The sequence below is a fragment of the Acinonyx jubatus genome, chromosome A2, assembly GCF_027475565.1.
Source record: "Acinonyx jubatus isolate Ajub_Pintada_27869175 chromosome A2, VMU_Ajub_asm_v1.0, whole genome shotgun sequence".
Lineage (NCBI taxonomy): Eukaryota > Metazoa > Chordata > Mammalia > Carnivora > Felidae > Acinonyx > Acinonyx jubatus.
The window spans coordinates 78,693,199-78,981,249 of record NC_069383.1 but is presented as its reverse complement, the minus strand read 5'-3'; the positions used below and the strand labels follow the sequence as shown (position 1 = coordinate 78,981,249).

The 288,051-nt window shown below is 36.7% G+C and overlaps 1 protein-coding gene and 1 non-coding gene across 7 annotated transcripts; one reads left to right on the top strand and one right to left on the bottom strand.

Moving 5' to 3' along the window:
• Positions 1 to 79,062: 79,062 nt before the first annotated feature.
• Positions 79,063 to 275,991, bottom strand: SEMA3D (semaphorin 3D). Of its 6 annotated transcripts, XM_053218530.1 has the most exons (19): positions 246,534 to 251,299; positions 244,378 to 244,473; positions 205,454 to 205,644; positions 185,261 to 185,421; positions 166,056 to 166,118; positions 156,568 to 156,687; positions 151,635 to 151,728; positions 148,738 to 148,866; positions 137,242 to 137,384; positions 124,291 to 124,405; positions 122,997 to 123,066; positions 119,995 to 120,139; positions 108,259 to 108,481; positions 105,621 to 105,709; positions 103,747 to 103,788; positions 100,399 to 100,556; positions 98,125 to 98,189; positions 91,142 to 91,281; positions 79,063 to 83,402 (listed from the first exon to the last, which is right to left on the bottom strand). In XM_053218530.1, the coding sequence occupies exons 3-19, from the start codon at positions 205,602 to 205,604 to the stop codon at positions 82,977 to 82,979; spliced, it is 2,334 nt and encodes a 777-aa protein (XP_053074505.1). In that variant the 5' UTR covers positions 205,605 to 205,644; positions 244,378 to 244,473; positions 246,534 to 251,299; the 3' UTR covers positions 79,063 to 82,976. The 6 variants fall into 6 exon arrangements, with proteins under 6 accessions (XP_053074505.1, XP_026927580.1, XP_026927581.1 ...); XM_027071779.2 differs by lacking the exons at positions 244,378 to 244,473; positions 246,534 to 251,299 and adding an exon at positions 275,036 to 275,991; XM_027071780.2 differs by lacking the exons at positions 244,378 to 244,473; positions 246,534 to 251,299 and adding an exon at positions 275,056 to 275,991.
• Positions 172,944 to 173,045, top strand: LOC113603103 (U6 spliceosomal RNA). The gene has a single exon (XR_003424657.1). It is a non-coding gene; the product is annotated as a U6 spliceosomal RNA (small nuclear RNA).
• Positions 275,992 to 288,051: the final 12,060 nt, after the last annotated feature.

Here is a 288,051-nt window from a genome sequence, read left to right as displayed (position 1 = left end):
GCTATCAGAGGTCTCCTTCCGTTCCCTTTTATGACACCAGGACTGTGGAAAGGTAAATTGAGGCATAGTAAAGGGTTTAACAGTTTATCTGTGCAAAAATCTATTTGACTTAGGAGGCAGCCAATCCAGCAGAAGAGAGTTCCAAGGAGCAGTACAAAATAAAAGATTTTAATGGACGGGATGGAGCGGGAACAAGAAAGTTAAGCAAGGCAAAAAAAAAAGCAGGTTGATTATTGCAAGGCTACTTTTGTTTAGAGGATGGCAGTCCTCAGGCAGATCACCTATTTAATGCTGATCAGTTTATGACTGGATTAAGATTCCATTCTGGGTATTAAACTTTGGTCTTCGGCTCAGGTCATGACCTCAGGGTTGGTGAGCCCCTCATAGGACTCTGCTGTCAGCATCGAACCTGCTTCAGATCCTCTGTCCTCTTCTCTTTCTGCCCCTCCCCCGCTTGCTCTCTGGCTCTTGCTAGCTCACTCTCGCTCTCAAAAAAAAAAAAAAAAAAAAGATTCCATTTCTGGGAGAGCTGAAACTGTAATTAAGTCTTCATTGGGTAATGTGGGACTTAACATGTGACTCCATTTAGGGCCTGTTGTCTTGTTTTTAAGAGGGGATATTAGTTGTATTCTGACTCATGCAAACTATAAAAAGTAATTAGAAATTCAGGAAAAGTTGGTGGATATTTAGTGATATTTATGGAATACTGATACTCTTATTTTGGGTATGATAACAGTATTATGATTTTATTTTGGAAAAATAAGAGTATCTTTTCAGATACTTCTTGAAATGAAGTAAAATGATATAATGTCTGGAATTTATCAAAATCAAGAACAAGGAGGAGTAGGGAAGGATATATTTGAAATGACATTGGTCATGAGCTGCTATTTGTGATAACATGTGAATGAGGTAATTAAGGGTTCGTTACACTGTATTTTTTATTTTAACCTGCTTTTGAAATTTTTCAAAATAAAAAGGTTAAATTTTTTAAATTAAGAACAACTTTTAAATTCTCAAATGCAATTTCAACTTTGAATGAACTTCAATTAAATGGAACTTATCCAAATTAGAATCAATTAATCTATGAGTAAACTCTATAGAAATATGTTGGAAGAAGCATTTAACTTTATTGACAGCATTTGAGAAAAAATACAAAGAAAATCTCGCTGTTTTATAAATAGCCTGAATTAATTTATCTCTCAATTTTACTTCTAAATAAATTTAAGTGATTTAATTCAAATAATGGGTTATTGATTGCATTTTTCTAAACTTGCATCAACTTAGCAGAAGCAATTCCTATTTAGGTATAATTTGAATGGTGAATCTTAATTAACAACAGGGTAGAATGTGTTTTATTCTTTTAATTAATAAAGAAGTAATATCCTTCTGACTAGTTTCAATTATTTTAAAATTGTTTTAAATAGATATTAAATAGAAAATTTTTACAAATTCAGAAAAACAGTACATCTTCTCTGTACCAAAACTTATGATGTGTTTTGTGTATATGCATGTGCGTTATTTTGAAGATTATAACTTAATTATAAATACATTTATATTATCTGGAGATTTTATATCTCAGTCTCCAAAAGGTAAAAACGTTAATCTTTGCCAAATACAATATATGTAATTAAAAACATATTTAGGCATTTTATCATATAAGTTTTCAAATAGTTACAGAAGATAGATGTTGCTTTAGGCTAACATGAAAGTATAATATTGTCATGATTACAAATAATGTGTTGTATATCTGTAGCTAAACATAGAATTTTTTGTTTTAATTATTATTTTAAAAGTTCTGGTTTTCTTTCCTTGATAAGAGGTGAACTAGTTCACTGCTTTTGATTAATAGGTAAAAAGCTGGTAAGAAAAAAAAAAATTACTGATATTTGCCTTTCTGCAAAATGACCTTATATTGCAGTTGAAGGGTTGAAAGTAAACTGATGCCCAAAGAAAATGCAAAGTTGTCCTGGGGGGGTGGGAATTGTTATGTTCCTTGGAAAGTGCATTACTCAAGATGTGATTTCCAAGTACGGGGTCCCAATAATTTCTCTTGAATTGAGACATAGAACCCCCAGTTTTTTAAAGATGTGGAAGGCATCTGAATAAATAAAGATAAAAAGTGGATACATTATTTAGTACTGCTTTGAAATAAATATGGTCCTGTAAAATATCAGTTTACTAATATGGCTCATTATAAACTTACCATCTACACATATTCTATATCTTTATACCTCTGTATGAAGATTTTCTAATCATTTCACATTAATTCACAGGTTTTTTTAAATAAACAAGCATTTCATATTAGGCACTAATTTTCTAAAGATTAATATCTTACTGGTTATTATGTAATTTAATGTTATCTATGATGTTAAAAAAATCATCTTGAGAAATTTGTTTGCCTATACCAGAAAAGTGAACTTTTACTGCCTTAATTACTGTATTTTAATTTAAATCACTGGTGTTTTTTATTTGCATTCTGAAGTCTACCAAATATTTCTCTAAATACAAACATCCATCACTTACTTGTATCCAACCTACTTTATATAAACTTATTAAAAACAGGAACTAAGAAATACAGTCCTCCCTCCTTGAGTTACCATTTCAAAAATAAAAGCTTAGGTCTCATACACAAGAAGTATTTATTGACTGTTCATTATGTGCCAGACATAGTTAAGGCCTTGTTATAAAAAAACAAATGAACCAGAATGTGTTCTCAAGAAGCATCCTCTCTGGTTAGCAAGTTAACAGACAAGGAACTACAACATTAAAATAGACTATAATCTGTGCTGAGAAAGCATGAATCAGAGAAAGTCATGGGAATGAAATTTAGGTGAGGTTTCCTGAAAGAAATAAATACCTTGCCTGAGACTTGGATTAGCAGGTAATGAATCCTTCAAAAGTGTTGTGCCGGGTGGAGGCCTAGGAAACTAGGCTTATTTGGAATATAGAAGTGGAGGTGAAGGGAAAGAAAAGGCCATGATAAGCGCATATGCAAGAGGGGTTCTGTTAAGGAAACACAAATTGTACGTGAGGGCTGAAAAATGAAGTTCAAGAGGGGAAGCATAGCATGTAAACTTGGAGGGGAAGAAAGCGTCTACACCAAACTCACGATTATACCAAGCTCACCAAGTTCTCTTAAAGACCATGAAGAATCACTGGGTTGTTTCAAGTAAGGGAATTATGTGTGAAGACTGCACTGTTTATTTGTTGAAACCACATCCAACTCAGTAAGGTTTTTTTAAAGAATGTATTTTGATCCATAGAGTGAAAACTTGGCCACAGTATAGAAGTTTAAGGATTTCAAGTCCTAGTGACCCACATTCAGTTGGTTTAAGAATCCTGCAACGTTTTTAGCACTTCAGCTCTGCACAAGACAGTGGGACGTGGGAAGCACAGGGCAAATCATCTATAGGCCAGGAAACTCGTGAACAGGATACCTGGGAAAAGAATTAGAAGAAAAATCGTTTAACTTACAATCAGTATAGGTTTCTGAAGGGATCCTTTCTCCTTTTCATTCCATGGCTCTGAACTAGAAGTTTTTAACCTTATTTCCCAGGATGAGCTTCCCACCCGTGGTCCCACAGTTGGTCTCATCTTCTTCTCTAATTTAACCTTTTTGCAGTGTAGCATTTTCATGCCCTCTTCTTCTTTAATTTTTTTTTAAATTTTTTAAGATTATTTTCAGAGCGAGAGAGAGTGAGCAAATGCAGGGGAGGGGCAGACAGAGAGAATCCCAAGCAGACTCTGTTCTATCAGCACGGAAACTGTGAAATCACAGCCTGAGCTGAAACCAAGAGTCAGACGCTTAATCAACTGAGCCACCCAGGCACCCCCATACCCTCTGATTCTTATACTATACCATTAACAAATAAACCCCTTATGTCATGAATAACAAAATGATTGTGTCTGCATGTGCACGTGCACACACATGTATGCAAATAAATAAAATCCAAAAATATTTCTTTCCACTTAGTGCCAAATTTCCCATAGTCATGCTTTACAGTTTTAATCTCTTACAATCTGACTTTTACCCCCATTATTCATTACAGAGGAAAGAGTGAAAACCTGTAGCTGAAAAAGGAGTAATCCTTCTTTACCTTTCTGTCATATATGATGCTCATATTTGCACATGTGAAATCACCTGTGACTTTTTCATTTGCCTTTCTTGCAATTGATTACATTAGGTAATATACCTTTCAGCTAGTCTCTTATGATAGACTCTGATTGCTGTTGTAAGGAATTTATCAAAGTCACCCCTATAATTACTCAGGGTGTCAGAGAGGGACCTTGGTGAGAATAGGATGTTCCAGAAGAAATGGGTTACCTAAGTGATTACCTAAGGAAAACTTGAGTGAGTACTCCGTCTCCTGTGCATTTTGGCTAAAGAAAAGGAATAGGAGCACAATTTTCAGAGATAAAATTACTTGCTAGATAGATGATCATTGAAATTGATTTGTTAGAAATAATTGAATGTGATCATATGCGTTTCTCTGGAATACAGAAGGGTGTGTGTGTGTGTGTGTGTGCGTGTATAGTCTCTATTCACATTAAACATCTTTTCTCCTTCTGCTCCCACTCATTCATGTATTATAGTTTCTGAATTTTCTGAAGGTCCTTTCTTTGTCCTTGAAGTCAATCAATTTCCTTAGTCCATTATGTTTTCTTATTGTTTCATTAAGATTTTCTTAGAGATTACAGGAAAGGTTTTGGAGCTATAATAATAAGATTTTATCCAGTTCCCCAAGCTTCCTAAATCTTGCCCTTCAAATCATCTAAACTTCCCAAGGGATTTAAGGAATACAAATACAGAGAAAACTGGGAATCAAGGTACTTCTTTATTAAAATGAAAGCCAGCGAGGTGTCTGGGTGGCTCATTCGGTTAAGCTGCAGACTCTTGATTTCAGCTTAGGTCATATCTCTGGGTTCGTGGGATCGAGCCCCATGTTGGGCTCTGCGCTGACAGTCCGGAGCCTGCTTGGGATTCTCTCTCCCGCTCTCTTTGCCCCTCCTTCATTCTGTCTCTCTTTCTTTCTCCCTCTCTCAAAATAAATAAACTTTAAAAATAAGAATCATGGGGCGCCTGGGTGGCGCAGTCGGTTAAGCGTCCGACTTCAGCCAGGTCACGATCTCGTGGTCCGTGAGTTCGAGCCCCGCGTCAGGCTCTGTGCTGATGGCTCAGAGCCTGGAGCCTGTTTCTGATTCTGTGTCTCCTTCTCTCTCTGCCCCTCCCCCGTTCATGCTCTGTCTCTCTCTGTCCCAAAAATAAATAAACGTTGAAAAAAAAAATTTTTTTAAATAAAAATAAAAAAAAATAAAAATCATAAAATAATAAAATGAAAGCTAGCATGTGATTATCTGCAACGCAATGTTCTTTGATAACACATGAATTGCTGGTTCATTTGTTTTGGCTTACAGCTTAAATAGAGTCCTAAACTGCCTCCCTTCCCTATCCAACCATCACAGTCCAAATTTCATATCAAAAGATTAAATTTGCCTTTGCTAATTTTTCCAAAAACTCAAGATGTTCTTAGCCCCATGCTACTGCTAATGTTAACCTGTCCTATGTTTCTTAGACATTCAATGAGACTACATGACCTCTGCCATATAAATTCCTTCCTAAATCTTGCTGGTTTTTGTTTTTAGTTTTTGTTTTTTAATTCACTAAACCTTGGTTAACCTCCAGTGTGGTTGTTTTATCAGGAATTAAATTCAAGTCTCTGGGTGAAAACCAGTAACAGACATGTGTGAAGAGAGATTTTATCCTAAATTATCCTTCCCAGTAGATGGTTTAAAGAAATAGGCTAATATGGGCAGAGGCCTGGTTACCAGGTCCAACTAGCAGTGCACATCCTCTTGTGCTTGCTTACTGCAAAGAGCCAGCAGCACACAGCTGTTATTTTTGAGCTATGGTGAGATTGCTGGTTACAGAAGAGTCTAACCACTCTATGGTTACCACTATAATCAATCAGTTCACCAAGTCCTATTTGACTGAAGAAGGGTAGGGACGAGTATAGATGCGTATAGATGCATGGGGAGATGAGGAATGAAGCCTGCTCCCTCTAGATGCTTCGCGTGCTGTGTGTTATATAAGAAGGTATATATATAATCAGGTTGATGAAATTGCCATTTTGGTAAATCAAGTAATATTGAATATTGGCATTTTCATGTGATGCAGTCTCAAGTGATCGCAAGTTGGCTCTGTTTGTAAGAATGATTAATGAAATGTAAAAACAGGAAGTGGGGAAACTCCCCAGAAAGACTCCATCTGGTTGAAAGATGTAACCTAGTGTGTTTAGAAGCTAGGGATTCGTCCTGTTTTCTTGATAGGGACTAGAGAGTGATCTACTGGCTATGTGTTTTATAACATTTAAAAACTGTTCTCATGGAAATACACAATGCAGTGACACTCAGATAGATGAAAGGCAGAAGTCTCTGTTACTTACAGCTCTGAAAGAAGGCTGCAGCATGGAGTCACGATGGGGGTTGCTCCTGGGGACTGGATAACAGCAAGCTGGAGCCACAGGGACCAGTATATGTATGGCAAGAACGGTGGGGTTAACTGTGTCTCCTGGGCTTTCTGTGGAGTGGCTAATTTGAATTATCTTCCATATTCAAGGGGGGGTGGGGGGAGAGACAGGGGATTGCCTCTAGTTTTCTGGTGCTAGCCCTGAATCAATGAGGGCCTGTGCATAGTGGCCTGAAGTGTGAAAGCCACATTAGAGAAGGGTTCATTGCTCATTTAGCTGCTCAAGAAGGCCCAAAACTGAATCAAAACAGCATTAAAACACACTATATGTTCCACATAATGGAAGTAGACAAACACTCCACTCTACCCTCCACACTTCACTCCATGAAGGCCTAACTGGTTAAATCTCTGTAACTTTAGAAGACAGGAAGTCTGAGAGGGCTTGCTTTGGCATTTTTTAGTAGGCTACAGGTACTTATTGAGTTCACGTAGGCTATAGCACAGGAGAAGATTCCATAAAGGTGGGAAATATCAGGACAATATCTTTCTTGACAGATTTTTAAGACCTACAAACCATGTTTGGTTAAGGATTAGCAGTTGGTCAACCATCATTTTTTCACCCTATTGATAGTTCTATTTTCTCATGCATCTCAATTGTTCAAGCAAAAATAACAGTCTCTTAATAATAAGTAAAAGAATTTACACCAAGCCCTAGGCTGGTTTATACTCCTTTTAATGTTTTATAATACTATATAAGGATACTCTTGTGTCCTTATATAGCATTACCACCTTCCCACATCCAGGTTGGCATTCTCTTCAAATATACCACTTAGAATTGGCATAACTAATACTAGATATGTTACATGCATGTTCCTTAAGTGATAGGACAATGAGACTGGATTCTACGTTCTCTTGCATTTTAGCACTAAAAGGTTTTTCCCCCCAAATTTTCTGAGTCATTTATTTTTCGACTGCATCGCAATCTGAGATCTTCAATATGTAGAATAATGTAGTCATGGCCAGACTTAAAGGTCTTTATATATAAAAGCTCAAGTGTAGGTGGTCTTAGAGTCTTACTCTTGTAATTACCTCTATCTGAGACACACTGCTGTCACTTTTTCAGGAGGACAGAGGATACCTCTCTTACTTCATTTATGTTCTGCCTCAATGCCAGGCTGCCCTCATAATTATATCTAAAATAGCATCTTATCTCTCTCATCAACCACCTTTTACTTTTTACTGTTTTACCTTGCTTGATTTGTATTCAGAAATGTGCTTCAAAATTATTAAACTGCTTATCAATTCATTCAAATACAAGGTAATCCAATACAATTTATTTTTTAATTCACATAAAATCTTCACTTTAAAATTTTCTTTAATCTTTCATTAAAGATTAAAAAGTTATTTTTAATCAACCCCATACTGCCACATACAGAATCAGCTTATAAATGTCACTGAGTACTTTTGTTACGTAGTCAGTAGCAGTTTGAATGTTATGCAACCCTCAGATAATATACAGATTTTCCACATCTCCATATAAATGTCGCTATTTAAAACAGATACTGGGGATATTTTTGAAATGCTATCTCATTAATCATCATTGTTCTATAAACGATGGTAGTAAAAATAGTTTACAATAGTGGGAATGTGCAAAATGACTTTAATGAGAAGAAAATATTATGTGTGTTTCTGTAAATCTAATTTTATGCTTTCAGTGGGTATTTTAGCCAGTGTGTGGAAGGGCAAAAAAAGGCCCACCAAGAAATAGGAAATAAGAAAACAAGATTTCAACTCTAAATTCGACACACTATAGTAAGGCCAGAGATATTATTATATGAACATAGAATCACTTGCAAGCAAGAAGAATCTGATGGCAAAGAGATTAAAAAATTAACATGGCTGAAGAAAAAATGTGCCCCATGAAATGGATTTTGTCAGAAATGTTAAAAAAAAAAAAAAAAAAAGATGAGTTTTGGCAGCAGCCATTCATCATTATACAAGGAAGAGATTGCCCTGAATCAAAAGTTTAGCCCCTCTTTGGAATGAGCACGTGAATCTATTGAGAAAATGGATACATCTGTCTATTTTAGCCTGTGGGCATAGAATATTCAAATCATATAACTACCCCTCTGTTCTATTCCCACCTCTCAGACACCAGTTCCGTTTCTATTGTCAACCAGCAATCTTCTGATAATGGTCTCCTCATGTAGTTTGCCTAAAGGAAATGTGCTATGACAGTTATATTTCTATCATAAGAAAATATATTGGCGTTGTAGCTTATATATGTCGCTTTTGATTTTAATCAACATGAAGTAGCCTTCTCAAGTTTGATCAACTTGGTATTATTGAACTGTGCCAAGAATTTGTCCTAATGATGCAGAAGACCAGGTCATCATATCCTACACCAGGACTGAATAAGCATTGTAAATTGTCCCTTTGCAAACAATGTCTGTCTTTGACAAATTAGGAACTTGTTTACAACATCTTCAAGATCACATCTATAAACTACATGGTACTATACTATAAATAATTGTAAACTTCCAAGAAAGTATGTTTTCTAATTTTGCAAAATCTTGATAAATTTCATAGGTCTCATTGCATTATAGACTGTTATAGACTCAAAATATTCTATAATATATCTTTTGCCTTTCTAGAGAGTCAACTTTTTATTTTATGACTAAAGGAGGATTTTTAAAGTACGTACAGATGTAAAGAAATTTACACATTTTCTAATTCCTTCTTAATAGAATTCTGTCTTTTATGATTCTGAGGTATCTTATGAGAATTGTATTTCTATTATTTCTTTCAAGATTTTGCTTCAAGCACCTGCATCCCAGGAGGACATACACATGAGAAATCTCCAGGTCTTACATAATTATCTCTGAATAACCCTTGAATTAGTTCTTAATCAAAAGCAGGAATTTTTCCATGTAAAGGGTCAACCCTATTAAATAAAGACTGAATTTTATAGTATCTTGACTCTAGTCCTAGTTCACATGGTAATGACTATTTCTGCTCTTCCCTGGTAATTTTAAATCCTTCAATCAAGAAATAGTAGGACAAATGTTTAAATAAGCCTTTAATGCATTTAGGCTTGTATCCCTGGATTCTTGTTTCCTACTCCACCTCCAGCTAATCTAATAATTAAACATGGAAAGAGAAAAAATAATTGAGTAATAAAATTAACACTTTATACAATGAAAGTGATGTGAGTCATTTGCTTTTATATTTATTCTATAGGGACTATGTCTAACTACTGGATACTGATAAATCAGATTACAAACTGGAAGAGGTAGAATATTTACATATCGAACAAGGCACATAGAAATAGGAGTTTGCCTTAAGAGAATCATTTGATTTAAATTCACTTGAAATGATATTTAATTGAATATTTCTTTCATGCTAAAACATGCTAGATTAAAAACCGTCTAGGGGCACCTGGGTGGCTCAGTCGCTTAAGCGTCCGACTTCAGCTGAGGTCACGATCTTGCGGTCCATGAGTTCGAGCCCCGCATAGGGATCTGTGCTGACAGCTCAAAGCTGGAAGCCTGTTTCAGATTCTGTGTCTCCCTCTCTCTCTCTCTCTCTCTCTGCCCCTCCCCCACTCACTCTCTGTCTCTCTGAGAAATGAATAAACCTTAACAACAACAACAAAAAAACTATGTAAAGTACTAGGATAAAAGATTGAAGATTACACACCTCAGTAGAGACCGATATATGCTATTATAAAAACATAAATGTGTCCTGATCACAATTCCAATGTTTTAGGGAACATTTTTCCCCCACACAACCAAGCAATGCTGTGACAGCAGTAGGGCATCTTAGTATTCAACTCAATTCTGAGACTATCTACCTGGCATCAGATTCCACAGGTTAAGGGTTCAGTCCTACAAGATGCCCCCCACCCTAACTTCAGGTGCCAGTCGTAGTCCAAGTTGTCACCTGTACTTCTAATCAGCTGCCTATAAATCATAGGCTTGCACAGTCTCCTCTTCAGGCTCCGTTAATTTGCTAAAGACGCTCACAGAACTCAGGGAAACACTTTACTTACTAGTAATTGCCTCACTGGTTTATTATGAAAGGATTTAACTCAAGAACAGCCAGATAGAGATGCTTAGGGCAAGATATGGGGAAAGGGCATGGAGCTTCCCTGCTCTCTCCAAGTACACCATCATCCCTGCATCTTCACCTGTTCACCAACCCAGAAGGTCTTTGAACCCTGGCATTTGGAGCTTTTATGGAGGCTTTATTAAATGAGCATAATTGATTAACTCATTGGTCATTGGTAATTGTTTCCAACCTGTAGCCTCTCTCCCCTCCCTGGAAATCAGGGGTGAGACAAAATTTCTAACCATCTATTCATGGTTGGTTTCCCTGGAAACCAGCCCCCACCTTCTGTGTTTTCAAAAAGTCACCTTATTAACATAAACCTAGTTGTGGTGGCTTGGGGCTTGTTAGGAATAACAGGACATCCATTTTACCTTAATGGCTCCAAAGCTGTTTTAGGAACTGAAGACAAGAGACCAAATATTGTAACAAAAGATGCTCCCATTGCTCTCATCACTCAGGAAATTCCAAAGGTTTGGCAACCCATGGATGCAGGCTAAATATATATGAGAGATATATTTTGGTATTTTGAATGGCCAAATATATATTTCTTATTTTTAAATCACAATATTGCAAAACATATCCCAACTTTAATGATGGAATGAATTGAAAAGAATCTTTTATTTCCCTAGCAAGGGGTGGTGGTGAAAGGAAATGGAGTTTTGGGGGGGACTCCCCAGAAATAATTTTGATTTTCTGAATCTGTTTAAATTTCTGGCATGGAAATGCAAGGTATCCATAGGTAACACCTTACATGCAAAGAAGACACAAAGTTGAAAAAAGTTGATTTTTTTAAAATTCTTTTTGCAGTTTATTCGTTTGTCAGAGAGAGACAGAGTGTGAGTGGGGGAGGGTCAGAGAGCAAGGAAGACACAGAATCTGAAGCAGGCTCCAGGCTCTGAGGTGTCAGCAAAGAGCTCGATGCAAGGCTCAAACCCACGAACTGAGAGATCATGACCTGAGCTGCAGTCGAACGCTTAACTGACTGAGCTGCCCAGCTGCCCCAAGAAAGGGCGGTTTTAAAAAGTGTTAGGATGAGTTAGAGCAAAAAAGGAGAGGCTGGAGTCCCATAAACCATGGAAGACCAGAGTTTCAAGAAGTTTGGCCACCCTTATCAAATACTCAAAAAGGTAGCAGAGTAAATGGACGTTAAAAGGTCAGCAAGGTTTTGGTTTTCAAAGATGAAAACTGTTTCTGAAGATAGGTTAGGGCTCTCTTTGTCTTATGGTCCCATCTTCTGTTAACTACATTATCAGGCAAGTAGAAAGGAAGCAAAGATAGTACTAGGAGTCCCAACGACATAACAACATCCAGAGAAAAGGCCATTTTCTCTTTTTGAACTAAATAACACTTTGCCCAGAAGTACTCTCCCCAGGAAATTATTCCTACCAACTCTGGCCTATGGATAAACAAATCACTTGCAAAGAGAATCAGGCCACCACTAGGTTAGATAAATATAGCTTCTCCCCTGATGCTGAAGCTGCTACTAGCTTTCTCTGAATCAAATGGCCACGAGGCAGAGAAGACTACCTGATTACAACTAGCGTTATTTTAGGAAGGAGGATGTAGAAAGAATGAACACTCAATAGACAAGTCTTCTGGATCACTGCATCTCACACTTTAGTGTGCACTTGCACCACAAAGAGATCTTGAGAAGTGTGGGTTTGGAATCAGTAGTCTGTAGGGGACCTCAAATCCTGCAGTTGTAACAAGTTCCCAGGTGATGCCAATAATGCTGGCCTTGACAACAATAGGAGTAAGAAGGTCTGAGAACAGTCATCGTGCACTCCCTCTGAACTTGGCCTTCATTGGTACTTGAAATACAAAATGATCATAGTCTCCTCAAGGGGATCTAGACTAATGAGGGATTTATAGTTGAATGATAGTCTAGATTTCTAGTATGAAAATAAAAACATGTCTTCACATTAAAACCCTGATTTAGAATTAGGAGTACATATAAAGCCTCATTAATAAAGTAAGCTAATATTTAACCCTTATGGATTACATGCAAATTCCAATCACTCTGCAAGAATATCTTTTAAAGCATTAATTCATTTATTGCTATTGTTAATTTATGTGATATGAAAGTAAGCCCTGTATTTTTTTTTTGCTATATCTTTAGATATGGAAGTGTAGAAAGCACTTCTTTTGGCTTATAATTTGTAGCTTGTCTACTCACCACATTATTTGAATTTGCTTGTGAAATTATTTCTGATTTCCTTGGATATTTTGTAGCAAGCTTGCACTCAATTATAATAGCAAATTAATAGATATACATGTTCATGGAGAGAATTCTTTGAGACTTCACAGTGTAAGATTGGTTTTCGTGTTGGCCCAGGTCCTCTGAAGAGCAGACACCAAATCAGGATGACATGAGAAAGAAATCTCCAACGGCAAAAGCCTGTGAGAGAAAATAGAGAAGGCAGTAGGGGAAACGTGCAGAGTCACTAGGCCATGATAAAAGTCTGGCTGCTGGAAAAAGAGTGTGGAAAATTTGGAAGGAAGGAAGGTTTGAGTAAGTGAGGGAGGGAGGGAGGGAGTTACTGTGGTGGCATCTCAGACTGCTGTGCAGTTCTTAGAAAAGTTAGGCAAGGCAGCCTGTGAATCCTTAAGCCAAAATTACTCATCAGAGGAGTCCTGCATCTCCCAGGAACATGCTCACTTCAGGACCCCTGCCTTGCTCAGTCATGGCCAGAGAGCAGAAGGGAAGCCCATTGACATAAGCAGCAATATGAATTTCAGAGTGCAACTTCCAGGCCCTTGGACACTTAAGCTCCCTTAAGTGTCTTAAGCAGCTGGAGATTGGAGAGGCACATTCTCATGGCCACCGTGGTTACATCAACCAGCCAGTGTCCTTTGCAAAGCTAGTAGAGTGAAGCCAAATTCCATACATTTAAATTTGTTCCATTCAACCATAAGCATGAAATGACAATTGATCTACAGATGCTGGTTGCATATGCTTCCTGACATCTTGAATACAGTCCCAATTCATCTTATTACAGGCATAAGCCAAAATATTAGAATTAAAATCCCAGTGTGCATGACCCTTCTGGAGGCTTTGCAGAATTCCCAGTGTTTTGAATTGTAACACTGGACATACTGAGGAACACATTTCAGTACATTCCAGGAAAGCCCTGCCATGCAAATTTATCACTACAGCTACCTACTACTGAACTTTGTTACTTACATAGCACATGAAGAACTAGAGAAAAGCCAACATGATGAACATCACATCTAGAAGACTCTCAAAGTGTTGCATGGCACACAGCCCAGATCAAGTACTGGGGACTATAAAAATTATAGATGAGCTCTTACAATTTAAACATAACTGAGACATATTGTATGGCTTCGATATCAGCTTCTTTACAACTTTCCTTTTGTAAGAATTTTTATATGAAAATGTGAATTCAGGATCACCAAAAGTTTTACAGCCTTTTGAACTTTCAGTCACTATCGCAATTTCACTGGTGTGCTCCTGCAAGAAAAGAGTGAGCTAGATGCTCAATTGTTTTAAAACAGCAGTGACTATACATGGGAGAAGGGGAAAACTAATTTAGCGAAGCATCAAGACTTGGCTTTAAACTACAGCAACTGTCAGGTTCTGAGAAAAAACAACAGCTGCCTGGTGCCCTACGTTCAGGAATGGGGTTGTTCTGCAATCAAGACTTCTGGCCAACCACAAGTCAGAAACAATTTCTCAAATAGTGACTAGTTTTGGAAATGCATTCTGCAGTAGCAAATCAAAGAATAAATTTTATTTGTGCATTAATGCGGAACAAACTTATGGTTTGTCATCATGCAAGTATTACAAAACTAATCAGTTCCACAAAAATGGGGTACACACTGGTATGGTCAATTTCTTTGCATGGTATTTCAGCTGCATAGTATTTCCAGAAATGTATGGTATGATGAATCTGAATAAGTAGACAAAATGTCATTATTCTTACTTGAAATAAAGACTTGTAATTCTATAAGAAAAGACCGTAAGATTATTTTTATCTGCTTGTAAAATGTCTACACAATGCTTTCTGATGATTAATAGACTTAATAAAGAACTTATTGTATCAAATCACAGTTGAGTAAAGTCAACTAAAAAAGTGAATGGAAATGATACCAAATCGTGGAGAGATTTAAAGAAAACCTAGTTTAAAAATTGAGTTTAATATGTTAAAATTTCACAAACAAGACATATAACCAAGCTTTGAGAAAAATAATATCTCAGGATTTAGTAGAATAAGTTTATGCTTCAGAAATTGCTAAATGCTATAGAAATATAAGCTAATAACTGGTGTATTTCCAAAATTATTAACACAAATATAATATACCAGAACATTGGGGTAAATTCAAATATTGCTCTTAGGAACTTGAAAATCTCTCACAATGAAAAGGAAAATTGATGTGCTATAGAATATAATATTTTAGAAAAATGCTTATAAATATTAAAGAAGCATGTGCAGTCGCTTTCTTTGTCATAAATTAAAAAAGGCAATCTCATGCTTTTCAGTTTACCTTATTGTTCCTACTTAAATTCAGAGCAATTTTTAGAAAAAAAATTTAAAAGGGATGCTTAGTGATTGATAACTCTCTATGACAAAAGCAATTGAATTTTAAAACTTCTTCAGATAAAAGTGACATAAGAGATTACTCTTTTTAAAAACCTTTTGTTGAAGGTCTCTAAGACAAGGACCAATTTGAACTTTTGTGTACAAATTCTTGAAAAAGACGCTGAGCAGAGGCAGTGCTCAGGCAGAAGCCTGACTGAGAGCTCATCCTTTCCCCCCTCACTTCTAAGGAAAATAAGAAACAGGTTTGCAGAAGAAAATAGCAGACAGCTCCCTTGAAGGCCAATTTTCATTCCAATTTTACTAGATCTTAGCTACAGTCTGCAAAATCTACTTCTGATATTTTATGCTAAGCACATCTGTTGTTAGTAGCTGGAAGACAAGCATGCTCATTTTTTAGAAATCTGTATAAATGGAGAAGAGTGACATTATGCAAGGGCTTTTATAAGTATCACTTAGAATCAAATCAGTGCTGTTAGTCCACGTAAGCATATTCAAGAGGAGTTTTTCTCTGATCCTCAAAACAGATTTCTACAAATTATTTCACTTTAAGAGATGTGAATCCCTCTTGTGGATTAAAAACAGAACACTCCACAGAAGGTCACTTTCCAATAATCAGGTACTTATACACTGCAGTAAATAGGTAAATAATTAGATCCACCAAAATAATTAAGGAACCTGGTTTCAATTCTTAGATTTCATTATTTGTGACTGTGTTTAACAGAGATACTGAAATATACCTCAAAAAAAGGGACATTACATGCTATACATATTATATAGAACCAGCTCAGAAACGTGCCAACTTTAATAGTAAATTCAAATAAAATTGTGTGTGTGTGTGTGTGTGTGTGTGTGTGTGTGTGTGTGTGTGTCAGAGGAGGAGGGAGAGACAGAGACAGAGACAGAGATGGGGGCAGAGAAAGGTGGAGAGGTGGGGTAGTGGAGAAAGAGACAGTTACCATTCATATTAGTCTGCCCCAGATCATTAGAGGAAGGCCAGGCAGGCTCTCCATATCCAACAGGTGCCACTGCTATAAGCCTCTTTATAAAGCACCACCTAGGTTTAGAACCAAAGAATGACAAGAAGCCAGATACATAAAAGGAATAAGGTATTGTGAAGATAATTATACTAGGCACAGGAAGTAGCACTTGCAAAGGCCATGAGGCAGGAAAGTGGTTGCACTTTCAGGTTTGAGGAAATGAATGAATGGCAATGTGGCTAGGAAGTGGCTTTCAAAATACTTGACTATGACCCATAGTGAAACTAATTTTATATGGCCATCTAGTACACAGCCAGACAGGGACAAAGATGCATACATATGTAACTTAAGAGTTTTGTGCAACATTTTCCCTTACTGATCTCTGTTTCAGTTACAGTAGTCTCCCCCCCACCCACACACACACACACGCACTTATCCTGGGGGGATATATTCCAAGGCCCGCAGTGGATGTCTGAAGAGCCAGACAGTGCCGAACCTTAACGTATACTATGTTTGTGTGTGTGTGTGTGTATATATATATGTGTATATACACATATGTATATACATATATAATTATATATATATACACATATAATTATGTGTGTATATATTAATCTTATTTATAAATTAGGCACAGTAGGAAACTAACAGTAACTAATAATAAAATAGGACAATTATAACAATATACTGAAACAAAACTTATGTGAAAGTGGTCTTTCTCAAAATATCTTTCTTTCTCAAAATATTTTACTGGACTGTACTCACCCTTCTTGGGATGACACCAGCTGATAAGACACCTATGCAATGAGATAACGTGAGGTAAATGACATAGTCATGGTGATGTAGACTTTGGCTATTGCTGACCTTCTGACCATATGACAGAGAGATTATCTGCTTCTGGATGGTGACTAACCGCTGGTAACCGAAACCTCAGGTAACTAAAACTGCAAAAATCAAAACTGCCAATAACGGGAAGACTACTGTACTTTCTTTTTTCTGTCTTTAATGCAAGTAGAGACCATAAGTTGGTATTTCACAATCTTCCAATGGGTCACCCTGCAGTTTGTGAAACAAGGGGTAGAGAAGAGTGTGGTAGTGACTGATATAGGATGATGATGGCAACCAAGGTAGGCAGGGCCCAGAGTGACCAAGGTTTGTAGTTCAGTCAAAAAGGATCTGCTTTATGAGTTAAACTAAGGTGACAGAGGTAGCAAATCTGTCAGATACAGATATATTACAAGTAAATATGCAGATTGGAATTTCAGGTCAGCAACAAATAACTTTTATTGTAAAATATCTCACCAAGTACAAGTACTACGATAATAAAATACTTCTACTTACCATGTAGCACTTATCCTATATTTTATCTGGCAACCCCAAATTGAGGATGATGGGAAACCATTAAAAGGTTTTAAACCAGAATGATAAATGGACAGATAAATGACCTGACTTCCTTTAAATGTTGAGTTGACATGGGAAGAATTTGTTAGAGGCTAAAAGAACAGCTCAGGTAGGAGGTTCCTGTGGGAGAGGCTATTGTGAGCTGTATAGAGGGGAAGCAGGGAGAGGATATTGGTTTCATGTCATTTAGGACAGTGAATATCAGCAATATGACAGGTCTTAGAGCAAAAGATGATTAATTGAACTAAGCCCATCTATCATATACTAATATATTTATTATACATACATTATGTTGCAATTTTATTTCTCAAAATAACATCAGTCAAAATGTTATCCAGATAATAAACACAAATTGTTGCAACTCTTCTATGTGAAGAACATCTTTTTTTTCTTTATTTTTGTACTATTTTTAATTTCTCCTGGCCCCACTGAGTGGGGAGCCTCAGTGTGCATCCAAGTCCCTGGGTCCAAGAGTTTGGAGGTTTGGATGTGGTTTCAATACCGGAGAGGAAAATGGATTCAGCTGCTCGTCACCACAGACCTTCATAGCATACACTGTGCTGTTGCTTCAGTGGATAACTCTCAAGGCTTAGGAGGAAATTTTAGAGTGGAATTCCTCATGTGGTTACGTGTTTTCACAGGGAAATCATGTAATGGTATCTTGATTTAACTGCCTTTGTTTAAATATTTTTTTTAAATATTCAAAAAAGCTTATTTGATGGCTTCTTAGAGGATAGTAAGTCTAATTATAGTTTTGTAATTACTCCAGTTAAGTCCAATTGCCATATAAAATTTTATTTTACCTTTGCATTTTTTAATAACCATATTTAAAACTTTTCTCAAAATCATGTTCCTAGAGCAGTGACAGCCTTATATCTTTAATGACTAACCATATTAGTTTAAAAATGTAATGTTGTTTCAATATCCCTTCAACTAAATTTTGGAAAACTAACTCATTCTAATTTAGTAAGACTTAGTCACACGGCATAATTGTCCATGAAATTACTAGGATTCTCGGTATCCCTTAAAAGGATGTAGGTAAATCACTTAAGCCCTGTGAGATAAATTAAAGAAAATCTATTGTTCTTTAAAAGTTGACTAACATCAGCTGAAATAGCATAAGATAATCCCTGTGGCCAACAAAAAGGTAGGTGGAGGATAGCTTATTTGGATATCAAAATTAATTCTAATATAAGCCACTCTGAATAAATTGTAATCCTAAATGATAATGCCTACATACATTGAGCATAACAAAAGAGTCCCCAAGTTATGTAGTAGATGACTGCTTTTGGTCTTGGCATTTTACAGGAACACCATAAATGTATTATATATAGAAGTTCAGTTGAATCACAAGCTATTTCCATATGTCTATTATGCATTAATAGACATAGTTATAATAGGATTTTTCCATATTAAATTGAAGCCACCTTTCATTTTACTAAGCATTTGGAAGAATTTAGATTTCTTTAGAATTAGAGCAATTACAATCTACGTACCTCCCAGCTCCTTGCAATTTTCTTTTTAAAGTGAATCCAATTATACCTTTTTCTTTCCCTAATGTTAACAAACCCTCATGTTAATCAATAACAAGAGCGTTCCTCATTATTCAAAGCTGTAGGAAGTTGTTGTAACTTGTGGTTAAGATTGTATTTCCAATTGTTTAAACCAATTCCTCATTATAAGTCAATTCAAAGAACTCCAAAATCATGTCAGATAAACTAATCTAAAAATGCAAATGTCTCATTCATCAAAGAACTGCCCACAGTGTGACAGAATTCAGTTTATTCCAGTATAAATGATCTTATTTTCATAATCTGAAGATACCAGAATTATTTTTTGTTCAATTATTGTTGTATTATAAATTTGTTTTTAGATCTGAATCTTTTAAACCAATTCACAATCAGCATATGATTTTAGTTTCTGATGTATAGCTGTAACAATAATGAGACTAATGAGAATGCTTTAGTACTTCACAAAAGTTAAAAAAATATACTAAAATATTAAATTTCAGAGGATCATAGATTAACACAACAACTGCTTACCCATTCATTCACTGTGTTTTAATTCCTACAGCACATTTGGGAAGGAGCTTTATTGTTAACCTACTACTTTAAAAACCCAGCAGCCTTGGTTAAGATTGTAGAAAACTGACCCGTTGCTTTGACTATTTCTTTTCCATTCACTTTTCTACAATATGAGAAAGAATATTTAAATATCAGTAAAAATTTTCCTTAATTTTTCTTCAGACATCTGCATGTGAAAAATATGGTAAGCCATCTTAGTTATTTGAGTAAAATGAACCTCATGTGTCACCTTCAGAATAGTTTTTTTGTGTGAAATAGTGTATATGATGCTTCCCTGACATATATGCCATTATGCCATATATGATATAATTCAATATATGATGCCTTTCATTAATATGTTATCCTTACTAAGTTAATATATTAATAAATTAATGGAGGAAAGCCTCCCAGTTAAGCATCCCAGGGATTCTCAAATACTGACACTTTAGACTCTAGCGTTTCACCTCTTGAAATCTACTAACAATAGCAATACTATAAAGCCTATAGAGATATATTAGCAACCTTGACAACTGTAACTATAGCACAGTTGATAAAGATTTAGCTACAGGGTGTTCTTGTCAATATTTATTTATTTGTTATACTTATTTATTTGGGGAAGAACACAAGTTAGGGAGGGGCAGAGAGAGGGGGACAGAGGATTGGAAGCTGGCTTTGCGCTGACAGGCTGACAGCAGTGAGCCCGACGTGGGGCTCGAACTCATGAACTGTGAGATCACAACCTGAGCTGAAGTCCAGTGCTCAACCAGCTGAGCCACTCAGGTGCCCCTGTTCATGTCAATATTTAGAATGTGAGACAATTGAAAGAATAATCTAAATGGTCTACAAATAGAAACTACAGCACAGATGAAATAATACATGAAAAGAAGTTTAAAACACAGCTACAAAGCAGTATTTATGAAATGAACCTATTTAGGGGACAAAAAAAATGTATGTCTTTGTCTAAAAAGATGAACACAATAATGTTAAAAACTGATGATCCCTGAGTAAATTATGAGCTTTTTTTAAATTTTATATTTCTTAGTTATATTCTATGATGGTTATATATTAGTAAAGTTTTTTTTTTAAGTCAATATAAGGGATTTTTACAAAAAGTGATTTTGTAGATATGAAATACTGCCTGGGCCAATAAAATATTGCCAAAGTATATTAAATACCATGCCTTCACAAACCTTGCACCTGAACATATATGCTCCTTTCTCTCCTCTAGGAAAATAGAAATTAATGTTTCTATACGTTAATCCCACTTTCTGCCTAGAATATCATATTCACTAATACAAGTTCTAAACATTCAGTGTTGTCATTTGCCTACCTTATTCACCACAATGTGATGAATGTATAATTGAGATTTCCTTAAATCTCAATTTTAATGAAAAAGTGAAAACAATACTATATTAATCATGTTTGGCTAAAATAAAGAAATTAAGCTGATTTTAGAAAGACTAAATATAAATTTTCCCATCAAAAAACTATTACATAATTTGTTATTTGTGCATAAGTTTTCTCATGACACTATTAACTATTAGCACTATTAATAGGCAGTATATTCAAATCAGAAAGTATGTTTTAGGAAAAAATATTTTAAACTAATATTGAGATTTGAGTTACAATCCTTACTTTGAAATAAGAAGATGGATTTTCTATATATACATACATATATATTATCAGTTGCTTTAGAATACCTTAGGTTCTCTAGGACTCAGAAATATTATATCATATACATTGTTACAGAGAACTAGGAAATGTAGATATTCATGAATTACTTTAACAATAAAGATTTAAGCACTGCCTCTGTCTACGATTTGCCTCCAGAACAATATTTATTTTCTCAGAACAACTAAAAGGAATCAATACTGAAAACATACAAGTTAATTTCACGATTTGTACTATTTGTTTTCAAAAAAAAATGTAATAGAATTTAATTTTACTTATATCCCATATTTTTACTTTATAATACATTTGCTAATTTTTAGTAATAGAACCAAATTCTCTAATAAAAACAGACAAAATAGGTGAGCATAATTTATTTTCCACTGCACATTTCCTAACTTTTAAAAGTATTATTTGTAGGCTGAAAAATATGTAGACATTTTTGTTTGAGGACAAAATCAATTTATATGTTTTTTAAGATACTAAATTTTCAAGTTAACCTGTTGAGTATGTATCTTAAGAACACCAAAATGGAGTTTATATGACTTAAAACATGGCTTAGCCTCATTTTAAAATAAAGCTGTCTTTAAAAAATTAATAAAAAAATAAAGATGTATTTCAAAAAAGAAGAAGAAACACAGAGGGGAGTTAACATAGGTAATAATGGAAGGTCTTGCTTCAAACATACAATAAATTAAAAGCAAATGGCAATGATATGTTAGGACAAAGCAAGCATGAAAAAGAAAGAAGACAGCAGGAAATGAAGAAATTAAGACATTTTATAAAGGTATGCTAGCCCATTGGAAAGAGGAGGAAGTATTAATGTCAGGTTATATATATGTACACGCTTTCCAAATTACAGGTTTGGGAGTAATAAAACATAAAAAAGACATTAGTCCTTTTGAAAGGAATGATTCTTACATGAAGAAAGCTCTAACACACTCTTGAAGGGCACAAAAGTAGACTTGGATATAAAGATTTGTCATACTGTTTGATAGAAGAAACAAAATCTTATCGATTATCTTTAATAACATGAATTCAAAATGAATTACAAAATACAAACAGGTATTTTATGGAAGTAGACAAATAGATTCTGATGTTCATATAGAAAAAACACACACAAATAAGAGTAGCAGAAAGTCTGAAAAATAAGAGTTAGGACTAACCTTACCAGATAACATACTATTATCATAAAGTCTCAAAAATTAATAGTATTGACATATGAAAGGACAGGAAATGAAACAAAAAAGCCAGAAATATAACCACGCACATTTGAAACTTTAATATACATTAAAGGCAGCCTTTCAAATCACTAAGCTAAAAAGAGACTTTTTAGTAAATTGTTTTGGGCCAAATGGGTACAACTTAAAAAAAGATCAGGTTAGACTTCTGTCTGACCTGCATAAATACAAAAGAAACAAAGATCTAAATACGTTAAAAGTGTTTTAAACTATAAAGTTATTATTAATGTTGTAGTAGAGGTGGCCTCTGTAAATAATTGAAATCCAAAAACTGTAAGAAAGATGGGTAAGTTTGATTGTATCAAAACCAAAAAGATCTAGATTGGAAAATAGTTATCAGCGAGGTCAAAAGACCAAAGGCAATGCTAAAACCATTAGGTAGACAGTAGATGAGGAATTGAACATTTATGTAGTACCCAAGTATAATCGCATGTGTTACTTTCAAGTTATACAAGAAAGCACCAAACAGTGCTAGGGGGCATCAATCACCACTATAATTTAGTGGTCAGACTCAGCATCCATTATGGTGTTTCAGGTATATATTCTGAGCCTCCTGGTGATGAAATATGAAGTCCACAATATCATCTAGAATGGAGGAAAAAACCTTGAATCCATCTATCTAGCTTTTAGATTCACATTCGCATTTGCAGAATATATAGGGGATAGAGAAATAAGTCATAAGGAAACAAGGAAACAAACAAGGAAACAAACAGACAAATCATAAAGACAGATCATTCATCAGGGAAACCAGGCTTTGAACTGATAACCAACCCAAAACAACAACAACAATAAACTTCTAGGTAAGAGACATCACAAATAAATTCAACAAATGAGCCTGGATTTAATCCCTGCCTGGCCAAACCACTATTAAAGATAGTTCAGGTAATATTGGAGAAATCTAAATCTCCTCAGAAGGTGAATACCTATGAACATGCAAAAGTGGTGACTGTTAACAAAAAGTAACAGTTGCAAAATAACAGGCAGTCTGATCTCATTTTATGCATATACATATATGCATATACACATGTAAATTAAATATAGATAAAATTCATTGAGTATATACATAAGGTTTTGCAAGTGAAAATATCTGTGTGGTCATCATACAGAGTTTACTTTTCTACTTTTGCTTATTTTCTATCTTTCTGCAATAAATATGCACAAATGTTATAGTAATAAAAGGCTCTTTTTAATCTTTGAAAAACGATTGGTTCTGAAGCATGAAAAACACCTCTTTTAAACATACTGCTATCTCTCTTGGTCAGCTACCTCAAGACATAGATGAGCATCTTTCACATGTGATTGTCCAAATTCTGTTTCACATACTGTACTTGAATGTGTTATTATAAGCTTTCGAAATCTTAAGCAGCGATAAAAGTAGATTCAAGGGGCACCTGGGTGGCTCAGTCGGTTGGGAGTCTTACTTTGGCTCAGGTCATGATCTCACAGCCTGTGGGTTCGAGCCCTGCATTGGGCTCTGTGCTGACAGCTCAGAGCCTGGAGCCTGTTTTGGATTCTGTGTCTCCCTCTCTGTCTCTACCCCTCCCTGACTCATGCTCTGTCTCTCTCTCAAAAATAAATAAAAATTAAAAAAAAAAAAGTAGACTCAAAACATTATGCACATTTTATGGAATCTGCATAATGACATCAATTTCAACAGAACTGCTCAAGCTTTTTTTTTTTTATTCTATTCTTCAGATTGATTATTCTCCTAGGTTTTCTCTTAGACTTTAATATTTTGCAGTAAGGAAATAAATTGTAACACCTTTGAGGTACTTTTGTTCTGCCCAGGGCCTCCCGATTTTGTCAGCAATTTTATCTTCCTCCAGGACTTGGGGCATGTAGTTTGCTCTCATAAATATTTAAATAGGTATTATCAGTATTATTCACATATATTTAATAACAACCCTTCATAAAAGCGGAGCTGCTGCCACCTATAAAACCTAATTGACACCTTTTGATGGATATTGTTTTGAGAGGAGCTGTAAAGAACAAAGTAGCTGGCTGACAGCTGCAGTGGAGCGAACATAACTCCATCCCCGGGAAGGCCAGTGATTGCCACTGGAGCGACAGGCTCCAGGTGGTTTCATTTATCTCCCTGATACCTTTCAAATACCTTCCTAGCAAAAAGCCTTGAGCAAAACACGCAGATTTCCAGGTGTGGTCTTATGAGAAGAATACTGTAGAGGTGTGTAGAACTTTTGCAGGAAATAGTTCCAAAAATTCATATTTGTAGGAGCATAGTTTAATCATTTCCCTTCTAAAAGTTTACTTCCGACAACTCCAGCTAATCTTGTGTGGTCCTGACCAGTCACTATCTGTCAAACATCAAGGATCAAAAGGAAATTCTCTTTAATCATGCCTTCTCCTCTAAGAATAGAGAGATTACAGGATGTGATTTTAAGCTTCAATCCTAATGGAAATAAAATTTACAGAACAGAATTATTAGGATTATTTTCATTTGTTAAATGTAACCTCGGTCTGAATAGAAATTTCCCTGAGAAAACATTTATGGGTGATTTCCCATACCTCCCAGAAATGTGCCCCGTTGGTAACCAAGAATAAAAAATTAACTGACCAATAAAAAGATGGAAGGAAGGGAAGGAAGAAAGGAAGGAAAGAAGGAAGGGAGGAAGGAAGGAAGGAAGGAAGGAAGGAAGGAAGGAAGGCAGGCAGGCAGGCAGGCAGGCAGGCAGGAAGGGTTTTGCCCGTATTAAAATAAAAGGATTCACAGTCAAACACATGATAATTGTCCACTTCTCTCTCTTTCTCCCTATGGATATGCCCTATTCAGTGTGTTTTGCAGCTGTAGCTGCAACAATCTGGAGAAACCTGGAAGAAGATATTAAAGAACCCAAAGAAGAAAAGGAGAAGGTGGATGGAGAAGGATTGTTTCTGTTTTGAATTACAGAAACACTAGCTGAGGACCATTTCCCCCACCTGTATCTATATCAGTGCCATTTATTCCAATATGGAAATAATTTGAACTGATGTACACAGAGGGAAAAAAGGAAAGGAAAACAAACCATGACCAGGCTATTAAAATACTCTATCCTAGTTTACTCACTTAAAAATGTGAAAAACAAACCCATGTAACTGGAGCATCACTGCCACCCTCTTTCCCCTTATCTCATACTTCATTTGCCATCTGTGCTTTGTGTTTTGCCTCCTTTTTCCCCCTCTTAATTCATTATCTTATCTTCTTTTTTCCGGTTCCCTGACCCTATGAACGGGTGGTCTGTTTCATGTTCCTAGACACAATATTCGTGCTCAGATTTGATGGGTGACATAAGGTTTGTGTATTCAAATACCATTTTATGCACTGTTCCACACTTCTTATCCTAGGGATCATTAGTCACAGTATGTGTTCCATGCTGTGCCCAGAATGTCTCAGCTGATAATGACATACTCAAAGAGCATTTTGAGTCTCTATTTTACTAACAGAGTATCAGTATCCCACACAATTTGTCCCTTGTGATTCCACTCTTTCCAAAGCGTAAGTCTTAGCATACAGAAAACATTTATCTCTTTAGAATTCCCATTGGTCAATGACAGTTTTTCAGAGTCAACAAAGAGAAAAGTCATTTTTTTTTAAATCTTGAGGTTAACAATAAAAAAAAATTTAAATAGGCTAGAATATTCAAATACATTTCAAACCAATTCAGTTTTAATCATATATGTCATCCATGGAATAACATGGTATAAAAAATTGTGGGAAGGAAGAAGTTATCATAATTAAGTCTTGGGATTGGATGAAAATTCTTTTCATGTTACAAATCATTATTTTTTGGAACAACAATAAGAAAAAAAAATTGTAAGACAGCCTCAGTGGGAAAAAAATCTAACATTTCTTAACTTGGTATCTACAAAATATATATAAAATTGCCATACATCTTTATTAAACCTTCACAAAAATCCAAATAGAGTGAATATTGGTATGTTGTCATCTGGAGGAGAGAATATGAACGTTACACAATGGTGGAAATAAATTAAGATTTATAGATTCTACTCTAATTTGAAATTGCAACTTACAAGAAATGCTCTTATAATTTCTGTGGTCTGCTTGGCCTACGGCCACTTATTTTACTTGGGAAATAGGCATATGATAATTAAGTTTCTACATAGCCCCCTAATGAACCATGCCTCCTCATATTTGCATCCTTGTATCGTGTCCTCCAACAATGAATCTGCTCTGACCCTATGGAAACAAAAGATTATGGCAACAATGATGCATGAATTCTAGGCTAGCTTTTAAGCCCCAAAACTTTTATACTAGACTCTTGAAATGCTCACTTATCACAATAGCCATGTAAAAAATCTAACAAACTGAGACCACCATGCTATGAGAATACTTAGGCTGACCAGGTAAGGAGGCCATTTGGAAAATAGTCATCCCAGCCCAGCTGCCAGACATGTGAGTAGAGGAATCATCTTGGATAGTCCAACCCCAACAGATCTCAAAGCGGGGTGGGTGGGGGGAGCTGTAAACTTACCACCCTATTTATACTGTCCTAGCCATCTCCAGCCATTGACCTACTCTAGTTAAGGCCCCACACATGAGCCATCCCTGCTGTGGCCTGCCTGAACTCCTAACCCACAGAATTTTTATCAAAATTTAATGGTTGTCATTGTATGTTATTAAATGTTGGAGCAATTTATGATGCAGCAATAAATACTGGAACAGAATTTGGTTTCTAGATGTGGAGTAGTTGCATGAAAAAAATAAAATATGTGACATTAGCTTTCATACCAAGATATGGGCAAAATCTGGAAGGACATTGAAGGAATGGTTATTATAAACTGAAAGGGACTCAAGGAGATGGTTGATGAGGATTTGAGGGACCGTGAAGAAAAGACACCTATTATATCCTGACAGAAGTGTTGCAGAAACTTATCTGTGGGAATGTGAAAAACAGAAAGGGGTTTTAATGATCTTGTGGATAATTAAGGAGACTGCAGCACTTAATATTGAAAGTTCTACCTTGTTTCTTCTAGGCATTCATAATACGAAAGAGAAAGATGCATTCAAGAAAAGGTAGTCCCATTTTAAACATCAATTAGAGCATACATACACACACACACACACACACACACACCAAGGGTTGCTAGGTTCAGAAAAAATCTTTCTTATCCCCGGTAAAATATTCTCAAAGTAAGAGATCAGCAAAGATAAAAAATCCTAAATGAGGCACTTAAGTCCTTCGCTAAGATTAAAGGTGTGGGGGTTCCTCAGTGGCTCAGTTGGTTTAAGTGTCTGGCTCCAGCTCAGGTCATGACCTCACAGTCGTGAGTTTGTGCCCCACATTGGGCTCTCTGCTGTCAGCACAGAGCCTGCTTCGGATTATCTGTCCCCTTTTCTCTCTCTCCACCCTTTCCCCACTCATGTGCTCTTCCTCTCAAAAACAAGAATAATATTTTTTTTAGAAAAAGATCAAAGGTGTGGCCTCATAGAAATATTCTGCTGTTCATAAGACCCTGAAGGTCTTAAGGACATATCTTACTGAATTTTTTTGTTGTTGTTAAATAATAGGGGTTCTAATGATTTTAAGCGAAATATTCCACCAGAGCCTAACATAAGGCCCAAGATAGAGTAACCTTTCTGAAGACACTGTTTGGTTGTGACTTTTGTTTCATGTAGTAAACTCCAATACTATTTATAGGAAGCTCAAAGATTTAATGGAATGATATTGGAAAAGACATTGCCTGTTTGATTAAAAGTCACAGAGCCAGGGGCAGCTGGGTGGCTCTGTCAGTTAAGCAGCCAACTTCAGCTCAGGTCATGATTTCACAATCTGTGAGTTCGTGTCCTGCATCAGGCTCTGTGCTGACCCCTCAGAGCCTGGAGCCTGCTTCAGATTCTGTGTCCCCCTCTCTCTCTACGCGCCTGCCCCCTAACTCACACTTTGTGTCTCTCAAAAATAAACATTAAAAATTAAAAAAAAAAAAGTCACAGAGCCAGCACAAAATACATGTTACTTCCTCTAGAGAGAGACCCCAGGAATTGCAGCCATGCCAGCTCAGGTTCCACAGAGGTGAGATCACTAGCCTCAGTCTCCATCTAACTACTACTTAATGGTATGACAAATCCAAAGTGGGAATCACCCAGCTGAGCCTGTCATCCTCAGAAACCAAACTTCAATACATAGTGTCTGCCTGACTCCTATCTCTTGAAGGCATTAAATAGGCTTTTCCAGGTTGACTGATATGGTGCAGTAATGTTTAACTTGACTGTGTTTTCCCTGTTTTTGATTCTCTACAAAGTAACTTTTCATACCTTTAAGTAATTTACATAATTCCAAAAATCATAGCTACTCATATCAAATGAGCTAATCCAAAAGAGCATCAGCCATATGATCTCTAAAGTTGGAACGTCAAAAAAAATTTTTTTGAAATTTTTTGGAATTTATTTTTGAGAGAGAAAGGGCGATCGGGATTATGGGGTGGAAGAGAGAGAGAGGAGGGCAGAGGATACAAAGTGGGCTCTGTGCTGACAGTAGCCAGCCCTATGCAGGGCTCGAACTCATGAATAGTGAGATCATGACCTGAGCCGAAGTTGGACGCTTAATTGACTGAGTCACGCAGGTGCCCCAGAACCCCAAAATTTCTAATTTTGCCACATACATTTCAACTCCCTTTTCTCTATATACAATCTACTTTAATTTCATCTTAAGTTGAAAAGTCTTCGGAATTTGAGTTGAGAATTTTAGCCTGTTTATTTTCTTCATCTAGTTCTAAAATTCACCTTAAAACCCAGAGGAAAAAATAAAGGCAAAACTGCCAGTACATATATTAGAAAACTAAAAAAAGTCTGTATAGAACTTAAGTGTTAACAATAAAAGTCATGTTAGCTGGCTACATGTGAAATTTTAAGTGCAAAATATATAGAATGTTTTATAAATTTTTATACAGTAAATTTATTTCTCAAATGAAACCAATCTCAGAGCCCAATATATCCTAACACAGATTAAAAATTTCTCTGGAGTACATTATAAGATTTTATTTTCCTAGTCTTAAAGGTTCTTTCCAGACTCTTTCAAAGATACTTTCTTTTTTTTTTTTCAGTCATGCTTATTTTGCAGATACTCATAAACAATTTGATAGATTGTAAATACCTAAAATACATTTGATAGTTCAGTTTGGAAGCCAAACTGCTAGTTTTATAACCAGAAGAACTTTATTATTTAGCATTAGCTAGTTCTCTTTAAATATTTATTGAGCATTTGGGGTTATGAACTTCATGATGAAAACCTCTGAACTGTTTCTTGAAGTGGAAAAAGACAGTAAATTATATAAAATGCAAAACAAAAATTAAGTTTATCTTTAATAATTATCTAAATCAAACTTAGTAACTTCTGATATCCCTTTCCTCTGACCCGAGATTGAATTAGGAAGAGTAGCAACATCTTGAATATAGTTATATTTGTTATAAAATGCTGTATTCAGTGCATATTTATTTTGAATCCAAGTAAATGTTTTCTGTTTATTTTTATTTGTTTTCTGCCTATTCCAAACCAAATAGCTCATTTAGAAATTCCCAAATTGTCACAAAATCTTAAGAGTTGGAAGAGGCTTTGAGGCACTGTTAGGTAAACTTGTACTCAGTGATGTCTTACCAATTGCATTGTACCTGAATCCCATCATTTGGGAGGGCTCCTGCTAGGCTCTAGACCTTGTCCCCACCATACCTCCCCTGCTCTACTCAAAACAATTTGAGTTAAACAGCTTCATATATGAAAGTAATAACCTACTCTATATAAATTACCCTCACAAAGATCAGGGATCCCTGATTAAGAATGTTTACCCTTCCAGGGGCACCTGGGTGGCTTAGTCAGTTAAGCATCCAACTCAGGTCAACTCAGGTCATGATCTCATGGTTCATGAGTTCAAGCCCCGTGTCGGGCTCTGTGCTAACTGCTTAGAGCCTGGAGCCTGCTTCGGAGTCTGTGTGTGTCTCTCTGTCTCTGTGTCCCTCCCCTGCTCACACTCTGTCTCTCTTTCTCTCAAAAATGAATAAACATGAAAAAAAGTTAAAAAAAAACATTTACCCTTCCCATTTTAAAACCAGGAAGTTTGGGAGCTTTGATAAAATTCATATTGTATTTTTGTAGTGCCTAAACTTGAAAAGATGGATTAGAAGTTGCTTTAAAGGTATAAAAATGTTATAATGCTAAAATTATAGTCTAGAAGATCAAGCTACCTTATGAATAATATGGAGAGGGGCACCTGGGTTGCTCAGTTCATTAAGCATCCAACTTCAGCTCAGGTGATGAGTTCATGGTTTGTGAGTTTGAGCCCCACATGGGGCTGTCTACTGTCATTACAGAGACTGCTTTGTCAGATCCTTTGTCCCCTTCTCTCTCTGCCCCTCCCCTGCTCATGTGTACACATGTGCTCTCTCTCTCTCTCTCTAAAAAATAAATACACTTTAAAAAATGGATGGAGAAAAAAAATAGCTGCATTATACCTCTTCCCTTCACTTTTACTCACTCTGTTTTACCTGTACTCGTATCTTTATTCATTTCTCATTTTTTATGTTATCTCCTCCAACTACTACCTAAGTCAATCTATTCTCATTCCACATCTCCCATGCATATCAGACACATGACTTTATATCATTCACATGAGAAAACAACTCATCAAGTGCAAGTCAATAAACTGTCAGTAAAGTTCTTAATCACAAAAGTGTTGAAAAGTGTCTAGATTGTAATTGTATTTCCCACCCTCTCATTTACTTTGTGACAGAACTTAAAGAACAAAGGAAAGAAGAATGTTCAAATATCACTTTGTTTTCTTAAGTAACTCTTTTTAATGACTATAACATTGTAATGCCTTGAAGACAATTATTTTTTATTACTCTACAGTAATTATTTGTTATAAGATAGAGAAAAGCAAGGGTGTCCAAAATATAGATAGTTTCACAAAATCAGGTACCACAAAGTGACAATGATTGTGAATATTAAGTTTACACATTACCTTGCCCTTAAGAAAACTCCCAGTTGAAATAAACATTAATTATAGGAAATTAAATTGTATTAATCCAGATTAGTATTCTAATAAGGTTATGTCCACAAGAAAAGGTATTATATTAAGAACAACATTTACATATTTGAGAGAGTGAGTAAAATAACCCATGCACATGAACTAAATTTTAAACCAACCAAATTGCTTCTTTCTAATTGATTGTGGCTCAGTTTTGAAGCTCCAGAAACATTAAGTGTCCAGAAATATTAGTGTGATTCTCAAAATCTTCGACAAGGTACTAAGGGTTTAGCATGACCAAATATTTGTCATTTCCAACTCTATCACATGTCAGTAAGACATAGCAAATGTGTTAATTTCAGTTTAACACGTTATATAAAAAGTAAGACAAAAGTGCTTCATTAGATCATGTTTAGTTTACCATTTCTAAGAATTTACTCTTGAGCTGGCCAAATAATTTCATTTCTTTACCAGTACCGTGTTCTTAATATTCATATAGGCAATTAATGTTGTTTACTCAATCTCTCCATATTCTCTTGTGATATTGTCATGAATTGAATGGTCAGCCTCTCAGTCATTCCCATGGCTCTTGGACACATTCCTCACAATTTGTTGACACTAATAAGAATAGGCATCAGCATTTTACACATGGCCCTATCCAGCTTTCATCAGTAGATTTTCATCCACCTTCAATGATCTCATCAACCAAAGAGTAAACGTGACATCAAACAGGCCGAACTGCTTTTTCTCTTCATATATAAACTATTTGCTACCATTGTATTTTCAAAATCAGACTTTGATCATTACCACTCGTTTTAGCATACAGGAATCAAACTATGTGTATTTTAGAAGCTAATTATATTCTTTTTTCTGTTACTCCATATTAGCCAATTTGCTTCTCCTGATAATATAAAGAAAAACATCACAGAAAAGTAGAAATTTAATATTAAATAAAATTGTGAAAGACTTCTAATAAAGGTCAAATATACTAGGAAAAAAAGCTAATTTTGAGCATTCAAGCTTCTCCAATATCTTTTTATAAAACAAAGAATGACACCAGGCTGTTTAATAATAGATAATATGTGAAATTAATTTTAAACCAAAACTATCTTAATTATCATACTAGAGTATTACTTTATTAAGTAACAAACTATCAAATTTTAGTTTTTAATCCATAAAGATAAATTATGGTATATATCACTCAAAAAAATATAACAAAGTGTTGCCACAATTTCAAATTCATGCAGATAGCTGGCTCATTCTGCTGTATCTCATGGATTTTTCTTGTACTTTTTCTTCTTCTCAGAATGTTTTCCCCCATTTGCCACCCACCGCCATCTATCAAATTCTATTGATTCTCCAAGGTCAGCTCAAATGTCACCTTCTCTGTGAAGTTCTCTGCAATCCTAATTAAAATAAATTACTCCTGACTCTATGGTTTGATAGAACTTTGTTATATTTACTCAGAACACAACATTCTCCTCTATTAAAATGGAAATTCTGTCAATACCAAGATTCTATCCACTTGTTTTATAGTCCCGTAACAGCCAGTACAAATATTTAGTCACCCCATTCTCTGTATATTGCTAGCACAACAGATTCTGGCAGAACACTATGAATTTAAATATCCAGTTTAAGAATAAAGAAGTACAAGTCCATTCAGAGCACTAGTGGGTTTGTTGACCAAGCGCCCTCAAATTTCTCCTATAGCAATAGCTACTCTAGAATAAGAATTTGAGATACTAATATGCAGTAATTTCTGGGGTTTATGTTTGTCCCTAACAACCATAGCCCCTTAAAACATGAGTTTTAACCACATTTTCCCCTATAATAAGACTTATGGTTAAATAATTTGCTGATGCTGGGAAAATGCCATTTTGTGGCCAAAATGGAGGAAAGACACTATTGACTTCCTGCCTTGAGAGTATTGCCCACAGGTACAACTTGATCTTTCAAAGACTATGTGTAGTTGTTCTTTTAGGCAGAAATAATATTCTCATATAACAACACTGTATCTTTTAAATTTAACATACAGTGGGTTTTAAGCAAACTCTTTTTTTTTTTTTAATAAGAATCACTCGGGGTGCCTGGGTGGCTCTGTCAGTTAGGTGTCCAACTCCAGCTCAGGTCATGATCTCACTGTTTGTGGGCTGGAGCCCCACATTGGGCTCTGTACTGACATCTCAGAGCCTGGAGCCTGCTTCAGATTCTGTCTCCCTCTCTCTCTGCCCCTCCCCGGCTCACACTCTCTCTCTCTCTCTCTCTCTCTCTCTCTCTCTCTCTCTCTCTCTCTCTCTCTCTCCCTCAAAACTAAATAAACATTAAAAAAACATGTTTTAATAAAAAAATAAAAATAAGAATCACAGTGATAATTCGAGTGCTTCAGATAAATGAAAGCTTTATATTTCATCATTTAGTCTCACCATTCATTTGACAGAACGGCCACAAATGTCTTTTTGAGCTGTGATGTCTTTGACAAAGAGATTACTGAACTGAATATAGTTACAATAATGTCTAATAGTTATTTTTTATACTACCCCAAGAGTGAACAGATTATTACTAGAAGAAAAAATAGACTCACTTTAATTACAGGGCATTGACCCCACAATTAGAGATATTACCTCAAAGACTTGCCCTTAGCCCATTTTATCAAGTCACTACATAGTCATCCAGTGACAGTCATACAGTCATATTTAAAAGGATACTCCCGAGTCTACCTCAATGATCTCTTCTCTTTCCTAGAAACAGAGCACACATATCCTCTTTAGTTTCTATGGCAAATATGTTTAAACTATGTATAATGAGGGGCACCTGGGTGGCTCAGTTGGTTAAGCGGCCAACTTTGGCTCAGGTCATGATCTCGCGGTCCGTGAGTTCGAGCCCCGCGTCGGGCTCTGTGCTGACAGCTCAGAGCCTGGAGCCTGTTTCAGATTCTGTATCTCCCTCTCTCTGACCCTCTCCCGTTCATGCTCTGTCCCTCTCTGTCTCAAAAGTAAATAAACGTTAAAAATAAAATAAACTATCTATAATGAATTTTTTAGCCATTATGAACTCAAAATATCCAATAAGATGTATAAATATGTAAACCACACTTTGACTTACATTATCTTTCTAACGGATCATCACAAATGTGTGAGGAAAAGAGAATGTAACATAAGTAATTTTTTGGCTTGCTGAATTGTGGTCAAATAACATTAACCCCCAAATTATTTTATTCTAATTGTTTCATTTTAAAGTGGTTACCGGTACTAGTAAAAAAAAAAAAAAAAAGATACCAATAATGTATTTTCTTAACTGTGACCCCTACTGTTTTGGTAAAAAATGATTGATTAAAATGTTCACAATGTGCGTAGACATTATTTTTTCAGTAATAGTCCAATGTTATGTTTTAATAATAAAGTCAAGGGCTGTGCAGCAGACCTCATATCTAAATCTTGGAAGCCAATAATATATGTACTGCTTTGTATATAAAATGTGTTTATTCTATTTTAATAAGATGTTCAATCAAATTAAGATGAAGTTCTATATCCGAATTTCAAACCTACCCATAATACTGTACTTTAGCTCTTAAATGTGTGGTAACCTGAGCATGTGACTTTTTTCATACATGGGAAATTATCAGAATATCAAAGGATTTATTACACAGATATTTTTCTTCTTACTTTTCATCTTTTCCTCTAAATATCAACAATATGGACATATTGGGTCCAAGAAGAACCGACATTACATTTCTCAAAAGCATGCAAATGATAGCTAGGGAGCAATAAGTGTGTTTAGAAATGTTTGGAGAGGGCATTCAGGGATGGACTGGATGTGATTTAATGATTTATAAGATTAAAGTGATCTGAAGAGTTTAATAATATGAATTAAGGGTGGAATTCAATAATAATATGCCTGATCTTGCTCAGATGTTCTGTCTTGCAGTTCTTGACATTAAACAATCTGTAGCTTCTCCATTTAAAATCGTAAATGTTTGGTTACCAAAATGATTTTTCCAAATTCCCCAGGCTCTCCGCTCGCCAACTATATTATAACACAGGGTCTTGAATATCTTAATGGCATAACTGGCACAGAATCTTTTCTATATTAACACTGGATCTTCAAACACCTTCAACACTACGACAAGCCTAGTGAGACGTTTAAAGTAAATATTTTTTAAAGATGTTTGAAGTAAAATAACTTTGCGTTATTCTTTATATAAACTGATCTATTTATGGCTTCCTAATGAATAGTAGGAATGTGCACTGAATAGAGCAAAGCGAGCTACTGTCAGGAACAAAAATGTGCTTATACAAGTGTCCTATTTTTAGCAAACCTTCAGATAAAAATGATGTATTCCTCCTTATTGAAACACATGAGCATCTCTACCCCCTATGCACAAGTGTGCGTACACACACACACACACACACACACACACATCGCTAATAAAAAGCAAACATTATCTGTCACTGTAGAACACTCCAATGGTGACTGCTCATTTTGACTACCCAACCCTGGTGTGTTAGGTTGTCACTCACATGGACGTTGCTCTATTTTCTTGGCTAGAAACCATATTTTTGACTTCCACAAAAGTTCTGGTTATCTTCCTCTTGTCAACCAGTGTATACTGGGAAGAATGCTCAGCACCTGGACCTCTGATGAAGCTGGAGGCAGAGTCAGGCAAAGCTGTGATTCCTGTAACAGATTTCAGGTTCAAAACTGCTTTACTGTGGCAAATCATATTCAAGAACAGGCTTTCTATGTGTTCCACGAAAGTGAGTGACTAGACACCATACTCTCCTTATTCATAAAAACTTAGTCTTTTTACAATTGACAGTTAAAGATTAGTCTTATCCCTTTTTAAAATGCCTATGCTTAGAAACTGAGAAACATATTTCTGGCCTTAGGTTACTATAGAAGACTGATGCTTCTGGTATAAAAATAACGAATCATTTTACAAGTCCATGTTTCCTTGTCCTAGTTTTTTTTCTTCTTCACTTCTATGGGTCACAAATTCAAAAAGCTATGTTTGTTTCTGTTTTTGTTTGTTTTATGTGTCTTCTATGGCATAAATGGTCATCTTCCTTAGAGACTCATAAAATGATGTATCTAAGATCTTACATTAACTTTTTTAGATGTACCCTTTATTCAAATTTTCAAAAATATATCTCTCTTACAGCTAAAATAGAATCCATATTTGATAAATTATAATTGACAAATTCAATTAAATATAAATCAAATACTTGATAATTCAACTAACCATATGTAAGTCAAAAACATACCTAAGCAAATGCACATGATAAACTAAGGAAAAATTTACTTGCAACACATCATAAAGAGGCAATTTCTTCCCTATATAAAGAATCTAAATACATACATTCATACGTATATACCAAAAAAAAAGTGGAAAGTGGCTGTGAATTTCTATAGTTACTATCACATGGCTTAGCACAAAGTAAGATCTCAAACATTTTATGAAGAAATGGGTGAATAAACAACTATTTAGGCAAGTGTCCAAGGATTTCAATTAAAATCTTTGCTTTATCTGAAAGTGACCAGTAAATGATTGCATAAAGATTATGCATATATAATATATATTTTATTTACATACTAAAATATATATTATATATTATATAAATTTATTTTATTTCTATATTACATATTATATATGAAATATATGTATATGTTTATATAAAATATATGTATGTATATACATATTATCTTTTCCCTTTATATTGTCATGTAAATAGAAAGGTAGAGGTTACTTTCAGATATTACAAAAAAAATTTATTTATGTGGAACTCTATTTTTTTACTTATTTATTTACTTATTTATATATATATATATATTTTTTTTTTTTTGAGAGAGAGAGAGAGAGTGGGAGAAAGGGGCATAGGGAGAGGGAGAGAGGAAATCCCAAGCAGTCTCCATGCCCAGGGTGAGGCCCTCAGGTCCTGATCTTACTAGATCTGGCTAGCATAAGGTCATGACCTGAACTGAAATCAAGAGTCAGATGCTTAACCGACTGAGTCACTCAGGCAACCCTGGAACTCTCTATGTTTAACATCATCTCCCACATAACTATAACTTTCAGTCCAATCTAAGCATAAAAAGAAAAAAATGTTATTTACTAAGTGGATAAGTGGAAAGTCTAAGTAAACCTTTATTACTAAGGGAGATAAAAGAATTCAATATCTAATGATTTTCTGGTAACTAAAGATATTATATTGTAGAGAGATTCTGACACTGTCATAAATGCACAAGAATATTACATATACTACTTTAAGAATTAACTTGGGTTTGCTGGCAAGATGGACTGTCTCAAATATTTATATGTGACTTCAGAATAAAAAGTTAATAGATTTCATTTATAATTCTTTCTAAAAAGCTGTTGGTTAATTTATTAATTATTATAGAGACTTAAAATGTATTCAACAGAATGAATTGAACGTCCTTCTTTTGATGTTTTCTTACAAACTAATTTGTATCTCAATAGCTTTTTTCTTCTAGAATTTCTATAGTTGTTTTTGTTACACTAAATAGATTCAAATGATATTGTTTTTGCACCTACTTATCTCAAAAATAGTCTCACAACAGATATAAAAGTCAAAGAATTTTGCATAATAGACCATAAGAGAAAGGGTGTTTTTATTTTAGCCCGGAGAAAATTGGTTTGAATGAAGTCCAGTCTTTCTCAAACTGTGTTCAACTAAATTGATTCTCTATACCTTAAATTAAATCTTATCTCTCCTTTCTCAGTGACCAAGACATTTACATAGACTGTTTTATAATTTTGATTAAATTCAAAGCTTGCTCAATACTGTGGGAATTAAAGTCCATGAAGTTTTGTTTTAACTCTCATTTGTTTTTACCTTTTTGGGGGGGGGGTGGTATCTAAATGTCCTATTCTCAGCTTCTGGGGTGGGTAGCCTGGGTTGACTGAGGAGGCCCAATGCTTGGCACCTCCAGAAAAGAAAGGGAGGATGGAAATTTTTAAAAATATAAACAAACAAATATTCTATTCTGTGTCCTCCCCCTCCCCCCACGCCAGGCCAAGCACAACTCATATGAGTGGATGTTTGCTATTTTTTAAAAAAAAAGAAAGGAAAAGAAAAGAAAAGGCACTTATTTGGATAACTTAAAGATTCTTTCCTCGAATGCTTTCATCAGGCAAAGTGGATGTGAATTTCTACACTGGTAATAGAGTGCTAAGTACAAGGTACTTTTTGCTCCAAAGAAGGACACTACATTTGGGTCTGATTTCACTAAGTAGAGCACACATGTCAGTAATGGAAAAAAAAAAAGAAGGAGAGAGAGAGAGAGAATATTTTCTATTACTGAGAAGCCACTTATATATTATTTTCTTGTTCTCCCCTGGGATATATTGAAATCTCAGGTAAGTAAGCTATCATAAAGGTCACTGAGATTTTGTGCTAAAAACCCATGTTACGGTAAGAAGACTTGGAAATCTGTAACTAGAGAAGAAATATATCAACAAAAGACAAAATGTTTATAGTATTATAGTTTCTTATTATTTAATGTATTTTTTTATTTTCTGAAAAGTCATATGCTTTGAGATATTCTAAAATAGTTCACTGAAATATATTGAGAGATAAATCTGTTATCTGTAACATGTCATCAAATCCATATATTTTTTTTCTCATTGGAATATGTCTAGAGATGTATATCCCCTGTTAAACTGTTCTATTGGTCCTGGAATTTAAAACACACCATGTGCAAGATTTTCCTTAAAAATGATTGGAAGGATATTTTATTCTCAGTTTGCAAGTGTTCGTGCTTACCCAGCTATTGATGTCATTTTTATCCAGTGGTATTCAATACAGCCTTCACCAAATTGACACTGTGTACATGGCAATGAAACAACCAATGACAACTGTGATAACCCTTGAAACAAACTATCTTCTCTAGCTGTGTGGTCTCACATTTGTCAGTTGGATTTGCTAACAATGTTTATAGTCTATAATTAGGAATCTTCCACTGGTTGAGTTTTAAAATAGAAAATGGGTGGGAAAATACCCTCTCTCCTTTTAAGGAAGTTATTTTTATTTTCTTCCTGATTTGAATATAATTCCCATCCTCTCCCTGTATGTCTATGTAGAAAGAGAAATAATATATATTAAGAATTTAAAATATCACTTAAGCTTCTATACTGAATTTGTCTATAAATTTAGAATTAAGCACACTGAGTTATGAAATCTACTTTTCAAGTTGTTGAGGGTGTGAAAGCAGATTGAATGGCCCGAAATATTTTATTTCTGTATGGCAATAATACGTACTACTAATAGTTAATATGCTTACATTTAAAAATCTGTACTTAGGTAAAGTATTCTAATTTAGTTTATAGTTATTTCATTAGGCTATAAAATGGTGAAGGTACTGCTAAAAGGCAAAAATATAGCTGCCCTTCTATAACACTAGAGACAAGTGAGAATATTCCCTCAATGTTATATTTGGGATTGAGGAGGAATGCTAGCATTCAAGACAGGTACTGGAAAGGCATAAATCATCTTCCTATAGTATAAGGCTGACATATTTTGAAGATTAATAGTTAAATATTCCATTAGATATTTTTTATGCATGAAAATCTGCTCATAGAGGGAGGTTTGTGTTGGCTCAAGCTACCCTAACAAAGTAACATAGACTGGGTGGCTTAAACAACAGAAATTTATTTCTCACAATTTTGGAGGCTGGGAAGTCCAAGATCAAGGTGTTTGCCAATTCACATAGACTTATTCTCAATAGGCTCAAAATATGCTAGTTCTATTCCCGCTATTACAGGAACCAATCATGTTTTTTCAATGTTTATTTTTGAGAGAGAGAGAGAGAGAGAGAGAGAGCGAGAGCGCACATGCACCGGAGAGGGAGAGGGGCAGAGAGAGAGGGGAGAGAGGATCTGAAGCAGGCTTCATGCTGACAGCAGAGAGCCTCTGATGCGGGGCTAGAACTCACAACCATGAGATCATGACCTAAGCTGACGTCTGACACATAACCGACTGAGCCACCCAGGTGCCCCGGGAAACAATCTTATAAAACTTTGCCTTTGCATATGATGAATCTCCAGTTTTCCAATCTAGGACAGTTTTTAGTTTTGTGTGCCCTGTGTCACTGGACCACTAAGACTTTGCACCAGACATTAGATTTTTTATGGTTACACCTTCTTCAAGGTACCAATTTCCGTAACATTAGGGTAGGACTACATGCCTAAAAAGATTCCTGGAACTTGTTACAAATGAATTTTAACTTAAGAACCAGGAACTTTCATCTCGGTCCTCAGTTCAAAGGATAAATCTACTACTTTTTCTACATACCATACATTATTATGCACTAGCATAGAACTATTCTAAATTTAGATGTGATAACATGAGCTTAAAATATCAGAAAACTGAAAAGCATGTGAAAAAAATGCCTCACTAATCATTAGGAAAACACAAATCAAAACCACAATGGTATACCACTTCATACTATTAGTATAACTATAATTAAAAATCAGAAAGTATTGATGAGGATGTGGAGAAACTAGAAGCCTTGTCCATGGCTGGTAGGAAGGTAACATGGTACAACCACTCTAGAAAACACTATGCTATTTCCTCAAAGAGTTAAATATAACATTACAACCTGATCCAGCACCTTCACGTCTGGGTAGCTACCCAGAAGAATTGAAAGCAGGGACTTAAACAGATATTTGTATACCAGTGTTCAGAACAGCATTATTCACAAAGTAGCCAAGTGGTGGAAACAACCCAAATGTCCACTGACGGATGAATGGATCAACAAAATGTGGTTATACATACAAGGAAATATGATACAGCATTAAAAAGGGATGAAATTCTGATATATGTAACAAGATAGATGAACTTCGAAGACATTATGCTAAGTGAAATAGCCAGATCCAACAAGATAAACATAGCATGAATCTATTTATATGAGGTATCTAAAATAGTCCAATTCATAGAGACAGAAAGTAGAAGGGTGCTTTTCAGGGGTTGAGGGGCAGAAGGAACATGGAGTTATTGTTTAATGGGGACAGAGTATCAGCTTGGAATGTTGAAAAGTTTCAGAAATGGATGGTGGTAATGTTTGTGCAACACTATGAATGTATTTAATGTCACTGAACTGCACACCTAAACATGGTTGAAATGGTAGATTTTATGATATATTTAACACAATTAAAAATTTCAAAATAGGGCACCTGGGTGGCTGAGTCGGTTAAGCGTCTGACTTGGGCTCAGGTCATGATCTCACGGTTTGTGGGTGCGAGCCCCACATTGGGCTCTGTGCTGACAGCTCAGAGCCTGGAACCTGCTTCAGATTCTGTGTCTCCCTCTCTCTCTCTCTCTCTTTGCCCCTCCCCCACTTTCTCTCTTTCTCTCTCTCAAAAAAAATTTTTTTTAAATATTAAAAACAATTTTTTTCCCAATGTAGGAAACATGGGCTTGTATCTAGCTTCAGCAGGGGAGAAACACACTTAAAGTGCAACTATATCTCTTACGAAATCCCAAGGAGTTATTCTCAGGAGTATTCTGAAACCCCTTCCTAACAGGAAATGCTTCAAATAGCTGGGAGGGATCTGAAGGAACCTGTAATTCTCACAGTTCTACACTTGGAGTTGAACTTTTTTTTTTCATTATTATTGTGACACTATTGAATCCTCCGCTTAGTGTGGTCTGAGGAAATGCTAGTTACACAAGCTGTTCACATTCCAGCTTGTATAATAGTTGTCATCAGTAGCCCAGTAGCTTCAAATTTCAAATGTAGGGGTAAACAAGAATGGAAATGAACCTTCCTGAGAGTGCTGATAACTGCAAAATTACCTACTCCATTTGCTCCTGACACCAGTAATTTCAACCAGGAGCCCGTAAGTTGGTTCCTCTCTCCATCCATAAATTTGGCAGAAAGTTATAATTGTGATATTTTAACGACAGCAACATGAAATGTTCCTCTCTGAATTACAAGTGCTCTTAAACCAATTGCTGGAGGCAAACGCACTCCTTGCCTCAACAAGTCAGTGAAAGTTGTTTGAAAGAGGAGAAAAGCTAGAGATTCTCTCAGTGATTGATAACCACAAACACCTGTATTAAACGACTGGCCACCAAGAATTATGGAAGTAATGAAGCAGTAACAAATCTCATGTTCACTGCTGATTCCTTGACAACATAATTGTCTTCCTTGCTGATATTTTAATCATAGTGCTAGAGAACACCCAGGTAAGCTGAAAAGAATCATGAAGAAATCTGTGTCCATATGTGTCCATATGTCTTTTACCTATAATGGAATATAGGTTAAATATATATTTATATATATTTATATATAATTATATATTTATATATTATATTTATATATAATTATATATTTATATATTATATTTATATATTATATTATATATATTATATAATATATATTAAGGTATATATTATATATATCATGTTTTTTAGAGAAAGATGTAAGAGCCAAAAAGGATGTACAGCAGCTTATATATTTTTTGCTTCCATCTTATTTTAAAACCGTTTACTAAGTTACTGTTCTCTTTAGTATCATCTTAAAAATAATGAAATAAAATTTAATCTGCCAAAGACATATGACATTCAATGTAAGAAAATCGTATATTCTTTAGATACCTTTCGGCAATAAGTAGGTTATCTTTAGCTACAAATCTGATGTTAATTTTACTGTAAATATACACAATGTGATGAGTGTTAAATTGCTCATGGCCAGTTTTCATAAGCATCAAATAGGTCCTGTGAAACAAGTTCTTGATTTCTCTTGAATCATGGAAAAAATAGAACACAAAAAAGCCCTGTAAATTAAAAATATGAAAAATGGTTTGTAGTGTGCTCATTGAACAAATACTTTCCTGGTTACTGCAGCCATACTCAAAATCTACTCAGATTCTTCAGACACTTGAAAACTAAGCATATATCAAATATCATTGAAAACTAATAACAAGTCTACTTTAGTAGAATTTCCATTGGCATTCTTTCTCCAAGTGAAAAAAATTTTTAAAAAGGAAGAAATGGAAAGAGGTATTTCTCTATCAATCACAAAGTGCATTTTCAAATTAAATTTCTATCACTGATTATTAACATAGCATAAAACTAGAGGCAATGGCATGTCATGAAATTTGTATTTTTTTCTGATTGCTAAACTTCATAGGCTACAAAGAATACTGCCTGAAGAATGATCTATTAAGACCTGAATAAAAGAACATTTATAGTAACAATGGGCAGTGCCACTTCTATTTCTATTTCCCTTGCCCCTATTCAAAATGATTCCCTAATGTCTTTTTTTTTTTGTCCCCCTTATAAGGTTGCCAAAAGATTAACAGAGGCTATTCAGACTACATCTTTCCCAACTACAATACAATCCCAAGCTTACCTTCTAGCTCTCAGTTCATATTTTCTGTAAGTATAACTCAATTCAGTTTCCTGGTGTGATTTAAATACTGTTTGTCTGGGGCGCCTGGGTGGCGCAGTCGGTTAGGCGTCCGACTTCAGCCAGGTCACGATCTCGCGGTAGGTCACGATCTCGCGGTCCGTGAGTTCGAGCCCCGCGTCAGGCTCTGGGCTGATGGCTCGGAGCCTGGAGCCTGTTTCCTATTCTGTGTCTCCCTCTCTCTCTGCCCCTCCCCCGTTCATGCTCTGTCTCTCTCTGTCCCAAAAATAAATAAAAAACGTTGAAAAAAATTAAAAAATAAATAAAATAAATAAATACTGTTTGTCTCTATTTTATAATAATGTGACTCATCAATTATATGATGAGTTTATATTCTTGCTTATAACTGTTTCTAAATCTAGTAGCTTGCCTTAGTGAAAAAAAAATGACTCTAAGCTATAGCTTTATTTCTTATTTCGATGAACTATTTGATAGACATTCCGATTCTTTCTAGTTAAGGGTGAACTTCTGGTACCTCTGTTGTCTTCAATTCATCCCAGATTATTGAGTGAATTGCTTATTGCTAACATAACTTAAATCGTTGAGGTACAGTCTTTAAGAAAAAAATAGAAAATTTTAATGAAAAAATACTTAAATGATAACATGTCCAGCTTCTACTAATAAACTCCTTTTACACAAGACTTTGAAATAAATGGAACAAATTAAAGGTATTTTTAAATACTTTAAGTTGCTTTTAGGGACACCTTGGTGCCATACAACATCGACTCAGGTCACGATATCTAGGTTCATCAGTTCAAGCACCCTCTGACGGGCTCTGTGCTGACAGCTCAGAGCCTGGAGCCTACTTCAGATTCTGTGTCTTCTTCTCTCTCTGCCCCTGCCCTGCTCATACTCTGTCTCCCTCTGTCTCTCAAAAATTAATAAAAAGGTAAAAAATAATTAAAATAAATAAATTGCTTTTAACAATTAAAAAAATTTTTTTAATGGTTAGTTGTTTTTGAGACACAGAGTGTAAGTGAGGAGGGCCAGAGAGAGGGGGAGACACGGAATCCGAAGGAGGATCCAGGCTCTGAGCTGTCAACACGTAGCCGGACGTGGGGCTCGAACAGATGAACCATGAGATCATGCCCTGAGCCGAAGTCAGATGCCCAACCGACCGAGCCACGAAGGCACCCCTGCTTTTAACAATTTTGATATTCTTCTATTCTAATATCATCTTGATCCAGAAAAGTTAATCCAAATTAAATTTCCACGTGGGTGCAAGTGTATTTTTACATGTTTGGTTATATTCCCAAGGTTAATTTGCACCCTCCTCCTATTAAAGGATGCAACATACTTTGAGCTCGAGATGTTATGCTTCACCCAAATCTAGAACCAACTAGCCACAGGTGTCTACCGTGTGAGTTGCTGAAAACAGGGTCATGAGAATTGTGGTGCATAGAAAATATGTTCATCTCAACGTGAAGCCAGTCACTGTTTATACACTCCCGGTATTTTTATTGGTAGCCTTTGAAATAGTTAGACAGGTGGCTAGGTATGATTTTGGTCTGTTCAACAGATGTTTATCTATGCCTAACAGATCATAAAAACCTAAAGGTTAATAAAGGGATAGGAGGTGCAACCATGAGTAGAGCTTGGTTTGAGTCCACAGTATAATTTAACTATGAGGTTGACACAGTATATAGAGAAGTACATTAAAGATAGCATTTCTTTCCTGCCAAAGAGACACTTAAATGTTTCCATTGTAAGGTGTGACCTTGTGCTGGATTATTTTCAGGTGGTGGGGTTTTAGTGCATTGAGAAGCATCAGAGTGGAATTTGCAAGCTATTTGTTCTTTTGCTAGAAAAAATTAAAAACAAATCTAGTAAGAGAATTTGTTAATATGTTATATCATCATTCCACAAAATATAGTGTTTCAAATGAAGTTCAGTGCCAAAGGCATTTGATATTACTCCTGAAAATTATAGTTTCCTTTTAAAATAAAAAATATTTACAGGAAATTAAAACCCAGTATTAGAATGCTATAGTTGACATGTGAAACGCATAATCCTGAATTTGAATCGCTCTAGATTTATACTGATAAGTCACTAAAAACAATTTATGCAATTCAATTTATTGAGCTAAAAATGCAAAAGAAGGCACTTACAGCAGTACACAGCACTTATTTGGTGAGTCCTGGGTCTGAAATTCTTTTAAAGTAGGATAAACACTGTTATTGAAGCAAATGAATGATCTGAATATGCAAAAAGAGTCATGTCAAGAAGTCTCATATTTTTACTAAAATAATTAGTAATTAGCCTAGAGTAAGGAGATCTATTCTGAAATTATAGGTTGAGGATCAGGAAATTAAAATGATAAAAATAACACTTTTATATGTGGGAGCTTCTTTTCAGGGCTGTGTGGAATAATTGAGGAAAATGTACTAAATATGAAGCACTCAGAGTCATAAATCCACGACCTATGTGAAGATAGTATACATTTTGATATTTTAGAAGTTATTTACAACTTTTGAAGAGCAGTTATTTGTTGCTCTTCTTTCAAATACTCAACAAAATATAAAGCAGGATTCTAGAAATATAACAGTAGTTAGAGTCTAGTTTGATCTCACATAGTTTGTTGGTTTGCTTCTCTTACCAACATAAAATGTTAGAATTGTGTGTACAATTTATGGGCATCTCTGTGTGCAAAGTGTGATGGTGGACAATCTATTAATGATATAAAGATTTTTGAAAAGGTGAACTTAAGCTCACAATCTGATAGGCAGTGAGGAAAATGCTTTCCACATGGCATTCAACAAACCACAATCCAATCCTCTGCTTTCAAGATTATTTGCAGTGGCAGACAGAAAAAACACTGTGGGTGGAGTGATTCTAGGTTTACAGCTGTGGGTAGCTTTATTAGCCAAAATTGAAGGCTAACAAAAAAATAGATATTGAAAATTCTTCATTCTTACCCTATTCCTAACCAATTGGTTCCCTGCCAAGAGATTATTCATGATCAATTCCTGTGTAGCTTTCCAGAAATATTTTGCATGTATGCAAACAAATTATTAAATATTATTCACTTTTATACATGGTGCCACATAGTATGCTTAACACATTTCTATACTTGGTTACTATTAGACTGTTGTTACTGGTTAAGTTCTCTCTAAATTTGATGTCCTTGAAACTGACCACTGGTTTACATAATAGTCAGTGCTTACTTGCTGTCTCTGAGTCAAATGAAGCATCTCTCTTACCCTCCCTTTTGACATCCAACGATGGGAATTTTTTTGTAATTTAAATTTTAGTCAGCTAATATACAGCGCAATATTGGTTTCAGAAGTAGAATTCAGTGATTCATCACTTACGTCAACACCCAGTGATCATCACAAGTGCCCTTCTTACTACCCAGAACCCATCTAGCCCACATCCTACCTACCCCCTCCCTCCATCAAACCTAAGTTTTTCCCTACTGTTAAGAGTCTCTTGTGTTTTGTTTCCCTTTCTTCTCTTCCCTCCCCTTCTCATATGTTCATCTGTTTTGCTTCTCAAATTCCACATATGAGTGAAATCATATATTTGTCTTTCTCTGACTGACTTATTTCACTTAGCATAATACATACTAGTCCCATCCACAGCATTGCAAATGTCAAGATTTTATTCTTTTTGATGGCTGAGTAATATTCCATTATATTATCCACTTCTTTATCCATTCATCAGTCAATAGACATTTGGGCTTTCTCTACAGTTTGGCTGTTGTTGATAATGCTGCTGTAAACATTGGGGTGCATGTACCCCTTTGATTTTGTATTTTTGTATCCTTTGTATACATACCTAATAGTAACATTGCTAGATTATAGGGTAGTTCTATTTTTCAGTTTTTGAGGAAACTTCATATGGTTCTCCAGAGGGGCTGCACCAGTTTGCACTTCCACCGGGAGTGCAAGAGGGTTCCTTTTTCTCTGCATCCTTGCTAACACCTATTGTTTCTTGTGTTGCTAATTTTAGCCATTCTGACAGGTGTGAGGTGGTATCTCATTGTGGTTTTGACTAGTATTTCCCTGATGATGAGCGAGGTTGAGCATCTTTTCATGTGTCTGTTAGCCATCTGGATGTCTTCTTTGGAAAAATGTCTATTCATGTCTTCTGCCCACTTCTTAACTGGGTTGTTTGTTTTTTGGGTGTTGAGGTTGATAAGTACACTATAGATTCTGGATACTAACCCTTTATTGGATATGTCATTTGCAAATATCTTCTCCCATCCATAGGCTGTCTTTTAGTTTTGTTGATTTTTTCCTTCACCGTGCAGAAGCTTTTTATCTTGATGGGTCCCAAGAGATGATGCTTGCTTTCATTTCAACAATGGGAATTTTTATTCCTGTCTTAAAATTTCCCACACTCTTCTTTTCCCTTCTCTGGAATAAAAACCTAATCTAAAGACAAATTTAAGAATTAAACCATTCTATCAATTTTTATACTTAACAGTTAGTATCCATTCACAACAAAATGAGCCTGTTCTAGTTTATTTCTCTCTTCCCTGATACGTAATGATTTTGCAGGTTTTCAGAAAAAGAAAAGTAAATAAACATTTCAGTCTGAGAATTAGGACTTCATAAAATATTTGGGAAGCATGTTGATAGGGCCCTGGAACATAGTGACTGTGAATCTTGATTCTTCTAAATGTCTGCCACCTAAGCCAGTCATCTTCCTCCTCTATGTGTCCACAACATTATCTCTAAAGTAACGCAGATGAGTTAAATAGTTTCTATGTTCCTCAGCACTAATATGATGTACCTATTTTATGTCTACACCGGACTTTTCACTATCATTCCACAATGCAAATGTCAACAGAAACATGGAGAAATGATGAGAATTTGCATAAGTCTAGGGAACTTTAAAACCAACAGCTATCCGTTCCTCCCACATTTTCTAAAGAGTGAGGCTTCTGTTTGCAGTTGAAAGGTTGGCGTCCCCAATTTTTACTAAGGGAATTGTTAGAAAGATGCTCTTAAACCATTGCTGTGTTAACTTTTTAACAGTAAAATCAAAGGAGAATTTAGTTTCTTTTATTTGAATTGCTTAAAATTATTGTAAAATAACAAATCACATGGAAATGTAACTCAAACATGGAAAGGGACAATATGAAAATTTAAAGGGAATCAAATGACAATGAAATTTAAGTAAAAATTTAAAATGTCAAAGTCCATTCCCCTCCCCAGCCTCACAGTGATATCGGCAGGAGTGGATGCTCTTGATATCTCTCCCAGGTCCCAGTTACTGGCCAGTACACCCATCCCTCACCCGTTGTGTTTGTTGTTTGCTGAAATATCACAACATCCACCTATCCCATGGATCAAGGTACCCATGTGAGGATCCTGCCAGTTGCTATGCTAACTAAGAATTGCAGATCTGGATTTGGAAAAAATAGGGTGAGTTTATGGACCCACTTGACCCACTCTGACATGGACTGGAGCCAAACCTCCATTGATCACCTAACTTCCATAAGCCCATACTCAATATACAGGCCAGAGTAGTGTTTGGTGTGTTTAGGAATTAGAGCTAGTACCCAGTAATCCATGAAAAGTTTCTTTATTCCCCTTCCCAAATTCATAGTCACTCTGAAAAATGGCCACAAGTTCTTTGAGGAAGGAAGATTTATAGTGTGTTTTTGGCAGAGTAGCAGAGTCCTTCCTCAAAGAGCCCTGGCCTCCCATACACTCCAGGAGTTCTGAGTCTGTGAACTGAATCAAGTATGGGAATTGGTGAAGGGATTATAATTCTCTATTTTGGTAATTCAAGTCAGACTTCTATTAACATTAACCAGATTTAGAACTCTTTTAAATACATAAATCAAATAAGATTTTTGTATACTGCCATCAATTTTAGATCAAGGGGGATCCTGATCAATTAGCCAATGGCAAAAATCTCTGTGGGTCAAACAATTTTAATTACGGCATTGACTGTGATGCCCAGTGCAGTAACCACACTCACTTTTCTCTGGTGATTAAGTGCAATTAGTTGGTTCCTGCCATCTCAGGTGCACATCATCTTCAATGCATTCAGAGTCCAATTCAATGGCACTCTGATTGTATTTTTAGCCTGTGGAGTACAGCCTCCAGACATCTTCAAGGACTCCAGGACTCTCCTCAACAAGGCATTTCTGAAAGGCTTTGTAATGATAGTATCCTCTAGAATCTATCTCCCAGGGACAGGTTATGGGGATGGTTGAGTAGGTCTTAAATGAGAAATCTATTCTAGGATTCCAATCTTCATGAGCTTTTGCATACTTTCCTTTATAGTACACTAAGGAAGTTCTGCAATTTCAATTTAATCTGGTATAGACCAACCAAGCAAACTGTTAAAGCTATTCCCATGGTTTGAATTAACACACTGAATTCAGAATCTCTGCTTAATGCACTGAAATCAATACACTTAGGTTCCTCCAACAGTATATTCCTTCCACCCTAACCTATACATGTCCCTTTAGTTTCTGACCGTATATATTGACAAAAGGTTACAATGTTTTAAAACGTTTATAGCACCTCCTACTGAGTCATATTTTCACCTTACTTCTGTAACCTACTGGACCTGGGGCTCTTCATACCTCCTATGTAGTTAGTAACGTGACTCTCCAAATCTCTGTCTTGAAAAGCGGCATTCTGCCAAATGCCAAGCCTAAACCCTCAGCCTCCTCAGCCACTAGACATTGTCTGAATTCAGAAAGTATCTCAAGAAGAAAAGTGATTACAGACACACAATGTCAATACACCATTCCCTCGAAGGCTTTTCAGTTTTTACTTCTCTTATTTTGAGACCCTCTCCAGGAGGTTGCTTTCTGAATACAGTGAGACTAAAGGAGATTTCAGTCTGCCTATCACACCGTGCCTTTTGGTCTCTTTGGCCACATTAGACTTTTGCAAATTCTTCACAAACTCAGCCTTCTGTTGAGGCCCTTCAAATAGCCAGTTTTGTTACTTTCTCTCTGTGCAGCTGATCAAATCTTTGCTGGGTTTCTCTTTCCCCTTGTAGAGGCCCTATGCTTGGGTCAAACCTGGGTCTTAGGTCCATCCTCAGAATCACAAAACTCCCAAAGGAAGTGAGCTGCCTGTTGTTAGCTCATGTCTAAATGATGATGCTATTTGTGGAATTTTAGTCAGGTAGGACTTCTATCCCTCCATAGCTCTCTGATGCCATACAAATAAAAACTTTGTGATTTAACCACATTTTGCTATTTGTGGTAATGGAAACTCTGGTCTTACCTAAAACTATTACATCCTACTAAGAAGCAGAATTCCCCGTTTGGCTATAACAGTTAGAAACTGTGTTTAGATGGAGCTCCTTGACTGGTGACATTTTACAGTAAGAGGGCAGAGAGCTGGTTATGTGCTACTGAAAATCTGAAAACCCAAAATAAAGGCATCTCTAGGATCTCTATTTGGAGGGCATTAGATCCTATATTTCTTTTGGCAAAATTCATTTAATTTCTGAAGGGAAAAAAAAGTATCTGATTCTAAAACTCCTCACTAAACCTCTTTGTGATTCTTCAGAGGAAATAGGCTTCTTTTGTGCTATATACCAGGTGTGGCCTCTTCCACATTGAACATCAGGTGACTTGCCTGGCTTTTAGAAATATATTGAGATATCCTCTTCACTAATACTCAGTTGCCATTCTCTTCACTGATAGAGGTTTATTTGAATGAGTGTCATTGAAAATAGATAATGCATGCCATCAGTATACAACTACACTTAGATGTCTTTTCAAAGATCATGGAATATTTTACATATTTTAAAAATTAGAATGAACTGTTCTGCTATTAAGTTTTAAACTGAATACTTAATGTACCTTGATATAGAAAAATATGTTGTGGAATAAGTGAAGACCACCAAATAAGACCACCAAATGAGAACAAACAGAGGCTATTTATTCAGAGCTTGCTATAACAAGGGAGTTGGCCGCCACCTCTTGGGTTTGGCAGACTCAAAGGCAGTCGTAAGAGCAGGAAGCTTTACTGTGGGAAAAGAAAAAAAAGAGGGAAGGATGCATATAAACTTTAATTGAAGGTTGTTGGCATGGGGAAGCTAGAGGGAGGTTAACTAGAAGTGGAGCATCCTGTGTGATTGGTTTGAGGAGCACATTTGACATTCACTAGTTGGTGTCTGTTTAGTAACAATTTGGCCAAAATATTACTTTCCTCCATATCTTATAACAGGAGGCAAGTGAATTATACAATACAAGATTGCATGAATTCCCACTTTGCACCTTTCCCTAATGCAATCTTATTAGAAAGTTGCTTTCTAAACTAAAGTAAATGAAGCTAATAAAAATTCCAATATTGACAGTTAAGGCTAAGTTCCCAGTAAGTTACTTCATTAAATTAAAAATCTTTAGCATTTTGGATTGGTAATTGATAGACGGCTTTATTTTGGAAATGTTTGATTGACAGAAAATCTCCCCAATCCCTTAAGCAGATAAAGAAGGTTAAATCATTGACTTTCATATTTCACACACTTCTTTTCACTATTCCTTGTTAATCCACCTTGCCAAAACCTGCATGATGCCCCCTCATTTGCTATATATTACATCAATAATGTATTTATCATCCTGGCACAGACCCATTCAGGTTTGTTACATTGTCACTGAATATTTTTTAAAAATACTGATTTACTTAATAGAATAACTGTCAATTAACGTCAAATCTAGCAATATGCCAAAATATGTAAAAAATAAAAATAAAGTATTACCAATTTATGAGAATCATCTCCTAAGTATGCCAAATGTATTAAATATAAATTAGTTTAAAAGTTTGGCTTTGGGGCACCTGGGTGGCTCATTTAGTTAAGTGTTCAACTTCAGCTTCAGTGATGATCACGCGTTCATGAGTTCAAGCCCTGCCTCAGGCTCTGTGCTGACAGCTCAGAGCCTGAAGCCTGCCTCAGATTCTGTGTGTCTCTTTCTCTCTACCCTCCCCCACTCAAGTCTGTCTCCCTGTTTCTCAAAAACAAATAGACATTAAAAAAAAATTTAGCCTTAATCTAACTTGAAGAATCTTATATGTTCCTTCAATAATAAAATATACAGAAATAAATAAAAAATACTTTAAAAAGAATGGCTTTCTGATGGCTTATTGATTCTATTTTTGAAGTTGTTTTCTTTTGTGATTTGATATAAGCATTTAATGAAGGCTAATGACATTTTTCATTTATCTTTTATTAAGTGAACAACTGCCTTTAGTTGGAGGAGGAACTCTTAAATAAATCAAGTTAAAATACCAACAAAGAAGGTATATTAGAAGTAACAGTTGTCTTCTGATGACATATGATTTGGACATGCCATATCCTTGATCACTGGATCTTTAACCACAGTTTTACTCAATGGGCAATGATCTATCTACATGGACTTACTTAACCTGTCTCCTCCCGAGTTGTACTTAGCTGGACCCACATTCACACCTGACACTGGACCGATTGGATTATCCCCTATGAGAATTATGGGTCAGAAGCTAGAATTTATAGTCAGTATCTGATACAGAATAAAGAAAAATAATATGTTCATTCAATAGATGTAGGAAAAAAACTGGTCAAAGTCAATCTCTATTCCTGAAAAAAAGCTTTCAGTAAACCAGGGCTGGGAGTAAACGTTCCCATTCTGCTTAAAGACATAGAAAAGACAAAGAAAAAGACATAGAAAAGACAACAAAAAACTTAGAATAAACGTATTTAATGGTGAAATACTGAAAACAATAAGAAGAACAAGGCAGGGATAAATACTCTCTTATATTCTTCCTTGTTCTGGCGTCCTAGGAAGGAAATATGGGTGGAGTTTGGATGAAGGAGAAGAAGAAAATGCATTGAAAGGAAAGAGTAAAATTTATATCAAAGGTACAGAAGGGGCTTACATTATATCTGAGTGTTCTATTTCTTAAACTAGTTGGTGGGTACATGAGGTTGTTTTGATTATAGTTTAACATGTGAATGTAACATCACAAATGAAAGGGCGGGCCTACGCTAGCCGACTCCTTCTTGTTCTGTGTTCTCCACCTTGAGTGACTATGTCCCCGACATGACCCCTTTTCCGGGAAAATCGCAGAAACCTCAGATCGTGCCTCCTCCCCTTGAGTAACCTCCCGCTCACCCTTTCAAACTTCCTGATCAAAACACGCCCAGCGACCTGCGTAACAGGACTCTGACCCTTCCCCAGCCAATCAGCCGAGGCCACGACCCTTCCGCAGCCAATCGGCTGCCCCTAGACCCCTATAAAACCTTTGTGCTTTTGAAACTCGCTCTCTCTCTCTCCGGTATCTCACCGCTGCACGGTGCAGGTAGGGGACTGAGCTCGAGCTAGCTCGAATAAAGGCTCTTTTGCTTTTGCATCGGACTCGGCTCCCTGGTGGTCTTTGGGGATCACAAATTCTGGGCATAACAACAAACTCTTTCAAAGTAATGTGTATTTTTGAGATAATGTATAATCCCAAGGGGAATAACTTAACAGAGTACTTAATTTGGGAAAAGATAAGGGAATAACCTTAGGTCATTTAGGACAATGACTTTTTTAGTCAGGTGATAAGTGTGTCTCATTAAAATGACCACATGTGAAACGGTAGCTCCATACAGAAGGTGAGGGTCCCTTTCTCCTATATCATTCTTAGACTTCAAAATAGTTGGAAGAGCCCCCAGGCCTTTATGTTCAGTGAAATCCCATAAGATTTAATTTCAAATTTCTACATTTACATCTTTCTTCTACTCCATGATATCAGAAGAGGCAGTTGGGAGAAGGCTTGAAGAGTTGGAAATATCAAGAGAGTATTAGTTAATGGACTAGCACCCCCATCAGTGTGTCATTAAATAGTATACCAATGAGATAACAGTAATACCTCCAGGCCTCAGACCTCACAATTTCCATTCTCACGTCTGAAAATAGATCATAGCTGTGCTAACAGTTCATGCTATTTTTCCAATTAGGCCAGCAGAGCCTTTAATAGCCAGCATTTTGGAGAGCATTACCACCAATGCTATTCTCACAAGCACTCAGGTAAAAGTGGGTGTGATTTAAGGGGCACAGAGGAAATCCCCCAAAACACAATATTCACTTATAAATAAGCTTGGAGTGCCCCCTGGTCCTACGAAGGTGATTCAACACTTCATCATCCTATCAAATTGCAAGGAAGATAAATCTAGAGTAATGCAAGTTTAAAGAGAGACGGAGAGGAAGAAACAGAGACCGAGGGAAAACGAGAGAGAGAGAGAGAGATTGCTGAAGAATGAGTGAGTGTGAGGGATAACAAGCTTGAGAGACAGAAAAAGAGAAAGGCGGAGAGGATGAGAAACGGAGGGAGGGAGGGAGAGAACAAGAAAATACAGAAGAGCGCTGGGAAAAGAACTTGCTCTGTGGCAGGAAGAGAATGGAAACTTTGTGAGTATCTTGTAAAACCCACACACAAGATGAAAGTCAGGCCTCAGAAGAATAGAAAAGTAATTAAGAGCTCATTCTACTTCCTATATTCACAAAAGAAACTCATCTTTAACTTCTTCAACCAACTTGCTTTATTTTCTTTTGCTTTTTACAGACTGACTTCCCTTTATTCATTCACTCGCAAAAGGACATCAAGAAATGTTGCCTTTAATACATGATTCCACTTGGCTTTTTTTTGTTGTTTCTTCAGTGTTGCTCCACAAGCTAGTTAATTCCCTCTTTGATTCTCAAGTTTTAATTCCCTAAAGAGTTAATTTGATCTGCCACAGGTTAGGTGTCCATCAAGCAAAGCAAAGGAAGGGGCGGGGGAAGGAGCTTATCATATGCAAAGTCACAGATGAACCTGGTTTTCTTAGAGGTGGGGGTGAGGCAGACAGCCACCTCCTTACTCACCTACCACTACTTTTAGTGCAAATAATTAAAAGACAGTATTAAAATGTGAATGTTACCTAGAAAACCGCCCCCTCACACACAAAGATTCAAATGATTGTTAAACTTTTTAGTCAACTTCCAACTCATTCAAATAATCACTGACACATGAGTGATGAGGCAGAGCTGACTTTTGTGCTACGATCCATGGCTGCTTTGGGTGGTTGGACAGGAGGCAGGATCCACGTGGTGGGACTTTGAGGGTTTAGGTAGGAAGGAGAACTGGTTGATTGGAGAAGGCAGCAGGAATGGAGGCCGCCGAAATGTGAAATTTATGTTGGAGTGCATAGGCGGAGTTTTCCTAATTTTTCCAGGAGTGATTGTCAATTCAAACAAATGTTTATCGACTACAAGCCCCTTTGGTAGTACAGAGGGGCAAAAAAAGGCAAGAGAGTCTAAGCAGTCGGCTCACCGAATCTGTCTCTTAGCCTCCACCTTCTATAAAACTTCCTTTGAGCATCTGCTGACCCTTCCTGGACATCTCATTTACCACCACCTTCCTCCACGTTAAAATACATCCGGGACTCCAGCTCTGTTTATGATTCTGATATGAAATTGAGCCCCTGAATTAACATGATTAACATGCAGCACAGTAGAAATTACTGGAGCCACATTCTAAAGTCACGCCAAACACGCGCTCTGTAGACACGATAACCTTCAATAAAGATCCTAAATGAGTGTTTTCATTTTCAAGGGGGAACATTAACTCCAGGATTACCGCCCAGAGAGCTACATTCATGATGCCGGGGCATGATTAATTTTGAGTTATGAAAATGGAACTCCTTTCACTCGTGTCTGAAATTCCATTCAACCTGGTATGAAAGCAACTATAACACACAAAAATACTAAGAAGGGTGCAAATTAAACCCACACAAAGAGGGATGCAGGCCAGATCTCTGGAAGGATATTCGAGCTTAGCTCATGTCACTGTTGTGCAAACATAAATTAAAGGAGGGAGAGTGCCAGTATCCTGACCAAGTAACAGCATGAATCCAGCCTGAGGCCTAAAGTCTAAATTATCCATTAATAATATTTTCAGTCTTATTCAAACCGGGCATGATCCTTAGAGCAATTCAGAAGAGTTTGATGCGTGGTGAGCATTACTAGCCCACATATGTGAAGTAATATCAATCTCTTGTGGTAGGAAGGAACAGAGGTAATTTACCAAATGTTACCCTACTGACCTGAAAGAACTGATTTACCTCATATGGAGGTTTCATTTTAGAGGGGATTTTATTTACTAGGCCTTATTGTAAGACTGACATATTGTATGCTGAGTGCCTTGGCATATTTTTCTTCCCTATGGTCCTCTTCTGAAGTAAGAAGATTTGTGTATAGTTGCACATTACGAGGTACTGAGATAGTATTCCACAACTAGAAATCAAAATATGCTAAAGCTGACTCAGAATGAGATCTATTATGGAATTGTTAAAATGCAGACTGTTTGCAAACGCTGATTCACAAAGGAAATTCTTTTCTCCTTGAAGCAGTCAGCATATGTGATTATTTCTCATTCAGAATTTCTCCGTATTGTATATCCTATAGAAAAATTATATTTAAATGTGATATATTGAGGACTTCCCAGTCTGTAGTTTAGGATTGGATTACTAAAAATGAGACTGTTTCTGTCACTAAAGGAAGAACAAAACACTTTGATGAGATTCAAAGTTACAGTGAAGCATTCACATTCAGAATATGCAGGAAAAAAAAAAAGGTTATCACTTTGTAGTGCATTGTGTCACTGTAATTTCTGTTTCGAGAAATCACTTTGGGGATAATGTTGAGACCACTCAAAAATTCTACCACTATAAAAAACAAATTGCTTGTCAAGCCCACAAAGTGGAAAACCCAATTGACTTGGGGGAGCAAGAAGGAGAAATAATTATTGAAACACAATTCCAAATGCTTGAGAACTGCATATCATATTTTGTCCTGTGGGTCTCTGAAGGACTCAGCTGACAATAGCACTGTTGCTCACCCCTGTGATACTCCCACAGCGTCGCTTAGTGTTCTCTCATCATTAAATAACAGACATTTTGTGGAATTGATAAATATAGTCTTCAACATTAACTAAATAATCCTCCCAATAGCCTGGTAAAACAGATGGAGAAAATAAAACAGAGAAGTTGTTAAGGGGCTTAACTCAGTCCACAGAGACAACCCTGTGACTTAGTTAGTATTAGACCTCCCTCGTTTCAGTTTATGACACCTTCTCTTCCATTTTCTACTTATAAATAGCAACCAAGTCTCCAAACCACAAACCACCCCACCCCCCACTCCCTCATGCTTGTCTTTAATTCTTTTCATGTGATCAAGAGCAGGACCCAGTGCTGCTGCAAAGGGAACTGTAGCTTTGTCACGTGTATATTTTTTAAATGTACATATTCATGAACATTAAAATGGCCTTTCACAAGACATTTGTAATGGATAATGTCTTCATTTTTAACTTTTTTTTTAAAAGATCAAATTGGTTTGAAACACATTGTTTCCATCAGCCCTCTAAATTACTTCTACTTCTTGCTCCTTGATACAACCAACTTTTCCATAATTAAGTAGACTAAGCTCACATATTTAATGTTTTCTTGGTGCCAAACACTTTGCGAGCTACTAGAGGAACATGAATGGGTATGAGCTGCTGCCATATTGAAGGAAACCAGGATGGGGAAGGAACACAATGGCTAAGCAAATAATAATGGTCATAGGAATGGTAATAATTCCTGGGAGTTGATTATGTTCCAGACCCTGTGCTAAGCATGCCTTACTTCATTTGATCCTTTGATACAAGAGCTATTTCTAGTCTCATTTTTTATAGACCGTGGAACTGAAGCTTGCCAGGTTAATGCCTTTATATCTGAACCCATGTAAATAACGAATACTCTATCCTCCCATTCAAGGCTCATCAAGCAATCTTTTATCACTTAAATTTTTCATACAATTTTTTCCACATTCAACCTGTCTGATAGTTATAGCTCCCATAATAATTAATACTTTTCATCCTGGTTTATATTTTTATGATTTTTCTTGGCTTGAGTTCCATCCCCAAGTCTAATCAATTCTGGGTCAGTGACAAACAGCATGTCAGAACCTGCAAAGTTGAGAACTATTTTGACAATTATTTTTAGGTCATGCTACCATGTCAGGTTTTGTGGTTTAGTGGGTTTTCTCTCAAATACCAGCTGATCTTTGGAAACTTTCCTGAGTTTTAGATGGATGTCAATGCTATTGCCTTTTAAAAATATCCTACATTGCTGTGTTTATTTTTATACCTTATTCATATGATATCCTTCATTTTCAAATGATAAATATCTTAAGACAGAAATTCAATCTTGCTAAATTTCAATCTCGCTAAATTTGGATTCTTCAGGGTACAAGTTCAGTGTCTGGTATATAATAAGTCTCAATGTTTGTTGCATTGAATTGAATTGTCCTTTCTTGAAAGGGGCCTTTATCTATGAGGTCTTTAACTTTCCTTTGCATTACCTAGTCAATATTTCTATCTCCTTACCTCTCCTTTATTTATTTCTTCTTATTTCAGAAGAATAAAGGTCTCTCCTAATTTCTGAATGTGGCCTTACCAATTTTGCACTGTGGTTGCTATTGTTCTGTTTTTGTCCTTGACCAGTAGTCACCAGTATCTATGCTCCCTCTCAGGAGCTTTCATGGCTATTTCTTCCCTCCAATTGATTATAAGTTGTTGCCGTTTTTTTTTTTTTTATAAATGTTTTATCTATTTTTGAGAGAGAGAATGCTAATGGGGGAGGAGCAGAGAGCGAGGAGAACAGAGCATCCAAAGTAGGCTCTGCACTAACATCAGGGAGCCCGATGCAGGGCTCAAACTCACAAACCGTAAGATCATGACCTGAGCCGAAACAGGACTCTCAATTGACTGAGACACCCAGGCACCCCAGTTGATTATCAGTTTTAAACAGGCTTGTCAAAATTCCTCCCAAAGGTTACAATATGGAGAAGGAGGTTGGGGGGAAAGAGTATCTTCATAGAGGAGAAACATTTTCTGACCTAGAGGTTCAAGGTCAAAACCAATATGATATCAACAAATCATGTTGACAGCATGTACATTTGATGCAATATGAGAAAATGGCACTTCATCTCTGCAATCTTCCTTCCAAGAATGCTAACTATGAGAAAAACACCAGATGAATTTTATAAGGGGCATGGGAGAAAATACCTGACCATTACTATCACAACTGTCAAAGTCATTGTTTTCCAAATGTGTTGGGAGGGCTGTGCTCCCTTCAGAGGTTCTGGGAGAAATTCTGTCCCTTGACTCTTCCAGCTTCTGGTAGTTGTTGGCATTCCTGTGCTTGTGGATGCATCACTCCCACCTCTGTGATCACATTGCTTCTTCCTCTTCTGTCTGTTTATCTCTACTTTATTCGTCTCTTGTAAGAACACTCATCATTGGATTGAGAGTCCACCCCCATAACCCAGGACAATCTGATCTGAAGGATCCTCAACTTACTTATATATTAATTACATATAAAAACAAAAACAACCTATTTCCAAATAAAGTCATATTCTCAGGCATTAAGGATTGGGACATGGGAATATATCCCAAGGGCCATTAATCAATCCACCTGAGTCATCAAAAACAAAGAATGTTTGAGAAACCGTGACAGCCAAGAAGAGTCTAAGAAGACAAAATGACTAAATGTAATATCGTATCCTGGATAAGATCCTAGAATAGATGAAGGCCATTATATGACAACTAAGGAAATCTGAATAAAGAATGGAACTTAGTTAATGATAATATATCAGTATTAATCTATTCATTGTAATAAATGAGCCAGACTAATATAAAATGTTCATAGTAGAAACTGGGTGCAGGGTATATGGGATCTAAAACTCTTCTCAAAAGCAAAGTCTATTCTAAAACCAATTCTAGGTTTAACTCTTTATAACTATTCTGTCAAATAGAAATACAATGCCAAACACTTGTGTAATTTTAATTTTTCTAGAAGACAAATTTCACACAGTACAAAGAAATAGGTGAGATTAATATTAATAATACATTTTATTTCATGTAGCCCAATGTAAACAAAATATTATCATTTCAATAAGTAATTGATATACAATTGATAACATATATTATAATTTTTTTTGGTAGTATGCTACCACACTGAACAGAACACCCACCTTTTCCTTATTGCCTCTTTCTGCTATCTATATATAAGAAACTTTCTTCTCCCAAATCAGTGCCTCAACATAACAACAGTTTACTTTATCTCATAATTCTTTGAGTTGCCCTTGGAGTCATTTGCTGGTTTTTCTTTATGTCTCTCATGCTGACAGTGTTAGAGAACCACTGAGGCTGGAATGTAAAACATGGCCCCATCACAGGTCTGGCTCCCAGGCTGGGAGAGCTGAAAGGCAGGGCTGAGCTGGGATGGCCAGCCAGGCCTCTTTCTCCTTTTGTATGGCCTCAGGGCTCTCCCTCCACATTTCCTCTCTATGTGGTCTCTCCAGATGGTCTCTCCAGCACAGTGGTCACATTTAGTGCATGATAGTTCAGGGCTCCCAAAGACTCAAAGGTAGAAACTTCCAGGCCTTTGCAAGGCTTAGATCTGAGACTTGTACAGTGTTATGTCTCCTGCATGCTGTTGTTTAAAGTGAGTCTCAGAGCCAGCACAGATTCAATGTGCAAGGTAAATACACAAGGGCATAAATACCAGGAGGCATGGAGACCAGTGTGCTTGAGTGTCGGTTAAGTTTTCAGCAAGTATTTATTTTACAAAGATTGTCACTTGTCAATTCTCATAATTGTGTATTGTTATTTCAAAGTAACAGAGATACAGGGACGCCTAGGTGGCTCAGTCAGTTAAGCATCTGACTTAGGCTCAGTTCATGATCTCATGGTTCATGGGTTCAAGCCCTGCATCAGGCTCTGTGCTGACAGCTCAGAGCCTGGAGCTTGTTTCGGACTCTGTGTCTCCCTCTCTCTGCCCCTCCCCGGTTTACGCTCTGTCTCTGTCTCTCTCAAAACTAAATAAACATCAAAAAATTTTTTTTTCAAAGTAACAGAGATACAAAGAGGTTAAGAAACATGCTTAAAAAGATTGGCGCATTAAGTGGGTAACATGGGATTCACATGCAGACAGTTGTTCTGATTCCTGAGCTTCTGACCTTTCTAATTGTTTAAGTATTAAATTTGTTAACTTAAATGACTTCTAAGAACAAAAAGAGAAGGAGAGAGAAGGATAAGGAAATGGGCCTAGTAAGCAATGTTTTAAACTCCTGATATTAGGTTTGTTATGTTTAATGATGTCTTCACTAACTGAAACTTCTTAGAACAGTCAGCATTAATTGTGTTGTGAAAAGATCCTTTCTCTCTTTCTCTCTCTTTCTCTTTCTTGCTCTCAATCTCCTTCTTGCTCTCATTCTCTTTCTTTCTATGAATAAACTGTGTGAAAAATTCTGCCAGTTGTACACAACCTTTGCACTTACATGTCTCAGTAAAACACGTTTTTATCTAATCACCCAGTCATTCTGGGCTCTTTCTGCTGACCTTAAATTCTTTCTTCTTTATAATCACTGACGATACATCAGTGACATTAGTAGTTTCATGTAATATAATAGTTTTGCGTTCCATACTTTGAGGCAAAGAGATCAACTCTGACAAAGTAATGACCCTAGGTAACTGTCATTCACAGAAAGGTTACAGTGTTCTCACCAGAATAACAGAGCTGGAATCACTCTACATCATGCTTTGTTCTGCACTCTTTAAACATAACAAATAATCATGCTTTATTAAGCACCTGCTCAATGAAGTTGGGAAATCAGACTATGGTGACATCAAATCCTGACCTTTGACCTTCCTCTGTCAGATGCCGGAATGATTATTTCTACTGGATCCTGGTTTGACATTAGGGAGCAATTGGCTAATCCTCATTTTTCAAACTTGCTCACTGGTCTCTTGCTAATGCTCATCTTGTTCTGTGTCTTAGATTTATTATGATTTATTCACCACGTGGGGTAACAGTATCTCCTTTTATCTCAAAGGGAACAGCATCTACATAATTTTGAGCCTTAGTTCTCAAGGGCACGCAGGGGGAAGGCTTGAAAACTTGGAAAGAGGCCTTTACCTCTGCTCCCTGTCTCCCTTCCTAATATAGAATTTGGACAAGTGGTAAGTAAAGAGATGTGTGAGAGGAAAAGACCCAGGTCCAATTAATTGCGGCTTCTCACTTCAGCAGTAAATATTAGAACAGAACCACACTCAGAAAGAAGTATTATGGATTTGATAGTTTTTCCAAAAAAATTGGCCTAATATATTTGTTTTGAGTGACAGTCACTAGGCCTTAGTATATTGAAAGTACAATTGAAGTTGACATAGTCTTTAATTTGCAAATATGATGAAGCCTAGAATTGTGAAAAATGTCAGCTCAGTTTATATACAGAATGATGTGTGGAGAAAAAAATTTTTGGTAGACTATATAAGAGAGAGAAAACTTAAGAAAAGATGAACTCAGATAGAAACTGTAAGAAAAGTGAGAATTACATTAATTCAACATCCATGATGTGTCAAGCACTGTGCTGGGTATATTACGATAAACAGGAAAACTGAATAGCAGTCCACAAAAAGGAGCAGAACAAAGACAGCAGACTAGTAGGGAAAGAACAGTAATGAAATAATGAGTTTATATTCAGAATTTGCTAAAAACATCTGAACATAACTTCTATTTTAAAAAATCCCAAAATAGGGCTAAGTGGAGCTCTACATTCACCTATGAAAATTTAAGTGGGGGGCAGTGCTTGGGTGGTTCAGTCGGTTAAGCGGCCAACTTCAGCTCAGGTCATGATCTCGTGGTTCAAGAGTTCGAGCCCCACGCCGGGCTCTGTGCTGACAGCTCAGAGCCTGGAGCCTGCTTCGGCCTCTGTGTCCCCCTCTGTCTCTGCTCCTCCTCTACTGGTTTCTGTCTGGAAACTTTCCAGAGATACTCAACACTCAAATTGTACTGACCTGAGCTACACTTTTGAGATGCATTATTTTTTTTAGTATTAATCCTTATCTTACCCAACACACATATTCATAATGCATATTCACTCACACACATGCACTCACACTGCACAGTTAACGAATTAATTATCACTCCTCAGGTTAATGATGATGACATCTGGAACTTTGTGATCCTATGGATTAAGATGCTAGGGGTTATGAAGAAGAGCTACATGTTAGTAGGATGGAGAATAACATTAGGAACATGTTGCAAAAGATATTGTCATGTAGGGGAATAAAGAATGCATGGAGGGCTCTTAGCTCTTTTGTCCAGCTATTCTCCAGAACAAAGCACACCATGGGAAAATGATAATTAGAAGTTGATTGAATATGTAAATTGTTCATGGCCAGTGCTTTCGCACCTTTTTCTTGGCACAGCAGGCTTAGGAAATGTACGGCAAGCAGGGATAAACAGATATGGTTTCTTGAGCTGGAAAGGATTGACCCCTAGGGTTCCAGCCTACCCTAGGTCTTAAGGGATGCTGAAAGGATATGCAGTTGAGTTTTTGAGCATTTGCATGTTGCTGTGGCCCACTGCATGGGAAGCACCAATATTGTCTATGAAAACTTCACTTGAAATATGCTTTTCTTGAGGTCTGATATTAGCCTACCCTGACTTTTGTATCTTCTGGACAGATGGCAGTTTTGTGAGGTAAAAATGTTACCCTTCCTCTAGGTAGATGCAGCACCCACTTGGTAAGACCTACATCTTGGCACTAAGTATGTGGGCTGGATTCACCTCCTGCTCCCTCATCTACCAGGCACCCTTATAAAATATAGTTGACAAACAAAACAGGGGTTAGGGATACCAATCTCTTGTACAGTTGAAAATCCGTGTATAACTTCTGACTCCTCCCAAACTTAACAACTAATGGCCTACCACTGACTAGAAGCCTTACCAATAATAGTCAATTAATTATATATTTTGTATTATATAACATATTCTTACAATAAAGTAGACAAAAGAAAATGTTATTAAGAAAATCATAAGGAAGACAAAATATATTTACAGTACTCTACTGTAAAAAAAACACATATAAGGGGACCCACACAATTCAAATCCATGTTGTTCATGGGGCAATTGTATATCTACTCTGTGTTTTATTGCCCTTTTATTCAACTAATTTTATTTACCCTCCAATCTAATGGTTACTAACTACTGTATACACCGTGCAGATTTACTCCTATGAAGCTCTCCTGTAGCATAAATGCGTGTTGTAGGGATCTGCACTCTGCCTGGTTTGGCCACACAATTCACAGGATAGTCCCCAAGTATCTCCTTTTTGGACTGATGATCCCATGAACTTTAACTTCCTCTTCATGGTTTCCATTTTGTCTCAGTGATATTACTGCCCTTTTGTGCCATTTATCTCCAAATACAATAATATAAGGGATAATCCCAAGCGTTTTTTCCACGCTATCCTTTAAACTTATCCCACCCGTCTAGATATAACAAAGACTCGTTTTCTAGTGGTCTTCAGTGATAGATTTTATTAGTTTTCTGCACTGATGTAGCTTTTTCCTATTTGTATATCTTGTTCATAATTTCCATGGGAACAGCAGGGAGGGAAGGCCAGTTGGTTTAGAGAGTAGTCATTTCACTATCTTAGATGGAGAAACGTATGTGATTTCTAAAGACTCAAAGAGAAAAGGTACATTTTCCATAATGTGTATTTAATTTTTTTCCATATAAATGGCTATAATTTCTGCAAACTTTTATCAAGCCCAAACTCTCATTTTCTTTCCAAATGAGAGGGAAACAGACTGTGTAGTAAATAGACTTAAAGATATTGTCGCTACCCTTTGGTAAGGGAAAGCCTCATGTGTCCTCCTGAAACAGAGCCCAGCATTTCAAACAGGCATAGCTAAGATATGACCATTTAGCCAACTTACAAGCCTGCTGACCTGTTCCTAAGGAAAGATTTCAACAGTAGATATTAATCTAATGTTATACTTCAAATTGCCTTCCTCCTCTCACCCAGAAAATCCTTATCACTGACCCTTGATCTCAATGAATGTGGAGTAAAGGAATGAAGGCATTGTAATGCTGTGCTCAGAAAAATACATTTTACCAGTGAAATAGAGTCCATACTTTCTGTATCCATGAATGTCTGGTAAAGACAAAATGCATCAAAATCTTTATTTCTGCCATTGCTCACTAGCTTAGATGAGATTGATAAAGACTTATTTCTTTTTATCTGGCATGTTACTTCAGTGATTTCTGAGATATAATTATGGTTTTTAAAAAATGGAAAGACTTTAGAAGGTATCTAGCTTCTAAATGTGTATAAAGGTAACATAAAAATGTGATCCAAATTCAATTAACCTTGTTAAACAACTGTTCCCTCCAAAAAAGTAAATCACAGCCTTAATTTATTTAGAGTCTTTCATTTTCAAATATGCATTGTGAATTTTCAAGACAGGATATAAAAAACACTATTTCCCAAACATATGTGATCAATCAACCCCTTTTCAATGACCTATCTGTTAAAATTTCTAGAGGAATATTTCAAAAAGCACTATTTGGGCAATACATCTATACCAACATTAATCATGTTCATGAAAGAAATCTGGCAGAGATAATAGATGTGATGTGTCCATGATCTGTTAGTGTCAATTCCCAGAATAGTATCAAGACTCTGCTTTCCATGGGTCTCTTGGGTGGCTCAGTTGGTTGGGCGTCCGACTTCAGCTCAGGTCATGATCTCACAGTCTGTGAGTTTGAGGCCCACGTCGGGCTCTGTGCTGACAGCTCAGAGCCTGGAGCCTGTTTCGGATTCTGTGTCTCCCTCTCTCTCTGCCCCTCCCCTGCTCATGCTCTGTCTCTCTCTGTCTCAAAAATAAATACAAACATTAAAAAAAAAAAAAACACAAAAAACCTCCTTTATAAATTAAAAAAAAAAAAAAAGAAAGAAAAAAGACTCTGCTTTCCAGGGTCATTTTCCTGCTACATAACATACTTCAAATATGTGTACATATCACCACTATATGATCATCATTAAACATACTTCTCTATATTAAATTGTCTTATCTCCTTATTATTTTAGAATATATTAAAGAGCTATTTTGTCTAATGAATTTATAATCAAGTATATTATCCTAAACTATCGAAGCTGCTGTGTTTTATTCTTTGTTTATATTTATCTCGCCAAATACACATGTATAATTTCAGTATAAATCGAATGATACAAGACTGATAGGAATTGATATAAGTTGGATGATTTTGTTGATTTTGTTTAAATCTTTGATTATTGCCACCAAATATAATCAAGCAGCTCAAGTTGACCCATCATGTTTCCCTTCATTGCCATGACTGCAAATTCAATCTGAGTCTGGTGTTTTTGTATCTACTGCATACTCCAAACAAAGAATTGATAGAAGCCCCTTTTATAAATATGGAGTTTTGTTATTAATCAAGTTAAATATTTCAATAATTGACAAAATTATTGTTTTATTAGAGAAGGTATCAGTGATAAAGCCTATTATGGGAGCACTTAGCTCAGTAAATAAAACTAGAGTGGAATTGTAACTTTTATGGATTGAGAGGCAGATGATAATGTTCTTATGTAAAGGACTTTTGGAACTTTCCTCTGGACGTCTTATAAACTATGTGGTAAACTGAATAGTAAGAATACTTTTACCAATCTGAAGATAACTGAGAAAGCAAAATCTGATTATTGCCATTAGTGAGAACTGTTATTTTTAAACCAAGATAAAATTTGGACTAATTTACCAATCTTGTACAATAATTATGTTGTTATCATACTTTCACAGGGAATGAATTTATGACTGTTTATTATAAAAAAGAAGTTTTGATGATAGTATCACAGACACTTATTCTAGGAAAAAAATAGATCAAATTCCAGTGGAGGTTTAGCTGTACATGAAAGGAACCTATTTATTTTACTTTCTTGTGATTCAATAGTATGGGTTTCTGGGTCCTCAAAAAACCTAATAGTATGCAATATAAGGGAGCAGAAGCTTTTTTCTTCCATCTGTCTCCAGGGATGTTACTCCACAGTGTGTGCTTTCCTCTCTGCATTGTCAAGATCTGTCTTCAAATTCTTTTAACTGTCCCATATAAGTATAACTTAAAAATAGTGCTAGCCTTTACATATTCCCTTTCTCTGGGATCATACTTTGGTTTTTCAGCCCCATAAAGAATCCAACAGTAGGATACTACTACATACCTATTAGAATGGTCAAAATCTGGAACACAGACAACACCAAATACTGATGAAGAAATGGTACAGCCACACTGGAAAACAGTTTGATGGTTTCTTACAAAATTCAGCGTATTTTATCATATGATCCAGCAATTGCATCCCTTGGTACTTACCCAAAAGAGTTGAAAATTCACATCCACCCCAAAATCTGCACACTGATGTTTATAGGAGCTTTGTACATGATTGCCAAAATGTGGGAGCAAGCGAGATGTCCTTCAGTAGGTGAAGAGACAAATAAACCATGGTACATCCAGACAACAGAATATCATTCAGCTACTAAAAAGACAATAGCTATCAAGCCATGAAATACATGGAAAAAACTGAAGTGCATGTTATGAAGTGAAAAAAGTCAATCTGAGAAGATTATATACTGTATAATTGCAACTAGATGACATTCTGGAAAAGGCAAAATACGGAGATGGTAATAAAATCATTGGTTGTCAGGGGTAGGGGGTGATGGGGAGAGAAGAATATGTAGAACACAGAAGATTTTAAGGCAGTGAAAAAGCTCTGTATAATGTACTGATGTATATGTCATTATATATTTGTCCAAACCCATAGACTGCACATCACCATGAGTGAACCCTAAAGTAAACTATGAACTTTGGGTAATTATGATGGAGGTTCATCCTTGGTGAAAAGTGCACCATTCTGATCAGTGATGCTGATAATGGGGGAGGCTGTGCATACATATGGGAAGGGAGTACATGGGTGATCTTTATACCTTCCTCTCAATTTTATAATAAACCTATAGCTGCTCTAAAAAAATAAGGTCTTTAGTAAAAAAGAATCTACACCAGGAAGGTATATTGATGATAACAGTTGATACCAGATGTGGGATCAAAATGGGGAGAGGGAAAATTTTGGATGTTGCCATCCACCAAAATAAAAAATATGAGGTCATGTGTTTAGATTTACTTATGTTACTTTGAGATGAATGGTAAATCCAGAAAGTGGTAGCTAACAGAAATTTTAGCATAACATTCTGGAGCTGAGGAGAAGAATCCTCATACAAGATGCCTATTTGGGAATCTTTGGCATAGAAATGGCAGGCAGAGCCGAAGGCATAAAATAAATTGCCTGTGGGGAATAATAATCATAGCTAATACTTATATTGAACATATTATAACACTGGTGTTACCCTCAATACACAGGTGGACCACATAAAGGATAAATAACTTTCCTAAAGTCAAATAGCTCTCCTATAGTAGAGCGTGGATTTGAACCAAAGGGATATGGCTTCAGATAATTGAGTCTTCCCTGTGGTATGTCAGAATTTAAGAACTAGACAAGATAAGCAGAAGCTGAAAAAAAGACTAAAGACTTACAGAGAATGGCATGATAGTAGGAAGACCCAAAAGAGACTCATGTAATAGAATCAAAGATGAAAGTAATTTGATGTCAATATCACACTGTTCTTGTATATAAATGAGTATGATGCACAACTAAGCATGTACTTGATTACCCATTCTTCACTGTGTGTGTTCACATCTACCCAGGAAGGTATGTATTGAGTCAAATGAGTAGATGGTTGAACATTTGTGACTGTCTAAACTGTGGAGACATAGCCAGGAATCATATTGTACAAGTTTTCCTAGGCTGTAAGAAACTATGGAAATCATATGGGAGATGATTCCAGGAAGAGCAAGAGATAAATCTCTGGCAAATTCCTAGCATACTTAGATCCTTGTAAAAACAACAACAACAACAACAACAACAAAAACAACAACATACTTTTTCATGCACTTTTTGCTTCTTTTTCTCTAGCCAGGTTAATTTTTCATGTCACATATCTTCAAAGCAGAAAAAGAACAATGAGTAAATGTCTACACACACACGCGCGCGCGCACACACACACACACACACACACACACAGAATTTAGATCCTGCTTCTAAGGAGATTATTGTTCTAATGGAATATGTCTGATCCTATTGTGTTAGGGACCTCTGCACTTCAACAATGACATGGAAACTTCTACAAAGAGGTCTGAGGGGGAAGAAAAGATACAGTTTAATAAACCTATGTTGCTTCACTCTTTCTTATAGTATCGGATGGTTATATACTCTATATTCATCCACTATGTGTTCATATAATAAATATTACTTAAATCAAATAAAATGGAATAGGACACAATTTGAAATAAAGAATAGAATATTCACGGAAAATTGCCAGGCTTCTACTCACCAGAAACTTATAAATTAGACTATTACTGATCACTACTCCCTTTACTTCAAAAAATGTATATATATATTTTTTATTTTTGCCCCTAGTCAACGTCTTAGGACAAGCTGTTCTCTCTAGCTCATTATTTTTGTAAATGCACATGATAGCAACTGCCTACAACTTTCTTTTGGAATCCACTCTTCTGTGTGTAATCAGTCCTGCACCTTGGTCAGCGAAGAATATATCAATGCTGTTCTGGAGTGAAGCATAGCCTCCTCCACTTGATAGTGTTACCTGACTTATGTCCTCATTACAGACTTGGCTCCCTGGAGAGAAAGCAGTCTGCGCCAAAAGAAAAAATGGAATTGAGTCCTCTCAGCCTCCAGCAGAGGCTTCCTGTCTAATATACCTTCCAAAATGGAGCCATCATTCACCTAAACTCTACAGACACTATCGCTCTTACTTCTCAGCAGAAGAGCAGTAACTTCCAAACACCAGACACTCTCAGACTTAGCAAAGAGCCTTAATTTGATATTTATATGATGCTCACTCTGAAAACCACAACTGTTTTAGTTGAAAGGCTCATGCTAAAACACAAAAGCAACTAAATATCTATGGAAGGGATGGCTTCAATTTTACAAATGTGAATGAATGACTAGAATGTTATTAACTGAAAATATAAACACAAATATACATTTTTTATTATTTTATTTTATTTTTTTTAATATATGAAATTTATTGTCAAATTGGTTTCCATACAACACCCAGTGCTCATCCCCAAAGATGCCCTCTTCAGTACCCATCACCTCCCCTGCCCTTATATTTTTTAAATCTTAAGTTATTTTTGAGAGAGAGTGGGGGGGGGGAGCAAAGAGAGGGGGAGACAATCCGAAGCAGGCTCCAGGCTCTGAACTGTCAGCACAGAGCCCCATGGGGGCCCCGAACTCATGAACTGCGAGTTCATGACCTGAACTGAAGTCAGACATTTAACCAAATGAGCCACCCAGGCTCCCCTGAACGTAAATATTTTAACGTGGTGCCACAGCTACCACCCAGTCCCAGGCCATTCCACACCATCTCTGTGCTTGCATTTTCTAAATCCGTGGGACTATATTAATTCAGAAAATCTTAAGAATGAGACATCATCTTGAAAGAAAGAGAACAAATCAAGTTAAAAATGTAATAATTATTTTTTTAAGTTTATTTATTTTTAAGAGAAAGAGAGGGGAGGAGGGGCAGAAAGAAAGGAAGAGAGAGAGGATCCTAAGCAGGCTGTGAGCAGAGAGCCGGATGTGGGGCTCAATATCACGAATCATGAGATCACGACCTGAGCCAAAATCAAGAGTCAGACACATAACCAACTGAGCCATGCAGGCGCTCCAATCCAGTTAATAATTCTTATTCAGCAACATAGAAACTTATACCATGACTATTCTATTTTTGTCCTTTAATAGTCATCCTAAGTATAATTTCTTGACTGTAATAATGTTGTATAGCTGTTCCTATAGCAGAGTTTAAGGGTTGGCCTTGAAAGTCAATGCTTGCTTTCATCAGTTTGCAGCATGAGACAGCACAGACTGATTCAGAGCCAACCAACTTGGGTTCAAATACAGTCTCTGCCCCCATGTGGCCTGAAGCAAGTTATTTACTCTTATGGTGCCTCAGTTTCCTCATTTGTAAAATCTGGATGAAAACAGTACTGGTTTCGCAGGAGGCTGTGGAATTAAATGAGTTTATATTTCTAAAGCATTTAGAACTGGCACAAAGCATGTCTATGTTAGTATGGCTAAAATAAAATGCCATTGGTAAATTCATTTAATCTCTGGAATTCTGAGTTTTTTCATGGGGAAATGTAAATTAAAGTAGTATTTACTTTACTAGGCTTTTAAAGGATTTAATAAAGATTATATTCCATGAAGTTTAACTGCCATAATGATTGGTAATTAATAAATAAAAACAAACCTAAGTCTCAATACAGTAGTAATGAGAATACTTATTATAGACATGTCCAATTTGCAAATGGGCCAAGAGTCAGTATTGTTATTGTGCACAACTTGGAATTTTGAATCAAACAGCCAGGATGCGAACCTTGGTTCTGCCACTTACCAGCTCTACGGTATCTGTAATGACTTTAAGTCACACATTTATTCCCTGCCCAGTCTTAGCTTCTTCTGAAAAACACGGATAATAATTCCTATGTCTAAGTGTTGATGTGAGTGTAAACTGAGATCATGCCTGCAAAGCAGCTAACACATTGTATGCATGCAGTAATTGGTAGGTTTTAGTAACTTTCATGTTTATTTTGTTCCAGAGTTTGAAACTCCAATCACATTTTCCCCCAAGAAGCTCTATTTCAGATCGTGGCCAATATCTTGGGAAAGTCCACATAAGGATATTTCACTCAAAAATTAACTAAAATAAAAGCAGTATTACAGTGCAAATAAAGCAATCTAAAAGTACTCATTTAGGAAATCTGGGCTGTGGCTACCTTCCAAGAAGGGAGCCCTTTTCCTGCAGTAACATCCATGGTGAGATGTTTGTCCACGAAGGGGCAGATTTTCCCACGGACGAGCAGTTCAGTAGCTACTGTGTCCTATTGGTGTGCTCAAATGCAATACTCTTTCCCTTTCCTCCTAATCTCAGCTACGGAGGCTTGAGCTGATTATAGTTCACGGTTCGAAACACATTGTTTTCATTGGTTCATGCAAGTCCACTCTCTTTGTGTATCTTATCCCCAAATCTAGGGTAGTCCATTATATTTGCAGAGCTGGAACAAGAGTGTAAATGGATGCGTCAGGCATCAGGCCCATGAGTCACTCTATTTGCTTGCTGACCTTCAAGGGGCCCCTAGCATAAACATGTGAAAACCCGAGGCTGCACATCTGTATTCCATCCTCTACCACTACCCCCCTTCTTGGGCCTTGGGATGTCAAACTGACAAAGAGTCTCTCCTTCACCCAACTTTAGTTAGGCCCCTCTAAACCCTCTTCTCAACTAGACTTTGATCTTGGGCTTCAGAGTCCATCCTGTAGGACCTGCATCGCCCAGTTTTAAAAGAATCTTGTCAAGTCAGTTTATCCAGGATCCCCCAGCCTCAATGTCTGATTACCCTTGACATCCGATCATTTCCTCATCCTTCACCATCCGTAGATGTTATCTCATTACCCAGGGCTGACTTCCTCAAGAATCCTGTTAAGTTGGTTTAACCAGAATCCCCTCTTATCCATGATGTTTCCTCTTAGTAATTTTCTTTCGACTGGCCCTCACTCTATTTAACTATAATCCCCTCTTGCCCATGTTAAATTTGGAATTGAGCCTAGTTTTTTTGTTTTGTTTTGTTTTAATTTCTATAGAGGTTTTCTTTAACTTAAGACATATAATCCTGCCAATTCACTGTTACTGATTCCTTACGCTTATCTTTATCTCCCCACCAGAAAGAGACGAGTAGAGCACTCTCTTATTTCCCTTTGGTCCCCATCTCCCCTCACACCATTATATTGACATGAAGAAGGATAAACTGGAACCTTATCCAATTCACCATCTTGGCAAGAGGTACCACAAACCACTTACCCATGTTAGTAGCTCTCTCAGTAAGATACAGTGGAAAACAATGGACAGTTGTCTAAATGTGTGTGGTGTGGAGTTCGTGTTTAGATTCCTCAGATATACATCTATATCATATAAATCTCAGACAACAGAGTCTCTACATACTCAAAAATAATTACTTTTATATTTTTGTTACTTAGATCATTTGTATGCTTGATTTATAAAATAAATACATTTACAAATAGCTTTAATTTGTATTATGTCCAAAAGAGAGGGCTGTAGTTCGTTGTTTTTGTTTTTATATAATCACAGAGAAAGGAAATAGTTCTTGCTAAAGCTAGGAATCCTTTCTTTTTTTGGGGGGGGGGTTCAGTCATGGGAAATTTAAGAGCTGTTTTTTGCAAATTACATACGTCTTCCTGGATTCAAATTAAAATCAAAACTCTCAGGGCATCTGGGTGGCTCAGTTGATTAAGCGTCTGAGTTTTGCTCCAGTCATGATCTCACAGTTCATGAGTTCCAGCCTCACACTGGGCTCTGCACTGACAGCTCAGAGCCTGGAGCCTGCTTCAGATTCTGTGTCTTCCTCTCTCTCTGACCCTCCCTCCTGGTTCTCTCTCTCTCTCTCTCTCTCTCTCAAAAATAAATAAAACATTAAAAGAATAAAATCAAAACTTTCATATGTCAGTATTTCACTTTTAAAAATTCATAATGCATCTTAAGTAATGCATCTTAATAGTTCTAAGTGACAGAAACTTACTTTGCTGTTTAAGAGATAGTGTAAATGTAGCCAGTATACCTAACTCAGTCACATTTTTAGACAATATAAACAGGGGCCAAAAGGGATAAAGAAACAATGTTAAAACTTTGGTTTGCTTTCATTCAGCACTTGATATTAAAGGTCTAGTAGAATGTTTTCCCAAGAAGTTTCATTTAATGCTTAGATGCTCTTTCATGTAAATCAAACAGGAAAATACTAAGGCAAAAATAAAATGCTATTTACCAAAGAATTTCTGTCAGAGAAATCTATATTCTTGACTACGCTATGAATTTAAACCTTTCAAGTTTTCTTTAAAGACCTCTTTAAAGTCCTTGCGCTTAAACAAACCATCCATCACAAATTATATGGACCTTCTTTCTATCAGTTTAAATCTCGTAGTTTGTGGCATTGAGTCCACCTGAATCAAAGAAAAAAACCCAACACCAGTTTGTAATTGCTGTTTAAAACAGAAGAACATTCAAAATGAAAATGGGCCTTCATCAATTTACCAATTTGATTTAAAAAGAAGCACATGGGGTAGGAATTTTTAAAAATGCTTCCATTTGGTGGAATTTTTTTCTTACCAGTTCCTTAAATAAAGAATCATAATAATTTTGAGGAAAACTCTTTTGTTGTTTCACAACACTTGTTTAACTCTTTTTCAGTTGCTAAAGGCTGCTAGATACTAAGAATACAGATTTTGTCCTCAAGCAGTTTAGTTTCTGGGGGGAGAAACAAAGAAAATCCATAATTCTGTAAGCTTTTTGATACCTGAGAGATATCTCATTAAGATACAGACAAATTAATGACAAGTTCATATCAGGAGACACACACTAATGTAGGCTCCAAGTTGACCACCCAGGTCTGCTTATGTTTACTGCATTCCCCGTTGCCTTGCTTCCGTCCTCTACGACCATGACCACCAAATAATCCCAGCTTTCACTTTTCTGAGCACCAAGCCCATGTTTCAAACTGCCTACCCGACACTCTTTCAAATCATCCCAAACTCGGTGTTTAATGTTGAAACCATGACCTCCACCCTAACCTTTTCAGTGACCACCCCCCTTCTCCGTGAGGGATAGGTTCCAAGACCGCCGGTGGATGCCTGAACACACATAGTACTGAACGTCACGTACACTGTTCTTATTTTCTCTACAAGCATCCCTATGATAAAGTTTAGTTTATAAATTGGGCGCAGTAAGAGATGAACAGCACAAACTAATAATAAAATAGAGCAATTTTAACGATCTGCTGTAACAAAAGTTATGTGAATGTGGTCTCGCTCTCAAAATATCTTATTGGACTGTACTTACCCTTCTTGTGACGACGGGAGACGGCAACACGCCCGCGGGAACAGGTGAAGTGAGGTGAAGGAGACATGCGTTGTGACGCAGCGTTTGGCTGCAAGTGACCTGCCGGTGGGTCAGAAGGAGGATTCTCTACTTCTGAATAGCTGTTGAGCAGGGTAATTAAAACCAGGGAAAGTGGGGGTGCGGACTGCTATCTCTCTCTCTCTCTCTCTTTTTTTTTTTTTTTTAAACTGTCATCCACCCAGTTGCAACGCATGGAAATCAAGAGGTCATTTTTCACTTTACATTGATTTCTCGTATGCAAATTTAATGGAGATACCATTCTGTCATTTCTCTGCTTAAAAATACCAAAGTGTCTCCCCCTGGCCACAGGATGAAATCTCTATCTCGTGTGAATCGTAAAGTTCCTAATAATCAGCCCTTTGCCTTCTTGTCCAGCTTTCTATGGTTTTCACACAGGAGTAAGTTACGGTAATTCTCACTCTTAACTTTGCCTGTGGCCCCTGAAGCCTAAGACCGCTTCCAAATATCAATTCAGACTAGAGCAACAACACAAATTACAACAGGTGACTCTAATTTTTTATTTGTTTCCCGTAGTCAAAATGATCTGTATGAAAGGGCTACATTTATAACACAATTCAATAATTGAAGATAATTACACAATCGTACTTGTTTCAATATATTAAAAGCTTAGAGGGATAGGATGAAGCAGTCCTTTTCCTGATTCTAAATGATAACTTCCCATCTGGTAAATTGGTTTCATTCTCTTCTTATTCAGGTTGACGTACTTTAACTTAATACTCTCTGAATATACCCCCAAATACTCCTGCGATTACATATTTAAATACACAAATCCCTCACTAACAGGACCCAATAAAATTGAGAATAGGTAAAGGGCAAAAATGTTGGGCTAAATTTTGGCCGATCTCTACACATAAACAAAACATCCATAGTAAATTAAAAAGGCAAGTTATATCAACATAAAATCTTTCTACAGAAAATAATGATTTGTGGGACCATTTAAAGACATTTTGCAAGATATAAATATTTCTCTTTCTTCTTCAGTTACCTAAAGGGTGTAAGCTGGTTTATAATTTTGATATGCAAGCCAGAAAGAAGGAACTCTATATTTTAAATATCAACCTTGAACAGTGTCCAATCCAAGAAAGGCCAACTCAGCTGTTTGGAGTCTTTTTGGCATATTAAGCATATAGTTCCATATCCTAGATGCCTTAGGCATTTCCATAACAATAAGGTGTTGCTTTGAAAACTAGACATTATCCGAGGGTCCCTGAGGCCAACCAAGGTCCTAGCTGTCACGTTTTTTAAAAATAATCAGGCTGTCCAAGAAAGTCTGTAATGTGAGAGTAACTGGAGCTGGAAAGCTGCATCTATTATGATGGCTGAATATCTGATATTTCTATATCTGATTCTTTTCTCTCTTTCCCTCCCTCTTTAGAATCTATTATTGAATAATTTGTTCTGTGAGATTTAGATCCTTAATTTACTTTTTATTGTGAAATATTTCAAGCACACAGAATTGTATTGAGAGTAATATATTTAAACCGCAATCCAATGACCAACTTCGTCAATTATTAACATTTAAATATACTAGTTCCTACAAATATATGTAATGTAAATATAACACTGGGCTTAGGCATGTTTTTTAAGAAAGCAAAACCTTATTGAAACAGTTGTAGCTCCCTATATCCTCTTTCTCTTGTTTCTTGGAGGAAAATCTATTTAAATTTGGGGTTTAACTTTTCCAGAAATGTTTTTTCATATGTTTACTACTTATATATGAATGTATGTATCCATAAGCAGTATCATTTGCTTCTTTAAACTTGATATCCAGTGTAATTCTGCTTGCATTCATACTCTCCTTGACTTTGCTCATTTAACAGTGTTACTGAGATTTTTCTCTGTTGATGCACACAGACATTTTTTTCACTTAAATTTCTGTACCCATTTAGTGACTATACTTCAATTTATCCATTCCCTTTTTGTAGAAAATAGATTGTTCTCCTTTTTTTCTATTATAATTAATTCTAGAATAACTATTTTTAAAAATGTCTATTATTGCACATGTGGAAAAGGCTCTCAAGGGTACGTATGTAATTGTGAAAAGCTGGTTCTTGGAACATGTGCTTTTTAAACCTAATTGGGTATACCCAAACATTCTCCAAGATGTGTCTTTGTACCAATATATACACCAAGGAAAAGTGTATCAACTTCTGAAAGAAACAATAAAGTTATATGCAGCTCCATCTTCCTGGGCAAGACTTTTCCCTGGACTAGAAAAACTGTTAATGCAGGTAACAAGTTACATGGTTATAGATGCTTTTACTTCTCAACTTAAATGTTCAACTCTTGTTTCTCTTGTCTTGAGAATTACTCAAGCACTTTTCTTTTTTTTTTTTTAATGTTTTATTTATTTTTAAGACAGAGAGAGACAGAGCATGAGTGGAGATGGGGCAGAGAGAGAGGGAGACACAGAATCTGAAGCAGGTTCCAGGCTCTGAGCTGTCAGCACAGAGCCCGACGCAGGGCTCGAACTCACGAACTGTGAGATCATGACCTGAGCCGACGTCAGACGCTCAACCCACAGAGCCACCCGGGGGGCCCCACTCAAACACTTTTCTATATTCAAACAAATACAACTGGAATTGTCTCAGTGACTGAGCTTGTATTATAGTCTATTTATATTAATGACTTGGACATGATCCTACTAAGATTCTACTAAGAATGCCAATATATATATATTTTTTTCATTCAAGGATTATACATTACTGTAAACACTCATGTTTGAAAATTGTCAGAGCACACAGAAAACCTGACATTTTTCTGTACAATATCTCTACAAGTTATTTCATAACTGGGTTGGGGGGGGTATTATGTATTATCTGCTTGAAAATATAAACTATCCTTCACAAATGTACCAAATTGACCAGAAATAGAATATTCTCTAAAAGAAATTCAAGATGTTTCTTTATAAGACAAAAACCAAAAACCTCGGCTTACTCCTTTAATAAATTATAGTCATAGGGCTAAACATATAGGTGAGTATTTTCAAATTTTATGTATAAGGTGATCACTGGAAGTCTTAAAAGTAGTTACTTTGGGTACTAATGTTTATGTCAGTCTGCCAAAGTCTAAATTTAGGTCACAGTAAAGGGTAGCTACATAATTGTATTAATTGGGGAGAGACACTTATTCTTAATGCAATTCCCTGCATAAATTTCAGTTACCATGTTTAGGGTTTGAAAACAAAACTTGCACACAAACCAACATTCTGTTTATAACCATAGAACACTAATGCTTGTGTTTTATTATATAATACAACCAAAATATACATTTGACAATTTTCAATTATTTTAGATTACAAGACTACATTTCTTTTAAAATAGCAAAACTGTAATTGAAAATTGATTGGTAACCACTTACAATACCAGAATTAAATTACATGACTACCTGATAGATTTTTGCCCTTTCCCAAAAAATCCTCTATCTCAAACTTACCATAAATAATTTACACTACAAAATATTTAAATGAGAGGTATAATTCATGTGCGTATTCCTATCTTTGCACTGTCAATATTGGAATTTTAAATCTTGTTTTTTAACCTCACTTGTAAGCTACATTATTAAAATGCTGTGGTCATTTACTGAGAAAAATACATCTTTCTATAAAAACATTTCAAATATCACTTTTTTCTAAACTATCCATTCCCAGTAAGGCTAATCACTTTTCCAACATGTTGTCTGCGACAAATGGAACATTCTAAAGAGAAGCCATTTCAGTTTTGATTTTCATTGGTATTTATTATATATATGAAATATAGCTTATATTTAAGTTTAAAATACCAGTGTCTAATTAATGTTCTTATTCAACTTAATATTCTGTGGACATGTGGTTAACATAAAACTTTGAAAGTTTAGTTGTGATAATGTTGAAAAACAGTCACTGGCCACTGTAAACTCAGTTTTTAATTGAGTCTATACAATTCAGCAGGAACAAAACTTAACAGCATAAAAGAACTGAAATATTGACCAAAGGCAGAATTCAAGAGTAAGACAATTTTGCAGGTAGCATATTGAAAATGAGCATCAGTTAGCCAAACATTGGTGAGATTTGGTACAGATTATGATTCCTCTACTGTTGTAGCTTTTGCAAATTTCTGAATTTCTCTGACTACTTTTCTATCTCTTAAGTAATTTGGTTGGTTTTCCAAAATGTTTATTCAGTAATATGAATGCAGTGTTTTGAGCTCTTTGGAGGAAAAAAAGCTTCTACATAAATTAATTACTATTCATTTCTAAGCAAACTCTCAAAATTCCCAATGAATTGAATGTAAATGTATGCAGAAAGGCAGAATTCCATTTAGCAGCATAAATAGATGGAATGAAATGCAGGCAAGAATATGCAAGTTAAAGACATATGTATTCAAAACAGGGGAGAAAAATATGAAACCAAGAATAAGCAGACATTTTAAGACCTCTCCATAGATAGCTGATTTCTTAGCAAACATTTTTGAAACTATGACTATAATTTTAGTTTTCAGTATTTCAAGGAAATTTTGGTAAAACCTTCAGTGGTGAGGAAGTATATATTGTGTCTCAGCCCTAGACTTAATACATTCACACTGTCTTAAGTGTTCCAGGCAATTAAAAGGTTAAAAATTCAATGTAGCTTAGATGTCCTCTATCTTTACAAATACACATAAATCTTTGTCCATATTTTTTTATTCTATGACTTTTTGTTTCACTCAATATTTACTCAATATTTCAAATATATTTTAAGCAATTACCATAAGTTAATGTTTTAGATCTAAAGCAGCCCAAATATTAGCTGTAGGGTAAAAGAAGTTGCCCAAACTTTATCTAAATAATTAAGATTAAAAAGGAGCAATTAAAAAATGGCCTGAACATTCGTATTTTGATGAAAACCAAATTTATTACAGAAGTCAATCCTAACATTTGAGCTTCATGTAATTTTCCCAAAGCCATCTCTGCTTTGATCATGACTGTCTGATATACAGGAAATCTTAAAAATAAAACAGCCTCCCATTTATTTGCTTTGAGCTTGCTATGAGTTCCTGGAACATTTAGACCCAGCGAATCCAAAGTTACAGACACTCTCATTATGATATTCAATTAGCCTGATCTCCCTACAGCTTTCTTATGCATTACTTTTAAAGAGTGTTTGTGTCTGGTTCACCTTAAAAACAAACAAACAAACAAACAAACAAAAACTTATTTAAGCTTTCTGTATAGTGAGACACCTACAAATATTTACGGTATCATTTCAAAAGAGGTACTTAACCTCACATAGCAGTGTGACTACTTTGACATAGGTAAGCAAGACAAATAAAATGAACGTAAGATTGAATGTTCTGAACATCGAGTCAGTCACAGACATGACACTGAACTCTAATAAGGTGCCCTTTAACCACACAGGTTCTCAGAGGCTCTTCTTTCAAGATATGCAGCATGCATGATAAACGAGCAATGTCTGCTATTCAGTTTTCTGAAAGGCTGCCTTCCATGTGAGGAAGTGACTAATTTTTCATTTCACACTAAAAAGGGCGTGAAGAGGCAAAACAGAAGAAGGCTAAGGGTTTTGTGTTCCAAGAAGGAAAGGTGAGTCCTGCTTCCACAGGCAGGAAACATACCATACGTATGCAGAGAGGGAAAGTCAAATTGGAAACATTCGAAAGTGCTAACAAAATATGAAAAATGTTTAGGTTAATGCTGCGAGTTCGGTTTCTTTACATGCATTAGGCTTATTTATTATTAAATTACGAAAGCAATGTTACTTGAATTACAGCATATAATCTCAGAAATGCAAAAAGATTGTGTGAAGAAAAGATGTCAAAGAGTTAATTTAACCCTTTCCGTTGTCAAAATTTTTGCATTTGTTCTGTTATTCAACAAATATATATCCCCACTCCCCACCACTCTAGTCTACCTAATTCTATCTCTCTCTATATGCATATATTGTTATTTTCCTATTCACTCAAATAAAATCCAATAATCCAATATTCAGGAGAGAATAAAGGCAGTAAATGGAAATAATTTACAGAGTACAATGAAATTTTAGAAAAAAAGAGAGGAAGTACTACTGAAATCCCATTGGTTGTAAATAAATCTGTGTTCATTCTTCCCATGATCTTTTAGAAAATTTACTTTTCCTCAGACTTTCGCAAGCAGTTTGTTATAATGTAGAATTTTTTTAACAGATGGATTACAAATTGGCAGCTACTTATACTCTGGTGACCAAAGCTACATTACATTTCGCCCACTTTATTTGTGATTGTTCTTCCTTTTTATGGGGATATGAGTTTTCCCCAAAGCCAGAATTTATGGCTGTCTTTCTTTCTGTCTCTTAACAAATCCCATCTGTATGCCTTCCCATTAGGATGCAGTATACATCATGGTGTTTCCCTTATTAAAATGTTTTCCCATGTCTTATTAAAATATTTATGAAGCATTCCGTCCCTGTAAAGCTCGGCATATATTCTAAAAACACATAACCGAGCACTAACTTCTCTCCACGAACCTGTTTCTCCTGACAAGTCATAAGGAATGCTGGGAGGAGCATTTATACCTTCAGTAAATCACACTGCAGTACAACGAACGTAACCTCTGTAGTTTGAAATAATGCACCTCTCCAAACTCCTAAACCATGAACCAAGAGTGAACCGGGAAAGATCCTGTTGATAGTGTGGGCTGTGTGCATTTGTGTCTTCCAGTTCCTACCGTGTGGTAGCCAGTCCTAGAGCAGAATTGATATATCTGTTCATAAGAACATATATATAGCACAACTGCATGGTCAACTCCATCCTTAACGTCCATGCAAGGGAAATAAAGCACCTTATGACAATATAAAATTTGATGCTTGCTGACCTCAGGTATTTACATGACATAACAAATTCAAAAACTCAGGACATAAAACATTTACAAATGGGAAGCCCCTATTTTGAGGCTAATTCTACTACTTTGCAAGTACATGTTTAGTTCTCGGAAAACCGGTTCAGATGAATTATTTGCCCTCGCTATGCCATATTCACCACATATAGTCTTATTCAGATTATCGTTCTTGGGTCCTTTGCCTTAGCACAACTCCGTGGAAAGCTCTTATGAGTTCGTATATGGGGTGTACAAAACAGAAGATGCTATTTTTGCAGGTAAAGCATTCTTTTCTTTAAATTAAAGAAAAAACTACGTGTCCATGGCTCTCGGAAGCTCATCCAGGTCTCTGTTATGCCTTCGATTTCGTTTCTTCTTCATCTCCTGCATGTGTTTCCACTTGGGGCTGCCCTTGGTTCGCTGTCTCCGCTTCTCCCTGTGCCACATCTGTTCGCAGTACTGGTCGAGGCTGAAGTTTGGGCTGCTAAGGATCTGGATGTAGTCTTTGTATCTCAACCGTGACTCGGCCAACAGATCCTTGACCTGCCCCTCCTCGTGCTCTGCCCTCTGGGTATTTTCCATCTGTTCACTCTCAATGACATTCAAAGTCAGCTTCACTATGGTGTGGATAAAAGTGTGCTCCTGGGCTTTGCAGTAATACATCCCAGAGTCCTTCTTCTGCAAACTTCGAATCAGTAGCCCGTATTCTGTTTTGATGATCCTTTCATCAGGTTTCAACTGCAGAATTGGAAAAATGGAGGTAATAAATGAAAAGCAGAGAGGGCTATGAGCAAATGAACAGAGGCTCCCTAGGTTTAGTCAGATGAACCTAAGAGATCTATTCCCGTCTCCCTGTCATCAAGCATAATATTACCAGCCACAGTGGAAGACAGTGACAAATTCCACAAAAGTAACAGCCCCCGAAGATGCAGGTTTGCATCTCATTCTTATCTAACTAAACCTTTGGAACATAGTTCGTTTTTCTCCCAGTCTACAGGTAGGAATGAAAGCTATAAAAAATAATGAAGTAAAACTGGAAACTCTCAACCGACCATCTTTACAGAAATTTCATGTACCAAGTGGAATATTAAAAACACCAATTGGTATCTGAATTTCTGAGCCAGAACGGGACACTGACAGTCATCGTGCAGAAAGAGGGATTTTAGCACATGCTACTACCTGTGAAGTAGAAATAGAACAAGGATTCCAAAAGGAATTCACTCTGTCTTCTGGATATCACCCACTAAGTGAGCTGAGCAGCATATGGAGACCGTAAGTGGCGACTTGTTAAAAGTCTAGGGGAAAAGCATGGATACAGCTTTTGGGATGTTAGAGCTGTAACTGAGTAGGACCATCGTCAGAAGGTTAGCAACATTTAAAGCTGAATTTCCCTTTTTACTATGGATTGAATTTTGATACTGTGTGTATATGTGATACTTTAGATTATGTCATTTGTGGAAATATTTGCCATACCTCGGTATACCATGACCTAGTAATGTGATTTCAAGTGTGAGAAAACTCAATGAACAAAAAAGAACCCCTCCTGAAACATGATGCCCTTTACCCTTTGAAGCAACAGCACTGGAAGACAATTCAAGCATTTAGGCTTGCCTGGCCCCCAACCTGGTGTGAATAGCAAATCTACCTTCAATATAACTGGAGGCACGTTTACCGACACAAGAGCCCTGTTTCATGTGGAATATTGTTGAGTGGCTCGGCACTAAGTAGAATAACAACAACAACAAAGAAGTCTGGAAGATTTCCCAGTTTACACATCTGTCCCTGAATTGTAGACTTTTAGTGGATGGAAATCAAGGAGGCATAAAGACGGCTAAATTAAATTTATTCACAGTGGGTGGATTATACACTGCATCTTTATGTGAAAAATATGTAGGAAAAAGTCCCTCCAATTGTGGAAATATGAGCAAAGGAAAAGAAACATCTCTGGCTACCAGCCCAGTTAACTAACAAGTATATAGCCAACCACCCTCTGTGCCAGAGAAGTGCAGCTGGTGGGGTACCATGCGAGGCCAAAGGCAGGTCACAGCCCAGATCCCTGGTTAATGAAGCTGAATGGTCTCCAGACTGCCTTCGTTCTACCCTGAATCCACACCGTCAAGGTTTTGTTTGTTTGTTTCCCTTAACTTTCCCCATTTGGTGATTCTTGTGTGTGCTATTTTTTTTTTTTCTTAATGGACTTACTCTAAAGGCCCAGACACTTAAAAACGCTGTTGTCATTCACTTACATTCACAGAAATGGGGAGTCTCATGCCTAAAATAACAAATGTGAACTTGAATTGGTAGGATTCGAAAGGGTCCATCTTAAGCAGAAATACTAATCTCAAATTTAACACATTATGTACACGTTTTCCTTTAAATAATTTTCCTGTAGGAATTATTCTTCAAATTTTAAATATATCTTAGATCACAAAATTCTGCCTCCAAAGCCTAGGATCTGGTACTTATCTGCCGACTCTGCTTCCTATGATTACTCATTTATCTTCTCCGATGGGGCTTCCATTTATCAAGTTGGTGACAGAGCATATGGTGTATTTGGGGGGTTAAGAGTAAAGCTCTTGGAAGGTTAAAGTGTGAGGTATTATTAGCAACATTATAGACTACTGCACTGTCACTGGAAAGCTGGAGAGGTGATGTTCTGAGGCTTTTATTTTTTGTAATTTCCTCTTAATAGAAAATGGCCTGTGGTTATTAGCATGACAGTCAAGGTGGGTGACTTCAGTTTCAGTTCATCTCTAGATTTCATAACTGGAACTCTTGCTGATGTTTAAGCTGCGCTTAATGTGGCTTTTAGAGAGCTGTCACAGCTCTGACTCACTACTTTTTATTGTTCTCTTTAATCTCCTGACAGGAAGAAATTATGACTTTGATTTCGCACATATGATGTAACACTTCATTATCTCTGCTGTTCTCTTTTTGTATCCTGTTTATTTGTTTAACTCTGAAGTCCAGCTCCCTTCCCTCCTTCTGCGTCTATGTCTGTCCCTACTGGACTCAGAGTTTCATAAACACCTGGCATTTCCTTAGTCCAGTGTGATCCTTCCCTTTTCTTTCTTCCATGGAATGCTTAATTTTTCTTTTTTTTTTTTTTTGACCTATAGATATAAAATGCACTTTAATAAATTTCTTTCTGGATTTATCTAATGTTTATTAGATCATTTAAGTGTTTTTTCTTTGTCAATTTTCAAAAACATGCCTTGATTGAAATAGTATTTCTAATAAAATACAGTTGGAATTGCTATATTTTCATAGGGTTTTTTTGCTATCTAGAGACAGGAAGCTGCGGCCCAGAAATTAAGCGGCTAATTCACATTTGTCTACTTCACGTTCTCCTTCTCTGTACTGCTTGCCTTCCATCCTGGAACAGGATGCATTACGCAGGCTGTATCTCCACAGTGAGATGTCAGCACAGTCCATTTAGAAAATTCAGCTCCTTTACAAAGAGATAATGTAATCTCTGGCCTCTGATTTAAACTCATGGAATTTTCTCCACTCTAAGAGTGATAAGTAAAAACTGCTCCGCTAAATCAAAACCACGCTCGAACTGGGGTCGACTATCCATTTGCCTAATGTGAACAAGGATAATATATTTGGCATTATTAAATGTAGATCTTCAGTGAAGGGCAATTCATTTAACACGAGAAGAGTAGCATGGAGAGGGACAAAGGACATTTAGGTATGAAGCAGCAGGTAAAGGTCAGGGACTCTGCTCTCCAATAATAGCGGCCTAATGGTAATTCCCTTGCAGATAATTTGCCTGTCAAATCTCTCATAGCTAAAGCATGGCATGTGTCTTCGAAGTGACTAGGCCTTCAAGAATATCTCTTTTCTGCAACAAACATAGAAGGAAGACTTATTTAAAAATAGTTCTGAGGCAATTGATTCATTCTTAAAAGAAAAAAAATGGAATTTATACATCACTAGCCCCTAGATTAATCTGGTGTCTTAGAGTAAATGTAAATATAAAATGCAAACTGCAATGGTAAGAATAAAATGGTAATAACTAGGAAAATATATATTTGCTGTTTCGTTAGGGAAGGAGTTTCTAAGCATCATAAGTGAGACATCATCGAGATATAAATCTATAGATTTGTCTATGTAAAATATAAAACTCTTTTATGTAAGGAACACACATTTTAGAGACATAAAACATAATAAGTTACTTATGCATAGCATTAAAATGTTCACATCAATAATAGAGTTTAAAAGAGTTGGTGAAAATAATTTTAAAATTTTTTAATGTTTATTTTTGAGAGAGAGAGAAAGACAGAATGCAAGCAGGGGAGGGGCAGAGAGAGAGGGAGACACAGAATGTGAAGCAGGCTCCAGGCTCCGAGCTGTCAGCACAGAGCCCGATGCAGGGCTCGCACTCATGAACCGAAAGATCATGACCTGAGCCGAAGTTGGATGCTTAACCGACTGAGCCAACCAGGTGCCCCTGTGAAAATAATTTTTAATGAATACTTCAATGTAAACTAAGCAAATGGTGGAGCCTGGGTGGCTCAGTCCGTTGAACATCCGACTTCGGCTCAGGTGATGATCTCACAGTTTGTGAGTTCGAGCCCCACGTTGGGCTCTCTGATGTCAGCCAGAGTTGGCTTGAATCCTCTGTCCTTCTCTCTTTCTCTGCCCTTCCCCCCGCTCATGCTCACTCACTCTCTCTCTCTCTCAAAAGTAAATAAAAACATTAGAAATAAATAAAAATAAATAAATTAACTAAACAAATGATGGGTACAGCACTTCAAATACAATGGAAACTGACAACTATGAAGTATGAGAAGGCAAATTCATATACGGTGATTTTGACAAGAAATTAGCAATATACAGCTGCTCATCAAAAGCCATAAAGATAACTTTTCACTCAGTTATTTTACCTCAAAAGATATGTCCTAAGAAAACAGAAGAGCAGAGGAAGATTTAGATATCAGGAAGTTGACCACTATTTTTTTCAAAGAGGAAACACGTGCTATTTAAATAACTTGGAATAATCATGGAAGACTGTGGTGTCAGGGCGGTGGGCTTAGGGCTAGGAAAAAACATGGTATTCAAACTGAATGATAAGGAAAGCTGCTCAAAGTGTAATGGTTAGTGGAAAAAAAAATGGAATAGACATCATTAGAGGCCTCATAATTCTCTATGTGTCACTATATTTTCCAAACCATTTATATTGCTTTTATAATAGAAAGAACGACAATACAACAAAGACCTACGCATGGAAAAATACAAATACTTGAAGATGTGTTTAAAATATTTTTTGAACACACACACACACACACACACACACACACACACACACACACAAGAAAATACTCCCACAAATGGCATAAGGTATTACCTCTTCAGGTCATTCAGACCCCAAAAGTTCAACAGAAGCTCAGGGACTGCCGATTAACTTGCTACTTACAGCATAAACATCATCAATTTCAAGAACAGCTTTATAAGGAAGTCAGCAGATAACTGACTCATGACCTCCCCAACAGCACCCAACTGTGAAACAGCTCAGTAAGGAAATGTTCTCCTCCTGGCAGAGAATAAGCTGGTGACAGGCTCTGTGCCACAGGAGATTCTAGTCCCTCCCGCAGGCTTTTTTTCAGTGGGGAAAGATTCCAAACTGTGACCTTCTTGGTAAGGAGCAGAAGACAGCCTGCTGGGAAAAATGCTTCAAGTCTAGTCTGGATTTTGCCCCTTTCCTCAGCTCAGGGAGCAGGACTGCATATCCTGGACAATGTGTAACTACCTACTTGCAAAGGTAGATGAAAATAGCAGTTGAAATATTACAGCTAGCATACTTTTAAGTAAAATACACTATTTCTGCCCCATTAAAATTCATGGAGCATGGTACCACCATGACCATATGATATACTGTTAAAAGGTACATTAAAGGAATGCGTTGCCTCTTCAGGAATATGAAAGATGCGAATGGAAACATGAATAGGCAAATGTATATATCTAGAACTAGGAGACTACCCCCCCCCCCCAAGCAGAGTACCATAGTCTTTTAAAAGTCAGATTAAATTTGCCATGGAAGAAGCATCATATTTAAAGAATTAATTTTAACTGGTGAGAAATTATCAAACTTTATTAGCTATAAAATTAAAACTGCTGGTTTGGGACATTTAAGATTAAAATATTACAATGTAACTAAAAATGTGCATGTTAAAATTCAGATTCAATAGTTCTTCGATAAAAAGTTAATGCTTTATGTTTCCAAGTTTTATAATCACTTCCATGTCAGATAATACTTTAATATATATTGGAAAAAATGGGGCCCTTAAAATAAACATGTATTATAAATACGGATATGCTGTAATCTTAGAATATATGTATGTCAGTAATGATGAAGAATCCAAGTTTTATTGGAGAAATCAGACATGACAATCACTGGAGTATTCCCTTGGTATTAAGCATGTAGAGTCAACATTTTAATAAAAACATTTGTTCTTGAAGATTTCAGATGAAGAGAGAGATATTAACACCTTAATGTAATGGTAGAACATATCTTTCCATCAATTTCTTATGATCAACTTGGTCCTTCTACTGCAAGGCTTCTCAGCCTCAGCACTACTGAGATTTGGGGCCAGAGAACTCATTCTTGTGAGGGATTCTGAACTGAACAATGTTTAACATCATCCCGGACCTCTACCCACAAGAGATACCAATAGCACCCTCAACCCACCGTCCATCCAGCTGTGACAACCAAGAACGTCTCTGGATATCGCCAGATGTGAACACTAGCAGCAAATTCTGCATTTGAGAACCACTATTCTCTACGAATGTCTGACCGATTACATGTATTATTTTAAATGTTTATAGACTTATCAAGGAGGCTGGTATTTTAGAGCATTTGCTCTGCCTATTTATATGACAGAGAAATTGAGTGTTAGGAAAACTTCTCAACCTGCTCATAAATCCTCAGCAGTCAAGCTGAAACCATGACCAGTGCTATTTCCTATTTCACACATCTTCCTGATAGAGAGTATCTGCAATTTTTTTTTAAGTTATGTGAACTTGAGAGAGAGAAAGAGAGGTGGGGGGAGGGCAGAGAGAGAGGGAGAGAAAGAATCATAAGCAGAAGGCTCTGCACCACCAGTGCAGAGCCCAGTGGGGGGCTGGAACTCACAAAGTGTGAGATCATTATCTGAGCCTAAACCAAGAGTCTGACACTTAACTGACTGGGCCACCCAGGTGCCCCGCATATCTGTAATTTTATAAGTGTATTTTACACTTGTGAGTAATCCTCTGCTTTGAAATTCACATTCTCATCTGTATTTTCTCATTTTACTTTCATAGTAACTTTTGAATTTATTTCGTTCACTTTAGAAAATCCTGGCGCATACAGGCTCGATGATATTACCAAACACAGGACTGCGATTCAATCAAATATCGAATTCTGAATCCTGAGTTCATTCCATTACTCGTTACAATATCCTTGGTTTACTATTGGGAATATTAGAACTCTATACTGAGTGTCACTGGTTTCTCTTAGGCACTGAAAGAGAAAAATAAAAACTTTGCCATTTACCCTTTGTTTCATGGCACTAAATAATAATACAGGATTTCTCAGACTACCCAGTCATCTCATTAAGTTCAGCAACATATATAATTTATCTACCTCACAAAATTTCTGTTATATGTTTCAATCATATGTATGTCTTAGACTCAAACAGAAAAAGTCAAAAGATAAAGAGAACACCCATACTGCTTTTCCTTTTGCTAATTTAATTTTAACACATCCAGAGTGAAGGGGTACATGTCCAGATAGTTATCCAACTTGTTCACCTGATATGACAAAGATAGGTATTTCTTTCTGTATCCATATTCAACCTGTTTCACTTTGTCATCTAAGTTAAACACAATAGTTAAACCACTATAATGACCTAAGTGTAAACACAGTCAAAATTCACTCCTTATCCTACCGTAGGGGGAAAATATGTGTTCTTGTTTTTGACCAGGGAATTGCTCTAAAATACAGACAATCTATGAGAATGAAAATTTGCAAAAAAAAAATATGTAAATTTCTTATAAATATTCAATCTAATTTTAATTATATTTTATTAATGTGTCTGTATTAAGTTGTCCTATTATTTTTTTTTTAAGTTTATTAATGCAAGCAGGGGAGGGGCTGAAAGAGAATCCCAAGCAGGCTCTGCACTGTCAGCCCAGAGCCCAACACGGGGCTTGACCTAATGAACCATGAGATCATGACCTGAGCCGAAATCAAGAGTTGGATGCTTAACCAACTGAGTCACCCAGGTGCTCGCTCCTAAGTTGTCCTATTCATATCAAAAGCATTGTTATCTTCCATGTTAGTGAGTATAAATTAGTATTTTCCTCTTTACCCCAAATATGAGGAGAGCGCCATACGGCACTAAACATTGAACATCTCTCACCACCAAAACTTGATTTAACTTTTACACTATTTCCCTCGAGATGAGCATTCTTTGAAGACTATAACTTACCTCCTCTCGATGCTCATCTCCTGACCGCTGGATATACCACTTAATAGATGCTTGTTGGGATTTAGGTATACATTCCAGGAAGGTTGAATTAAATTCAATGCCAAAAATCACCTTTTCATCAGCAGTTTCATGACTAATGCCTGGAAAGCAAACATGGAATAGGAGATTAACCTTGACCTGATTTTAAAAGCAATGGGAAAATAGACTGATTTAGAACAGATGCTATGAGGAAAAGATTCATACACATTATTAAAGAGAGAGGAAATTCATGTTATGATATTGTTACCGAAGAGTCAAATATTATCTAATAGATTGATTTTTAAAACTCTATCCCTGCATTACAATTTTTATCCTTTCATCAATACATTAACTATTTGCAACCAATTTTTTAAAGTAAGAACTCTCATAAGATCTAACTCTAAACACTGAGTCTTTTTATTCGAGCTGAACTGAATACAACTTTAGCGTCTTTTAATGATTCACCCCTTTTAATTTGTATAAAATATAACCAATTTTGTAGATAGTTCCAGAGGAGCAATTTACTTCATCTTTAAAGAGCAATTCTATCATGAATTGATCCACAGAGCTGACCACATAACATTAAGAAATTTTAATGTCAAAAAAGTAAGTACAGTGGTCTGTACTTGATAAAATGCTATACTGATGATATTCAGCTAGATGCTCTAATACTCAGAATCTGGACTTATACACATTATCTACCAAAAAATGTTCTCTTTTATTCAAAGAGGGATTCTTAAGCCCAACATGCATTTGCTATAAGATAGTTAATGGGCTGCTAAGGGAGCATTGTCTCAGACACCCTATTCTCGTAAATCAACTGCACCATCTGAAATACATTCCATCCAGAGTAGCCAAAGGCTGTGTCCCATGTGTGATCTAAGATCTGTAGCTCAAATTTGATCAAATAAAAAATGACAGCTGCTCAGCCTGGCCCAAACATGCACTTTTTCATCATATATTCAGATGTCTCAATTCTGCAGATGGGCCTACTTAGCATTTTAGGCATAAACCAAGAGTAAGGCTTAAGGGACCTCTGTGAATCCTACATGTAAGCACACAAAATTATCAGCAAATGGCATGAATGCACATATATCCAATAGTTGGGCTTGCCTTTGAAGAAACTTCTTTTGAACTTGTTTGTGTTTTACCAGCAATGATTAAGTCAGGCGTGCTGACACCATCATGAATTAACCTCATCTAACCTTCAAAATGTGTGGATTCCATTTGAAACTTGTAATATATCCACCATCCCTGCCAATTCAACAGATTATATCTGTGATTTTCACAGTTAATAAATTCCTAATGCACAGAAAGATCCCCAGTGCCAATCATGGAAGAGAAAGGCATGTATCATTTCAAATAACAGATGCCATTTTCTGAGCAAAAGGAGTTCAGGAACAGAGCAGGGAGGTTTCAGGCTGATTGTTAGGTGATGAGGCAAGAGTGGGGGAGAAACTCAATGAGACTGATTCGGCCAAAGAATCGGTCAACTTAGTAAAAGATACATTAGTGAAAATGAAATAGTTGATCGTATGAAATGCTTTTTCAAGTCAGGAAAAACAGTGACTCTTTGACACGAAGTCATCACTATGTCCGTTGGACAGGAAATGAATTTACTGTTAGCAATAATCTTTGTTTCATTTTTGAGTTTTACATTTCCTACTTTTAGCAATCTTATTTACAACTGCATCAAAAAGAATGAGTACCTAGGAATAAATTTAACTACGGACATGAAACACCCACACATTGCAAACTATAAGGCATTAATGACAGAAATTGAATAAGGCACAAGTAAATGGAAAGATACTTCATGCTCATGGATTAAAAGAATTAATATTGACAAAAATGTCCATACTACTAAAAGCATTTTTTGGATTCAGTGCAATCCCTATTAAAACACCAATCACATTTTTCACGGGGAAAGAAATAATTCTAAAAATTTGCACAGAACCATAAAAGACTCTGAAGAGCCAAAGCCAGCTTTAAGAAAAAAAAAGAACAAAGCTGGAGGCTTTGTGGGTGCTGCTCTGATGGGATCCCTTACGCTCCCTGGTTTTAAACCATAGTGACAAAACTATAGTAATTAAAACAGTATGGTACTGGCATAAAAACAGACACAGATCAGTGGAACAGAACAGAGAGCCCAGAAATAAACCCACACATAGATAGTCAATTATTTTTGCAATAAAAGAGCCCAGAATATACAACAGGAAAAGGACAGTCTTTTAAACAAATGGTGTTAGGAAAACTGGACAGTCACATTAAAAAAAAAAAAAAAAAAAAGGAAAAAGAAAAAAGAAAAAGGACCACTACCTTACATCATACATAAAAATTAACCCCGAATGGATGGAAGTGTTAAATGTAAGACTTGAAACCATAAAACCCCTAGAAGAAAACTCAGGCAGTAAGCTCCTTGATGTATTTTATTGGTGATTCTTTTAATTTGATGCCAGAACACAAACAACACAAGCAAAAATAAATAAGAAGGACGACATCAAACTAAAAGCTTCTGCACGGCAAAGACCATCGTCAACAAAATGAAATGTCTTCCTACCAAATGGGAGAAAATGTTTGCAAATAATATATGTGATAAGGCCTTAATATCGAAATGTATAAACAACTCATACAACTCAATAGCAAAAGCCCCCAAATAATCTAATTGCAAATGAGCAGAGAAACTGAACATTTTTTTTTTTCAAAGAGAACATAACAGATGGCCAGCAGGTACATGAAAAGATGCTCAGCATCACTGATCATCAGGGAAATGCAAATCAAAACCACGATGAGCTACCGTCTCATATCTGTCAGAATGGCTACGGTCTGAAAGATAAGAAATAACAAGTGTTGGCAAGGATGTGGAGAAAGGGAAACACTTGTGCACTGTTGATGGGAATGTAAATTAGCGCCAGGGAAGACAGTACAGAGGTTCCTCAAATAATTATAAATGTAACTAATATAGGATCTAGAGAGTCCACTTCTGGGTATCTACCTGAAAAACAAACAAAACAAAACCTTAACTTGGAAAGATATATTCCACCTCCCCTGCCCCGCCCACATTTACTGCAGCATATTTTGTAACTGTGGTGACGGATGCTAACTTAGACCTATTGTGATTGTTTCACAATGTATGCAAGTATTGAATCGTTGTTGTGTACTTGAAACTAGTATAAATGCTACCTGTCAATTATAACTTAATAAATTCCTTAAGATTGCAAAGACATTAGTTTTTAAATACCCTTATTATCTCTACTTTAATGCCCACAGTTGATTTTCTGTCTCTGGCTTTCCAAATAGGTATCAACTACTCATATATATATATATATATATATATATATATATATATATATATATATTTTTTTTTTTTTTTTAAATGACTGTTCCCGGAAACATGAGATAACTTCTTATAGTCTACAGAGTAAACATAAACTCCATAGAATTCCATAGGAGCTGTCACAAACCTAGCCCAAACTCTGTGAGGTCTTTCTGATTGTAATTATTATGACTTCATCTACGGTAAAATTTGCCTTTGCTCTTTTAGCGAAGCTCAGATGCTACCCAGCTAAGTATCCTCTCCTTTACCCATGCATTACGCAAACATTCTTTTGTACCTAGGATACAATTTACATCCCAGTGACAGGGATAAGGTCATCAAGCGAATAAATTAAAGAACATAGTATTTGGCAGTGTTATGCGCTACAAATAAAAAAGCAGATCAGGGAATCAGAGGTAGAACACGGAGAAAGTATCTCAGGATGGTCAGAAAAGGTGTCTCTGAGACAAAAACATTTAATTAATTTTTTTACACTTATTTATTTTTAAGAGAGAGACAGAGAGAGAGAGAGAGAGAGAGAGAGAGAGAGAGAGGGCAAGCACAAGAGTGGCAGAGAGAGGCATAGAATCTGAATCAAGCTCCAGACTCCTAGCTGGCAGCACAGAGCCCGATGTGGGGCTCGAACCCACAAACCTCGAGATCACGACCTGAGCCGAAGTCAGACGCTTAACCGACTGAGCCACCCAGGTGCCCCTGAGACAATATTTTAAGCATAAAATTAAATGGTGTGGGGGCACCTGGGTGGCTCAGTCGGTTAAAAGTCTGACTTCGGCTCAGGTCATGATCTCACGGTTTGTGGGTTCGAGCCCCGCATTGGGCTCTGTGCTGACAGTTCAGAGCCTGGAGCCTGCTTCAGATTCTGTGTCTCCCTCTCTCTCTGCCCCTCCTCTGCTCACACTCCATTTCTCTCTCAAAAATAAATAATCATTAGAAAAAAAAATGGTATGACACCTGAATATGAGTTCTTTAGGTAGGTACGGAGGAAATAAATACAAACCTAGCTGAGGCAGGAACAAGACTGGGGCTTTTGAAAAAGAGAAACCAGTGAGCGAGCCATGCAACAGTGAAACGAGAGGATCCAAGCAAGTATCAGGAGCTAGATCAGGCAGACTCTAGAGGCCATGGTAAACGCTATGGGTTTTTCACTAATTGTTCTAAGAAGCTAGTGAAAGATTTTGAGTAAGAGAAGCTGTTATCTGACTGTAGTTTCTGAAAGGTTACTCTGGCTACTAAGTGGGATGGAGACTGACCAGGGGAAAAAACGGAAGCAGGAGGACCAGATAAACGGCTCCGGGACAGGTGTGGTGGCTTTGGGTAAGCGGGCACATTGGGAGGTGATGAAGAGTAGGAGCAGTGGTGGCCACAGAGCCAAAAGGACTTATTGTGAGGTTGGTACTAGGCTGTGGAAGAAAGAGAAGAAGAAAAAGATGATGCCTAGCTGCTTTTTTTTGCTAAGCAGTTGGGTGAATGGAGGTGCTATTTATTAATATGGGTAAGTCTTCACTGCAGAACAACGAAGTTTAGGAAAAGACAGCACTAATTCTTTCTCATAGATCATTTGGGACGCTTATTAGGCATCCAAGATGAGCTCTTGGGTAGGCATACAAGTCGTCTGGCACACAAGACAGAGTTTAGAACCGGACTAAGAATCTGGGAGCAAATTGCCTCTGAGAGTATTGAAATTGATGGTGTTAGGCAGTGAACAGGCAAAGATTTTACGTTTAGATGGTGAGATGCAAAGGAGAGTTAAGAACACTCAGAAGGAGCAGCCTGTAAAGTGAGAGGAAAATCATAAGGATGTGGCGGGGGGGCGCGGGGGGCATGAAGCCCAAGAATGCTGAGACACCATGTCTTTGGAAAAACCAAACCAAACCAAAACAAAACAAAAAACCCTGATTTGTAGTGCTTGTTCTTTTTTGTGTAAAAACTCCCACTCTGGCTGAACCAAGCTACTAAGGGTTTAAAACCAGCTTATGCAATTCCTAAATAATAAGCCATCAGCTCTCATGGGACCATTAAGAACTGGACCTAGCACATCACTGCATGGAAGTCAAATGAAGAATGTGTTTCAAGGAGGAGGGAGTTAGACATTAAGTGGAAATGACAACTGAAAATTGGCCATTGGATTTGGCAAGGAAGGAACTGCTGGAGACCTTGACAAAAAAAATGGATTGGGGCAGTGATGGTGATGATTGGCAGAGACTGTGTGTGGTTGGTCACAGCAGGAACAGGATATGGTGAGTCACTATCTCCCCCATCAGCAGGAACTGTGTTTTGAATCACTCTCTTTACAACACTTATCACTATCTGACATTACATCTATTTTACTTCTTTTTAAGTTTACCGTCTGTTCCCTCCCCTGACACAACTTGAACAGAAGTTCCATGGATGCACAGACTGTTTTCTTTTTCATTCACGGGTATATCCTCAATACTTGTAACTGTTCTGGAAACATCTCGCGGGTGCGTAGAAAACACCATGTAGGTTGCACATGGTAACGCCTGCTAAATAAAACACTGGACACGACAGGCAGTCACCCATGCAGTAGAACAAGGTCAAACATACTCTTCTGGACCAGAGCTTATTTTTCAGAAGAATGAAATTATAAATTATAAATAATTGTTTTGTGTTTCAATTACAAAGCTGCTGGGTCACTGGTTATAGACTATGAGATTGGGTTGTTTATGGAACGTGGGGGTGGTTACTAACAATGTGATGAAGGGAAGGCAGTTTCGTTTCTCCAGTTGAGTGCGTGTATGCGTGCGCGTGAGCATATATCCTCTGAAGGGAGAGCTTGAGAGTGGAAAGTAACCAAAGCTATGGAATATATTCTTAGACATTTTTTGTTGGACTATACTCATGGATTTTGAGGGGAATTTTTCGTATAGATATTTTGCAATATACCCTTATAGATTTTTTTTCCCTCTGTTATCAGACTCACTCCTTTTTATTCTCCACTTTGTCCCAGTCATACTCGGGCTCTCAAGATCTTCCATGAAATTTTCTCTGAACAAGACAGCTTCTGGTGATGTCTCTCTTTGCTAAACTCCCATATCACTAATTGTGCCTTATGACATCTCCCCAAAGAATTACAAGCTCTCGAAGGAGTTTCTTTGTCTCAACATGTACCCAGGACAATTATATGCACCTGGAAGTCACTTAATAAACATTTACTGATTGAATGAAAACATGAATTAATACACAAATTCACATAATGCATACACTACCTAAAACTTTCTAACAAGTACTACACTCTCATCAGACCTTTCTGGAAGGGTCTCTGAGTTTACTCTGAATGTCCATATGTTTTGGACTATATCCTCTTTTATCTTTATTAGCAGTTTTCAAACTTTATGAGGATGGGTAAGGCAGTAAAAAAATACAAAAAAAAAAGGGATAGGAATTTTAAAAGACATATGATACAAATAATGATATAACAAAGGATTATTCACTTAGGCATGTAGACAGGGGGTTGATTGATAAAATCTCCTGTTGCTTTTCCAGAACATAAGCATTATATAAAATGAGAGCTTCCCATATAATAGATATTTTAAGTCATATAATAAAAAGGCACACAAAAACTAGGCTTACCATTTTAAATGGGAGAAAAGCATATTAAACTTATACTTACTGTCTTCTATGTCCCAGCACTGGGTGATCGGGTCTCCATACTTTACATCTTGGCGTCTGGCTCGCCTATGGAAAAGGGATTAAACTGTTTAGAACATTGAGCATGATATCTGGAACAGATAAAGTCGGCATTTAACACTAATAACAGTGGCAAGAGCAGAACTATGCTTGTCTTACTGCTCAACTCAAACGCAGGGCACTATTCCCATCTAACGTTAATCCAAATACTACTAGCAACAGAGTCCTAACAGAATGCATCCTGTTTTGGAAATAAGATGATATGAATTTTATTGAACTCCTCTGACTTTTGACAAATTGTTCAAAAGAACAGGTTGACTATAAATATAGCCCAGGTTTCAGATACATCCAATGGGGGAGGCAAACCATCCTTACCCTCTTTTTTCAATCAGTCCATGGGAAAGTAACAAGATGTACAAGAGCTTTATTTTGTGGGTAGGAAAGTAACCACAAATCTAGAACTTGTTACCCTATGAAGATTCGCTATTCCATAGATTTGATTAAGCAACAAGTTAAACACTGTCCTCTCAAATAGAAGTACCAGTGTGGTAGAGCATGAGTGGCTAATCCTATCTGCTGATATGCTGTTCACATTGTTTTTCTGATAGTAGAGACAAGGATAATAATAAATAATGGTGTTGTGCATTATTGTCACATATTTTCCACAGTAGCTATTGCATAAGAAAAGAGAAAGCTGCTACCCTGAATTAAAGAAGTCTTAAACTCTTACAGTCTATTTTCATTTGCGTTGGCTATTTTATGTTGCCACTTCAGCAATCGTAAAAGTAAAATCTGCAATATCTAGGGTGTTGCTTAAGGGCAGTACTGACCAGGTGACGAGCCTGTATGACATTCATCTAGCACGTACATTTTTTTGGCTCCCGTGGACATTTATGTTAAGGTAAGGGAAACTATCGCAGGGGCATGTGTGCAAGATCAGAGATAGAGTCTTGGGAAATATAAGAAGAAAAATTATGATTGCGTAAGGTACATAAGGTCAAGAATGTTTTTAAATCGTGGCTTCTTAAGAAACAGGGTCAATTCATCAAACTGAAGGTCCATTACGAGCTAATGAGCACTCTTTGATTTTTAGTTTCTAGAAAAGAAAAATATTCCCCAAGGGCTCAGTATGAGAAGTATATTCCTAGCCAAAAACTATAACAGAATATTGGCGTTTTTTACTTTGAACTGGTAATAGCGGTATCTCCCCACCCACAGCGAATCCAGAAATTTTAGGGAATCTAAACTGTCTCCTAATTATATGCCGTATCTGCTGTTGTACTATGCATTCAATCTGTGAATCCTCGAATTTGAAATTTGACATGTGAGTCAAATTTCAAGAAGAAACAAGTGTGTACGTACTAGTGGGACTAACATACACTCACTTGTCATCATAGTTAATACAGACCTAAAGATTAAAAAAAAAATACCATGTACAAATTGCTGACATTTTTTTTACCTAGAGGAAAAATATACCTTGAACAATACTGCAGAAAAAGGGTGTTACCATAACGCACATTTAACAATTTATGATCATAACATATTTAGCTAGCATCAGTCATCCTGATGACAATTCAGGTTGTTTCCAATAATTTTGCTACTGAAAACAGTGCTGAAATGGACATCCTTGGGTGATTTTGTGGTGCTTTTGCCCGTGTGTATAGAGGATACATTTCTAACTGGGTTTTGTTGGCTCAGAATAGCTTCATTTTTAAGAGCACATAAAGCAACGAACAGTAAACAGCAGGAAAGCATTTTGATGTTTATGTACATCTGAGTGACAGAAGTTGACCAAGTTAGACTTATTACAGTAAAAATAAAATTGTACCAAGTCACTGAGACGTGCTGTGGGTTGTTTATAACCTACGCTTTTACGAACACATATATGTATACATTATTTGCAAAACAGTAAGGGTAAACATAGACCATGTAAAAATAAGGGAAGAAGGGAGGAATGGAGGAAGGGCAAAGTAGTCGAGAAAAACCAACTTTTAATGGTATTTAACAGAGATGAAGGAAAAGCATGTAAACAATTTTTCCGAGCTTTTTCAAGTTCCACATTTCGGCACTTCAGAACACTCTATTTCATGCTCCTTCAACATTTAGTTTTATGCAAAATTTAATTTTAACATTCTTACCAGAGACCATGTTTTCTACAATTAAATCATCTTTAATTTAAACTAGAAGACAAGGTATTCCGGTGAGATAGTCGCTGGGTAGAAAAGGCGGCTTCACCTTCACTCCATGTGCCTCTTACCGTTTTGAAGTGGGCGCATATCGAGAGCATGCATTTCCATCCCAGGCACAGTAGGGGTCTCTGGCCAGGCAACAGTCTGCACAAGCTTTCCCATAAGTGTCGCATCTGTTCAAGGAGAGCTGAACCAATCCATCCCGGGAACCGACGTACAATTGTTGCTACAAATCAGGCAAAACAAATGAATTAGAAGCATCTTTCAGACCAGTCTTAAGAACTTCCCTTTCCTGAATACCACATCACAGATCTAAATCTGTCTCCTCGGGTGCCCTTGTACAGAAAAAAAGCAGTTGTACAGAAACATAACAAAGAGTAAGATGAGTCGATCACTTCTACTCCTGGCAGCATGGCGGTTTGAAGATGTTGATACCGAAATGGACAGCATTCTAGAGAGCTAGGATAACCTTGGCAGTAATTTAAGAAGGTCAAAACCCAGCTGCTAGACTGAGGAATTAAGACGTCAAATTCTTTCTCAATGGTTGAAAATGCGCTTTGGTAGATTATATCAAGCACAGATGTGATGGGCAACACTGATGGTCTTCCGCTGCTGTGGCTTCTTGCGTGAGAGACGGCTGAAAAGAGATTTATGAAACTTTCTTGTGGTTTGAACCATTTCATTTGCTAATGAGATACCTCTTGATCCCTGAAGGAAAATGGGTTATAAGCTGGAGAGAAAATGCTTGGTATCACTGTGAAGAAAGTATTAAGGAGGCTCGAAAGATGCCATATCACCAATGAAAGGCTGCAGGATACTAAACAACTCAGCATATAAAGGTGCATTTTGGAAATATGTTCTGAAAACAATGCACTGCTCTTTATGAGCATTTGCTGAGCGTACGTGATGGAAGATGTAGGGAGAGGGAGGATACGAATAACTAAGCCAGAGTCTGTGCCTTCAGTGAACTCATGGTCAACGACAGCGGGCCACATCAGACTTTACACAAAGGGGAAAAACCTGAGAAGTAAATGTTGACATAAATAAATACACGTACTCAATCTACAGACATCTATCTTCTACCTGCCCTGCCTATTAAAATGTCAGTTAAGACCTCCTAGCTGCTAAATGCAATGCACCCAGTTCAGTATTTGCTTTACTTCAATTCTCCAAAGTGTTTAACACCAAGAATCATGCCTCCCTTGACCGTCAACTTTTTCTTGTTCTCTGTCTTTATTTCTGCCTAAGATTTCTGTCTCCTTTGAGGATTCCTTTCTTTGCATTAAATGTGAGGTGCCCCCTCTTTTCTATCCTCATTTCTTTGCCTGTCTTATTGTATAAAGTGTCAGGTGCATCTTGAAAACAACGTCAAGGTTGACATACTGGACTGCCCTAAATCTAGCCCTGCTACCCTAGCTTTGTCACCCAGGACACAAAGCTGGGAGTTGTCTCTGAATCCCCTTTATCTCTTAGTCAGCCACCATATCTTTTCCATTCTCTTACACAGAACTCTCTATCTATCTCCTCCTCTCCCTCTCCACTGCCAACACTTTTGTCTGTCTTTATTGTTTCTTCCCTGGATTACTTATAAGTGTTCTAATATTTCCACTGGCTTCAGCCTCGTGTTCCGACAACCCCCACCTCTACCCCAGGACTCGATCCATCTTCCGCCCTGCCACACCAGACTGACCTTCCTAAAAGGAAAAGCTTATCACAACACATTCCTGCTGAAGATCTTTAAAGGTTTTCGTTGTCCTCAGATAAAACTGTTAAACTTCTTAGGAAGACATATAAGGATGTACCTAATCTTGCTCTGTTTTATGTCCCAGAATCATTTCTAGCCTCCTTGCCCCTTGCACACACATATGCCCTTTGCTCTAATTGTTCACAAACTTATTAGAATAAGCTATGATTTCTCACTGCTCACACCTTTCCAAATGTTCTCCTTTTTTCCCTGGCATAGGCTTCCTCTTCCCATCCCCTTTTTAATTTAACCGGTTAACTGCAACATCCTTCATAGTTCAGGTTACATGTCTCTTCTTTTTTGTTAATGTATATTTACTTATTTTGAGGTGGGGGAGGGGCAAAGAGAAAAGGAGAGAGAGAGAATTCCAAGCAGGCTCCACGCTGTGAGTGCAGAACCTGATGCAGGGCTTGATCTCATGAACCTGTGAGAGCATGACCTGAGCCGAAACCAAGAGTCAGATGCTTAATCAACTGAGCCACCCACGCCCCACATGTCTGTTCTTTTCACTTCCTTCCTCTGCTCTACCTGGCTTCCTCTTAGACCAGTTCCTCCCCTGTGTTTTCCCTGTACAGGCTTCCATTATTGTTTTGCATTGGTAGCGTGTTCTTTCTATGTCTCCCAGCTCCACTGTGAGCTTCTAAGTGAAGGACTATGCCATTCGTTCATTTCTATACCCTCCAAGGGTAGTAGTAGGCCTTTAAGAACTAAACATTCAGTGAAAAAAATTAATGGAAAAGATCAAATAAGAAATCTATTTAGATCTTTTCCCTAATAGTTTCTGTGTCATTACTAGCCACATAGATGAAGACAATGTTAGGGGGGAAAGAGGAAAATGGGTGATGGGCATTGAGGAGGACACTTGTTGGGATGAACAGTGGGTGTTGTATGTAAGCTATGAATCACGGGAATCTACCCCCAAAACCAAGAGCACACTGTATACACTTTATGTTAGCCAACTTGACAATAAATTATATTAAAAAAATTAAGCATATTATCCCATAATTTTTTTATCCTGGGGGTACATATACAAATGCTAATACAAGCCTGAACCTCTTGAATTAATTGGGATTTTGAGTATCATATTGAGAACTTATGATCTATTAAATATTATTATTGTCATTGTCATCAGATACCATTTACTTCACACTTACGATGTGCCAACTCTTTGTCTCAAATTTTGTGTGCAGCATCCTATTTATTAGGTGGTGGATTTTATTTCCCTAATTTCTCTGTTAAGGAAATTGATTCCCAGAGTCAGATACTAAGTGGAAGGCCGGCAGTTGACTCTTGGGCTCTTTGCCACCATTGTCCATAGTGGAATTTCTAGACTCCCTGATTAAAAACCATTTTTCGTGATTATGGTTAGTATTCTACATGAACTTCTTATGGGCTTGACAGAGACACATCCTCATGAAACAAAGAAAGTGAGCTCAGTTTTCAAGAGCCAAGGGAAGGGGAATATCTATCATTCAAGTAATGATATTTGGTTCTACTTCTCCTAAGGCAAGCCTACAACACTGGCCTCTAATTGGTTATAAAAGAAACACACAATTTAAAGCTTTTTACATTATTTATAATTTAACTTCCAATATCAATAGAGTTTCCCTAAAATGAATTCAAGCAGCCTGTTGCTTTTGTGGCTAATTTTTACAGAAAAATTAGAAAGTACCTGCTTCAGAGACAACTCCATGTTCAGGATGATTGATGAGTGCTGAAAATAAAAATCAAATGTTAATAAAGATAATCATTAAGAGTCTTTTATAGCAGCCAATATGTTCTCTTGTCATGTACCAAAGATCACTGAAGAAAACTTCAAGGGTCTGTTATATAGAGGGGGAAAGGATCTTAACGTTTGTTCTTTCCTTCTAATTCTACCTTAATAGAAAGGATCAAAATAGTTCCTTTAAAGTATCTTATTACAGAAAAACTATCTAAATGTATGAGGAAACACTGTGCATTGGAAATCGCTCCCAGTTACCCACAAGGTTTCTCCTTCTAAATCTGCTTATCTTAACTGCTTCCATATAATTCAAACTAGTGTTGACAAGAACATCTCCATAATTATTTATTACCTAGTTCTGCTCTTACTTAGATCGGTAGTTGAAAAACTTGTTCAAGTAGCAGAGTTCTGAAAAGCTATAGTGTTCTTTGTGGATGAGCATATTCTTTATGGAACATGGCAAGCTACTGATGCACAAGATTCCGTGATATGAACTAGGACTTGCTTTACTTGTTGAAACTATGGCTTTATGCATGCAATATAAAATTAGAAACATGAACACAGAAGCTACCAAACTAAAAAGGATGGAATCTTTAAGAATTTTTCATCTACTTATCATCTATTTACTGTCCATTCGTTTCTCACCAGCCAGTATTTACAAACCGATAAACAGTAGCAGATACCAAAAATTTAAGAAAATACATGAAGCAAAAAAATGAAAGAAAAATGTTAAAATGAGAACGTGCTATCCCAAAACTTTTTTTTTTTAAATGAAGGACACAGGTTTATTATTTAATCTTCACAACGGAATCCAAATAATTCCTCTTGACCACTAACCACCATTAAGTAAAACTTATTTTAATGCACCTTATATATTGTGGGAGCTTCATATTTGGCTTCTGGGTTCACACTTAGATTTGACATCAGTTTTTCCCTCAGGAACCACCCAAGACTTTGTTTTTGGTAGATGCCAGATAGCAGATCTTGTTCTTGTTAACTCCTTGACCACTATTATCATCACAATGTAAACAGGATCCTGTGGAACTCAGCATGTTAATTACCTTGAGTTCCTCACAGTGGGGGTCTCTACTTGATTTTTTTTTTTAAGGCAATAGATGTTCACAGGGAAACAGCCCATTTTAATGAACTATCTCAACAAAAATGTTATAAAAGACACAACATATTTGTCAAGGCTCCTGTCAGAAATACACTTTTATTTCTAATGTTACTTTCAGAAAATAACTTTGAACTAAATGTCACTGAGCATCTACAGAGAATACCACAGCTCAAATGTATTGTTAAAAGTCAAAGACATTCCCCAAATCTAGAAAATTATTATTTTAGATCTAGCTCTCTAGGGGGACGTAGCATACATCAAGGCTTTACTATCATGCAACCTTGTTTAAAAAAGATTCCTTACGGAAAAGCAGGGACATGTGATTTACACACTCTTCCAGTTTTCTCAAATTCAATGGAGGAAAAATTGAAAAGTCAACTGTTTAAAGTAGAAAAGCATCTGGGTAGTCAGAGACCCTAGACCCCGGGCTTTCATCCACTGTGGCGATTTGTCTGACCATATGCTTAGAGAATAAAGCAATGAGCGGCCATCCCAGGAGCCCTGATTTTAGTGGTATTCTACGGGGAGAGAGGAGTCCTGTTCTCAGTTGCTTGAAAAACTTTTTTCCGTTGCTTAAGGAAAAGGAAAATAAAGGAGCTAATTGCACAGACTTCTCTAGGAAAAGTGACGATGTATTAAAACACACTGTCCTGTATCAAGGACTACTAAGTGTCCCCATCTCTTCTGGAACTCTGGACTGTCTTACCTTGAATATCTGCAACTCTTCCAGCACTACTTCTTCCATATTCCACTTCTCCTTTGAAATGCTGACAACTTTTAGGACTGTTCCAATGTCTGAAAAAATACATGACCTATAATCCTGCTGTTTCTCCTTTAAGTATATGCCTAGCAACCTTCACAACTGTTCCCTCCTTTTTCTTTCAAAGCCTTTGGAAAAGTCAGATTAAACAAGGCACACAAGAAGTGAAGCTTAATGGATATGATTCCCTCCTTCCGAAACATGATAGTTTTTAAGTCATAAAACACATATTTATAAGGAAGACATTAAAAGACATGCACTCAAAAATCTTTCGAGCAAAAGGAGTATGTACGTCTCATTCAAATAATGGCTGAAATTATAACTAAAGTGGAATGATATTTTTGTAACTGAATTTAAAAGGTTAAGATATATTAAAATATTTTTTCTCTCTCTCTCTCTCAATGTAAGAAATATTTATTCAGTGCTTATCACATCTAAGTTACGGCGAAAGGTAAGATATATACATTGTTGAATAATGTTAACAAAGGGAAGAGAAACCACTGAAGCCATCTACATGGGGGGAATTTTAACTGACTCACCAACATATTTTATTTACAGAAACTTTACTAATAGGCTGGAAACTGAAGTTTTGTTTAAAATTATTTTGGTTTAATTTAAGAGTAACCAAAATTTAAAAGACTATAAACCAAAAATTGACATTTAGTAAAGATGCCTTAAATACAGGATCTTCTATTGCAGTTTACAAGGTGACATGCTATTTATTACAGAAAGACAATCAAAAGAACATTTTAGAAGGAGAAAAAAAAATCTCATTTGGAAATTAATTTATACAATATAGATGCTTTTAAGCTTCTGGCACTGTGGTTGAAGAATTTTAATATGGATAGTAATGATCCTATTTGCCCAAAATAGTCTGAAATATTTAATTCGGTTTTTAAAGGACTCTAGGATCTTTGAAAAAATATAAAATATACATTTTCCAAATGTCATAATTGAAAATCGATCCATCTATCTTAGTTACCTTATAATTTTCTCAGTCAAAGTTAGGTAGTACCACCTAGTGGCCGAATGGCATTTATGACAGCGAAGTGTTGACCTAGGAACGCTTTGGGCAGACAGCGCAAATTCAGTAGCAAACTCCTTAGAATTAGTGACAGACTAATTAAAGTAAAACCTTGGTTTGTGAGCATAAGTCATTCCAGAAACAGGCTTGTAATCCAAAGCACTCATATATCTAAGCAAATTTTAAGAACCATTGGCTCAGTTGTGATCACGCGGCATTTGGTATCAGGTACTAACTCGTATTGCGAGAAATCAGTTGTTTATCCAGTTAAAGTTTATTAGAAATGTTTGCTCGTCTTGCAGAACACTCGTAGAACAAGTTACTCTCAATCCAAGGTTTTACTGTACTTATTTGGTCTGCTTCTGTAGTAATCTCTATAGTCTTGAGAACATCACTTACTTTCCTATGTCTTGTTATTGCCATCTGCAGCATAATCAGGCTTGACAACAGGTATTCTGAAAACCCTCTAAGTCTGTCACATGCACGTTCCCTAATAAACTCTACTTTTTTTCAATGTATTTATTAAAAAATTTTTTTTAATGTTTATTTGTTTTTGAGAGACAGCGACAGAACGTGAGCAGGGGTGGGGCAGAAAGAGGAGACACAGAATCTGAAGAAGTCTCCAGGCTCTGAGCCTTCTTCTTTTTTTTTTTTTTTTTTTTTGCAAAAACAGTATGTTTTTTAAAAATAAAACTGTTCTGTAGTTCTGAAAACCTATTTCAATAAAAAAATGCCCATTTCTTGAAAACACATTAATTTTGATTTCTTTACACAATGCCTGATTCATTAAATCACATAACATTATCCAGGATGAAGTGCTTTTATCTCAATGATGCATGTTACCTTTACTGTCATTAGAATGCATGTATCATTAGATGATATTTTCTATTTCCTTTTTCTTTCTTTTTTTGAGGCATACTAAATAAGCAATATTTCTTTTTCTGGAAAATATTTTTTAATCATTTTATAATGACTGAGTTGACAAAAAAATAAATAAAATAGTCTCTAATAATGAAAGTGATACTTAATCCACAAAATTCAAGGACAGGAAAAATAATATCCAGGAAGTTTCTACTTAGAGATCTTTACAAAGTATTGCTTAATTTTTTGAAAAGCCATTTTAAGTCAACTCAGTCAATGATTCTCAAAATTGAGTGAAGGGATCTTTTGCGGGGCTGGGGGCAGGGGGCAGGGAATCAAATATCTCCCCAGAGAGAAAAAAATGTGAAGTCTGAAAATAAACATTGCTTAGCTGTACTTGTTTAATTTTAATCCATAGTCATTCAACAAATATGTATTGAGCACCCAATCTAAGCAGGCATGTTATAATCATAACATACAAATATATTTTGAAATCTCAAATACCACTAAAGGAGGCTGGGAGATATTTATAACTGTCAATTAAAAGCATGTGTTATGCAATGTTAAGAAATAGTGACTAGATATCAGCTAATAATTACTCATTTTGATTTCAACCAATAATCTTTTTGAAGTCTTTGCTTCCTTTGTCTAATAGTGAAAAATTCCTTTGAAAGAAAGCATCATCTGGGTCTAGCATACCTGTTCCAAGGAACATTACATCGTATTGTCCATCTTCTGCAACAACGTGATCCACCACGATCTGGGTCAATCTGTAATCCACATTGATTCGCTTGAATGTTGGTCCTCCCGCAACTGGGTACACCGATTTAAACATCACAGGGTGCCGCTTTATGAAACTGATGACATCATCCGGAAAATCTCGGGTGGATTTAATCAGTGGATCATAGGTTTTGCTTGGACACTGAAAAGAAATGAGTAGAGAAGTAAAGACATTGTTCATACAGCTGAGGAACTTATATTTACTTATAATAAAGTTTTTAAGGCTTATTATTGACAATATGAAAGGAATGGTGAACAGGATCAATATGGAATCACATATGCTTGTCAATAAACATAGTTTATGAGAGGCTAAGAGAAAAATTACCAGGTATACTCACAACTGCAAAGAAAAGATCTTTCCCCTCCCCCCGCCGCCATTCCCGAATCCAGCCAGGGCACGCCCGGTTGTAGTCTGACATGAAGGCGGGAACCAATCAAGTTCTGCTGAATGGTTTGAAATAAAGGCGGGAACCAATCGAGTTCTGCTGAGTGTTCAAATTTAAATGTCAACCAATAACAGCTCTGTAACCTCAAAAAATCCCTAACTTGTTTGTGCCTGTCTATAAAAGAAGCTGTAAGATCCTTGCTCGGGGCCTCTTAGCGTCACCGGCAATGAGTACGCGGAGGACTGGTTCGAACCTGCAATAAACAACCCTTGCCGCTTGGCTTTGACTCTGGACTCTGGTGGTTTGTTTTCGGGGGGACTCTCGAATCGGGGCATATCAGTTTACCTTGAATACATTTAAATCCAGTTTTCTCTCTCAAACTTATTTTAATGATTACAGGGGAATATTATTCACCCCCCCCCCCCAAAAAAAAGAATGGAATTTTGTCATTTGAGACAACAGGGATGCACCATGAGCACATTATGCTTAAAATAAGTCAGACAGAGAAAGGCAAATACCATATGACCTCACTTATATGTGGAATCTTAAAAACAAAGAACACCAAACTCACAGATACAAAGAACGGATCAGTGGTTGGTTGCCAGAGACAAGGAGTGGGAGGGTTGTCACAACGGGTGAAGGGGGTCAAAGGGTACAGATTTCCAGTTATAAAAAAAATTAAGTCATGGGAAATAGTGGGTAGCATGATGAGTATTGTTAACACTGTACTGTGTATTTGAAAGTTGCTAAGAGAATACATCTTTAAAGTTCTCATTACAAGGAAAATGATTTTGTAACTATGTATGGTGATGTATGTTAACTAGACTTACTGTATATTTTTCAAGATATTCAAACATCAAATCATCACTTTGCATACCTGAAACTAATATGTCAACTATACCTCAAAAATTTGTCTACATTTTAAGTCCTTTATCTCTGCCCAGTTGGGCTTCTGCTTTTGAAATACTCTTTTCAGCTGCACTGGCACAAGTGAAAATTTGTAATTTCAATCCCAAGACAATTGTCCTTTCTTCCAAAAATTCTGGCCTCAGAAAGCTGAATATAAAACCCCTATGCTAGATATTTCTGCTGCCTTTTGAACTGTTATCCTCCTGAATTAACTTCAGATCTCAAAAAGCAACTGTCTTTACTTGTTGGCAGGAGAAATGGCTAATGGTCACCAAAGGGAACCTAGCGAAACAGATTATCCTTGCCTATTCAACCTTCTCAAAGTTTCTCAAAAAAAAAATTGTAAATTATATCTAATTTTCTGTGTTTTCAAAAGCTTCCACAGTGAATTTGTGTCCTATGAAGCTACATGAAATTTGAGTTGAAATAATTATGAAGAAAGCGATTTATAAACATGGGAATATATGAGAAACCATTATTTTCAATTTCTTTTAATTCATTTAAGATTGCAGTTTTAAATTAAACCCATGATTATTAAAAATTAAATGGAACAAATCACCACGTCATAAAAATTACTTGTAAAAGAGCTTTAATAGTTTTACATCATAATTAGTTTTTTTTTTATAACTGGTGTGAAAATTACACTGTGAACAATTCAACAGCTCTTTCCCTAAAGGATCTGTGAAGAAACCATTCAGGGAATTTTTCACTTCTGTCTAAAATTGTCTCTCCTTTGCCTTTTAGTGTTCACTAATTCAATAGTTAGCATACCCTGCCCCCTGGTGGTAAGACACAAATGTTCACACTAGTACAAATTGAATGAACGTGATGTGCCTTTATCCAAAGAATATAAAGAATTGCTTTATAATTAGTAGATTTTTTTCAGGCAAATATTTAACTTTCCACATATCAAATTTATTTTATGATTTCTGTATACTGTAATTCAAAAAGCTAACTCAGAACAATGCTGCTATTACATTTGAATTCTTCATGGGCTAACATTCCTTTGGAATGGCAAACTTTGGCTCTATGTTGCAGACATACAGGAGAAAGTCTTAAAGAAAGGGCTACTTTTCCCTGTTTTAATTTTTACACAAGGTGGAAACACAATCTCCACAAAACTGAGCCATTTACACCAGGCGCTAATTAGAATCTTGTCAAGGCTTCAAACTGTGCTTCTCAAATCCTGAACCTCCAGAGGATCGTTCTCAGGGAATTAAAGATACCGAAGTTAGCCACAACATATGACCCTTACCTCCAATTTTATAGGAATAAAATCATAATGGGTCATTAAATTGGAAGAAATATCAAAGAAGTTGTACTAAAAGATTTTGTTAATGATTTTCCATTAGTAATGGAAGAATATTTCTATCTTTTACAGAATTCTTGCCTGTCTGATCTTTAACGTCTTATTTATTTTTGAGACAGGGAGAGACAGAGCATGAACAGGGGAGGGTCAGAGAGAGGGAGACACAGAATCTGAAACAGGCTCCAGGCTCTGAGCGGTCAGCACAGAGCCCGACGCGGGGCTCGAACTCACGGACCGAGAGATCATGACCTGAGCCGAAGTCGGTCACTTAACCGACTGAGCCCCCCAGGCGCCCCTTGCATGTCTGATCTTTAAAAAATTAATCTTTCCCTGAAATCTCTTTATTTTTCCCAGGTCTGCACCAAAGAGGTGCAGAATATTAGCTATTTGGCAATTACTTAGCTTATTCTTAACTGGATGTTGGTCTAAGGAGCTGAATGTCTTCAGTCATTGTTTCTAGCACTTAGCCTTCAGACAAGTGGAATCTCTCAAGTTGATAATGGAAGGAACCCTATATTAAATAGATTAAGCTGCAAGTCAAAATGGATGTGGAGCTCAAACGATACAAAGCTCTTGCCCAATTACAGGCTGCATGTTGGAGGCCCCGCCAAAGGAGACTATAGTGGGCTTATAGCTTATACTGCCTGCGGTAAAATCTGGTTGGCCTATCATTAAAATCAGAGCAAAAGCATGATTTTGCTTGCATCACATTTTTGAAACAGCCCTCCAGCTTAAGATCTTCTTTTCCTTTGCCTTTGCAACTATAGTTATGCAAGTAGCCAAATTTTCAAAAGAAATATCATGACATTCAAGCCAGTTTCTGATATCAAATTTTCAAATAATTAGAAATTTTAATATGAGAAAAGTATGGATGAATGAAATGGGAACAATTTAGCCAAGAAGCAAACGTGGGGCTTTTCCTCTTTGCTCACCTCTGACGGAAAGGTTTAAGTGTAATAAAATCAAAGAAAAAAGATGAGAAGGAAAACCTGGTTTCTGTTGACTATTATAAAATGACCTTTGGAAATGTATTTTCCCCCCTATGGCAGCTTTTCCTTCTGGCATGCTGCCAGTGTTTGGATAAGATCTTTATCCGTTACGTTGCTGTGTGTGATCTCCGAGGTCTGCGTCTCCACATTGCTTTCACAAATGAAAGTGATTTGGTAGAGTTACTCCCTGAGGTTGAAGAGAGTACCATTTGAACCAAATATTGTTATTTTAGCACATTAAAAACAGTGAGATTTCCCCTTTGATATCATATAGCTGTGAGGCACACAGTTCTAAAAACAACTAGAGATGCCAAGCGACCGGAGCAGGTAGGAGAGTAAAGTAGGAAAGAAAAATCCTATAAAGGAAAAAGAGAAAGTGTGGGGAAATGGTGCATCTGAAGTAAATGATCATATCAATCCGTTTCCTCCCCAAACCCTAGAGAATGTTCCTCTTGAAGCTAGGTATCTAGCTACATCTCAGGTATTAAAAATCTAGCGAATTTTTCTCCGTATGTATGTCCTTTTAATTTCTACATATTAACACAGCCCCTCTGACTATACGGTAGAGGACCATTTATTTCTGCCTCCAGCTTTCTAACATTTCCCTGATTTCCACTACCCCAGGGCCTATAGGAAATAAGTTAGGGAACTTATCTGTTTCTCTACCTGTCATGTTGAAAAAGTCTTAAGATAGTTTAAAATTTCAGAAAGAAAAAAAAAAAGAGGGAGAGAGAGAGCTGTTATCAAAATCTTAAAATGTGAGTATCTTGCTGGAAACAATACCAGCACAAGGGTATTTCAGAAGAGACCTGCCCAGGCGTGCCGTGAAAGGAAAGGGTGACCCAACAGCAGCAATCTCAGGGCCAGCTGCACAGCTGGCTAGGTGTGACCGTGTTGTGCTTGGCACATCTATGTGTTTGTATAGGGCCTTTAGTAGTGTAGTGGGAAGCAACAGACGAGAGGAGAAAAATGGTTTTTATCCAACGCGAGAGCTTTGCCCCTTGGCAAGGCACCAGACAGCTGTTCAAAGTTTTCTCCTCCTGCTGCTTCAGGCTGTTTTCTACAGGTTGCACTTTCCTTTTAAACAAATCATAGGACTGACTAATGTGAGGGAAGACAGGGCACAAGGAAAGACTGAACCAGGCTTCCATTTTTAGCAAACTGGGAAAAATAACCTAAATACAAAAAGGAAGTTTTTTTTTTATTTATAAAGTAAAAAAATACATGCAATTTCTTTTAGTAACTATTCGTTTTTAATTTATTTGTTTATTTTGAGAGCGGGAGCGGGCAGGGGAGGGACAGACAGAGAGGGAAAGAGAATCCCAAGTAGGCTCTGCACCATCTGAGCAGAGCCTGATGCAGGGCTCGAACTCATGATCAGTGAGATCATAACCTGAGCCAAAACAAAGAGTCGGAGGCTTAACTGACTGAGCCACCCAGGGGCCCCGAAAAATAATTGTAATTTCACAAGTGCCATTCTATCCCCCTGCCTATTCAGCTGTGAGTCAGTTTCTAAATGTGGATGAGGAAAGACTCTGTCTTCAGTATCAGAACTAGAAAGGCCAGGGGTACAAATATGGGGGTACATTTGTCTCTTTCTTCTTTTTCTTTTTTTGCAACTAAAACCCAGCTTTATTGTTGTTATATTTGAATCTTGAATATTCTGCTATGCTTAAAAGGTAAAGCAACAACAACTCAAGTTTCCTCTTTATTGTTCAGTGTCTAATACAGCGATATGTCTTCTAGCATTTGAAGAAATGCATGTACCTGTTGCAAATATCCATTCAAAATTTTATTTACAATTGGCAAATGAACTTTAACCTCTGAACTTAAAAAATGTCATAGTATGCTCCCCTGCTTGTACAAAGGTTGGATTCTGTCTACTATAGCTGGGTAGTACTTTAAAGACAACAATTAAACCAACAATTTTTGATCATTTACTTTCAAAATTAAATAGTTTAAGCTAAACTTAATTGTGCTGGACATTTAACAAAACACATAGCTGTAGCTCTGTCTTTTTTAAGGTTTCCTTTTTTTTAATGTTTATTTATTTTTGAGAGACAGAGAGACAGAGCATGAGCGGGGGACAGGCAGATGGCGGGGAGGGAGGGACACAGAATTTGAAGCAGGCTCCAGGCTCTGAGAGGTCAGCACAGAGCCCGACGCAGGGCTCAAACCCATGAACCACTAGATCATGACCTGAGCAGAAGTCAGACGCTCAACCAACTGAGCCACCCAGGCGCCCCAAGGTTTCCTTTCCTTTAGAGGAATTCTATATGAGAAAAAGGAAAAGCTCATTGAACCTAATAAGTAGCTTGGCATAAAGAGAATATTGGCCCCATGGAAAAGAAAGCCCTTACCTTTGATTTACTCTAGAGAAAAAGCTGTATGAGTTGTACACGGTGGGGCTTCTTGTTAGGCAAAGATTTGAAATGTTATAGAAAGAGAGATTTAATTATTTTACATTTGGTGGTGGTAGCTGAAAAATCACTTAACATTAAAACAATGTTAATGTTTTGTAGCAGGTCCATTAAATTAAATGGCTGATTGATATATGGATAAAAAGAAAAAGATATTTTAAATTTTTATGAAGATCTAAATTCCTAAAATAGAATTGGTAAGGAGAAATGTTTATTCAGGGATTCTTTGAGATTTAAGAATTTTAGTCAAGTTTTTACAGGATATGAGGGGCAATAAATGGGTACAAGGAGGTTAGTTTAGTAGATGTGATATTGCATGTGACTTCAGTGCACCTGTAGTAATGGAATTAGAAGAGGGCCTATAACTACTTTGTTTTGCTCCTCACCATAAAATGGAAACAGTTGGGAAATTCATGTGTAGGTTTCAACTTTTGAAAGTAAAGCTAAAACATTTAACAGCAAAAGCAGTATTTCGGGGAAAATGGAATCTAAAAATGAATTTTTTTTCATCATTAGAGGTTTAGAAATAGTCAAAAACTGCACCAAAATGATTTGAGAATAGTGAAACAGACATTTCTTAAATATTTGAACTTCAAAAACAAGTCCTTTCCACATTTTGGCTATGGTGATAGGGCTGCAATGAACATGGGAGTGCTAATCTCTTTTCAAGATCCTGATTTCAATTCTTTTGGATAAATACCCAGAAGTGAGATCATATGCTAGTTCTATTATTTATATTGTAGGTGGAAACAGTCTAGATGTCCATCACCTGATGAATGGGTAAAAAAAAAAAAAAGAAAAAGAAAAAAGTGATATATACCCACAATGGAATACTATTCAGTCTTAAAAAAAAAAAAAAAAAAAAAGGAAATCCTTCAACAGGTGCCCATGTAGATGAACAAAGAAGACATTACGCTAAGTGAAGTCAGTTAGTCACAGAAGGTCAAAACTACATGGGGACCCTGAGTGGCTCAGTCGGTTAGGCATCCATCTTCAGCTCAGATCATGATCTCTCAGTCCGTGAGTTTGAGCCCCGCACTGGGCTTTGTGCTGACAGCTCAGAGCCTGGAGCCTCTTCAGATTCTGTGTCTCCCTCTCTCTCTGTCCCTGCCCCACTTGTGCTCTGTCTCTGTCTCTCGAAAATGAATAAACTTTGAAAAAAAATTTTAAAACAACTACATACTTCCATTTATACACATATTCAAACTCATGAAAGCCAAAGATAAAACTGTGGTTACCAGGGGCTAAGGGGAGTGGAATGTAAGAAGTCACTAATTAATGGTATACAATTTCAGTTATTCAACGTGAAGAAGTTCTAGAGATCTTTTGCACAACATTATCTACAGGCACTACTGTATTCATAAACTTAGAAATATGTTAAAAGCATAGATCTCACCTTAAGTGTTCTTACCACAAGAAGCAATTTTTAAAGCACCTTCTCACCTTTTTGATAAGAGAATGGTTTAAAAACTGAAACTCCCTTTCGAGTAAACATTTATCAACATTTGACACTTAGGCATACATTATAAAGTTCCTTATCAACACCGAATAAAACTACCAAGTAAATCTTTTAATAATAAGTCAAATATCAAAAATGAAATCTGCCTTTAAAAATCTTCCTCCGATTCTGAGGTTTCGAGCAGCCTGCTACCATTGGCCTGACCTCAGCTTGGTTTCCATTTTTGACCCCTACTACCTGCTATATTGTGGATTCTGCCATATTTTATTTCATTTGCAACTTCTTATTCTCAAGGCCTAAAGTTCAATAACGGTTGAAAAAGTCCACCTGAACAAAATACAGTTTGTTCAGAGATTCAGTTTGGACACCAGAGGGCAGGAGAATCCCTTGAAGTGAAGGGATTCTGTGACTGTGTCCTTGTCATTCACGAGTTTCCAGGCTTATTGACATTGTAGAGAGTAATGATATCGTCGTAAGGCCAGGAGTTTAGGTTTGACTTTTTGTCACAGGAAGCACAGGATTCTGTCAAAAACTAGAAAATTAAAGTCGCTGTGGCACCCTGAGAGTCTTCGTGTTTATCTCTCTCAGTGACAATGTCAGCAGAAGGCCCTGCTGGGAGCACAACTTTAGAAGCAATCTGGTTAACAACATGAGGAAACGTAAACGCAAAGAGGTTTTTCAAATAATCTATTTTAAAAGGTTTAAGCGTAAAGTGGCTTTTAGGAAAGATTCTGACGTTTCGTAGCCAGCAAATTATTCAGCAGTGCTTTTATTAAAGTCAAAGATGTGTCCCCAGAATTACAAGAAAAGAAATGACAAGCGCAGTAAGGTTGCAAAACGGCATTATTATTTGTGCAGGGAGCAGATCAGTCCCAGGGGAAACAGTGTGGGGTTCAGTTTGGTTATTTGCTTTGATCTCATTGAAGGTAGAGTGCTGTGGAGGTTAACAGCATTTGATTTGGAGTCAAGTAGAGCTAAGTTTGATCCCAGTCTTACCCACTTCAGACCAAGGAGAAAGAAACCCACTTGTAACCAAAAGTGTAATGCAAAATAAACAGCTTCTCCCAATAATTATGAGAGTCGCTTTTTTTTGTTTAATGTTTATTTATTTTTGAGAGAGAGACAAAGCACAAGTGGGGGAAGGGGAGAGAGAGAGGGAGACACAGAATCTGCAGCAGGCTCCAGGCTCCGAGCTGTCAGCACAGAGCCCCACGTGGGCTCGAACTCACTGCCTGTGAGATCATGACCTGAACTGAAGTTGGAAGCTTAACCAACTAAGCCACCCAGGCACCCCACCGATTGTCGTTTTTGCATCTCTAAATTCTATAACAAGGAGATAAACTTCCTGATCAATGAGAATGTTGTTCTGCTGGAGTCTTTCTGGAGCCTCTTTCCATCTCCTTTACCAATACTGGCCCAATTTCGGGCCGTGAGTGAGTTTATAGATCTTCCTTGACTTACAATGGGATTATGCCCCCATAAACCCATTGTAAGTTGAAAATATCATAAGGCAAAAGTGCATTTATTATACCTAACCTACTCAACATCATAGCTTAGCCTAGCTGAACTTCAATGTGCTAAGAACACTTGAATTCGTCTACGGTTGGGCAAACTCCCCTAACATAACACAAAGCCTATTTTTTTTTTTTATTTTTAAATTTTTTTTTTCAACGTTTATTTATTTTTGGGACAGAGAGAGACAGAGCATGAACGGGGGAGGGGCAGAGAGAGAGGGAGACACAGAATAGGAAACAGGCTCCAGGCTCTGAGCCATCAGCCCAGAGCCCGACGTGGCGCTCGAACTCACGGACCGCGAGATCGTGACCTGGCTGAAGTCGGACGCTTAACCGACTGCGCCACCCAGGCGCCCCAACACAAAGCCTATTTTATAAAGAAGCATTGAGTATCTCATGTACTTTATTCAAAACTGTACTAAAGTGAAAAACAGAATGATTTCAAGTGTATTTTTGTCTACCCTTGTGATGATGTGGCCTACCAGAAGCTGCGACTTTTTGCCAGGCTCAGCTTCACGAGCCCCCTCGTACTGCATCTGGCAAGCCCAGGAAAAGATCAAAATTCAAAATTCTAAGCATAGTTTCTACTGAATGTGGATCCTTTTCTCACCATCATAAAGTCAAAAAAATCAGAAGTCAAAACTACTTAAGTTGGGGACTGTCTGTAGTTACAAGATGTAATTCTCAAAGCTTTGCTACAGATGTGAATATGTTCACATATTTTAAAAAGCATAGGAATTTCCTGAGGAACACTGACATTGAGTAAACATAAAGGAATAACTCAGTTAAATGGCACTTTCTTACGCCTGCTACTATTTTTCCTTTTCTATTGTTAAAAAGAGGGACACCCGCGTGGCTCAGCTGGTTAACAGTCCAACTCTTGATCTCAGTTCAGGTAATGACCTCACGTTTTGTGAGATTGAGCTCCACATCAGGCTCTGAGTTGGCCATGGAACCTGCTTAAGATTCTCTCTCTCCTTCTCCCTCTGCCCCTCCCTCGAGTGCATGTCTGCTCTCTCTCTCTCTCTCTCTCTCTCTCTCAATAAACAAACAAACTCATGTAGAACGGCTGAGAATGTGATAGTCCATGGTACTTAACCCCATCATCCTAGGATGGTGGAATTTCCCCAGCTAGAAATCCCCTCTGAATTTTAACTGTCCTCCTCACAAAAGGCCCCAAATATATATAACAGCAGTTGAAATTCTACATAGATTCATTACATATATATCCACTACATATATACTTAATAAATATAGTCTATCATAAACATATTATTATATGTTCAGTATATACATATATACTATATATATGCAGTAAAAGATATTCTACAGAAGAAGAAAATAAATATAATTTGAGACAAAAAAAATTTTTAATATAGTATCATAGTACAAATTCTAAGAGCCTGGACTCTGCTGCCAGAGTGTCTGAATTTAAAACTCAGGTGCACTACTCAGTCGCTTTTGTGACCTTGGGCAAGTTACTGCACCTCTCTGTGCCTGATGCTGAGTAGCATAAAATGAGTGGCTGTAAAATGGCATTAATAACAACAGCACTTGCTTCTTAGAATCCTTATGAAGTTAATATTTGTAAAACCTTCAGAATATTATCCGCACACTGTAACTTACACCTTACATTACTGTGAAATTAATAAGACAAGTATAATTTTGATGTTCAAAGAAAATTAAAAATCTGAATCCTGAAAATCACATTATTTGCAAAATAATTTTTCCATCGAAGTGTGATAACCTTATAATCAGTCCAGAAAACATATTTGAAACATATTTCTATTGAGGAATTATGAAAGGGAAAATAGTCACAGTTCTAAAGTGTGTTTCCTAAATTTAATTAGGTTATGTAACAGGAAGATGAAAAGAGAAAGCCTGAAAAAGCCTGGTTACCAACTGTTTCCTGTTTCAGGACAAACATATGAAAAGACAAAATTCAGTAGAATTGGTTGGATTAAGTCAATACTTTTTCTCAGAGATTTTGAGGAATACTTTAGAGCTCCTGGTAGAAATATTCATATTGAATCTTAAGTGGAAAAAAGAGCGTGTATTTCTTTATATTTTATCAATTAACCAACCTTAAAATATTTAAATAACTTAAACTGTTTTAATCACATCAACAAAACAAAACAAAACAAAAACTTGCCATTTATAATGCAAATACAGATTTCACACTGCAAAGTCTTTTTTTTTTTTAACAGATGCAACATAATAAAGAAATACATGAACTATTGGAATTGATGTTGTCTTTTAAAGTAGAAACAAGGACCCAAAGACTCTACCTATATACAGAGCTGTAAGTGGGAAATAAATATTTAGTTGGCATTTTCATTTAACTTGGAATATTTGTCATTCTACATATTGAATCATTTTGATGATTCTGTAGACTTATTGAGGACAGGCACTATATTTTCAGCATAGCCTGATCCTTATGATATAATCATTGTTTCCTGTAGTATCTAAAGCTCTTACTCAAAAGGGAAAAAAAAAAGTTAAGTTCCAATGAAGGATGGAAATGCTAATGTATGACTGTAAATAAATAATAGGTATTTTCAAAAGCACAGCACATGTTGCTGTGGTGAATGAGCATAGTTTATTATAATAGAATTGGAAAGAGGATATGGGCTTATAAAAATAATTTGATTTTTAAGTTGGATACATACAGTGCCAGGTCGGGGATAAGGAATTCTTCCATCGTACTGCACCCAACGATGGTCTGCGCTTTCCTTATGAGCATATGGACCATTAAAAACTGCTCTGATGTCAGCCATGCTGTACACACAAACAGCGGAGCCTTTGAAGATGGAGCTGAAAAAAAGCAGAATGGTCCAATCATTCATTGTACATCATTCGATGCACATTTATTGAGCACATATTATAACCAGGTGTGTGGACAAAGTAATGCGGCACATTCCATTTGATAGGTGCTGCAGACAAAATGTGTGTATATGCCCTTAAGGAGCTTATAAGCAAGCAAGCCTGAAAGAAGTGTGACAGCAGTTACCTTACAGATGATTGTAGTGAGCTAAGCAAGCATGCAATGGAACTCCAACACAAGGCTGTCTGGTGAGTTTTCAGAGTAGATGGCGCCTACACTGACACTTGACAGATACATAGGAGTTCCCTAGGAAAACTGGAGGATAGAAGGAAATATGCAGAAAAGAGTATCATATTTATAGACATGCTTTTGAATTTCATTTGAAGTTTTTACGGCCTAATGCCTCCCAAAGAACTTCGAAAATAAAAAGTTACATCACCTACTTTTTTAAAGAGGAGCATTTTAGATACATAAATAATAAATATCTCATTTGTGTTTTCTTTTTTTTTTCAATGCGTGAGCAGGGAGGGGCAGAGAGAGAGGGAGACACAGAATCTGAACCCCAACACAGCTCTTGAACCCATGAACATGTGAGATCATGACAAAGTGATATGCCCAACCAACTGAGTCACCCAGGTGCCCTTCTATTTAAGTGTTCTTACAGTGAGCAAATGGCCGTAAATATTGACTATTAAGAATTTCCTCATACAATTTTTATTAATTTAAAAAATGTTGAAACTCTCTTTTGCTTCTTCCCTAATCTCTGTATTTTTTCCTGAATTTATGTATGTACCTTATCTGACCCTTAAAATTTATCTTAATTACACAGGACTGGATCACACATAATTAAGAAGCAGAAAAGCTCCATGAGGATTCCACAATTTTTTGCAAATTAATGGTGAAAATTGTTAACACTGTCATCAGATGTTTCATTTTTGTTTTATTTCTGGAAAATAAAAGACATTTTCTCTGCATCTAAAACTTTTGGTGATTCCTATTCATAAAAACGAGATCACCCTTTAGGAGCTAAGAGACATATCATCTCAGCACTATACAAATGAGCCAAAGATTCTCTAGCTTGACCATTAATATTCTTGGAATGACATTAATGGGAAACATCCGGAGCTGATGGCAAACAGGCAGCTGGAAGAAAACTGGCTGCTAAGAAAGAAGGTGACGCCCCCTAAAATCACATCATCCGCCTAGGATATCCTAAAGGAATGATCGTGCATCATGCTTTGTGGTATTGCTATTGTTGCAGATTCACTACATCTTCTGATTGGATAAAAGATGTGCCATGCATCCCAACGTTACCTCAGTCGTCAGGGCGCCATTCAAAATAGAATAATAAAGTACACCAAGAACAAAGAGTGGACTTGTAACTTCGCACTCTGGGTGGGCAGAAACTTGGTAGGAGAAAAAAGATAACTATCTCGGAGCTGTATTTCCCTGGCACATATCGATGCCTTGTGTGTGGAAAACACAGTGACTTCAAAGACAGTTCTGTGAATGGAAAGATGCCAAGAGAACCAGGGCTGAGATACTTAACTTGAGTGACTCCAGACACTTACTTGCTCTTCCTGCATCTTTTTAGTTCAGATATAAATGAGCAGAAAAATGGGAGTCCAAATGGCAGCTTGTTAGGGTATCTTCTTTATTTTCATTTGAAATATTCACATTCTATATCGTATAATTAGCCAAAGAGCATTTTGTGTTCTGACATATGATGAACACTATTGGTATAAGGCAAACTAAGTGAAGGCAATTTTCACAGAAAAGAAATGATAATGTGCCTACAAACTATTTTAATAATTTTTTTCAAAAGGAGGCAGTAGGCCCATTTCTCTATTACCAACACCACCAATACTTCCAATACTAATATCTATATAAATATTCATAGCAGAGCTGCGGAAAAAGTAAAAAAGTAGTTCAAAGAAGGTATTGCAGTCAGCAATATGTAACAGGAATATTGTAAAAGGCGTACCAGGGTCAAAGGTAAGGTACTGAATTAAACAAAATTAAATTCAAATAAAATTATGTAAGGTCCCTATATTTTTTGAGAAAGATTCATAGGTGCTAGGGCAACTTTTAAGGAAGGAAGTCACAGAGTCTCAGAGACAGGTGCAGGATAGTATTATATAGAAAGAAGACAAAAACACAGCGGTGGAAATTAAGAAAACACCTTCAGTTCTAGTGCCATCTTTACTACTAACTGGCTCGTCTTCTTTGGGCAAAGTCACACGAACTTCCTTTGTTTAAGCTAGTAGAGCAATAATGATATGGTGATAACAGCCAAACTCCCAGCTTTGTAGGGTGATGGGGAAGCGCACGTAAGATAGTATGGGAGGACATTTCAGAAGTCCCGTCTCGTGATTTCAGCCAAACCAATGACTAAGACATGTATTTCTTTAATACTACTTCTACGTCATGCAGCTTGACCTATTTACTATGGTTAGTATATGCACACTCCTTTGTACCCAGTAACTTTCGTCTGGGAATTTAGCTCACAGATATACTTGCTCATACAGAGAACAACATGTATACAAGCTTAGTCAGTGAAGCATTATGCATACCACCAAAGCACTAGAAATAATGGAAACGTCTATGTATAAGAAACAGGCTAAATAAATTGTGGTGGTTGATATAGGAATACTCTGCTGGAAGAAAAATAACCAAGAGACATTTTATGTATTGATATTAAGAGATTTCTAAGAAACACTAAGTGAAAAAATAAAATGAAAAATGGGGTATTTTTTCTCACACAAAAGGGACAAAAAAACCATACAACTGTGTTTTCTTACATATACATAACAATTCTATAGAATTACAAGCATTTTTTGAACTTACCTGGTTGTGGTGAAGACTCCATATACTACAGGATTTCTTTCATCTCTTGTGGGGAGTAAGTAAATATCCTCTATTAATGGGAAGAAATAACGATTCATTATATTTTTATATTTCAGTATTACATGTTTGCTTTTTCTTTCAGCATACAGTATTCCTGAGACTCTGCAGTATATAAAATACTGTAAAATAACAGTGAAAGTCATTACATTATGACAAGAAATTAAAGGTTAAAGACTGGTTTTCTCACTAGCTATGTGACACTGAACTGGATATCTAACCTCTTAGATGTTTACTTCAATCACCCATAGATGGGATGATTTGCTTGATAATCTCCATGACTATTTCCAATCAGAAGTATGTGATTTCATACAGAATAAAAATTAAAAACCTAGGTTATTTTTACCCTCCAATGTAAAAAAAAAAAAATCTTGTCCTGTAACTGTGTCAGCTTACTAGTAATTTAATTATCTACTTGCTAACAATATAAAATGGCTACACAAGTTAATTACTTGTGCAACATTACTTATGTAACAACTTGCTCAGCATTTTCTAATCACTTGCACAGTATTGATACCAAAATATGTGTAAATAATATCCTTCAGAAGATTTTTTAGGATGTGAGCATACTTATATACACCATGAAAGATCAGCCATGAATATTCAAACAACACCAACTATATACATATATATATATATACACTTTATATGTTGTATGATAAAATCATTCAATGATAAAATCATTTTTACACTGCATGGCAAAAACAAGTTTAAAAGATAAGATTTGATGATGCTAACTTTATATATAACTGAAAACATCCCTTCTAGAATTAGCTTTGAGGCGAGTAAAGAAGGGAAATGAAAGTGAATAATCCGTCTAACACTTTTCTCAGTATTCTTTTTCTTAACAAGTGAGAGGGAGCGAGTTCTCCCCATCTCCTGTGCTCTCCAGCAGAGGGCACCCGCAGAATAAAGAACCCAAGTTCTTGCTACCTATAGACTGCTGCTCCTTCCAAAGTAAAATGCCACATGGAGAATGGATGGATTCTATAGAACCATTGCTAGTAGCTTTGTGTCTCTTGCTGCGGCTTTGTTTCCTTCATAACTTTGAGAACGCTTACGAAAAGAGGAATTGCTTCATTACAATATGCTCTGAGACCTAGAACACCTCCATGTTCTTTGTGTGTATGAATTTAGTAATAACACTCCTGCCAGCTGTCCTGGGCTGAAGTAAAATAAATGCTGAATTTATCAGGCAGTAAGACATTTTCAAGAAAAAAAGGAGGATGTGACTTACGTAGCTCATCAAAATGAGTATCGGCCCCATCATTTCCAGGAATTGAGCAAATCAATCTGGCTTTAAGAAAAGTTGTCCATTTGTTTATCAGGCTGCGCTGTCCGCCAACATCATTCTGGAAAAAAAAGAAAAGGAAAATAATAGAGATACAGATTTAGTTAATGTCTTTGTTCACAAAGACAAGGAGCCTACATATTTAGGGCCTTGAACTTTGAAACAAGGGAAAAGGCAGTTTTGTCTCTTAGTATTACATGCTCTTCTCATGGTTAAATGAATATAATTCAGCTCTCCTGGATGGGTAGAGGCTGGCAAGGCAATCTAGTAAATAAGTGAGACCTGGAATCAAATCTCACCTCTGTCAACGGTTGCCCCATGGCCTACAAAAGGCTATGTAATTCTCCAAGTCTCCACTGAACAAATACGATTAATGCCTTGAAATTAGTTATTCTGATGATTAAATGGAAAAATTTGTGTACAATGCTTAGTAAAGGGCCAGACAACTTGTGTTCAATAAATACTAGAACTGACTTGTATATTACACATATGAGTAAGATCATTATGATCTTTAGAACTATGCCTTGGTGTAGACTTTCAAAAGTCTTTTGGTGCCCTACTAGTTAAACAGTAAGGCAACACAAACATACATATAAAACCAATCTTGTTTTAAATGCTAACTGATGTATTTCCATACTTTTTTTTTACTCTGAAGTATTTCATTAAAAATGTTCTTTAGACACTTACTAAACATAAGCATTTAAATCAATTCAATAAAATAAATAGGGCAATGCAATTCAACAATTCACCATTAAAACATCCATTTCTTATTTTTAATTTAATATGTCCCTAAATATGAATACAAAATTAATACAATTGGTATTTGACTAGATCTGCTAAGTTTACAATAAGTAAGATGAGAGTGTTTCATGAAATAAATATATTAAGTACTTAAACTCAACTTTCAAAAATTACTTTCACAGCCATGATTTCCATTAATGCACTTACATTTAAATGTAAATTATATAAACATTCTTATCCTGCATGCAATCTATGTCTTACAAATTTAATACAAAGTTCACTGTCAAATACTAACTCTGAATATTTAGGAACTGTATTCCCTCTGCTTTGTTATCTCTGAAAATTAAATGCAATTTATAAAAAATAGTATCTTAATGACTACTCCAAACAGGAGAATTCAAAGTCACAGAAATAGTTGCTATATTGAAGAAAGGGGGAAGAAGAAGGGAAAGGGGAAGGAAGACAGAGATCCCTTTGAGTGCTAACTTGGGTGATGGGGAAATCCAAATTCCATGTGATATAATCTTAGTAACAGAGCAAATCTCAGAAGTCTACAGAACTGTGGGAGAGCCGCGAAGGCAATGAGGTCCCTGAGACCACAGACCGTAACTATCCTTATAGCCTCAGCACCTAACACCAGAGGCACACTGGGACACCCAGAGTGAATGAATCCCACTTTATAACCCTCTCTGCTACACAACTGAATACTTTTCAGAAATAGCTCTGTATAAATGAGTAATAATTTTTACTTCCTTGATTTGTTCTTTAGGCTTACAACGATGTAAAAAAAAATGAAATTTAAAGACACTGAAATTCAAGAAAATATATCATATAAGAACTAAAATTTTGCACTTGAACAAAAATTGCACCTCGCAGTTTGCACTATGTCTCGCTGTTTTAAATTTTAAATGATCCAAATCAATGTGCACTTAGTCTTGGAACGCATGTGTAACTGAGTTCACGTGTGTGCTGACAGATACATTATATAAACTCAGTGATAACTACGGTGATTGTTTGGAAACTGGACCAACAAAAGACCTTCCTGGCAGTTGTATTTTGACACTGATACTGTTTAGAATTGCTGACACATGGTGATAATACAAAGCAAAAGAACATTAAGTTGATTTTCTCATAATTTTTCATTCTTTCCAGAAAACGCACTCCCTATTCCTTTCATCCTACATCACTGCACATATGTCACTAATATCCTGCTTATCAGGTGTTTAATAAGAGCATGTTCAATTATTAGTGAGAAACAAAAAATACTAGATAAAATTGATGCCCTTAGAAAGTGCCCTTAGAAAGTATAGATAAATGCCATAGATTTTAATTCTCCTCTGAAAGGTCTCTGTAGTAAAAAAAAAAAAAAAAAAAAAAAAATGAGTACAGGCCTCACTGAAGAGTTAAATTCAATATTGTTCTTAAAATGATAAGTGGGATCAGAGATTGGTTCAGGAAATATTCTTGGTGCTAGAAAAGAGGGGGAAAGGACAACAGGTGGGAGACTTCAGAACATGCATGGATCAGAGCGACTGGGTGGCTCAGTCAGTTGAGCGTCCAACTTCGGCTCAGGTCATGAATTCATGGCTCCTGAGTTCAAGCGCCGCGTCGGGCTCTGGGCTCTGTGCTGACAGCTCAGAGCCTGGCGCCTGCTTCAGATTCTGTGTCTCCCCCTCCTTCTGACCCTCCCCCCCCCCCCCCCCCCCCCGGTTACACTCTGTCTCTTTCTCTCTCTGTCTCTCAAGCATAAGTAAACATTAAAAACAAAAAAAAGGCACACATAGGGAGAACCAAGACAAATTTGGTTTAGGCAAATACTGGGATAAATTCAAATAGTGGAAGAGAATGTTATAAAAGGATATTGGAGTACATTCAAGGAAAGCTTTAATACCAGGCCAAAGTATTTATGTCATTTAGTAATATGTTATTTAGTATCGAGAGTTACTACAAGGAAGTGAAAGAAAATTAATACCTAATACATTTTATATAATAACCATCTAGATACAAACATGTCTATAATTGCTTTTGAATTTATGTTTTGTATATGGTGCTTCTATTGTTGAAGTATCATTGTGCAAGAACAAACATAACCAATATTTCAGCTGGCTATTGGATGATTAACGATGGCTACAGAGGTGAAGGCAGATTTATCTAGACACGGCCTTTATTTTTACCGCTAACATCCTCAGATCATTTCATAAATATAAATCCAGATGTTAATATGAATAGGAAAAACCCCTGGTGCTTCCTTTTAGTAAGGATGAATTTTGTGTTAATGTTTCATAGGATCTCAGCGAGAAATGCTACCTGGAATTATTTGGGAAAAAAAAGATTTTATAAAAAATTTAAAAATAGGGGTGCCTGGGTGGCTCAGTTCGGCGAGCGTCCGACTTTGACTCAGGTCATGATCTCACGGTTCCTGAGTTCCGGCCCCAGATCTCACAATAGGCTTTGCACCCACAGCGCGGAGGCTGCTTCCGACTCCCTATCTTCCTCTCTCTGTGCCCCTCCCCTATCAGTACAAACACACACACTCCCTCTCTCAAAAATAAATATTAGAATACATTTTTAAAAATTAAAAATAAAAAGTAAGATATCTCATCTTTCTCATCAACCTTGATTTATATATTTTTACATTCACATATGTTCTGTCTTCATATAGTCTTATTGAGGCAGACTGCTCCTTGTACTAAGCTCTAAGTGAAAATCTTTCCATTTTAATGTATTCTTTTTAAATATTTATAATTTGTAAAATTTTTCATTGCCTATATTTGCAATTTTGAGTCACCTATAAATACTAAAAACAGTGCTGATTCAAAATATTAGCTATCATGAATTTAATACTAAGGACTCTGGTTTACTGCTTTCCCCTGGCATAGCATAGTTGCTCAAATTATTTTGTTAAATGAATAAACAGATATATCAAATATTTGCTCCACAACATTCCTTTAACAGGTGTATACATCACTACTTCATCATAAAAATCAGCAATCACATTCCCTTTTAAGCATTTTATTAGATAAAAATAGCAATAAATGCCTATTTGCAAAGTGTCCCCCTCTCTCTCCTTGCAATTATCACCCATGTTTAAGACAAACTATGAAAAAATTCTAATTATTCTACTAGGCTCAAATTTGTTGGACAGGAAAGGAACTTACACTGTGGCCTGCATATATATTTTTTTAACCTGACAAATGGAAATTGCAATCCTTTGAACAAAAGAATCTTTAAATGTGCTTGCCTATCCGTCTAGCAGCCTTTCCATGGTCCCTCAAGGAATAAAAAGATAAACAAACAAACAAACAAACAAACAAAATCCAAGTCAAAGATGAAAGCCACCTGCTGTCAGCAGGGAAACAAGTATAATTTCTGGGATAATAGTTCTCAGGAATGGATCATAAGCATTTAATGACTGAATAGTAACTCTTACAGACATCCAGAAGCATGACCTGGGATGGCAAAGTTCAATTCACGAGGGGTTGTATTTCTCCTGTAGGGAAGTGTCAATTGACTGACTGTTGACCAGCTCTCAGTGCCTGGATTTGTTTGCAAATCCACCAAATCCCCCCCTGAGAACCTTAAGCACAGAAGAGGGCTGAAAGGGAGGTAACCACTTTTGTACTAAATTGTCACCTCCTTGCTTATTTCTGTGAAGTTCTAAAGAACACAGCCATCTCACTAACACAATAGATTTATTATTGAGATGTCAGAATCAGCAGCTTTTAGTCACCAGTCACTTCTGTGTCTCCACTCTATCACAGCTTCTTTGCAGTCAGATTGCCAAAAGCCTTGACATTCTCTACACAAAGATGCAGATGAAAGTAACAAAGAAATTAAATGTAAACAAGCCAGACCACATGGTGGTGAATGCAGAGGGTGCCTATTTTCTTATTCTCTGTGGCTTCTTATATGTTTGCGATATTTCTTAAGTGTAAAGGGATTAATGAAAACAGAAAGGACAGAAGATGAAACAAAACACAATTTGCAATCTTTCAGCGGCTATAAAATAAACTATCTCTGAGTCAGGTGATGGCTGCATATTATGAAATACTATGATCTTCTAATCATAGGCTGCTAATGGGTAGATCAGCCAGAAGGCAGGTTAATGGTGACTCCATTCTGCTTCTACTGTCCCAGCAGACTCCAGTCCTTATAAATCTTGCATAGACATGTGGAGTAGCTACAAACTGTCACACATGAACTTTTATTGAGTGTGTCTTTTGACCTTTGGGTCACTATGCTGGCTTCATCTGCTAAACACGATTTTATCTGTATACATCATCCTCTTTGAGGATCTCTTCACACTTTATAAATATGGTCATTCCCACCTATATCTTGGGAAACAGAAGCTCTTGGACCAAGTAAGAATCAGTTTTCGGCTCCTATGCTCTTGAATCCTAAAGATTTTAGTAATCAATGAAATCCCCAAGATATTTGGAAACATGTTGTATTCTATCAAAATATGGATTAGCATTCAGAAATTTGTAACCATGTTAATGAATTCAAGTTGAAAGTCACTAGTCTTTTCAAATCAACAAACACTGAAGAATAACAACTCTTAATCACTTAAAGAAGAAAAAGAAAAAATCAAGGGTTTGATGCTGGAGTCGGAGTTCATAAGTTCTTCTTTGCTTAAAATTAGTTCTTTTGCTTAATGCTCTTCTGCACCTTTGTGCCAGCAGGAGGATGGGAATTCCTGAAACACTTGCAAAGCTATCATCCATGCATCTTTTGTGCACACTTCTCCCCAGTTCTAGCCATTAATGACATTTAATCTCAGAGATTTAAGCTTCAGTTAATACTACCTCCTTTCTTTTGAAGTGTAATCTCAATACCACAATATTGTGAATCCATAAACATGTTTTTCCATAACTGAAACTGCCACACTGAGGTCAACACACAGGCTTGCAATTGACCCTTTTTACACATTCAAGAAGATAAGGGCAAGTTAATACTTTCATGTTTTCAGTGTAATGCCTGTTGTATTTTAATACATCATTCATATTCTTATCTGATATGTCATTTATGATAACAGCTGTCCCTTGCAGGTCTCAAACAGCCTTGTGTTGAGATATGCCTCCGAATTGCCTGAAGACCCATCACCCCCGGAAGTCCTGGAGATAGGACCACAGCAACTGACATTGCAGAGCAATTGTCCAATGTACTTTGCCCTGTGCTGCCTCAGTCTTCACACAGTTATTTCTAGGGACGAGCTTTATTTGTAAACTTAATACAGATGGTCTGTATGGGGCTGTGTAAGTAAATAATAATGATAAGGATATTCCAAACACAGAATGGCCCAGTTAGAAGCTGGAAACTATGATCGTGATGTGATAGAAACAAAAAGTGAAACCTGGAATAAGAGCCCAGGAGCCTCTCAAGGAAAGCATGTCATATATACTAAAATACAATATTATACTGAGAGCAAGAGTTTAAATGAGCACATTATACAATAAGTAAACTAATGGAAGACGGTGAAGTTATGCAGACCAAATCAAATGAGAGAATTGTACTGTTTTGCTTTCTTTTTCAGCCCTCATCTTCTTTTGCAATGTCTTATAACTACGTTTCATGTAACTGTTTTGTTGAGATGCAAAAAAATAATAGTAATACATTTATGACCACGAAGAAAAAAAGGCAAAATAAGAAAATAAGGAATCTTTGGGGCACCTGGGTGGCTCAGCCAGTTGAACATCTGACTTTGGCTCAGGGCACGATCTCACGGTTCATGAGTTCGAGCCCTGTGTCGGGCTCTCTGCTGTCAGCACTGAGCCTGCTTCAGATCCTGTCTTCCTCCACTCTCTGCCCCTCCCCTGCTCTCTCTCAAAAATAAATAGACATAAAAAAAAGAAGGAAGATTTTAGTTCATCTACAAATAATCTTGAAACCCCTTAGTAGTAAAAGAAACAAAACTGTAGAAACTCAAACATCTCAGACAAAGGGGAGAGGAGAAGAAAAAAGAAACAAAAAATCTTGTATGGCAGGTATTAAGCACAGTGATTTTTAAGAGATCCATTCTGAAGAGGCTTTCAAGGCACCAATACATTCTTTTTTTCTAAAAAGGATTCTAGTGTTTAAAGATGACTGTTTTTGATTTGCCATTGGAGAATCAAAATGGAGAACATGTTTTTCTAACTACTTCAAAAATTTGTAAACATTATTAGAAATGCAAGACTTGGGTAAGACACTATGCTAAAAAATTCAGTTTCTAAGATTTAACAGGTTAAAATTAGGTAAATCAACGCATGGTAAGCAGTTCCCTCCCTCCCCCCAGGTAAGACCAGAGCTCATTAAATTAAAAAAAAAAAAAAAAAAGCTACAAGGCAACAGTATAAATCCTTGCCTAGGAATTCCTGACAGGAAAACAAATGGAAGTGAAGCAAAAGCACATCTGTAACTCGTGGCTCTAAATCTCTCATTCAGGTTGTAAGTGACACGTTGAAAGTAAGCAAAAAAACCCCACAACTCGGTGGAGATCAATAAATACGGAAAGTGTCATCGGCCTCAAAACACAAATCTTCAAAGGCAGTAATTGTCCAAATAGGACCATATATCAAGGTAGACAATGCAAGTGGAATCGAAGCAAAGGGCTATTAATTAGACCCCCAGGCAAGTTATGTGAAAGGACCGTCCAAACTGAATTCCTGGCAAGGACAAAAGGAAATACGGCAGAACAAAAAATGAGAACGGGCCTAACCTAGAGCTGGAATCCAGAGTGGGCTAGCTAATGGACAATGCTTCCAAAAAATGAACAGAATTCAAAAATAATGTGAAACAGGCTTGAGGCGAAAAGCTGCAAGCCAGACTCACTGAAGTGACGGGTATTTCCACACTGTAGCTTATAGGGTGGGTCTTGAAGGGACACACACACACATGTGCGTGGTAATAAACATACAGACATAAATAATAGTTTCTGAAAGGACTATTCAGAGGGTTTATTGCATGATGTTTCACCTGTTCTTTCGGTCAGCGTTTATAACCTCCCCATGAAGATCTGTGTAATTTACCATTTATGAGAGCAGCCTGGGGTGTAAGGTGCACCATTTGGTGCTTGAACATATTGACTATACAACAAAATCAAAGAACTATAGAGTCTGGTGAGGCTTTAGAAATCATCTAGGCTAAGCACTGTATTTTAAATATGAGAAAGTGCAGTAGGTAGGGATATCCCACTGAAAAATAATTCATTACTAAATGTGTTCTGCCATGTAAACTGATAACATACACAACAGACTGAGTTGGAAAGATATTCTTTAGAGGAAGGTACTTATTCTCCTGAGGCTCTCATTGATCCACACTGTCCTACGAAATGATACTTTTATTCAGCTTCTTCACTATTTAGTGTCTCTCCCTTTTCGCACCTCTTGTCTAAAATTTGCATGGTCATACTGCTCACACACAAAAAAACTGTTCACAAAATTATCACCAGGCATGTCTCCAAATTCTTTTGACTATATCCGGAAATAAGATCCACCTTCCAAGTACAAATATTGCTAAAAAAGAAGGCAAAATAATAACGGGGATTTCAAACATCAAAACTAATAAAATATCATCTCTTCCCATTAATCTTCAGTAACCTGCCTCTAACCACCACCTGGCCCTACTACACACACACTGCCACTACCACTCTTCCACTCCCAATGACAGTTAGTCGATCTGCTCCAAACGTGAGACTGTGTATGCATGATGTGTGCATGTGTGTATATGTGATTTTTGACATTTAACCCACTGTAGCATAACAAGGAACTTACTTTATTCATATGTCAATCTTTTATATTGTTGACGGCTCGAAAATAGAGATGTATCCAAGTCCCTCTTGTTTTCCAGTTCCTTCCTCAGTATCTGCCTCATCCAAATTCATATGATTTCATCTAAGTCTTTCATTTGCTTGGTAACATAGTCACGGAAGAGATGGGGGCCCTGATTTTCTCCGTTAAGAAGCTGAGCTCGGAAGAAGTAGAGCGGAAATGGAAGCCTAGATCTGCTTTCGTAGCGAATATCCATATCATTCGAGCAAAAGTTATTGGTGATATCCTGATGCCAAACGTAATACCTGATTTTCAATTGCAATGTTACCTGACCTCCTTTTGGTGTGTGACATCACTGACAACTGCTTTCTTCTCGAGACAGCTTTCGTGTCTGATTTGTGACACCACTACCATCCAGCTCTCGACCCAACTATCAAGCTATTTCTTCTCAATCGTCTTTGTGGTCATTTTCCTCTGCTTTTTCTTAAATATCATTGTTCCTTGGGATTCTATCCTTGCTCTTTGATCTTTTACTACATATTTTCTTGGGCAATTTTACATACTTCCATGACTTCAAGAACCACCAAACATTGGTGATTTCCTAATTCACGATTCCAGACACTACTGAGCCTCAGGTTCATATTTTCAACTGGATGCTGTGGCAGCATATCCCAGAGCCAGGTCAAGTTCAACATGTCCAACTATAAAATCTATGCCCTTAACACCACTTTTGGTGGTTTTTTTTTTTTTTTTGTATCAAAAATCAGAAGACACTCTTTATGAATTTTCCTAATCTCTGCCTTACCTTCTGGAAATCATGATTACTAAGAATATAGGAGTCCCTGTCTATGGGCAAGTATCAAAGTCTCTGGGACAGGAGTAAGGAAGAATTAAAGTGTATCCAGTGATGGACTCTTGATTTTCCCTCAGGTCAAAACCTCACAGTTTGTGAGTTCTTTGAGCCCCATATCGGCTCTGCAGTAACAGTGCAGAGCCTGCTTGGGATTGTCTCTCTCTCCCTCTCTCTCTCTGTGTCTCTCACTCAAAATAAATAAATCGACTTAAAAAAAAAACAAAAAAACAAAGGCATCGAGGATCCAATAGGACGGGAGCTTGTCACGACCTTTCATGTACATCATGGGGTCAGTATTTGCAGTCTCAGTCAGTCCTAACCACAAACAGGGAAGATAAGACTTCTATAGACTATGCAAATTTCAAGTATGTTCTAAAGGAAAAAGAATCACCAGTCTGTTAATTTGCCATTTACTCGTTATGCTCCCATCACAGCGGAGCTCTCTCAATTGCTTAAATGCTATTTTCCCACCTCTGAGATTTCACAAGTGTTTTCCTTCTGCCTGGCACATTCTTCCCTAGCCCTGTCATCTCTGCCTTGGAGCGTCCTCATCATTTTCAATACCCTGGATCAAAAGTTACTTTCTCAGAGGAACCTTCCGTAGCCAATCGAAAAACCCACCCTTGTTTCCTAACCACACCCTGTGATTTTTTCCCCCAGTTTGGCAGCTACCACATTTGCCAATTCTATATATTAATCTGTGTGTTTTCTTACTTAATGCATATATCATTACTATTACCATTACCCGGTTGCAAGCTCAGCGAATACAAATACCAATCTCTTTTCTTTTTATTCTCTGTAAAACTACTGTTGATTTAGCACAATGTTGTGTAAAATGTGTTAAGTAAATGAATACTTTGATGGTCCCACATCACTAAAAAGTTTTATAAACTTAGTAAAGTGTACACAGTTCACTCTTAATTCTATCTAACATGATCTCTGCCTTCTTGGATCTTTGCTTATATCTATTGAAGTCAATTTTGTTCCGCAGCATAGACATACATTTGTGACCATTTCTTGAAAATTGAATGACAATATCACAATAACCCCATGGGGGTAGAAAAAAAAATGAACAGAGAGGAATAATATGTTCTGAAAAATGTCAGAGGAACATTTTTATGTGAAAATTAAACGTAACAGCAACAGTGATGATGCTGAACAGTTTTTTAAATTAAACTTATCATAGTTTTTGCTACTGTTTTTGACATAACACATTTTTAAAAAAAGATTTCAGGTCATTTTTAATCTTGTCAGTGAAATCTCCACTTAGAAGTGCTCACTGTTTGATACACGTTAATCCTAAATTATTAAGTAAAGTTAAAAACATAGCAGGGCGTGCTGAATTTAGAAATTTTAAAGGTGCATGTAGAACCAAATATTGTGAACATTTGACTAATAGATCATACATGTAGTGGGAAATTCTGAAGATGAAACTAACTAGAAATAATGATTGAGTAAACAGATAGACTAATGTAAGAAGGACTTTCATTACATCTTTTTTTTTCTTTAAAGTAAATTCATCCATCACATGTCCTTATTTGATCTCACAATTTGTTAGCTTTTTATCCAAACACAATGGCATGACAAAATCTTGCTGTGTGGCCTTAGAGTTTTTTCTGGTGGGAAGATTCCTGCGCTACAATTCTCTCTGCCTTTTCACTTCTTTAGGAGTTTGTTCATAATTAAAACTAAATATCCCTGGGCCAATACTTCATGTTTACATCACATTTTTAATATAAAAATTTATAAGTGGGGCAACTAAATTTTCCCCCCTCTAATGTAACTTTCAACAATACTAGGGTGAAAAGAGTACTTTGTAAAGAATTAATTGCTATCGAATGGATTAGACCTATTAAGAAATAAGTATTGAACTCGCCCACAAAACATTCACTTGTTATATGCGTTCATCAGAAACTAACTTGTAAATCTTTTATGACATATTTAATGTAGCCATTTATATAAATGATGTCAATCCACAGTACAGCTTTTCAGAGTTGGGAGACTGTTGTTTTAAAGCATGCTTCAGTACATTAACACACTACGACTACTCCAAGCAATGGCTATTCAGCTCTAGGCAAGAGGCTTCAAGAGAAATTACTGTGAATTCTTGGACTCGGAAAGAATGAGGATGCTTTTTAGAGAACTCTGTCCCCTGGGGGTGAAGGGATCAGTGGGAGACAGCATCCCTGGCCAGGACACTAGGTAAAGAATGATGTGTGCTCATGAGCTGGCCTCATTCAAAAGCCATGTTTTCATTAGCACTTTAAGTGCAGTGATGGTTTGTATTTCTGTCCCTGGACGTGCTCAAAAGCCCGAGGGTACAGATTGGGACAAAAAAGGGATAGGCTCACATGGAAGAAAATGAAAAGTTTGGACAAGACCAAAAAAAGCTTCCTACTGAGAGTATTTATTAACTTAACAGCTCTTCTTCTTAATAACAGAGTTTACACTGAAGGTGTCTGGCTATGAAAGAAAAGTTATTTCAGTGAAGACAAATCCAACAACAAAATAATATATTGAAGTCAAAAGTATGATTCCAGTAGCATTATTATTCTATAAAGATTATATTCACTCAAAAGAGAACCTTAAAGGAACAAAATGGAAGCATGTCATAGAATTGTTTTCCTATAAATTACATAAAATGGCAATCTTAAAAACTAACCGCAGTATTCTTCAAAACAAATGTTTTGCATTTCGGTTTATTTGTCCCCGTCGCCCCACCCCCCTTATCCCATGTATTCTCAAAACCTAATCTAGATGAATGCTCCAGAAAATATTTACTATATATTACTAACCATAGTTTCAACTTATTTGATCCTTAGAAAGATGCATAATTTTACATGTGTGATGTGTTTTCATAAAAAATACCAGATCTGATTCTGTTAGTGTTCCAGTTACTCCAGTGATTATGTTACTTTCAATTTCAAAATCAAATCTAATGTATAAAAGCATCTTAATTTCCCTGGGTCAGGACAATGCATGATCTTGCTGGGAACAGTGAAAGCTGGTGAGGGGGTAACCTGTCAATATAAGGAGCAAACTGCCAAGTATCTAACTCAAACCTGGATAACAGTTCACACTGGATGAAAACAAAACCAACAATGAAACAGAGCTCTAATATTGGAAAAAATTTAATCTCTTTTTTTTTCCTTTTTCGTTTTGGATGTTAAAAATTATATATGTAAGGGGAGCCTGGGTGGCTCAGACAGTTAAGTGTCTGACTCGTGATTTCAGCTCAGGTAACAATCACGGTCGGTCATGGGTTGAAGCCCTGTGTCGGGCTCCCCCTGGGCGTGGTACCTGCTTAAGATTCTCTCTCTCTCTCTCTCTCTCTCTCTCTCTCTCTCTCTGCCTCTACCGTGCTCGTGTTCTCTCTCTCTCTCTCACTCACTCTCTTTCTGTCTCTCTCTCAAAAAAATATTATACCAGTGTGATAGTCTGAATTTATCCTACTACTTACGAATGATGGACATTAAAATACTCTTACTTCAACATTACATGATTAATTGTTCATACATATACATACATGCCTTAAGTAAGATAAATATATCTTGCCTTACAAACTCTTCCAACTCGAGAAAGGATGGTTTTATCAGAAGTAGTGCCTTCTTGCGATGATTCACGAAAGAAGAAATATATTTTATCATCATCTGGATTATAGGTGTCTGGGATAGGGAAAGTTCCAATAAATTTTGCTCCTGTTTGAAAGAAAAGAAGCTACAAATTAAAATACTGAGATAATTCAGCCAAGATAATATTGATGTCTTTGAATGTGAAACAATTAGCAGAATAAAAAAAAAAAATGAACCATGACTGCCATGTGGGAAACAAGACATCCACACAAATAAACATGACACAATATAGAAACATGTATTAGAATGCAGAGGTCTCAAGCAAGTTCTCTAGGAACTCCAGAGACCTGGTGAGAACATGACTGGCTGATATTCACCATTGTTGCAACTCAACTAAATTACTTAGAAAGTCCTTTCAAACTTTACATTTTCCTTTTATTTGATGAAGTCACTGCTTTTAAAATCACAATGTACATGGGGCGCCTGGGTGGTTTGGTCAGTTGAGCATCCAACTTTGGCTCAGATCATGATGTCACAGTTTGTGGGTTCGAGCCCCACATTGGGCTCTGTGTTGACAGCTCAGAGTCTGGAGCCTGCTTCAGATTCTGCGTCTCCCTCTCTCTCTCTGTCCCTCCCCTGGTCGCACTCTGTCTCTCAACAATAAATAAATGTTAAAAAAATTTTTTTTTAATCACAATGTACATAATGAAGAGCTCAGGGAAAACTATAAACACACCCCAAATTTGCTAAATTATGATGTTATTTGCTGCATTTTGTGTAATTGCTAAAGGGAAAAAAGAAATTAAAACAACTAATTAATAGTGCTTGCATTAACTCCAGTGTAGGCTCTGGAGACAGTCTTTCCAGGTTTATATTCTGTTTCTCCCACTTACTGGAAGGGTGACCTTAATCAAATTTTTGTCTTCTCTATGTGTCAGTTTTCTCATGCCTAATATGAGGCTACCAATCATCTACGTAGTAGGATAACCGCTATGATAACCAAGTGAATTAATATATAGGTAAAATACTTGCTATCTGGTCATGCCTGACAATAAGGGTTCAATAAATGTCATTTATTAAGATGATGTTCAGGATAATAATCGTTATTATGACCACAAAGAAGAGAATGATAGAAAATGTAGCACATCCCAATATTTGTTACAGTAATATCTAGCTGATAAAAACAAAGTACACAGTTCTAAATGCACCAGCATGGAAATATGTCCATAAAACAAGTCGAGTGAAAAAACATAATAGCAACTCAACCATTTCTGTGCTGCACCAGTGATAAGTCAATTGGGGTTACTAACTCCTTTATTACAAAGTGTTGGGCATTTTTAAGTCTTGGTTTTGTAGAACTGTGAATTAACCAGATAACAGATCTGTAATGAGGTGATACTAATTCAGAAATGGTTCTTTTGATGAAGGCAAAGTAGAGAAAGAGAATACTTATTGAGTAAGGAAGGAAGGACTTCAATTAAGTAGAAAACATGAGATGGCTGAAAGGAAGCAAAGAGCACTCGTTAGGAAGGAGAAGCAGGAAACAAGACACGACAAATCGTTTCCAACCACAACCACCACACCACCACAAAAACAAAACAAAGAATACGTGGTAGGTAAAAAAGATCAACACTGCCGTATTGTCAAGTACCCCAGGAGTACTGAGAATCATCCCCCTGCTAATGTAGAGCAATAGGTCAACAGCCCCACAAACAAGACTTCATAATAGCCTTCTTCAATAAACAAAAGTTAATGTTTGATTCCAAACAATGGTTAGTTCAGTCTTTATTGTCCCAGTCCAGCTGGGTCAACTGGGGTCTCCTATCCAGTGTCTTCTCTGCTTAAATGGGAAACCTTAAGAGGAAAAGTGAGAGGGAATTTTGTGTATTAACTTTCTCCCCTTTGTTCTTTATTATTTCCCTGTTCTTTCCCTGAAGTTTAGAACCCCAGTGGATTCTTATGCTCTTGATAATCTCATCTGGATACAGCCCTAGGTTAAGTAAAAAAATAAATTTTAGAAAACCATGTAGGGTTTTAAATTTTTAGTTTTCTAAGTAACCTTTAAATAGCAAGTTTCATTAACAATCTCACTCACGATGTTTTAATTTTTCTCTCTTTTAAATTGTTGATAAATTACAAACATTTGGTTTTGAACCCCTAAGCAAAGTAAAAATTCTTTTGTAGTCACAAATTAACATTTCTAGGCGAGTGTGATGGCTCAGTGTGGATGGCTCAGCACCTGACTCTTGATTTCGGCTCAGGTCATGGTCCGAGGTTTCTGGGATCAAGCCCTGCTTTGGGCTCCATGCTAAGCCTGGAGCCTGCTTAAGATATTCTCTCTCTCTCTCTCTCTCTTTCTTCTTCTCTTACTCCTCCTCCTCCTCCTCCTCCTCCTCCTCCTTCTTCTTCTTCTCCTTCTTCTTCTTTTTCTTCTTCTTCTTTTCTTCCCCCCCTCATCCTGCTCTCTCTCTCTGTCTCAAAAAAAAAAGTCTAATTTTTATTTAAATATATTATGTTTCCTAAAAAAAAAAAATGTGGACACAGATTTTCTTACCAATGCAGTATTAGGAGTTCAGCACATTGGTGAAAATGAGGAACATACTTAATTACTACAATACAATATTCAAGGTATTTAGAACAAGAAAAACCACTACAATCACAGAATACAAATATGAATAAAAACTGACTCTTCAAACCAATCACAAATCAGATTAGGGAAGTATTAACATATGGCTAAGACATGACCAGGGAGAAGGCCCAAGTCTTGATGTTTTCAATGATTTCCAAGGAGAATGTGACAATGAGCATAGAACTATGGGCTCCCACAGACATAGACAAAGGCATTAATAATAATCTATGGAAATCTGTTGGATTTACAGAAGCCTAAATGTTACCTGCCTGGATGGAAAATCTCCAAGTGTCCTGCCATGTGTATTTTAAAAACAAAGAAATATAAAAATAGGAGCACTTGGGTGGCTCAGTGGGTTAAGAGTCTGACTCTGGACTTCGGCTCAAGTCATGACCTCATGGTTTGTGAGCTCAAGCTCCATGTAGGGCTCTGTGCTGTCAGCATGGAGCCTGCTTGGAATTCTCTCTCTCCATCTCTCTCTGCTTCTCCCCCACTTGTGCTTGTTCTCTCTCTCTCAAAATGAATAAATAAACTTAAAAAAAAAGAAATACATTGGGGTGCCTGGGTGGCTCAGTCGGTTAAGCATCCTGCTCATGATATCAGCTCAGGTCCTGCTCTCGTGGGCCGTGAGATCAAGCCCCACATGCAGGCTCTTTCGCTCCCAGTGTGGAGCCTGCTTGGGATTCTCTCTCTCTATATATATATCTCTGTCCCTCCCTAGCTCTCTGTCCCTTTCAAAAATAAATAAACATTAAATAAAAAAAGAAATACAAAAATAAATAAAACATAATAGGTGATTCTTATAAGCATCCAAATTTAAGAGTCACTGAACCTAGACTAGTATTTTGCATGTGGGAAAAAGGATATAGATAGCACTCATTAACCAAAGGTCAATAATGCAGACACATGGATGGACAAGGGGAGAGAAGACCAGTGATAAATACAAATTCTTTAGTGATTAGGGCACAAAGGGGATAAAACTGAAAATATACATAAATTATAGGAATATGATTAGCTTGTATGATCATAACAAATATTTGAACTTAAAATGGGAATTCACACTATGAATGGGGATTCATAGTCCTATAACAATTTCTAGGAATATGATTAGCTTGTTTTATCTTGAAATAGTTGAATGAACTTCAAAATGGGGATAAAGCAGAATTTATCATCGCCCTTACGTATAATCTAAGTAAAAGTTCTACATGAAGTATGTCACCCTTGTAACATTAATTAATATCCTCTCCCTATTTCATGATTGAGTTGAACTTATAATTTAAAAAATACCATGGTAGTATAAAATTTACATAATCTTCTCTCTCTAGAGAGGAAATGAGAATTCAGTGACGTGAAACAGAAAATCATTACAGGTAAAAGGAATTCCAGTGTGAGAGAGAGAGCTGCTCAGATACTCAGAAGGGACAAGAAGTTACAGGAGCCAATTGTCAGCTCTTCACTTATTTATGGAGTTCAGCAAAAAAAAAAAAAAAAAAAAAAAAAAAAAAATCAATCCTACCACAAAGCATAATGTAGCGCGTCTAAAAGGAGCACAAACAAACATGGCAGGCGATTCATATTTTCCTACTGCAGAAATACACAGAAAAGCCTACTTTAGATACTGAAAAGCTTATTCAAGTGTTGCCAGGTGGTAGCGTTTGAAATGGTCAAAGGCAGAATGTGACATTAGTCTACACTCCAGGAATTTTATTTATGACATCAGTGCGGGCAAGCAGAGTAGCTATTTTTCCAGTTTATGTTACTTTCATCTTTCAACTAATATAGAACATAAATGATCAGTATCCTAGGTGGTCATAGATGAACAGTTACTTTATTCAGTGACAGCTGATTTTATTGGATTCTCTTTTAAATGCAGACTCTAAGTACTCTAAGACTATCATTTAGAGTACTGTAAGAAAATTGAATGATGGAGGTTTTTATTACATGAAGAAATCTAATTATGAAAGAAGAGTTTGTACCAAATAGGATTCTATTGTGTGATATAAATAATAAGCATACTCATGAGTTAAAAATATACGTTTCAAGGGGCGCCTGGGGGGCGCACTCAGTTGAGCATCTGACTTCGGCTAAGGTCATGATCTTACAGTTCACGGGCTCGAGCCCCGCACTGGGCTCTGTGCTGACAGCATGGAGCCTGGAGCCTGCTTCAGATTCTGTGTCGCCCTTTCACTGACCCTCCTCTGCTCTGTCTCTCAAAAATGAATAAATGGTAAAAAAAATTGTTAAATATATATGTATATGTTTCAAGAGTACAGAATTTCTTTCTTGCAGATTCAGTTGAGGTCCTGTCTTAGAACTCAGATGCTAGTACTTTGAGAAGAAACTCCTTCCTGAGTTGAGGCCAAGTTTGAGTAAAAATAGCTATCATTTAATCAGTGTGTGACATGCACAGTTGTTGAATGAAATAATTTAAAATCATACCAACAGACACCTGGGCTTTATTATAATAGCACATTTTTCCCCTCTGGCACTTAAAAGACATGCTCTAATAGGGATAGAGTTTGAAATCATGCATTTTCACAAATGGACTATTAGCATGACACTGAGAGACATGCCAAATGAAAATGGCATCAACCCAGCTTGCAATACACATCTCTTTCATTTCTCCCTAGGAAGCTCTTTGCACACAGATGAGCACACACCATGATTTAACAAGTAGTGAGTTCCTTATTTTCCTTTCCTTCTTTTTGTAATATCTTCTTCCTACCACTTTTTAAAAATGTTATCCTTTTCAGTGGAAAGAGAATTTGTAGACAACAGAACTCTCCAAGAGAAACTTCAAATGAAAACTGCCTCCACATGTTAAAAATAAAAAAATAAAACAAAAGTTCTCCTCTACTCCAGGAAAGAAAACAAAAACATATGTATCTGAGGCATCATTGTTTGTTTTCATTTTCCCAATGGTCATACTTCTAAGCTTTATCCTAAGATTCTCACAAAAACTCAACTGTGTTTGAGGAACCACTCTGGCTTGTATCTATATTCCTATTTCCTGATAGGTTCTAAGAATAAGCTGATAAAGAAAAGTGAAAAAAAAGAAGTGTGAAACCATCTAAGACTTCATCTAGAATTGCCCGTAATATTTCACCTTTGTAATTTTTCCTCCTCCTGGAGAGGTATTTATTCAATGGATGGATTAGTCTCTCAAAGAAGCAATCAGGATACATACTTCTTAAAGCTTTGAAACTGGATTAGGCAAAGTCCTAGAGAAATTCTGACAAGGATCCTGGGACTGGTAAGTGAAGAGGTTAGTTGATCTTGTTCTGGTTAACCCCACGCAGGACAAAGAACAAAATATAGCATTCACACAAGCATCAAGGATTTTATGGACTTCTAAAAGATTCACGTCTAAAAGATTCATATTTTTTTAACGGTTAATTATCTAAACAGACACTCAACTGCAAATTTCATTTAATCTTCGTTATTTCCCCTAATCTAAATGTAATATCAACGTACACTTACAAGAGCGTAATCACAAACATGTGAAGAGTAGGATTTTAAACTAAAAGTGAAACTATAGAGAGCAAAATTGAATGGGAAAAAACTCTCAAACTGTCTAACCAGAAATAAACAACACAGTGATGTAATAATCCATAGAAGAAACTGATTGGGCATTGACACTGACTCCATCATTTGAAATATCAAATATCTGTCAGTTCTTTCAACCTGGCAACAAATTTATGAAACCAAGCAGTGAGTTCCACATCTACATGCTATGTGAATAGTAAAGAAAATTTACACTGGTGTTGCATTATTTGTGGGCTAGTGCACATAATAAATAAGTATAATTTAGACCAGCACTGTCTAATAGAAAATTCTGTGATGATGGAAATGTTTTAAATCTGTGCTGTCCAAAATGATAGCCCCTAGCCCATGTGGCTAGTGAGCGTGTGACATGTGCCTGGTATGACTAAGGAGCCAAATTTTCAATGTGTTTAATTAATTTAAGTTTACATGTGGCTAGTGTCTACTATATTAGATAGTGCAGCTTTATGTCAAGGAGTCTATATCAGTAACTGATAGGTCAGATCCAGTGTTAAGGCAGAAACAACCTTTATTCCCACAACTGCCACCAAAATGGCAGACTTGCGGTTCAGGAGATATGATACACTATTCCTTTCAGAAGTTTGGTATTGGGATGGAAGGATGGTCTGGGGGACTAAGAGACCTGGATTCACATTCTTCAAGCTGTCTTAACTTATGGAATATGAGGTTGAATAAGATCATGTCAATGACAACATTATTCCCAATAATCTTCACTGTTTTTTGTTCCCCACACTCCGGATGATTCACTGACCTCTGTCTTTGGACCCCATGTTGACAACAACCCAGATAATGCATGCTTCTCAGAAGGGAGAAATGCTCCTTACACAACCCAATCTTTTGCCTTAGTCTGTAAAGTACTTCCCCATTACAAGAATCTCACATAGTTTCTGTAATTTCTCCCCTACTGCATCCTAGTTTCCATGGACCGAGAAGCTCCTTGGCTGAAGGGGTCTCCTGAAGCGTCGTGCTCTTCTAATTGTGACCTGACATCTGATCTGATGCTTGCACTCACCCTGACTTCACAGGTTCTGCTGAGGTCTTCCACATCACTTACCTGACCACATTTTCTCTATCTTCTCTAGTGCCTACAACCAAACCCACATTCTCAGTTTGCTATTGCATAACATGACATGCAAACATGAACCCTGTCTGTAAATGAGGCTCCAAGAGCACAGGACGTGCAGTCAAAAGAGCAGAATTTGGTTGGATCACATAATGCATTATAAAATATATATTTAAAAAATGTGTCTAGAGCAAGAGAGACATCCCTGAGTTTTAATCTCATATCTACTAGGTACCTATGAACAATATATCTGACTTCTAATCTATCCTCAAATATAAAATGGGAATAGTAATTCTCTCAAGATTATACCACTAGATAAAATAATACTTCAAAAGTGCCTAAAATAGTGACCAGCATGGATACTATATAAAATAAATTTGAAACAGAAGAGAAGGAAATGAATTAACAAACAATAAAATAGTGTCAAGAACCCAGGGATAAGGTGATAAAGACCTATAGAAAGATGGTGGTCATGAAAAGAACAAGGTCAATAGATAATTTAAAGGAAGTAAAGGCCTCTAGTGATAGATAAGATAAAGGGGACCGGGAAGAGGAAGAAATCAAAGATAACTTCAAGGTAATAGGGTAGACAATGTTTAGAAAGTTAAGACAGAAATCAGGAAACTGGTATTGAAGGGCAGATTAGAAAGGGAAAACAAGATAATTTTATATTAGATTCACAGGATTTTGGTTTTTAGATCCAATTAGTCTTTTATATATCTGTATCTGTATCTACATATTTTTAAAGAAACTCAAGCAAAGGATCACAACTTGTAACAACTTGTTAAAAAAAATCAAAGTACATTAGTGGCACTAATACACTTTATTAGGTTTAAATATCTTTATTCCCATATAAAACAATCAGTTTCTTTCTTTTAAACTGGGATGAAGATGTAAGGTACCCCCCCAAAAAGTTCTTAAGGGCTCTGAGTTGCAGAAAAAGGTTTGGATATACAGTTTTAGGAAGAAATGGAACACAGGAAGCAGTTGAAGTTCTGAGAATGGATGAGCTCACAGAATTACCATGTAGACAGAGAGAAAGAAAGGTGGTCAATAGAAATGCTAAACAGATGTCAGTGAATCACAGAGGATTCAGCATTTTAGTCCAACCTCCTGCCTTTCTCACCTTCAAGGACAATAATAATGATGGTGATGACAATATTGACACTGAACTGCTCTTAAAATTGTCTTCCATCAGATTTCCCAATATGATCTTCCCTTTATGATCTAATTTAATCCTTAGAACACACTGTGAATAACTATTATTATGCCAAATTTTTGACTAAGAATTTAGATGCACAGAAAGGTTTGACCAAGGTCACAAAGTGATATTTAGGCTTTAAGCCGAGGTAAGTATATTCTACAGAAACACAGCTGTGATTCTCATCTAGAGTAGGACACTTTTGAGAGTTACAGAACATTAGAGGCAGACTGGAAAGGTCCGGGGCAAACCAGGTTATATGGTCCCCTGGGACATTAACCACTAAGCGATCTGCCTTGAATGTCCTAGAACCATAAATGTTAGTTCTCCTAACTCTTAGTCATTTTCCTGCATTCAATCCATTGAGAATTCTCTACTGTGTATCCTTTCTCCTTTCTTCCTTTCTGCTGACTTCTCTCACTGTAAAGTTTTCTCAGTATCCAAAATCTCTTGAATTCGACCTCATATTCTTGGCTTCTTCTATTCCCAAACAAACATCTTCTGTTTCAAATATTTGTTGCTGTATATTCTCACATCCGTGTCCACAGTCAATACTTATGTTCCTGTCCCACCTTTTTCCTGTTTCCTTACAATGGCTTCTTTCCCTACCCCCGTTCTCCTTTAATTTTCTCTTCATGCTACTGTCAGTCACCTTTATAAAAAACAAACAAACAAACAAACAAACAAAAACAAAGATCCATTTCCCTGATTAAGTTCAGGGTATGGGTGAAGGGGGTCAAAAGGCACAAACTTCCAGTTAGAAAATAAGTAAGTCATGGGGATGTAATGTACAGCATGGTGATTATAGTTAATACACATACTGCATATTTGAAAGTTGCTAAGAGAGTAGATCTTAGAAGTTCTCTCACACACAAAAAATATTTTCAACTCTGTATAGTGATGGATGTTAACTAGACTTACTGTGGTGATCATTTTGCAATATATACAAATATCAAATCGTTATATTGTACACTTGAAACTAATATAGTGTTATATATCAATTATACCTAGAAAGAAAGAAAGAAAGAAAGAAAGAAAGAAAGAAAGAAAGAAAAAGAAAAGAAAGGAAAAGAAGAGAAGAGAAGAGAAGAGAAGAGAAGAGAAGAGAAGAGAAGAGAAAAGAAAAGAAAAGAAAAGAAAAGAAAGAAAAAGAGCTTAACCACAGCTAACTTCCCCAAGATTTCAGGATATTTACAGTTTTCTAGCCCCATCTCCCACTCTCTTCTGATGCTTCGGGCAGTCATCATCAATGAGGTCAGTAACCCTCCCATGTAATCTTTGCATGCCCAGGAGCAGAACAGCATTCAGTATGCCAAGGGTCCTCAAATGTTGTTTATTAAATGCTAAACCAACTCAAGGCTTCCTAATTTGTAATAGTCTTCACACAGCACTCAGCACAGCATGCTAGTCAAATAAGAGTTGAATAGAGATTCTCTACATTTATTAATTCAGCAGTGCTGCAGACCTCTTTATGGACATGCCATTGTTAAGGAATACATAGAATAATCTCTGAAAAGAGTGGCAATATGGTTTTTGCCATCTCGAGACTGAGAAAGAAAATCTATACTTCATTTTAGGCCGCAAGTATATCTTGTTACCTAAACAGATAGGTACGTTTTTTTATTGGGTAAAATCTATGAAGTCCATCTCAAACCAATTATTTTCACAAAAACCTCAAAAAGCTCAAGAAGATAGTCTTGCCTTGTACAAGTGTAAAGAAATTAATGAGTAATCGCATAGCTGGAGATATTCTATATTTGTTTTACACACTAATAGGGTTCTCTTTTGGCCAAGGGAGATCCTATTGTTGGGTAAATAAATGGTTCAGGAGGTTTTGACTAAAGAAATGTTTTAAAGTGTTTTCCCTTTTGTTTATGTTGTCACTGCTCAAATGATACTGAGAGATAGAGAGATAGCCCCTAGGAAATGTCTACCCAGGCCTCCCCCACTAAAACCCAATATTTATGGTGGGAATGAGAAATGCTATCTGCCTGCTTAGACAGTTATGTTATGTTATTCTGCCCCACTGTGCAAGAAAGTTCTATGATAATTAGAAAACACTGGACTATCATGCCAAAAATTGACCTCCTGTACAGCAGGAGAGAATAAACAAAGAAGTAACAAACATAAATTAATTAATTAATCAATTAATTCATTAGTGGATTTTTTTTTATCTCAGAGTTCTGTGTGACCTATAAACAAAAAAGTAATCAGAAAAACCAATGTCAATATTAATATGCTTTAAATTCTGGAGGGACACGTCAACCCAAATAAATTATCTTTAAACAAAAGAAGTCAACATTATAATCTAACCTGTTTTCATTAGGCTCATAGACAGTATTTGGCTTAGTCATTAAAAACCAGGCTGCAGGAGGGGCATCTGGGTGGCTCTGTTGGTTAAGTCTCCCACTTTGGCTCAGATCAGGTTCTCACAGTTTGTGAGTTCGAGCCCCACATTGGGCTCTGTACTAACAGCTCAGAGCCTGGAGCCTACTTCAATTCTGTCTCTCCCTCTCTCTCTGCCCCTCCCCTGCTCACACTCTGTCTCTGTCTCTCAAAAAAAAAAAGAAAGAAACATTTAAAAAAATTTTAAAAACAAAAACAAAACAAAACAACAACAAAAAAACAGGCTGCAGGGGAAAGACTGCCAACTCGAACCCCGGGCTCTATAACTGACAAGTTATAAGAACTCGACCAAATCACTCTACCTAGTTTGTTCATCTTTAAAAAGCACATAATAATAATGTATACCTCATATGTCATTGTGGACATTTAAAAAATCAATTAGAGCATGGAACAGCGTCAAGGACAATAGCACACTGTCAGTACATGTCAGCTATTATTATATACACAACAGGGTCTGGAGAGCTGTCTAACTTAGTGGGGAATTATATCAAATGCATTTTATTGTGTTAAGCTAAACCACTTATCCCAAAACACATCTGAGTGAATAATAATGAGCTTCTTATCTACCCAAAAGCAAAGGCAAAAAAAAAAAAAGAAAAGTCAGAAAATCACTAACCATTGAGCCAGTAGTGCTCTGAAATGTCAGTTCTGATGTAATGGTGGTCGTGAGTAGGCCCAAGGGACCGCGTGAATGCGGTATCTTTGCCAAGGAAATCAGAAGCTGTTCCAGAGTAGAGGTACTCATCTGAGAGGGAGAAGAGAATACATAGGACTATTAAGCGTACAGCAGCAGATACTGTTTGCAATATACTACATTCAGTGCATGAACAGGAGACATTTACTGCTTAACAGGAGAAGATACACTGTGTCATAAGTATCATGTTCAAATTCTGAAAAATTTGCATGGTCATAGAAAATATAACTCCATGAACTTTGCAAGCTGACGCTAGACTCCTGAATATAAAAATGGCCAAAGACTTCCGAATTAATCATTGCAAGTGCATGAGCTTCACTTATGAATAAGCTCTTCCTTCTTTTCCCTCTCCCCCCAAATAGTTCAAGGATACGTCATAATTAGGAGTTTGTCTTTGTAGCAACACATGCAAAAAATATTAAAAAGCAAATGCCATAATGAGGAATGGATTGTGTAATTAGTATTTACTTAACCGGCACAACCCCAATGACCACAACTTTTCTGTGCCTAACCTCTGCTGAAAGGAAGCTTTCAGCACTGAAGTCATTCTTTGTAATTATAACATGTTGCATTCCTTGGAGCTAATCACATCTCTAATGGCTCTGATAAACAGGAATCCCTGAAAAGGCAAAGATGTGGCTATCACGGCATACCAAACTTCTTTGTCCTGTTATTTATGTAAAATGCATATCCATGTTTTACCGGAGACTGAGAAGTGGGGGGTGGGGAGCCAGAAGAGAAATGAGAGGAGAGAAGAAAGAGGTCTGGGGAGGAAGAAGGGAAGGAGAAAGATGGGAAGGAGGGGAGGGAGAAAGAACAGAAAGCAGAGATGGGGGAAAAGGGGGAACAGCAAGGATTGGGGCAGAGAAGCGGAGGGGGTAGGGGTTAGTGTTCCCTAATGCCAGTCAGCATTTGGAGGGGGAGAGAGAAGAATGCTGTCCCTACAGCACAAAATCCTGCCCCTTTGACAGCTAAGCCTCTATTCGAGAAACCTTTGTAGTCAACAATGTTCAGTATACCTAACAGACCAAAATTAAAAAAAAAAAAAAGCTAATCTCTACAGAGGATTTAGATTTTTAAACGATTAAATATAAGAAGAACTAAAGACATTTTATCACTAAAATCCAATTTTCCACAGAAACATTATCTTTAAAATTCTGGCTTCCTATAAGTGGTTGACAGAGTTCCTAAATCCTCTGATTATATCCATCTAAATTATCTTCTAATGAGCTATTTGAGTCAACCAATCTAATAATGACAAGCGTCAATTTTGAAAGGGAAAAATGTAAAACAAAACAAAACACAAAAGAGAGAAATCCAGTTAGGTAAAGTAAATGTAGATACGATACTACTTTCATCTCTTAAAGCATTCCCCTAAAATACACGGTAAATAACAATATTTCATTGTGGGACACGTTTTTAAAAATGGAAGAGCAGAAATACCAACATCAACAAAGACATTACCTGGTAAGAGTAAAGGAAACAAACCATTCATTTCAAACATATAAAACTGTGGATATCTGAACATTTTGTCAGGAAAAAAAATGGTATGTTTCAACCTAAAAATTTTATCTGTCTATCCAGGCTTTGAAACTGTCTTCTTTGTATTTAAATCACTTAGGGATTTGTAAGGGGGGGGTCACCAATGCCTACAATCCATTGTTTTTATTAAGGATCTGTCAGCCCCACTTGACAGATCAGAATCCCAAATCATCTATCTCACTTTCTGAGGATAATGACTGAACATTAGTCACACAATTTTCAAAACACACAAAAACACACACGCTTTCACTTCAAAGGAAGATCACTAGTTCTCACTAGGTGAAAATTAAAATGCCATGGTGCTTCACTCTTATCGTCTATTCAAACATTTGATAGACAAGTTAAATAAAAAGAGAGCAAAGTCATGAACGAAACCGAGACAAAAGGAGTCCTTATAATGGTTAAAATTCAGAGGTCGTGCCGACATTCCTCTGAACAGACTTCAGACCACACGGTACTGCCTTCTTTAAACAGGATAGTCACCTCTCAAGTTGAATTTATGATGTAGACAAAGCAAGAGAAGATTGAATATGTTCGCAAACATTTTGCATTTCCATGAATACAATCAAGTTAGGGTGAAATTGGAAGAAAAAGTCTTACAACATTCTATCATCTGTATTCTATATTATCTGTATTCTACCATTTGTTTTATTAATTTATCCACTCTATCTTATTATTAATTCTTCCACTCAATTCTTCAACATATTTTGTATTTTATCATGTTTAAAGAATTGCTAAATTTAACTTCCAAAGTAAGCCAAACAGGACATAGTGTAGTATAAGAAAATCTGCCATCTAAATACAGAATTATAGAACAAGTAAGTACGTGTCATTTGCATTAAAAAGAATTCAACCAGAAGTTCATTTAAAAACTGTGCAGAGGGGTGTCTGGGAGGCTCAACTGGTTAAGCGTCTAACTCTTGACTTTGGCTCAGGTCATGATCTCACGGTTCGTCTCATGGTTTGTGGGTTCCCAAGCACAGCCCTACTTGGGATTCTCTCACATGCTCTCTTTCTCTCTCTCTCAAAATAAATAAATACACATTTAAAAAAATAATAAAAGTAAATAAAAACTGTGTAGAAATGAAAGATTGCTGGGGCCTCACCTAGGATAAAGATGCTAAATATAGAGACTTGGCACTAAAATACTGTAACCAAATAGCCAGTGAAAGAGTAATCCAAAATAATCTTTAATGCAGCAAGAAACTGTGGTTTAATCTACACATACCTTTTTAGAAAATCACCTAAAAGCAAGAACAGCCTGCCGTTGCTCTTACCTGTCATTACCGAAGCAAAAGGCTGCTGAGGATCAAAAGGACATTTCAGTCTGCCAGACTCCAAATTATGTGTGTCTAGTTTGAATATAACTTCCTGTTATGAGAAATATTAACACAAGTGAGATTTTTTAAAACAGCAGAATCAGCAAGAAGATAGGAGATAAGAACTAAACTCTAACTCATTAATTCAACGAAAACTGATTGAATATAGCATGTGCATCAGGCTGTGCTCCTTAACTCTTTAGCAAATATTATTTCTGGCATGGCTCAATTCCCATGGCTTGGTCTGTGTTTGCCCAAAGTAGTAATGATAATACTGAATTAATTTTTCAATCGGAAGTGGTAATGTAATCAATTCACTAAGTCTGGACCACTCTCATTATCAAAATCACCATCAAGCATACATATTTCTTAAGCCTCAAAACAAATTCACTGAGGCTAATAAGCTAATTTCCTCATTTAAGAAATGAATTTATGGGGAGCCCGCCTGGCTCAGTCAGTGAAGCATGCAACTCTTGATCTCGGGATCATGAGTTCAAGCCCCACGTTGGGTGTATAGAGATTACTTTAAAAAAGAAAAAAAAGGAAGAAATTAATTTACTATAATAATTATACTTTCATTACTATTGCAGTTTGTTTACTCAAGCATCTGCAACTATACCAAAATAAGCTTGTGACATTTTGTGATTTTAGAGACATAAAAGCATTCTAAGACAGGGAGTACATTTACAGAGCTGTTGATATATGTGGGCCAAAAAAAAAAAAAAAAAACCCTGTTGTAGTATTTTCACTATTATGAAAACACTGTACACATTAAAACCACATAGTTATTTTGGCTGAAATATCTATTTTTATAATAGTGGCCACAGACAGAATGACATTGGCAGACTTTTAATATTCAGGAAAAAACAACATCTTAAGTTGAACTTTCCAAGAAAAATATGAATGTATAATGAATATGGCCCCATGAGTTTGAGTGTTTCATAACAATGACAACACTACCATCCAGCAGAAAGGCTGACTCACCCCACATATGCACTAGTTAGAGAATCTCAGCATTTCAGACATTTTCTCTAGAGGGTGTATCTACCACGTTATATCAGAACACACATGTAATAAGAAAGGAATATTTAAAACTACTTATCTAGAAAGTAAGCAAGGAAGCAAAAAGGAGGGAGGAAATTGGATTATTTGTTGTGTGATGTCATCATTTCAGATTTGTGTATTTCTTCTGAACGGAACCCATAGTAATTACCACCTAATTAAAAAATAGTGGTAGCAATTTAAATAGCATGATTGTCAAATGCTATTTCATCGTTTTAAGTAAATGCACTTTAATGCGAACAGGAAAAGTCCCTGCTGTTAATAGGTATTAACCATGGGCCAGGAAATTTATGTACATTATCTCACTGAATCCTCACCATAAGCCGAAGGACATAGCTACTTTAAGAGTTCCAGCTTTACCAGTGGAATACTGAGGCTAGAAGGGGTTAAGTATCTTGTTCTGTATCATATAGCTAGTAAGAGGCAAAGAACTCTCAAGGTTGTCCCCCAAATTCATGCTGTTAACTAATTTCATCTAAGAATTTCAAACCCGTGGATTTAAAAACGTGTTGAAATCAACTTGTAGACCCACCATGACCGTGTAATATGATCAAATCCAAGTATGTTTGGTTAGAACAGGCCAGCTAATGACAACCTGTGATAGTGTAGCCTAAGCACGAAAAAAGTCCAGTGAGAACACATTTAGGGCATGCTTCCCAACTGGGAATGGGGCTAGAGATATGTCAGGGGGGAAAAAAAAAACAAAAACAAAAAAATAAAAAAAAAACACCTGCAGATAGTGGCTCTTATGTATGTTTAAATATCATTAAGAGCACATTATTTTCCACAGGTCAAACAGAACTGTAGACCCTAAAGCCTATAATGGGATATTGTAATGGGACAGGAAGTAAACTGAATCCTGGTGTGCCAGAAGATTATAGTAAAAAGGTAAGAAAGAAAAACCAAGAAAACCAGAGAGTGGCACAGTTAATCAAAAGTACTGGATAAACGCTCATAATTGTACAGACTTCTGTTTTTAAGATGTTTCACTTTATTAAATTCTCAAGATAAGTCCATAAAATTGGTATCCGTGAAGGCTTAGTTCAAGGTCTCTCTTATAATCGCCTGAGGAAAGAAAATATCAGGAAAGCAAGTTTCCTTAAGCCAGAGTCAAGGACACCAATAAGAATATCATGTAAAAAAATAATGGTTGATTAAACGGCCTTTCCAAGATAAATGGACTAAATTACATGACGCTAACTTTTGAGACAGCTTCAGTTTTATAAGACTTGTCCTATTAAATTCCCTAAGCCTAATTAATTAAGCAAAATGTACCTATCTAAGCTGTGCACAGACATATGTTGTTGAAGTAGAGAGATAAGCATGATAGGAAACATTTAATCAACATAGCAACGAGGCAAAGTTATTATTAATACCATCCGCAATTAAAGAGATAAGCAGCAGCATAGGGGAGATCCCAGAGCAAAGAACACACTTACAATGTAATTACTCAACAACTATCAGGTATTCTCAGTGTCACGGAATATATGTATATATACACACATATACACACACATACACACACACACAGAATAATATATATATTGAATGTGTGTGTATACACACACTATACATACACATACATGCATAAATATATTGCAGACATTATTTTCACATGAAGTTTAAACATACACTTTTAAAATCCTTGCCTTTTTGCCTTTCTGTGTTCCTACTGCCTAATATGACTGAGTACTAAGTTACTGGAAGGAAGCAAGTACTTGGCCAAAAGCATTTTCTCATTTTCTCCTCAAAATAACTCTGTGAGATAGTTTCTATTATTATCATTATCTTTTTCCTAAATTGGAAATTTCCTAAATTGGAAATTTTATGCAGGGTGGATAAGACTATGGAGCTGGTAAATGGCTGAAGCCATAATTCAAACCCTGGCTCCCCATGCGCTAATTATTAGCTGTTAACAACTGCCCTGACTTCTGTCCTGAAATCCGGAACCAAACGCCCAGTTGGTATGACCTGCATTTGTCAGATGCAGAATGTACAAAACCAACTTACCATTTCCCTCCCAAACTTATTACTATTCTCACCTCAATAAGTAATACCACTCTCCGATTCACTGCCAAAGACAGAAATCTGGCATTCATTTGAGGCTTTTTTTTTTCCTCTTTCTTCTCATTGCTGGTTCCTCTTTCCAGCCACTTTAGGAGCAACTTTACCTAATAATCTAAGAGCCTTCTAAATTCGTTCTGGAAGGACAAGGAATTCCTGGGACTCACAATTCATTTAAAAAGTTAACCATCTTCAAGCAGCATCGTCGTGCAATTACCTGTACTCCTGACCAATGGAAAACACACAAGATTCCATATCCCTGCTCACTCATAATTCTCGCGTTCACAGAACTTATAAATCTGACTGCCCCGGGGCTGCTTGACAGTCCCAAGCTAAGTAATTAGCTCCATCTAAATTCCCTTTCAGCACTTGTGACTTTTAGGAGTTAAAGAACACTATTTGCACCCCTCAGCAAGTTGTGAGTTTGGCCTTTAGCCTCAAGCCTCAAAACACATCCAAGCTGTGGGGCTATCTCATATAATTACACCCTATGCTATGAGCTACTGTTATATATTACCCTTCATCAAAGCTAGGCAAGAGAACATTACACCAGCAACAAAGAATGATGGATTCAAGTTGCCAAGTCTCCTAGTGGTTCAGAGATTTAACTATGAAAGTTGCTTTATTTTCAAACGGTTGAGAATGGGCTGGTTAGACAAGTTGGTTAGAGAGGAAAATTAATCCAGCCACAGCTGTGGGTTTGATCTCTGCATGAATCAGTTAAATCAATGTAAAGAAACTTGTTCCATACGCCTAGACTTTGCTTTCAAACACACAGCCAATCATCCTGCAAATATGTGTGGTTATTCACAAGTAGTATATACATAAACATAAGGATGACAGTACAACCCATCAAACCCATACAAAGAAGCAATTTAGAGTATGTATTCTGAATCTCAGGTGGGCATGCTTGCTCTGGAGACAGACTGCTTTGGTCCAATTCCTTGCAGGACCACTTATTAGCTGGGAGATTTCAGGCGTGTTATTTAATTCCACTGAGACTCCATTTTTACTAACTTGTAAGTTGGGAGTTACAAAGGTATTAACTTCAATTAAGAGTGTCGTGAAATTTCAAAGAAACCATCTATGTACAGTGCCTGGCACAGTCCATGACCCAAAGAAGGTGCTTTAATGTATTAGTTATTAATTAAGTTACTGAAATCTGCATGCTTCTCATTTATTAAAATGCTCACTGATAGCTGGAATATATTATTCCTAATTTAGTACAACCTTTATTTCTACTATGTCAATTTGATCCGGCAGAAATCATGAGTTCAGTGTGCTAATGACTACCTATACAATTTTAAGACAATAATTAAAATCCTCTGTGCTTAGTGTGCACCATTGTAACCATACGTAACAGGTCCAAATTTGCCAAATGGGGAAAATGAAATTATTTATAAGATACAATTCCACTGCAAGGCCTTATGGGACGTGGATTTTTACTAACAGCAACATACTATATAGATCTAATTATAATGGAAACTCAAGAGAAAATAACGACATACATAGAGCCCACAGAAAACAAGCACTTTCAACATTATGTCCTTTTAATTTTAATCTTCTCATTAAAAAAACTTCTAATAAAAATGTTATTAGGTAGATAAAGTGTATAATCAAAATGGCAATCCATCAGATGGTTGGGAACGTGAGTTCTTATAAACTGTATGATTCAAATTTTATATTCAAATCTGACTGCTTCATGTCAAAGACATTAAGTAACATTATGACAACTAACTGTTTTCATTCTATTTCACTATATTACCTCCTTGTAGACTCCAAGATCAATATAACCACATATTGGATGAAATGCTCCAGTTCCACACACATAAATGTGAGTTTTGTTGTAGGGCTGAAGTACACGGATGAAATTTGCACATTCTGTCTATTGGACACACAAAAAAATAAAAGCATTAGCACACAAAGATTGATTCATACCACCTGCTTTCCAAGTAGATAAATTATCAAGAATAGCAGCAAAAATGAAAAAAAAAAGATTTATGAGAAGTCTTTAAACATCTGATTTAGCAAAGGAGGCAAAACATATTAAGAAACTGCCTTAAACGAGCGACTGAAGCTGTCTGAAGTTTTACAGGTTTTGAACTAATCAGGGTCTTAGAACATACATCTCTATAGGTATTCAAGGGGCCCAGAGAATGTATATAAACAGAATGAGATATCCACACGTTGCTTCATGAATCACCTAGAGAACAAAACCTGTCACATTCTGATGTTCCCACATTGTCTACTGCTTACAACATCAACTGTCTCAGCTCCACTGAGCAAAACACTGAACACAGACGTGTATTCTCATATATGTATTCCATTCTTATTGGGTGGAATGCCCTATTACTTTATTTCCACTTATCTTCAATGTTACAGAGCCTTTAAGACTCAAATCAACTCCTGCTTGTTCTAAGAATCTTTTGTTTTTCCCATACGTATTTTTACACGGACTCAAAGTTTTGAAGAGATTTATAGATTCCTGCTTGTTTTGCATATGCTTAGTCTTAGAAATATTTCTTTGCATTATTATTGTTATAACTTAATTATTATCTTAGTTACTTATAAATAGTGACTCAATTTTTCAGAGTAGTCATTTCTGTTATCATACATTACTTTTCCATTTACCTCTGATAAATAATTCCTTATCTTTACATAATTATTGGGAATCATCTTAACCACGGCTTCATGGTTCCCAGACCCCAAAACCCTCGAGAAAACATGGGCTGGAGTACACTTTTATTCTAGATTGATTCTATCTAGGAGATGAGTGAGTGTTCACTAAGGAAGGAAGAAACCTAATGAAGCCACTGGGATTCATAGGAAAAGTCTAGTTCTTTCCTACCTGAATGTCCATGATTTCCTCACCAGTCAGACATTGACCTAGTGGTCACTCTTATTGGGTTGTTAAGAAGGAATGTATTACCAAAAACCCCAACACCAAAAAACAGTGACCTAACTGGCAGGGCAGGGTGGCTTTTAAAATTACATAAAATTTTCAAAAGCAGACAACAACTTAACTGACAGGATTCTTAGGTGAATTAAGTTAAATGATGTAACATTAATAATTATTATTTACCCTGACTTTTTTAAATTATGTTTTTATTTTATTTTTGAGAGAGACAGAGCATGAGTGGGAGAGGGGCAGAGAGAGAGGGAGATACAGAATCCGAAGCAGGCTCCAGCCTCCAAGCTGTCAGCACAGAGCCTGACGCGGGGCTCCAACTCATGAGCCGTGAGATCATGACCTGGGCCGAAGTCGGAGGCTCAACTGACTCAGCCACCCAGGCACCCAACCCTGATTTTGATCTAAATAAAATATCACTATCCCAGTGGCTACCCAGATTTGAGAGTGAAAAGCTATGTCTGCATCTCTGTGGTACAGAGTTCCTTGTCCTTAGTACTTCCTTCAGCCAGCTCGCCTTGCAGTTTGATGTCTTGAGATTTCATAGATGCCAGTTAATAAAAGATGTACATTCTAGCCTAGAAGAATGTCACAATGAACTCATGGGGCCTTCTGTTCTCTGCTTCGCTATAACCAAAGCAGTTGCTTAAGATTATATGAAAAGACAGTATCACTATCAGTCCCTCGGGCACCTACACAAGAAAAGGATGTTTTTTTATCAAGCGGGCAGACTTCGCACTCTCTAATGGGGCCACTGCATATGGTTACTTAGGTTGTATGCTGAAAAACAAAAACAAACAAAAAGGCACATCTAAATGTGCAAATCACACTATCGACATCTCTATCATTTTGAATATTTTCATATGTTTTGTATATGTTCTCATATATTTACTATATGCAAACTCTTAAGAAAGGAAATTATTTACTTATCTATCATTTATTTTATTTTGTTAAAAAAAATTTTTTACATTTATTTATTTTTGAGAGACAGAGAGAGACAGCATGAGCAGGGGAGGGGCAGAGAGAGAGGGAGAGACGGAATCAGAAGCAGGGTCCAGGCTCCAAGTTGTCAGCACAGAGCCTGATGTGGGGCTCAAACCCATGAACCGTGAAATCGTGACCTGAGCCGAAGTCGGACGCTTAACCGACTGAGCCACCCAGGCGCCCCTCTATTATTTATTTTAGAGAGAGAGAGCATGTGAGTGCGAAGAGGGACAGAGGGAAAAAGAATCTTAAGCAGGCTCCATCTCAGTGCAGAGCCTGATGTGGGGCTCGGGCCCACGACTCTGGGATCACGACCTGAGCTGAAATCAAGAGTGTAATGCTCAACCCATGGAGCCACCCAGGCACCCCCAAGAAAGGAAAAATTTAAATCCACTAAGACAGTTTTCTAGCAAATAGCCTTGCTTAACAAAATCCTATTGTGTCAGTTTTCCACCTTTCTATCAATGTGTCTGATGGAGAGAACTTATTTTCTATGTGCACAAAGGCACCATAGGGGACTCGCTTCATGTTCTTTAATATCATGTTTGGCAATCTCAAATGCAAATCTAATTCCGACAGTACATATGCCACACTAATGATTTTGAACAAATAACAGAGATGAGAACAGCCAAGACAAAAAGTGGAAAAAATGTCTGTGATCCCCAGATAAGGTGTAACGATGGCTTCCTCACTAGGATGACAGGTTTTAGTATTCTCCGGCCTTTATTTGGCTCACTCATGCTCACTGAAGGGACTTTTATTTCTTGATCTTTCCCCCACAAAGAGATTTATATGCAAGGGTAAGATCTATACAAGGAACAGTCCACAGGAAAGGGAAGAGCAGAATTGCACTGCTGGAGTGAGGAGAGATGGATTCACTGCCCATTATTTCATCATTTTTTAAAAAGCTCAGTTTTACGAACAGTCATAGAATTCAGAGGGTAATTGTTGTGAACTGAGTATTTGTGTCCTCCAAAACTCATTGGTTGAAACCCTAAGCCCCTCAATGAGACGGTAATAGGAGGTGGGGTCTTTGGAGGTAATTAGCTTTTGGAGAGTAGGATCATCATGGTGGGATTAGTGAGTGCCCTTATGGGAAGGAACAGGAAGAACTCTCTTCTCTCTCTCTCCCTCTCCCCCCTCCCCTCTCTCTCTTTGCCATGTGAAGATATGACAGGATCATGGCCATCTGCAAGCCAGGAAGAGAATTTTCATCAGGGACCAAGTCTGCCTGCACTTTGATCTTGAACTTAACAGCGTCCAGAACTGTGAGAAATAAATGTCTATTGTTTAAACCACCTAGTTTACGATATTTTGTTATAGTAGCCCAGCTGACCAAGACAGTAATTTTACAAGATTCTAACATACATATTTGTATAAAAAAAAATAAAACAACTCCCTTTCCAGATTATAAATTATAGAGTCAGAAAGATTGGGGACTATGAGAGACATAGCAATTGTTTCAAAAAGGGTAATAAGCCAGGGTGAAGTTTAATACAGAGGAGACAGAATCACACCTGAAATATTTCACATCCCTGAACTTGTGTAGGAGTACTTTATTAAAATGCAGCCAGTCCTAGAAAGTAACTTACTATGTTAGTATCTGACCTAGTGAGATATTAGCAGTGATTTACTTATGAAATCCCTTCCGCATCCCAGATTGGGCTGACATAGAATAGAACAATTTGTGGGTGAGTCCTGAATTGTCTGACACTTTATGAAAAAGTCAGTTCTGCTCAGTGTTCAGTAGTGAAGTTGGTAGAAGGTAGTTCCTGAAGGCAATGAAGAGGGTTGGGTTGCTTGAGGGAAAAGAAACCTGGGAACAAAGATGCTACAGGATCAAGTTTTGCTTCAATAGCAGGAGCAATGATTAACTTGATTGAATTCACTTAACAACCTGCACGGCTATTAACGGTAGCGTAATTCTGTGAGGCATGAAGAAAGATAACTTTGAGAAGCAGCTTTTTTAACTTCCCCTGAAATCTGGCTAATTTGTCAGCTATTCCCCACAACTGCAAGGGTGGTTACATGGGAACAAACAATTCAATTAAGTGAGTAATATACTCAACTTTGGAAAAATACTGAATTTCTCCTTCCTTCCTTATTCTTCCCACCTACTTTCCTTCCCTCCAACCAACACTCCCATTGGAAGAAGAAGAGAAACAGAAAATTTAAAACTAGTATCAACTTTCTAATTCTCTCAAATAACATTTCAATATTTTACCTCACATATACCTTTATTCATATATATGTAATTAAATAAGTAAGACAAATATAATACTGAATTAATACTCAGAAGAAAAAGCTAATATCTATTTGTATTATGTGTCAGCACTTGGAATTTGAGTTTCTCCCTAGACACCTGAAAAAAAAAAAAGAAAACAAATCCAGTAACTATAATTCTCTAGACTTATATATAGTCCAATTAAATCTAATATAGCTTTATATATGTTTCTGATAACTAACTTACAATTGCCAATTTTAACTTATTTAGGTTATATATGGAAAGACACTTGTGACTTAGGAATCTGGTTTGTTTTTACTTTTAGTATATTTTGCAGAATAATAGTGATCATCAAATGTTTTGGTCATCAGTATAGTCTTTTCACATGCTACAGGTCAGGTTTGTCTAAAAGACCTCAGAATAGAATCCAGGCTACACAGGGAACTGTTTAGGTCTTACAGGGCTGAAAATATTTTCATTAGTTGTTGACACCTCAAAATAAATACATGAAAATACAAATATCACATTTCTCTCTTAAAAATGGAAGATCCAAAGTAGAAATTTCTACAGAGCAAAAACTAGCTGTAGTGCCAGGACAAAATAAAATACTTTAAAGAAAAAGAGAGAGAGAGAGAGAGAGAGAGAGAGAGAGAGAGAGAGAGATGCCTATTTAAACATTTAAAATTTAGTAGCTATAGCTCAATGGTAAATATTTAAAATTCAAAAGTCTACAGACCAAATAGGATAACTGGGAAAGAATATTTTCTATATAAGGGGACCACAAAGTAATGATAAACTGTATATATATATATATATATATTTTCTGGAAAATATGTATAATAATATGATACAACAATATATATATATATATATCTTAAAAATTTGTAAATAACCAGTAAGGAAAAGGCAAACACTAAAACTTAAAAATGAACAAATTATAGGGATATGATATCCTACCAAATATAAAATATTTAGTACTTCTAGTAATGGAAGAATTTCAGGCAAAAATAACAAAAATAACTGTCTTTTTGTTGGCCAAGATGAAATACATTTATTTTATTCATTTACGTATTAGCATTAAATATTAACCACACGTTGTACCCACTATTAGCAAGAGTAGGGTAAAATAATATCCTCTCACCAGCACACATTGCTGGTTAAGGCACAAAGGCATCAACTTTCTGGAGGGTAATTTTGTGATGGGCATAAAAACTTTTATATCCTAAAAAAAAAATTATATCTTCTGACCAGTAATTCTACTCAGTAATCAAAGATGTTCACAATATTTATGTATAAGATTTTTCACGTGAAGCATCACTTACAAAAGTAAAAAACTAGATATATACCAAACTTCTAACAATAGAGGATTGATGAAATAATATATAAAGGAATGCAGTGTAGCTATTAAAAGTAGTGTTATAAAAAGGAATTTAATGACATGGGAAAATGCTCATGGCAGTTTGCAAAGCAAAAAAAAAAAATGTTGTAAGGGACTATGTATACAATGATTTCATTCTGAAAAATAGTAAATAGATAAGATAGAAGAATAAACATCAAAACGTCACCAGCTATCTCTGGGTAATGTTCATAGGGGAGGAGATATTTACAGATGACGTCCATGTAATTTGCAAACTTTCTACAATGAGCACTTTGTTTCACTTTTAGATGTTCTTTCACAAAAAGAAGAAAGAATGTAATCATAGGACGTTACCCATGGAAGATCCTTGAATTCTACGTAATGTCTCTGTTGACGAGGTTGTGTGCCTCTAGGGTTAAGATGACAAACAGAACCCAGGCTGCCCACATCCTGTGTGTTCTTTTGCCTGGACTGAGCTGTTTGCTCCACTCTTTATAGTCAGGACCAAAGACACTTTTTTAGTGACTTTCTTTTGAAAAATATTCTAAGCAGAAACAAAATGCTATCAAATAGCTTCCTGCCACTATTTCCTTTCTTTGGACTAAACTGGAGACTGGTCAAGAAAGGGGAATAGTTCTCTTTTGTATCCACATCTTCTATTCCATCCCCACCCCAATTAGCTAACTTTCATTATGGTAAATAATTCACTATTTTTCAGTTATATAGTACCTTTGTGTAAAGGGACAGTCTTTCCAAACACTTGTTAATCCTAAAAGCACTCTTGGGAAGTAGGTAAAAATTACTAGAGAGAAGGGAGGAGAGAGGGTAATGCCAAAGGCAGTAAAAGAGGTCAATAAAACCACACACTTGCCTCAGTTTTCTGTTGGCTGAAATCTATGCAATGCTGTAAATCGAGGCTCTATTATGGGATATTGAAGGGGAAGTGATTTGAGGGGTACAGTTTGAGGGGTAAGGTTTTCAGACCTTATATGTAGAATTCAGACGTGTAGATCACAGTGTTGTATAAGTAAGAACACGGACTATGGGGCAAGACTTCTAGATTCAATTCACAGTTTCACTATTTATTAGATGTGATATTGGGCAACCCATTTAATTTTTCTGGGTTCAGTCTTTTCATCTAGAAAACATTAAAACCTTGCATTTAGTATGATTAAAAGGATGAAGGGGCTTATAAAGCATTGAAAGCAGTTCCCAGAGCATGGTAAGTGCTATAAAAGTGTTAGCTATTCTTAGTAATTCTAAAATATATTATTTTACAGTGACAGATTAAAAAGAAGGAGGTGAAGAGTTGTATTATCCCCACATGATTCAACATCAAACTTTACAGATTTCAGTACAGAGGGAAAAGCTTCCCATATCTCTAATCTTGGGGTAGCAGTAGGTGTGCTTCAAGGTTAGAGGTGATTACTAGCTCCCAAATACAACTCAACTTGCAAGTATAGGTTCCATATATTGGGTCGTATATGCTCTAGGACCCCACCTCCTGAAAAGTTTATCACCCTTTGCTTTAACTTAATAATAAGGACAACTGAGTTACTATATAACTGGGAGTAGTGAACATACTGAAATAAGAACACTGTCACAATTCAAACCTTCACCGATTGTTTGACCTTGAGTATTTACCCCTCATCTGCTCCATGGGAATATTGGCATTAGTTTATTGGAGGAAATTTAAACCACCCTTTTCCTATTGTCCCCTTTTCACGCAGTCAATACTGGGAAAATACAAAATATTCTAGTGTTCATACTGTGTATGGCATGCTCTTATTGTTATTAATTAATTTTGAAGCCTCTCATAAATACTGCATCTTTTTTTCCCCACAAATACAAAAAAAGTATTGAGGATTTGCAGAGCTGAGCACCCGCTCAGTAGGGTAGTGAACAGGGTGAAGAGATTAGAGACATGGGAGGAAGAATATATTTTGGAATAGTTTGATCTTTTTCATTTCAAGTAAAATAAATGTGACAGCTGTTTCCTGTTGCATTTGCTGCTGACACCCCCTGATATATTTCTATTAACATAAATGTGCCTGCAAAGACCACATTTAACATTAAAGGAATACAAAGTCAGGCATAATCAAAAGTTTTCCTTCGTGTTGTTTTGATTATTTTGTTTTGCAGTGTTGTTACTGAGTATTAAAAACTCCATGATAGCAGATACTGTATCCTTTCATATATATAGTTATGGACATATTTACACTCTAATAAGTATTTGCTGAATAAACAAAATGGGTGAACAAACCAGTTGTCTCAAATTCTTAGTCTTCTAAGCTTTCTCGTAATTATATTAGGCATCATATGTCATGTTGTTTTATCACATTGATCAAGTGAGAATTTTTATATCTCATTATGCTTTCCTATATATAACGCACACTATTAATTGTTATTAAATATAAAGCATTGCTCAGCAAAACACCCCTGCGTTACTGTGTTTACAGCAACATTAGAGAATACTGTAAAGGAAGCCTCAGGATATCCATGTTTCTGCTCAAGGTTTAGAACTCCTGGGGCGCCTGGGTGGCGCAGTCAGTTAAGCGTCCGACTTCAGCCAGGTCACGATCTCGCGGTCCGTGAGTTCGAGCCCCGCGTCGGGCTCTGGGCTGATGGCTCAGAGAGAGCCTGGAGCCTGTTTCCGATTCTGTGTCTCCCTCTCTCTCTGCCCCTCCCCCGTTCATGCTCTGTCTCTCTCTGTCCCAAAAATAAATAAACGTTGAAAAAAAAAATTAGAACCTTTTCACCTTGAGTTACATTCAGGAAGCGATTTGTCAAAAACAAAAAAGAAAGAGAAAGAAGGGAAGAAAGGAAGAAAGGAAGAAAGAAAGAGAAGGAAAGAGGAAGAGAAAGAAGAGAAGGAAAGAGGAAGAGAAAGCAAGCAAGCAAGCAAGCGAGCAATTCTCCCTGTCACCACAGTACAAGAAGTCAGGGCAGAACACAGAGCATCTGTCCTGAATCAGAACCCTTTGCTGAGAAGAGGCAGAAAGAGCCCCAGCCCTCTTCTGTTACTGGTGGAGATAGAACAGGCAATGCAGTGCGGAGGAGAACGCAGAACACTGTGGACAGTGCAAAAGCAATTCGGACAGGACCTCCTGGCCACACACACAAAGCAACTAGGTTAGTCACATGTATCTAAGGGTTTTCTCTGGTCCATAAGTCAGCTTACACCAGAAGTTTGTATTAGAACTCCATTATTTATCCTTTGTAGGTTACGTCATATGATCATGCTTAAGTAAATTTTAGAGTACATTACTTCTGGTTCTTATCCCAGAATTTATGCCATTCATTTCACCCAATCTTTCTTAATATGCCAACTTTTGAAATTCTTCTTCTAGAGGCCATAAGTTTAATTAACCCAAATTAAATTAAGTATCAATTGTGTGTTTATGGTGCTGCAGAACCTCATGATTTTGTGTGCATTTCCAAAATCCATGCATATAAATAACAAATGTAAAATCCTAGAAATATAATATTTTCTGACGATCTATTTTTAATGTTTTAGGTGCATTTCTGAGATTCATGTGAAGAAAATAATAATGTTTACAATTAACACTTTAGAAAGTCCTGTATTTCTAAATTTCTGAGAATAGTGTTATTCCTTTTGGCAAGGTAGAAATATTTTATATCTTCTTAATCTTTATAGAGAATATTAATGCAGTCTTAAAAATAATACACTGATGCCAATAATTCAATAAAATCCAATAAAAATTTTACTATCATATCAGTACCAGTTCAACAAAGATAGTTTTAAAGTCTTGTACTTACATTGGCATCTTTCCCGGCTAATTTACATAATTCCACTCGTTCCTTCGCAGCGGGCCAATAAATCTGTAAGACATTTCAAAATGTGTCAGAATCTGAATATCTAAAACACCTTACAATTCTAATTAGGAAAATGAGTGTGTGAAGCTGAAGAGTGGATGTCAAACTATGGGCATGTTATTAGATATGATGTAAGAATTTTGAGATTTAAATATTTTCCAAAGCCACCATAAAAAAATAAAATGAACTACAGAACTATCTATTTGCATATTATAATCTTCTAATTTCTTTCCAAATGTATTTAATAATAGATAAGTTATGTTGAGAAGGCCATAAAATCTTATTGTGGTGTCAGCAGTTCAGGTTCGCATCTGTTTAAGTAAGAGATTTTATTTATGCTGTTTTTCTGTGCTCACTCAGAGTGGTGGTGCATTATAAACATGTGCAGCGAATGTTGGAAAATGGCACTTGGATACAAGCAAAAGTTATCACTCCAAGTCAAAGACCAGTGTGGATTTCCTGGCAATATTTAACGCGTGCGGAGCTCATACGCATCTTTCACTTAGTTAAATATTATACATGCTTCATCTTACTGAAATCTCACAACGACCCTATGAGATGGCTGGACTTACTTTCCTCATTTTCACATCAGAAAACTTATTCACACAGCCACTAAATAACATGTCACGGGCCATGAACATAGTCACCAGCAAAGCCAAAATATGACCCAAAGTCCGTCTCCTGAAGTAGAGGGGTCTCCACCACTATATAATAATTATTATCTGGGCAAATGATTAAGGACAAGGGCAGCAAATCCCTTGGTTGGTAGCTCTTAATCATGCTTTAACTGTCTTGAATTTATTACAAAGGTTTTGTTTTGTTTTTAACAAAGTTTAGGAATTCTGTCAAGAAGGTTTTGCAAATGAAGTTTCAAACAGTTATTTTACTCCATTAGCTTAAAGAAACAAATGCTCCCTGTTAAGCTACAGGCAAGAAGAAACAAGAAAAGCAAATTCTGAGTTACTTATAATATATATATATATATATATATATATATATATACACACATATACATATATACATATGTATATATACATATACATATATATACATATATACATATGTATATATACATATACATATACATATGAATATACATATACATATACATATACATATATACATATGTATATATACATATACATATATACATATGTATATATACATATATATGTATATATATATATACATATGTATATATGTATTCCAAGAGCTCTGATAAACTTTTATTATGTTTCTCACCAATGTTAGCCGAAAATGTTTTAATAGGTAAGGAAAAAAAGAAAATATCCTGAGGGAATGCACTGAAAAAGCCTTGTTAAGCCTGGAACTCACAAATGACTCAGGAGTCACAAATGTTTATATGGTATTATCTTCATAGTGAGATTTCAGGGTTTTATGTCTCTGAGTAAAGAAGAACAGAGAATACCACTCAAACTCGTACTAGACAAATTCAATAAAATAACTAAGATTTTTAAATGAAGTAAATGCTGCAAATTACATGCTGCAAATTGCAAGCCTAAGGTGTACCTAGACAGGGTGGCTGACCAGGAATAGGATCAAATGATGAGTTAAACTCGATGTGGTTCACAATAAGGACCTAAAGATGCTATTTATTGCAAACTGGTTTAATTCTCTGCAATTATACTTTCACACAATTCTGAAGAGTAGCCGTCCATAACATATAAATAGACTACAGTAATAAAAAATAATATGGACAGATCTTAGCAATTTGCTATTAGGTAAAAAAAAGTGCAGTCCCCCAAATTACAAACAGAATGATCCACTTAGAATAATGTCAAAAACAACTAAAAGAAAATAGACACTTTTATCGTATGTGTAGATGCAATAAATATGTAAAAATGAAAACTAGGGGGTGATGAATACAGGATTCAGAAAAAAAATGGTTGTCCCGACTGGAAGGAAAAAGACAAACTGGTGGTAAGAAACAGATTATTTAAGAGATCTTAGCTTTTGTTCTGGATGGTGCCTTTTCGGGTATTTAATGCATAGTTTAAAATAACTAAGCAATTCAAGCTAGTAAATAAATGAATCAAAACGGGCCATGCATAGGCCAAAAGACAACAGTCAATCATCAACCCAGAATCATGAGGTCTTAAATAAATAAATGAAAGTGGAGTAAAAGTAGAACACCACGGCTGGCAGGAAAAGTGGAAAGTTTCTTCCAGTTTTGTTTGCTTGTGTGTTTTAAGTTTATTTATTTATGTTGAGAGGGAGGGAGGTAGAGAGAGAGAGGGAGAAAGAGACAGTGACAGAGAGGGAGAGAGAATGGGGGAGGGGCTGTGAGAGGGAGAGAGAGAATCCCAAGCAGGCTCCACACCGTCAGCATGGAGACTCTACGAGCCCTCTATGGGTCTCCACGCTGGGCTTGAACCCAGGAACAATGAGATTATGACCTGAGCCGAAAAGTCAGCCGACTGAGCCACCCAGTCTCCCTTCTTCCAGTTGTTTTTTAATTGTTTGTTTATTTGTAATCATTACTAGCAGAAACACTGAAGCCACTGTTCTTCTCTCCTGTAAAGGTGTCATCTTGAATTTATAGTAACTTTGCTTTGTATTTGGACCTATGAGCTCAATGTATCCTCTCTCAAGGTACTTTTTTCTTCGATGATTCATTTTTATTATTATCTTTAATTGTGATAAAATATCCATAACATAAAATTTACCATCTTAGAGGTATCTGGGTGGCTCAGTCAGTTGAGCATCTGACTCTTGATTTCAGCTCAGGTCATGATCTCGTGGTTTGTGGGTTTGAGCCCCATGTCAGGTTCTGTGCTGACAGTGTGGAGCCTGCTTGGGATTCTATCTCCCTCTCTCTCTGCCTCTCCCTTGCTCTCTATCCTTCTCTCAAAATAAATAAATAAACATTTTTAAAAAATTTACCATCAGAGCTATTTTTACAGTTCATTCAGTATTGTCAGGTATATTCACTTTCTGCAAACAATCTCTTGCAAAACTGCAACTCTAAACATGCTGATCTAGAATATTATAGTGATTTTACAGAGTATCACTGTGTATCATTGGAATGAAAATAGAAGGTACACAGAATGCATATCCACCATCTGTCAATTGGTTTAATCTTTAGCTCATTTTATTTGGTCTCTAGTCTAGATGAATATTTCTTTGAGTCCTTTCAATATGTCAAATCCTATTCTTTTCTGTTTTTTTTTATGACGGTAAAATTCACTCACATTTCAGAAATAAACTTAGAACAGATATTTATGGATATTTGTTCTAATCTAAATATCTTATTGAGGGGGCACCTGGGTGGCTCAGTCGGTTAAGTGTCTGATTCTTGATTTCAGCTCAGGTCATGATTTCTTTCATGGATGTTTGTGAGATCAACCCCTGCATTGGGCTCTGCACTGACAGTTGTAGAGCCAACTTGGGACTCTCTCTCCCTCTCTCTCTGCCCCTCCCTCTCTCTCAAAACAAACAAATAAACTTTAAATATCTTATTGTTATAAAGTCTATTAAAAAAGGGAAAATATAAAATTCTTCTATATTAAGTAAATAAGATGTAAAGAAGAAAAAGATTATCACAGGGTTTTTGTTTGTTTGTTTGTTTGTTTTGGTTTGTTTTGTTTTTTACCTTGAACCAGTAGAGTGAGTGACTGAGTTAAAAAGTAGGTCATGACATAAATGTTTCTAAAATTGATTTTGCATATATTTGTAGGGGCTTCAAAAGTGAGTTATTTAAAGAGTGACAAAATGTGGAAACAATCTTTATAACTTCTTTGCAATCTACATGAAAGCTCCAAAGTCAGCACAGAGTAAGTACTATTCATAAATTATTTGTTCATTACACATATAATTACAAAGGCCCTCTGTATGCTGGGCAAGGTGTGGCATTGAGTCAGGAAGATAGTTCTATAAACAGATAAGGTAACCGCATTTTCTTGGGAGATACAAAGTGAGCAGAGAGCTCGGAAGATGGAAACTGTGCTCAGGGAGCATCCAAGGGGCCCCAAGGGGCCCCAAGGGCAGACCAAGATACAGGTCTCTATTTTTGAACCACTGTTTTCAATTACTTGCGCTTAATAGCTTAGTGTGGTTTAATAGTTTTGACTCTGATTTTTTTCTTAAGGATTTGACACTAGTAACTGCAGATTTCTTTTCCCTCTTTGCAAAGGAATACAAATCTCTAAAAGATGTTTTCATGGTTTTTGTACATTTTCAGTTATTAACTGTAAGTCATATAATTGTAAATTGAATTGATTGTAAGTCATGTAATTGTAAATTGAAATGTGTCATCCTAGCTAATGAAGCAATAAAACTGAAATTTCAAGCAGCAGAGAATCAAGTGTTTGATTAGTGGGTAAATGTTACACAAAGATACACAAGCACTGAGAATTCGTTGGGCTCCAGAAACCAATTTTAAAAAATCTTTTAATCTTTGTTTATAGAGGATATTTTTCCCCGAGTGTTATCTCACTTTTCATCATTCGCCTTCAATCCCATAAAGTCTAGACCCTGTTAAAAATAGAAATTATCCTTTAATCATTATTATTGAAGAGTAATTCTAAGATAGTATCACAAAGATAATTTTACTTTTTAAGATAACATAAGCCTTTAAAATAAAGATTCATTAAGATTATATACTGCCTTATTTTGATACAATGCTCTCAAGAATTCAGAAATCACAAAAAGAGTTATCTTAATATCAACAACCTAGGAGATATCTGATTGTCTTCCAGACTGGAAACCTTTACTTAAAAGGGGGGAAAAAGAATCATTGTAGTCGTGCCAATATTTAAAAGCTATCATTTTAATTATGATTTATGGTGGGATTTTCTTTTACTTGCCACCTAGTCATTAGAATAAAGCATTTTTTAAAATTCCTTTTAATTCCTTGTTTGTAAAGAATTTAAAGCAGCAAAATTTCACTTAATGCAATCTAAAAATATAATAAAGCAAAACAAAAAAACTACCAACAAGCCACATAGTTATATGTTCAAGTAACATTTTTGTTTCTCAAAATCTTTTGAAGTGGCATAATACTGTGACATATCCATCTCTATCTGTGTCTATTTATAGAAAAACCTTCCGCCAATTCTGTATTTTTAGGGACAAACTGTGTATGCGCATGTGAGTATCTGGGTGTGTGTGTGGTGTGCATGTCTATGTGCATACATGTGCATATGGTATATTGTGCATGTGTTTGTAGGTGGACAGAGAGGGGTAACAGAGAGAAGAGAGAGATTCACACAGATACATCTAGCGAGAGATATTAACTCTGACTATAGAACAACATATTTCATAAATATTTCCAAGTTTCAGCATGGTTTTCAAAAAAAAAATTAACATTTATTCATTTTTGAGACAGAGAGAGAGAGAGAGAGAGACATGGAAAGAGAAAGAGCATGAGTGGAGGTGGGCAGAGAGAGAGGGAGACACAGAATCCGAGCTGTCAGCACAGAGCCCAACACAAGGCTCAAACTCATGGACCGCGAGATCATGACCTGAGCTGAAGTCAGAAACTTAACCAACTGAGCCCCCCAGATGCCCCTAAGTTTAAGCACTGTTTACACAAAAGCCCAAGAAATACTGAGATCCTGAAATTATTTCAGCAACCCAGTCAGTACCCTTAAAATACAATGTCCACAAAATCTATAAAAGCCCTCTTGATCATTAAGTAGGTAATGTGAACAGCTTTGAAGCAGTGGTTATTAACAATTTCATGACTTCTGAATTTATCAGCAATAAAATGACACATACATCTCCTTGAACTTGAGAACATGGTCCATGCGGTGTCATGCCATACTAAAAGCGGCACAAGCAGGACAAACAAAACACGTACCCCTATCCCTTAAAGCTGATGCAACTGTACTACTCCCTCAGAAAGTTACCCAAGGATATTTTTCTTTCATTTATCAGACAGAGATGTACCAAAGCAGAGATGATACTTGCGTAACTGCCATATTAATTGTTCTGAAATATTCCCACAGAGCACTCACTCACAACTAATGGGGTATGATGTACCACAGTCAGGTTGTAAGGCTATCACTTTGGTGCGAGTAGTCTTCAGAAGCTTGGTGCTTAGATGTCAAGGATTTCAAATATGTAGAAAGCTTACTACTGGTCTCTCTACCCACATGGAGGACAGACATCAGAAAGCAAACATCTTTTCTGCGGATCCGGATAAGCCCAAGAATTTCTCTCAACATAATTATTGACGGTATAACTACTAACTGAACTACTAAATAATTGAGGGTTGCAAATTAACTTTATTTTGAGTGCTAATCTTATAGATCAACTTAGTAACAGAAAACCACTCTGGGATATGGAAGTAAATAAATTTATAAAATTTATAAAATCTCTCCACAATTTCTTGGTTAATGTTTCAAAACAAGTATGTCTGGCAAGTCAATCTCCATGTTCTATAATCTACTGATTTAACCATGCTAGTATATTTACATTGTTTTCATAACATTTCACAATTGAAATCAACCATTTCCGAAGGATTCACTTTTGTAGGTTACACTTGGAAAGATCAAATATTCATGTCTAATTATATATTAGTGTTTAATATATATTAGTATATATATTAATATATATATAGGACTCACTTTGGCAACACACTTACTAAATTGAATGATACAGATGGGGCGCCTGGGTGGTTTAGTTGGTTAAGTGTTCGACTTCGGCTCAGGTCAGGATCTCACGGTTTGTGAGTTTGAGCCCCGCATTGGGCTCTGAGCTGTCAGCACAGCTGTCTGGAGCCTGCTTCGGATTCTGTGTGTGTGTGTCTCTCTCTCTTTGCCCCTCCCCCACTCATGCTCTGTCTGTCTCTCTCTATCTCAAAAATAAACATTAAAATAATGTAAAAAAATAAATGGAATGATACAGAGAAGATTAGCATGGTACCTTTGCAAAGAGGACACACAAATTCATGAAATATTCCATGTTGTTTTTTTAAAAAAGAGTTAAGAGTAAGAATATATACATGTATATATATATTTTTTTTTCTTTGAGAGTTAGAGAATGTAGATTACCAGTATACTAAGGGACCATTCTAATGAAATAAAAATTCTCCTCAGTGTCACTTTGCATATGCTCATCTGCTACAAAGTTACATTTTAAACACATTTTTAAAAGAGATTCAATATTAATTTTCTTATGAAAATATAATGGGAGCTGCATGCATTTAAAAATACACCTATGATCTAATTATCCTATATTGATTTTATTTGCTTATCTCTATCCAAAATCCAAAATGTTTTTTGTTTGTTCATTTTTTGAAGGAGTTTTACTTCACTTTGGATACAAACAGGTTGGAGAAACTCACAAGTAAATACTGCAATGTCTCTAATCATAATGGTTTCATTTATAATTCATATCATTCATTAACACTTATCACTTAGTAAGGTGAAAATGTCAGGCAATTTATTTTTAATTATTTAATCTTAGGCAAGTTACAAAAACATTCAAATAATGATAAGGCCTAGAACATCCTAAGGAAATTCTAATTATATCTGCTCTTTGTTACATCTTTGGAGAAGCAATTTAATTGACTCAAGTCAGCAAGTGCAAGGTCAGTCAAGTGGCCGTTGGCCTAATTCAGAGATGCCCAAACTGAAAGGAATACACAGAAGGGGAAGTTACAACTTGTTCAAAAAACCTAATTAAGTACAACAATTCAGAGCCGTAAAAATGCAGACAGGCATCTCTATCAAAGAACAGGATTCAAGTTTTTGAATGGTTGTAAAAAAGTTGGAAATATGTTGCTCTAAATGCCGTCTGGTAAAGGATTTGATCAACCAAGGGAGCAAAGACAGCTCTGGGTTCCAGGAACAGAAAGAGGTAAGAGATCTGGCTCATAGAGTGAAGTACTGAAAAACAAGGACAACAGCACCAAAAGTAGAGCTTCCATTATTGAAACTGACTGGGGTAGAAACTGTTATGGATGGGGAGTTTTAACTCTCAAGTTTGGGCACGATCTGCCCATGGAGCTTCCTCCATGAAGAGTTGGGCAAGACTTGCCTCTCTGCATTTTCAGGACTCAGTGTAAAGCCTCTTTCACATTTAGCCTTCTTCCACCCGACATCTTTGAATTTTAATACACTTGTGTTTATCATATCCATCTGCCACTTTCTTTTCGCAAGTAAATTTAGTTTGGGACCCTTTCCTGGGCATAAAGATTGATGAAATGCAATGGAATTGAAAATGTAAATTTGAGTCCCCACTTCATGCCCATGAGCAGCTAATGTGCTTTCAAATATTATCTCAATACTAACCGCAGAATGAATTTGCTGTACTTGGAATACATCTGACTTCCTGTGGATGGTTCTTTCTTATAATGTCAGCTTTACTATCACCTCCCCATTTCACCTTCTCTGAAGACCAACTAAAGTAGTTTTCTCCATCTTGCCATTTGCAGCAACACGGATGGAGCTAGAGAGCATTAAGCCAAACACATTAAGTCAGTCAGAGAAAGACGAATAACATATGATTCACTCATATGTGGAATTTACGAAACAATACAAACAAGCATAGGGAAAAGGAGAGAGAGAGACAGAGAGACAGAGACAGAGAAGCAAACCAAGAAATAGACTCTTAACTATAGAGAACAAATTGATGGTTACCAGAAGGGGAGGTGGATGGGGGTTGATTTACATAGGTGATGGGGATTAAGGAGTGCATTTGTCATGATGAGCACCGGGAGATGTATGGAATTGTGGAATCGGCATATTGTTTACCTGAAACTAATATTACACTGTGTGTTAAGTAACTGGAATTTAAACAAAAACTTGAAAGAGAGAAAGAGAGGAAGGGCGGAAGGAAGGAAGGAAGGAAGGAAGGAAGGAAGGAAGGAAGCAAGGGAGCAAGGGAGCAAGGGAGGGAGGGAGGGAGGGAGAGAGGAAGAAAGTTCATCAGGTTTTTTTTTTTTCCAGGATTCTCACCACAGTATTTAAACAACACTTAATACTAATTTTATTTGCTTCCTTTTTTTTCTTCTCCATCAAACCCTCCCTTTAGAAACCAGAGGCACCATGAGAACAGAGACCTCACCAGTTTTATTCTCTACTAGATTCCCAGCGTCTAGAAAAGTGCTAGCAACATAGTAGGAGCTCAATAATCATGCATTATGAAAGAGAGAGGGGTGCTATCGTATCATACTACCTAAAAGAAATTTTAAGAAATCCACAAATGGATTGGTAATTTTGAATTCGTGGTGCAGCTACATGTGAATTCGAGCGCAGTTATGCTTGTGGATAGATTTTATAATTCTGTGAGGAAAACGGATCGCAGCCTTCATTATCTTCTTAAGTAATATATGACTCAATGAAGTTTAGGGACTACTGATCTTGAGTGACAAGAAACACTCTTCTACTTTGTACGCTTTTTAGTACCCGGCACCGTATCACATACGTAGTAAGCTCGATACTTATTGAAAACTGATCTGCAGAGTTTGCCTTAAAATTACAGACAGAGAAAGAGTTCCTGTCAGAGTTCTGGCAGGAGTCTGAGCAGTCTGACAACATCCTGACAGTCCATTACAGTGACCAGATGGGACCTGCCCATCAGCACCCAGGCTGGGGAGCCAGCACATCCATGAACGGGGTGATTGTTTTACTTCTGTGGTTACTACACAGCATGTGCTCCACAGGCACTAGGAACAGATTAATCACCATGAAACTAAGCAGGGGGCTGTCTACCAAAAGTTAATTTATTGGGATGTCCACATGGTTTTCAAGTGTTTATAATTTCTTAATTTCAAGCATTAACTAAGAATAAAAAAGGTGACAACTTCCTTTTATCAATAACTTGTTTTTAAATGAGAAGTTATTTATTCTGAGATTTTCTCCACAAAGAATCAATATACAAGGTAAAGCATTCAATGGGAATGTCTTATTCAGCCATGATGTGAGTTAACAGAATTGGAGTCAGAAGGTCATGGTGACTTATAAAAGCATTTCTGCTTATACTCAACGTAAAGCAAGCAAGTACAGGATCTTCATGTATGAAAACCCTCTTGTTTTAGACTTCCTTGAGGAAAGGGAAATAACAAAGTGCTTTTCATGCTATGCAGAGAAGGGTGTTTAAATGATCCACTAAAACTTATTATATTTAAAATTACAAACTCACTTAGCTTGGTTATTTTCCTAATATAAGTGCTTAAAAATAGAGGCACAGTTTGACCAATTTCAAGTAACCTAATATTCATAATCACATACTGAGTTTTCATGCTAAATAAGGAGAAAAATAATATAAAAAAAACTGCATTATGACTGTTAGGTTAAAGAAATAACGGTCACATTTATAAACATGGAATTACTTTATTAACAGTCTGCTAAAGAGAAAAAAAAAATGATCCTCCTAAAGTGTCCAGCTTCTAGCTTAAGTGTTTTTACCTTTATGTTTATCCAGTGTTTCCTTTAAAATAATTCTGATTATTTTGTGGTTAAGTAACCAACAGAGTAGAGTTCCGAAGCAAATGGGGGGACCTAAAATTTAGCAAGGCAAGATTAAGTTGTGTTAAGTTATTCCGCAAAAATATGGAGCTACCTTATGTAGGTTATATAATGTATATATTGCTTTTGCACATTGCTTTTTCAGGTTTTTTTTTAAATTTATTTATTTACTTTTTTGAGAGAGATAGAGAGCAAGGGGAGGGGGCGGGCAGAGAGAGAGGGAGACAGAATCCCAGGCAGGCTCCATGTTGTCAACACAGAGCCCAATGTGGGGCTTGAACTCATGAATGGTGAGATAATGACCTGAGCCAAAATCAAGAGTCGGATGCTTAACCAACTTAGCCACTCAGGTGCTCCCCTTCACTTTAAAATCCATAGGAAAACTCTCTTTTTTCCCCCAGAAACATAGCATTTTTTTTTGCATTAAAAACAAACACAAATTACTTTAAACAGAAAAATTTTAAGTATTATACTGCTTTTTCCTTGAACACTGTAAGGTTAGCTAATAGATTTTTGTTGGGCTCATTAAAAGATCTTAGCTAACATAGCAATTCTTTGAACATTTTACATACAATATTTAATTTTGACACATATGAGTTTCAAGAGGAATGATTTTTTTAATTAACTAAAAAGAAAAAAGATGGTTATTATCTCAAAATGAAAGTAAACTTTTTGAAGATTACTTTCAAAGATCATTGAAAAATGAATCCATTCATATCCTACACTCTCTTTAAAATTTTTTGTAATGTTTATTTATTTTTGAGAGAGAGACAGAAAAAGAGAGAGAGAGAGAGAGACGGAGAGAACGAGCAGGGGAAGGGCAGAGATAGAGGGAGACACAGAATCTGAAGCAGGCTCCAGGCTCCCAGCTGTCAGCACAGAGCCTGACGTGGGGCTCAAACTCTCCAGCCGTGAAACGATGACCTAAGCCGAGGCTGGGCACTCAACTGACTGAGCCATCCAGGGGCCCCTCCTACATTCTCTTTTATCTAGGTTGTCAGGTATAGCTTAGCTTTGTTGGAATCAGATTCCAACAGAAATCTATGGCAAACAAGATGTCAAACAGCAAATGTTTTGTATGAGGCTATCAATAGTCAAAAGGTAAATAATATTAATAGGAACATTAACATTCTCTATTTGGTTGTCTCTATGGTTCTAGTTTGTATACTTCAGGAATTAAATAGAATGAGGATATATAATAAGGTTGTAGGTAAAACAACATCCTTCTCAGGGCTCTTTTTATGTCTTTGGTAGTAAGGCAAGATGTTAAAAGAGAAGTTTTAGCTGCATAAAAACTCAAAAATGAGATGCTAGGTCAAGAAGCAAAAAGTTTCAAAGTAGGTGGCCAAGAATCCTACAGATAATTTCACCCATGTGCAGTTATAAATACTTGGAAACTAGATATTAAAAGTTTTTTTCTTCCTTTCTGTAGAAAAGTATATTTCGTCTGAGACAATCCTATCACGTGTCCTACAAACCCCAAGGTGAGGGGTAGGTGCCAGGAAAGGAGCTTTCCTGGAACCTCAAGAAGCACTTGCTGTTGAAATGCCATTGGTGGAACATTCTAGATTAATGTCTAAAGGTGAGCGAGAGAACGACAAGCTCCAGTGGAAACACAGGCCAGATTCAGCGGCTATTTTGGCATCAGCCTGAACTTCCAGAGTGCGTCCAGGAACGGACACATGATGGCTTTCCATAGAAAAGATGGGAGCCGTACTTGCTCAAAAATGGGATGGCATGAGGTCACCTTATGTCCTGTTCAAGAGTGTTGAGTGAAAAGGCTTCAGAAGTTAACACCGGTGAAAGTGCAGTCTGTCTCAGGATAAAACACGAGAACATACCAGTCAGAGAAGAAATGTCATCAAGCTCATCCCAGAGAACTGCAAGGGAAAGATCTCCAAAAAGAGGGAATCCCCCAGAACTCACTAAGTCACTTTGGAAAGAGAAATCATCTTTAAACATCTGACAAGGACAGAAAGTCGAGAAGTGAGATCCCTCTGACAAGGACAGTAGAGCAGACATTTCTCTGAAGCCCTCTCCTCCCCTCTTCTCCTGATTTGACTGAAGGGGTCACACACTGTGTTCAACAAGCTTAAGGGAGAGGAGAAGCCTCTGAACATCTCCCTGTCTGGGAGCCTTCACTCACATGGCATGTGCAAACGGGGACAGGTAGATGGAACAGAGGCTCAATTTTACATGAGGTTGAAAAGTTTTATTACATTAGACGGGACATTTGAGTTGCTGGATAACAACTGTGTTACTACCAAAGAGTGACCTCGAAAACCATTGCTGCCTGCTAGAGTTACCCAACAGGTCCAGAAAAAGAAGGGGTTCCACAGAGCAGATTGAAAGGAACCGTGGTAGGTAACATAAAATTGTTTATTATTATACTCTGCAAGTTGACATACCAGTTGCTGTTAGATTAGTAGGTAAAATAAATAACAACTGTAGTCTCAGACTAAGTTTATTTCTCATTGGTCTACTTGTCTGCCTCTATAGCCCACTTGAAAAGAAAAAAAAAAAGAGAGGAAAAAAAAAGGGAAACCAAGAAAGAAATCCTTGAATAATATGAATACAAAAGCAGTACTTAGTTTAATAAATCATCACTTTTGTGATCTGTTTGCTTACATCCTGGTCTGGACACTCACTCCACCCATGCATGGTCTGAACTGCTTCCAAAGTGAGTAACATTTTCAGATGGAAGGATCCCAACAATTCATTAACTCAGAAGTCCAACTAACGAACATAACCAAATGGAGTACTGGATTTTTTTTTCTGTTAACTATGAATCCACTTAAAAAAAATGAGGGGTGCCTGGGTGGCTCAGTCGGTTGAGCGTCCGACTTCGGCTCAGGTCATGATCTTGCAGTTCGTGAGTTCAACCCCTGCATCAGGCTCTGTGCTGACAGCTCAGAGCCTGGAGCCTGCTTCCGATTCTGTGTCTCCCTCTCTCTCTGCCCTTTCCCCATTCATGCTCTCTCTCTGTCTCTCAAAAACGAATACAGTTAAAAAATTTTTTTAAATTAAGAGAGAGAAAAAAAGAGAGAAAGAGAGACTTTCAGCTTGTATATATAACTCCTGGAGTTTATATAGAGAGGGCTCTGGATTTTATATGAATTACTGCCAGGACTACTTAAGTCTGGCTGAAGTGGAGAATGTTCATTTGTAGTCAAAGTAACAGATGCCACAGAGTTTAAAATTATTTGTTTACAAACCACAGGTCCTTAAACCATAAGGCACAGATGTCAAAATGCATTATTATGATGCTGATGCTGATGATGAACATCATGAACAGGTTTCTAATGCTTAACTTAAAACTTAATGATAAACAGATGTAAATGTCCACAGCTGACCACCTTTCTCAAGGACTATTAAAATTACGTTTTTCATATACTTCTTCTGACTCTAGAGATGGAGTAGGATGTTAAGGGCTAGGCCAGGGAAATCTAGTCTCTCTAACTCGAACTATAAGAAATATACAGACAGACAAGAGAACAACTCTGACCACTCAAGTCCTCCAACATGTTTTTCCTCCATCCTAACTGAGCCAGGATACAATAAACTGCAAGTTCCAAATACAAATGTAAACTACTTTTAATTAGCCATTTAACAACCCCCCAGATTTTGCCCATCCATCTTGAACTAGTTCAGATACCATGCACATATGACAACAGTAGACCCTCAACTGATTTTTTAATGAAAACATGAAAAAGAAACACATACTGAAGTAGAACAAAATAAAAAAAAAATCAAAAGTCAGTCACTAAAAAGTATCCCAAGTTATACTTCTGTAAATCCACATAATTGGTTTCAACCTCAGAGACTGACAAAACCAAATCACAGGAGCATTATTTGGGGTATAATTCTGCTAGGATATATATTCAGTGATACTTAAGTGATATTTAGTTATTTGATTTAAAAATATATATGTTCTCTGTACATTAAATATTTAGTGTAGGGGTGCCTGGGTGGCTCAGTCAGTTAGGCTGTCCAACTCTTAGGTTCAGCTCAGGTCACAATCTCATGATTCATGAGATCGAGTCCCACATTGGGCTCCAAGCTGATAATGCTGGGCCTGCTTGGGATTCTCTCTCCCCCTCTGCCTCTCCTCAGCTTGTGCTCTCTCTCTCTCAAAATAAATAAGTAAACTTATTTAAAAAATATTTAGTGGATAATGCTAAATACTACAACAGAGTAATTATGTAGTCTTCAATTCTTTGAGTTCAATTGTAATCTAGTCTCTCCTGACAATGTCACCCCAATAATGTTTACAATATTGAAGGGAGAAAACTTACGGAGAATCAGGAACTTTGAAGAGATCTGCAGCAGAATTCATAAAGCCTACATCAAGTAGAGAGTCACAGAGAACTTTTATACAATGAGTCAAAGGAGAATGAGAAGTGCATGGTAAATAGCCCAGTCCCCATTCAAAGAGGGTATGATTTGGATGGGGGATATATTTACTTATACCAATACATAATGATAATTCTATAAAAGAGGACAACTGACATTGATATTAATATATATAATTGCTCTACTAAACACAAAGAATTGTTATGTCCTCTAAGGGTGAGGAAGCCTTGGGGAGTAAAAGGCAACAAAAGGGTAAAATTAGATAAGTGCCTTCAAAATTCAGAGGAGTGAGGTGAACAAGAAAGTGAATGGCAATTTCAGGAAGCTTTAGCAAAGGCAGAAAACTTGAAAGTAATTTATTTTGAAAAGAACTAACAGCGCAGGTTGAGTAAATGAATGAGAGAGAGGAAGGCAGGGAAGCAGAAAATAAAATGCAAGTGAGGGAATAATGAACAGTGGATAAAAATAAGACCGGAAATCAGGTGAGCCTTAGAAATCAACAGAAATCTGGAGTTCATTCAAGTTCCCTGAAAATCAAGAACTCCAGAGTATGTAAGCAGAGAAGAAATATGGTCAGATTTTTATTTTTTTAAGAGATAATACTGACGGTCATGGTGAATGGATTAGATAGGGAGAAAATGGAGAATCCCTTTTATAAGATAAACTCACTTGAATAATGGTATTATCACTTACACTAGAGGACGATATTGAAATGGTCGCCACCTTATCAGTTTGGCTTGTCAGTTGAGGCTTTTTGCTGGGTCTGCATCACAGCACAGTTCTTTCTTTATCTAATAGTACTTCCCCACGGCCCCTCTCACATGTGTTGATCCCCAGTACACTCCCTTACAAATATCCTATAAAATAATTTCGCTCTCCCAGTTGACTTCTGGCGGAATTCAACCTACAGCCCAACAGTAAAAATGGTTCCAGATCCACATTCTTCCCTTGGAATGGGATCTTGTTAGGCTGGTTCTGATTTTTCTATTTTGGTCTAGTGTTGGGAAAAGGAAACGTTGAACCAATGCGCATATCTATCCTGAACCTGTCCCACAGAGATCCACAGACTTTTCCCTAGCTGAAGAGAGGCCTTAGGGACCAACTGAGGAAAAGCCTACTTGAAGTGAGAGACTTCACGTCCCCACGTGTGCTGACACTTGTCATTAAGTCTATTAAATCCCTATAGAAATAGTCCTTTCCCTCAAGAAAAGATCAGAATCTTATCCCTTTCACCTAAATGTCACATCGTTTAAAAACAAAAACAAAAAACAAACAATAAGACAAACAAACAAACAAAAAACCTTGGCGTACTTAATTTTTACTTTCCAGAGGAGTAGAAATACTCTGAAATATTTAATTTTTACTTTCTTCCTCTACAGTCGTACCCATCAAACCCTATTGAACATATACCTGTATCATTCATTGTAGAAGACTCAAAATCTAGTTGGAATAGAGTAAACATAATACAAAGGATATTTTAAAATATTTATTACTGAATTTTTTTTGTAAAGGATGTTACCACAGGCCAGGGGCAAATACGAAATGAAGGAGATTTTTCAATAGACATGTCCCTGTTTGTACAAGAACTTTTAAGTAAACATATATCCTAAATTTTGACACTTCAATGGAATACTTTCTACAGATTTTTTTTTCAATTTGCCAGAGGAAAATATCCCTAACCAGTCATTCCTAAGTCAATTACGTGTTGTAGATTGCTTTAGGTCTTGAGAGTACAAAGGACATCCTTCAGCCCCATGGAGTCCCAACATGTGTGGTTTCTTCCGCAGAGAAGTTTGGATTTTTGCCGAAGGGCATGGAGCCAACGCAAACCACGTAGGTCTAAACACTGCTAAAGTACTACATCTTGACACTTTAAGTTGCTACTGTAGAGTACCTTTTAGCACTGGAGTGATTTATATAAGTTTTAAATGTAGATACCTATAAAAACATAAATTCTTTCCTTTTCCTTTGTATGCATAACCTCTTTATGAATTACACATTTGATATGATAAAGGAATATCAGGCAGAAAATCTCCAGTACAGACCCTAATTTTACAATGTGTTCAAATAACCATTTATTTCAATAATAGCATGAGGGAAATCAAAGTTTCATAAATATTTATTTTATTAAATATTAGCACATTTCATGGATGGAATGCAGCCAAAGAGAGATCTGCTTAAAATAGTCACAGAAGGAAGTTATGTTATCAGAATTTATTTTAAGCGATGATGTAATGCACTCATTTCAGATAAATGAACTTTTTCTTCTAATCCCTGAAGGCAGAGAATAGCACAAGAACAAATTCCCTTGAAACTATGAATTGCCTTTTGCTATTACACTAAAGCTGAGACATATTTGGAAAAATGCTTTGTTAGCTATATAGCAGCTCTTCAAGCAAAACTGTGAAACGGACTAAGATTTTCCTTGGTGGCTTTCCTTAAAGGAGTCATCTTCTGCTAAGATATTTACTGATTATTGAGATATTAGTTGATACCACCAATAGGCTCTCCTATACAAATATATATTTTTTAAATCCTAAAGAAAATATATATCCTTAAGCATAAACGGAACAGAACGACAATGGCAGAATGAAGGTAAGCTTTTCAAATTCTAGCCCATATTCACTGCTTATTTTACCTTACTGTAAACAATATTCAAACTATAGAATAATTATATTTTTTAAATAAGATAATCTTATGAGTTTATATTTTGAGTATGTCGATTATCACATCACCTACTGCTAATATTTTACCCTCATTGTTTCTTCTAGAAACATCCAACACATGCATATACATTTGTATTCAAACACTACTTCTTTATCAAGTCTGAGCATTCATAAGAAACATCTCCTTTCAGGGTTTGGGGGTGGCTCAGACAATTAAACGCCCAACTCTTGATTTTGGCTCAGGTCATGATCTCATGGTTTATGAAATGGAGCTTCATGTCAGGCCCTGTGCTGACAGCAGGGAGCCTGCTTGGGATTCTCTCTCTCTCCCTCTGTCCCTTTTCTCTCTCTGTCTGTCTCTGTCCCTCCCCAGCTCATGCTTGCGTGCTCTCTCTCTCAAAATAAATAAATACATTTTAAAAAAGATCTCCTTTTCTTTTGGTGGACCTCAAAAATGTACAGAAGAGCTACTTAAAAATTAAATTATTAAAAGGCAAAAAAACACTGTTTCTGATGCAGGCATTAATTAAGCAATATTAACACATATGGAGACAACTATTTCACCTATGTAGACTAAGCCCTTAGTGTTGATAATATTCAAATAACTGAGCAACTAATATTTAGTTTTTAAAGCATTTAAAAATCAGAGGTTTAAGTTCAAGTGGTCATTGTAGGTGACAACTGTTTGAAGCTTCAAAGTCCTACAGTGACTTGTGAACGACTCTTTTAGAATGGAAAGAATTCTCTATTAATTCAGTACTGGGGACTATTGACCTGAAATCTTGTAATGGCTCCTAGTATTTTGTTTTTCAATGCTTCTGAAAAAGAAGAAAAAGAAAAACCAATCTAACATGTCTCGTAGATGTAGAATGAATTATATATTATGTCTTCTCATCAGTCATTCAATCCTTCCAGTCTTGGCATCCATCTGGGCTTGCATAGATACTGATATTTGCTAACGTACTTGCTGATCATAATTTATAAGGCCTAAAGGATGGCACTCTTTCCTTTGAGCATTGTGTTGCTAACTGAAAAGGTAAAGCACAGCAGCAGCTGCCTTTTTTTTTTCAATAACTAGCATATATTTTCTTTCAGTGGTAGATTATTCTTAATGAGGCCATAGTTGAGGTATTAATAATCCTCACCCTCTGAGGGTGCTTGGGCCATAGGAGAAACCTATTCAGTTAAGAAATAAGAATGTGAAAAAAAAAAAACAGTGTGGTGTTAAAATGCCACCTTAGTCACACTGTCAATTTGAAATATGGTTATTCGCTAATTGAAAGTTAACAAAAACTTAATTTTACAATTACTATGAATATAAATGTTAACCCTTGATGAATAACTCATTTGGCAGCTTTTCAGTCTAAAACATTACATTTCTCTTGCATAATCCCTTTCATTTATATTTTCAAACGTTCTATTATTACACTTATTCACTGTTAACAGAGAACATGCCTATGTACTTAAATCCACAAAACTCCAAAACGTACATCAAAAGCCAGGTGTTCTTCTAACATGTTCTTTTTGGATATGTAAATGACCTAGTGCATTTGAAACTGAGTCACTTAAAATAAAAGAGGAGAATGGCATAGATGGAAATAAATGCATTCAGCCAATATATATATACACACACACATACACACACACACATATGTAAATATTTATATATATCTTTATATATAAATAAACTGACCTTCTTAAAGTTTTTGTTTAAGTCAACCAGACTGAGCAGGAAGATGTGGTCCTTCGCTCCTACAAGCAGCCTGCCCCTCTCCTCATCCAACAGAATGGTTTGGAAATCTAGTCCTTCTGATGAACCCAAAAACGGAATGCAGCTATTTGAAAGCAGCAAGTCTATGGGAAAGTAAAAGAGGAATTGAAAGAAAGAAAACATTAATTAGTAAAATACTTACTTGCCTCAATACATACATTTCTGCACTTTGTAAATGCATACATACGGTATGCATGCTCAAATTTAGATAGAAGCAAACAAGATACAGTTTTTTAGCACATAATCATTTAGAAATCACTGTGATTTATTACATTTCATTTTACTGATACAACATTAATCTTACATATGAAAAATGCAAGATATTAAAATGAGTATTTTCAAAGCAATTGAATGCAAAATATTTCACTACTCTGTCCACCTTCTTAAGTTACAAATTGAAAGCATCAGTTTGCAAACTGATTAAATAAATCAATATATGCAAAGTAAGCATGAAACTAAGTGTATGATAAAACTTACAGCATTTTTTCGCCCCCTACATTTGATAAACACATCACTATGTTTGGAGGATAATAGGGTTCCTATTTCATGCATTCAGGGAGTAAACAAAGAAGCCAAATCCAAGAAAATGGATTCTGAGAGATATATGATCCTGAACCAGTAAAGAGATCAAAATAGTAAAGCAGGAAGGGACCTTGAAAATCAATTAATACGGATTCATGATTTTATAAATGAAGGTATTTAACTCCAGCAAGGTGAAGCCACATGTCTCAAGTCTCAAAATCAGGTGATGGTAAGGTTGATAATACAGCCTCAGTCCCAGTCTCCATTCTCTTTAACACTTGTCTGTATGTCCTAATTCTTTTCTTTTTTTTTTTCCACTTACAACTGTGATATGGATAGACCTATTAAATTTAGGTCCGGGTTTACAGAAATACAAATCTTTCAACAGATTTTGCCTCAAATACTTATCATACCCTCTCATTTTCTATAGCCTCATAATATTAAATACCAATATAATAATAATACCACTCATCACTCATTAAAGTCCATTATATGTTGATGGACTTTGAAACTAAATCATTATTTTCAAGTAAGTCATTATTAATTGATGAGAAAAATACAAAGAGGCAATGTCTCAGAAACAGGTAACAGGATACTTCCAAAATGTATCATGGCAATTTTCAACTTCTGTAAATGGATATATGAGTCTTCTAAATTTAAAGCCTATATATTCCACACATCAACTGCGGGCTCTATTGCTACTCCATATTTTTGAGTATTCCCTTCACTCGTTTCTCTAATTTACAATGGTTACATGTTATTTCCCTTATTCATCATGATAGATTTTGGTCTTAGTTTTGACAAACCCAAAGGCTGTATGCCGAAGAAGATATGAAATTATCTGAATTCTCAAGTGAGTGTGGTCTTACTAATGCTTATCAATCTTGCTTTATGTATACTGGATAGAAGTCTGGATATAGTAACCCAATACTAATTATTTCCTCTCAAGCTAAATATGACTTGAGTAGTTTTTCAGACCAGAGACCCATGGAATAATATTTTTTAGCATCTCCAAATACAGTAGCCCTATTTTTGTAGGCTAATATCTGATAAACATTCCATACTAACTATAAAGTAGAACTGAGGAAAGAATAATGGAACCCAGTGGATAGATAAGACAGATATGATCTAAAGCCTTAACAAAAGAAAACATTTCACACAAACCCTTATTCACTGAGGTGATTTGGTATGTTCCATGACATTCCCACTTGTTTAACAAAGAATAAAATGGGCAAAATGGAAAAAGTATGCAAGGGTCTCCAAGAGCATATCTTGACCCAATTAATAGAGAAAAGTAGGTTATATGATATACATCTTATTATTTCAAGTGCCCATGGATAATAATCAACTATTTTGAACCATGCATTTGCAACGTTCATTAACAAAAAGAAACATGGGTTAGCCTAATGAGTGTGAGATTTGTGTCTAGACCACTTGGGACATATCCCAGCCTCACAAATCTAGCTGTGATCTAGGAAAAAAAAACAAAACAAAACAACAACAACAAAAAAACTTAACTTCCCCGTGCCTCAGTTTCCTCCTCTATAAAATGGAGATAATAATATAAACGATTAATAAATCATGTAGGCGTGAGGACTCAAGGACTTAATGATGAGCATTAGAATGGTGCCTGTCACATAGTAAGTGCTATGTACTATCAGTTATTACAACGATGACGATGTATTTTTTAAACTCTATACAAAATGTACAAAAAGGAAGACATAATATTTCCCAACTCATATAATTCTTAGGATGAGCAAAGGAGGTAACTTCTTTAAGGTTCTTAAAACAGTACCTTGAAGATAGGAAAAGTTCAGTAAATATTAACTTACTTTGAATATGATTATTAAATTCCAGTTTGAGCCAAATAACTTCTAATAAAGAATAGTATCTCATCTTCCCTTAAACCTGACTTGTGAAGATGAGAAATTCTCTGTATTCTTTTTACAGTATTGGACTAACATTAAAAAGCTATTCAGTCCAAAAAACTTATAAGAATCTATTATATTAGGTATTGAGCATGTAGTTAAGGGTGTGGTCATGCTAAGCCCTGCATTCAAGGGGCTCACAGATGAATATATAAGTAGAAAGGTATACAGAATACAGTATAGGCAAAGTGCATTCTAATACAAGTATACACAAAGGAAATCTTTCAAATAATTAATTGTGTGTCACTTTACAAAAGAAGATAACAATTGACAACAGTGTTGAGGGACGAATGGAATCTTTTCAGGAAAGATATAAAGAAAAGTTTTTTTTGAGGCAGAAGAACACGAGAATGTACAAGTGCATATATCATCATACGTCACACTCACCCAATACATTTTTAATATGTCTCCTACTCTGCAGTGTGAACTCCTTCAGCACAAAGACTATGTCTAACTTATCTTTGAATCCCCAGCACTCGCTCAGTGTCTGAGACAAATTAAGTACTTACTAAATATTTGTGGAATTGAAGTAGTTCGATAGGCTAGAACATACAGAATATATGAGGCTGGACGTAAAGGCAGCCTTGAGATAACCAGAGCCTAAAATGGCAGGCTGGGAAGTTTGATTATCATGGAGGTAACTGGAAGCCACTAAAATACGTTATGCAGAAAAGTGACAAAGACTTTAACTGAGTGTTGAAAAATAAGTCTGGCTGCAGTGTTCAGGATTGATGAGAATTGGAAATGTAGGAGAAGGGAGACTACCCAGAAGTTCCTGAAAGATGGCAAGTCCCTGAATTATGGCAGTGCCACTGAGAGGAGCAAGATGTTTAAGAATCTTGCATCTCATTTGTTGTTTCTCCTGGTACAGCAAGGAAAACAAAGTTGAGGTAGTCATTTATTTTCTTTAACCACAACCAATTCTATTGGGTTTAGTTTCAAATTTGACAAGGAAAAACAGCTGCAAAAATAGTGACTAATGTAAAGTATTATCATTTCAAAATGATTTCATGTTGCCTTGTGACAATGTTAGCATCAAAATGATTAAAGCATGCCCCGCCAATCCTTTGTAGCCAAACAAAATAATTAGACTTAGGCATTACATATGAAAATTTCTCAGGCTGACGCATACATTTTGAACAGACCTTGGGACAGGGATTGGAACAGGTTCCCTCTTCCCCAAACAGCTTATCTTTCCTGCATTTCTGCCAAACCAAGCAAAGTCATTTTTGTTTCCACAGGATCATCAAGTAAAGCCTGGGGGGACGGGAGGGGGCAGGGGGACAGGGGTTGGAGGTGGTTAATTCCAAAGCCTGCGTCTTCACACCTAAAACTGATATACTCCCGGGAGAATTTTAGAGGAATCAGAGGTGGATGCCGGCTCTGCAGGCTGGAAACTCATGAAAGTTAAAGACCAATAATTTGGCAATAGATTTCCGAGCTTTATTTTTTTTCTTCTCCTGAACTGACAATTTTCAGCCATGTGATTTTTTTTTTAATTTTTTTTAAACATCTATTTATTTTTGAGACAAAGAAAGACAGAGCATGAACAGGGGAGGGGCAGAGAGAGAGGGAGACACAGAATCTGAAACAGGCTCCAGGCTCTGAGCTGTCAGCACAGAGCCCGACGCGGGGCTCTAACTCACGGCCCATGAGATCATGACCTGAGCCGAAGTTGGACGCTTAACTGACCAAGCCACCCAGGCGCCCCAAGCCATGTGATTTTTAAGACTGTCCACAGTTACAATCCTTTGGAACAGAAACTCTGTTCTGTCCCCATTGGGGAGGGGGGTGAGCATGTTGCGTCACACAGCCATTCAGAGGAGGCCTGCCCAATACGCACTTAGCCAGCCTCGCCTCTCCTCAGATGACAGTAGCATTTACCTCTAGGTCCTCAATGCATTCTTTGTTCTTTCTACCTAAACTTATGGAATTCTCTATAATCATTCATTCGAACTGTTCTTTTAACAACTTGTTGGTCTATCACCTTCTTCTCAGTTTGTAGTGTCATTCAGTTTCTCACGCCCTCAATTTCCCACTCCTATTCTAGCAATACACTTTTGGAAAAGTTACAGGATGATTGTTTCTGAAATGAAATGAAGATAACATTATTAATTTATTCCACTAGTTTGAATATGGAAATCATTCCTGTGATAGATTTTTATTTGAATGATGACACAGACAAGATGTTCATGATCCGTGATCAATAAAATGCTGCAGAGCAACAGCACGGTTCTGAGTATCAAAAACCCTATAAGTAACATGATTTTTCATGTTTGTATGTACATGTGCCTTTTTCTGAAGGGTATGTCCAGAATCTTCATCAGCATCTCCTGGTATCTCTCCAAAAGCCACAGAGAAAATGTATATTTCCAACATGTAGTTAATAACCATTTAGAATAACTTCCCATTTCTTCACTATTTAGAATAACTGCTTGGCACAAGGAAGCAAGTCACTACCTTTATAAAATCTGATGATGAAGGCAAACAATGGACTCACCTAAGACCACCAGGGGCTCTGCACATGATACAAAGACTCTGATAACAAGTTCCACTCTCAGGATCTTACAGCCTAGTGCAGAGGAAATGCTATTCCACATCAAAAAGGAAAACATGCTTGTGACAAAAGACAGCAGGAGCGAAAGTCACAGACTGTCAAATACCTTTAATAGTAAAATGGGAAGAAATCCCATCTGCATTTCTTTTACCAAGCCAAATAATGCCACTTCAATTCTCTCACCATTATGTTGGGTAGAGATACTGCATGGTCTCTATGCTCCTTCTAAAATGCCTTTGAGTTCTACAGCATTAGAACCTTATGCCTAACTTTGTTAAAATTAAAGAGCTATCAGGTAAACTAGCATTCACCTCTCTATTCCTGGGCATCACTCTGTTCCTTGGAATAGATCGCCTCTAACCTTTGGGAAGAGCAGGAATATAGTGTAAAGCAATTCCAACTAAAGGGAAATTCTATCAATAACCTTTGTTGGACTCACATGTGCCAATTCAGTGAGGTCCAGAATGGTTAAGGAGGTTTCACAAAACCAATTTGCTCTTACTGGTGCTGTTTGTTCAGCAACAATGAAACTCCTCACTCACAACCAGATGCCCTTCTATGTGAGGGGAAGGCTAAAGATCCCATAATCCCTGTTCTGACTTGAAATAAACATTTGTTCTTAAAAGAATTCTTTGTATCTCCCTTTTAGTGTCACTTAATACAATTGTTCATTCAGCCTGAAGAAACATTTGACCTGACGGTCTACATTCTTCCTCTTCACCTCAGAAAGGAAGGGAGTGGTTAGTCACATTGAATCTAATAAATTTAGGTTTAAGCAACACAGACTTCCTCAATGTTTGACTGTTAAATGAACAAGATCCCATATCCCTGAAATAGCATTTATTGCCAGAAATCTTGAACTGGGTGGAGTTGACCATTTCTCTCACAAGAAGACTACATAGCTAAAAAAATGGCTTCCCACATCCTTTAAAGAACACTTAACAGAAAGATTTTTTGAGAAGATAATCCAAGTTATTAAAGCTAGAATTTCATGAGGTAAAAAGAAAATCACCTTTGAGGAAAGTTACTTCCCAATCTACTCCAGTCACAGGAGTAGAATGCCTCAACAGAGAAAGTTTACAACCAAAAATGGCCCCAGTTCAAAACCGAATCGGCTTTCCCTATGGTCTCAAGATATTCAGCACAAATGCTTACTGCAACCACTCCTATTTTTCCTCAAAGGAAATAACCATTATATCAGTAAGGCTGTTCTGAGGCTTCTTGAAATATGGTCGCATCTCCAGTGTGTTCTTTGCAAAGCTGTTGTAAGTAAGGAAGTAAAGGAGTTTTTAATCCTGTCTTCCCCATAAATTCAGCTTTCCTCCCTTGATCTCTGAACCCCCAGGGCTTTCATGCTGTTAGTATCTAAAGACTTCTTCTATGGAATTCCTTCTTCCCATAGTTTCCAGAAATGTTTTGGCTACCAAACCATTACCTCACCCCCCACCCCCCCAAAAAAAGCCTGTTCTCAGTTTGGGTCAGGAATTGAGTAAAGGCAACAAGTTATTCAGTCCAAAAAGAAAACTAGTCCCTAATACCGTGGCTCACTGAGTTCCTTGGGCTCTCTGTGAACTTGTATTTGCTTCTCTAGGTTCTGGTCCAAGGAAAGGCATGGATTCTGTTTTGGAATCAAGCTTTGGAAATTTAACTCATCTTAAACTGGCCCCACCTGACTTTCAATTGGTTTTCTGAAGCTTGAGATCATATGAAAAAATTTTGGTTACCAAGATAGCTGACTTCCACCTATCAAAAATAAAAATTAGTCTCTATTTATGTACACTCAGTCTCCATAGCTAACTGCTGAAACAATATCCAGTATATAAAAAGAATAATATTCAAACCTAAAATCCTTACAAAAGACTACTTCAAAACTATAGGTGTGTATTATATTATCTTTATACGTTCCTAGGTGAGAAGTCCAACCCTGTTCTCTTCCCACAAATGCAAGTCCAACTCAGGAAAAAAATCAAATTTTCATTTGCTCTTCTGCAATGGAATGTTGAAGATCATTCTGCTCATTAGGTCTTAGAACATTGCCTATGTCAGTAATAAATCAGATGATACCATGTAGGGAAACATAAATTAGAAACAAATAAAGCCTATTATATCATCAGAGCTTTGTTCTTGCCAGGACAGGATGTGGAGAGGAGTGTGGCAATTTTACACTGTCACATTTCCATCTACATCCATGCTTTTAAATTACAGGTTTATTTTTATTTGGCTAGCTTTCAATAGCAGATGCTTTATATAATTCATCACATGTGAGATTCATAATTTATGATTATGAATCCTTTTAAACTCTTACTTTGAAGGAGTCCTTTTAAATGCTCGAAAGCTTTGCTATGATCATTTTTCCCACTGACCTATAAAAAAAGCCTAACGTTGTAAGTACCTAGTACATTTCCAGAAAACCAGCGTCATAATAGAATAAACTTCCTCAGAAGGAAGGATTCTGATTTGACAATTATTTTCTTAATGGCCTTCAAGGTCTTGAGAGTAGCTCCCCTTCCAAATTTCAAGGAATGTTTAAAATCAAGACACCATGTCACAAATTAATACGGATCTATTTTCAATCAAGTATATAAATTTAATTTTTACAAAACTCAGAAAGCCATACCTTAGTATACCATCAGCTATAGATTCTAAACAGCAAGACAAACAGGATAGGAACAAATAATTCTTCAAGTTAAGATCATGATGAATATACAGAACAAAGAGTAATAACATTTTTGGAAAAGAACAACATTTTATAACGATATTTTTAAAAATTAATTGCATCCACCAAAATTAAGTATATGCACACCAAAAAGTAAAGTTAAAAGGCATATGTAAGCATCTGTCTCCTCTCCCATCGTCTACCTCCAAACCAGTTTAGTAGTTTATTTTCTATTCATTTTTCTATTTCTAAATAATATGTATACACTACTATCTTTTAGAACATTATTTTCAGACATTTCTACTGAATTCCCTTTGACAGAAATTGAGAATTTTAGCTTTCTGATGCCAACTCTTTCCCTTTAACCAAAGTCCTGACATGATTATATGTCCATTTTTATGAAAAGCTGTATTCAATGGTTTCATTATTAAACAATGTAAATACTCTTCCCTACTTAGAAAACTAGTTCTCTGATTATACTTTCTTTCTTGGAAAAAAAAAAATCTGTTGCTTTAATTAATAATTTCCAAGTTGTGACATTTACTTAGCTTTGTTTAAGATCACGATTAAATCTGGGGCACCTAGGTGGTTCAGTCGGTTAAGCATCCCACTTCGGCTCAGGTCATGATCCAGTGGTTTGTGAGTTCGAGCCCCGGGTCGGGCTCTGTGCTGACAGCTTGGATCCTGGAGCCTGTTTTGGATTCTGTGTCTCCCTCTCTCTCTGTCCCTCCTCTACTCACACTCTGTCTCTCTCCCTCTCAATAAATAAATAAATATTAAAAAAATTAAATCATGATCAAACCTTTCCACAATTCCCGAAAAGGGCCTGCATAAAATTTTCATATGAAATTCTGTCGGATTGTTTTTTATCTCCTGGAGATGTCTCCCGGGCCCTTTCTTCTTCTCCCTACAAACTAGACTGGCTGTTCTCTCAACAGAGGGACAGCTTTCTCAAACTTCCTTCCACCTCTCTCCTACTACGAATCCCAACTTTCCTAGATCCCGTGTCTTCTTCCTTGACTTATTTTCTTATTCTGATGAGCACATCTCCAGAAACTTCTTAAGAAATGGTGACTGAGACTTAAATTTTTGAAATTTTACCTGTGTAAAAAGGCCTCTAATTTATTTTTATTAATAGGTGGGCTAACTATAGAATTCTGGGTTGACCAGCATTCACCCTTAGTGATCTGAGGCATGTGAACACTATCTTCCAGTTTTCAAAGTCATGATTGAGAAGTCTCATGTTACCGTATCCCCAGCCTTGGAACGTGTCTTTTATTGTTTCTGGAAGTTATATGAATCACTTCTTCACTGTTACTATTATGAAGTTTAAAATAATTGGACTGAACATGTCTTGAACTTTGTTTTTGTTGGTTTGATTTTGTTGTTTTTCACTTGTCATGCCGGGCACTCAGTGTGATATTGATCTAAATTTTAATTTCTATTGGCTCAAGAAACTTTGAGTTTGGCTTTCATTCCAAACAAACAGATGACTATTATCTGTAGAACTTTTCTCGAGGTTTTCTCCAGAAAGGGGCCTCTCCCCACATGCCCAAGGTAGGTAATCCAGGTAGAGGTGTGCAGAGAATCCGTGTCAGGGTGTGCACACAGACTTCCAAAAGGAAGATTAAAAATACAGTCATGGAATAATGTTCTCCTGAATTTCAGGCAGTGTTTATAGAGCATAGGCAATGAAATAATGTTTTCCATTTATAGTTTCCTATAAATGTTTTTGTCTCACAAATTATTAGATCTCTGCTCATGACTTTGAGATAGACACCTAAAACCACACTCCTCTCTTATTTTTTTTTTTTTGTATTTTTTTAATGTTTGTTTTTGAGAGAGAGACAGAGTGCGAGTGAGGGAGGGGCGGATAGAGAGGAAGACAGAATCCGAAGCAGGCTCCAGGCTCTAAGCTGTAAGCACAAAGCCCGATGTGGGGCTCGAACCCACGAACTGCAAGATCATGACCTGAGCCCAAGTTGGACACTTAACCGACTGAACCACACAGGCACCCCGCACTGCCTCTCTTAAATCACAGTTCATAATTTTCAGTAGCCTGCTTGCTACTGTCATTTTCCCCCAATCAACCGATCTTACTGACTTCAATGACTTAATGACATGACCTAGTGTCCAGGTTCAAAAAATCAGAATTGTTTTTAGTTTACCTTCCTTGGTCCCTTACTCTTTTTCCTGTATTTAAATAATTGGTACCTCTAAGTCTATTTCACTTCCTCACACCAACATCAAGTTAAATTTAAGTCTTATAAATTTGATCATATAAATTTTCTATTCTTCCCCTCAAATATTTATTCCTATTGTAACCCAGGCCAAGATGTGTATTATTCCTTCTCTAAATTACTATACCTGATTCATAAATAACTTTGTTCTATGCCCTTCTCCTTCACCTATGTCTACCACATGATGCTCTCTATTCTTTTTTTTTCCCCTAAATCACAATTAAGTTAGGTCAATTTCATGATCAAAATCGTCCAATGCCAACATACACTTCATTCAATAAAGTATAAATGTTTTCCATCGTTCAAAGTTCCATTTCATACCCAACCTTCTTCAACATTCTTGAATGGCATTCATTTAAAAAATATCCTAATCCTATTGAATTAATATTTTTGCAATTATTTTGTCCCTTAAAAAAACTAGAAGCTCTTGCAGATAAGAATAATGTCTAAATCAATGCTGTAATCCATCACTATTTCTTGCACATAAGAAGTCTAACAAATACTTAACTAATGGCTTTCAAACTAGTGATTCTTATGTATGTTGGTTTACCTGCCTCCCATCTAAATCAGAATTTATTACAACCATATGAATAATTTAGAGAGGTTAATGTGCCATTAAGAGATCCAACTGTGGCTCTAATGGTTTGCAGTCATTAAAGGTTCTGGTTGTTATCTCCAAATGCTTGGAAGGGGAGCAGGTGGGGAAAAGAGGAAGAGGTCTGAATAAGAACACTCTAGAACAGCACTTCTCAGGATTTAACAAGCTTTCAAATCAGCTGGGATTCTTGTTTCTCATTTAGAAAGGTGTCAGGGAAATGAGATTGTACATTTCTAACAAACTCCCAGATTATTCTGGTGCTACAGATCATTGAACCAAAGTTGCAGTAAGAAAGGCTAAAGTACAACATGGCCCCACTGCACTGAAGAGAAGAGCTGAACTCTTCCTTCTTCTCCACACTAGAGTTTCCCTCAAACATTTAAAACATGGTGCGTGTTAATTTATGCAGGATGGCCAGATTATTTTTTTTTCCATTACAATTGTACATTGGTCAATTGTGCATATCCCTTACTTATTCTAACAATCTAATTAACTTAAATTATAACTAACTTAGTTGCTATAAGTGATAAATGACCTGCTTAATTTAAACCAATGATATATGAACTTTCCCCCCTCAGTTCTCTCATACAAGGAAGGGAAGTGCGTTATTTAACATGCATTAACCTGGAAGGAGATGCGAAGATGACAAAATTATAATTTATTATTGACTTTTAGGTAAATATCCTGTTACCTGCAGCAGCAGAAATTCTACCAGAAATGCCTAAATATAATTGTATTTGTAAAGACCTTCAATTTTTACTTCAATTAATTCAATTACGTACTGTTTGGACTCCCTTTGAAGCCTGTCATGATATTCAATTTGTGTTTTGCGACATTCAAGGAACTTTCCCTATTTTATCCAATTGATCTTTGAGGAGAACTAGAGGACTATCACTAATTTCTAGATGAGAAAACCTAGACTCAGAAAGAGCAAATCCTCATCCTAATGGTGGCTGAACTGTACATGCCATAGAAAGAGCTAAAATCGAGGTCTTCTGACTTGAAGCCCTGTTGCCTATTACAGCTATATTTTATATTTGAAGAGTTAGCATTATTTAGAAAAACAAGATTCTTTTACAAAACAATTTTAGTCACATTTTTACACAATATACCTATTGCTGAAATATTTACCTTATTTTCCAGACTGTGCCTGGCTCACTGTGGCTTTAGTCAAATAAACTTCTTTATGAGTGTCATTCTTTACAAGTAAAAAGTACTCAGTTCTGATACACGCCTCTTTTGAATTAATAGGATTAAATCAGCCAATTTAAAGGACTTTTACAAAAATGCAAAATATATATTACTAGTTTTAAGAAGCACAGAGGCATTTGTCAAATTTTCTGTGAAAAAAAGACCCAATGGCATTCAGTTTTAAAATGTCCTTAAATTGGGTGCCTGGGTGGCTCAGTGAGTGAAGAGGCTGACTCTTAATTTTGGCTCAGGTCATGATCTCATGGCTTGTGAGTTTGAGCCCCGTGTCAGGCTCTGTGCTGACATGCAGCCTGCTTGGGATTCTCTCTCTCTGCCCTCTCCCTGCTCGCTCGCTCTCTCTGTCTCTCTCTCTCAAATAAATAAATAAATGTTTTTAAAAAATAAATAAAATGTTTTTAAATTTATATTTTTACACATGTATTGAAAGAATCTCATTGTAAAAATTCCCTTAATAAGACCTAAGGAAGTTGAGCCACATTGTAAGTAAGTAAAGTCCTAAAACAAGCAGTTGTATATACAAAATTTTATCTCAATAATTTATACAGTAGTAATCCCACCACATACAAGATCTGTCCAAAAAGAACTTTTTTAATGGGGTGCCTGGGTAGCTCAGTTCGGTTAAGCTTCCGACTTCAGCTTGGGTCATGATCTTACAGTTAGTGAGTTCGATCCCTGTATTGGGCTCTGTGCTGGCAGCATAGAGCCTGGAGCGTGCTTCGGATTATATGTCTCCCTCTCTCTCTGCCCCTCCCCTTGTCATGCTCTGTCTCTATCTCTCAAAAATGAATAAACTTAAAAAAAATTTAAAAACAAAGAACTTTTTTAACTAAAAAAGACTTGACAGGGTTTAATCCCAGAAAAAAATTGCCTTTACTTAAGTAATGATACTCTTAAACTTCCTTCCATGTTTATATGCATAACCAAAGACACAACCAAAGTATCCCTTGATCTAGCCCTCTTTTACCCTGCCAGGAGGACATTGCTGACCTTTGTAGATCTCAGCGAGTTTTATATCCCTTCTTAATTCCAAGAACACTTTTTGCATGATACTTCTGTGGTAACATTAAATTATGTATTATTTTACATTACTGTGTAACTTCTATCACTTTGTGAACCTCCACAGATCAATAATATTTAGAACAGTGCTCAAATACAGTGTTAAATAGATTTTAATTATTATTAATTAATAGGCTTGGATGCAGGCAAGTTGTAGTATAAATACTATTGAATTGAAAAGCAGGAGACTTGGATGCTTGTTGTTGTTGTTGTTATTGTTGTTGCTGCTGTTGTTTTAATTATCTCTTATGTGATTCTGAGATTATCTCTTCTTTCTGAGTTTTCTTTCCAAATGTTTATGCCTCAATTTTCTAAACGTTGATAGTACTTACAACCTGTATCACTATATCAAACAGTAAACACATTCCTCCTTGAACATAGTTTTAGAACTGCTTGACCTATCTTTCCATCTAGACAATAGCTGACACTGACAATTATGCAGATAACAGTTTATTATGCAAAATGGGCCACTTTCATTAACATGTTTTTAAGGTATTTTTTTAATTTATTTTTTATTTTTTTAATTTATATCCAAATTAGCCTATAGCGCAGCAATGGTTTCAGGAGTAGATTCCTTAATGCTCCTTACCCATTTAGCCCATCCCCCCTCCCACAACCCCTTCAGTAACCCTCTGTATGTTCTCCATATTTAGTAGTCTCTTCTGTTTTGTCCCCCTCCCTGTTTTTATATTATTTTTGCTTCCCTTCCTTTATGTTCATCTGTTCTGTCTCTTAAAGTCCTCATATGAGTGAAGTCATAGGATATTTGTCTCTCTCTGACTAATTTCACTTAGCATAATATCCTCCAGTTCCATCATTAACATATGTTTTAAATGTAGCCTATTTTAGAGAATAGAATGGAATTTCATCAATATTTTCTTCAATAAGGTATGCCTTGTCTCGCATCTCTCCTGAATCATCAATTATTTCTCTACTAGATTATTTCACAATTGGCATATAAATACGGTGTTATTTAGTTCATGAAAAAAAAAATCTCTTGATTTTATTTTCCTTCCAGCTACTACTGTCCATGTCTCCATTATAGAAAAAATCCTTGGAAGAATTATCTATAATTCTCTCTAGTCCCTGAGCCCATGTTCTCAGGAATCCATCCTAATTGTGCCATGGCTCCCACAGTCAAAGACACTACTTTTTATCAAGGTCAACAATGAACTTCTGTTGTTGAATTTAATGTGAATTTTTGCTTGTCATCTTTGAAGAAACATTAGCTGAATATGACATTGCTGATAATACGTTTTCCTTTACTTTCTTCATTGACTTCCTGTATACTACAAACTACTGATTTTTCTCCTACATGGTTTCTCTGGGCACTTCTTTTCAGTTCACTTTGAAGCTCATTTCCCCTTTCTTTACTTTCTTGGCTTAAGAGAATCCCAGAACTCAATCCTCCAAATTCTTCTACATCCCTTTGTTATCTCATAGAGTTTCACGGATTTAAAAATTTCTATATGCTAACTGCCAAATTCATATCTCCAATGACATCTCCCATAAAGTCCAGAAATTATGTACTCAAATGCCTTCCTGGCATTTCATTTAGACATCATAATAGTCTTGTCTTCTCCAACAAATATGTCCACTTGATTTCCCCCCAAAACCTACTTCTTTCACAATCATCACCATCTCAACTAATGGTATCTCCATCCTTAAATTAAAAAAAAAAAAAAAAAAGATGGAGTCAGATTTGACTCCTCTATCTTCATGTCTGATCCATCAAAAAATCCCATTGACTCTACCTACATATCATCCTCTTCTCCTACCTCACTGCAACCAGTCTGGCCCACAGACCATCATTTCTTACCAGCATTATTACAATATGTCTACTTCCCTGACCTCCCCCTTTCAGTGTATTTACAATACAGAAACCACAATGATCCTATAATAATAAGAGTCAGATTATGTCACTTCTGTGCCAAAATTCTCCAGTGAATTCCCAACACACAGACTAAAAGCCAATGTTTTGACAATGACAACAGTGGAAGAATCTAATCTTTTTCCTTCTACCAACTCTCTGATTAAATTAATCTTCTTTCCTCTATCTCAGTGTTTTTCAGCCATGTTGTCTTCCTTAGGATTCTTAAACATGGCAGACACATTTTTGCCTCATGACATTTGCACTGGCTGTTTCTTTTGCCAAAAAATATTTCTTTCCCAAGTATCTGCATGATTTGCGACAGTAATTTCTTTAAGTATTTGTGAAAAACATCACTTTCTCAGTGAGCTCTTCCTTTACCACATACTTGACTATACACTCCCACCATTCTCTAGCTAACTTTCCTGATTCATTTCTCTCCATAGCACTTATCATCTTCTATTTTGGTAGGCAGTGTACTTATATATGGCCTGCCTTTCCTATCAGAATATAAACCACATGATGACAAGGATTTTGGCCTCTTCTATTTGCTGACATATCCCCTTGTTGCCAGAACAAGGCCAGAAACGTAATGGGCATTCAGAAACTATTGTTATTAACTGTTGACAGTTAAACATCACACACACACAGTAAGATTATCCCTAAATTCTTGAAACTACAGAAGCCCAGATGAACAGCCTCTGTTTAGAGAAAATACATCTGGGAAAACAAGTGTGTTCATTCAAACATGGCACATCTACCAAAATTAAACCATCAGTGACTTGCTTCATAGAAAAAAACATATATTACATGTAAATTCTTATTATAAGATTGATAAGGCTTCTTCACTACGTACTTAAGGGGAGGTATTCAGAGCAAGCCGGCTTCTTTTCCCATTAATTTGACAACAAAAATGTCCACTCTAGATTGCATTTTGTGGTTGGAACTCCTTACTGATTTTAATGATTCACTTTAACCCATTCTGAAGGTTACCAACCATCAAAGACACTACTCTTATCAAGGTCAACAATGATCTTTTTAACTGGAAGGGCTTATTAACTACTAGAAGACCACAACAGTAAAAATACTGGAAAGCACCTTTAATAAATTCACAATCTCTGGGTGGTACTTAACTGAAGGAAACTAACTCCAGTAGAAAATGTTTTGGGAGTAAGTGGAAGTAATCTTAATATGTGTTGTAAACAAGAGGGAGCTACATAATATTTTTCACAGTTGTTCCCATAGGGAAACCTTTGGTCTGTAGACAATCATTCACATCTAGCAAGATAATAATGTTTCACAAAAAGCATAATTGACGGTATTATGCTTACTATGCGACACACTGACTTAGGGGGGTATTCAAATGGAACTGATAGCTGAATTCCCCTTATGCCAGGTTCAAAGGATGTAGTAAGAAAAAAGATGATACATGTGAAACATATGCATATCATGCATACACGTATATGTAATAGATATAAGCCATTCACATATAAGTTAGTACTAAAATCTAAAATTAGGAAAGGAAAAGAAAAGCTAGAAAGACTATACAAAAAAGAAAAAAAAAAGATGAAAAAAACACTACAATTCATAATAAGAAATGAGTCTTTGTATATTCAATTAACTTTCATTTTTCTCTTCCTATTCCAAAGATTTTGTCCAGTTCTTCTTTATTTTACCTACCTCATTTTCTGGTTCTCCAAACAAATAATATTGCAGATGCTAATGATTCCTGGGCAAAAATATCCTGAACCCATGAGTTCCTTCACAACGATTGTGACATATGGAATGTTTATACTATTTATTACAGGATTGAAATCGGTCATCTCTCACAAGTTATTTTTTACTACATCTGCAGTATAAACTGTACACGCCACCGAGAGAAGTCCAACCTATAGGGCAAAATGTATATCATAACCTTACAACATGAATTCCAGATACAGCATCCTGATCTCCAAGTTTCCTTACCTGCTACTCAAGAAACAGATTTAGGATGCATACATGTGCAAGAATTCAAAATATGCAACTGAAGGGAAATCTCTTTACAAAACAATAGAACTAAACAAGCTCCTGTGGATTCAGAAGTTCAAAGTTAAGTCTTTATCAAAGAGCATTCTTCGGATAAAATGGTTATTATATTTTCTGTTGGCCTTTAAGAAATCCCTCAAAATAACCTTGCAGCTGCTCAAAGTAGCTAATGCTACTGATACTGTCTGCATCCCTGGTCAGCATCTAAGGAAGCATGAACTACGGAAAGCAAAGAAAACAAAGTGGAGTTTGTGACCAGAAAAATTAAATATTTTTGAAAACAAAATTATTTTTTCACTTCAGCTGATGTTTCCAACCTCACATTCTGGCAGTGTTTTAATGCCCAAAGCACAAACTTTTAGACGCTCCCCAAACTATCTAAGCAATGGGTGGTATTAGCTGATCTCAATTAGTTAGAATCAAAAGAGAAGGAAAATGCCAAGAGAGAGCTATGATCGTTATCTCAGAAGTAGGAATGTTGTGTACAGGCAATCTGCCTCACTATAACCCCAAATTAGCAGGAATTTTTACATAATAGCTGTTTATTCTGGAACAGCTCACTTAAAAATATCAGGATTTGAACTATTTTCCTTCTCAACTCTCAGATATGGTGGAGAAAAGGTGGACACGGAAGTGGTTCACATTCTTGGAAGTGGATGTGCACATTCATAGTGCTGAATAGATGATTTCCAAAGAGATGAGATATTCTTTTATTTTTTTTATTTTTTAGTGTTTATTTTTGAGGGCGGGGGGAGAAACAGAGTGTGAGCAGAGGAGATGCAAGGAGAGGGAGACACAGAATCCAAAGCAGGCCCCAGGCTCTGAGCTGTCAGCACAGAGCCTGACGCGGGGCTCAAGCTCATGGACCGCGAGATCATGACCTGAGTCAAAATCGGATGCTTAACCGCCTGAGCCACCCAGGCGCCCCAACCTATTCTTTAAACTGTGAAGAGGAGTTCTCTGTTAGGGTTGTGAATAATTCTCCTAGTAAAGATGACCACTCAATTATTAGCATACAATCTGGAAACAAAAGGCTAATAGTAGCTATGGGGAGCTAGCAGAGGTGTGTGTGTGTGGGTGTGTGTGTGTGTGTGTGTGTGTGTGTGTGTGTGTGTGTGTGTATCTTTGGAGGGTGAGTTGGGAGAAGGTTTCCATAATTCTCCTCCTGCATTCAATCTTTGTTGCTGCTTACCAGGCTGTGACATGTCAATTACCCAAATGTAGACAAAAATCTAAAAAACATAACACTTGGAAAGTATACTTAATAGAAGAACCATCAAAAGAGTAATTCTTACTGCATTTAATCCAACACTTACACCAGTTTTGCTTTTATATAAATAAGCACTAGGCCCTGAGAGGAGTGACAGTCTATACAGAGATAAGTAAACAAGACTTTGAACTCACAGGATTGATTCCAAGTCCAAAAACATGTGCATACAAAAACAAACAAAACAAAACAAAACCTTCAAACAAGGGATAAACTAATTAGTAGCAGCTATATGGAATTAATTAATAATATTTTTCTATTTTTAGGCGCTAATTTGCTAGTTTCAAATAATCAAGTTATCACATTTGAGTTCATATTTTATAACCATTTGTATGGAACTATCATTATGAACCCAAATGATCACGATGACGATATATATTTTTTTCCACATATTTATCAAAAGGCATAACATCTCACAAGTGTGTAGGTCTCTTTGGGCCACGCTGTCATCTTAAATAGAGCATGTGGACTTCTTCAACTCTGTTTAATTTTGACAACTGAAAATCATATAGCCAGTCAAACATCAGCATGGTGCTTCTGTAAATGTTAAAGCTCACTCTCTGATGGGTGAGTGCCTCAGGGAAGAACCACTAACGACCAGGAACTAAGAAATAGGATCAGGCAGTTAGTGTCTATGCAGCATGAGGCTGACTCAGGAACTGAGCCACGACCCAATCTGAAACCTTGGCAAGTTTCTCAGTTTCTTGGTACCTCAGCATACCCATATATGTAAGAAGGGGATGATAACAATCCTCACCATAACAGCCAGTGCTAAGGATGAAATGACAACACACCACGTTTATACCAATGCTTTGCTCTCTGTTTCTTTGCAAGTCTGATTTATTTTGTGTTGTTCACACATATCAATGCAATCTTCTAGTATTATTCATTCTATCATAGGAACCAGAGTTTCCTTTTCCTTTTTCCTCTTCAACCTCTTTATTTTCAAACTTTCTGTATCTTTTTTTTTTAATTGTTTGGACTTTCATATTTGTTTTCTGTTCTTTTCTTAAGATTAATTCTGAATACAGGCAAATGAACGACTCTGACTTGTGCATACGATGGGTTGTGGAAAATCCATATACTTGGGGAATCACATCCTTTATCAGGATAGAGAACTCTTCCATAATTCCAAACATTTCTTTCCATATCTCTTCCCAGTTAATCCTCCCCTCAACCACACAGAGGCAATTTTCTGGGTTTGTTTTTTGTTTTCTTGTGTGCTTTTTTTAAACTGCTTAAAAAATTCTAGAAAAATATTAGAACTCAAAAATAATATGTTGCCTTAACTCTTTAACTCAGGAGATATAAATTCCAGACAGATACCCACGTATGAAATGTGTAATGGGTATAATGCCAATTCCACTTATATTTGACATGAAGTTAGGTTTTATTATTGACATTCAATTTGAACTCAGTAAGTTGTTTTAAACAGCTATTAAAACTGCAGGCATAAGTTTTACCTACCAAGTTTGGTATAAAGGAGTATAAGTCCCTACATCCTTCTCATCACTTAAAGTATTAAAGAAGCAAGAAGAGAAAACAAAAGAAATACATTTTTAAGAATAAAACTTGGCATAGTCCCTGTCTATCTATCTATACACATAAACATACACACATGTAAGATGACTAAATATAACTCATATAAACTTTGCTTTTATGTTAATTTAAACATTTAAAAACAATTAGCAGATTTCATTTCTTAAAGAGATTTTCATTTCTGTATTTCAAGCCTTCCACGTGGTCTTTTTAAAAGAATAAACATGTATATGTTTGAGATCTTAATGGTAGGTTAGTGTATTAATTTTTTGAAGATATCTTACTGTGTTTAAAAATAAATCCCCTCTAACTAGGGATGAACTAATCCATATGAGCTGTATGAAATTATGTTTTTCTATTTTTAGGGACTGATTTGTTTTAATACAAATCTGATTATAACCTATAAACCAAATCACCAAATCATGTTAATCAGTAGCTGATCATTGTAAATAATGAGCTGAAAAGGGTACACGAATAACCCAGGCACCATTTCCCTCACAAAAATGATAATTGGGCATTGTATTCTATAATATTTTTATTAACTGATGCCAATACTATAAACATTTCACTGAAGTCAGTATGCATTTCTAAAGAAAAGAAATACAGTCATCCAAAAGACAATCTGAAAAACATTTACAGACTTACCTTTGTAAGTCAGCTTGAGTCGTGGAATATTTTGCTTAGCAGTTCCAATGACAGGAAGAAACAGCATGGTCATGCTCAGCATCATCAAGGCATGAAAAAGGTGAAAATTGTGGCTTCTGGACTTTGGTCTCTCATTTTTAGTAGCATTCATGATGAAAACAATGTCCTCTTTCAAACAGTGAAAATTCAATCTAAAAAATAAGAAAATAATCATTAATAGAGCAGTTTGCTGATTTTCCTAGACTTACTAAGTTATAATTTTCTGAATGTGTATAGATTTTAAAAATAATAATTGCACCTTCTCCCCTGTTTTGATTTTGCAAATTGTTACAAGGGAAATGAATCAGAACTGATTGATAAAATTCAGGTCTGCCTTTACTCAGATGCAGAGGAGAATGCATACTAAAGTTTCAACTATTTATGATAATTAGCTTCCCTTCTGTAACAAAGTTTTGTTTTGTTTTTAACACAAATGCAAGAGGAACCAACTCTTTCTAACTTCATGAGTTCTTTACTCAAATAAGAATACGGGTAGAAGCCTATTCTTTCCCTATATCATCCCCAAGGAGAAAGATCCCCAAGCAAAAACAAATAAACGCTGTCATGTTCAGGGAGTTCTTCTCTTGTTTCTGACATAAAGATTTTTTTTAAGTTTATTTATTTATTTTGAAAGAGAGAGACCATGAGGAGGGATAGAAGGGAAGACAGAGAGAGAGAAAGAATCTCAAGCAGGCCCTGTGCTAACAGTGCAGACCTGGGGCTCGATCTCAGAAACCATGAGATCGTGACCTGGGCCAAAATCAAGAGCTGGAGGTTTAACTGACTGAGTCAATTAGGTGCCCTGTGACATAAAGATAGTTTAAAAGTCTGCCTAAAATTGGAAAAATTGGCAATGATTAGGTCAGAGCCACTGCCACCAATTTTAGGCCTGGGATAATGTGATTTAACCTGCACTCTATATACTATTCCACACACGGCAGTAATGAAAAGAAAAACAAAATGTAATATAAAAGGCTTTATAAAAGAGAGGAAGTTGTGATCAACTAGGTTGCCATAAATAAGCTGCCTTGCTTGTCTTTCTTAAGACCTGAAATAAATTAAAACACACATTTCAAACTAAGCCTGATAATAATAATGACAAATAATATTGATTGAATATTGATAGGTACCAGATACTTCCTTTAAAATGCTTTCCATAACTGAAATAACTTAATCCTGTTAAATGAACTAAACAAGGAGGCTGTGAGACTGGGGTGACTCTAATGCAGTGGCGGCCTCCTAAGCAAGCTGAGATGTAAGTCTACAAAATCAAAGTTACAAAATCGAAAGTTACAAAATCAAAGTTACAAAATCAAAACACGAGGGACAAGCAATCACAAAGAACCAACTAGGCCGCAGGCTGTAGCCAATTTTTTCTCTGCTTTGGCACTTTCTCTGCCCAAGTCTTTACTCTGGCTCCCAGAGGCAACGCGCTCCTAACCACTTCCGGTTGGGCACTACAGGGCTGGAATCAATTTTTGCTCAAATGAACTTAAAATTTTAGTATGTCTCAGTCTACCTTTTACTAATGCCACTGACAGCCTTAAAGGATACATAATTATTTACCTCATTTCACAGATGAGGAAACTGAGGTATACAGTTAAATGGGTCTCCCAAGATCACATGGTCACATAAGAAGTGAATTAAAATATTTGGCCAGGACCTTGGCTAGAGTTGGACTCTTAACCCCTAAGTCTTTGGCTGTTTTGCAAAGTGGTGGAATCAAGGGATCAACTCTTGCAGTCTTCAACTTCTCTTCTTTCTCCACAAAGTTACTGCTGTCTTTCTGAGAAACAGCCCACAGAGAGAATCTCGCTATGCCTACTTCCAGGGAAGATTCCAGATGTGGTACCTGCTTTACCTTTTGTCCAAAAAATTTCTATACTTCATTAGTAATTGCTGTAGTATAAAGTATCCTTTATAAAAAAAAGTATACTTTAAGTAGTTTTCTAATTATTGAATATCAAAATGTTCTATGTATATGCTTTAGTTTTAAGACAAGGTCTAATATGAGTGAACTTTCTTATGAAAGAACAACTCTTAAGTAAATGCCTCTGAATATCAAGGATCTAGTTACCTTGAATCTCACAAGTTAAGATCAATCTGGGAAAGTGAAGTAAAATAAAATTTAGGGATGTATTGATTCATTGTTATACATGACAAATATTTTAAGGAAATAGACTACAAGTTTTATGTTGTTTCTTCATGAAATGTTGAACATAAATGCTTAATAAATTATACTTTTTAAAGTATTTTAATTACTTTCAGAGATACCTGTAAGAAATACCTAACTGTTCTGTCTTATGTGTAATTTGCACATATTTAATTCTTTTATTTAGAAGATTACCACATATGTGAATAACCAAGGTAATTTAGATACTCATTTAAGAATATTGTACTAAGGGGCTCCTGGGTGGCTCAGTCATTGAGCGTCTGACTTCAGATCAGGTCATGATCTCACTGCCCGTTGAGTTCAAGCCCCACGTCAAGCTCTGTGTGACAGCCCGGTGCCTAGAGCCTGCTTTAGATTCTGTGTCTCCCCCCTCTGCATCTCCCCTGCTCACACTCTGTCTCCCTCTCTCTCTCAAAAATAAATATTAAAAACTTAAAGAAAAAGAATATTGTACTAAATATGCCACATATTACATATTTTATTCACAGTAACTTGGCATTTCTTGATGGTTTCACTTAATTTGAGAGAAAACAGGAATGTCCTTCTGACCAAAAAGATCTATGCCAACAGTAGCCCTTTATGAAAATTTTAGTTTTTAAAACTTTATTAATGCGTATTTTAAACACCAGTAAAGTCCTTCTTTAAATAATGTATTTAATTTTTTTTAATGTTTATTTATTTTTGAGAGAGAGAGAGAGAGACAGAGTGTGAGTTGAGTAGGGTAGAGAGAGAGAGGGAGACACAGAATCCGAAGCAGGCTCCAGGCTCTGAGCTGTCTGCACAAAGCCTGACGCGGGGCTCGAATCCACAAACCATGAGATCATGACCTGAGCCGAAGTTGGACACCCAACCGACTGAGCTACCCAGGTGCCCCAAAATAATGTATTTAAAATAAATTCTTCAAAAATAAAGAACTGTATTACTATTTAAAGTAAATTCTTCAAAAATAAAGAATTTACGTCCATAAAACAGTCACTTTAGCTGGTCTACAGAAAAGTTTATCACAATTAGTTTTAAATCATGTGAGTTTTAAGTTACTCAGTCTCTTAAGAAATGACTTGCAACCTTTCAATTTGTCACTTATCCCAGTAAAAAACAGAAACACCCACTGACTTACAGTATCTCCTTAAAAACTTACTACGTTTTTGCAAATAAGAACATATGCACAAGAATATACACGTAACAGTCATTAACATCATAGCTGGTCCCCAACCATTTGTTAACCCTTTATAGATGAGGAAAAAAATAAGATTATTTTCTGAAAGGAGTGATTGATTATATACAAATAATGGAAGCACCATGAAATAATTTCTAAAATTAAGATAGTTATGGGATGCTATGGAAGATAGCTCAAACGTGTATCATACAGATTTAAGCAAGACAAGGATAGTTTCATGGCAGACAGTGAAAGAATGGAAAGCAAAAAGAACTAGTTTCGGAAGACAGTGATATTTCCTTAAGGGCTCTTGAAAAACCTGAAGCATTATAGTCTTGATTAGATTGCTATGAGGAGAAAGGAGGGACAGAGTAGCATAATCCGGAGAGGTGGAAGACAAAGGACACCAAATATGAACTTGACCTAACTGCGAAATGTGCCTCATGCCTGTTCTGGTACCTAATATATTATGACTCAAACAGTGCCATTACTCCACACTGCTTTTGAGGTTAGATTTTATGTGCTGATTCCATCCATACTCATCAGCAACTCTAATCCCATTTACCTGTTGCTTTCATGTTTCCCTAGATCTACATGTCAGCAAAATATGGGTCTCTGATCGAAGAAGATCCACAGCCTTGATCTACAAACACGTATTATTCCACCTACCGTTGCCCCTCACCAAAATGAAAGGCAAATTGAATGCAGAGTTTAAGTACATTAAATTTTTCATTAGGCTTAGTTTTTCTGAACTTCTGGACATGTAAAATACTACTTTTTTTTCACGACATGCAACAATGCATGTAATGTGAATGTATGTTTATGTACACAGGCAAAAGAGAGGGAACTTTCCATGTGTGCATTTTATTAGCAATAACGACCTCAGTACAGGACCTTTCTTGGGAATTAACGACCAGTTGGGGTTAATGGCCCTTGGGTATGTATTGAGATATCTCCTCCTCCAACTGATCATTAATCGCTAAGACATGCCCTGTGCCTCTACCACTATAAGTTAAGAAGATTGATGTTTTGGCTTTCAATGAACAGTAGTCATACTGTTCCTTGTAACCCAACTCATTAATACTGTTAAATAAGTTAAAAATCAAAGTTCTGTTTTCCTTGCTACTATGACAGTCTGATAAGTGCACACACGTGCTGAAACATATGTTAAGGGTGAGGGACAAAATAAAACAAAAATCCTGAAACTGCTGGAACTTCTTGACTTTAAATATTTTCCTACTATAAAACAGTCACTCTCTATAATCTGCTGTTCCTGATTCACTGTTTTCCTTCCCAACAATCCTCTGAATTCAATAGTTAATCTTTTAATTGAGGTAATTTATGGGTTAAATATATAGCCAAAACCTCTCCACTAATATGATATTTTGCCATCTTCCTTCCAATGGATGTGGATGTGTGTGTGTGTGTGTGTGTGTGTGTTATGTATGACACGTGTGTGTGTCCTGCATCTGGGAGGAATTATAGAGAGAAGTAGGTGTGATTTAACCTAAAGTGGGTGGATTTAGTGAATTGCATAGGTTATACTGCATGCTACTGTCTGTAACAAGCTCGACCTGGAGCCAATTAACTGCATGTAATCTATTCCAGATGTTCACTGGAACAAACAGCACTCTTGGGGATCTTCAGATGTGGAGCCAATAGAGAGTGTTCTGATTATGAAAGAGTTTTACACACTGTTCCGCTAAATCAGAGATCCAAATGCATAATCTAACAGTCAGGAAGGCTTTGTGCCATTTCCCAAAGGAATACAGAGTCCAGGACTTACTGGATGGGTAGTAACTCATCAAAATATTATTTGAGAAGCAAAGGATATGCAATTTTATATGTGAACTTCATTGATTTGACTTATTTATCTATACTTATTTGTTCCAAATATCATTAAGATAATGTAATTATGGTGAAAAATATATCCTATGCATAGGACAAGAATTAAAATACACAAGTCTTAACACATAAAACCTTAAACACTTACATTTAGGATTTTTTCCTCAGGTGTGTGTGTGTGTGTGTGTGTGTGTGTGTGTGTGTGTGCGCGCGCGCGCGCACGCACGTGCTCATGTGCACACATTGGGGAAAGGAGGAAAAGAATCTTTGATGCTGAATTTATAAAGAGCTGTTTGTTGCTCATACCTTTGTGGTACACGTAAGGTCGCTTGGGAATATTTTTACTCATTCAGGAGACACTAGGAATTATGACTACACCCAAATTAATAGTATTATCTGTATAAACTAACTCTGGCTTAGTTTTAGCTCATATTTTTGACTTATTGTCTGATTAGATGGATTTTCTGTAGGGTACACAAAACTGATAAATTATTAGTAACATAACTTCATGATACATATACGGACAAGAAACCAAACGGAAGTTATAGAAGAAACTTGAGAATCAAAGAAACAAAACAGGCAAGCAAAGAGAAGAATTCTGTTTGCAGAGGGCTATCTTATGTTCCGTGGATCAAGTGGAACAAAGCAGATGGTGATAACAAGGCAGAATGCAACAGGATGTAGGAAGATCCACCAGAGTGGAGCTTGGAATGTGTTCATGTACATGTATTTTATGTCATCCTTTCTACATTTTTCTTTGTATTTTCTAATATATCTAATATCCTGCTGCTCAGCGCAGGCAGGGGTATGCAGTCACTTCTCAAGTGTACAGAACTATCTCCAGTGAGGAGAATTTATAGGGCAACAATTTTTGGTTGAAAAATTTTAACTCTCCATTAATGGATTTCATTGTTTTAAGATGTCATGAATTCCTCAACAATTAATATAATCCCATGGAGTCTGAAAGACCATTTGATTTTTCAGAGATCATGAAGAGCAGACTGAACATTTAGTTAAATGTTAATTTACTTCCTAACATCCTTATGATAATAGCCAGTGATATTTCACTATATGCCTAAGTATGAATATCATCAGTAATCAGCCGTGAAGTTCAGCTGAATTCTTTGCCAGTAAAGATACATTACATCACTGACTTTTATTTTGCAGTGGTTTAACCACAATGTTTACATTGCTAAAATACACTGAAAATATACTGTATAAAAACCTGCTCAACAAAGCACCATTGTTAAACGTTACTTGGGTTTCCATGCCTTATAGCCTTGTATGTATGGCCAGGTCAAATTATTCAGGATATCACCCCTAATTAATGCAGTTCAATAGAAAATTATAGTAAGACTTCAGAAGGCACACGTGTAACCTGTTAGAATATAGTGGGTTGCACTTTTTCCTGAACACAACAGAAACAACAAAACAATGCTCTTAAGAGGTCCTAAAGAAATCAAGTGTTCCCAAGGTACAAACTGCTCACATAATTAACATATTTGCAAAAAAAAATTAATAATAATGAAACACTACTGTAACATGACTTTATGCTAATCATTTTCATTATCCTAAATCTTACACCATTTTGCTACTCAAAGCAGCACACTGTTAGTTATCATTTCACAGGGTCAGAGAAAGCACCAGCAGCATAATCTTAAATTTGATTAACCTGCAATTCAAAGACTTACGATTTTCACTTTCCAACTCTTACAATCTGGAGAGTATTTTAATCGATGCACCTTCTCGTGACCAAGATCATCTTATTTCTCACCTTTTTGAATTCTGATATGCATTTTGAGGATTATAAAATATTTATATATATTCTACAGAAATATTTATAGAAATTACAGATTACTTGGCAAATTTCAATGTCTGTCATTTGTACTCAAAATAAAAATGTATAATTAAGCTGATTGTTTTTAATAACCCCCACCTCAAATATTCTGATATGTGCCTCCCATGTTTTAAAAAAAGTTGCTTTTTTTTTCATAAATAGACTGTTAAATAAAGAAGAGTAGGAATTACTGAAATTGAGATGGCAAAACAATTGTATTCTCTTGAAACAATAAAATAAGAATTAGCCATGTGTTTATTATTGAGAGGTTATTCTAATTTCTTTTATTGCTTTTACCTTTAAGGAATGTCATTATTATCAAAACTGAGTGCTACTTTGGTAAACATCTAAAAATTTTAACTTCCTTTCTTGAAATATACATCTAGGTATTAATGTGGACATTGAGCTATACACCCAATAAAGATTTTTCCCAAACTGTATAATGTTTACCTAATATTTATGCTAATGTGGGCAGCAAATGGACTGGGGTCTTAAACTGACTCTTTAATGAGAAAATGTACAAAACATTCTGTATACAAACTAATTTAGTATCCCGATCTCTCTAAATAACCGCGCACTAAGAAACTTGTCTTTCAAAGCAACGTATGTATTTTATTGTATTAAAAACTATTACGGTGCTTGCTTCAGCAGCACTTATACTAAGGCTGAAGCACTGCAAAGAGGAATAAGGAGAAGAGCGTGGTACCAGCATAAGAATGATGGACAAATGCGCAGTTAAGAATTTTTTATTTCCTGACCTGTACAGGGCTCCTGTTCTTTACAATTTCCGTATGCATAAGTTCTGATAAAAAAATATTTATTGAAATAATTACTTATGTTAAAGGAAGAAAACGTAAAGAGATTTTTTTATTATTCAATGCATACTTTCCAAGACTATGAAACAGGAAATTCACCATATCCTTAAAAACAATACATACAGGTTATTAGTTGCCGACTGATAAAATTTATATCAACCTTATACAAAACCATTTATGTACAACAAATAGTATTTAAGTGATTTCCTGCAGGAAGTCTAAGTTAAAACATGGATTCACACGACAGTTAATTAGAATCTCAAGGATGTAACTACTGGAAACTAGTAAATATTTCCAAATGAATTAAATAATGTTTAAAGACATATAATATTGAATAAATATAAGGATTCTCTGTAAAACTCCTAACACTTATATAAACAGACCAAGAAATCCAATCAAATCTACCATTAATTCCAATATTTAACAGCAAACTTTTTAAGTAGGAAAAAAAAAGCATATACCAGGAAAAATGTGACCTTGAACTTCATATTCACATTAATTCTCCAGGAATGCATGTACTTTTAAGATCAAGACATGTAAAATAAGTTAAATGACTCCTTTATAGCCTTTTTTTTTTTAAGGAAAAAGATGTACTAAACACATTAACACTATTTGTTTCATCACTATTTAATGAAACACCTTAGGGAAATAAACATTTCTAGCACCATGAGGCATTCATTCCATCTGCATAAGGAGGAGAGTTTAAATAATTCACTTCATAAACAGCACTACCTGAGAATAAAAATAGGTAGTGTGTGAAAGGAAACTTGGTGTCATATGCAGAATTTAGTAACCCAGCCATCATATTAGATTTACATTTCATCATATTTGGAATTTCATGAGGCAACTGGGCTAAGTGGGTGATGGGAACTAAGGAGGGCACTTGTGATGAGCACTTGTTGTTACAAGTAATGAATCACTGAATTCTAATCTTGAAACCAATATTATATTATGTATTAACTAATTAGAATTTAAATAAAAACTTGAAACAAAAAAAATTTACAATTTTAATATAATTAATGTTATTTTACTTATTTTTTGTATATTGAATTCAGCACCACTGATGACCATGCAAACAATGAGGCAGTCTTTTCAACAAATAAAAAAAAAAAAACTGTCAAGCACTTTTGGTAATAGTTCTTTAATGATTATTGTTTATATTGTTTAATGATGATATGTTCATGGATTTCATCTTGCTTTAAAATGCTTCATATGCGATTGTTCTGATCCATATAGATATAGATATAGATATAGATATAGATGATACAGATATTTTCGCTCAACAGTTTCACTCTTGGCAGATGAGGAAACTGAGGCAAAAAGACAGTACATCACTGGCCAAGGCCCTTCAGCAAAGATCAGATGCAGGGTCAAGTTACTATACACATAGAGCTCCTTCAACAATGCCAACAAGGTGGGTGGGGAGTGGGAAGGAGAGCCTGCCCTGGGGTCCACATTGTCTAGGCAATACGTATCTGGAGATGGAGAAGTGCCCTTAACCTAGTGGCCATTCTTGTTGGCATGTACCCCAGGCTCTGTTTGGCAATATCTAATAGAATATTTCTGATGAAGGCAACGCTCTGTATCTTGTTGTCCATGATGGTGCTCTGTCTCCGTCTCTCTCTCAAAAATAAATAAAACATTAAAAATAAATAATAATAAATAAATAAAATGGCTATAAAGACCTTTCATGAACTTAATTGCTTTTCATATTCTTTAAGCAATTTATTCTGCCTAATTATGATGCCACTTAAGAAGTTTAGATCCTTTATACTCGGTAAGTTATGACATTCTTTGACATATAGAATTATTTTAAATAGTTAATTTAAATTATTTTCTGCATCAAAAAATAACCACAATTAAACGCAGCTGTATTTTATCCAAATATTTTTACAAGTATTTTTTTCTTACATTAAAATTGTTACTTTATTAGAAAGTGAATTTTGAAATTCATACCAGCTTATAAAACATGCTGAATCCAACTTCATTATTAACACTCTATGATTATATACAATAACATAGCAAAATTTTGTCTGATATGTAACAGGAGTTCAAAAATAATTTTTAGTTTACAATAACCCAGAAAACAGGAAAGCAATATCTCCTAACTGAAAGCACAACAAAATTAGTTATTATGTTAATACTCAATTAGGTTTAGGTAAATTAAAAAGACAAAACTTTGAGTTACATTTTAAATCATTCCAGATCTGTAATCATGCCAAGCATTATTTATAACACTTTTCAAAATTGCTGTATTTATAGCATACCAAAGATTTGAAGTTGTTTCTCCCACAGATTCAGAGTTACTGAACCTCTTAGAACATTTTAATATATCTGCTAACTCTAAGATGGAATATTAAAAGCACATATTGGGGCACCTGGGTGGCTCAGCTGGTTAAGCATCGGACTGAGTTTGAGCCCCACATCAGGTTCTGGGCTGACACCTCAGAACCCGGACCCTGCTTTCGGATTCTGTGTCTCCCTCTCCCTCAGCACCCCACATCACTTGTGCTCTGTCTCTCTCTGTCTCTCTCTCTCTCCCTCTCTCTTAAAAATAAACATGAAAAAAAGCACATATTAAAAAGTCTTCCATATTCAATAATTGTCCCCATATATATTTGTATAAGTATTCAATATTTCTATATCATGAGCTTTACTGTCCTCAAAATGCATATATCAACTCATGTTAATTAGAAACTAATAAAGCTAAAGAGAAATGATGATGTATTATATAATACCAAATACCATTACTGCAAAATGATTAATATTGTTTTATAATTAATACAAATTTTAACTTTCTTTATATATATCTTCATATGAAGATATTATCTTTTTTTTTTTTTTTTTTTACTTTTTATTTGTTTATTTAGACACAGAGACAGTGTGAATTCAGAAAGGGCAGAGAGGGCGACAGAGAATCCCAAGCAGTCTCTGTACTATCAGCATGGAGCCCGATGTGGGTCTGGAACTCACAAAACTGTGAGATCATAATATGAGCCAAAACCAAGAGTGGGATGCTTAACTGACTAAATCACCCAGGTGTCCCAAAGATATTATATTTTTAAGTTATGACTCTGTAATTTCTTCAGAAACAATGTTAGATATACCAGATATGCAGTATAGAAACGCAGTGTGAACTTTGTTAAAGAGCCCTGGGTAAAGCTAAATTAATCTCTTGTTACCTGTATTCTCTTAATACATAGAAGACAGTAGTTCCTGGACTCACACACATTTGTATTTAAAAAGTAACATACAATTATTCGGTACATGAGCAGTAGGTCTGAGAAAAGAATGAACAGAGAGCTGCCATATTGAGACTGATAAATTTCAACTTCTTTATCAGGTGGCCCCAAATTTCTAAACACCCTCTGGTCTTTCTTGTGTAAACATATTTTGCGTTTTTTTTTTTTTTGCCTAATTGCATTTTTGAAGGCTGTTCTATATATTTGGCTCTCCAGTTTTCCCTTCCAACCTCAGCATCATCCCATTCAGTTTCCTATTTACTAATACCACTGTCTCTTTTCTGTCCTTTTTTTTTTAATTTACATGTAACATTGTAGAAACTTAAAACCAGTTTCTGAGCCGTGTTTAATTTCAACTTTACACCCTCAGCTGTATCTGAAGAACTGATTTAAATGGCCATCCCAAACCTTTCTGCCTCATTTAGAGTAAGCAAGGAATTCCTCAGTTTAAGCCTACAGCTGTAGATGGACATTTCTCCACTTTCATTTTTTACATATTTCTCTCCTAGAGAGAATGTCATACCTACATGACCACTGAAGTTTCACTAAAAAATGACACTAGCACTGTAATGTGGATACTTAAATGCACAATTCACTTTAGGTAATCTCTCAAAATGCTTAATAATTAAACTCATTTATTTTTATCATGTGTTACAGCAAATGAGAGGAAATTCTTGAGTATACCAGAAGTGACACAGAGAAAGAAATCAGGTGTTGGTGTGCAATAGTTTAGGTTGTAATCCCTGCTTTGCTATTTATCATCTTTATGCCCAAAGAGAATTCACTCAATTTCTCTAAATCCAGTTTCCTCATCTATATAACTGGATTATCAGTACCTGTCAAATATGACTGTTGCAAAAATAAAATGAGATAATGTAAGAAAAGCACTAGTACCTTGTCGGGCATATAACTAGCTCTCAAAAAAATGTTAGCATAAAGCTCTTCCATTTTTTCTTAAGTTTAAAAAAAAATTTAATGTTTATTTATTTTGAGAGAGAGATATAGAGTGAACAGGGGAGGGTCAGAGACAGAGGGAGACACAGAATCCGAAGCAAGCTCCAGGCTCCGAGCTGTTAGCACAGAGCTTGACATGGGGCTCGAACTCACAAACCGCAAGATCATGACCTGAGCCGAAATGGGACGCTCAACCAACCTGGCCATCCAGGATCCCCAAGCTTCCAATTTGTAGGGTCATATGCACTGCCAAAACAAAATCCTATCTGAAAGAACACACTTACTTGCTTTATTGGATATGGAAATTGTTAGAAAATAAAAATAAAGCAAAGTAAAAAAGAAATATTTTTATTTGAGAACAATCAAGTTGGAGTTACCAAATATGTTTGCAGAAAAAGTCTATAGAGGAAGTCTTAGAAGTGAGATTAATATTTACAAACAGTTTTGACAGTAAGCCAATCTAAAGTTATCTCTAAAAGCTTATTTGGATATTGTAAGAGCCAAAAGAGTTTATATACAGAAAGAACATAGCCTTAATTATAACTGCTGCACTTTTTCAGAGTATTCAAAACACTGAAATGTTATAGTACAGTAAAATCACAGTTTAAAAACCTTTTCAAACAATATTTAGGTCATTCTCTACATCTCTGGCAAGATTTGTATTTGTACCTTCCAGAGCAAGTATAATTTCCATCTATGGACACGTGTACTTTTCTAAGTCACATGAAGGCAAAGACATCAATCACATTCACCACTGTATCCCCAAAGCCTAGCACAGTGCCTCACAGAGAGTAGGAGATACGTACATATTTGTTAAACAATTGAAAGAAGCAGTCAATCTCCTCTTTCCTTTATCAATCCACTTCTAAGACATATGGTGATAAGAAGCTAAAATCTCTATATATCATCCCTGTGTGTGATATCATGAAAACTCAAAGAACTTGGGTAGTGTCAGGAATCCCAGAATCATATGGGAACTTTTGGACTAAACTAGAATGACCCATGGCTGCTACAGAGATTCATATCCAAAAAAAAAAAAAAAAAAAAAAAAAGGAGGAATGACTGAGTGAGTCAGAAACATTATTGGATTCTTGGTTGCTGGATGTGTTTTTTTGAGAGTTTTCAGAATCACATTTTTTTCTCTAACCTTCCTTGAAAATGTTACAGAGAACCCTTTTATGCAGAGAAAGGCCATGGAATGTGAAGGGTTTGAAGTTTTGAGTCAGGTAAGCTTAGGTATGAATTCCAGTCTTACCACTTTCTGGTCAAGATTTTCTTTGAAATGTAGGAAATGATGTCACCTTGTTATGTTATTCAATTTGAAATAATATATATTAAAATCTCTATCCACACACTATGTGTAAATATTAACCATGAGAATTATTCTTTATAACAGATTAAGATAGTCCCAGTCCCTCACTTGAGTCTGGTCTGTCAATGAACCCTGTTGGTACCTATGAATTGGAAGTAAGCAAATGCTTGTTAACCATTTGGAAAATTCTAACTTTCATCTCCCTCCCCCATCCATGGTCTCAGTGGAGAAACTTTTATAATAAGAAAATAATACTTTATCTTTAAAAAATTTTTTTAAGTTTATTTATTTTGAGAGAGTGAGCAAGTGCATAAGCAAGGTAGGGGCAGAGAGAGAACTCCAAGTAGATTCCGCACTGTGAGTGTGGAGTCCAATGCGGAGCTTGAGCTCACAAACCGTGAGATCACAACCTAAGCCAAAATCAAGAAATGGACACAACGAACTGAGCCACCCAACTGCCCCAAGAAAATGATATTTTAATGTGATTCTTTCTTTACTATCACCTTTATACTTCTTATTTCTTTCTGTCCATTATTGAGCTTTATCCAGAAGACAAAGCATAAAATTGAACATAGGTAGAAATTAAGCACATATTAAGAATGATCTTAAGAATTCATCCTGTCTTAACAATTTCTGCATTCCTAGAACATTCACAGCGTAACCTTTTCCAACTAAATGTACATCCAGATTAAAAGAAGATGGGAGAGAAGTGTCTAAGTGCTAAAATATGCAAACCACTTAGAAAAAAAAGGAGAAAGGTAAAGATTATTGCTGTCTTAGGCAAGAAAGAGTGTGAAGTTCAATTACAATATCACATGCATGTGTCTTTTGGAATGTCAAAGAATAGCAAAGAATTCTTGATTCTAAAACAAAGAGAAAAGATACCTTCGTATACTTGGCATTTCAAAAAATCAGTTTTTCAGACATCTTTTCAATAAAACTATTGTATTACTTCAATAAAATTAAGACTTCTTTTTCTGAGTTACCTTGTGTACTATTTTACTTATTCACTCAGAAAGGGTTGGCTGACAGGGACTATTAAACATCAGTATTAAGTAGTCATACAACTTTGATTTTTCAAATATTATATTTGATTCATTTAAAAGAAGCATATATATCACCTACGTAATGCAAATTTGTAAATTCATGTACTTCAGGAAAAATTATTACCATCTATAAATGGTATTTCAAGACTAAGCCTATAGAAATTGCATTTTGAATTTGTCTATAATATCCTTTTACTTCAAATACTATTTAAAGGGTAAAGTCATTACCATCAGAAGGTAAATTATGCCTTAAAGCTGCTAAAAATAAATTTAAATCAACGAGAAGACATTTTCAGTATTTTGCTATTTACAGATTTCTGTCACATAACTTCAACTACTAAAATTTGACTTTTAAAATATATGTCAGCTTCTCTGGTTATTATTTTATAAAGGATACAGAGAACATGAACAAGGATGAATCATGTTACAGCAGAAAGAGCACTGAGTTAAGGGCCGAAAGACCCGACAAAAGTCCTGGCTTTATCTCATTCAACACATCTTGTCTTTAGGAATTTAATTAATCACTCAATAATTCTCTTATGTAAAGTTACTATGTTGACATGTCACTGGCCTAACATGGATATCATGTAGTTCTTATAAAGTGCATATAAATATTTGAAAAATAGTTAGCAGACCACATATATAGACCTAAGCATTTCTTTAAGGGATTAAATTTTTCAACTTAATTTCAGAAAGCCTGCTTAAGATCTATTCTAACTTTTTTCTTTACCAAATAGACAACACACACACACACACACACACACACACACACACACACACACACCCCAGAGGGAAAGGTGAGGAAATATCTATCTGTCCTTTAATTACCGAACAAGGTTGTCATCTGCGTCAGTGATGCCATTTAATCATATACATGTTATCTTATCTCTAGGATTAATTTTTCCACTCCATTTTTAAGGCCACTAATGGAGCCTAAGTTGCTATGCCTGTATTCCTGAGTTACTACAATTGGTATTCTGGATTCTGACTGTAGACTTCAACCCAGGCAGTGCCTGATGTTTCCAGAATTGTTTTCTTAAAGTGTTTGCTTTCAAAATGCCATTTCCAATTTAAAATATAAACTCCCTAGTTTGGCATGCCAGTTCCTTCTTTACATAAATCTCTGTTCCTCAATGTGCACTCCCTGTTCTGGGCAAGATGGTCCACGAACACATGCCATCCAAGTCATGTTCATTTCCTTCTCCTGTGCATGATGTCCTGCCCTCCCAAATCCAATCTCATCCAAAAAGCATTTCTGGATAAATTCCAGGTCAAAACATTCACTCCCTATCAGGATCACTAGGGTATAGTTTTCTCTACCACATTAATTTACAGGCAAGTTATCTTGTATATGGTTTGAATTGTGCACACCTCTTATCTCTCCCAAAATGCTGAAAGATGCTTAAACATAGAAAATGTATGTATTTTTTAATCCACCTCAAACAGCTCCTTTGAGCCTGATGAGGCTCAAAGTAGAAGCCCCATAAATGTTATTAGAGAGATAAGACATCAATCAATTATAAAGGGAAAACATAATAAAAATATCTTCTCTTCTGGCCTATTAAACACTAAATGAATTTTGGGGATAGAAGCCTCTGTAAATTTTCTAACAGAAAAGATATCCTTTAAGAACCTGAAATCACATGGAAACTTGTGACTGGGACAAAATAGAGGAATTACTATCAGGAATGGGAGAGATAGGTAACGCTTTATTATTTGTTTTAATGTTTATTATTTTTGAGACACACACACACAAACACACACACACACACACACACACACACACACACACACGGAGAGAGCGCGAGTGGGGGAGGGGCAGAGAAAGAGAACATAGAATCCAAAGCAGGCTCCAGGTTCTGAGCTGTCAGCACAGAGCCCGATGCGGAACTCGAACTCAACGAACTGTGAGCTGAGGTTGGAAGCTTAACCAACTGAGCCACCCAGGCGCCCCAAGGCTACGTTATATTAAGAAAATAAAACACTGAGGTGTGAGTGAAGAAACACCACACTGTTTCTCAGGTGTCTGGGTATGGTTACACCATTATTCACTCTAGGTGTGACAGTATCCATTTTTTTTTTTTGAGTTGTTTACCCACCCACTGGATGATTTTATTTTAAAACAAATTCTCATGTAAAGTGGTTTATCCAAAAATCTTCCAATGGGTTTATAATTCAGGCTAAAATAATCACATTTTAGGTAATATATCCAAAGTCATGGTAATGATGTACAAGTATATCCACATAACTTCTGTGATGTTTAGTAAGGTGTGGTTCGATTGAAAATCTATAATGAAATCATACCAAAAGATGCAAATTAGCTTGTCAATTTGCAAATGGTGTTTTCCTGGACAAACAGTATCTGTTTGCTTTTTTTTTTTTAAACACAATCTCTCTCTTATGACAGGAATGGGCATATGGGTATGGCAGGAACTACTAACTGTTCTCAGTATACACACCCCTATTTCAAATTAGGAATGCAAATGTACCAGCCCTGAATTTGAGCAGGGCACATGGTAGAAGTTGCATTTCACATCCTTTCTCACAGCTGGTGAGAGACGGTCAATAAACTTTCACTAATTCAAAGTGATGTATATAATGCCCTTGACATTGCTTTTAAATAAATTGCTTGCTTCCATTCCCTTTCATGCTCTATTGTAACAGGCGAGAATGTGGACAAGGTGCTTGTAAGCCAACTGTGGTCACACTGCAGCTGAGGGCAACACTCTGAGGAACTCGGGGCAAGAAGACAGAATCTGAGAGCAGAACAGAGCCACTTACCCTATATCTGTCCTTCTGCACAACAGAGAAACACACTACCATCTCGTATTGGGTTTTGTTTTCGTTTTTGTTTTCTGTAGCAGGAAAACAATGCGTGTTCATTTTATTAATAGTTTTTAAAAGCCAGTTTTAAGGATAGTTTTAAAACCCATAGATACAAAATCTTTGCTGGGTTTTGTACCCTCCATTACTTAAAACACATTTCATAATAAAATTATTTTAAAACAACATAAATGTAGAATGACACCTGCCCTAAAATGATCAGCAAATAACGCTTTAATATTTCTGTCATGTGATCAGAAAGTAAGAATTAGCCAATTAGATTCTCTTTCATCTTTGTAAAATATCATCTCTCTCAGACAAACAGTTCATCAGTACTTATTCCATAGTCTTCTGTTTGTGTCTTTCTTTCAGCATGGAAATGCAATTGCTACTTTATTCGTTTTTGCTATGGAATGTCACAGGCATGTTCTCTAACAGCAACTACAAAAAGAACACTACTGCTGAAATACTAGTTAATAAATGTGGATCCAAAGTCTGAAATGATAATCAACTTGGAATTGATTACAAGTTAAAAAAGAAAAAAAGGGAAAATATGAAACATGACCTCATTTTATGGCTGACAGACAGTGTATGTGTCACTGTAAGCATGATAAGTGCAACCTAACCCTACGCAGTAAAAAGAACATTGTGGAAATATTTTATAAGCTAACCTTGGAAAACACTACTCATGTTCATAAAAATATAGGAGGCACAATAACTAAGCATGTCCTGTACCTAAATATCGCAATAGCTATAATACCTTTCATTTATTTAAACACATAAAATTATGTTAGAATTCTTATATAATATATAATGAATATATAGTAAATATATAGACTCATAAGCATTTAACACTGAATTATATGGGAAACTAATATCAGACCAGATAATAACACTAACACTCTGTTTTCTTGGCTTGTTTGGTTTTTAAAATGTTTATTTATTTACTTAGAGAGAAAGAGAGAGAGAGAATGAGCAGAAGACAGGTAGAGAGAGGGAGAAAGAGAATCCCAAGCAGGTTCCACACTGTTGATGCAGAGCCCAACGTGCAGCTCGATCCCATGAAGTGTGAGATCATGACCTGAGCCAAAATCAAGAGTCGTACGCTTACCCGACTGAGCCACCCAGATGCCCCAACACTCACTCTTTGAATATCCCATTACTTCAAAACATATTTGGTGTAACCAGCATAGTCCTCACACAAAGGGAAAACCTAAGAAATTTCATTTTCAGCCTCTTAGAATTTTTCATTCTTTTCAATATCAACTATAACTGTCAAACATCTTTTTGTAACAATAGAATGGTCTTTAATTGAAAACATCATATTATCAACAAACATTTGACTACCAATCTGAAGAAAGCAGTATCATCATGGACTCCTGACATTAATTCGAGGCCAGATGCTGCCACCAGCAAGCTTTTTCTCCTTAGATAATTAATGTGATCTTGCTATGGTCTGAATATTTGTCCCCCCCTCTCCAAATTCATATGTTGAAATCTGAAATCCCCGAAGGCCATGGGATCAGTGGGTGGGGTTTGGGAAGGTACTTAAGTCATAAGGATGGAACCCTCATAAATAGAATGAGTGTCTTTAAAAAAGGGGCTCCGGAGAGATCTCAAGCCCCTTCCATCACATGAGGACACAAAGAGAAGGTGCCAACTATAAATCAGAAAAACAGCCATCACTAACAGGTGACCATGCTGGAGCCTTGCTATTGGACTTCCAGCCTCCAGAATTGTGAGCAATTAGTTTTTCTTTATAAATGACCCAGTTAGTGGTATTTTGTTACAGCAGTCTAAACAGACAAAGACTGACCTCTCTAGGTTTTACTGTCCTTTTCTTTAAACTAAGGAAGCTAGAACCATAGGAACACTAGGGTCTATTCTAAGTCTAAAATCCTAGTGTGGCAGATCTTGTCCTGTTGCAGGGTCTCCCATTTCCCCAAATTAAAAAGCTGTACAGACTGCCTGAAAGAAAAGTTTACTGGTAACAAGAGTGCTAACCTTTACGTATAGATTCTGCCCCATATCATGACACTTACTAAGTGTCGTGTTGAATATCATTTTGTCAAAATGTCTGAGTGATTTAAAAATTCCAGGTTTACTCAAGAAAAACAAAGTATATCACAGACACAGCAAATGAAGACCTCCAAAACAGGTAGGAACAAAAGCCAGGGATAAGTTTCAATAAGCATGCATAAAATAAAAAAACTGCTTTTCAAATAAACCAAATTTCCGTTAAGCTTTAAAAAATGGAAACATTTTACATTGCCAATGTTTTAAACTTAGAGCTACAACAATATGATATTGAAGTAACAAAATACCTATCCTGTTTGTGTTTTGACATTACTTTTGTTTTTCTTGCAAAAAAAGCCTACAGGATGAAGAGTTAAAATACAGTAATACATTTTTATAATAATTATTATTTTTTTGAGAGAGACATAGAGTGTGAGAAGGGGAGGGGCAGAGAGAGAGAGGAAGACACAGAATCCAGAGCCCAACATGGGGCTTGAACCCACGAACTGCAGGATTGTGATCTGAACCGAAGTCGGACACTTAACCAAATGAGCCATCCAGGTGCCCCAATTTTTAAAATTATTATTGTCAGAATAATCTCTAATTACATTTGAAATGGTTTGACATTTGTAGCGAAGAAAATGAAGGGACATCTCTAAATAGAGAGATAGGCTTTGGTTGAAAGGAACATATTATTATAAAAAATGTTAAAAATATTGTAATAAATGTATTTGTGGCAATGACAATACACCTACCTACATGTTTTAACCCAAATTTGTAAGTGAAATGTACAACAGAACTTAGTAATATACCCTGGTCAATTATTAGAAACACTGGAAAATCATATGCTTAAATATGGTGTATCTCTCTGTTAGAAGATATGAAAGAATTCTAGAAAGAGAAACATAAATAAAATGATTAATCTAAGTAATTAAAGTTTTATTCTTTAAATAGTTAGCCATGATATTTAACATCAGATTTATCATTTTTGTCAATCTGAGAAACTATTAGTGATCAGAACTAGATTTTAAAAGGGATTTTATTTGGGGCGCCTGGGTGGCTCAGTCAGTTAAGCATCTGACTCTTGATTTTGGCTCAGGTCATGACCTCACGGTTTGCGGGACTGAGCTCTGCATGGGGTTCTGCTCTGTCAGCGTGGGGTCTGCTTGGATTCCCTCTCTCCCTTTGTCTCTCTCTGTCTCTCTCTCTCTCCTCCTCCCTCACTGTCCCCCCCCCCCTTCTCAAAATAAGCAAATAAACTTTAAAAAATAAAAATAGGGACACCTGGGTAGCTTAGTTGGTTAGCTGTCCGACTTCCGCTCAGGTCATAATCTTGCAGTTTCTGAGTTTGAGCCCCCTGTTGGACTCTGCTGACAGCTCAGAGCCTGGAGCCTGCTTCAGATTCTGTGTCTCCCTCTCTCTCTGCCTCTGCCCCGCTTGCACTCTGTCTCTCTCAAAAAACATTAATAAACATTAAAAAAAAGTTGAAAAAATAAATAAAAAAAATAAAATGGATTGTATTTATTACTTATACTATTGGGATAAGTACCTTATTCTCATATTATCATAAATAGCAATGCAGTAGTAACATTATCACACTGAACACATTAATGCCTACGTGATAACTTATTTGGCTACACGTAAGGAAAGGGAAGTCAAGAAGGGCTTAGACAATGCAAAATACATCTAAGAATTTCGACATTAATTTACGTTCAGATAAATGATTCTTTGGGATTTCATATTAATAAAGAACTTACTTTGTAGCCATTATTATTTAACTGACTTTCAGAAATAACATATTACATTCTTTAATAAAGTATTCAACAGAACATACAATAGTTTGCTATATTATAATTCATCCTTGGGGAAAACCTATTGAACAATAATATGAGTAAAGCTAATCCCAAAACCTGCATTTAATGAAGAGCTGTCATAAGCTTTGTATGCACAGCTAACTAAAGTATGTGTTCGATGGTCCATAAGTTTGAAACGTAGGTTAAGTAATAAGTTTTGTTGGAAAGAAGGAAAAAGGAGAATTAAGGAATGTTTTTGATGATGGTAATGATGATAGTTTTAAATTCACTCAATTATGATTTATAAAGCATTTACAATGTGATAGAGATTCTTCTAGGTGTTGGGGATAAAACACAGAAACAAACAGGTAAGTTCCCACTCCCAGTGGAGCTTACTCTGTATTAAGCAGGGGTACAGGGAGGCACACAGTAGTCAAAAGACGTATCGCAGAGATCATGACAAGTGCTATAGACAAAAGAATTGTGAAAAAGAAAAGCATAGGGAATGCCACTGGGGTTGGGGGTTGCAATTATAAAGAAAGGTCTCAGTGAAAAGTTAAATTGGAGCAAAGATCTGGGGAAGGTCAAAATTCAGTGAATGAAACATCCAGAGTTTTAGCTGTGGAGGTGGTAAAAAGCGATGGTCAGACGCTGCACGTGTTGTGAAGATGGAGTCAATACCATCATCAAGTCATTCATCAAGAGACTAGCTGTGGGATGTGGGAGAGAAATGCTCAAGGGGAGGTTTGCAGGAAGATCACAATTGGGATGTTGGAGATATTAAATTTGAGTACTGGACATGCACGTGGCAACCCCTAGAAGGCAGCTGAATTCAAGTCCACAGGGTAAGGGTAGCAGTCAGGGATAGACGCTCCGTGCACAGCCCAGGGCAGAGTTCGATCTCACGACTGTGGGATTGTGACCTGAGCTGAAGTCAGATGCTTAACTGACTGAGCCACACAGGTGCCCCAAAACAAGTTTTTACAGAACACAGCAAAGAGCTGTGTTTCCTTTTGAAATCCAAATTAGAGTGAAAATATAATCAGTGTACTCATATTCAATCAGTCTGGAGATGAGTGACCACTACTTGTCATTCTTCAAGAGTTACATGTTGTCTGAACGTGAGAACTAATTAAGGTAAGTGGCATTACAGGATGCCATATATCATACAAAGGGCTAAAGTAAACTCATAGCATCAATGGAAATGAAGGGATGTGTCTTACTGTTCCAATGTGTGCGAGATCACTTATGGTGAGAAAAAGAACTTGAGACATTCTTCATCATGACATCACTTTCAATTATCAGCACAGAGTTTGGTTCAACTCTCCTATTACAACTAAGTTGTCACTTTATTTCCTCACTCTGTCATATATCACTTATTTTTGTAGAACCAACGGTCTAAAACTTACAAGACACGAACATATTACTAACAGTTTCTGATTACCACAGAGTCCTTATTAGCAGCCAGATCTACAGAACCCAAGTTTCAAGAAGTTTTCCTGGATTAATAGCCTGGTGCCGAATGAATGAGCGCAAAATATGAGCAGGGATGGGACGGAGGCGAGTTTGAAAAACACTCTCATTTAGAGCAATGTTTTGGTTTTGTTACATAAAAATAGCAAAATTCAAAATACATTTAGAATTCTCAAAAGAAGAAAGCAATCTGCTTTAATCTATTTCTTGTTGTACAGAAAGAAACTTGATATTTCTTCACAAAGTCTGAGTGCTGTTCTTGCACCAACTAGCTTTGCTGCCAAGAAAAACCAATTTTATATCATTAAAACAAACTAGGGGATTCTACACCACAAAACAAAGACATAACCCCCAGCACCGATTAAAGTTGTAGGGTTCTTTATACATTCTCTCACAATGTACAATATCTTAGTGTAAAATTCAAGGTCAATTTTACTGCTGCTCATTTTATTAATAATAGGTTGTGGTGATTACAAAAGTAGTGTTTTTGCTTTCTACACCATGAAACCACAGATAAGCAAAAAGAAGAAAATAAAAACATCATACCCTTAGTCACACTCCACTTAGGGAATGTCACCATTAAAATCTTGCTTATCTTCCCATATTTTTTCTGTTCATATACTTAACTATACTTTATCACAATGAGATTGCATCAAATGTTTTATTTTATAACTTACTTACATGTGAATTATCTTCATTTTGTCTGCCAGTAACTTTTTATTCTACCCACTCCATAGTAAAATGTTCAGGATTGTCTTCGAACTATTCTTTAGATCCAGTTTGTCCAACCTATGATCCAATTCAGTGGGACACTGTAACTAGTCGTTGTATGTGTGTCATTTTTCAGTCTAGCACAGAAGTCACCTCCCTTTTCTCTTTTCATGCCATTAACTTATTGATGAGAGTTAGGTTCAAGTTATCTTTCGAAAAATGCTTTAACCTATTCATGAATGTTCATGTTATCGAGAGTCAGTAAGTTATTTGAAAGCCATGTGTGAACCAACGGCACAGGATGCCTATTTATCAAAGCTTTTGATGGAATCCCGAGAAAATTAATCACCGTGCTATCGGGGATACTGTGCTAATTTTTAAAAGATTGAATGTCCTCTTGATCTTTCTCCACCGGGAGAAGGACCTGGCGCATGCCTCCCTGACAGAGCTGTACCGCTCTTAATGAATGAGTATGAAAGTTTCTGAGGACAGAGTCTTAACTGTTACTTAAATGCACCTTCCTTGTGGTCTGTACAAAGCAATTTCCCCCATGTACTCTTTCACCCATCGGAGAGAAATCTAAATAAGAGCGTATTCCTGTTGGGCTGAGTAGTACCAGTTTACCTAAATTAATGTTTATTTAGTATTAATAATGTTTTCTATAGAGAGAAGCTGGGTTCTGTTTTCTCAAGGTTTTTGCCAAGTCTCATAAATCTGGGAAAAAGCAGTCAGTGTAACCTCTCCTAATAACCAAAGTGGCCACACACAGAATAAACAAGGGCCTAGTTTATAAAGTCGTCACTGAGAGACCCTATTGGAGTAAATTTGGATTTCTCAGTATTAATTTATGATGTGTGCAATGCACTTTGCACTCAAAAAAAAAAAAAGAGAATAGGAAAAGAGTTTAAAAAAGGCATTTAAACGGAGCTTTAATACATTAATGCACTATTTAAATTTAACAACCACCCTACCCTCCAAAAAAAGAAAAGAGAAAGAATGTGTTTCTGTCAATTACAGGAGGTTGGCCATGCATCTGAGTTGATCTGATTGGGTAAGAATTTCTGAACTTGATATACAACATCACTTTAAAAAGACAATTTGCTAAGTATTTCTTCCCCAAGTTTTTTTTTTAATTTTTTTTTAACGTTTATTCATTTTTGAGAGAGATAGAGTGTGAGCAGGGGAGGGGCAGAGAGAGAGAGAGAGAGAGAGAGAGAGAGAGAGAGAGAGAGAGAGAGAGAGAGAGATGCAGAATCCGAAGCAGGCTTCACGAAGGCTCTGCGCTGTCAGCACAGAGCCTAATGCGGGGCTCTAACTCACCAACTGTGAGATCATGACCTGAGCCAAAGTGGGGCGCTTAACAGACTGAGCCACCCAGGCGCCCCTCCCAAGTTTTAAATAATTCAATTGCATACTTAAAATTTGAGATGTCATTTCTTTACCAATATAGATGTTTGAACCGAAAATGCCTAGTGAGGGGCGCCTGGTGGCTCAGTCGGTTAAGAGTGACTCTTGATAGCAGCTCAGGTCATATTCTCAGCGTTCCTGAGACTGAGCCCCACATCCAGCTCTGGGCTGGGCTCTGTGCTGACAGCGCATTCTCTCTCTCCCCTTCTCTCTGCCCCTCCCCCATTGCTCGTGTTCACTCGTGTGTGCTGTATCTCAAAATAAATAATATAAACATTAAGAAAAAATTTTAAATGCCTAGTGAAATGTTGAGAAAGTGCTTAGTTGTATCTACAATTTCAGTATCAGCTACAGTTAATTCCATATGAATTTTATTGCCTTAAAAGTCCCAGTTTATTTCTCTAGGCACGAAATTACAACCTTATTTAAAACTCCATAATAAAAACTTTCTGAAGATGTCATAATTTATCTATAAAAGACATAGACCACATCAGAGAAATAAGGAATCTAACTATCTCATGGTGGTCCTATTTTTTTGTAATAGTTCTCCATGGTAATACAGCATTTTCCTCAGTTTGCATTCATCATGGATGTCAGAGAGCAGGATGTAGACAAGGTTTAGAAAGAAGAATAAAGGCTTTTGGTATTTGTTTGGTTTCAGAGATCCCAGGAAGAAGTTCTTCATAAGAAAGGAAAGAGGGATGGCATTCTTAGTGTCTGAAAATCCTGTCAGTGTTTTCTTTAATTTTATGGCTCCTTTTGTTCTCACTAGAAAGATTCCCAGACAAGCAATATGATGTGAATGTAATAACCTTTTCTCTTTTTTGGCTGAGTGATGGCTTCCCAAAATAAATACAACCCATCTTATACATATTTTTTTCCTGAATATTTCTCTCTTGAACCATACCCGGGAATTGAAAGGACTTTCTCTATGAAATGCCAAATGCCAAGACATCACCCACTTAATTCAGAAAAGTAAAGTCAAGAGCAAGTCTACTTCAAGACAATTTGCTAAATTTTTCAAAAAGACACCTTGCTGGCAACGTGGAGTACTGAAAATACAATTCATGGAAAAGAACTTTCATAAAAGGGACAGGAAATTCCCAGGGGTCCATCTTCTCTCTGAACAAGATAATAGAGTGTGTTTAATAACTACCACCACAAAAAAATCTGTTAGGGAGAAGGCCCTAAATTGGGGGGGGGATTGTAATATATTTGCAAATATACATTATTTTTTTAATGTTTATTTATTTTTGAAAGAGACAGAGAGAGCTTGTATGAGAAGAAAGGAGAGAGAGAGAGAGGGAATCCCAAGCAGACTCTGAGCTGTCAGCATGGAGCCTGATGGGGGGCTTGAATTCATGAAGGTGAGATCATGACCTGAGCCAAAATCAAGAGTCATCCTTAACCAACTGAGCCATCCAGGTGGCCGAAGAAGTTACTTTTAATGACTAGAATACAAAACTTTGAGAGACTGAAAACACATCAAGAAGGAGCACTTGGTAAACTTAGGGGTGCCTGGGTGGCTTAGTTGGTTAAGTATCTGACTCTTAATTTTGGCTCAGATCATGATCTCAGGGTCATGAGATTGAGCCCTGTGCCAGGCTCCATGCTGAGAGTGGAGCCTGCTTGAGATTCTCTCTCTCCCTTTCCCTCTTCCCATCCCCTGCTCACTTTCATGCCCCCCCAACCCTCTCTCTCAAAACAAAACAACAACAAAAAAAGAATGGTGCACCTGAGTGGCTCTGTTGGTTAAGCCTCTAACTCTTGATTTCGGCTCAGGTCATGATCTCATGGTGCATGAGATCGAGTCCCGTGTCGGGCTCTGCACTGCTGGTATGTAGCCTGCTTGGGATTTTCTCTCCCTCTAGCTCTCTGCCCCTCCCCCACTTCTCTCTAAATAAATAAATAAATAAATAAATAAATAAATAAACAAACTTTTAAAAAAGGATAATTTAATCTACCTATTTTTATATAGTATTTTATAGTTTTGTTATATACACATACAACATCATATTTCACATGTTATACTATTTTAAAATCCTTTACTTAATTCTGCATTTAAGCTAGTATGTACTAGCACATACATGCATGGTACTGACACACACAAAAAAAGTAGTTATATTTTCAGAATAAAAGCCCAGCATAGTTGCAAATACTATAGATAGAAGAAATAGAGGAGCAGTGGGCTGCAAGAACCAGTCTTCTCATATATTGACAAATTTATATACGTGGAGAAATATACAGCAAAATCTCCAGATGCTTTTCGTAACACAGTGGCACAGTTTTAAAACAGGCTACCAAAGGATGTTGTGAATCTGTGTGGGTGCTCAGAGGAGTAGCAAATTTAACACGGACAATTCAAGGGAAGGGCCTGAGGAATAGAAAGGCCAAAAGAAGACATTTCGATACAGCAATTAAGACGAAGTCAGTGAGCCAGGAAAATATTCAGTCCTCCGGGAAAGGGCTCATTGTCAATGTTAAGAGGACTTGCTCACAGGCATAGGGTTCTGTCCGTCTTTTTAATCATCCTTATTTCTAACTATCTGTAAACATGTTTCTAACTATAGATCTACTACTAGTTACCCAGCTAAAAAGCAATTCAATACCAATCACAAAATATATATATATATATATACATATATATATATATATATATATGTATATGTAACGCCATAATCAATAACAGAGGTTACAGAAAAAAAAAAGGAAAACACTCACATATAGAAACACATACATATACACAGAGAAACATGCATTTATATTTCTGACATTGAGGTGACAGGATCTCATGAAATAGAAAAATTATTTTTTTCTTCTTGTACCTTATTTTTACATATTATTTCTTTCTCCTAATGTTTTACTTATCTAGATATTGCACATGACTGTATCAGCTAATTTACTACTTTCTGCTCATGTACTTGGATCTGAAATAATCAGAGTCAGGGGCGCCTGGGTGGCTCAGTCCGTTGGGCGATCAACTTCAGCTCAGGTGATGATCCCACCATCTGTAAGTTTGAGCCCCACTGACAGCTCAAAGCATGGAGGCTGCTTCGGTTTCTGTGTCTCTTTCTCTTTCTGCCCCTCCCCTGCTTTCTCTCTCTCTCTCTCTCTCTCTCTCTCTCTCTCTCTCTCTCTCTCTCTCTCTCTCTCTCTCTCTCTCTCTCTCTCTCTCTCTCTCTAAAAAGTAAATAAAAACATTTAAAAATTCTTTTGAAATAATCAGAAGCAGTCCTGGACATATAACATAGGTGAAGTGTCCCTCCCATTACCTTCAAAAAGGTTTCCTCCATATGACCAACTCCCTGCTATGTCTCCCTCTAGATTTTAGGACTGTTTCAGCTGAGAGAATTCACAAGGTCCCAGACAAACCAGCCTGCTGGGGACTAGTTGTGGCTTTCATTTCCTCAAACACCTATTATCTAGTAGATGGTAAATGATTTCAACCAGTGAATACAAATTAAACAAATTATCCCTGCTACTAAAGCCCGTTCCTGATTTGTTACCACAGCAAAAGATTATAATGATTTATTCTTTCAAGTTACGGAAACGTTATCGACAAAGTATCTGGTAGGAGATTAGGTTGAAAATGCAAAGGTGGGGAAAAAATTAACTCAAACTTTGATTTCAAAATCATAAGAACTTCAGTGACAGGAACTAGTATCAACATGAGCCTCAGCCCTGTCTGAGATAAGAGCTCTATGCTATAACATTTCCTGTTTTTCTTTTCACTTAAAAAATTGATTTACATTCTTCCTGATTCACTTTATTATACCTTGCTGTAGTTTTCTGTTCTGAGCCTTCATTTGGGGACACTGATAGCTTTCATGGTTGACTGAGAAGGAAACAAGAATGTAGTTCAAAAATTCTCATATGTGATTTCTTCTAATAATCCAGATAAGATCCACTGAGTTCCTTAGCTGAGGGTAAATACACATTTCTATAAGATGTTTGTTTTTAAAAAGAAACAATGTTTATATAGTTAACTGTGTTACTCAAATAAAAAAATGAGATAAAGTGGAAAATTAGTTCAAATCCTCTGACTCAGAGCACACTAGGTTTATGTGCAGTTAAGATATACACATGAGAACACAGAAACACTCCTCTCAGTAAAATACATCTCACATGCATTGTTAAAAAAAAGAAAAAAAAGTAGTGCCTCTGAGTGAAAAATGTAATTGGAAACTTTGAAAAACTTTTAGTCCAACTCTTAAAATGCCACATCAAAATGTTAAATGTCCTAACAGACACTGATGATATTATTTTCTACAAATATGCAAGTAACTCTCGCCTTGAGCCACGATGACGGTACCATGCATAACCACTGTGTATTCTAACTTCAAATTTCCAAAGCCACAGACAATTATACTGTGAATGCTAAGCAATATTCACAATAACTAGGCTGAGAGAACGGGAAAACACCGAGATGAAAGAATAAGATGTGGGAGTTTATAATTGCTTCCCAGGGCTTTCCATTGGTTTTCACTGTGGCAGAGGCTGTTTGACTTTTCGATTTTAAGATTCAGGGGCTATGATTCATATTAGCATCAACTGGTTTAAATTTATGATTCCAAAACTATGTGCCAAGGCACCCCGGAGCACTACAGTGAACTCCCCGGGGTGCCGTCAGGTATTTGGAAATTTCAAGGTAAACACAACATCTGACATCTGTCAGACACTACGCAAACCACTACATGAGGTATTTCGCTGTTTTGACATTAGAGAGTGAAACATTCCTTTCAAGGATGTCATAGCTGGGTGAAGCTGGGTTTCCAGAAGGTCATGTGATCAAAAAGCAAGTGCCTCCTTAAAATCCATGTGGAACAGGGAATGAAGTTGGCAGCATTGTTTCCAAGGTTTAAGAAGTTGTGTACATACGCACCCAATATGCACACACACACACACACACACACACACACTATTTATGAATGAAATAAAAATATTAATTTTAATTTTTGTTTCAATTTAGGTTATCAGGACATAAATAACTTCCTAAGTTGTTTGGCCATAACTAATATGTTATTTGGCTGCAACTATTTACTAAACAGAATTCTTCGTTTTTGTGTGTTGGCCTAGTGGTGCCTTAAAAATATTACTGAGCTGCTAAAGATACCACAAACTGAAAAATTCTGGAAACTTCTAAATGCTTTTCTAGAAAATTAAGAAAATGCAGTGCTTCAAGTAAGATCATCCACCAAATCATTCCTGAAGAAAAATTTGTGTATGCCATATACTAATCAATTTACCACTTGAATCTTGAAGCTTCATTCTGATACCTCCTTTACTCGTCCACATTTTCCAGCTTTTGTTAGACTTAGAGCCAAAAGATTATGGTCATTGAAGCTTTTCTATATTGCTGTTTTCTGAGTTTATGTCTGAGTTCACTAGTAGGTAGAAGCCTGGTCTAACAATGTCCTCATTGTAGCACCACAATTAAGCCCTGCTGGAAAGAGTCCAAAGCTGACTTTCTTCACACCGACTTTCCTCAGTGGTAATCGTGTTATTTTGTGTTTCCTGAGAATTCCTTTCATTGTAAAGGTGGGATAAACAAAGTAACATTTCAAAATATGTTTAGGAACATATTTGTTCCTAAAGTTTTAAAAACAATTTAACCCAGTTATAATAAAAAAAAAGTTAAATATCACCTTGAACTTTCTTCAAATGATAAACAATATAAATGAAATAGCAATGTTACTTGCAACAAAGAAATACACACACACACACACACACACACACACACACCCATGGAATTAGAGAGATGATCTGATATTACTGAGAATAAAAAACAAATAAGCTACATAAAAAAGGAAATTGCCACAGAAATCCTGTATAAACATTGAATAGAGGAAATAAATTATCTGTGAAGTTTGTTGATTTTCTCATTCCTTCTTTTCGTCCTGCATAGTCTGTCTTCTTTCCGTACTTTGGAAATCTTCAATAAAACCAGGTAAACTTCCCCACATTTATGCATATTGCACTACTAGGCATTTATCCAAGGGATACACGTGTGCTGTTTTGAAGGGACACATGCACCCCAATATTTATAGTAGCACTATCAACAATAGCCGAAGTATGGAAAGAGCCTAAATGTCCATTGATGGATGAATGGATAAAGAAAATGTGGTATGTATACACAATGGAGTATTACTCAGCAATCAAAAATAATGAAATCTTGCCATTTGCAACTACGTGGATGGAACTAGAGGGTATTATGCTAAGTGAAATGAGTCAGTCAGAAAAAGACAAAAACCATATGACTTCACTCCTATGAGGACTTTAAGAGACAAAACAGATGAACATAAGGGAAGGGAAACAAAAATAATATAAAAACAGGGAGGGGGACAAAACAGAAGAGACTCATAAATATGGAGAACAAACTGAGGGTTGCTGGAGGGGTTGTGGGAGGCGGCATAGGCTAAATTGGTAAGGGGCATTAAGGAATCTACTCCTGAAATCATTGCTTCACTATATGCTAACTAATTTGGATGTAAATTAAAAAAAAATAAAAAATAAAGTTATAAAAAAAACAGGTAAACTTCCCCACATGTTTGCATATATAAAAAATTCCTATAAATCCTTTCTAATTCCAAGTTAAAACAAAACAAAGCAAAAACACAGGTAAATAACAACAGTGTGACATTCTTACCAGAAATAGATTATGTTCAAAATCAGTTCCAAAAACTATACAGTTCCTCATCAGAAGGCTTAATAATTAGACAAGAATATATTTCAATACTAGTTAAAATTGAACTTCACAACAGATTTGTGTGTACATGTGATGACCACACAGGTACGCAGTTTTTAATTTAATTATTATAGTTTGTCTGAATACAATTCTCCTACATCCCCAAAGCATCTCACATAATGCTTTTTGCATTAATAATCTATATTCAGTTTATTATATTGAATTCAAGGTTCTAGGACATCTTAAGCTTTTATACTAGACTTTTCCTAAAAGATATTAAATAAGTTTTAATTCATATTGTAAAGTCATTATTCTTAGACCCTCTCTAAAAAGAATGAAAAGTTTTATGAACTTACTTCAATAAAAATAATGAAAAAGCTCACAAAACTAATTTGAAAAAAAAAAACAAACTCTTACAAATATGGTATATGCCCTGAGTGCTTTTCTTTACTTCTAATTATATCAAATGTTCATTATCGTATGTATACTGTGGCCTGCTAATAAAATATAGGAAAATGTCATCATTGTACAATTTTTTTGCTTCCCTCTGATTTATTAACCATTTATCATCATTGTGATCTCTTTGTTTTGTTTTCATGTTTTGTTTTACACCTATACCTGGTTGTAGGAAAGCATTTGTTTATCCAAAGAAAGTGCTTTTTGATCTTAGGTTTTGATTATTTCAACTACCTGTTGGACAATTTTTATTGAAATGTGCAAATAAGTAATGACTGAATTGACCTCCTACTCATTATTTGGTTGAGCCAAAGTGGTATATGAAAGGATCATTTTTAACCATATGCAAGTCAAAGAGATTTCAATATATGCAACTAAATTTGATCTCGGGTAAAAAAAAAAATAAAATAAAGGATTTGGCAGGTGAAAGACATCCCTGCTCTTGCCCCAAAAGGAATTAGTTTATAGCATGAGGACAACATAAACCTATGTCGGGGTTGTGGAGCAGACAAGTTGGCAAAGATGAAAATGATCTCAGGCAGACTAAGTGTAAAAGGTTAATTATATCTTATAGTCAAAGAAAACTAAGAGCTGTTGATGATGCTTGGAAAACAGTGAAACAACAGAATATTAACAGTGTATGATGGCTAGTAATAATTTAATAACAGGAGTATCGCTTCTATGATGTAAGCAGTGTAACAATGTATTACTATCATGAGATAGTAGAAAGCGCTTGGAAGGGTTGTTAGTCTTTTGCTCTCCTTCCTACGAAAATCAAAGTCAAGCAGTCTCAGAAATCGGGACAACTTGCAATTGTTCATATTGAGCAAATGTCAGAAAGCCATGGCTGCTAATTCTGAGGGAGCTAAGTAGCTATTTACAGGTCATTTCTAACCTAGTGACAACATTAGGCATCATAACGAGTTCACACTGTATTTGTTTCAGTGAAACACAGCAGTAAAGTTATATAGCAGAGACCCAAACATCATTTGTAATCCAATATGGTTTTGAACTGATCATGTCTATAAAAAATATTGCAAGAGGTATGGACACGGATTATCCAAAGACTGCTGGCCTTGATAAACTATCACGTAAGACTGCTCTCCTTCCGTCACCTCAGTCCAAAGAGATGGCTGCCTGGTTCCTGTTAGCACACAGTGCCTCCCGCTTGCTTCTGACTGCCTGGCCCCCAGGCTGGGATCTCCCCTGCACCTGCTGAACTGAGATATTCTCGGACGTTATCGACATGAGAGAATTTCTAAATTCCAAACTCTCTCCATGCCCCATTTCCTTAAGACTGTCTAGGATATACATTAATTAAAGCTCAGATAGTAATAACTCATAAGGGTTAATACTTACCTTTTAACCAGACAGTTTATTTATTTTTGAAAAATGGAACAAAACCTGAAAGAAGAGAGGGGAATAGGTAGGGAAGTACACCCTTGGTATCCCATCAAACCTCACACAAATACCACCGTGCGGGGGGTCTGCCACTTGCTCTGTGCCAAGGCTGACCAGACTTTTACTTACTAACACTTCAGAAATGGGCTTGTATGAAATGCACTTGCCTAGTTTATCCGTGCTTTTTATTGCAAATGAAGTAATGGTCAATGTGACAATGATTTGAAATACAGTAGGACCGACTGTTTCCTTGTTAATAGGGAACTAGAAAGGCAGTATAAAGTGTACTTTGTAAATGTACCAGAGAGAACCATAAAACTGAATAAGCCCATTGACGAGAATACAATGCAAGGTGATAACTTTAGGTTAGCCCTAAATAATAGACAACCATAAAAAATAATTAGGTTTAAACACATAATCTAGAGAAAAGACTAAAAATCTTTTTCCGAAAAAAAAAAAAAGCATTAATCTAAAGGGAATTTGGCTAAGGTTTAGATTTGCTTAAAAAATATACTTCTCATTTTAAAATATGGCATAGCTTGTCTTTCTACTTAGAAGGAATTATGTCATGTTATTATTGGCATTTCCCTTCACGTTTTATCACGCTGATTACTTTAAAATGATGTAATAGTCTTTCTTATTTTGCAAGGGTTTTTCCGAAATTTTATAATAAAAACTGTCAAATATACATAACAGAAAAGTATACAACAAACATCCATATCCTGATACCTCGATTCCATAAGTAAAGTTTTCTATATTCACCTTAATGCATATCTATCCATCCTGCCAAGCCATCTGGTTTTTTTAATGTTTTTCAAAGTGAGGTGAAGATAACAGTACATTTCACCCATAAACACTTTAGCATGACATACTTTTATTTTCCCTTGTAATTTAAAAATATGTTGCTAAGAGATAATGATAATGATGCCTTGCTGTGTGCCGTATCACTAGGAGGCTAGTTAACTTGTCCATTAGAGCTTAGTGCTTATGAGGCTATGGTCTTAGTTTTAATCTCCCTAATGGGTCAATTAGTTATTTTCCATGGGTACATATTAAATCTCTAATCACACTTAGTCAAAGTGAAATTTAATGTATTTTCAACAAGGAAGTAACATGGAAGAGTACACAGATCTTTAGTTACAGGCAAATCTGTGAGCAGCCCCTAGTGATGATGTTAATTAACATATTTTGCGAATGATTCATTTGTATATTCAGTGACTGTGAAACATTTATTATTTGAAAAAGTATAATAAAATAATTATGGCTTATTTACCTTCAAGGTACATCATAGTTACAGATATGAATGCTTTATTTTAGATATTTATTTCTAATGCAGGCTAGCTCTTCAAAAGAATGCAAATTATTGGAGTCTAATATTCCCATAGTGATTTTTGCATCTATCATAGAACAACGAGTAAACAGTCCTTGATTTATCATTAAAAAACAGAGGCACCCTAATCAACAATTTGATGCTGAGCTGTTGAATATATGAATGAGCAGTGTAACTCATCACACGTATACAATTCCGTTTATTTTACCTGATGTGCCTTTAAATCCAAATTTATCTAGATTTATATATATATACATACATATATATGTATGTATATATATATGTATGTATATATGTATGTATATATGTATGTATGTATACGTGTGTGTGTGTGTGTGTGTGTGTGTATATATACGCTTAGAAATGCTACATGTGTACAGAATAAGGCATTAAGATATTTACATTTCATATTATGCCATAAGATAAGTAATTCTTAAGATAATAAGCAGCCTCCAACTTCTACGTATTTCATGGAATGCTGGGGCTGGTTCAACAAATAAGTGAATTTTCAAGAGTACATTTCATGATGGTCTCTGGAGAAAAACAAGTCTCTCTTCAAAACTTAGGATCTTGATGAATTCTAATTCGATGTGGAAAAATTTTCAGATGCTTACCCATTTAGGAGCAAACTCCATCCCCTGATGTGTCATTTACATGTCCCTCCAAAGTTACTGCCTACCTGTCATCCATATTCATTCAGTATAAAGAATACATATAAAAAGATAGCAAGCAAAGGTTAAGAAATTGACATTTCTTTATGAAAAGAACCAAACCGTCTACCAAGAAAAATCATTAGCATAAGACATTGTAAAAAGAAAATAGTTGTGCCATGTGAATGTCTCACAGACTACAAAACTTTCATGGAAATTCCCACAGGAAACCTACCACATAAAGCAATGGTTCTAACACATTTTGTTTGGAATAATGATGCCATTAACACTTAGCACTACAGTTCCCAAATGGAAGTCAGTTTGTGTAATGGTTTACTCTTTATAAAGATAAACACAGTAAGTCACTGTGCAGAGAGGTTGACATGCTTCAGGAATAAACACCACTTTAAACATACACAAAATCTCACGATCCCTGACACAAACCTACTGTTTTAGTCAGTTAAAAAAAAAAATCTGAGTTTTAATTCTGTTTTTTCGTTTTATAAAAATAAAGATTATTCATTTAAAAAAATGTTTATTTATTTATTTTGAGGGACAGCGAGCGAGCGAGCAAGCAGGGGAGGGGCAGAGAGAGAGAGGGAGAGAGAGCCCTGACGCAGGGCTCAAACCCACGAACCATGAGATCATGACCTGAGCCGAAATCAAGAAGTGGACCCTCAACCGACTTAGCCACCCAGATGCCCCTAAAGATTGTTTCTTAGAAGCCTGGAGGTATAGAGAAAGTCAATACTAAACATATGACCGTAAATAAATAATAATATCAAACAAGGTAACGATTTTGATGTTAATGTTAATATACTGATGCAGGTTAAATGAAAATAACTTGAATGGAAGATTAATACCTTCAGAGTATTAACAGAAAGATTTTTAGTTTATTTCCCCAAGTGAGACGAAGTTCCTAAAAATAGGTTATACAAATATATAAATAAGTTAACAATTTGTATCCCTAAACAGATCTCCACTATATAGTTCATGGATCTTTCCACCACCATTTGACCCTTGCCCCAAACCTTACGTATATTATCTAAAGTGCTCACTCTGATATTCTGATATCTGGGTCTTTTGCACTGTGATTCAAGATGATCTGCCATTTATTTTTTTTTTATTTTTCTTTCGCGAGTCTTATAAGTCAATGAAAAGCATCAATTTACAGCTCTATGTGGATCACCATGACTTGGGAAATCAAACCAAACCAACAAACAACAATATCTCTCCCGGCCAGGGGAGTCGTTCCTTCCCCAGCAATATGCTGCCCTCAACTTTTCACTTCAGTTGCAAAACACACCGGTTTGCCACATCGCCTCAGAAGTTTTTCTTTTCTCTTAAAAGCAAAAGCTCAGACTTCCTCAGTCTCTCACAGATTACTTTCACTTACTTCTTTCACCCATTCCCATCAACTGTGCCCATTTTGTCCACCTGCTTTGTTAATTACAGCACTCCTTCACTGCAGCCATTGGATTTTCCCTGGTTGACCTTAGTCTCCATTAATCCCCTTTGGCCACACTTTTTGGCTACCCTTTTTTTCCTACTCACACTAGACCCTAAAGTTAACTTATTTTGACAACAACTGCTCTTTCAACTCAAAATTTTGTAACCAGTTATAAGACTATGAATCAACTGAGGGGATTGTAACCATTAGTTTTCCATACCGCCATCTCCAAATATTCTTTCCACTCCAACAGGCCACAGAAGGGTTTTCAGGAGTCTAGATTAACCATGAAAACATTCCAAGTGGTAAAACTCAATACAACCAATTTCAACCAGCCACTGATTTTAAAGCTAGCTCCCAAAGTCACAGTACCACACTCAAATTTTCTCCATACTTTAATCCTTATTGTCCTTATTATCTATCTAATTCCTGGACTATCACACATTTCCCAAGCTCATTTTCCAGCCTCCCTCACTTCGTTTCTCCATTTGTATACAAACCATATTCATGCTCTGAAGGTGTTTTGATAAAATTCATTGGGTGGGCAATGAGAAGACTTTCACTGTTTAACTACTAACTTTTCAAGTGTTCAGTGTCCTTCCACAATGATCCAAAACTTGATTTGGGATTTATCTCTCACTATTCCTATAGGCTGTGAGTAAAATGCTATCTTGGTCTCACTTAATCATATTTTTGAACCATGGTCTTGCTATGTATGAAGACACAAGTGACAGAATGTATGTGAGTGGATGTAGCTGCACAGTAATCTCTGTGAGAGCAGGTCAAGAATACAGGTGCTGCATTCTCTCCCTCACACTAATCTGCAGATGATAGGACTTCAGTAACCATCACATGACTGGAGGAAAGAAGGGGAAAAGGCAGGAAAGAATGAAGTGAAGGGAGGAAAGAAGGAAGGAAGGAAGGAAAGAAAAAAAGAAAGAAAGAAAGAAAGAAAGAAAGAAAGAAAGAAAGAAAGAAAGAAAGTTCAAATTTTAAAAACACAAGCCATCATTTATATTATAACTGTTCCAGAGATACCATACCTATCAAGTATTTCCCCAAAATATATAACTTATGGATAAAAAAACTGAACTGAATGCTATTTTATTAAGTTGCAAAGACTAGTGTTAAAAAATAACTCATAGCTCTATTCTCTGATCAACTGTGATAAAATTAAATTTTCAAGACTAACAGATTAATGCCAAACCACTTATCAATTTGCTTTCAAAAAAAACAAAAAAGTAAGACATTAGGTAAACAGAAGGGAATAAGTGTATCCTTTCTCAAGGATATGTGAAAGAAGCTGATGTGTTTTTTTAATTTTTTTTTAATTTAATGTTTATCTATTTTGAGAGAGAGAGAGAGAGAGCAGAGCAGCAGAGGGGCAGGGAGAGAGGGAGACACACAATCTGAAGCAGGCTCCAGGCTCTGAGCTGTCAGCACAGGGACTGATGCGGGGCTCAAAGTCACGAACCATGAGATCATGATCTGAGCCGAGGTCGGACGCTTAACCGACTGAACCACCCAGGTGCCCCAAGAAGTTGATGTATTTAAGAGATGGATGCATATGCGGTCAGAGTGGCAGAGGTGGCTATTAAGCATGAGCATGAAATTGTGGGACCGGAAAGATGCTGGGTTAGAATCAAGAAGAAGAGAGAAAGAGGGAAATAAACAGATGAATTAGATCATAAGTCAGGCGGGAGGAGTACAATAAAAACTGTAAGAACCAACAGAGACAGAGTTATAGTGAGAGCTCCAGAGCAAGAAAATGCGTGAGAGAGATTGAGATTTCACTCTGGAAAAACGCTTAGTGAGGAGGGAGTTACAGGACAAGAGGGGAGATGCAGCTTGCTGACTTTGCCTGTAGAGACAGGCATGGTCTCTGTAATGAGTACCTCAGGGAATAAAAAGGCATCATAGCAGCACTGGAGGCCACAGCACCCTCTTAGACAGGACTGGTGGGATTGCACCTGGTGTTCAGACTCAGGGACCTCATTATCCAAAAGGTGAAGAGAAGCTGGAAGGAGTTCAGAGACATGATGGAAGAATGATTAAGATGTGGAGAAACATGATTTACGATGCAAGATTAAAGCACTAAACAAGCAGTAAGTTTGGCTGAGCCACAAGTTGATGGGCAAAGGAGCTATCTATAAACAGACAAAAGACATAAATAACCTAGAGGAAAAACATTATTACGGAACCTGGTACCAGGAGGAGCGGTTTATGGAGAACAATTGTAATAAGGCAGAAAAGAAGACAACCCTAAGTTACGAAGGGAAGCATAAACATACAATAGATAAATCTGCTTGCCTGATAATGGAACAGGGCACTATCCTGGGAAATAGCTGATATCGGTCTGTATGTACAAGATACAACCAACTGGACCACACAGATGTTACCACGATTCTAGAAGACACAATCAACAGAATAAAGAAATATCAGAACCATACTAACAATTTGAGCTCGGTTCTCAAAAGACTCAAAAATTTAGCTTCATCCTCTATAATTTGTTCCTACGATGGCCTTATTAATTAATGACTTGAAATGTAAAGTAACTGAGCAGCTTCTAGAAAGGAATAAAATGGGGTAAGTCCTTTACTGCTGCTTCCAGTTAGTCTATGTGTTGGTTTGCAATATGGTCTTTTTAAAGATTAAAACATAAATGAATCACTTATATAATTAGACATGTGGGCAGATATAAAACCTTGAAATCATCATCCCTGTGGGAGTGAGACAGCTCCTCACAGAAGGAAACAGAGGATTCCCAGGTGGAACTTCATCCATAATACCACACACTGCTGCATGCCCGTGGAGACCATCTGTATCTTCCCTATGAATCACACCGGGATACCCATCCTATCACAAGTTTCTTTTATTAAATAAAATCAATGGTGGGCACCTGGGTGGCTCAGTTGGTTAAGCATCCGACTTCGCCTTAGGTCATGATCTCGTGGTCCATGAGTTTGAGCCCCGTGTCGGGCTCTGTGCTGACAGCTCAAAGCCTTGAGCCTGCTTCAGATTCTGTGTCTCCCTCTCTCTCTCTGCCCCTCCCCTGCTCGCTCTCTGTCTCTCTGTCTCAAAATAAATAAGCATTAAAAAAAATTAAATAAAACCCATGGCACAGATTTCAAGATTTGAGGAAAATTCCTGATGCTCAATAGAAAACGGAATCAAATAAAATTCTTATACTGATGAGAGTCATATTTCCCAGGTTTTCAACAAAATTTTTTACGTGCTTGACAACTTGAATCTCTGCGCTTTAAGAATCATCTGTATCTGTTGGATAGCAAATTCCAATTTGTAAAACACGTGTATGCTTCTTAGCCCATTTGAACCTCACCCTTGAAGTTAGGTATTATTAATTCCCCACTTTATAAATAACAAAGCTGAGAAGACAAGTTACTCAGAAGCCAAAGTCAGGCTGACAAGAACCACCAGTAGCAAAGACCGGCATCTTCTGACTGCATGCCCTGTGATCTATCCACTACACTGTATTTCTTATATGATTCCTGTCCTCAATCACAGCGCATGTCGGGCTCCGTGTGGACCGTTCGGAACCTGGTTGGGATTTTCAGTCTCCCTCTCTTTCTCTGCCCCTCCCCACTTGTGTTGTCTCTGTCTCTCTCAAAATAAATAAACTTAAAAAAAAATTATTTAAATAAATAAATAAATAAATAAATAAATAAATAAAACAAAACTTAGTTGCTCAAGTTTCCAGAATGTGTAGCCATTTGTTTTTACAGAAGGGCATATCATAGTTGATTAAAATACAGCTCTTGCCACAGTGGAACAAGATGGTGGAAGGCTCAGGTATATTTCAGCATTTGGAACAAGAGGACATTCTGATGTGAAGTGGGGTGGAGAGAAAACAACGCGGCAGAGGTATACGAGCAGGGTGAGGTGCAACTTGAGGAAAAAGAATGTGGAAAAATAGTGGAAGCTCTGTCAAGTTTCCAGGAACTGAAAAACAAGCACATGCACAAAAAGAGACTTGGCAACTTCTTCCCAAATGCACCAAGGAGCAATCTGCAGAACAGAAGGTTCCAGTAGCCGAGAGGAAATACACTTAGCTGAGGCAAACATCATCTTGGAACCGGCTGAAAGGAAAATAACATTCAAAAAGCTCAGATTCCTTGGAAGACAGAAGTAAAGGAACTGGGTCAACTATGGAATGTCACAGGACAGAGGTTTAGAGGCTGAGGATATCCCAAGCAGTGAGCTAATGACCTGGAAAGGTCTGAGAGGCCAGGGACAGGAGAGGGAAAAGCAGTATATTCTAAAATGGTAATTTACATTTTGAAGGGAAGGGGAAAATTTCTAAAAGAAACATGCAGAAATTAAAATAGAGAAAGAACAAAGACAAAATTAAAAGACAGCCTTTGAAAGTGCCTAAGAAAGTTAATATTTGTGCATTTGAGAGCCTGAGCTCTGGAATCAAACCGCCTGGGTCTACATCCCATCTTTACCTCTTAGGAGGGAACTTGGGTGAGTTATTTAATCTCTTTGTGCCTCACGTTACTCACCTGCGAAAAGCAGAAAATAGTATCAGTCACTACACAGTAATAATTCAGTTAGAAAATTCTTGCAAAGAACACAGTGCTTATGAGAGTAAACAGTAAAATAAAGCTAAACTTCAAAAATCATAAGTATTTAGAATAGTTGAAAATAAGAAATGAAATCTGAAAATTAAAAAAAAAAACAAAAAAAAAACAAAGGCTATCTATAAAAATGGTAAGCCTCACTGGAAAATAAATAAGAAAGAGTCAAGTGTCCAACAGAAAGGAAATAATAAAGAGAACGAGAAAGATGAAGATTAAGGCTACTCTTTTTGAATGTAATGAAAAAATGAGAGATGTTACTTAAAATTTATCTGATCCAAGGCAATTTACTATGAAAAATGTAAATTCATGGAAAATGGGCAATGCAGCCCCTTATTTCTGAAAAAACCAATTCAGAAATCCAGCTTCAATCATCCAGAGGCACCCTTCTTCTCATTCCCAAAATTGCCTTCAACTAGCCAAGTGTTTCAATCCTGATTCAAGTAAATAATCAAGCATTTCATGTTGGAACGCCCTTTCAAAAATACTAAAGAAAAGTAATTGTGCCTATCTTCCAAATATAAATTGAATTAAGTCATAGATGTTTGTTCTAACAAAGAAGTCTTAAGCTTTCACTATATTTACTTTTTAAATGGAACAATCAATAGAAACAATAACCAAATTTTTTGACTGCCCACTGTGTGTTAAAGCCAACATATTTCATTTCAAGCTCCTATAGGTAGATACTATTTTTAACCCAAATTAGCGTGAGAAAAAGTTGATATTCAGAGCAGCTAAACTAGCATTCCAGGTAATATAGTCCATCAGTAGTAGAGTGGATTTCAGTTAAGGTCTATCTAAAGTAAAATACTGCTCTTTTAACAATGTTTCTATATGAAAGTCATTCTTGAATAAATAACTTGAACTGAGCCAACACACCACATGATGCCAATCATCCCAGATTTAAAGTAGTTATTTAAACCAGTATTTTTTAAATGATTATTAATTTTGGCCAAAAAAAAAATGAAATTTACCATCATAGCCATTTTTAAGTGTATAATTCAGTAGCACTATGCATATCCACCTTGTTGCCCAAGAAATCTCCAGAACCTTTTCATCCTATAAAACTGAAACTCTTTACTGATTGAACAAGTCCCCATTTCTCCCTGCCCCTAATCCTTGAAACCACTATTTTTCTACATTGTATTTCTATGAGTCTGACTACCTTAGATACCTCATATAAAAGGAATCATATAGAATTTCTCTTTTTGCGACTAGATTATTTCACTTAGCATAATGCCTTCAGGGTTTATCCATGTTGTAGCATGTAACAGAATTTCCTTTTTTTTTTTTTTTTAAGGCTGAAGAGTTTTTCACTGCATATACATACCACATTTTGTTTGGCCATTTATTATGAACAATGCTGCAGTGAACATGGATATGAAAATATCTCTTTGAGATCTTGTTTTCAAGTCTTTTGGACATATATCCAGAAGTGGAATTGCAGCATCATGTTGTAATTATATTTTCCTTTTTTTTTTTTATGGAAACTCCATACTGTTATCTTAAGCTGCTGACCATTTTACATTTCCATCAACAGTGCACAGGTTCCAATTTCTCCATACCCGCACCAACACTTGTTATTTTTTGTGTTTGGATTGCAGCCATCTTAATGGGTGTGAAGGGATAGCTCATTATGGTTTTGATTTGAATTTCTCTATTGATCAGTGATGTTGAGCATCTTCTCATATGCTTGTTAACCATTTTTCTATCTTCTTTGGAGAAATGTCTATTCCAGTCCTTTGCTCATTTTTTTCAATCGATTTATGACTTCTACTGTTGTTACTGAGTTATAGCAGTGCTTTATGTACTCTGAATGTTAACCCTTTTTCAGATATATGATTTGTAATTAGTCTCTCCCATTTCACAGTCAGCTTTTTCATCTGTTGTCTCCTTTGATGGACAGAAGTGTTTACGTTTGATATAAGCAAAACCAGTATATTTTTACCCCAACCTGTGTCTATCTATCTAACTCTTGTGAATATGGGCAACCAAATTTCATGAAAACCAAGAAGATAGACAGAATTTTTGAACCATTTAGCTTTTAAAAAGTAATTGCAAGAGGAAAAAATGCCCTTAATCATTTTTAGTTCTCATAGTCTGAGCATGTCACCAAGCTGTATTTGATTTTCATGTTTAAAGATGCCTGGACTTTTTTCATACAACACAGCCTCTAAGTATAAGCCAATTACTTCATCTGTTCTGAAGTGAAGAAAACAATGACTTGATCCAAAGTAGAAGGAAATTTCAGGGTTACATGTTGAGAGACTAAATGTCAGCCCTCAATCAATGTGGCATATAAACTCTGTAGAGTACATTTAATATATTACTTTTGGAAATTTTCAGGATAATATTGATAGTATAAAATTTTAACTTTAAATGCTGATTTTAGAATGCAGAACCTATGTAAGATTCAACTCTACTGTATTTTGTTTACATCTGGCCAATAAAATGTGGTCCTTTACTCAGGGAGATAACAATGTAATTTTAAAAAATGTATACAAACAGCTGTATTTTGAGCAGAATGTAAATGCTATAAAAGATATAAATATAAATGAAATCGTTACAAAACCTTGTCTTGATTGAGATGGGAAGGGAATGGAGTGGAATCAATGACAATTCATAGTAGGGATGTCATTTAAGCTGGAATTTGAAAGTAAAATTTCAAGAGACACTTAAGATATGACAAAAGAAGAGAAGAGATGTCATAGTTTTATGTGGCTAAAATCGCATGATCTAAGCTGCAAAGTCAGATTACAGCCAAAGGCATTTAGACTGGATTCTGTTATCACTTAGGGCATGGATTAAATGACAACAGTGGCATCTGAGAATGGTTGATAATGAGGGGATCACATTATCAGGAGAAAACCACGCCTTGCCCAGAATGGTTTCATTTCTTGTGGTTTTTCAGTAACTTGATACATATATACATCAATACCTAAAAATTCACTTATTAAGTCCACTTCAGGTCACTCTCTTTAAACAAAACAAGAGCCTCGACCATTCCTGATCCCTCTCATATAAAATAGGAACAAATGTGTGATGTAGGAATTGCAAATTATGAAGAGAATACGTGCTTGAAAAGAAATATGTAGAGATACATAGAGAGATGTATGGATATATGTCAAAGGAAAATCCTAACTGGTTCACAACTAAAAAAAATGTATTATCTCCATAACATAAAATTATATAAATACATATTCAAGCATATTACATGCTTCAGTAGTTTTTTTTTTTTTAATTTAATGTTTATTTATTTTTGAGAGACAAAGACAGAGCGTTAACAGGGGAGGGGCAGAGAGACAGAGAGGCACAGAATCCAAAGCAGGCTCCAGGTTCTGAGCTGTCAGCACAGAGCCCAATGTGGAGCTCAAACTCACGAACCATAAGATCAAGACCTGAGCCGAAGCCGGACACCTAACCGACTAAGCCATCCTGGTTCCCCCACTTCGGTCGTTTTTAATCAACAGAGGAAGGTGCCAAGAAAATGATTAACATAAGCGAATTTAATAACCATGAATATCTAATTTGGTTCAAATGGGTTTGCTTTCACTTTTATCCAATGCGAGATTTCATATACATAGTTATACACATACACACCTATATATACACACCTAATGCTTAATGTTTTAGTTTTGCTTAAATTATATATTTTTCTGAAAGACCTTGATGTTGCAAAATACAGTGTTCTTACTCAAGATAAAGGTTTTAGAATGCAACATCCTAAATTTGTTAGGGTTTAGGATTAAATGAGAACAGAAATATGAGTTAGGAGACTATTAAAATAATTCAGGCAAAAGATCATGAAGGTTTGAATCATGATGTTGGCAGTGAGAATGGAAAGGAGGGAAATTTTAAAAAAATCTTGATGAACTAAGTGGAAATAGAGAGCAGGGGAAAGTGATCATAATAGCAGCTAGCACTCATGCAGGGATAACTAAACAACAGACATTATCCTAAACTGTGAATCCACTGATTTATTTAATCCACACAGTAAACCTATTAAATACTCTCATTACCCTATTTTATAGATGTGGAAACTAAGAGGGCTAAAATAAGGTGTCCTAAGCTATAAGCCAATAAATGACAGTCAGGATGGGAACACAGGCTGACTAAACCCAAAACACATGTTCTACATTACCTCAGAGATGCCTATTGTATGAAATTCAGATTATTTATTGTGGTAAATAAATGGGATTTATTTATTTGTGGTACAGAAACAAAGAAAAGAGGTTAAGAAGTTTGGTAAAGAAAAAAAAATATTAAAAATTCGTGTTTTATTTTACACATTTGTGTTTGAAGGCCAGAAAGATATGTAGATTAGAAAAAAAAAAGACAAGGAGGTTTTGTACAAGAGGATATAACAGATTATGACCAAAGCAACTGATCGTACCACTGTCTGATGAATGGTGTACAGGTGCTGTGAACTTGAGGATAAATTATCAAATTTTCCAAAGTTGGATGAAAAATGTCCTGAAATCAACACAAATGAATTGGCTCTAGGGAAATATCTACCAACCGTGGCTGGTGAAGCAGAAGTATTTCATTAGATACAGGTAAATAGAAACCACCATGGAGAAGGTAGAGCACAAACAAGATTATGCATCATTACGTAGGAAACGACATCAACCACATCAAGGCACGAGATGTTACAATAGGCTTTTTTTTTTTTTTTTTTTTTTTTTTTTTTTTTGGTAGCTTAAAATGCCTGATCTAGAGATCTAGGCTGGATACATGGACAAGTGAGACCAAGAGTGCCTGGAAATATGGAGGGCAGTCAAGGGTGGAGATGTTCTAAAGGAGACACAAATAATTTCAGTCAGGGTGAAGAAAAGAAATAAAAGAGCTAGAATAGGAGTTTCAATAATTAAAAGTTTTCACCTTTAGAAGATAGCAAACTTTCCCATGAAGGTGACACTATTGTTGGAGATCCATTTGTTTATATTTTAGTGAGAATATGATTATTTCCGCCTAAAATTCCCTAGATTTGTTTTTATGCTACCATAGAAATATCCTCAGGAAGAGTTATTAGTATTTGAGCTCTACCTGTATACAGATACAATCAAAAGACCAATACATATAAGAAGGAAGAATGTATTTTCACATCTATTCACCAGTTAAAAAAAACAAAGCAAAACAAAACAAAACAAAAAAACCCAAACATATAAAACCGGGAATTATCATTCCAGGAAGGTTGGAATTTCCCTCTACAGGAAAATATCCACAACTGAAAGATGAAATGCAATAAATAAATACATGATTAAGAGAAAAATAAGACTGCACATCTGCTTCCTGGTAGAATTATGATGAATACATTGGGAAACGTTGCTTTTGGTTTCTATTATTAAAGGTGACCACATCAAGAAAGCATGAGATTGTGTAAAAATGTTATCTTTCTTTGTTCACACCCAGATGATAAATGGCAAGTAGCAACACTTTAGTTAAGTCTACACCTCCTACAAAGAGCTATAAACAACAAACCAACAGCCACACTGCGTCATGTTAACATGAGTATATCGGATGAGGACATTTATTTTGGATTAAAGTCTATACTACAGTTGAACAGTTTAACATCATTTTGTACCAGACCTTCTTATTTTAAAAAAATGTGGAAAGGGATGCATGTCTGCCCACATAATCTACCCATTACTAATCTATCCATTACCATTTTGGGGTGGGGGATGAGTACAGTTAGACATCAGACCCACACCAGACCCAGAGGGAGCTTCATCCTTTCTACAAGCTACTCAGAACCAATTGTACAGGAAATGACCAACAGCAAATATTATACAACTTCTAACAATGTTTAAGTATGATTTTTTTTTTTTAAATAGCGGAGCAACTACTAAAAGCCTCTCATATGATTTATAGAATGTGCATGGTGTGAAATGCCTTCAAATTAAATCTAACTCTCATTTAGGTTTCTTGAATGATGAAGTTACCCTAAAACTGATAGGTAACAACAACTTAAGTCGAGGGTAAGCTCAGAAAGAAAAAGAAAGCAAATCAAAAACTTTGTACTTTTTCAGGTTGTCTGGGAGAATCCTCCTGAATGTCCTAAACCAATAAGGGCATTGCAAGGGACACTTCAGACATTCATCCTGTAGAAGAATCATTCATTCACTTAATACTTACTGAGCATCTGCTATATATTGATTAGCCATAGTGATAACATGGTGATTCAGGCCTATTCCAGCCCTCATCAAGCTTACATTATAATAGAGGACACAGACTAGAAAACAGGCAATTCCACGGGATGTTTTAAATGGGAGAAGAGAGTTTGATTCTGCACGTGCCTTCATGTTATTTAGCCTTGTCGTAAAGATGATATGAAACACTAAGATTGCCCTTGCTTGCCCCAGTGCCCTGATTCTTTTGTAATATTTTGAAAATTGATTTAATAAGTTCCCAAAACTTTATTAACACTTTGTGCCTATCATCTACCATGTTAGTCTTATATATACACAAACACATATAAAAGGCATTGTATGCATAATATAAAGTATATGTAATCACACAGAGTATAGGTAATACATAAGTAATCTCTTATATACTAAAGGATTAACATGTTGTATAATAGACATATATATGTATATATATATATATATATATATATATATATATATATGCACATTTATAGAGATTTTAGGGGAGGAAAAATAATTTTCCCTCTACCCTTCTTGGTTCTTGGCTAAGATTACCCTGTATATAAAATAATAAAAAGACAGATTAACAGAAAAACCAACATAAATTTAATAACTTGTATACCTCCTGTATACATGGGATATAGCCAGGAAAACTATGTAACTCCCTAAATGGCCCAAGCCACCACCTTAAAAACTATCTCCATGTAAAGGTAAAAGAAACTGCTGCAGGGGGCAGTTAAGGGAGGTTACCAGGAAAAGCACAGGAAACAAGGGTATGGTGGTTATGCAGCTTTAAGTGCAAGCCTTCTCCACTGATAAGAGCTTCCAAGAGATTTAGTCATCCGCCTCTTCAAGAGGAGACAGGGAGGCACCTGTACAAATGGAGATGTCCCTATAAATTTCTCTTACAAAAGGATAACCTCTAGGTTTTCAGAGTTTCTCCTGAATCTGCCATCTCTTAAAAATAACCAGGTCAAGATAATCCTTACACCAAAGAGGCATATTTTGGGGTGAAATATTTTGCTTCCCTTCAAATATATGCATACATATGTATATCCAAGAGTGTGTATACACAAACATATAGATAGAAAATTCTATAATGTTAATAACAGGTACACACTTATAAGTATACTCCCCCCCTTTTTTTTTCCTTTTAAGTAATGAAAAGTAGCTAGGGAGAGACCAGATCAAGGGCAGCTCTAAACCTTTGGAGGTCATAAGCAGGATAAGAGTCTTTGGTTATCGGATAAGAAAATATTTTGTTCTTTTGGAAATAGTCACCTTTAAGGACTACTCATCATCACCTTGCTTAGGTCTAAATGTCAACAATTCTGGTAAAACACACTACATTTCTTTTCTAAATTATTTGTCGACATCTGGGGCACGTGGGTGGCTCAGTCAGTTAAGCGCCCAGCTCTTGACTTCGGCTCAGGTCATGATCCTCAAGGTTCTTCCTGAGTTTGAGCTCCGAATCGGGCTCTGCGCTGATGGAGCAGAGCCTGCTTGGGATTCTCTCTCTTTCTGTCTCTCTGCCCCTTTCCTGCTCACATGATCTCTGTCAAAATAAATAAATAAAACTTTAAATTATTTGTCACTATCTGTAAGAAGTAGGATGCTTTCCCTGCTAGGAGTAAAGAGACTTCAGTTACACTCTCAGCTTGGTGGCTACTCAGTTGTACGTTTCCGAACGCGCTACAATTTTTCTTGCACACGTGGGCGGGGCTATTCCTCCGCAAACATTCAACACTGATCTTAGAATACAGAAGTTGTTCTTTCATGTTTAAGGAAGGAAGAACAGAAAGTAAAGAGGAAGGGGAGAATTCGCATTACTTCATCTTCAATCTTCTCTGTAAAATTAAGAAATTGGACTAGGCATTCTCTCAGGTTTTTTTTTTTTCCCCGAAATATCATGAGTGTATGAGACAAATGAGACAAAAATTATTTTACTATTTTATTATTGTTATTATTATTTTTTTTTAAATAGAGAGATTTCCAATTAAACATTCTGAGACTAACAGTTTATCAGGCTTACACTCTGATTATTTCCAAGGCTGGAATTAAAACAAAGTAAATCGCACAAAAAACAAAACACAAACAAAATCCCTCAGGTACTAGTCCTGTTAAATAAGCTTTAACAAAATACACATGTTGAAAAAATAGCAAAATTCTGTACCGGATATGCACAAATACAACATATTTAGACTGTAATACAGAACTTTAGGAACGCTATTCTCTGAACACTAACAGGTTGTCTGTTACTCTCACAAAGCATTTTCTGTTGTTCACATTATTCTGAATGTAGGTAATCTAAAGTCAAAATAAACTGACAGGATAGTATGCTTGGAACATTTTCCTAGCTTATTAACTTAATGGTACATAAAGCTATAAAAACCTCATCCTAGTACCTAACATTTTTTAAATAAATAACTGCTGCTATCTGGTGAGAATTATTTTAGATTCCTTGATTGAAAGAGAGAGAATCAATCTAAGACTCCTTGATACTTTCCCACTAAAACAGAGAAAGAACAGCTGAAGTATAGAATTCCATTATTTAAACAAAATACTATTTTGCTGATGCTACATGTGACTTGGGATCTTATTTTTGGCTCTTATGATTCAACTCTGATTTTTGTTTTCAATTGCAATTACAAATCAACAAAGATTGATTTCTAAGCTACATGTCAAGGAGAACGAATATAAGATATGAACAAAGTCTCTACCCTAAGGAGCTGCTAGTTTGTAAGGTATATAAAATGTATCCAGGGGTACCTGGGTGGCTCAGTTGGTTGGGGGTCCAACTTCAGCTCAGGTCATCATCTCACGGTTCCTGAGTTCAAGCCCCACGTAGGACTCTGTGCTGACAGCTCAGAGCCTGGAGCCTGCTTCAGATTCTGTGTCTCCCTCTCTCTCTGTCCCATCCCCACTTCTGCTCACTCTCTGTCCCTCAAAAATGAATAAACGTTAAAAAAAAATTTTAACATATCCAGATAAATTAATTTTAAATTTAAGTAATTTGTTATAAAATGTGAATCTATGTGACAGAGAAAATAAGTTACTGAACTTATTTATGTTTTGTGAATTGTTACATTGATGAAGAAACTGAGATCTGAATTAGTTTTTGAAAATGGACAGGATGGGGCATCTGGCTAGCTCAGTCGGTTAAGCATCTGACTTCGGCTCAGGTCAGGATCTCTTGGTTTGTGAGTTCGAGCCCCGTGTTGAGAGCCTGGAGCCTGCTTTGGATTCTGTGTCTCCCTCTCTCTCTCTGCCCCTCCCCTGCTCATGCTCTGTCTCTCTCTGTTTCAAAAATAAAAATAAATAAAAATAAAAAATAAAAAAAGAAAGAAAATGGACAGGTTACTAAGAGATTTTTAAAAAAAGACAAAAGGAAGGAACTTCACTCAGGATGAACAGCATGAGCAACACTGGACATGAAATTTTAAACATATATAACAACAAACTAAGGATTTACTATTTTATTTCACCAACTATTTAGTTAATTTTGTCATAGGCTTCTATTTCCCATTCTGTGATATCTTCCTTAAAGTTTCTATCTATACAAGGTCTCCATCCTCTCTATCTAAAGATTATTTCAGTAACCTAAAAAATTCAACTTCCTTTAGCAGGAAAAAATTCATTAGGTATTCTATATCCTGCAGGAATTAAGTCTGACCTCAGACCTTCTATGTGGGAAGATACTACTTGTTTTTTTGTGAATTCTGGGAACAATATACATTCATTTCAAAAAGTGTAACATCAATGAGAAAGTTTGAAGGTTAACAAATCTAGGTCCTGAGAGGAATATAAAACAGTTCCAAGTCAGGATGAGTGAAAGTTCTCATTATAATAAAATGCTTCGAGTATATAATAGGACAAAACCATGAAATCCACAAGTAATGAACAAAGTACACAAATTACAAAAAGTCTGATATAATAGTCTTGTGTTCCCCTGGTACCCTTATTTTCTATTCTCATCACCATTGTGTGAATTCAGCCCTTATTACATCCATGAAAAGTCTCTTAACTGGTCTCCTTGAAAACTATTCCTAGGTCTATCTTCCTAAAACACTAAGACTTGGGTTATTTCATGGTTCAAACATGTTTAGTGGCTCCCAAGTGCCTACAGAATAAGATCCAAACTCTGTACCCTGGCACCTCAAGGCTTTTGCAACTAATAGAACAGCTTACTGTATATATTGTACACTGTATATGTTTGAGAAAAAATCAAACTCTTAGTGTCGGTTTCTTTAAATAACAATGGTGTCAGGAACTGGGCGAGGTTCTTTATCTACATTTTCTCATCCAATACTCACATGTGTTTTGGATGTAAGGCTGTCATTTACTCCACTTCAAATACAAGTATACCAAAGTTGATCAGGTTAAAAAACTTCCCAAGTTTTCCCAAATACTAAATTGTGACTTCAGAGTGTACTCCTTTTCCACAATATAGTGTAAACACTGATGTGTACAAAATCACACCCACAATGGGAGAAAGCATATGGTGAGATCATTCTAAGAATCTAAACTCCTTGCTAAGTGGATGATTGACAGCCTTAGACTAGCGTCTACTTGAAAAAGCACTGGCCAAGTGACCAAAACCAGGGGAGGGTTCAGGGTTAATAATTTATGTGTCTTCCCCATTTACATAATAACTGGAATGAGTACAGTGAATGGATCCGTGAGAAGAGCCTGTAGAAAGAAAAGGCAGCTGTAAGCAAAGAGGCAAAATTCAGTTAGTGGGAGGAAGAGAAAGGGGACCCATGAAGGGGGTAAAGAAGGAGCAGTCAGATACAATCAAGGAACTATAGAGGCCCCCAAATAACAACCTGCATAGCAGCCCAAAGGTTTTCTCACCTTCCCTACCTGTCTTCAAACCAGGGTACAGACCTGGAAAAAGAATCATTGCCTTGTCCCAGATCACTGCTTTTCTAGTGACCCTGGAACTAACTGGAAAGCCCACTATTAGCCTGGCTGGTCCCTATGAATGACATCTAAAAGTAATCATCTGGAAAAGAAACCCCCCTTGCCCTAGCAAAATATTTATAAATTATCGTCTTCACTTGAAATTCCATCAACAGATAAACCAGCAGATTTATAAGCATTTATTCATGAAAGTAATTAAAAAACAATAAGGGGGCGCCTGGGTGGCTCAGTCGGTTAAGCACCTGACTCTTAATTTTGGCTCAGATCATGATCTCAAGATTTGTGAGATGGAGTCCCACATCAGATCCTGCACTGATAGCGTGGAGCCTGCTTGGGAGTGTCTCTCTCTCTCTCTCTCTCTCTCTCTCTCTCTCTCTCTCTCTCCCTCTAGCCCTCTCTCTCCCCCCCCCCAATAAACATTAAAAAAAAAGCAACAGGAGTAAGAGAAATTTTTAAAAATAACACAAGCTAAATTGACTCTTTATTCTTTAAAATTATTCCTTCTCTTGATTTCCTCTAACAAAATTATCCTTAATAAGTCATAGAATAGAAAATGCCACATTCTAGGGGCGCCTGGGTGGCTCAGTCGGTTAAGCGTCTGACTTCAGCTCAGGTCATGATCTCACAGTTCATGGGTTCAAGTCCCGCGTCAGACTCTGTGCTGTCAGCTCAGAGCCTGGAGCCTGCTTCAGATTGTGTGTCTCCCTCCCTCTCTACCCCTCCCCCGCTTGCGCTCTGTCTCTTTCTGTCTCTCAAAAATAAATAAAAACTTCAAAAAAAATTAAAAAAAAAGAAAATGCCACATTCTAAAGGTGTATATAGAAAGAATGATATATAGAGAGTGATCAGCTTTATGATTGTTTAGAAAATATTTAGAAATTATTTCAAATAAATCCTATTTATCCTATCTCCAAAACATTTCCTGTGAAATAGAATATGGTTTTATAAATTATTATTAATGTAAGATGTGTAATTAATATAAGGAATATAAATAATTTATAAATTATTATGAATATAAGCCTATCGATGAAGATTCATATGCAGAAGTGACAACTAAAGGAATAGACTAATCTGAAACAATACCAACAAAGGCATCAGAAAAGTATTTTCCCGTAAAACATTATTCAGTTTCACTTCCACTTGCGCAGAAGCTGAAGTGACCTTTAAGTTCAATTTCTGGAAACTATCATTGATTAACATACTTGCTGTTTCTATTAGTTTATTCCAGAGAACAGCCAAGTGGATGAGGCAGCATGAGACTGAGATGCTCTCCGCATGTTAGATTGCTTGCATTGAGATGCAGGCATCACTCCTTTATCGCTGGGCTCTTCTAAACTTCCTCCTTGAGAGATAGGGCTTAGCTTCCCTTAGTGAGCTTCATCCTTAAGTGCTGTATTACAGGTTTCTGCAAAATCCCCTGAAGTGCAACATTTAGGGAATAGGGATCCAGGGCTCTCTTAGTAGTTAAATAGCTCAAATAGAGCAAGTTCACCACTGGTATGTGGTCTGGAAAAGGTCTAGTCTCTGGACATGAGGCTGAAATACAAGAAAATGTTGCTGGGCCAATTTCCAGCTCCTCTAGTGGAGGACAGTGAATTAGATCACTTCGTCTTCCTTCACTCTTTGCAAAGGAGACTAAACTAGAATACTCTGAAGCTTCAGAATAGTGAGCGCATTAGATGGAAAGTTCTAAGAGCAATACCTCATGAGGAGAGAGAGAGAGGGATAAGGTCCTGGCAGTAAGCTGCCGAGCGAGGGGATCAAATTGGCAACGGGCCCATATTGAAGGGCTAAAGAATCATCTATGCACTGGCTGAAAGAAAGGAGAAAGGGGAAGGAAAGCTGTTGAGCAAATATTTCCGGCTTATTTTGGGAATGGAGCACATTAGCAAGGAAATATGACATGCTACAGATCCAACAGGAGATAGCTAAATGACAATGGTGAGACCTTCAAAAATAAGTCTAGAAATTTAGATGGGGTGCCTAAGGATTTTATTCCTCACGTTTCAGCCTCTATAACTAGCTGTTTCTTCTGTGACAGAACTCGTAGTGACGGGTTCCTTTCATGCACTGATAATGAAGTAGCTATATGACTGCTTATGATAGCCTAGTGTCATCAATAGAATCGCTTTATGGCAGCCTAGCCTACACACTCATGAATGAATTGTTATAAAGTTTTTATGGCATATAGTATTACAGTCATTCATAGTACAGTATTAGAAACACCGTTACCTGCGATGGCTGGTGAATAAACAGTTTCTCCAACTATGAGAGAGAGAGGCGTACTATATGGTAATATAATTCTTTGAACAGCAAAGATATAAAACAGTAAGAAAACTACCACATTAATTTTACGTTAAATGCCACTCACCTCACGCGCGCGGTGTTCTACAGGATTAATACGTAGACAATGACGATGACACAGAAATGTCTTATACAGTTCTTGCTGTACAGTGATTAGATTTCCAGCAAAGACACACATATGCAACAGATAGGGTTATTAACTGTATGTCATGATGATGATTTGCTGTTCATTAAGGGGAAGTGGATCATGGTAAGGTTTTCATCTTTGTGATCCTTATGTTGCATAGGAGGGAGAGGGGCAGTTGGTCTTTCTGGCTGAGGGAAGACGGGGGTGGAAGAGGTAGAGGAGGCGGAAGGGGGAGGCGAGAAAGACAGGCAGACTTGGTGAAACTATGGAAATACATCGTCATTTCTGTCCGATTTTTTTTTCTTTTTCATTTCTATAAAAGTGTTTCTAAAGAGTATCAATCCTTCTTCCACTGTTTGCTTTAGTTTCAGTGTCCCTATCAATAGAAGGCTGCATGCTATAAAAAAAAAGTCAAAAGCAACCTTGAGTAATTGGACCTCTTCGGCCAGATTATTTTCTGCACTGCTTCTTCTAAGATGCACTGCATCTTCCTAAGATGTCTTTTTCCTCATCATCAGGCATTGGTACAAAGTACTCGTCTTCATCAAGTTTTCTCCTGTTAATTCTTCTAGTGCGGTGTCTATTAGCTTTTCAATTTCTCCAAGAGCCATACATAACTTGAAGCCCTTCACCCCCTCCTTTTCAATTTTTTTTCCACCTCCACAATCTCTCTGATGATTTCCTTGATTGGCTCTGTCATAAATCCTGTGAAGTCACGCACAACATCTGGACACAGTTTTCTCCAGCACGGATTTCTTGTTTCAGGCTTGATGGCTTTCATAGTTTTTTCTATAAGGATGACATCTTCAATGGTGTAATCCTTCCAGACTTTCATGGTGCTCTCTATCAGGGTTCTCTTTCATAACGTTGACAATCCTACCATGTGTAATGAACCTAAAGGTCCTTAAGAACCCCCTGATCTAGAGGCTAAATTAGAGACATTATGTTTAGGGATAAGTAGGTCATTCTGATGCCTTCGGTGTTGAGCTCATGGGGTGCTGGGTGGCTCAGGGCATTGTCCAATACCAAAAGAACGTTAAAAGGCAGTCTCTTTGTAACAAGGTACTTCCTGGCTTAAGGTACAAAGCATGTATAGAACCAACCAGAGACAGGGTTCTCATTGTCCAGGCCTTGCTGTTATACAATTAAAAGACTGGCAGCTGATGTTTATCTTTTCCCTTTGAAGGCTCAGGGTGTTAGCAGCTTTTTTTTCTTTCTTTCTTTTTTTTTTTAACTTTTTTAGTGCTTATTTATTAATTTATTTGAAAGAGTGACAGAGCGAGAGCAGGGGAGGGGCAGAGAGAGAGGGAGACACAGAATCCGAAGCAGGCTCCAGGCTCTGAGCTGTCAGCACAGAGCCTAACTTGGGCCTCGAACCACGACCTGTGAGATCCTGAGCTGAGCCAAAATCGGACACTTAACTGAATGAGCCACCCAGGTGCCCCAGGGGTTAGCAGCTTTATAGATAAGGGCAGTCCTGATCATACTCCCAACTGCATTTGCACAAAACAGTACAGTTAGTTTATCCCTTCCGGCTTTAAATCCTGGTGCTCACTTCTCTTCCTAACAAATATCCTTTGTGGCACTTTTTCCCAGAATAAGGCACTTTCATCTGCATTTAAAAACCTGTTCAAGCAGATATCCTTTCTCCTCAATTTTTGTAACGACATCTGGGAACTCATCTGCTGCCTCTTGGTTGGCAGAAACTGCTTCTCCTCTTATCTTGACATTTTTAAGCCAAGCCTCTTTCTAAAATTGTGAAATCCTCCTCTGTTGACATTACATTCCCCAGCTTTAGATCCTTCGCTTTCTCTTTGCCTTAAGTTGTCATATAATGACTTCGTTTTTTCTTAAATCACATTAGAGTCTATAGGTATGCTTTTCTTCTAGCAATTCTGTACCCACATAAAAGCTACATTTTTTTTGCTATATTTTACATAAGAGATAAAGAAGATATTCTGCAAAAAGTAGAAGGTTTTTGTGCTTGCTGATATAGCTGCAATGATGGCTTCTTTACTTCTTTTCTTTTATCTACAATGGTCCTTACACCGGATTCATTTATCTTGATATGGCAGGCATCGCAGCTGCAGACCTCAATCTATGGTCCATATCAAGCGTTTCAACTTTTTCTATTAATGTCATAACTTTTCTCTGCTTCCTGGGGGCACTTCCAGCATCACTAATCTTCGTGGGGTTCCCATGGTTTTATTTAAGGTTTATGGTATTGCACTAAACACAGTGAAAAATACGCGAGAACCACAGAAGATCACTTTTTACTATGATCTGACATTTACTAGGGAGAGACGAACTGTTCACATGGAGATGATTAGTGTCACACCGTGTTTTTAGTGGGTCCTCTCACAACACTTGAGCTCACCGCAACAGCAACAGGGTGTGACTGCAAAATTGTTTCCGTAGTATGGTATATACTACAGTTAATTTTATGCAGCTATAATTTAATACTGCATTTTTACGTTGGCTTACATTTCTCTCGAGTGTGAATGGCGCCATGATAAATTGATAAATTTTAACTTTTTATAAAAGATTTATATATATTTTATGGTGGTAAATGACTAAAGTAGTATGTACATATACTTTATGCATTCATGACCTGAATTAGTTTGTCACTTATTCTATGCTATATGAGTTTTTTCAAGTTGTCATAATCTTCAAAAAGTTTTCTGATATATTTTTTGAAAAAAAAAAGTGCATATAAGTAGACCTGTGCAGTCCAAACCCATGTTGTTCAAGGGTCAACCGTATGGCTCTTTAAACACACGTCTGTGAAAAATAAGGAGGTGGTAATCGTCAATCCTAAAACGTCATTCTCTTATCCAGGAACACAACAGGGAGGTCACCAAAGGGCTGTTCTTCAAATGAAAGGAAGGGAATTCAGCAGATAAAGGACAAGAAGTCACTAGGAACAGTGTGTAGATGGTGTGAGAATCTGACCTTAAATGCCATACGCTTGATCCGAATAAGGACAAAGAAAAGATAATACCCACAGATATTGTAATGTGCCACACAGCATCTGAGTCTCCTGTATTAACCCATTTAATCCTCACAATGCCCCTACGAGGTCAGCACCTTCACAAACCCCTAGGTGAAAGACAGGAAAGAGGTACAGAAAGGTCAAGCAACTTGTCTGAATCACACAGCTAAGATGGGACAGAACTAAGATCTGAACCCAGGCTGTCTGCTTTCACAGGGCATCGTCTCAACTGTTGCACCACATCCCCTCCCACACTTCAAAGCCCCAGTCTCAAGTTACACTAATCAAAGACTCTGAAATTTTCAGTGACCAGTGAAACCTCCTTATAAGTGGAGTATTGAGCAATGAAGACCAACCCACAAGCGTCGAAGTAGTATGGAGCAATAGATGAGATCCAAGAGAGAAGTCAGGGTTGGAGAGGACACATGAGGCATAAGCTACACATAGATAAAAGCAGAAGTTAAGGAAGAAGATGACATAATTTTTTAAAAGGCCCTAGAGAAAAAAGACCAGCAGTATGAATAGGACCTTTTGTTTATTGTATTTAAGATCCCAAAGGGATGTGATTTGACCCATAATGATCATGAATTCTTTTATAATTGTCCTCTGCAGGGTAGTCATGTTTCTTCATGTGTATTTCATCAGAGACCCTCATAGTGCCCAGTGAAGGCACCCAATAAATACTTCTCAAATAAAAGATGACAAGGGAATTAGAGGTGGGAAGGCTCAAAAATAATACGAATACATGCGAAGTAAGCTTTGTGATGAAGGAATATAGACATGAAATGAACTTTATGATGAATTATATATCTAAAGTAGTTGCACGAGGAAGAAACAGAGGCAATGGATTCTGAATGGATTAATTTCCCTTCAAGTATTGGATGGTGTACTTATTGTATACAAGACTCGATGATATGCGATGGGAACATGAAAGATGCCAAGGTAACAACCATTTAAACTTCATCTTTGAGAAACTTAGTCTTGTGATCCTAGAAGTTAGAGAGAGGGTAATAGTTAATAGTTACTGGGGACTGGAAAAGATCTTAAGGACTGGTGGGTAGCATTTGAGTGAAAAGCACTTTTTCAGGCAAGACTTAGAGGACATACGTAAAGGTGGCAAGGAGAATGAGCATCAGCTAGAGGCCAGGAGAGGTGGCGGCAGTAAAAGGCATAATTATTCCAAGGGAAAGGAGAAATCAGAGCAGTCAAAGACCCACAAAGGAAAGAGTATGGAAAATGTAGGCCCATGAGGTTGACGCTGGTTTGCCCTGCTTATTGAGTTGGGGTATTTACAAGACTTTTCGGTTTTGCTTGTCCTAATACGTTAACTACTTACAGCACAGACACTTTCAACACGGCTTGAATGCAATAAAGTAAAAGGGGAAACTACATCTTCATTTCGGATTATCAGAAATAACCAAGGGTCACGAACACATAGAAAGGATGATTGGCTATCATGGAGATGATGGTTGTGTGACGACTGATAAATATGAGGGAAAAGCAGATCTCAATGCAATTGTCATTTTTAATAAATCTCAAGTGAAAGTGCACAGGATATGAAATAACCACTCACAGTACTCTAATAACTTTTGAAATAGGAGTCAAAAGTACCATTTCTTGTGAAATGAAAAGGTCTATATGATAGTGACACAACAAAAGGGTTCTAAACAGTCAACATACAGAGATAGGGGTGTAGGGTGGAGTGAGGAATCCACAATTTCTCAGCCCAAGCTCTCTGAAGGGTTTATTGAGTGCACATGTGTAAGCATAGCATTTCTTTTCTGTGCAAGTTATTCCTGCCAAAAACTTGCCCTTTTTAAAACCTGAACAATGAATACTCTCTGCCAAACCTCATCACAGTGCAGTCTAAGACAACAATCCCCACGGCTCTGTGAAATGTGAATCAAGCCAAAGAAAGGGAAATGTTGGGCTCTCATCTGTATAGCCAGCATAAATGCTTTTGAACAGCTTCTTTACAGGTGATAAAAGTCTTAACTTCAAAAGTTGATTGGTATTAAGTTCCCATTTGAATGTCATAAATAACATCTTACACTAGTTCATCATGCAAATACTTCTGCAGACAGAATGGTGTGGCTTCTTTAACCTTCTACCATCCGGCTTGGAGAGCAACTTATAACACACTAATTCAATTATGATAAGGAAATACATGAAGCTATAAGACAGACCCTAGTGTGGCCAACAGGGTGAACTTTGAATCAGAATACATGTCAACGATAAAATTACTAAGTGTACATTCGCACTATCTAAAGATGTTGTCATCTAATACAGGGTCAAATCTCAAAGTTGAGAAAACTTGAGATGATTACTTTTATTTACAAAGATCTTTAAAAAAAATGTACTCTAGTTATAATTATGTATTCACAAGTCAACAAGCACTTGAAAGTACACTGATAGGAAGTGAAAAAGGAGACAACATGACAGTCTCTGGTATGCATTTTAAAAGGTTTTGGTCAGACTATTAGGTTTCTTCATTCCTCTTGTTTGGGTTAAATTACCATAGGCAGGATCTCTCTTTTTTTAGAAATGTATTCAATTATTTTGTGTAACAAAAATGAAAACCCTGAATCTAAGACTCCAGTGAGTCCAGTGAGAACCCAGAGCATATTAGTCATATTGATCTGGGTCTTTTTCAGACGCTTTCATTATTTCAGGAAATTCAGTGGGGTCATACCAAAAAAGAGGCCCTTTAGTCACATATTCTGGAATTGGTTTCCATGACTTATCCTGAACAAGTTCTTCAAATGTGTTTTTTATGCTATGACTCATACAAACTAAAAACAGAAAGAAAAAAAAAAAAGCAAAGCTAAACTTTTCAACAATCGCCACACTAGAACACAAATTCAGCAGAAACTATAGTTAACTATAAAGCACAGAGTCAGATAACTGTTAAATAATTGTAAATATGAGGTAACAATAAAAAATAAGACACCAGTATGAAAGCTTAGATAAGTAAAACACAAGGACTTTAGCCCAACTGTAAAAGAGACTAGTCCAAGAGAGTACAACTTAGATTTTTTAAAAATGTGAAACAATTTGCCACACAAGGAAGAGAAGGAATAATTTGTGATTTATAGAGAGAGGGAAAAAGCATCCATAAAAAATGAGAAGACACACAGTGAAAATACAGACACATACGCAGACACACACACGTAAAGGGAAATGGCAGCCTGTATTTCCTCCCCACTCTACATTAGTTGGAACACGCGTTAAGTCTCAGCTTCTAGGGGGTTTTTTAAAGGACATAATGGCTTCCTAGGTATATTTACAATTTTCAAAATAGGAATGACATGTGTATTAAATATAATATTTGGTAGGGAATAATATTTAACATACTTAATGCAGTAGGTGTCCTTGATATTCAAAGAGGGGTAAAAAGAATAAATAATCATTGAGCCATTTTGGCAAGAATTCTGGAAGCATAATCATCATCTAGAACTGGCACAGGAGATGGACCTTGTCAATATCTATAAAAGTAGCAAGGACAGTAGAAAAAAAGTTTGTCTTCTCTTTTAATATTTAAGATTGATTTACAGGACATGATAATACACAGCTTTGTTTTCATGAGAACCTATAATAATAGTGATGGGGACATTTTTTAGTAATCCAGATACCACATATTCTTTCAAAAAAGTGATTATGAGAAGAGCTAATTCAAAATATGTGTTTAGTATAATAATATCTATAATATTTACCACTCTTCCCCCTCAAAAGGCAGAATAGTGGTACCTTGAACTAGGGGAATAAAGTAACCATTTAACTGAATGACATTAACCTTGCTGACGAGAGAACAGTTCACCTCCTACAGAGTTTCTCACCATGATTAATCTATATGCTTTCAAATATAATTTTTAAAAATAGACTTCAGTTTTAGAATAGTTTTAGATTTACAAAAACATTGAGAAGATAGTACTGAGGTCCCCTAAACACACACCCTATAATAGGTTCCCCTATTTTTTTTTAATTTACATCTTACATTAGTATGGACATTCGTTACAATTAATGAACCAATACTAATATATTAACTAAAGCCCATAGTTTATTCTAATTTCCTTCATGTTTGCCTAATCTTCTTTTTCTTTTCACGGATCCCATCCAGGATATCACATTACATCGAATCCCTATCTCTTTGGCTTCCTTCCTCCTGCCTGTGACAGATTCTCAGATTTTCTCTGGTTCTGATGATCTTGACAGTTTGAGGAATATCATCCAAGTGTATTGTAGACTGTCCCTCTACTGCAATTTGTCTGATGTTTTTTTCATGGTTCTACTGGGGTTAGGGTTTTGGGGAGAGAGATTGAAGAGGTAAAGTGTCCTTTTCATCCCATCATATCAAGAGCATGTACTAACAACTGGCTTCATGACTGATGTTGACCTTGATCATCTGGCCAAGATACTGTTTGTCAAGCTTGCTGAACCTCTGTATAATACCATTTTCCCCCCTTCCATACTGTACTGTTTGGAGGAAAAGACCATTCTCAGCTTACACCTCGGAAGTAGGGAGTTAAGGCTCCCCTCCTTGAGAACAGAGTATCTACATACATTATTTGAAATTCTGCATGGGAGCTTTGTCTCTTCTCCATTTGTTAGTGTATTCAATCATTTATATTAGCACGCTCTCATGCATAGTTATTTTACATTTGGGCTTATACTCAGTACAACTTTATTTTTTTGCTCAAATTATTCCAGCTTTGGCCACTGCGAGCTCCTTCAATTGGCTTGTGTCTTTCTGACATATCCAATCATTGTGTGTATGTGGCAATGGCAGTGGCAGTGGGGTGTATGTTGACCACTTCTTTATTTTTTGGCACTACAAGAAGCTCCAGGTTTGTGGTATAGATTTCCTGCCCCAGCCTTTGAATCAGCCATTTCTCCAAGGATCCCTGGTTCCTTTTATTGGAGGATGATATTAAAAACCAAGATCTAGGCACTGTCACATATAAAATTTATTTTTTAAATAAATTTCATGTTTAAGCTAAGAATTCACATATATGTTTGTAGGTTTATCAATACATTTTTACTAACACATCTCTATGCATACTATATTTTCTAGTTTTTCAGTAATGATCAGGAACTGCATCTGTGATGAAAATCATTATTGTAATTTTTTTGTAATGTGTATTTATTTTTGACAGAGAGAGAGAGAGACAGAGCATGAGCAGGGGAGGCGCAGAGAGAGAGGGAGACACAGAATCCGAAGTAGGCTCCAGGCTCTGAGCTGTCAGCACAGAGCCCGACGCGGGGCTCGAACTCACAGACCGCGAGATCATGACCTGAGCCGAAGTCAGATGCTCAACCGACTGAGCCACCCAGGCACCCCGAAAATCATTATTATAAATATAAAAGATCTACAAAAAAACATGCACCCCCTTTCAACAAGAAAACTCAAACTAGTGGGGCACTTGGGTGGCTCAGTTGGTTAAGTGTCCAACATTTGGTTTCAGCTCAGGGCATGATCTCACAGTCTGTGAGATAGAACCCCACGTCCAGCTCTGCTCTGACAGCGTGGAGCCTGCTTAGGATTCTCCCTCTCCCTCTCTCTCTGTCCCTACCCTGTGTATGCTCTCTTTCTCCCTCTCTAAATAAGTAAAGAAACAAACATGAAAAAAAAAACTCCAATTAGTATCGGTTTCTATTGACCCAGTATTTAGCAAAGTAAACTGAGAATTCCGAGTTCTAAATATCTTTGAAATGAAGTTATATTTCAAAATTGAAAGCATGTCTCCAAATAAGAATAGTATTCACTTCTTTCTTTCATAGTACAATCAATTCAGATATGAGGAGGAAACATTTATCCAAAAGCAACAGCAGTAACAAACACCAAAACCCAAGTAAAAAACAAAGAGTGGGAGTAAAAGTCTCACTGATCTTATACATTCTATCATGAAAACCAGACTACTTAAATGTAATCTGAGATTATGGCATCTTCAGGCATGAGTTCAGCTGTCAACATGTGTAAAAAAAGGCTTCTACAGAACTACTTAAGCAACTTAAGATGGTACTTTGGACACTTTTAAGCAACTCATACAAGCTGATAATAAATGTATGGATTACACTACTTCTCTGCCTCTTCACTAAGGCAACTCCAGACAATATCTACTGAGCAATCCTGTTAGTCTAATTTCTGCTAATGTAGTATGTCTGAAACTACTGATGTTTAACTCATTAATTAGGTATCGGTTATGTAGGCTCATGTTTGGACCAAATATGACACCAACATCCTTAAAAGCTATTTAAGATATGCAAAATATTAATTAAAGAGGAGACCTAGTAAAATGCACAATTAGTAAAAACAATAAAATAAATTGGACATTTATCTGATGGTAGGTTAATAATGACACCTTCATATACCTACACCCTTTTATTTCTTTGCCATGAAAGCAAGAGTATTATATTTCTTTTTAAGATGATCAGTAATTTGGACATTTTTGATTATTTTATTGACTTTGTTCTTAGTAGTAATAGCACCATTTAATGATGTTTAATTCTATTTAATTAGGAAAACATAGCAAATGTTTCCATTTTTCCTATGGTTTGCTAGTAAAACTCACTAATAGAAAACACTATTAACCACCAGTTTTAAAAATACTGGTGTCAGGGCACCTGGGTGGCTCAGTCAGTTAGGTGTCCTACTTCAGCTCAGGTCATGATCTCAGGGTTCATGGGTTTGAGGCTCGCATCAGGTTCTGTGCTGACAGCTCAGAGCCTGCTTTGGATTCTGTGTCTCTGCCTCTCTCTGCCCCTCCCCCACTCATGCCCTGTCTCTCTCTCTTTCTCTCTCTGTCAAAAATAAATACACATAAAAAAAAATAAAAATACTGGTGTCTTATTTTTGTTACATCAGATTTACAAATATTTAACAATTACCTGACTCTGCTTTGTAGATATAAAACGTTTAAGTTATCATGTTAAATTACCTATAGAAGAAACAAGGGACATGTTATTCCTAATTTCTGAAGAAGACATTGCATCTTTAAAAAGAAGATAGATTCAGATAAATGCAGACTCTTCTAGTCACCTAATTCTTGGTTTATTTTATACATTTCTATGGGAGGGTAATACTTGTAGCTTGTTGAGCTTTGTAAAACAATGAGCAAACTCATTGTTAAAGATAGCCTGGCTCGCAACTCATGACATTAGAAATTATTAAATATTATTAACATGGATATGAATGATCAAATATTAAAGAAGACAGAGTAAAATCTAAGTATGAACAGTATGTTTCATTGTATATTCGAGCTTCTTGAAGCACTTAACTATTTGTTTTTAATAATTTTACATTTTTTTTCAATGTTTCTTTCTTTTGAAAGACAGAGACAGAGTGTAAGTGGGGAGGGTCAGAGAGAGAAGGAGACACAGAATCTGAAGCAGGATCCAGGCTCTGAGCTGTCAGCACAGAGCCTGATGTGGGGCTTGAACTCACAAACCACTAGATCACGACCTGAGCCGAGGTCGGACACTTAACCGACGGAGCCACCCAGGTGCCCCTGTTTTTAATAATTTATATTTGTAATTGTCTAATTATTTTAATTTTATTTTAGAGATAGACAGCACGAGCAGAGGGAGAAGGACAGAGGGAAAGAGAGAGAATCTTAAGCAGGCTCCATGCTTAGCACGGAGCCCAATGCAGGACTCCATCCATGACCCCGGGATCATGACCTGAGCTGAAATCAAGCGTAACACGCTCAACTGACTGAGCCGCCCAGGCGCCCCTACAATTGTGTAATTATTTGAGTATATCTCATTATTATTAAATTTCAAAATCATTTCAAAACTGTTATAGTTGCTTATCAGTGTATTTCCTATTCATAGTGAATTTTGCTTTAGCTACGTCCTTCGTTTTAATTATTATTTAGGTACAAAGTTAAGGTGAACTAATATGGACACAGATGATGTAGATTCTCATGTGTTAACTGGGTCCTTCTAAAAAACACACAAAAAATTTAAAATGAAATAATAACTTTTCATAGCGTGCAACAGTTTATTAAGTATTCTCATATACCTGTTTCACACAATCATTACACCACTTCTGTACATTATGTACTAGGATAACACACTCAGCATCTCACCACCTTTTTCGGTGACGGGTTAAAACTCAGCTGTAAGATGAAAGTCTCCTTCCTAAAAATCTCAGAAAAAGTAAAGTATAATAGCAAAGACCTTTAATCTGGTCTTTTGTAGGCAGTAAAGCGATTCAAAATCACTGCATTGACTGTTTAGATACAGAATCAGACTTCAGTATGTGCTAAGCATCTGAATATGTTTAGCATTGTACTAACCTGAAGGTATAAAAAGTTAGTCACCTCCTTCCTCCAAAGTTCTTATGATCTAGTCAACAATCATAAACAACAAAAGTAAAGAGGTAAACACATTACTAAAAACTCAGAATATTAGCTTTAAAAGTATGAAGATATACAAATAAAAAAGGATTTGGGCCAAGGTTTCCTCTATTAGTGGAGTATTTTTTAACCAAATTTTGAGGTAGGAAGAAACTGATTAACAATTTTGTCTATGGTCAATCATTATTACTATTATTCCTATTTATTTTACAAATGTGGACATTTCTTTTTTTTCTTTCAAGGAATTTGTTATTGAGTGCTGAAATGCTGTTTTATTGAAGTAATTTGTTTAGCTCCAGGTATTTATGGAAAGAATAATAATTTTTCAAAATGGAGCTATGGTTACTCTTATTCATGAAATAAATCATGTATTAATTGACAAGAATGCTTCCCAAAGAACATATGTCAGCACACCATTAGATTTCCCAGACGGAACAATAAAGTTCAGAGTCACATTTGTTTTTCTCAAAATAATGAAGCCATAAAAAAACAATCTGAAGACATACTAGTGTTTATGAAGCCAACACCAATTGGAATATTTCTTTCTTTGAGACTGAAAAGTTGATATTGCAAATACTTAATAAAAATGGTGATGACTTAATCCAGTGGCTCTGTACAAACAGTATACAAATACTGGTCCACAGAGATACCTACCAATTCCAGAAGACATCTTCGGAAACTTCTTCAGGTCTGTGATAAGGCTTTTTATGGTTAACACATGCTCATGTAATGGAATGAGATCACAGTATGAAGAATAAAAATGAGGTACTCTGAAACTTCCTGACTTACTTTAACCCCAACCCCAAACAATGTATTTCCTACTTTTGGAAAAGAAATAATGTGAGAGCAATTCAGCTCCATGACTCAAGTTCAGACCTACAGTCGATCTGTTAGCCTGTCATTGGAAACAGTACATGTGCTTCCTCTGTCTTTGTAATTGTTTATATTCCTGACCTTCCCTGCTACCGAAAATAATTCCTACTCCTACCCTTACCAGCCCTACACACTCACGCAGAAAGGAAAAATTCAATTTATCTTTCTGCATTTTCCCATGTAAAAATATAAAGCAAATTTATTAACTAAGATTCACCTATAAAGGCAATTCTGCAAGAAGGTAAAATAAAAGCCACATAATTTTTTTCTCTACCTTGTACCCTTAGTTTCTGCTGGTATTGATTATGGTTTCCTGATAATTCCAAAACATTTTGCACTGTCAGATGCTTTTCACTGACCTCCCCCTCTCAGAGAGACAGGAAGGTAACAGGAGTCACATCATTACTTCTCCTAAACGGACAGACAGCAGATTTTTACAAAGGTGAAACAGTGGTGCCAAAATATGAAGTAAGTTTTTAGGTATTCAGGTCATGAAAGCAATAAATAGACTAAGGAAATCTCCATTAATCTCAGGAAATTTTCTCAATACAGCCATGGGGTTACTATTTGACAAAATATGTTTCTTTGTTTTCATCTTTTCTTTCCAATTATTACTAAAGCCACTCAATAATTCCTAAAAGGTACAATAAGACCTGTGTAAATATAGATTATTAATATCACATGCATACGATTCTCAGCCTACACATTTGATGTGGTCCATAGCAATCCTCAATAATGGATTCCATTTAAATTCTTAGGTGTTCTTCCCTAGTAAATGATCATATACAGATGCAGTATCAAAGTGATCTTAGAAAGGGCCTCTAAGTGATGAGCTAAGTGATGACTGAAAGCTTCCTGAAGTCCTTGAAAGGTGAGCCACATGACGGGAAAACAGGTCCAGATTCAGGCCTGCCCCTTACTGGTTTATATTTGGACATACCAATTAACACTTCTAGATCTCCTTATTCTCATTTTTGAGATGAAAATAACTGCTTTGTCTACTCCCCTAACCATCGATTCCATTTTTAAGTATTTAAGGGTGAGGATTCTTTGTTAGAATTGCGAAAACCAAAATGGGACACCACCCATTTCTAATCCCGTGTCTTTGCTTTCTTGTCAACTAAAAACAAAGCAGAATGACACTGAGTGGTATTGTTGGGAATATTAATCGTGACAATGTATTAAGCACCTACAATGCAACAAGTGTTTGATAAATGTCCCTTCCCATCTCCACCAATTTTCCATTTCATAAATGGGCAAATTCCATTTGAAATGTTGGCAATCCAAATCAGTACCGCTTTATTGTCTCTCAGCTACCTCTTGACCCTATTCTTATCTCTTCCCACATCACCTTCCTGTATTTCCTGGCCTTTCTCTTCCAAGGGCCATGGTCTTTTCCCATCTCCCTGACCTGGACTGTCACTTTGGAGCTTGTCAGCGGTGACTCCTATGGCCAGCTTTAGCTGCTGGGAGGAGCCTCAACGACTTCAAGGCTGGACAGAATTAAAGCAATTCCCCGCTGGGGCTGCGCACTTCCAACCCCAACCCTTCCTGCTCATCTCCTCGATATCTGGCCTCGGTACAGCAGGAGAAGCGAAGGCAACACTGGAGTGATGACATGCGGCTCTCTCCCTTCCCCACCCTCCACATTTTTCCTTCCACGTGCGGAACCCATAAGGCTCTGACCGCTCGCGCCAAGGCGGTTGCCATGGTTACGCAACAGCAGCACCAGATGCAGGAGGGGGTCTCATCCCTTCTCCACTCCCCCCTCGACCCTTTCCTCCCCGTTAGGGCCTCCCCCACAAACACAGTCAGTAAGAGAAGTCTTCGCCGCTAAACTTGAGACTTCAAGTCCCCCCCCCCTCCCTTTTTTCGCTAGCGCAAACGGCACTGACAAGCTAAGGAAGGGTGGGAGGGGCTTTGGTGAAGTCCTCGTTTCACTCCGGGCTACACGGCGAAAAGTTCGCCTTTTGAACTCCGATCTCCGTAACAAGGAATTTGGGACCTCAATGGCCCCAGCTGCAGGGCGCGCGACGCGCGTCCAGTCCCTCGGATTCCAGCTCGCCGGCGAGAGCGCACCGTCTCCTCCTCCTGTCAAGTCCCCTCCGCGCTGGGACGGAAGCACGACTCAGCCCACGAGGCTGAACACAAGCCGCCAGGGAAGGAGAATCTGCCAGTGCCGAAAACAGCCCTGGCTCTGCCAGGGCAGCCCATTAACGCGTCGACTCGGGGCGGGCCGGCCGGGGGCCAGGAGGGGACACCCGGGGTCGGGGAGGGGGTAGAGTCACTGCGTTAAATTCCCAGCAGGAGTCAACTCCGAGCCAAGCCGAGGCTACCAAGGGATGCCCCGCTCCAGCCTGAGTGCATTTTGCAATAACCAGCATTTCCCAGACAGCCAGCTTCGTGGCTGGTGTCTGACCCCAACTTTACCCTCAGGGTAAGAAGGATGCGCGCTTCCCTCAGACGGAGCGTCACGATTCCTTCGCAAGGCAAAAGGCATCGCCCATCCCTCTCCCGAAGCCACAAAACAAACAAACGCCACGGTCTCCCCGTCCCCTCCCCCTCCCAGCCCAAGGGGAAAAGCGGGGAGGAGGGGGGGAGCGAGAGTGTGGAAGCCCTTGGTCAAATCCTCCCCAGACGGTCCCCACCATCGCGTCTCCCAATGAACCTGCAGCCGGCGGAAGCCGCAGGTCACGTTCCGACGCGCTCTCTGCCGCCTTGGCCGCGGAGGAAGCGAGGGACAGAGTGAAGTTCCCGGGAGCGTCTCCGGCGGAAAACTTTGCGCGGTGTTGGCGGCGGGAGGCTCTGGCCGAGGAGGTTCTGGCGGCGGCAGCTAGGAGGTGGGACCGCGCCCCCGCCGCCACGCTGTCCCCGGCGCGGCGCGCACAGGCCGTCCGCACCTAAGCGCACTGATTCCCTGTCTGGTCCCCCGCGCGCCCACCTGGTCCGCTCCGGAGCGCCTTCTCGGTCCCACGACGGTTCCTTAGCTCCTGGAGTTGCGCATCCCACTTCGGACCCACGGCCACCCCCCAAATCCAGTCACCCCGGCTTCACTCTGCGGTCCCCGCCGCGCCCTCCCACTGGGGTAGCAGGTGACCAGAAGCCAACCTTACCTGCTGCGAACTCTTCTCTCCCTCTCTCTGGGCCAGACGTCCTTTCAGGAACCGAAGACGGGGATGCAGGCTGTGGGAGTGCGCGGCGGCGAACCGGGGCACCGGCACAAGCTCCTCTGAGAGGCAGCCCTGGCTGAGCCGCGGAGCCGCCGGTGGCCCTGGCGGAGCGCGGAGGCTGCGGCCGCAGAGGCCCGGCCGGGAGGCAGGGGGCGCTGCTGGCCCCGAGCGCGGAGACGGGACAGGCGGGGAGCCAGGCACCAGCTGGAGCTTTGGGGAGGCGAGTGTGGCGAGGAAAGGCACGCTCCGAGCGGGAGGGCGGCTTTTAAGTTTGTGGTGTGACCGCAGCAGCTGTCCTGGGAGAGACTCAGTCTTTCTAAAAAGGGGATGCTCAAAACGCCGGGGATTACCTCTCCCCTTCCGATCTCCTCCCCCAGCCCTCGGCCCCCCTTTCCTCTGCGCACGCCAGTCCTCCCCAGCGTGCCGAAGTCCATCCCTGCCGGCGCGCAGGCTGTCAGCAGCGTGGATTAAATGTAGCTCCGGCCACGCTCAGGCATGTTTTTTCCGGACTGGCCACCCTGTGTACTGTCTGTGCAGCAGCCTCTGACGTTTGAGCCCACGTCCGGCTGGCTGACTTTGGGACCTATGTAAGCTATACCGTAAAGTCTCTAGGGACCTCCCGCGGAAGAAACAGGACAAATAATGTCCAAACAATTGTAAACCTCATAAAGAGTGGCTGGTTCCGTCTGGTATGTAAAACCCCGGGACCACTAGCCTTGAAACCGCAGGCATTGAGATGAGCGATGGAGATCAATCTTCCATTAAGGGACTGACACCCAAGAAAGGGAGGCAGAGGGGGGAGGAGGGGAAAAGGGCAAAACCCCCAAGATGTAAGTCTTCTTTCCTCTTTACCTCATTCCAGGCCAACAGGAATATGTAACCTATTTCTGTCTTAGGAGGTTTCCTTCGTAGATTTGCACACACCTTGGTCGCGCAATAGGAAACTGGAGTATGTGGGGAGACCAGGGGTGGATCCACATTTGTGGAGCCTGGAACGTATACAATTTGGAGGTGGGATCCTCTTTAAGACAAACAGTGCGGAAATAGTTTAATTTGTACAGATTTTCCAAAAACGACTATGTGAATTTATTGTCAGGCCGCCCTCAGGGTCACAGAAAGGGCAAGTGATGAGTCCTGCAGCTTGGGCCTCGTTAGCTGCATGGTCAGTCCTTCTGGGACGGGAACTGTAGGTCTGGAATCACACACCTTGCACTTATTTAGTCCCAATCATAAAGCTGACTTGGGTAGAGCCATAGAAAAAAAGCAGGCCCAGGATTCTGCGTTTGTCAGCTTGATTTAAGAGCACAGCTTGTAGGATCCCAGAGACCCTTTGGCAAATGACAAGGGGTGTTTTGGTTTGAGGGTATTGAGCAATCAATAGCAACAATGGAAGAACTGGAAGGTGGGAGGGGACTCTTCATTCAGCTTCCCCTCAACAGCGGAGAGCTGAGGGCCACAAAAGCTAAATGAGTCATTTCAAGTTGCAGATGGTTAGTGGCAGAGCGGGCTCAGGAGGGACTCAAGTTTCCTAACTCTGACCAACGTTCTTTCCTGTGTCTCATGCTGCCCCATTTCTGTAACCTTGGTTTTGACTTTCAACCAACCAACCCCATAATTTTCCTCTTTAGATACAGGAACATTTAAGTCCCTACTGACTGTTCCGACCTGTAGCAACTTTTTTTTTGGAATGCTTTGTATTTGATGTTATAGCACTTGTTTTTGTAATTAACCATACCCTCGGTGTGCTTATCGCATTTTCTATGCATTTTATTTTATTTGTTTATGCCAATGCCCTTCCAGCCAAATTGCTAGCTCATTGTAGGGACAGAATACCTCTTTTATCTCCCACAGCATAGCTTAGGGTTTTGCACATAGTGGGTCCATGATAAGTAGTTTTTGACTTTTAAAATCTCTCTACTTATTAATTGTCTAATAATTTTGTGGGTTTATTGGCCAGACTATTCTGTTTAACTAGAATTGCAGCTAACTGGATTTCCCCTTTTTCCCTCCTGTCAAAAATCCAATCTTAGTAGACCCAAGCCAGACAGCATCTCCCTTTGCTACTATTTCAACCTTTTCCACAAAACTCCTAAAAAATTAATCATTCCCTCCCATTTCCCCAAAGCACTTTGATTTCAATACTGTTATAAGCCCGTTTAATGTTATGTCGTAATTAGTTATGCATGTGGCTCATACACGAGTGTCGGCTGTTTTTTAGCTTTGTTGCTCCAGCCGCTGAAACAATGCCTATGAATGTGTATCAAACTGGTTTAGTTCAGATTCCACTGACTTGAAATTCAGGCTGCATTTACCAGGGCATCCTGAACATACCATGGGAAGACAACATCTGGAAATTGGGTTCTGTGCTTTCCTTCTTTTAATTGCTCTGAGCACGCAGCAGGCGAAATCAACCGCGCTGCCCAAAGTTGTGATAAATGGCCTCAGCTGTGTCCATGGCTTTGTAGTCCCCAGGGCACTTCTCTGAGTGTCTTGCATATGGTAGGTGTGTAACAAATATCTGGGGGTTAAATTAGTTACTGAAAACAGTGGCTATAATGATGATAATCAGCCACTGCATTTATTTCTGAACTTCTCCTAACCCTACAAGATCTCCTCAGCATGGTTTTACAGTCCTCTCCAGGAGTTTGAGATCCGTTGTCCTCAAAAGCAGTTTGGTAATCTGTCCTGAAGGGCTAATACCCTATCTAACTCCTTGCAATAACACCTGGGGGGAAAAATCTTTTTTACGTTAAGTTTTGTTAAAATGTAAGGTGTATTACAGAGTTTAGTGTATCTCCAAGGATGACTATCTGTGATTCAACAAGTGATCCTTAATTACACTGAAAGAGATGTGTGTATCATCAGTTAGAACTACCTAATTGCTGCTGTATCCCTGTTTCATCCTGGGAGAAAAAGGAGAAAAAAAAAAAACAGAAAGGAAAGGAAGAAAAGAACAAAGTACTTTCTAGGTGCCTGGAAAAAATTTTGAGTAAGTAAACTTGTCTAGAGGGCCCAGGCTGCTCCTCTGTGACATACCGCCCCTTACCCATCTCCATTAGCACTCAGATAGAATTTAAGTAAGTCATTTTTACTGTATGGTAGTATATATGTGTTAGGTTATATGAAATACACTATTTTTCAAAAAAACCCTACATTTTAATACATAATGTAGTAGAAGATACATGTTAGATTATGTGAAGTACACTATTTCTCAAAGGATTACATTTTAATACTTAATGAAGCCAAAGAATAAAGTTCTAGCTGTACAACTTCAAGAATTGTCAATCTATGTTGGGAACCACTAGAAAAGGCAGCAAGGATGGGTAAGAGTGGAATAGGTATATTCCGGGCTTCTCCAACTCCACATATAGCTAACTCTGCCAAGAAGACAGAAGAAAGATAATTACTGGGTCCAGAATTTAAATGTAGCAGGATCTCAGAGAATTTGGCTGCACTTTCAGCAGAAGGTAGTAGCTTGTTGTTCTTTCCCAACAAAAAATCTATAATCTTGTTCTCTCTATGCTTTCTTCTATTCACAAAAAGAAAAGGAAAGAAAGAAAATTTGGTGAGTTTGAAAGAAAAAAAAAGACTGATAAAATAAACTGCAACATTCTATGTACAGAGACAAGGAAAATGAAGATAAAACTCAAACCAATTAGTATTTATATGAATAAAACTAGCCATACCTTGGTCAGATATAAAACCTCTCTGCCTTATAATACATACTGCTTTATGAATGTTTTCCCACGTACATACTAACGTATCTGTACTGACAGATAAATATTGTTATACTCAATTGAGAAAAGTGGAGTCTATATTAGTTTATGTGTAATTGGATCAAGTGATGGCATGAGTTGAAGCACCTCACCCACTTACTCCTCTTCTATCAGGTGTTTTCCCCATATAAATTTCAGATATGTTTTCCCCCCATTTGTTTCATCTGATCATGACAATCCACTCATCACAGGATCATTAGCTAGTTACATATTAAGATCATTAGATTATGCTTAGTGATGGAAAAGAACACACCTTTCATCTTTACTTCAGCATTCATTACACATACACAGAACTCTCAGAAGTAAGTGTATCTCTGCTTCTCATCATTAAGTAAAGACAGAAGAGAGTTTATGGTTGGTTAATCAGAATGTAAAACTGTCAGAACTTTGCTTAATGTCTCTGAGTTTTAAACTCTTTTAACATCGTAAATAATCATAAACATTCAGAGTTGGGAGAGGCCTCAGAGACCTTTTGGCCCTCATGGGATAGATGAGGGAACCAAAGCCAAGAAGATGGAGTAATCACCCAGGACTTTCTAACTCTTGCTCTCTGTCCTCTATAATACAGCACCCTGCTATAGAGACTTTACTTGAAGAAGAAGGAAAAAAAAAATCAGCTATTTTTCAGAACCTTTCCAAGCCAGAATCTTAAGGTTATATTTACTTAGCTGGTTTGGGGTGTGGTGAATAATTAAATTCAGCAGGAATGCACTTCAAAATAAAAATAAAAACACAACCCAACCCCTTTGGCCCAAGTCCTGAGACCTCAGAAAAGAAAACCTCCTTGACTATGAACATTCACTAGAGGTTGGGAAGGCTTTCTGTGCCTGATATAGGAGTCCACATAGCTGTAGGATGGAGGAGTTGATAGTCAAATAAATGACTCTCTGTTGTTGTTTCTTTTTTCTTTTTTTAACAGTATTCTTACATCAACAAACAATCCCCCAGGAAGGATTTTAAGGAAAAATAAACACCTTTCTTACATATCATATAAGAAAAAAAAAATCACCTTTGAGTTTGCTTTTCTGAATACCTCATGCTGCCACCACCACCCCTCTCTCAGAGCATACTTCAGAAATCGTGTATTCTTCTAAGAAAATGGGGGAGGGGAGGGATTCCCGTGAAACCAATCCAGGCAAGCCTTATTTGTATAAGGGTGATGAAACCAAGAAAAATATGCCCTCTTGTGGCTTATTTGTTCTAGTTCACAACAAATCAACAGTACTCTATTATTTCCTGAAACTCAAACATACCTGTATTCCAAGTGGAATTAAACTATTCCTTTGTGCGGTAACTGGAGAGAACAGGCCCATGTAGACAACACGAAGGCATTCCAAGCTTCTGCTTTGTTCAAGGTCATATATAGCTACTTAGCCACAATGAAATCAGTATCCCTAAAAATGGGGGAACGTTTTCCAAAATAACCCACAGAGTGTTACAGATCTTATAAAAATACCTTTCAAATAAATGCATCGATAGAATTTCTTTCCTAAACACTGAGGTTTGTTTTGGACAGACTTAAGCTATCAGTTTCCACAAATAGGAGAAAATTCATAATTTCCTGCCCTACTGTATTTGTGCCTCTAATATTTCTTTAACTGTAGGATGCTGCCTATTTTTCCATTGAAAAAAAAAAGTAAAATATGAAGCAGTTAAGAGAATGCGGATTTTCATTCTTTGAATATTTTTTTCTCTTCTTTCCCCTTGCTTTACTCAGAAATGAAGATATAACAAATGTGTTACGTCCAGTGGTTTGCGGATACAATTAATTTCACGTTATGACAAAAAAATGCCCACCATGTTTGCCCACAGCAAAGTGGAGATGGGTATAGTGGACAGTGACCTTTGTTGATCAAGAGAAAGACTTTCACATAACTGTGATTTAAATGATTTAGTAACAAAGTAAATCTCAAAGGTTTAAAACAGGCCAGATTGTTAAATTCTTAGCCTAACTCAATTGTGATAATAATAATTATGATGAACAACATTATTATCATTTTACATGCAAGGAAACTTAATGTTAAGTGACTTAAGTCACACATTTTTCATTTGCCTGGATCTGCTTGTGTACTAAGGGGGCCACTGGGTCATTTCCTAATCTGCATCCTTAGTCCCATGCTGCAGAAATAAACCAAATCGAATCTTACTTATCAGAATGAAAAATGCCATTTTCCAAACTGCCCAATTTAACACATGGAACTATTATTTTTCTCAGTTACAATCTAAAATGGAATCCTGTTCTTCTAAGTTTATAATCATTCTGACCCTTAAAGCACAGATATACTTTCACTTGAATTATCATTTGAAAAAACAATCATAAAACAGTTCAAGGTTTTAAATTTTACTTACTTTTAACTTAGTAAAGAAAAATAAACCACTATACTATACTACTACTAAAAATTTGCATTCTTACCACCTCAGTAAAATTATCTTTCCTATGTAAACAAAGTTTTACTTCCCAAATTTTACTCATGTGTCTGCTGATAATGTCCACATTAAAATTTTATGATTATACACATATTTAAAAAATTATCTCTACTTTTATTATGTTTAAAACTACTAAGAAAAGAGCCATTTTTATTTATTTATTTTTTAATTTCATTATTTTGAAACAGAAAGAGAGCAGGGTGTGCCGAGAGAGAAGGAGAGAGAATCCCAAGCAGGACCCTATAGCACTGTCAGCACGGAGCTCGATGCAGGGCTTCAATGCACGAACTGTGAGATCATGACCTGAGCTGAAACCAAGAGTCAGTCCACACTTGGCCTACTGAGCCACCCAGGTGCTCTTAGAGCCAATTTTAGAAGACAAAAACATGACCATTTTAAAAGTATTAAGAAATTAACATTTCACTAATTAGAATAAAAGGCAAGCTGTCCATAATAAAGTTATGTGTATTATTGATAGCATGCCCAGTATTAAAAATGATGATCTACCAATATTAACTGTTAAAACATAATATTAAAAAAATAAAATAAAACATAAATTTATGGTATTAAAACAGTGAGGTATGGAGTACCTGGGTGGCTCAGTTGGTTAAGTGTCCAATTCCTGCTCAGCTCATGACCTCACGGTTTGTGAGTTCGAGCCCCGTGTCAGGCTCTGTGCTGACAGCTCAGAGCCTGGAGCCTGCTTCAGGTTCTGTGTCTCCCTCTCTCTGCCCCTCCAGCTCATGCTCTGTCTCTGTCTCTCTCTCTCACACACAAAAACAAATAATTATTAAAAAAAAAACAAAACAGTGAGGTATTGGCTAGTGAATAGATAATGAAGCAAAACAATTAGAGGCCTAGAGAACAGATTTAGGTATATATTATAATTCACATGTGTGATGGGAATTTTGTTTTCCACACTTGAGTGGACAATAAATGCCTTCCTTTTTAAAAATTACTTTTGTTATAGAGCATTTCAAGTACAAAAAATAGCACACACACACACACACACACACACAAAATGGAGCTCACACTCATGTAAAGCTATACATTTTCTTTTGACTATCTCATTTTAATTAGGGCCAATACTATCTGATATGTAGGGTTGAATTCCTATTTTTCAGAAATTCTGTATATTTATTTTTTATTTCATCTTTCTCTGGTTAAGATGAAATAATCTGTTCTTTTTAATCCCAGGAGAAAGAAATCTTGTTATTGTTACTGTTTAATGTCAAATTGTGTTATTTTCCAAATCCATTGTACCCTTGTAAGAGAATATGGTTTGTAATCTTTATACTTAACAGAAATATGGGAGGAGCGCCTGGGTGGCTCAGTGGTTAAGCGCCCAACTCTTGATATAGGCTCAGGTGATGATCTCACAGTTCATGGAATCTGGCTCCTCCATGGGCTCTGGGCTGATAGCAGGGAGCCTCCTTGTGATTCTCTCTCTCTCTCTCTCTCTCTCTCTCTCTCTCTCTCTCGGCCCCTCCCCTACACATACACATTCACTCTCTCTCTATCAAAAATAAATAAATAGAAACATTTAAAATAAATTTTAAAAAAGAAGTATGGGACATTTCAGGGATGAAGTATATGGTCCATTTTAATGCCTATTTTTTATACATTTCAGATGAAGGTACTCTTCCTATTATTCTGTGTATTTCCATAAGGTCTATCCTTGAGACTGTGTTGCTTAATTCTTTAACCTTTTTTTTTATCCCCTGATTTCCATTGCACTGAGTAGTAGTTTCCTACTTTAATGGTTCCCTATTTCATTTGCATCATCTATAGGTCCTACTGTATAAAGTCAGTTGTTCTGATATTTGGTCCATAGAAAACCCCAAATCTCCATTGTGTATTGTGGCCTTTGGTATTATAAACTGCCTCGCTGAAAGTTTTTCACCTATTCTACCTTATTTGTTATCAGGATCACAACCAGTTACTTCCTTATTGTTTACATTTCCTAATACATTTTTGCCCATTCTTTTATTTTTAGCTTTCTGAATAACATCCTTTTAGGTTTGTTTCATGAAACAGCATATAATTGACTTTTACTTTATGAGCCAATTTGAAAATGTTTATCTTTTCATCAGTCAGTTAAGCCCATTTATTCAATGTGACTAATTTATTTTGACAAAAATTAATCATATTATTGTGTACTCTATGTACTGTATATATAATGGTATATTTTTTCTTTATGTTGTCTGATTTCCTTTTGTTTTGCCTTTCCTTTTTTTAATATTGTTTATTTTGAGTGGGAGTGATCTTCATCAGCTGAAATATTTTGATTTTCATTTTCTGCTTTCTTTTCATAATATATATATATCTTAGTGAAATATATATATACATATCCATATCTTAGTGAAAAAATATATGTGTGTGTATATATAGTATATATGTTATATATATGTAACAGTACATATACTGTTATATATATAACATATATATATATATATATATAACAATATATGGAAGAGTAAAGTTACCAAATATGTATGTGTATATATATATATAGACATGTATATATATGTGTGTGCATATATATATACACATGTATATATATGTGTGTATATATATGTGTATATACATGTATATATATACATACATACATACATATTTGGTAACTTACTCATCCTTTTGAAAGAACAAATTTTCCTAAACCAGCAAAACAAGTAATTCTCTATGAGGAGTTTGGGTGTGGTTATTCTGAAGTTTTTTAGTTCTAAAATATACTCTTCTTTGGTTCAGTCAAAGACAGTTTTATTCACAGATAGCTTATTTTATGTCAAGGCTGGAGAGAATTGGTAAGTCTTCTGATTTTGTAATTCTCTGCTTCCATGAGATGCTGAAGTCACAGCCTTCATTCCCTTGTGTGCCCCCAACACCAACCCTTCAACCTCTCTCCCAGAAACTGTGCCTTTCCAAAACTGCTAGTTTTGATCCCGTGCTTTTAAATCCCTTCCCTAATTCCCCAGCCATCCATGCTGTGACCTGTTCTTGATATCCAAGCGTTGGACTCTTTCTCTCATGGGCCATTCATGTTTTCTTCCATTGCTGGCCCCACCACCCTCTCCTTGTTTTTGTTCAGTCTGCTCCTCACTGTTAGTAGCTCCAATGTGGGCTCCAGATAAAGCCTTACTCATTTTCTTACTTATATGTAAATTAAAGATTGTGGTATTTTCTGTGTCCTAGTTAACATCTAGGAATGAGTTAAGGGTGGTTTCACGTACGTTCCTTCTTGCTCTATTTGGGTTTTTAAAAGAGGCTGTGGAGAACAATTCCGATGTAGGTGGTTGCTACTATTCTGCAGAAACTCAGAGGATTTTCCTTTTTACCATAGGAAAACAATTACATTATGGTTTTATACTGATGGAAATTATAGAGTAGAGATAGAAAGATATATGATTCTGTGGAATAAGAAAAGAACGTCTGGAATGAAATCCTTGCTTCGACAAGAGAGAATAAGGTCTAGCATCCAAGTAAAAAAGTTACTGTTAATAAGAATGAGGAGGATTTGTGGTAAAATGAAGGAGGGCAGAGTTATGAGCACTGAGAAGCTGGCCCATGGGTAGGATACTAGCGTGAGCTTGTCAAAGGTCTCTGGTTATCGCCTGTCTTTTCTTAGTAATGTAAGCTTAAGACCAGCAGCTGAAGTGAAGATTGGAGTGGGTGTAATAGGGAGAGGATGGAAGTATGCGGTAGAGATCCAGAAGACTGTGGGTGTGCTGGAAAGAAATTCAGCATAGTTGTATGTTTTTATGCTAATTAATTTTGGAAATACGAATACATTCACATAGCATATGTTTTCACGAGATGATTAAGTGAAGTGTTAGATTTAACCAGAACTGTAGTTTTGCCTAACTTTGTGAAGATAGAAAGGGATATTTCAAAAAAGGACTGAACAAAAAGCTCTATTGGAGTTCAGAGAAAAAAAGACCTTACCTAAGGTTGCGCAGAAGAGATTATAAAGTTAAGCGCGTGGGTAGTCTGTATTAAGATGACTTTTGAGTAAGGTCCTGCAGGATGAGCCGAATATAAGCACCTAGGAAGTGTAGGGGTGTATGTGGGAGAGGTTGCAAGGTAAGGCTCCTTCACGAGAAAAACTATGTGAACAAAGTCCTGATGTGGGAATGTGGACAGTGTGTTAAGTGGAAAATGAAAATGCCTGGTGTTCTTGGTATGAGGATCTATAAAAGTGTAGAGTAGAAAACAAGACTGAAAAAGTAGATGTGCAAGATATATAGCAGATTTTGGATGCCTGACTGAGAACATGAAAACTATACAAATTGAACAGGAGAGAGAGATTGAGAAAACATACCAAAACGAAGCAAAAAAACAAACGTTGAACACAGTAGTGATGTCAATGCTGCTTACTTTAAGAAGTGCCTACCCATAGCATGTGTCAGAAGTGGGAGAAATTCGGAGCAAGAAGTCCTCCTAAGAGAGTATTACAATATTGTCGGGTAGTAAGGATCTGAACTCAAGGAATGACCACAGAATCAGGGGAGAGTTCAAGTTTGAGAAATGGTTGAAAATTATCTGTCTTATGTAATCTAGAGAAAGAAGATATAAATACTCCTTTCTGTATAAATAATTCATAATAAAGAAGACTTTTTGCAATCTTTGAGCTCTTAAAAGATAAATCCATGCTTCGGCATTGTCAGGGAAGAGGCTTGGTAGACTAGAATAGACTATTACTTAATTGACCTTTTCCGCTTTAGTCATCTGAGGGCAGAGTTTTCCAATTTGCTAAAGGCATTTGAAATTGACTGAGCCTTACTCCAAAGCGCTTGAATGAATAGACCTTTGAAATGGCAACAATTGATCTAATATGGTAAAAACAGACTGTCAACCGCTTAAAAATAGCCTCCCCAAGTCATGGATTGATTTGGTTAGACTTGGAAATGAATTTTTCCTAGAAGCAGCCCCCAGACCTAGTAAACGTGCTAAATCATAGCTAACATTTGTCTGGAGAAGGCATATTTAGTTCTGTCGGTGTGGGATCATGAGGGGACTCCCAGCAGCGGAAGGGCATGGGTACTTGCTCCCTCCACAGAGTGGACTATTGACATGAACCACCAGGGAGAAGGGGCTTCTTGCCCAGTGGAGGAGGCTGGGTGTCCTTAGGGCTGGCTTTTAGAAGTCAGGAGATCCTTGGAAGCAGACTTGCGTCCCCAGTCTCACTTGGTATCTTTTGACTCTAACCTCTGACCCTGAAATAAACAAGGTATTTTGAAATTTTCTAATGAATTTTAACAGCAGTAATCAGAGGGAAGTTAAACCCTTATTTATTATTTTGAGAGAGAGAGAGAGAGAGAGAGAATGCATGTGCGAGTGGGGGAGGAGTTGAGAGAGAGAGGGAGACAGAGAATCCCAAGCAGGCTTGGAGCTGTTACTGTCAGCACAGAGCCTGAGAAGGGGCTCCACCCAGGACTCCATCTCAGGAACCACCAAGAGTCTGAGGCTTAAGGGACTGAGCCACCCAGGCGCCCCTTCCAGTTACCTTTTCACTTTCCCCATCTCTTTCACCTTTCTTTCCCCTCCTCTGTCTTCATGTATCTTAGCTAAACCAATAATTTAAGCTTTCCTTTCACGTTGTGTTCAGACTCTCCATAAAACAGCAATCAAACTCTGGGACAATTTGGCCCTCCTTTCCTTTTTTCCCCCTAAAATCATGGCCTGGCGCTTGGGTAGCCTCAAGGCATCAGGGAAGTGCCAAAGCCCTGGGGCTCAGCATCTCTGGCATTTTCTGTCCTGCAGAGCATATCGCTTACCATTGTGAGTGAGGCTCGCCCTCTTGGCTTCTTTGCTCAAGTCTATGATTAGAGCATGATGAAATCTTTTGATTTCTTCAGGCCCAGTAGCATCTCCTGGCTGTCTCATGCTTTGCTCTACTCTCTCTGCTTCTGCAGCACTCTGAGGTCAGCCTCCTCTGCCCCGTGGCCACAGCTTGGGCAGTCTCCTCTGCAGCAGTCCTTGGGGAGTTTCTAGGAAGTCTTGACTTCCCTGGCAGTACGTCCAGGCTCTTGCCTATGTTTCTACCTGGTTACCATGAGGAGTACAGATTCTGGGGAAAATGACATCTGAGGGCCTCCCTCAGACAGACCACCAGGCTGATGTGAATGTGCCCAGGTTGGTACATGATTGGAGGCATAGCCTCCCTCTACACTGACTTACCTAATAAACTTTCCCCTCTCCAGGCCTACGCTGGGATATACCTGAGTGCCTCAAGCCTCTGCTTTCATTTTCTCTTCTCCTTTCTTCTTTTAAATGTTTATTTGTTTTTGAGAG

Excerpts from the sequence above, each read along its gene's own strand:
- SEMA3D (XM_027071779.2), bottom strand. The coding sequence starts at position 205,604 with ATGAATGCTACTAAAAATGAGAGACCAAAGTCCAGAAGCCACAATTTT. Across the intron at positions 123,067-124,290 it reads TACTCATTTTGATGAGCTAC|AGGATATTTACTTACTCCCC; the intron begins GTAAGTCACATC and ends TCCCATTAATAG. Across the intron at positions 100,557-103,746 it reads TGGAGTTGTCTCTGAAGCAG|CAACAATTGTACGTCGGTTC; the intron begins GTACTTTCTAAT and ends CCTGATTTGTAG.